Source organism: Gopherus evgoodei, chromosome 1 (assembly GCF_007399415.2).
Source record: "Gopherus evgoodei ecotype Sinaloan lineage chromosome 1, rGopEvg1_v1.p, whole genome shotgun sequence".
Lineage (NCBI taxonomy): Eukaryota > Metazoa > Chordata > Testudines > Testudinidae > Gopherus > Gopherus evgoodei.
In genome coordinates, this window is record NC_044322.1 from 110493372 (window position 1) to 110710703 (window position 217332).

The window sequence follows — 217332 nt, forward strand, 5'->3', positions numbered from 1 at the left end:
AATGGGAGCCTGACTCATCTTACTCCAACCCATGAAACTCACAAAACACTGAGTTTCTGTCTAGAATAAAGTTTCTAAAAGTGTTCTCAGAAGTGTAAGGTTGAATTACCTTAACTCTGTTATTTCTTGGTCTTTAGAGGTTTGAGTTTTGCTGAATTAGTTGTTCTGGAAGGGCATGAGATACCACTGGAAAACTTTGGCTTAATGTTAACAAAGGTTGTTGGGGGTTTTGGCCTGTGAATTATAATAGCTGTCAAAGTAGAATGAATTATACTGTAAAAATAAGAATGGATTTGTCAGAAATAGCAGCCCCCCCTAACAGCTAGTAGTTTTATAATAGCTGGCAACCATTAGGAGAAATTGGATATCTCACAGACACAGTAGCCTGAACTTTTGAACTGTCTCCTCTTATCAGTTTTGAGGCAGTTAAAGCTGGTCCTTATCTGTTTTTTTCTGAGCAGGTTGCAGAAGTGCAGGGTTTGCTAACCACCAATCAAATGCTAGCACGACTGAAGCCTGTGTGTGAGTGTGTATAAAAGATTCTTGGTTTTTGTATAGAGTAGAGGTTTTTTGTACCAAGGTACAGAACTCTCCTTTCTTCTGCAGAATAAAGCAACCTTTCCTTATCCCTGTCTGGCTGTCATTGGCTCTCAGCTAGGTGGACCTGACATTTCGGTAATAGATTAAAGAAATGTTGTATGTTCCTTTAAGCAGAAATAAGAAATGTTGAAATATAGTTGTCAGGAAGAGAAACATTAAGGTAGAATCAATGGGTCCACTTAAACTAATGGTGGGACATTAACAGGAGATCGTAATAGTTAGTAAGGAAATAAGATATGCATGTCTAGCCCAGGTAAACGTATCAGATTCTGCTTCCTTTGTTATCTTGTTAAATTCATGCCCTTTCATCTGTATAAATAAGATAGTTTGTGTCTTGTATGGTGCTCACATTATCTGGGTGTATTAGCAGAGCGCTTTGCTAGTAAGACAGAGTACTCTGACAAATTGTGAGTCCTGAGTCTAACTTTAACATAGCACACACTAGATTTTTCAGTGTGTGACCCTTATACTGGCAGGTGGTATCAGAATGTCTATGAGTGGTCTGGCTTCCTCAGTCATTGTGGTATTGACCTCTTCTGCTACCATCCAGTCACTGACAACTGAATCTGATGTGACCAATTAGTGGTGTCAGATTAAATTCAACTCTGCATTTAATCCCTCTAATTTCCAAAGCAAACAGTTGCTTCACTTCTCACAACCCTGACCAGCCTTCCCATAGCCTAAAGCTTCCCAGGTCTCAGACTGTGACTGTGGGTTGCCTGGCTGTAAATGTATAATCTAAAGTCATTCAATTGATTATCTCAATCTTCTCCCTTTCCTTCTTTAAATCGTAGAATTGTACAACACAAACTCTTTAAGGAGACGTATGAACTAACTACTCTTTTACAGGTTGTGACAGGTTCCCCCCCACCCCCCAAGATGCCACTTGGAACTGTGGTACCACTGAGCCCTCTGACCCACCAGCCTGAGCTCCCTCTCAGATGGTGCTGATGTGGCAAGCTACAAAGTCCTCCAGCCTGCACTTTCACCAGCACACATCTAGGTAGGGACACACCCAGCTGCAGTCACATGCAGGCTCTCTAACCACCAGCCTTCCAGCCCAGGACTCCAGAGCAGCACCATCTTGCCCTGGTCAAATCTGACCAGTATATGGGTTTAATACCTGGTTCACCTCTCCCTCAATGTGAAGAAGGCCATGCACACGTGTGGTAGCCAAGCCATTTTCCCCAGACACCTTAGTCAAACAAACACACACTGGTTTGGAATAAAATATAAAATAAGTTTATTGACTACAAAAGGTACATTAAGTGATTATAAGTGATAGCAAACAGATCAAAGCAAGTTACCTAGTAAATAAACAAAAACACAAACTGATCTTAACATACAGTAACTCCTTGCTTAACATTGTAGTTATGTTCCTGAAAAATGCTACTTTCAGTGAAACGATGTTAAGTGAATCCGATTTCCCCATAAGAATTAATGTAAATGGGGGGAGTTAGGTTCCAGGGACTTTTTTCTGCCAGACAAAACATTATATTTATACATACATGCACACACACATATATACACAGTATAAGTTTTTAACAAACAATTTAATACCATACACAGCAATGATAATTGTGAAGCTTGGCTGAGGTGGTGAAGTCAGAGGGTGGGATATTTCCCAGGGAATGCCTTACTGCTAAATGAGGAACTAGCACTTGGCTGAGCCCTCAGGGGTTAACCCATTGTTATTAATGTAGCCTCACACTCTGACAAGGCAGCACGAATGGAGGGAGGGGAGACAGCATGGCAGAGGGAGACAGAGACACACCATGTATGTGAGAGAGAGAGGTGCATTGCCCCTTTAAGTACTCTGACCCACTCTAAATACATTGCCTTTTTAATTAGATTAGCAAACTGACAGCAGCTGCTGCCAGCAAGCTCCCTCCATCCTGAGCCCAATTGTGTTCCTCACCCCCTCTCTGGAGATAATGTACAAAAGCAGGGGGGCAGGAGCACGGGGGGGGGGACACCCTGATATTAACACCCCTCTTCACCCCCCACCCACCCTGCACAGCAAGCAGGAGGCTCCAGGGAGCAGCTCCAAGGTAGAGCACAGGAGCAGCACAGGGCAGTGGGGGGAGGGACATCTGAACTGCCCGGCAATTGATAGCCTGATGGGTGGCTGCTAGCTAGTCAGCCTGTGCTTATTAAGCACAATACACCTTTTCAAGTCTTACTGCTATTCCAATATGGGTAACTAGTTTTGATTTTTAATCTTAAAAATTATTGTCTATATCAGGATAGGCAACCTATGACATGCGTGCCAAAGGTGCACACAAGCTCATTTTCATGGGCACTCACACTGCCCGGGTCCTGGCCACCAATTTAATTTTAAATGAAGCTTCTTAAACATTTTAAAAACCTTATTTACTTTACATACAACAATAGTTTAATTATATATTATAGACTTATAGAAAGAGACCTTCTAAAAATGTTAAAATGTATTACTGGCAGACGAAACCTTAAATTAGAGTGAAGAAATGAAGACTTGGCACAGCACTTCTGAAAGGTTGCTGAACCCTGGTCTATATCTTTCTCTAGAGACTAGCTTGTCTCAGTGTTGACTGGTTTTAGGATGGCCGGAGACCAGTCAAAAGATTCGTCTCCCTACCCAAATCTATCATTGGGGTTTAAGATCACCCAAAATAAAAACTGACAAGGGATTGTAGGAGTAAAACGCAGGTAAGTTTATTAGGAACAAGGTCAGTAAATGGGGTATGCTATAAAAGACTCCCAACACAGTTAAACAAGGTAAACAGGTAAAGATGACACTATATTACTAACTGTGACCAAAAAGGGTTTACTCTCTTCTCAAGACAGGTCACGGGTAAGGGGTATGGAGGACTTAAAAGGTCTCTACCATTTCTTGAAGCTTGTGTCTGGAGCCTCTTGACCTCATGACACAGATTGGGTCTGGAACAGACCAGGTGACTCAGCAGAATGAGGAGTGGACCTCAGCCAACAGGTAAGTGGTAACTGCTTGATGCTGGTGATTCTTCTTCCTCCACCCCTGCGTTGTCATGGGTGCAAGTAAGATCCAGATGAGAGGGTGGCAGCTAACAGCTCACCCTTGCCTGCAAGTGTGTTAAACTCTCCCACAACCCCAAGGTGCTGTGCTCTGGCTTACGCACCTGAGTAGAACACACGGCTGTGATCCAGCACTCTGCCACTCAGATGGGCAGCATCTTCTCTCTGATGTGCTGACCCTTATAAGCCCTGCCGTTACTGGGCAGATCACATGTCACATGGTTTCCTGCCTTTCGGTAGATAGGGCGGGAAACTATACCTAAGGAGGGTGAAGAAAGGCAGCCAAGATAGATTCCTAGTTGTTGTCAGGAATTCAAGATGGCGTGTGGGTATTAACAACCAGAACAGAAATTCTCACCCTACACCAGAAGGAGAGTGGAAATAAATGATTGGTTTATTCAGCTGTCAACGGTGTTGTCATTTTTTCTTCAGAGCACAAGCACAGTTCCTGTACTGCAACCTCAGTGTTCAACTGTCAGTTACAAGTAGCCAGGTCGCTCACTATACAAATCGATTCCCAGGCACAGCACAAAGACTGAGCTGCTCTTTTTCAAAGCCACGTCTCTTTCATAATTTCTCCCCATCTTACATGTTCCATCTGCCCTGTGCAGCCCCGTTCGTGTCAGCTCTCATAGAAAATAGACAACAGTTTATGTCTGATTAGATAGTTGCAGGCTTTGTTTGTCTTCATTTCTCATGCTTCTTCCTTGATTTTCTCATAAGGATTATTACAAGACGATTACTGTATGTGTCTTTATTATTCTAATCTTGCCTCATGCAACCCTCAGTGGTACAGATAAGCAACCCAGATAATAAGCAAAGAATCATTATTAAGGAACATCTATGTTATTCATGACAGCAACCTGCTGTGATTTCCAGTTACAAACACTATCTATATACTGTATAATGTGTATCACAGAAAAGACTATAAAAGAAAACCTGATATGAGACAATATATTGCCTAAATTGCACTTGGGCTTTTGTTGTGTTCTGCAGATATGTCTGCTTGATGAAGGAGGCAGTTCAGCTGGAATATATTGGCAGGGTCTTACTGGGAAGTTTGGCCCACAGACACCTGCACTGTGCCTTTTCTTTACATGAAGGAAGGATCTCAGTCACTAGGCCTAGAAATCCAGATCTTTTAATGAGCATTAAATTCACATGATTTAATTTTAAAGATTTATAGGGACTCAAATATTCTGGCTTGGTCCTGTAATCAGATTAAACACTGCTGCTTCTTGGTAATGATCAGTGGCTTCTGAAGTGTCATGCAGTGTTATTTTGCTCAACTCACCCTAGGAACTGTTGGGAAATAGCAAATGGAATCAGCTTCTCACCTTTTTCAGCTGCTCCTTGACTAAGTTCTCCCACCTTTCTGCCAGGACTAAGGTGGGCTCAGATTCCCTTCCATGCTCAGTGTAGTACTGGACAATGCAGCATGCACCCTGCGGGGGTGGGGGACGGGTGTTGCACCTTCTTGTGATGAAAATGCCCTGCCTTAGCCAAACTTGCAGACAGGATACTGCATTCCTGATTTGTTCCTATATGGCAGCTATCCTTAGGTTTGCCTTCATTTTAAAATATTTTTCAAAGTGATCTGGGATGCTTCAATTCTTGGCTGTGCAACATGAGACATGTTACCGGGGTTTGATTTTCAGAGAGCAGTTGCTTAACACTTTATGAAAATCAGACCCCTTTAAGATAGCTCAAGTTGGGCACCCAAAACCACTAGTCAAACCTGAACATATAACCCCTAATCTCTAAAACACACATTTGTAGAGATGAGCAATACAATACAACATTTATTTTCATGCACAGGTTTTACTATTTCTATACACTCCCTCTGGTGGCAAGTTTCTGCTGTTCAGTTCTACACGTCATCAAAGCTCTGCTGTAGCTTTTGCCGGCCAGCCAAGGTGCCTACCATTTTACATATTCCTCCAGGTACCTACAGTGCAATAAGATATAAGTAGTGGTAGAACCAACAAGGACAAACCAAGGAAAGCCATTTGAGGTGCATAATAGTTCAAAAATCCTACCAGGCCCTTCAGGTCATACAGCAACCATAGAATCAGCTGCTTGTTATTTTCGTATTTGACAGAGAGGAAGTCTTTTACATGATAACAAAGCAGTAATCAAGCAATGACTCTTCTATGCTAAAAACCCTCATCGTGGAGTGAAAAATACTTAGTTCCATAAATTGGGATGTTTGCATAAGTGAAAAAGACAAATAGAATTCGAGGATGTTATGCATTTCAAAGATATTATGGAAAGTGAACTAGTTAAACTAGATTTCTAAGATAGCCGGCATTTACTTTCAGTGTCCTATAGCATCCCAGCTAGAACCCTAAGGATCCCTACACTTCCCGCTGCATCTCCTTAATCACCAGAACAAGTCACTTTTGAGAGATGCTCTTCCAGAGTGCAATCACTGTCAGAAATATTGTATGTAAGACATGGGAGATAACTGTCCTGCTCTAGGCAGCACCAGTGAGTTCTCAGCTGCAGTACTGTGTCCAGTTCTGGGCACCACCCGTTAGGAAAAATGTGAACAAATTGGAGAGAGTCCAGAGAAGAGCAACAAAAATGATAACAAACTAAAAAAAACCTGACCTATTAGGAAATGGGTATGTTTAGTCTTGAGAAAAGAAGACTGAGGGGGGGACCAGATAACAATCTTCAAATATGTGAAGGGCTGTTATAAAGAGGACAGTGATCAATTGTTCTTCTTGTCCACTGATGATAGGACAAGAAGTAATGGGCTTAATCTGCAACAAGGGAGATTTAGGTTAGATATTAGGAAAAACTTTCTAACTGTAAGGATAGTTAAGCGCTGGAATAGGCTTCCAAGAGAGATGGGAGAATCTCCACAATTGGAGGTTTTTAAGAACTGGCCAAACAGACACCTGTCAAGGATGGTCTAGATTTAATTGATCCTGCCTCTTCACAGGGGTGGGATTTGATGACTTCCTGAAGCCCCTTCCAGCCCTGTATTTCTATGAATCTATTATTCTTTTTGCTAGTTTCACCTCCATTTACTTGCAGCATGCTATATAAATTAGACCACAAGATGGAGCTTTTTCACCGTGGCCAGTGAAGAGCTCCAGGATTTGACTGATACCATGATTGGCCTAGAGAAGGGTGTTCTACTGAGCTACTGAAACAGCACATACCTCTTGGTATCTGTTGCTTGTAGAAGTGAGAGGGAGGGGAAATAAGCTGAATATGCATATTAGATTTTTATGTGTTTTTGCTCTAGTGAAACTGGCTTACTATGTGCTCATACACTATATGTAGTTTACTGATGCTAGATGCTGGGGCTTGCATGTGGATTTTATTATGCTTTAAGAGTACAGGGCATGAATGCTTTGTAAGATGCTGGAAAAAAACAGGCTGGTTGAATCTTCTACTTACCACCACTCCCTGCACTAACCACCATGTGATCACTCTCATAGACTTTAAGGTCAGATGGGACCATCGTGATCATCTAGTTTGACCTCCTGTACATTGCAGGCCACGGAACTTCGTCCACTCACACCTGTAATCGACCCATAATCTCTGGCTGAGTTACTGAAGTCCTCAAATCATGGTTTAAAGACTTCAAGTTACAGAAAATCCACCATTCATACTAGTTTAAACCTGTGAGTGATCCATGCCCCAAACTGCAGAGGGGAAAATTCCTTCCCGACCCCAAATATAGTGATCAGTTAGATCCTGAGCATATGAGCAAGACTCCTGAGACAGACACTTGGGAAAGAATTCTCTGTAGTACCTCACAGCCCTCCCCATCTAGTGTCCTATCATTGGCTGCTGGATATATTTGCTGCTAGCAGTCGCAGATCAGCTACACGCCATTGTAGGCAGTCTCATCATATCATCCCCTCCATAAATTTATCAAGCTCAGTCTTGAAACAAATTAGGTTTTTTGCCCCCACTGCTCCCCTTGGAAGGCTGTTCCAGAACTTCACTCCTCTGATGGTTAGAAACTTTTGTCTAATCTCAAGCCTAAACTTGTTGATGGCCAGTTTATAGACACTTGTTCTGGGGTCCACACTGGCACTGAGCTTAAATAACTCCTCTCCCTTCCTGGTATTTATCCCTCTGATGTATTTACAGAGAGCAATCATATGTCCCCTCAGGCTTCTGTTGGCTAGGATAAACAAGCCAAGCTCTGAGTCTCCCCTCATAAAGTAGGTTTTCCATTCCTCAGATCATCCTAGTAGCCCTTCTCTGCACCTATTCCACTTTAAATTTTTCTTTCTTAGACATGGGAGGCCGGAATTGCACACAGTATAGCAGATGAGGTCTCACCAGTGTCTTGTGTAATGGTACTAATACTTCCCTGTCTCCACTAGAAATACCTCACCAGATGCATCCTAGGACCAGAGGTGCTGGAACAATTTGTATAGTCAGGGTGCTGAGAATCATTGAACCAAACTTAAACCCTATATATGATGGAAACTACTTCAAGGGAAGGGATGCAGTAGCAGGGCCACCCAGAGGGGGCGGCAAATGGGGCAATTTGCTCCAGGTCCCAGGCCCCGCAGAGTTCCCCACAAAAGTTTTCAGGGGCGCCCACGAGAGTTTTCGGTGGTCTTCAGTGGCCGGTCCTTCAGTGCCGCCGAACACATCCAGAGCGAGTGAAGGACCCACTACCGAAGACTTGGAGCTTCTTCCGCTCCGGGTCTTTGGCGGCAATTCAGCAGCTGGTCCTTCACTCGCTCCGGGACCCGCTGCTGAAGTGCCCCGAAGACCCAGAGCGGAAGGACCCCCACTGCTGAAGACCCTAGAGCCCCTGAATCCTCTGGGCGGGCCCTGTGTAGCAGCACCTATGCCTAGGGCTGCATTAACCTTTTTTGCAATCGCATCTCACTGGTGGCTCATAGTTATCCTGCGATCAACCAATACACCCAAGTCTTTCTCATCCTCTGTCACTTCCAACTAAGTCCCCAGCTTATAGCAAAAATTCTTGTTGTTAGTCCCTAAATGCATGACCTTGCACTTTACACTGTTTAATTTAATCCCATTCCTAATACTCCAGTTTTCAAGGTCGTCCAGATCTTCTTGTATGGTATTCCAGTCCTCCTCTAAAGCCTAATTCTTTTACTCCAAGAGCCCCAACCTCTAGTTTAAAGTCATGCTTCTTGACTGCCTTCTTTTTCATGACCCTCAGTGTTCAATTAAAGCAAAGTTACAAAAACTCAAATCAATGCAAAATGCACCGGCGCATGAAAAAAATGTCATCATGTTTGCTTGGGGTCCTAACAAAAATAACTGCATATACAAATGAGGAAGACACTATTAACATTGGAAATTCTAAATTGTAACACATATGCAGGAATTGCTTTGCAGAAACCCTTTGCACTCTTCTTTCTTTTCATTTGCAAGAAGGTTGTGGTTTTGTGTATTTAGGTCTAAGTTGGGATTTTCAAAAGCAGCATAAGGGAATCTGACACCTAAATTCCATTTAAATCAATGAGATCTGAGTCCTTCATTCCCTTAGGTGAATATCTAATTCCCTTATGCCCTTTCAAAATCCCAGCCCTAGTGAACTATAGTAGAATATAAAACAATAACATTTTACAGTAGCAGTACTGCATATGATTACATTAATAATTCAAATATAGAAAAGTAAACATCAGATGTGCTAACAAAAATAGCAAAAAAAATAATTACTTGTTTGGGCAAGGTGAGCAGCAATTCAAAAAAGGGTTAAGGGATCCCTGCCTACCACATGGCTGGAGGCAACAAGGGAAAAAACCTCTGGGCTTGTAGCCAGCAACTAAAAGTTGCTTTATTTTATGTCTTTTGTGTTCAAACAATAAATGGTGCCCTGAGCCAAGGGCCTTAAGGGGAGTAGGTTTTGGTGTTCACTTCCCTTCCCAGGACAGTGATACAACCTCCCTCCCCCTGCCCGGCTTATATGTCGTTTTTGTTAAATACCTAGGCTGTTTTGACATTTCCTTAATAATTATTGATACTAAAAGATGTGGTTTACTTTACTGGGCCATCACACATTAGTTTGCAGTTGGTGCAAGTGTCTCCAGTGTTTTAAGGTTGCTTGTGGTAGATGACAAGGATGCTGGAACAATTTTTGTAGCAGGGGTGCCAAAAGCCATTGAATTAAACTGGAAACCCTATATATAATGGAAACCACTTCAAGCCAGGGGATGCAACACTCCTAGTTCCAGTTCCTATGGCAGATGATCAATTGATGCTAATGGATTTATCACTTTTCTAGCCCATATACATTGAGGCATACAGAAATGCAAAAATCACCCCCTAAAAATTATCTACCTCACTAATATCTGACTTGTACTGAAAGGAAAGTGTTCCAGAATACTGTGTAGTGCTTCGGCAGCAACAAGAGAAGCAGACATGTAGGATACACACAGAGAGGGGTTGGGCTTCCTGGTACACATAGATAAAATTCCCTGTGCATTGCCCAAGTAACACTTTATCAATTTCCAGGCAGCTAGTAAAAGCTCCCTAATTCTGGTTGGTGATTTTTCCAACCATATGAACTGCAGGTTTTTATTACAAAAAATAAACACTCATTTTTTATTAAAAAAAAAATCCCCACTTCAGCCAGATATATCTGCAATTTTTAGACCCCAGCTAGAGAGCAGGCAAACAGAGAACTTGCTATTCTAGTTTGATATTGATTTTTTTTATGTTACAGTGCACTTTCCAACTAGGTCATGTAATACTGAATAATAATATCAATCATGCTTAGTTCAGTTCTAAGAAGCCTCAATGGCTGCTGGCTCAAAAAGTCTCCATGAATGGAATTCTCCCCTGTGCAGAGGTCCAGTATTATACAACCCATAAATTCTACTTACTCCCAATTTTGTGGCTTTAAGGGGGGCACAGTTCTTTTATCTGGCCCTCTGCATGGGAAGGGGAAGATTTCACTCCATGAGCTTCTTGCTACCAGGAAGGCTAATGCGATGTCTTCAAGGAAAAATTTGAAATATCACCTTCTTTAGCTATCAGGAAGGGAACACTGTGTTCCATGTCACCTCTCAAAGCAGTGTCCCCTGCCTGCCCAGCCCAGCTGTCGTCTGTGTATCTGTGCTCTTCACACTGTCATCAAAGGGATTTGAATTTAGCATGCTGCCAGTCTGCTCATGTCATCATTCTCTTGGCTGGAGTCATAGAGGAGCATTCTGCCAATCTGGGAAACAAGCAACAACCAGACCACTATGTTAGACAGCGTCTAACATATTCAAAGGAATGTGGTGCAATGGACTGTGGGTAAGGAAGAGCTTATTTGCATAAACTCTGCCCTGTCTAAATTAGCTCTGCAACTTTCAGAAGCTTACTGCCACTTAAAGGATTGGGGTTTTAACTGGCTTTTCAGGCAGGCTGACCTTGGCTGTCAAAGAGCCAGGATCTGTGTACGGATGGCTGTGGATAACATTTAATGAATCAAAGCCTTTAGGAAGTGCCCTTTAAAGAAAGGCCTTTTTAATTAGAAAAGGCTTCTCTCCACAGTGTCCGACTTATGAAAACAAGGCAGATACGTTGGCACATGTGAGAGTTGACTTTATTATATTAATATCTACCTACCTACCACAGGGTGTTATGTGGCATTAACAGCAAGATTCCATTTTGCAGCTACATTCTGTTCAGCAGCTGGGCAGAAAGAAGGAAACATAACAAACCAATCCTATCTACCAAAGCAAAGCCTGGGACACACAAACTTTACATAAAAGTTGCTATTACTGTCCACTCTGAACATCACATTCCACTGGCACGTTTCAGTGACATTAGCTGTTCATTATTATCAAGTTTCATATCATACTATGGTAAACACTTGCTACACTTGACAGGAAAGCACGAGCATGATAAGACTTTCCAATGAGTAACTTTAATATCCATGGCAATGCCTGCCTTGGCCTGTCTGCCCCTGATATGCCACAAAGGCAATTTAACCCCAATCCTGCAAAGTCCTGAACCCTTCCTGCAGCATTCTCAGCAGCCTGTTTTCATTGACCTGCTCAGCACCTTACAGGACTGGGCCCTTTGTGAGTACTTGTAGTTGCTACATTATGGCCCTTTGTGAACACAAGAGTAGCTATAGTGTGACATGCATGAGGAAATAACCTATTTCTACAAACACATATCAATATTGTACACACCCGAAAGTGTAAATATCTTGACAGAAGGTTCAATCAATATTTTCCCAATATTTATACCACAGAACATAAGCGCCCGACAGTAAATTATTTAACATATTGTCCTCTCAGGACTTTCCTGCAGATAAAGGAAGCATCTACCTTTCTGCACATTACCCTTGAAAATTATTCATGTTAGCAAGGATCAGCCTTTGCATTTACAGCTTTAAAGCTAGAACTTAAGTGGCCATTTCTGACCTAACGAAGCCTGACATTGTCTAAAGCCGTTCCTACAAGGAGTAGTAACAGCGTTTTATTAGAATGAGTAAATACAAAGGAAAGTTCATCCTCAAAATACCCTAGTTACAAACAAAACTGAGCATTTATCAAGGAGAGATTGGAGCAGGATTAAATTGTTGATGATTTCTCAGTCCCTCTCATAATAAATTGATGATTAATTTGATGATATATTTGCAGTGATCTTCTGGCCAGTGTTTAAGAAAGGGAAAAGAATCGCACCCTAAGAAATACACATCAATATCCATGCAATTACAAAGTGATAATTTAATGTCTTGAACACTGATGGAAAAAAGAAAGATCTGATGACACAAATAATTGAGGTAATTAGTTTACCTGTAGAGATATTTCAGGTGTGATGTTTAAATGTATCACTTACTCTAACTATCATTGGTTTAAAAGATGAATTTAGGGGTCCTTCACTGTAACTTTCTGCTATGTATTTTGCTTGTGCTGCTGTTCTTGCGCAGTCCTGGAGTTCTGTTTTTCTGTCATTTGTTTGATCAGACCCTTGTCTCCTGGCCTTTCCTTCAGCAGCAACATTTTCATGCTTTGCTAAATCATTTGATGATAGTTTATGGTACTTCTTAAAGCCATGCTGGGTTTTCCCCTGTTCTACAGTATTTTTATCATGTTTGGATACATCATTGGATAGGGGTAATTTTTGGTAGTTATCGATGTTATGCCAAGTATTCTCCTCTAATGCTGAATCACTTTGATGTTTTATGAGATCACTTGGCAATGAAGCTTGATACTTCTCAAAGTCACACAAACTATTTTTCTTTCCTGAACTATTAGTTTCATACTTCTCCAGTTTGCTTGAGGAGGGTACCTGGTATTTCTCAACTTTGAGATGTGGATTTTTCTTTTCTGTAGTACTAATTTCATGCTTCCTAAAATCATTTGATATTGGTATTTGTTGCTTCTTCTCTATTGTGGTATTTTTTCCATGTGTCACCAATTTATTTGATGTGGTTAATTGGTACTTCTCAGAGCTATGATGTTTATTCTTCTCTTTCACAGTGTTAGTTTCATGCTTTCTAAAATCATTTGATGTTGGTATTTGTTGCTTTTTCTCTACTGTGGTATTTTTTCCATGCTTGACCAATTTATTTGATGAGGTTAACTGGTACTTCTCAGAACTATGATGTTTATTCTTTTCCACAGTTTCAGTTTCATGCTTCACAAAATCATCCGACAATGGTGTTTGTTGTTGCTTCTCTACTGTAACATTATTTTCATGCTTAACCAATGAACTTGATGATGGTTTTTGATTCTTCTTAGGATTACACAAGGTATCTCTCTCTACTGCAGCTTTCTTTCCATGCTTCTGTGGTGCATTTCTTGAGAGTAACTGGTACTCTTCAAAATTATGATTGGTACTCTTCTCTTGGACAGTTTTGCTTTCATGCTCCCCTATATTTCTTGATGAAGGCTTTTGGTAATTCTTAAAGTTACTCTGGATATTTCTTGCCTCTGCAGCATTATTTTCATGTTTCATTGATTCATGAGATGAGAACAGTTGATATTTCTCAGTATTACAACATGTGCTTTCCTCTTCTGTTGTGTCATATTCATTTTCCACTAAATCTCTTGTTGGCATTTGGTATTTGATGTTACACAAAGTATTTCTCGGTCCTGGAGTGTTTATTTTATTCTTTGATAAGGGTAATTGGCATGTCTCAAAACTAGAAGAATTCTTCTCTTTTGCATTATTATCCTTATGCTTTATGAAATCACCTGATGTCGGTATTTGGCACATCTCAGAGTTACACAAGGTATTTCTCTCTGTTGCAGTAGCATTCTTCTCTACCATTGCATCATTTTCATGCTTCAAGCCATCATCTGATGACAGCATTTGGTACTCTTCATATTTATGTAAGTTATTTCTCTCACTTGCACTATTATTTTCATGTGTCACCATTTCATTTGAGGAAGGAAACTGGTTTTTCTCAAAGTTCTCACCTCTCTTCTCATTTTCATAATTCAGAGCATCATTTGGAATTGGCAGTTGGTCCTGCTCCAGATTACGCCAGGGTCTTGTTTTTACCACCGTATTATTTTCATGCTTCTCTGATCCATTTGGTGAGGGTAGTCGGTACTTTTCCCAGTTATTCAAGGGGATTCTCCCTACTGCGGTATTATTTTCAGGCTTCACCAGTGCATTTGATGAGGGTAATTGGGATTTCTCTATGTTACTCAAGGGACTTATCTCTTCTGCAGTATTATTTTCATGCTTCCCCAGTTCATTTGGTGAGAGTAACTGATTTTTCTCAAAAACATGATGGATATTCTTCTCTTTGGCTGTATTATTTTCATGGTTTATGACATCACTTGATGATGGTGGTGTCTGGTAATTCTCACCATTATACTTAGTATTCTTTACTATAATATCATCTTTATGCTTCACAGACTCATTTGAAGAAGGTAATTGGTACTTACCAGAATTATGACAAGCCTTCTTATCTTCTACACTATAGGTTTCATCTTTCACCAAATCTTTTGATGATGGGATTGGGGGCTTTTCAATAGCATGCCAGATTCTTTGTTCTGCAGTACTGTTTTCATGCTTTGTTAAATAATTTGATGAGAATGATTGACATGTCTCAGAATTAGGCCAGGGATTCTCATCTGCAATGTCACTTTCATGCTTCATGAAATACTTTGATGGCATTTGATAAGTCTCAAGATGACACAAGGTACTCCTTTCTCTGGCAGTATTGTTTTCCTGACTTGCCATTTCATTTGATGAGGATAATTGGTCCTTCCCAAAATTATCTTCTGGAATATAACACCTGTGCTTCATTAAATAACTTGACAATGGCCCTTGGTCCTTTTCAAAATCAGAGCAGATATGCTTTCCTTCTACAATACCACTTTTTTCCTTCTTTGAATCATTTGATAAGTGTACTTGGTATGTCTGACTCATAGTCGGATTTGATACATTAGTACTGAAATTATCAATGTTATTTTGTTGGCTAAGCATTTGATGTGGCTGTGATTCCTGGGTTATTTGTTCAGTTTGCATTTGACAATCAGACAGCCTGTTTGGGTTTATGGCTGGTTCCTCTTCTTGCTTAGCTGTGATTTTGCAATCATTTTTTCTAGAACTAGGAAATATTTCCTGTTTATAGTGAAATTTCTCTCTTTTTACAGCTGCTTTGGAATGTTTGCCTTTAAAATCTGATGCATTTTCTTGCCTGGGCATCAGCGGTGGCATTTTGTCAGTAACTGGTATTTTGACAGTTAACTGCAGGTCATCACTTGGAGGCATTACATTCTGAGATGCCTGAACTACTGGGGAGCAAAACCATGGAATACTTTCCGATAGTTTCTCCTCCGGGAAACATTTTTGGCTTGTGAAGAGAGGATCTTTTTCTGACTCTGAGAAAACTATTTCTGTCTCCTTTGAACTGCATGCATTCACTGTTATTTTAGGAATATGAACCTCTTTAATATCCTGGGGATTGTGTGCACTGGATCCTTCAGCTATACCAGAATAAGGCAAGTTAGTAGATGGATTGTCTTCACTAACATTTTGAGCAGCTTTATTATCCCCTAATGAAGATGTATCAAATCCAGCTAATGTGCTCTTCCCCTTGTGAGATAATGTGGGTTTAGATAAGGTAGGAATGCTGTCTGCAAGGGCTTTATTTTTACAGAAAGTAGAAGAGCAGTCTAGATTAGGAAGAAAACCAAGTCCTTGGTTTGTGGAATCTATTTTAGTCTCTGCGCTGTCCTTGTTGTCAGTCATGACCTTGGGCATTACACATTGTACAGTTTGCATCTGTCCTTTGTACTCTCTGTCTTGTGCTCTATTTTCTAGCATTTCATTCTTACCAGGCTTAATATCATGTTTGTTGTCAGAGTCACTCACTTCTCCCATTTGAGTGCCAAGATCAAAAGGCTGATTACTATCAGTGTTGTTTGTCCACCAGCTCCAAGGATGGCTAATTTCAGTCACAACACTGAATCTAGGCATTGGAGCCTTCGTACACACTAAATACTGGGACTGAGGGCTATTTAGAACTGTGGCTGTTACAGTGTGGAGCACTGTGACCTCTGGTTTGTGAATAGGTGTTCTACTTGGGGCCTTTGTATTTTTCTTACCTTTGCGCAACAGCAATGTTTTCGCCTCTGTGGCTGAACAAACAGAACTTTCCTGTTCAAACTTTTCCTTCAGTTTGGAGAAAACAGAATTCCTGCTGATTATTTTTGGCAAACTGCTGTTTGGCTCTTTCTTTTTCCAGACAGAAGCATTCTCCTTAGTTTCTTTCTCCCCTGCAGCTAAAAATTTCTTCAGAATGTTTTTCACTGTATTTTTCCCACTCAGACCATTCCACTTGACCCTCTCATTGGGCATTATCTTTTTGTTCTCTTCTGGTGCTTGACCACTTCCTTTTTTCTCCTTATTTTTGTCTAATTTGTTAACAGTGGCATTTAGACAGCCTCTGTTTACCCACTGCTTTTCTTTAATGATTAGTTTGCCAACTTCTCTTGTCTTCTTTATGTAAGGTTCATGATTGTTATTCATGAACTTGGATTGCAAAAGCTGGAATCTTGTGGGGCGCTTGCTCTTGTCTGCACTTTGGCATTCAGGATTACAAATCACCTTGCTTCCTTTGCCTTCTGCCCATTTTGCCTTCTTCCTTGGCATCTGTGGGTCGCAGGCTGCGAGGTCTGTGATGTAAAGCAGCAGGCTGCTGAGGACAGCAAAAGCCCCTGGTTCTGTTGCCATCCTATTGAGCTTCTTCTTCAGCACCATGGGATCTATCAGCAGCTTATCATCACAAAACTTTGTACATTTAGTGCTGCATAAAAGAAAATGAATTCTCTTTTGAAGTCATCAGTATTGCCTCTACTTCCTTACTCTGTATAACTTTTATTTTATTTATTAACAGATCCTCTCTTTTATAACAGAAATCTTCTAAAACTTGTTTTAGAACTTAAATCAAGATAAACTTGGTATTACACACACATACACAATTAGAAATTGGTCTATGGAAGTCCCTACAGCTGTACTGACCAGACCCACTACCAGTCACTTTCTTCTTATCTTATTATTTTTAATTACATGTATAGTGCATTAAACAGAATACCTTAACTTACAGTTCTTAACTGGGTCATAGTTAGTTGCCTGTTAACAGCATGCAAAATATTTTAGAAGCCTCACAAAGCATCTTGTGGTGTGTGTGTGTGTATGCAGGTTTTTAATAACAATCCTACACTGTGCAGCCTGCAATTTCTCCTGTATTTTGTGACAATTGTTTAAAAATTTGGGTAGCAGTGGACAGTAACTGGCAAATAGTCATGTGAATAAACAACAGTAACAATGGTGAACAAAGCTCATCTGTGCCATTCCTCACTCTCTTTAAATTCTATTGTCCCCGATACACAAGTGTTACCAAACATTTCCACTCCTGCTAAACAATAAAGAAGATGAGAACACACTCAGTATGGAAATACAGCTGTGCCTCTGGCTTAACATAAAAACAAAATCTGAAGGCTGAAAAGCGTAGATCAGCTACAGACTCAGGTTTCGCTGAAGATACAATTTAGAAATTAGCAGGAACCTTTCCAGTTAAGGAGGAGTCTAATCTAATCTGGGACATTTGGCATGTGGGAAATGCCTCCTTAAATCTATTTTCCAAAAGGATCACACCAATGACAAGTAGGACAGCACTAGAGATAGAGCACTTTATGTAATGACAGCCATGGCAGTGTCACTTGACTACTGCATCCTTTATTTAACCTGGAGCAGGAAGTCTGGCATGCTGTCTCTACAGTTCAGTTTGGAGAATTAGGCCTTCAGAGAGTCGAGGACTTAAAAAATGTTGCTGATTGGTTACTAAATAAAATACAGAACTTGGTGCAAAAGCTGCAGAGTGAAGTCAATAACATAAGACAGTGCTTTGGAAAAAACCACAAGAGGTGTCAGCTTTCTAGCACCCATGAGAAAATGGATTACTTTAATGTGCAATAAAATAGTGTTGTGGATGGAATCCAGCCAACACACCAGGAGAAGATTCAGAGTATTCATTTTTATGTCCTCCTCATTTATCAGCAGAAGTGGGACAACAAATTCTGTAAACTAAACCTGATGTACACTAATAAGATGCATAACTAGAATGAAGAGAGGTTGCAAAACTGTTCACATTTTATGTAGTATCAGTCTTCATAACTGTATTCTTATAGGGCCAGATCCTGCCACTCTTACTGATAGCAGGTTTGTACATCATTGATTTCAATGGGAAATTAAAACCAAACCTATGTAGTGATTTTAATAGGGCTACCTGCAGATTATGGAACTGCTAATTGTCAAAAAGGGTGGCAAAATCTGGCTTTCAGATGGCTACATTTCAAGTATACAGAAGAGAAGGCACTTAAAAATCACATATAAAGCATGAGATTAAGCTGATGGATCTAACAGGTTCTATTTATAATGACCTTCTGGGTATTTTAAAAGACCAAAACAGATTTTGACAACTGGCTGATGTCTGTATAACAAACAACTAGGCTCTGGGTTTCAACTGTGAATGACTACATTTCACCATAGCACAGGTGCCCTCCCCATACACAGTACATGGTAACACAGATTAAATACCCCTTCACGTAAGCAGTAACACACACAAGGACAGAAATATAATGTAGCCAGTTCTGATGTCATATTGAGATTTCCATTTGTTACAACTGGTGTTAATTTCAGAAGGATGCCCTCATTGGCTATCATTAGATTGCAGTTCCCCTTCCTGTTATGGATAAGGGCATCTAAGGCAGGAGGAGATTAAGTAAAGTTACTCTTTTAAAAGCATATTTTTTTGGATTGCAATGGGCAGAGAAAGCCAAATGTTCAATGTATTTCAGTCAAGAGCTCTGATGGATTTATAATTTTGAAAACTCTGTTATCATGACATTTGAGTTGATTGTTACCAGTTTAGTTTGAAATTTTTTGTGAGAATTAAGGAATAAAAGAAACTCATTCCCACTTACTCTAGCCCTACCCTATTTTTCTGTCCATCTCACCTCTAACTGCAAGCTTGCCAGGGTAGCGGCTGTTCCTTATTCTCTCTAAAAAGTTACTACCATACTGTGGACATTCCCATAAATTATAATAAAGTATAAGCTGACCTGGCTTCCACTAATATCAATAGCAAAACCCCAATTGACTGCAATCGGAACAGGATCAGATCCTCTTGTTATTGGAGTTCATTAAAATAGCATTAATCAATCACTTGAGGACTGTGACACAATGATCATTAGGTGGTAAAATAAACAATAGTGATGTCTATTGAGGGTTTACCCATAAGTCAAATCAATAGGATGTATTCTAGAGTATTTTTGTTAGGGTGCATTTTCAGGAATATTACACTGTTTTATAAGTACACAACATTATTTTGTGTATGTCCTATATCAGAATGTCTGGTCAATATTCATCAGCTAGTAACAGAAGATGAACAAGAGCTACTCTACCTATTCATGGCATGTGAAGTTTTTCCAAGATGATCTCACCCACAAACGAGCATTACAATGTATTTGTGAAAAAAATCTGCTCTCTCGAATGACCATGTACCATGAAATATAAATCCTGGGTTCTCTATGTGAAGCTATTTCTCTAAAATAAACACAGATGTGTGGGGACATGGGGGAATGTTGATACTATTGTTACAGCATTAAAAAAACCCAATGCATTTCCTAAGGGAGAGTCTACTGCATGAAGTCCTGCAGGGAAATCTTGACCACATTGAATGGGAGTTTTGACCTTGATTCCAATGGGGTCAAGATTTCATCCCTAATATTATCCCAGTGCCTGTTCTTCACTCCTTAGACTATAACCACCTGTCATTATAGCTGAGAAGAACTGGGCAGAATGGTCCCTTTGGGCTGTTGTGCATAGTGGGAGTCTGTTAACACCATTTCATAAACAGTCAGAAGGTTCTCTGTTGAGAATTGCAAGGCACTCCCCCAGGCTATGAGCTAGGCCAGGGAATGAGGTAATAGCATTCTGGAACTGGAACCTGGAACTCCCCCACTGCAGTGGGCAGCACTAATGCATACAGTATAACATCAGAGTTATGAACACCTCGGGAATGGAGGTTGTTCATAACTCTGAACAAAACGCCATGGTTGTTCTTTCAAAAGTTTACAACTGAACATTAACTTAATACAGTTTTTAAACTTTACTATACAGAAGAAAAATATTGCTTTCCCTTTATTTATTTTTAGTAATTTATGTTTAATACAATACTGTACTCTGTGGTGTGTGTGTGTGCGTGTGTGTGTGCTGCTGCCTGATTGCATACTTTTGGTTCCAAATGAGGTGTGTGATTGACTGGTCAGTTCTTAACCCTGGTGTTTGTAACTCTGAGGCTCTACTGTAACAGGCTTCTCTTCCCTCTCCCCAAAAGCCATTTTTTAAAATTATGCAGCCATCTACCTTAAGAGATCTAGATAAGCTATTTTCTGGATACTTTTGTCTTAACTATATGATTTTAAATGTCAGAATGGGCTGATCACATGTATGTCCAGGTGATCTAAGACCAGTTTCAAAAGATCTTGTTCGTTTGCTTATTTTAAATGAACCCCACCCACTCAGCAATAATATATTGCTGGGGAGGGAGGGATAGCTCAGTAGCTTGAGCATTGGCCTGCTAAACCCAGGGTTGTGAGCTCAATCCTTGAGGGGGCCATTTGGGGATTGGTCCTGCTTTGAGCAGGGGGTTGGACTAGATGATCTCTTGAGGTCCCTAATAATCTATGATTCTATTTTCAAGAGGCAAGCAGGGAATTTACTAATTTATGCATAGTTGTTTGCAGTGGTGTTATAGCTATGTTGGTCCTAGGACAGGAATGATACAAGATGGATGAAGTAGTAGTTTGTGTTGGTAAGCTTTTGAGCTACACAGAGCTCTTCTTCAGATCTGGGAAAGGTACTCAGAATGTTGCTGCTAAATACAAGGTGAAACAGATTGCTAAGCATAAGGAATTAACACATTGCAAGAAACCATTCAAAATGAAGTTGGCAATTAACACCTCTGCAGTCATAGGACAAAGGTGAGTTAATAGTTTATAGATTGTTGTAATAAGACATATACTTCATGTGTCAGTATATTTATGCCTGCATCTGTAATTTTCACTCCATGCATCTGAAGAAGTGGTTTTTTTTACCCACGAAAGCTTATGCCCAAATAAATCTGTTAGTCTTTACGTTGCCACAGGACTCCTCATTGTTTTTGTGGATACAGACCAACACAGCCACCCCTCTGATACAAGATATGTACTAGTATCTCTATTGTATTCACGATTTCTGGGGTCTATCAGAGTTATGAATTTAAGCTCCCAGGCTCACCTCTTGAAGGTGTTGTGCCAGTTTACTTTGAGGACGTAGACTGAGAGGTCAGATATGGAGTTATTATTTTATGACAAAAGTTCACTCATGGGTAATGTTTTTGTCTTTTATAATTTTTCTGTATGAGTTCATTTGAGAGCGTAGAGATTGTCTGGTTTTACCCCTATAGTGATTGTTAGGGCATTTGATGCACTAGATGAGGTATACCACATGTTGCAATAGGTACGTGTAGTACCCATGGATCTTGAAAGGTTCCTATGGGGGATATTGAACATTGTAGCAGTGGGAATATGGCTACGGGTTTTGCATCTATTCTGGAAGGGTGTGGTGCCGCTCTGAGTTGGTGTGTCCTGGTCTGTGGGGATCTTGCTTCTGATGATGAGTTTGGCAAAGTTGGGGGGTTGTTTGAAGGCCAGAAAAGGGGGCTTGGTAAAGATTTCTCTCAAGATGTGATCCCCATCAAGTCTGGGTTGTAATTGTTTAATGATACCTCATATGGCTTCCAGTGTGGGGTGATAGGTGACAGCTAGGGGTGCGTGGTCAGTGGACTTTTTTTCTGTATTGAAGCAGGTTCTCTCGGGAAATTAGGATGACCCATTCCATGATGTGATCTAGTTCTCCGGTGGAGTGTCCTTATATGGTGAAGGTGGTTTTATATGTGTTAAAGTGTATATCCTGGACTTTCTCCTCAGAGCATGTTCTGTGGTATTTGAGTGCCTGGCTGTAGATACTAGATTTCTTGGTGTGTTTGGGGTGGTTGCTGGATCTGTGATGGTAAGTGTGGTGATGTGAGGGTTTCTTGTATATAGTTGTCTGTGAAGTTTCTTGCAACACAAGTTAACTCCTTATGCTTACCTATCTGTTCCACCTGGTCTTTAGGTGAAACACACTGATTACCTTTCCCTTACCTGAAGAAGAGTACACCAAGTGTAAGCTCAAAAGCTTGTCTCTCTCACCATCAGAAGTTGGTTCAATAAAATATATTACCTCCCACACCTTATCTCTCTTATTTATTCACAGGCACTTCTGTGACACACATCACTGTACTATCTGAGTACCAAAAGCCTGATACACTAGCAGGCTGAAATGCAATCTAATCCCAGTGACTGGGTTAGCTCAGTGAAAACCTTCGTAGCACACACTGTCATGTCACAGACCTGAGGATGGTCAGACCCTGTGCCTGTGGGGGCAAAGGAGATGTGTTCAGTACCTGAGCAAGAAGAGCTGCTGGAGGTAGGCCGGGGAAAGGGAGCTCACACCAATGTGTTTACTAACCCGATGAACAACCCCTGGATCCTGGCCCCTTCTTGCCTCTGTGCTGGGATTGTGGGGGTTTCTGGAGCCCTAGACCAGCAGTAGTGCCTATGCAGTCCAACAAACATACAAGTTAGAGGCTTGGCGAGCTTTCCTTTTACCATCAGTAGGTGGGTGCTGGGCGTTGCCCTTTTTAGGGCTCTTCAGCCCATACTAAACCATTCAGTCTCGCTGGTTAGCATGCAGTAGGAGCACCACGGTTTGCCAGCACTGCAAGGGAAGGCTTGCATTAACAACAACAACAACAACAGTGTATCCACGTCTTGTTAACAACAACAACAACAACACAGAACTTTTATGAAATATTCACAGCAGATTTTGTCAAAACCTTTTGTAAAAAGAAACAAACTAATTCTTGGCACTCAGCTACCTGGGTTTCCATTAAGGCATTATTATGCCAATGTGTCTCAGAGTGGACTAGCCAAGCAGAGAGTACCGAACAGGGGCAATGCAAGTTCCCCCCATGCTGCCTTGCTGACATGGCAGGACTGCAGGGGTACAAATGGTTTCATTTTCTCAAAGAGGTGCTCAGCTTTTACGAGGTCAAGTAAAGCTGCATTAGACAGAGTGAAACTGTCATCCTAACTAAAGAAGGCTTCTACTTAGCTCCTTTGCATGACAAGTATTTCCTGCTGCACTGTTCCATTCTTCACACTCTACACTGTAGGCAGCCCTAGCCAGGGTCATCAAGTGAGGGCTACAACAGCTCCAGCCTGGGCAGCCAATCATGACAAGTTGTTTTACTATGAGCTGCATGATTGGTCACCCCCAGGGTCGGCTCCAGGGTTTTTGCCACCCCAAGCGGTGAAAAAAGAAGAAGCCGCGATTGCAATTGGCGGTAGCTCCACCGCGCTGCTTTCTTCTTTGGCGGCAAGTCCTTCCCTTCGAGAGGGACAAGGGACCCACCACCGAATTGCCGCCCAAGAGCCCGACGTGCCGCCCCTTCCCCTTGGCCACCCCAAGCAGCTGCTTGTTCTGCTGGTGCCTGGAGCCAGCCCTGGTCATCCCATTGACCCACATTAAAATCTCACTGCCTGGCTGAAGGTGGCTATAGGTGGGGGAGAAAGAACACCTGGCAGGAGCTATGCTGCTTCTCAAGCTCACTTGCCCCTATTAGAAAGCTTTTCCTACCTGCTCACACAGCAATGTTCAGACAGACAGGCCTGGCCATATGGTTTGTAACTGCTACATGTGATTTAAGTTCTGATAAATTAGGTTATTTGCATCCTATTTGCACTAACCGGTTGTATTTTCTTTTCTCTACACTGGGTAATGTTAAGTTATTGTCTTGTCGTGAGTACTCAGTGAGTTGGGCTCTTGTTTCAGCATCTTTTTCTTAGTGCTAGCAAGTTTTAATACATCGAGTGGAGAGAGGCTTCAATAGTAACACTGGTTCAAAGTTTGTTGGGAAAGGTGGTTGGTGTTTAGTTACTGGGAAATGAAGTTTACTCAGTACCACAAGATAAGCCCACTTATAGAAGTTTCCAGGAGTTGACTATCAGCAGCTCTAACTTAGTGTTAGTTGAATCTTGATTTGAATCAGATGGCCATGACAGGGGGGCAGAAAGGTTGTTTTAGTCTTGGGACCACATGTAGTATCTTGAGGTCACCTGGTTTTGCATGTAATTTGGTTCAAGGAATAGCCTACAGTAAGGGAAAGCAACAACAGTGTTCCTTTGCAGAAGTGGGTACTCTTATTCACGCTGATGTTTAAACCTTGTTACGTCTTTAACAAAGTGGTGGCCAATGGCCTATTTTCCCCTATAACTGTGGAAACAATGTTTTGTTAGTATTTGCCTGCTTTATAGCTTCTGTCTATGTGAACCATCTTTGTAAAATTAGATTTGCTCTTCTGTCTCTGAAATTAAATTTGGTCATGAATGTAAGGTAAGATGAATAATGGGATAGCTTTGATACATTCTGGAAGAACAATATTGACAATTGTTAACTTAAAAAACACAGCAACCATATATTTAGTTCAGCTTTTCAAAGTCTAATGATGAGTCTTTGTGGAATGATGATTCTTTTTCCGCTGGAGATTTTTTCCTGGGTAAAGGAAAAGTTAGATATACAAGAGAAAATCGTACCTTATGAGAACTACATTCTTCTCTCTTCTTAATTGCTGAATTTATTATGGGGAATGCTAGAGGCATCATAAACTAGAAAGAACGTTTTCAGAAAGTCTTGATGTTTTCTTGTATAAAGTCATACATTACAAACAAATATCCTTCTTTAAATGTTAACATGTACTCAAAATGAGAAAGCAGCACATAGCAAAGATGCAAAGAGAGAGCATGCTAAAACAAGAACTCAATGTTGTTCATTGTGTAGCCCACATTTTAATAAAGAGATTGGCGTGTGGGCCATCTTCCTTTCTAATCACAATGACATGGATCTCCTGCTCCCCTTTCTATCATATAACATCCCGATGGCAATTGCTTACATGGAAAAGAAATAGGAAAGTATTTATGTATTTTTAGCTGCCTTTTTAAATGCAAGTCAGCAGGTGGAAATAGAGAGGAGAAAACAGGACCATGTGACCAGTCAGCTCTTTGTGGACCATTAGAATGTTCTCTATGGACCACATGGAATCAATCATATGGGGCTAAATTCTGCTCTCAATTACTACAGAATTAGTACTAGTATAATTCCACTAGTGAGAGTTATTCCAGATTTATGCCAGTATTACAGATCAGAATATGATTCACTAAGTTCTACTGTTCATTTTATTCAGATCAGAAACTAATTTTTAACTTGGCCGTATAGTTAGTTGGTTTTCAGTTTTAAAAGCCAAAGTAACTGTTTTATCTCCAGGCCTCTTTGTGAGAGAAATCTCAGTCACATGAAACACATCATAGCCTGGCTGGTGACATACTACAACTCTTTAATGGCCTCAGCCAAAAATTCTGATACTGATACAGCAACATATAAGTATGATCTAAAAATAAAGAAATGATGCTTATGATGAGCATAAGATTAATTTATTTACAAATATTTCAGCCAGTTAACTTTTTAAAAGAGTTTTGAAGAGTCTAGAGTGAAAAAAACATAATAATGCAGAAATGTTAAACACAATGATGCTTTGCTGTACCTTGAAAGTGTTGCTAGTGTTGGCCTTTCCTTTCTGGAAGCTTCCCACATAACAATACATACACACCATAGTGCTGACAAAAGGTTAACATTTCATTAATGAATAATCTGTGACACATTAGGGTTTCAAGTATTACAGAGACATTAGATGTGAGGAGGAGGAATGAGGGAGGTGGAAGAATTGTAAAAAGTTTAAAATGTACAGGGAACTAAACATCCTCACAAAAGGATCATACTATTAGTTTGGCAAAAAAAGCATTAGTTCTGAAAATTAATTATATATGTGTACAAGAGACTACTGATAATAGCGTTTTAGGGGTGGCATTAGTAAGGTAGGCAGAATTTTGATAATAAGAGGGGTTCAGTTATTTATATATTTTTCATTTAAAATAATCTCACTGACCTGAATTGTACTTTAAGAGTAAGTTCGATACTCTAAGTCCCTGCATCTGTGAAAAACTGAACATTTACAGAGTTCAGTTACTCCTGAATGACTCAGCTAACTGCACTTATACACATAACCTTTAGAACTAAACCTCACCAGCCTAGAACAGTGTTATTATAACTAGTCAGTTATCTACAGTGTTTGACAGAGTCTTTATAGAAAGAGAAAAATGGCAGAAACTGCTTTACTTTTCCTCTGTGGACCGTCGGTAAAGAGACTCGCCCAAGTATTCTAGCCTCTCCCTCAGTTCAAGATCCTGGTACAAGCCTTTGGGAACCTTGTTCAGGCCGTAAAGCAATCCATACAAGCAGCCGGCAATAGATCCAGTGGCTGCGCTCTCACCTGTAAAATTAAACACAATTCTGTGCCGTTCTGTTGTCGTGAAAAATGCACTCTCCTTTGCAGATATATCACTACACAGAGAAGGAAGCTTTAAGCCACTACGGCAGAGATTTTTAGTTATATATGGTGTGCCAAAGAGACTCTCAGAACAGTAGCTCTAGGGAGTTCACCAACCAAGTGGAATATCAAACCTCCACAACGGATCATACTGCATAATGTACTCCTGGGGGAATTCTGCACCAACAAATTAAAAATTCTGCACACAACCTTCTAAAATTCTGCATATTTTATTTGTTAAAATAATGCAAAATAATCAGGCTGGTTTCAATTATTTTGGTAATTTATTTAAACTACAATACAATGGATGGAGAACAGGAGTGGGGAGCACTGGAGGAAATCTCAAAATCCCATGTGTGTGTAGTAGTAATGTAGCTAGTATTGACCCTTTACTTCTAGTTTTGTCAAAAAATATATGCAGCCATACGCTCAGTGTTACATCACAGGCAAATGAAGAGCAAGCGAGGGCTGGGGACTCAAACTCAGAATTTATATTGGCTACTGACCATCTCCAGAAAGGTCAGTAGCATTAGTTAATGGAGCACATTTTGACAGGAAATTTAAAAAATTTAGACAAGTTCTATTCTCTAAAGCACCATAAGCATTTATAAAGCCACACTGTCCTTTACAAGGGTGCAACAAACCATTGCAGTCAACCCAGGGCTAGATAGGAAGAGAAGCTACAGAAGAAACAACTAGATTGCAAGATCTTTAGGGCAGGGAATGTATCTTATTATTGTAATTAATAATTAAAAATCACATAATGGCTGTGTGTATATATCCATAGTATCTTGTGTTGAGATCCCGTTAACTCTCACAAAGCTAAGTAGGGATGGGCTGGGTCAGCACTTTAGACAGGGAGTCTCCATGGAATGTCTAGGTTGATTGTTGATGGCATCCTGCTGGGCTGAATCTGCAGTGTTGGTGATTCAGCATGAGGGTAGGGGACAGGGCACAGTGATGAAGGAGCTATCTTTGGCATGAGATGCAACACAAATATATTAGCCACTGTGACAGTCCCAGGCCAGTGGGGTACAGGAGTCTGTTAGAGGGCAAATATACTGGTCACTGGATGAGTAGTTTTCTGTTCCCTGAGTGACCAGAGCAGGGGCTGCACTAGAGTAATAGGAACCTGCTAGAACCAATTAAGGCAGACAGGCTGATTAGAACACCTGCAGCCAATCAAGGCAGGCTAATCAGGGCACCTGGGTTTAAAAAGGAGTTCATCCCAGTTTGTGGTGGGTGTGTGAGGAGCTGGGAGCAAGAAGCTGAGAGTGAGAGGGTGTGTTGCTGGAGAACTAAGGAGTACAAGTGTTATCAGACACCAGGAGGAAGATCCTGTGGTGAGAATAAAGAAGGTGTTTGGAGGAGGTCATGGGGAAGTAGCCCAAGAAGTTGTAGCTGTCATGCAGCTGTTACGCAGCTGTTACAGGAGGCACTATAGACAGCTGCAATCCACAGAGCCCTGGGCTGGAACCCAGAGTAGAGGGTGGGCCCCGGTTCCCCCTAAACCTCCCAACTCCTGGTCAGATACAGGAGGAGTTGATCCAGACTGTGGGTTCCACCAGAGGGGAAGATCACTAAGGCGTGCAAATCTGCCAATAAGCGCAGGACCCACCAAGGTAAAGGAGGAACTTTGTCACACGACTTGTGTTCCTTTAAAGAGCACATGGTGTTTTTTATAAGAGTAAGGATGTTAAACAGACAAACTACTGCTCAAGTAGTTACATACTACAGTACCTACCTGAAAACTCCCTGCAGTTTTAATTGCATTCAGTATTCTTTTTCTTCCCCCATCTTATACACTTGTGTTATTTGTCTGTGCATGGTTCTATAGCAGCCATCCCAGACAGAGGTTGCTGTATATAAGTGGTGGTAAAGTGAACCATATACATAGATATCCTTAATCTACTTCTTGTTGTGAGGCTTAATTCACTAATGTTTGTAAAGCACTTTTTGAGTCTTGAATGGCAGGTGCTATTGACATAATAACAACACTGATCGTGTGAAACTGATAAGGAATCAATAATAGGCAATATGGCAGATTTGATTTAGTCAGCATCTTTACTGCTGAGATGCCTTTTTCGTGACTTAAAGGTTGCATCTCATACAACAATGACCATTTTGCCATTTAAACTCTAGGGGATTCAAATACTTGACAGTAAAGGAACAAAAGGATTACTCACCCCCATGGAACATTGCTCGGTTGCAAAGTTCTGTCCAGTCACCACCACATCCTAAAAGAGCATCATATGCAATCATGGGAGCATCATGGCCTCTTCTTCCACCCCGTCCTTCAGAACTCCACCTCCTGTAAGTCTAAAAGAATAGCTGTCAAGTTGGTCGCAAAGCATTGCAAGTGCTCACCACCATTCACATGTAGAATGATATGCTGTAAGATGCTTATACCCTAAGATGGTTGATAAGGACCTGCATTCAGGGGAAGCTCACTCCTATCTATTTGTGACATTTCGTATGGAGCAGTGGAGGGGTTCCTCTGATCTTCCCGTTTACAAATGCAACCACAATATTAATTTGAGATGATATTTTTTCAAAGCCTCCTACCACTGACAAATTCCCTGGTTCCTCTGCTGAATAGTCCCCCCTAGAAGCAGCCCTGTCTTTCAAGGACAGGCAGAGACTTTAATGCCAACAGTCATGTAGGCCAGAAGGAAACAAAATACTTGTAACTACTCTGCAGGCTGGATCAGGAGCAATGGTCTCTAGAATTCAACTGAGCCAGGAATTTCAAGAAGCTCATCAAGTCAGAGTCTCATTTCACATCTTAAAAGTTCACACTCATAGAAATTAGAGGTAGAAAAGATTTATTAGGTTGCCTTGGTCTCCTCTCAGACAATGAGGAATTGTTCTCCATTCCCCCTACCAAATATTCTCAAATGTTATGTCCAGCCCAGTTTTAAATGTCTTTAATGTGTCTTCTTCCACATTTGTCCAAATGTCTCCACTTCTAGACATTTTATTTCAAATCACTCTTTCTCACCTTGTCCTGCCAGGCCTCCCTTTCTCTCAGAGACTGCTCAGAACAACAATATTGAAAATGAACTTCAAATACAAGAGGCAGAATACTTCCTCAGCAACAAAAAACCCTGGGCATTGTGTACTGGCCCACCAAACAAGCCCTAGAATAGGTGCATCCAGACTTTACCATTTTTACCTGCCCCAATTTCCAAACCACATCCAAAGTGCATCTGTTATGCTTATACTAAAAACATCATTTTGATTAAAGATTGGCCCGCAAGCCAGTTTTTTATCCCTTTAACATATGAAATACAATACAGCAATTTGAGTTGTACTTCCTTCAACTAGGGCTGAATTTGGCCCTGAGCTTTATGGTGTCCTGAGGACTGTGTTGGAACTGCAAGCTATTGTGTTAAGAGCAGTGTGTGTGTATTTGTCTGTCTGTCCCTAGTTCCACGTGCAGACTAGTGGGCTCTGCAGCAAAGAATGGGAGCATTCAGCAGAGTCAGTGTGCAGACTGTCAGCTAGAGTAAGGTGAGATGAGCTGTACTGCTCTGCTTAGGGAGCAGCCAGTTTTGTTTCTCTCTGTTTTGGAGTTCTTGTGTGTTCTGAGAAATAAAGTAGTGTTACACTGCAACCTTCAAGCTGGAGTATTATATATTTTATCTAACTTCTCTGTTTGTATGCTATGAAAATAACTTTAATTTAAGCTTTATATATTTATATACTGTGCACCCACACATAAACCAAAGGGGGAGGCTCTCAGGCTAGACTGCAGCATCACTTTCTCCTTACTTTCATGTTTGCAAACAACAGGCAGCGCCCATCTGTTTCTGCTGTCATCTTACACAAGTAGATTGTAAGGCCTTAATTCTGCAACCCTTATTCATATGAAGCAGCATTGATTTACACATAAAGTCCCATTGGGATTACTTGCATTAGTGCTATTCTGGATCGGGCTGCAGACATATGTCTCAAGTATCCTTTACTTTGAAAGTTGTCACTCATTTTAATTCTGACGATACCTCCAGATTTGGTGTCTCCTAGCTTTGTTGAAAATTGTTTATCTCAGAAATAAAGAATCTTGAAATTGAGACTATAGAAAGTTATTGACACTCAGGAATCAAACCCAACATTTTAAGCTTCTTGTATGAACCCTTTTTCAGTCCCCCTCATCTTGGGTCTTTGTCACACATTACTTCCAACATTTGAGTCTCGATATCTTGAGAGCTATGATTGAAGAATCAAGTCTTAAAATGAGAGTGAGCTGCAGTGTCTATTTGTGCAGGTTATTTAACACACAGTTAAAGAGTCAAACTCACATTTACTGCAAGATGATTTGTTCTGATTGTGCCCACTGCCTGTTTCTTGTCCATACAGTCAGGCAGAGTTAACTTATCTTTCATTGCCCCAAATTTCTGGGTATCTAGATGTGGCAGTCAGTTTTACAGAATGTACTGTATATTCCTTGTTAATCTGAAGATTATTTATTTTTATAAATAAAAATGGTCTTTGCAAATATATTCCAATAAATAAAATCTGGCTATGTCTGCCTAATATTCAATGCTCCTGTAGTTTTTGTGTGCATGCTTAAATGACAGATGCACACATGATTTTAGAGGCCTGTTTGAAAATTTAGCCCTGGACATTTCTCTTTATTGTTGCAATACAGAAGGAGTTCCATGCGCAACTGATAAAGTGAAAGGAATGCAGGGAAGAGCTCCAAAAAGGATCAAAGTGCAGTTCTACTTTGAAAAGAGGCTGTGAAAGTGGCACAGTGCAGGTTTCATGTGTTTCCCACTCAGTGACTGCAGATCCAATGTGCTCAGTTTATAAGTAAAAAGATGTATTTTCCAACTGTCAGTCCTGCAGACAGCCAAGGTGCTGCAAGTCAAGCAAGGGTCTTTCCTTCTTGTGCATCATCAATAACAAAAGCTCTACCTGCCAAAGTGGTCACACAAGTGTAAGTAGAATTTGGTCCTTGTAACTGGAATTTAGTCAACTATTCTGTTGATAATGAATGAGGAGGAATGTTATTCAGCTCAGCCTCTCGTATCGTAGTTGTATTGACACTAGTAGCAGCAAAAATTAGTAAACTTATTGTCACTAAAGTAAGAAAATATGACTGAATACACACAGGGAGCAGAGCTATTAAGTGAGCAGGTGCCGTCTTATTATCTACTATGGGTATTTCATTATCATCCATGGGTGCCCTCTGTCATATATAAGAGCACCAAAAAGTTTACAGAGCACCCCAGGTTAGTCATTTTTCAGAACAGAACCAAGCTCTAAGGCAGGGGTGGCCAACCTGAGCTTGAGAAGGAACCAGAATTTATCAATGTACATCTCCAAAGAGCCACTGCAACACGTCAGCAGCCCCACATCAGCTCCCCACACACCCCCACTCCCAGCCCCTCCCACCCACCAGCAGCCCCGTCAATCAGCACCTCCCCCGCCCTCCCTGCACCTCCTGATCAACTGTTTTGTGGCATGAAGGAGGCTCAGAGGGGGAATGGGAGGAGTGATGGCATGGCAGGCTCAGGGGAGGGGGCGGGAAGGGGGGGAGTGGGGGCAGGGCCTGTGGCAGAGCCAGGGTTAAGCAGTGAGCGCGCACACACACACACACACACACGAGCACATTGGAAAGTTGGTGCCTATACAAGGAGCCACATATTAACTTCTGAAGAGCCACATGTGGCTCTGGAGCCACAGGTTGGCCAGCCCTGCTGCTCTAAAAGACTAGAAGAACTGATATATGGGGAAAGTTGAAAATAATTTCATATTTATTGCCAGGCTGCTAAGTAAGTTGGAAACATGAGAACCATTTTCAAATATGGGAAAGTCATAAACACCAAGGAAGAAGAGGAATTTATTTACCTTGGTTCAGGGAGCAATAACTAAAAGTAATGGGATTAAATTAAAATCAATGTAGACTACAAAATAAAGTACCCTGGGAAGTGGTGAAACCCCATCTCTTGAGATACTTAAAACAAGACTGGACAAAACCAGTGTGAGAATCAATTCTGTATTGACCAGCGAATGGACTAGGTTGGGGATTTTCAAAGAGCCTTGAGAGAGTTAGGTGCCCAACTCCCATGTTAATTTCTATGAGAGCTGGTCATGCATTTCCTTTAGAGACCTTTGAAAATTCCAGCCTAGATCTCTGAGTAGGTCTTTTCCATCTTTAATAGCCATGATTCACTGCAATTTGCTTCTCAATTTCACACTTCTCTAGATGTTTATACATCTGGCCAGCTTGACTTGTATTGTATTTCTTCCTGTAATGGGTTATACTGGCCCTTTAAAGAAAAGAGAAATCATGTTGGGGGATGGGAGAGCAAGGTCCAGGCTATTCTGTTCCCCTTTCCTCCCGATTCTTCTTTTCCTTAAAGTGCCAATATACGCTGTTTCACTCCCATTCCATGACTATCGCTTAGAACCTTATTCCTGATTCATCTGTAACTATTTCTTGTATTAACTCACCATGTTAAGTAAAGATGGAATGATTTTTCTTGTCAGTAAATAAGCAAAAAACCTTTTCAGATGAACCCCCATCCTATGGGGCAGCAAAGACATTTAATCTTAGATTATCTCTCTGGAAATGTCTGTTAGTAATGAGATTTTCTGAGCTCTTCTTGAAGTTACATTTGCAGATTTTTACCTTTTCTCTCTCCTCAGCATCATAATTATCAGGAAAGACGGGTTTATTCTGATTATCTTCAGTGATTTCTCTCTCCTCCAAATAAAACTGCCATTTGGCTTCAAAGTAAAACCAGTGCTCCTGATATTCTGAATGCAAAACAAACGAATGGTGTAATATTTCATCTTGACATGACTTTCAGGTGCATTTAGATAGCTTTTAAAGAAAGAACAAAACAGGGTTTTTCCAGTAAAATCTTGTATTCTACAGGAATGCAACTTAAATAATTTACACACTCTCCAGCAGGATCAAACTGCATGTTCTATTTGATTATATCAATGGAACAGGTAATAGGAAGGCAGGAAAAATGAATATGAAAAGAAAGAGAAAATTAAAAATGGTAAGAACTGCAGAATTATTTTAAAAACATCCAACAAACTGGAAATACAGCCTGATATGAGACTGACACAGTGCAACCTTCATCTGAAACAAACAGTATAAAAGAAAAAGATAAACGTGAATTACAGGGGAGAAAAAATAGTTTATGCCTTTGTTTGTTGGTGTTCCTTTATAGCAAATCACGAATACAAACGTTTATTTTTGTTTGTTTGAGTTTCTTTAAAACAAAACAATTTGGTGGGAGAGGTGTGCTTTTTTACCTTAGAAATATGAGGACTGTCAAGTCTTACCTTCCCTGGTTTTGCAGGAGGACTCAGAGATGTGGACTAGAGAGCTTTTCTCCCAATTGTTTGAATGAAACAGGTGTTGAAGATACCAAACGAAATACAAAATGTTTTATACAGCCTGAATATAAATCACTTTCCATCTCAATTATTCAGATTTTATATGTAAGATTTCTCTAGTGTCTTCAACTTACTAGTTCTTCAGTCATCCATAGAATCTTCCAGGAAAAACTGGGTGAACAAAGATCAGAACTTGCAAAACAAACAAAACAGGACGAGAAAACCTTCAGGCCATCTTTATATATCACCTACTTTTTTTTCAGTCAGTGAGAAAAAACAGTGAATCTTGAAATCTGCAAACATACATGCTTAACTTTCTGTATATGAGTAGTCCCATTATCTTCAATGGGATCAGGGCCACCCAGAGGGGGAGGCAAGTGGGACAATTAGGCATGGGCCCTGCAGGGGCCCCCACGAGAGTTTTTCGGGGCCCCTGGAGCAGGGTCCTTCACTCGCTCTGGGGGCCCCAGAAATCTCTTGCGGGGCCCAGTCCCCCAGAGCTTCTTCCGCTCTGGGTCTTCAGTGGCAGGGGGTCCTTCTGCCCTGGTGAAAGGCCCCCTCGCCACTGACTTACCACTGAAGTGGGACCCGCCGCCGAGGTGCCGGGTCTTCGGAGATAATTCGGCTGTGGGGGGCCTCCGTCGCGGGTCTTCAGGGCACTTTGGCAGTGGGTCCCAGAGCGGAAGGACCCCCTGCTGCTGAATTACCACCGAAGCAGGGGCCCCCTGCCATCGAAGACCCCAGGCCCCCTGAATCCTCTAGGCAGCCCTGAATGAGATTACTGATGTCTTTGATTCAGCAAAGCACTTAAATATCTTACCTTGCTTACCTTTTAAGCAAGTGCTTAAGTCCAATCCTATTCACTAAAACATTTAAACATACACTAAAGTCTTATTGACTTCAATGGGCATACTCATGTGTAAAGTCAAGCACATGAGTATTTATTTGCAGGATTCAGACCAAGTGGGGAAAGGTGGAAAAAAGGAATAGGAGGCAAAGATTACTAGGGGTAAGAATTCAAAAAGCAGTAAGATGGAGAAGGCCATTAAATAAGCCATTGGAAAGTTGGCACTTCAGTACAGGAGTATGATTGCAGGTGTGTTCAGCATCACTGCTTCTCCAAATTAAATACAAAATAAGTCTGAATTCTGTTTTCTAATACCTTCCCCTTCAACAATGGTGACAACCAGGGAACTGACTTCCCAGGGGAAGAAAAGAGGGTCGGAACCCAAACCAATAAGCAACTGAATCAAATGATTGTATATGATATTACTGTATTATGAAAGTGTATCAAATAAAGTATCGTATTAAAACTGATAACATGCTGGTTATGAATATCACTGTGTGATGTCTGTACCCATGGTGTGTAAAGAGATAAGTACATGCTCTGGAAATATGTTCCTAAAATATGTTGTGGAGAGAGCTGATAAACAAGCCTGCCTTAGACAAAGGAATGCGGATTTATATGTGTGGATCAAGCTTTGTAAGCGAGAGGACAATTAAAGTACATTTACATGTAAGATAAACAAAGCCGCCCAGCTAACTAGCAGAAAACAGCCTACTGAGCACACTGGGAGACAGAGTCTGCACCCCTAGCAATTTTTCCTGGCTCAAGACATTGCACTTTGGGGAAATATAAAAGGAGCACAAAAAGATATTCTAGTTATCCATCACTTAGGGAACAAAGAGGACAGCACCCTAAAATTTTGTGAAAGTAGGGTCCTCTGGCCTGGAGAGCTAGAGTTTCTGGTAGCCTGATTTAAGTGAGAAAACTGGTTAGGCAAAGATAACCTGCTAAAATTAAGTTTTAATCACTAGAAAGCATGTTTTATTTTGTTTTGTTTGCAATCACACTTGCCTCCCTTTTCTCTTGCTTAGTATTACCTAAATCTCTGTTCTTTATTAATAATCGTATTCTTAGTTTTACTATAAACCATCTTAGTGCTGTTATTTTGAAGTAGAGTGAGTGCTCAGTGAACTTAACAGGCTGGTGTGTACCCTGTCTCTTTGGAGGCAGCGGATTTAGTCATTTCTCTGAGTGTCCAGTGAGAGGCACTGGACGCTGCAGAGAGATATCTTGGGCGGAGGTTGGGAACAGCGGTTCACTGATTGTTACCTACAAGGCAAGGTTCAGACTGGCAAAGTCTCTAGAAGTTTGCTGGTGAGGCAAACAGATGGGTGTGGCAAGGAGCTGGCATACAGTCTAATCTCCAGCAAAGCTCATTTCTGGTTCTGGTTTCCTTGAGGAGAGTGTCACAAACACTCAGACCTGACAGAAAATTAACAACTGTGCATACACGGTAGTCACTTTTCTAAATGAAGCAATTTGGTTCTTTCTTTTTCTTTCCTTTTTTTCCTCTTCCAAAAAAGCTAAGCAAGTGCTCCCCATTAGAGATTAATATCCTGAAAACACTTCATCTTCATATATCAAAAAACAAAAGCTGTTTTTGTTTACTCTGATATTTTCTACATGATGGTAGCTCTCCCACCCTGCACTTCCCAGCAGAGGGGGTGAAGGAATAATGATAGTAGAGTCTATAGCACTCCTGATGCTGCAGCAGTTGTCACAGATCCCTGGGGAGCAGGAGAGAATCCAACCCCCCAACAGAGTTTCCTTACACCCATATCAGGACCTGGGGTTCATAGAATCATAGAATATCAGGGTTGGAAAGGACCTCAGAAGATCATCTAGTCCAACCCCCTGCTCAAAGCAGGACTAATCCTCAACAATCATCCCAGCCAGGGCTTTGTCAAGCCTGACAGTAAAAATCTCTAAGGAAGGAGATTCCACCACCTCCCTACGTAACCCATTTCAGTGCTTCACCACCCTCCTAGTGAAAAAGTTTTTCCTAATATCCAAACTAAACCTCCCCCACTGCAACTTGAGACCATTACTCCTTGTTCTGTCTTCTGCTACCACTGAGAACAGTCTCGATTCATTCTCTTTGGAATCCCCTTTCAGGTAGCTGAAAGCAGCTATCAAATCCCACCTCATTCTTCTCTTCTGCAGACTAAACAATCTCAGTTCTATCAGCCTCTCCTCATAAGTCATGTGCTCCAGCCCCCTAATCATTTTTGTTGCCCTCCGCTGGACTCTTTCCAACTTTTCCACATCCTTCTTGTAGTGTGGGGCCCAAAACCGGACACAATACTCCAGATGAGGCCTCACCAATGTCGAATAGAGGGGAATGATCATGTCTCTCAAACTGCTGGCAAACGGCAAGATTTTGCCCAGGTGCAGGACCTGGAGAAGCCCAACACAGAGAGGGTTCAGTTGGCACTTGCTGACCTTGGCCATCCTTAACACCACAAGTGGTACCATGCTGAACACACAACGAGGTACTTTCATTCTGCTTCAGGGAGCCCAGGCAGCAATTGATTAGTATCTTAAAAGAAATTCTATGTTCGAAAAAGCAGAGTGAAAATGTCTACTTACATCTTAAAACACATGAGAGTATTTTAAGAGAAAAAAAGTCCTGGTTTAACTAAACCACCACACACAATTCATTTGATCATCATGTGATTTAAAAACTGTCTTAAAAACTCAAAGGATCTAGCAATAATCTCTGCTTTTCTGTTGCACTCACCAGCATAGTACCCTGGTGCTAAAAACATAAATGATTTCCCCCTCACAACACTGCTGTAAGGGAGGGAAGTATTATTATCCCCATTTTACAGATGGAGGATGTGAGGAACAAAGTAGTTAAGTGATTTTCCCAGTCCTATGGAAAATCTGTAGCAAAGCCAGAAATTAAACCCACCCCTCCCAAAGTCCTGTGCCTGAACCACTAACCATCCTTCCTGTCTTTTGGCCCAGATTTTCAACCCTTACTGGTGTTGAGTACTTACTTGCATTCCAGGAGTAGTCATACTGAAGTCAATGGACCACAAATGAAAGTGTAACTTAGTGAGAGCAACAGACCTTTTGGGATTAAATGGGTCTCATTGTCTTTGTGACAGAAACAAAAATGGTTTTCTAAAAATGTAAGGCTTTGTTCAGCAGAAATTCTCTTCAGTGCATCTCGGCAGCCAAGAGTCTCGAGCCTGAGGTGGGAGATTTTTTCCCCCTTCCAAAATAGCCCCAGCTCCACAATGCAATTATTATACAGTGCATTCTTCAGGAGTCCCACATATCTTTACACATCTGTGGGTTCACCCTGGTGGAGTGACAGGATCCTTCTGTAAAGTCAGTCAAAGAGAGACCTATATATACTAATCCTGCACCTGCTGCTCTTAGGTCTAGTCTATAAAAACAAACAAACAAACTTAGAGCAGAAGAGGCTGCAGTAAAAGAATTCAGTGTGTTCCAGAAAAACTTCTTGCTTGTCCACAATTTTTTGAGCTGCAACTTTATCTCGCAAATAAATCTTAGTTCTTGGATGCTCCTAGTAAAGATTTGTATGTAGTCTAATCATCACATTCTCCAGGCCCCTATAACTCTTTAGAACAGATGGAAAAAACATTTCATAGGTAACATTTTTGGGGACACATCAAAGTGACTTTGGAAGTGAATTAAGTTAAATCAAATTAAGGACACTTTAATTCTGAGCAAAAGCATCTACACAGGAATTTAATGTGGTTTAACTAATCCTCTTTAAATTCACTCATTTAGCTACTTACAATTAACTTTCCCAAATGTCCTCCTGTAGACAAGCTCCTATAGACATTTGTTCACATGAGGACAACAAAACTACAAGACAGTGATCCTAGGCAAACAGGCACTAAAAAGCTGTTGTGTATAAGATGCACTAACATTATCTATCTCAGGAGTCCTATTTCACTCAACTGTTTTGAACAATGAGTACAACAGAACATATCCCAAATGTTTGCACAGAATAGCAACAGCCAGATTTGAACATACAGACAAAGGATGAATTAACTGTTCTCTAAATATATGCATCATCAGCTGTGTTATGGCTTCCATTGGCAAAATGAGGAGTGTCTACTGAATGGAAAAAGTTGCACTGATCACTTGGGTCTCTTCTACTGTACCATTTGATGGAAGGCAGCTGAAACAGCTTAAATCTCAGCATACATGCTTTGCAAATGATTTGCTGACAAACATTCTTCCTAGCTTGTAATGACATTGGAAGACTCCCTACAAAATAAATCTGTGCAGTTTAGCATTATAATTATTGTTTTGTCTGTTTACATAGTGCCATTAATGTGCTAGGCAACTTGCAAGACATATGAAAACAAGGTCCCTACCCTGAAGAGTTTGCAGTCTGATGTGCAGACAATGTGGAAAGACAACATGTAAGCACAGGAGATGATGGGAACTAACAAAACTGGCACGATTGAGCAGTGAAGTTTAATGGGTGTCTTTATAGGTGATTGGTTTTTTAAAAAAAATAGTTTTAGTTTAGGAGTGTTACCTGCCATGTGTCGAATGGTCTTTTTGCAATATTCTTCAGCCATTGGGACCACCTTCATCATTTCCCTTCCCCACTGCACAAGTGGTTTTCCTTGTATTGCATATGATACAAACAAAGCTGTACAAAAGGACCCTAAAAAGCCTAGAATTAACATATAATATTAATAATTACTAACATGTGATCTACATTTCTACTGTAATAAATAAATAAAATAATAATAATAATAATAGACATCTTTGGCATAGCCTCAGGAAAATCATTACTAGCTCTGTCATATCTCTAGGATGGTTTAACAAATCCATGTGACCTATGTCTTTCTGTTTAACGGGCTGACACTTGGTATGTCAGGACTCTTGGCTGAAGCACACTGCTCACTGGATGATGACTTATTTCACATATGGGGGAGATTCTGTTCTCAGTGGTATAACATGACAGCAAATAATGCAGACATCCAAAATAAATATCATGTGTTCATATGATACTTAAAATCTTTTAACTCAAGTCACATGGAACAACTGACATGGACCAAGTAATTCAGTTATACTCTAAATCACTTTGTTTACAAAATCATTCAGCTTGCAGACTGATTAGGATTTTAGATGTAATACTATTTCTTGCTCATTTTACTCTGAGTAACTAAGTCATTTCTTCAGAGACGTTATGCACACTACTATGTTCTGTACTTCAGGTTTCTTCCTATTTTGTTTTGGGATCTAACTGCCCTCAATAGGAAGCTGTGCAAGTAGTCTATAGTGTATATTTGCAGGTTGCGGATCACAGAATTTCACTGTGTTCCAGATAATATTTTCTTTTAAGAGACACTCGCAATATTGGCTGAGTTAGAAAATTACTTGCATGTTTTTCTTATATCTACTTGTGAAATTTATGAGCTTTTTTTCAAATACAGCAAAAAATACCAAGTGCAAACTTTAAAATAAAGCTAAGAAACCAGCTCAGTAGTTGTAGACACTAAAACCCCTAATGCAAAACACTGGAACATGTGCTTAACTTCAAGCATATGAATCAATGGTACTGCTCACATGCTTAAAGTTAAGCACTGGCTTAAGTGTCTTGCTGGATCAGGGCCTTACTCCTTATAGGAACATCTCCAACATTTTGGCCATTCAATCTTTTTAGCATCTAAAGGTGTCGAACTATGCCATAATTCTGTTTCTCTCCACAGAATTAATTTTCCTGAGAGCATGGTCAAAGAGCAAAGGTGCAATAAGAAGTATGCCACTCACTGGTGGGGATTGTGTGTTTGTTAAAGACATGGTCATCATGAAACATCCAGATAAAACAGTACAAAATGCAACTACAGTAGTTGCATTAAGTTAGGAATACAATAATAAAGCACATATGTGATTTGTGATTTTAAATATTTTGTTGGTGGCACTAGATTTATTAAATACAGACGTGCTATAGGGAAATAAGTTTGCTGATAGAGTAATGCTAGTCTTCAAGGGTAAAAAGTAAAGTATTTTATGAACTTACAGCTCCAAATGAAACCATTACACCTGTTCCATGTTGCAGTTCATTGTGTGTTTGTTTACTACTGTGTAAGTAGCACATAAATATAAACATGAACCTTCAGAACACAAACAAACTAATTTTTTTAAATTTCTTCCTAAAACATGTGGATTTGGAAACATCTTGATGTCCAGATTTGCTTCTCTTCACATCTATAGCTAACATAATCTGATGGGGCAAGACCCCATAAAAGAAAAACAGTATCTTCTGAAGGATAAACCTACGTGTTCACAGGATCATCTGGATAAATGTGAAATTGTTACACAGTAATTTGAGCAGGATAGTAACATGCAAATTCTTCAGTCATTACAAATGATGTTTAAGGGGTCTTCCACCCAACAGCTGAGGGTGCTAGGTACTGAACAAATACCCCATGGAAGGCAAGGCTCAAGCCAGGATTTAGGGATCTGCAGATACAGCAGTAGTTCAACCAAGTGAGCTAACAGGACCTGTGCTAGTCTATTCTAAATTGATAATCAGTCATACATATCACAGGCAAATAATTTTATTTCAGTGGATGTTACCTGTAGGGTGATTATGAGTCATTCGTCCACACTCGATGCTCACTTCAATAAGAGTTTCTAGCCTCTCAGGCTTCCAGTATTTCATCCCTAAACACATGGCTTTTGTAGCGGCTCCAAATCCAGAACCTACGTTAAAAAATGTTACGGGCTTTAAAAAGGAAATAATTATACGCAAAATGTAGAATGCCATCAAAAACAAGCATATTTTGTTAATTCTAATAACATTTAGGGAACGGAGAGCTAACAGTCAAACGGTACCACAGTTTTCATAGCCTCACACATGGATTTTTGCCTCCACATGAGGGAACCTCATTACAATTGTCACTAAAAGTCCTGTAAGGAACACTGTAGGTGCACAAAAATAAGTGTTCTTCCTTTTCCCTCATTTAACTCAAAAACTTCTGAAATCATTGAGCAGTCTAGGGTGACACTGGAGTTGCTTTGCTTTTTCCTGACGCCAATATTGAACATAATGGTAGAAGAAACAGACAAGCTCAAAAAACATAGTGGAAAGCAAATCTTTCAAATTGTTTGTTTACAGGACCTGATTTTTCAGAGTACTTTTGTAGCTTTGAATATGCTCAGTCACAGTACCCATTACATCAATGAGCACTCAGCACTTCTCCAAATTTGACCCCAGAAGTCTCAGATTGGGCACCCAGAATTTGAGGAAAACACAATTAATAAACACCATGAAAGTTCCAGTTTAAGTGATTTGTCCAGCATAAACTGGCAGGCAGATTCATCAGCCTGGGGAGCACCGAAAAGGCCAAACGCTCGAGTTTAGTTCTCTACTTTTTAACTTGGGCAGGCTTTAACCAGAACATGCTCAAAGTCATACACCACACATACTAAGACCTTTCCACCTTTTACAGGCTGGGAAAGAAGAAGACATATAATTTTCCCTTCTGCTACTGTAAACACTCACACTATAGCTTCCCTGACGACTGGTCTCTTCTGTCTGCAGCTCTTACCTAAGAGGCTGGAAACCTTCTACCTTAAACACCACATCAGAATATACATGCACGGAGATTGCATGGGCAACCTGAATTCTGGCATTTCCTAACTTTTGAGTGCTTTACTTTGAAACCTTAATGTTCTTCTAACATGGTTTTTTTTATATATATCGTTTCCTAAATTCTAAAAAAAGCAAAGTCCATCATGTCGAATCATATTGACCCCATCACCAGATCTGAAACCTTTAGAGCCACATGAAACTGTTTTACCACTTGAACTAGCAGATGACGGTAGTAGATTGTAATCCTCTATGTGGATCAGCCACTAAAGGGGATAAGGCAAACACTTTCCTTGGTGAGTTTCATATCTTTTTTCCAGACAAGAGCAATGTTGAGACTCATATATGCTGAGTTCTCTTCCAGGTTCTGGAAGGGAATATATGCTCTAGTGGTTTTAGACTCTTGCTCTGTCCCATAGGATTGTGCCCCTTTGTTCCAGTCCCCCTCTGTTTTTCACTCTTCTACATTCACATCAAGCTGTTTCCTTCTTCTCCTTCAAACTGACATAGGCACCAATCGGGGGAACATTGAGACCATGGAGGAGATAGTCTCCCTCATCTCACTTCCATTCCCTAGTGCCATGATGGCCTCTAGCAGCTGCGTGGTATAACTGCAGGACAAGACCCCCTCAGTGCCTGCAGCCCTGGCCTAGAGCATGCTCAGTGCAGAGCGAAACTTGGAGAATTTAGCTGCCAAACTCTAATAAGACTCTCCATTTGGATGTATTGGCACAATAACAGCAAAAGGTACACCTCTGATACCAGGGTGACCCACCTGTCAAATTTTAAGTCTTTGGTCCAGAGCATGGAGGGACCAGAGCTTCTTAATTAAATGGGTATGAGAATTTTTTTTAACACTGGCAAAACAACATATTTCCCTATAACCTCTTAGAAACAGCTGAGCCATGTTTGTTGAAGCCTTAAAAAAAAATTCAGCCCAAGGCAAATGCCCAGCATGGAAATTTTCAGCCTGAACAATTAAAGTTTTGCAAAGTTCTGAGTCACTGAAAACAGGGTCGTACAATGGAAAACATTAGGCAACATTAACTACAAGTGTCACTGCCAGTTCAGCCTATAATACTAGAATCGCTTCATCCCTTCATGTAATACAGCTGCCTGTGAAACAGAATATGGCCATTATTTGACAGTGTACAGCAACAGTACACAACAGTTTATCACAAGAAGTAACTAGGATGATTGTATCCAGAGGAAACTGAGCACACTAAATTTATGTAGGCAGTATGTAGTTACCCACTCTGCAATTTGCCCCATGACATGGAAGCTGACATACCAACTTTGGCAAAAGTGAGACACTCTAGAATGACCACAAGAAATCAAGAATTTGGTTTTAACCTTATCTGCAAGATTAATCCGATCATCAGACTTTCAGTTCTACTGGAATCTTCTAATTTCATGAAGAAACTTGGAGCCTTGGGTATAGGGAATCCCTCACCTCAATTAAATTTTGCTCTGCTCTCAAGATTAAAAAAAATCCTTCTTGAAATATACAGATCAGCATTTCTTAGAATAGTTGGGCAAATCACAAGATGGAGCAGGGGGAACAAAAAATTTAACTGGCTTCAAGACCAGGCTTGATAAGTTTATGGAGGGGATCGTGTCATGAGACTGCCTACAGTTGCATCTAGTTGATCTGTGACTGTTAACCGCAAATATCGCCAATGGCTAGTGATGGGACACAAGATGGGGATGGCTCTGAGTTACTACAGAGAATTCTTTCCTAGTGTTTGACTGGTGGGTCTTGCCCACATGCTCAGGGTCTAACTGATAACCATATTTGAGGTTGGGAAGAAATTTTCCTCTGGGTCAGATTGGCAGAGACCCTGGAGGTGTTTCGCCTTCCTCTGCAGCATGGGGCATGGGTCACTTGCAGGTTTAAACTAGTGTAATGGTGGATTCTCTGTAACTTGAAGTCTTTAAACCAGGATTTGAGGACTTCAGTAACGCAGCCAGAGGTTAGAGATCTGTTACAGGAATGAGTGGGCAAGGTCCTGTGGCCTGCAATGTGCAGGAGATCAGACTATCATGATGGTCTCTTTTGACCTTAAAATCTATAAGTTTTCATTTTAGAGAATTCTAGCTTAAGGCATCCTAAGAACCATACTTCCAGCATGAGAAAAAGAAGAAGGGGAAGGCTGAGAAGAATAGATAAGAACCCAAAGAGCTAATTAAATTATGTAACCATGGTACTCTGTTTCTAGAGGTACACCTCTACCCCATTGTAACACCACCTGATATAACACAAATTTGGATATAATACGATAAAGCAGTGCTCTGGGAGGGGTGGGAAAGCAGTGCTCTGAGAGGGGTGGGACTGCACACTCCAGAGGATCAAATCAAGTTCGATATAACATGGTTTCACCTATAATGTGGTAAGATTTTTCGGCTCCCGAGGACAGTGTTATATCGAGGTAGAGGTGTATATATAACTTTCTCAGGGCCACACATGCAGTCTCCCACTGATTGAATTGCCTCAGACGTGGCTTAAAATCAGCCAGAGTATGCATAGTGCCCATCACAGGGACATTGCCAAGTCCCTGACACACAAGAGGAGTAAATGGATTGGAGTTGCCAGATTGCTTTCCTTGCCTCCCAGCAGCTATGTTGAGGGACTGAACATGTGAGAGAGGAGCTATTCCTGCTGAAGAGAGTTGGCTGCAGAAGAGGTGGGAAAAACAATGATAGCATTGCACTGCAATGTTTTGGTCCTGATATTGCGTCAATATTTGATGCTGTTGAGTGGTGTTGGTGCAGAGTCATATCACAGCGATACAGTATCATATCAACCCAGTGAGATGTCTGGATACTGTAGTACATTTTAGTGACTGTGACTATTTCATTTGATTTTAAAGTGGCTCTCTGGTTTCTTCAAGGCTAAACTGTATGTATATGTGTGTATATATTACTAAATGTATAGTACATTTAACCTTGAAGAACCAGACAGTCACAAATTAAATAGTCACAGAGAGCCTCAAATATATATTATGTATATACACAAATCTCTCTGTGTGTGAGAGAGAACAATACTGAAGGATGGTAGGATTATCAGTGAAGAAAAAATTGGTCTTGGGAGTTTAATGCTATATCTACCTGAATGAAGGTAACATAATAAGATCTTTCTTTTTCCTCCAAAGAAGAGTTACACTGAAAAGGTTACCTACCTATAGGGTGACCAGATGTCTTGTTTTTAAAGGGACAGTCCCATATTTAATCCCTTCTGCAGGTGTCTCAACTTTTTCTTAAAAATGGTCAAGTTGTCTGGTATTTTCTGTCTCCACCCCATGAGTACTGGCAGGTTCTGCTGCTGGCTGGATCCCTGCTCGCCAGCCACCCGCTCTCCACCAGTGAGTGGTGGTGGTGGTGGGGATGTCCAGTGCCCAACGATGGGGGTGGGTGTGCAGGGCTGGTGGCAGGCCAAAGCTGCAGCATGTGGAGGTGGCTGCTCCCCCTGCTGGTCCCTCAGCGCAGCCCCTGCTGCATGCCAGCTCTCGGCCAACAGGGTCCTGTTTCTGGACAACACTGGCTGCGTGCTGTGAGCTGCAGACGGTGGTGAGTGTGGGCAGGTGCCAGGTAGTGGCTGGTTACATGTTGCCTCTGCTGCCCACCCATTGGCCCTTTACAGGCTCCCCCTCTCAATGTCCTTTCTCTGCTTTGCCCCTTCACCCCCCACTGCTCCTCTATATCCCCCTAGGCGGGACGCTTCCTGCTCCCAGCGCTATGCAGAGAACCAGCCCCTCATCAGAGTACAAACCTCATCGGCAGCCTGGCTGGCAGGTTCCTTCCTTCTTCCACTGCCTCGGGCTGGGCCGGTGCCCTGGGAAAACCCAAGACCCTCCAGCCCTCAGCACTGGCCAGGAGCAGCCGAGCCCTGCATGTGCCAAAGCCCTGCACAGCGCTGGCACAGGGAAGCCTCTCTGCCCTTAGCTAAGCTCTGGAGTGGAGAGGGAGAAGCAATTTCCAGCCTATTCATGTCCTGACCCCGCAGGCTCCACAGCAGCCCCCCAGGCATGGGCTTAGCACCATCTTCACCTGCCCCCCAACCCAGGGTCCCGCCCCCAGGAAGCGCAGGGCTGCTCCTTCCCCGTGGCACCTCCCCTGCTGAGCCACCTCTCTAGCTGGGTTCCCTGAAGCCCCTGCAGTCACGTTCCCTGGTGCACAATGCATCCTTAGGGCATAACCCCTTCCTGCCCGTGCTGTAGCCAGGGGACAGGAGGCGGCTGGGTTATGTCGGTGGCCAGCAGCAGCCTGGAGTTGTTAGCTGCCTTTCAACACTGTGCAGACAGGAAGGGACAACTGCTTCCAGACACAGGGGATCGTGTGGGGAGGGGGGAGAGAGAGAGGGAAGAGATGAGCTCTACAAAGACAAGGGCCAGATCATCCCTTCCCCCACCTCCCCTGTGGCTGGAAGCAGCTCCTGTCCCTTCCCTCCTGCACAGTGCCCAAAACCTGCTGCTGGCCACATATTAGTGTGAACCCTGGCAAAAATCTGGGGAGGAGAGGCATGTGACCCTGCTTGCCCCGCCCATGTGTTGTCTCAGGAAGATGTAGTGCCAGGTATCAGGAGAGGCGGTTCTGTCCTGGGGGCCCAGCCAGGCATGGAGCGTGGAAAGTGCCGGGTGGGGAGGGTCGGGTTGGTCAGTCACCCCCCACCTCCATGTGAGAGAGGGGTATGGGAGTGTGTGTGTTTCACCTCTCTGCGTGTGAACCCTAAAGCCTTAGAGATAAGAAGGTAAATAAAGAGACTCCAACTACACGGTATTTCTTTTTAACAGGGGCTCAGTCAACTTGATGTTAATTTGAACGTTTGTACTGCATAGTTCTGATTGATTGCTGTTGAACTCACTTGAATACAAATAATTTTACCAGATGTCCCGTATTCAGCATAGGGAAATATGGTCACCCTACCTATCTATCTCAACTGCAAGCTCAACAATTTGTCTTTTTCAATGGGATCATTAAAAAGATCAAAAACTAGAGAAACAAAAATGGAAACATGGTGGAAAATATTCCTTAAAATAAACATGAAATTCAAGGACAAAAATCTGGACCCAGAAGCATAAGGCCAAGAATAAAGTTTCTTTAAATAGATGTTAAGCAGGCCAGAGTTGATTTACAAACGGACATAGTGCCCTACAAAAGGAATTTCTTGCATATCACTTGCCATCTTTGGACAAACATAGCATTGTTACAGTACTAATATCTTATTTGTGGCAGGGGAAAAATAATCTGTTTCTAGATATTTCACTTAAAAATAAATGTCTTATTAACAATCAGCATATAACAGATAGAAAATACCATACCCTTTTCATTGAATGGTGTATGCCAAGCTAGGAGATAGTTATCTGGTTTTAACTGTGAGCAACCTTCAATAGTAGCAGGGTCTGACCATTTCCCTGGAAGTTTGTCAATAATCTCAACATAGTGTTTTACCAAATCACGATATAGGTCTTCTAAACACCAGTAATCTGTGTAGAATAAGGAATAAAGGACCATTATAAATGGAAAAGGGGAATATTGAAAAATACAAAAAAATAACCCAATCATGCATTTTTCAAATATTACTATTTTTCATTTCTAATTTATGTGAAGATTTGTTAACATAAATGAATACAAACACATTTATACAAACCATTAAAACAGTCATGGAGAGGGTACATCTGCATCTATGTCCAAATTACAATCAATAATATAAACAAGCAAAAGCAGAAAACACTAGAGAAGACATATTTGTATTTATTTAGTTAGTTATTATTTTAATTCCCTCCAGTAACTGTTGCTTCAGAGCCCATTTAGGCCCTCATTGAATAAGGTACTTAAACTTATGCCTCATTTTAAGGCATGAGAAGTCCCTTTGACTTTAATATGGCTATTCAAGTGCTTAACGTTATGTACATACTTTAATACCTTGACAAACCAGAACCTCTGAGTTTATACGTGGACACTAGTACAGTTCAAGACTGAATTACCCTGTTTAAAAATTTTCCACTGACTAGTTTTTAATTCTACTGATTCATTGTAATTAAGCACAGGGGCAAATGAGTGTTTTTTAATACATTTTTATTAATTGTATGTTTTATATAGTTATTGATCATTTTATTTAGATTTGCATCCTCTTCAGTGCAAGGGTCTGTGTCTTCCTATATTTCTTCAGTGTCCAACACAACAAACTCTTGATCCTCGGTTGGTGTTACCATGATATAAATTATGATGATGAAGAGGATTAACAATAGTAAATCTATATAATCTTAATTTTCTCAGCAAATGATTCTCTGAAACATGGTCATTAACTACATTTTCTTGTTGGTTATTTCTACTGTGCTTAAACCTGAGGTCTTTACTGAGAGCCTTTAGTCATGTTGAATAATACATTACTTCTTCAGTAGGACTACTTGTTGGAGTAAGTTACTAAGCGCACCAGCAGCTCATCAGCTCATTCCAATTGGGCTTAAAAGAATGTACCTGGGCCCTTGAGGGAAGAGATACCTGATGAGTCAGGGCTGCCTGGGTCAGTCAGGAAAGGGCTGGTGAGATCTGTCAGAGACCGTGACAGGGGCAGGGTAGGGAGCTGCAGGAGGTCCCTTTAGGAAGCTGTAGATGGTTCCTGGAGGAAGGCTGGAGAGCAACAAGAGGGGTTTGCTGGCTAACTTCCCCAAACCAGACAGTCAGGGCTGGAAACCAGAAAGCAGCAGACAGAAGTGCCTGCTGGTTCTATTCTGGCGAGCTGAAGCTGAGAGCCAGAGAGGGATGAAGGCAGGAGAGCAGCTGCTGCCATAGGCGGCGAGTTATATGGGCTCGAGGTGCCCAGGCTCCAGGAATATTCAGGGCCGGGTGCCCTGCTTCAGCAATATTTGGAGCTGGGTCTCTCCCCTGGCCCTGCCTGGATTGGGCCCCGGCCCCAGCGGGTCTCACCCCACTGCCCCGCCCAGCCGTGTCCCTGCCTGGAGCGGGTCCCAGCCTCCGCCTTCCACCCCTCCTCCTGCGTCCCCCCTCCGCCGCATCCCTGCCTGCTCGCAGATCAACTCCCGGCAGAACTACTGTCTGCTGCCCCAGGGTCCTAGCACCTGCCATCCTCTAATGGCAAGGCAGGCTGCCCTTACCCTGCTCTTCTGCCCTAGCCCTGAGCCTCTCCAATGCCCCAAACCCTCATCCTCAGCCCCAACCCTCATCCCCCTGCAGCCTGATCCTCTGCCCCAGTGTGCACCACCTCCCTCTTCCTACACCCCCCCAGCCGAGCCTGCACCCAAACTCCATCCCAAACCTGCAGCCCTCACCCCCTCCTGCACACCCACCGCCTGCCCTAGCCCAGAGCCTGCACCCAGCATCCAAACTCCTTCCCAAAGCCAGCACCCCTCCTGCACCCTAATCCCCAGCCCAGGACCTGCACCCCAGACCTCCCCCCTGAAACCCCACCCAGAGCCTTAGGCAGGTGGAGGCAGAGTTTGAGGGGGCAGAGTTGGGGGGGCGGGTTCTGGGCACCACCAAAATTTCTACAAACTTGCCTCCCATGGCTGCTGCGCTTACCCACTGACATCTCCACACTGGAGAGCTGGAGCTAGGGGAACTGTGAGAAACCCAAGGGGACAGCGAGATGCTCCCCTGGTGAAGATGCACTCCCAGCAGAGAGGCTGTGAGGATTGCTGCTGGGAAGAACAGGGTTGCATTCCAACTGGACAGGGCAGAGGGCTGGAAAATGACTGATTGGGAGCCTCGGTGTGGTGGAAGATACCAGAGTGTTGTACGGAAAGACTCACAGCAGAGAAGCTGGTGGGCTGCCCACTGGGAAGAGTAGGGTTTTAAGGACGGGTGCAGGGTTAATTCGGTTTAACACTGCTAAATTCGAGATAAACTTGTAGTGTAGACCAGGCCCAAGAGATCACCAGCACTGAGCAGATCTTTCCATTGTAAGATCTTCACAACACAGACCACATCCGTTCTTGTGTTTATACAGTGTTTAGAGTAATGGGGCACGCTTCCAGTTGAAACCTCTGGATGCTACCATAATATAAATATTTAATAACAAAACACACATACAAAAGGTGAGGTGAAAGAAGAGGAAATAATGAAATGTTGCAGCTGACACAAAGGATCACTATGTGTGTTATTAACCAATACAGATAATGGGATTTTTTTTCTGTTTTTCCTTTTTTGGGATCAGGGGGTCTTCCAAATTTCTGATAAAGTCCTAAGAAACCTCCTCTTTTCCCCTTCTATGTACATATAGCCTTATGCTCCTCAGTCTGCATCAAGGCCAACATCTTGAGGAAGACAGGAGCCTTCAGATGCTGACAATGCTGCTCCATAAGCTTTGAATGACAGAAAACGGTCCATTTAGCAGCAGTTTCACATGAGAGTACTAAATCACAGGTACAAGTAGTAGTTGAATAGGCCCAATAGACTTGATTCCACTTATTTTAGTTTTACTGCATTGATTTCAATGCTTTGACACCATTGTGAAATGAGAATCAGGTCGAATATCTTTTATTTGCTTTCAGCCCACCACAGTGTTACAGACTGCTCTAGTTCTGTTTTTCTTCAGAACATATGATAAAAGTTCATTCATCATGCTTGTGTTCTTCCCATGGGTTGAAGAGTCTTCACTAAAATTTCCCTCTCTAATCTGCAGCTGTCTCAGTAGTCCAGTCATGCATTTTGTTATAGTTTCTCCAGTCAGTGTGTACTGCATTCAAAGTGCAGGATAAACACAGTCTGACATTGAGCCTGGGCAAATGAGTGGATTAGATGATATAGACCTCAATTAATCAATAAATTAAATGAGACTAATGTAATTAAAGCCAAGCAACATGGGTTTTTGGGAAATAGTCCTGTCAAACTAATTCAGTATGTTTTTGGATGAGATTACAAGTTGGTTGATAAAGGTAAAAATGTTAATGTAACAAACTTAGACTTCTGCAAGGCATTTGACCTGGTACCACGCGACATTTTGGTTAAAAAACTAGAATGATAGACAATTAACATGGCATACATTAAATGGATTAAAAGCCGGCTAACTGATAGGTCTCAAAATGTAATTGTAAATGGGAAGTTGTCATTGAATGGGTGTGTTTCCAGTGGGGTCCCACAGGGATTGGTTATTAGCCCTATGCTTTTTAACATTTTTTCAATGATCTGGAAGAAAACATAAAATCATCACTGATAAAGTTTGCAGATGACACAAAAATTGGGGGAGTGGTAAGTAAGGAAGAGGACAGTTCACTGATACAGAGCAATCTGGGTTGCTTCGTAAGCTGGGTGTAGGCAAATAATATGTATTTTAATAAGATTAAATGTAAATGTATGTATAGAATCACAGAATGTAGGTCTGGAAGGGACCCCAGTAGGTCATCTAATCATCTCTTGCACTGAGACTAGACTAAGTATCATCTTGCTAAACCATCCCAGACAGATATTTGTCTAACCTGTTCATAAAAACTTCCAATAATGGAGACTCTACAACCTCCCTAGGAAATGTATTCCAGTGCTTAACCACTCTGACAGGAAGTTTTTCCTAATGTCTAAATTAAATCTCCCATGCTGCAATTTGAACCCATTACCTCTTGTCCTGTCCTCAGGTGAACAAAGGAGAACAGTTTATCACCCTCCTCTTTATAACAACCTATTACGTACTTGAGGACTGTTATAGCATAGCCCCTCAGTCTTTTCTTCTCCATAATAAAAGGCAATTTTTCAATCTTTCCGCCTCATCATGGTTTCTAGACCTTTCAAGTATAGAGCAACAAAAATTATTACTTTCTCCAGTTTGTCCACATCTTTCCCAAAGTGTGATGCCCAGAACTGGACATAGTACTACAGTCAAGGCCTTCTCAGTGCTGAGTAGAGTGGAAGAAATACGTCTGTCTTGCTTCCAACATTCCTGCTAATACATCCCAGAATGATGTTTGCTTTCTTTGCAACAGTATTACATTATTGACTCATATTTAGTTTGTGAGCCACTATAACCCCTATATCCCTTTTTGCAGTACTTCTTCCCAGGCAGTCATTTCCCATTTTATACTTGTGCAGTTAATTACTCCTTCTTAAATGTAGAAGATGTCCACACAGTGTGCAGAGGCGGTCAAAAAAACAAACAGGATGTTAGGAATCATTAAAAAGGGGATCGAGAATAAGACTGAGAATATCTTATTGCCCTTATATAAATCGATGGTACGCCCACATCTCGAATACTGTGTACAGATGTGGTCTCCTCACCTCAAAAAAGATATACGGGCACTAGAGAAGGTTCAGAAAAGGGCAACTAAAATGATTAGGGGTTTGGAGAGGGCCCCTTTTGAGGAAAGATTAAAGAGGCTAGGCCTATTCAGCTTGGAAAAGAGGAGACTAAGGGAGGATATGATAAAGGTATATAAAATCATGAGTGATGTGGAGAAAGTGGATAAGGAAAAGTTATTTACTTATTCCCATAATACAAGAACTAGGAGTCACCAAATGAAATTAATAGGCAGCAGGTTTAAAACAAATAAAAGGAAGTTCTTCACACAGCACACAGTCAACTTGTGGAACTCCTTACCTAAGGAGGTTGTGAAGGCTAGGACTATAACAGCGTTTAAAAGAGAACTGGATAAATTCATGGTAGTTAGGTCCATAAATGGCTATTGACCAGGACTGGTAAGGACTGGTGTCCCTGGCCTCTGTTTGTCAGAGGATGGAGATGAATGGCAGGAGAGAGATCACTTGATCATTGCCTGTAAGGTTCACTCCCTCTGGGGCACCTGGCATTGACCAGTGTCAGTAGACCAGATACTGGGCTAGATGGACATTTGGTCTGACCCGGTACGGTCGTTCTTATGTTCTTATAACTTTCCATTTGTCCTAATTGAATTTTATCCTGGTTATTTCAGACCATTCCTCCAGTTTGTCAAGATCATTTTGAATTCTAATCCCTTCCTCCAACGTGCTTGCAGCCCCTCCCAGCTTGGTATCATTCGCAGACTTTATAAGTGTACTCTGTATGCCATTATCCAAATAATTTACAAAGATATTGAACAGAACCAGACCCAGGCCAGCTCCCTGTGGGACCTCACTTCTCTCCCACCTTGAGAACCATTGATAACTATTCTCTGAGTAGGTTTTCCAACCAGTTGCGCAGCCACCTTACAGTAGGTTCATCTAGGCCAGGGGTAGGCAACCTATGGCACGCGTGCTGAAGGTTGCACGCAAGCTGATTTTCAGTGGCACTCACACTGCCTGGATCCTGGTCACCGGTCTTGGGGGCTCTGCATTTTAATTTAATTTTAACTGAAGCTTCTTCAACTTTTTAAAAACCTTATTTACTTTACATACAACAATACTTTAGTTATATATTATAGACTTATAGAGAGAGACCTTCTAAAAATGTTAAAATGTATTACCGGCACACAAAACCTTAAATTTGAGTGAATAAATGAAGACTCGGCACACCACTTCTGACAGGTTGCCGACCCCTGATCTAGGCTGTGTTTCCCTAGTTCACTTATGAGAAGACCATGTGAGACAGTATCAAAAGCCTTACTAAAGTTGAAATATATCACATTTATTACTTCCCCCTATCCACAAGTCCCCCTATCCCCTGTTAAATAAGGATATTAGGTTGGTTTGACAAGATTTGTTCTTGACAAATCCATGTCGACTTTTACTTTTCACCTTACGACCTTCTAGGTGCTTACAAATTAATTGTTAGATTATTTACTTTATTATCTTTTGAGGTACTGAAGTTAAGCTGACTGGTCAATAATTCCCTGTGTTGTCCTTATTCCTCTTTTTATAGATATGTATATTTTCCCTGGCCAGTTCTTGGGTACCTCTCCTGTCCTCCACAGGTTCTCAAAGATAATCACTAATGGCTCAGAGATGTCTTCAGCCAGTTTCTTAAGTATTCTAGGATGTATTTCATCAGGTCCTGCCAATCTGAAGACATCTAATTTGTCTAGTTCTTAAGTTGTTCTTTCCCTATTTTAGTCTCAGATCCTACCCGATTTACACTGATGTTTGCTGTGTTAGTAATCTGATAATTGTTAACCTTTTTGATGAAAACTGGAACAAAAAAGGCATTTAACATCTCAGTCATTGCTGCATTTTCTATTGGTGTATTTCCCTTTGAGTAATTGGCCTACCCTTTCCTTGGTCTTCCTCTTGCTAACGTATTTGTAAACTTTTTTTTACCCTTTATGTTCCTAGCTAGTTTCATCTCATTTTCTGCCTTGACCATTCTAATTGGCCATTTAAGAACAAAAAATGCAGGCCATACTTGCATGGGAAGCAGTGACTGAAAAGGATTTGGTGGTCATGGTGGATTATCAGCTGAACATGAGCTCCAAGTGTAACGTTGTGGCCAAAAAGGCTAATACAATCCTTGGAAGCATAAACAGGGGAATCTTGAGTAGGAGCAGAGAGGTTAATTTTACCTCTGTATTTGGCACTGGTGCAACAAATCCTGGAATATTGCTCCCAGTTCTAGTGTTCGCAATTCAAGAAGAATGTTGATTAAATTGGAGAGGGTTTGTGGAAGAGCCATAAGAATGGTTAAAGGATTAGAAAGTATGTTTTGTAGTGATGGACTCAAGGAGCTCAATCTAAGTATCTTAAAGAGATGGTTAAGGAGTGACTTAATTACAATCTAAAAGTACCTACATGGGAAACAAATATTTGATAATGGACTCTTCAATCTTGCAGAGGAAGATATGACACCATCCAGTGCTGGAAGTTGAAGCTAGACAAATTCAGACTGGAAATAAGGCATGCATTTTTAACAGTGAGGGTGATTAACCATTAGAACAATTTACCCAACGTTGAGGTGGATTTTCCATCGCTGCCAAATTTTAAATCAAGATTGGATGTTTTTCTAAAAGATCTGGTCTAGGAATTGTTTTGGGGAAGCTATAGTGTGTTTGAGGTGATTTGTTGTTGTTGTTTTTTAGGAATAGCTTTGCTTCTGTTGTATTTCAATAATAAAATTTACTATTACACTACGGCATAACGAACATGATTACAAGCAGGACTTGTCAGGCCTAGCAGATATCGTCTATACTTTTATAGAGCTTAAGAAGCAGGAAACGTGATGTGCATTTAATCATTGACCATATTCAGAAATATGTTAGACTGACATCTTGTCCTTATCTTTAGTGTATTAGCTATCCCTCAAACCATTGGTTAGCCAGAAGCCAAACATGAAGTATCCAACATTCTCTTCAACTGATCTCTGGACACTAAATTTAGAACAGTTCAGCAGCAGGCAGATAAAACATGAAATATGAGCACAAGTGAAATTTCATTAACTTAGATGATACATACATGTATTTCTACATGCTAATATTATATATTATTACTTAATGTTAAGGGAAACAGACTAATTTTAAGAGAGATAAATATTTGCTTCATTTTGAATAAAAAGATCTTGCTTAACACTGTTACTATGTGTTTAATGATGTGTTTTTGATGGCAAGGGCTTGCTAATCTTAAAAGCTTTGACTCATTGGGCAGAGAGTCGACATAAAAACCATTGCTTCCTACAGAAAAAAATTAATACCTTAAGAAAATGCAGACGTATTTATTCAGACTTGTGTTATTTTAGAGAAGGATGCATATAAATAGCAGTGACTGTTGTAATATATTTTAGGTGAAAAGATAGTAATTTAAAATAGCTCTCTAACCAGGTTACTTCTTAATGGGTTTAAGGTGGCCCAGTGACATCTTGATGTACTATATATATATAGTACAATGCTCAGAAACTCTATTAATGATTAGTCTATATGCATTTTTTTTCCAAGCTTCATTCTTTCAAATAGGTTTATTCCCAGAGGGCAGTACTGTTCCCTGAAGCTTAGGGCACAGAAAATACTTATTTAACCAACTTTTCACCAAATGCCCCACTGTATTAGTATTTAATTTTTATTAGCTTTAAACCTCAGAAAAAATTATAAGGAAACACTCTAAACCTAAGAGATCAAACCTTGTTACTTTTTGTTGCTGTGAGAACATTACTTTCACCTGGGAGACAAGTTCTGGGCTTATATTTGTTATTCAGTAAAGCTGTTGTCTTTAGATTCTGAATAGTTGCTCCAAAGCTTATTGCTCCCACATCATTTAGTGCCTATTTTAAGAAAGCTAGCAGCTCCACAGCTTTGTTCCTTCCCAATCTAGGTTCACTAGTCAGCTGTTACTTACCTGTGATGACAGCCTCTGCTGTAGCCATGTGCATGAGGGTATTGTCGCTCACTGGCCATTTGTCTCCAGACAGCACCAGGTTCTCAAGTCCTCCAATTTCCTTTAGTTCCTCTTGGATCTTTGCACCTAAAGCACTGTTTTCTCGGGTGAAATTTCGATAACCAAGAGCATCCCCTACCCCTGCCAGCAGGACAGCAGCCTTAAATTTCTCCATCACAAGGGACTTTGACTCTTCTCACTTTCCTTTTGTCTAAAGCAGCCACTGAGTCTTGATCTTTCTTTGTTCCTTTGCCTTCAGCTGAGCTCAACTGACACTTTATATTAGCCATTGTGTCACTGCACAGATCTCTCTGTATAAGGCAAGGCTTGCCTTTTCTGGCTTTGCAGGTGCCACCTCTTGTCCCAAATCCAATAAGAGAAAATATTTCTTAATCCAAATATATTTTACAGGGAGGTAATTGTAAAAACGTGTGTACAACATACAAGAAGTGAAATGCAAAGATCAAAATCATTCCTGCAATGCAGCATAAAGCAAGCCAGAAATACTTTGAGTATCCAGTTTAAGTAACTCTACACCCAGATAAATAAATCTCTGGTAGGGGTGTTAATTTTTTTAATGGCTTGTAAATGAACATGTTTTTCTTTGGTTCTATAATATTTTAGAATTAGTTTCTCTTTGTGGAACTGATTAAGAAACAGAAGCACAGTCTGCTGTTACAAAAGGATGTACAGAGCCCCTCCCAAAATGCAATAGATTCAAGACTGGCAAATTATGTAGAAAGAGCCCAGTAAAATTCAGTAGCTTTCACATTTCTAACTATATCCAATGGCAATGTTTTATTATCTGGAGGCATAGATGGGTTTGTTACTGAATTTAGACAGGTTACCCAGAAAACACTGGCTCCAAATTAAGCTGACTGATCCATTAAAAAAACCCAGCACACACACACACACTTTTTTGCTCTTCCCTTTACAGTAAGAATGATTAACTAATTCATTGTGTCCTTGGATAAAATCAAGTAAAATAATAACTTATACCACACCTACTAGTATTCTCCTCTCTAGGAAGGAATGTACTTTTCATACCAGCACGTCCACAGGCTGCATTTTAGCTATGACTGGAGATTAGCATCATATGTTTTGGAATGAATATTAAGTGAAGATCAAAGGGGACTAGGAAAATTGTTTATCCAGAAAATGTCCAACTAGATGGATAATCTTATATTTTGGTAAACACTTTTGTACTCAGTGTTTGGTTCACTTTGTGCTTACATATATGACCAGCCCTTCTGTGGCATGATTTGGGAAGGGAGACTCCACCTTTGCACCTGAAACCGTGCACCAAAGCACAACTATCTCTGTCCACTCTGTCTACACTGCGATGAAAAAACACAGCACCGAGTCCCATCCCACAGCATGACAGGAGTCAGGAGGTCCACAGACTCAATGAAGCCTATAGATGCCTGCTTGTCATCCAGCTGGCCTCTGTCACTGTCCCTGTGGCCCTCTGGCACAGTCACTCCTCCCTTACTAGTGGCTGATCCCCAGCACAGACAGATCCCGACGCAGATGACAGGGCCCATCTTGTCCCCTGACCAAACTGAGCAGCAGAGGGAGCACAGCAGCTCCTACTGGAGTGGGTGGAGGGAACACAAATACCATCTATTGACGGTCAGCCCTCAAGGGAGAATGACAACCCCAGAAGTGGCAGCAATGGGGGAGGGTCAGGAAGGGGAGTAGAATTGGGGACCCTGACAGCCATGCCACTGGGGGGTTGGCAGCACCATACCAGTTACAGGGGTTAAAGGGACAGTGATAGTGGGCTGAGGTGCCATAATAGATTCAGCACTTGTGGCCTCTGAATTAGGTGTTAGGCTTGCTGGGTTGGGGCCCCCTGAAGCTGTTCTGGAAGTGACCACCCAGCCTCAGGAGGGGGCACGCAGGAGGCTCAAAACCTGGCTGTTCAGCACCAGCTTTTGCCACAATGGGCTTGGCAGCCTTGAGCTTGGTGCCATCTACAGTCAGGCAGGTGGAAAGGGCAGGGGGCACCCTCCTGTGCCGTAAGATGGGGGAGGGCAGGAGGAGGAGGGGGCACTGCAAGGGACTTCGCACCTAGCCCTAGGGCTGCTGGCAGAAAGTTGTCTTCCCCTGGGGCTAGAGAAGGCAGACCCATGGCCTCAAACCTCCTTGAAGATGGCCTCAAGGCCCTCCCTGACACTGCCAAGGAGGCATCCTTCCCATCAGCCACCAAGGTAAGCTCCACCTCAGCACTGACAGGATGGCCACCTCCCAGGCCTCCGCCAGGAGAGGCGTGACAAGAGCAGAGTCATCCCCCCTCCACTGCCAGAGCATCCCCAGTCAGCTCCACCCGCTGGACCTTCTTAGTGCGGTGCAGAAGGCAACCCAGCAGTGCCCCCCCAGATGTTGTATAGGAGGCCTCTTCCCTCCCTTTCAGGTCACAAATGAGGTGCTGGGCCCACAGCTTACATCTGTTGGGCTTACCACCCCCACCCCATTACCAGTACCCAGTCCTCATCAGTGTTGTCTGAGGGTGGGCCAGTGGGGATAGGCTCAGTGGGTAGGGCTGATAGGATGGGGATTAGACGAAGCACAGATGGGACAACTGGGTGAGGGACAGTCTCCACCTTGGATGGACCCACTTCCATGCTCCCTGACATTGCCTCAAGTCCCCTGCCATGGACGCCACCCTTAAGGCTGGAGGTGGCACTGCCCCCAGAACCCGAGCAGGGTTGTTAGCTGGGGAGAAGCAAGGGCCAGGTGGGCAGAGTCACTGGTACTGGTGGGGCTGGGGCTCTCCTAGGACACAAGGAATGCCTTGCACCGCTCCTTCCCAGGCCAGGGGACAGTCCTTCCAGAGGTGCCACAGAGCCTGGGAGAGGAAGCACCAAGCCTCCCAGGCTGGATATGATTTAAATCACTAATCAGGAAGACTCGATTTAATCATGGATTTTTACACAAAAAAGGTCTTTTTGGTTGTTATAGCCTTAATACTTGTTCCTCACCACTCAGATATAGATGTAGGTTTCATTTTTAGAAGGTACATATTATACATTTTTAAAGTGATTTATTTTGAAAACATTTCAGATTCATTTTCTGATATAGCTGTAAAACTAATGAATGGTTGGTTATTTCATTTACCAAAGGTAATTGAAACAGATATTTATGAAGTCATTGGAAGGTGAACTATCTCCAATTCAACAGGTTAATCACTAATATTTGGAGGATTTTCTTGCCATGCTGTATTAGGAGGAGAATATCACCAGGCAGACATTTAAATTGTTTTATTTAACTAAAACAACAACATTATGTGTTCAGGATATTTTTCTTCAACAGCAAACATACAATATTTTAACAAAACAAGCATATGAATTTTCTAATTTAAACATTCAAGTTTTTTAAAATGAGGGTTTTTTGGTTAAAATTGTTAAAATTATTTGCTAAAATAGTTAAATGAAATATTTAAAAACAAAAAACCCAAAATCGACTATGTCAGCCAGGTCAACATGAGAAACTTAAAATATTGGCTTCTTCAGCTAACTCAGCTGTCTTCACCTTCATTTTCCTGTTTGTTCATAATCTGGAAAAGGAAAAACAAGCTTTCCTGCTTTTTCAGGTCCCAAACGATTTCTCAATTTGGAATGAATTAATCCAAAGGAAGAAAATATTCTTTTGACACCGGCAGAAGAAGCTACTGCTGTTACAAGTGAGATTATCACTTCAACAGCCTCTGAATCCAAATGCTTAAGTGACTTCCACCAGTTCACTGGTGTGACTTTCTTTAAAACATCATCGGCAAACATATATTTCTTGAATGGTTCACCCTTAGCTCTGAAGTTTATTATAGTTGGCATTATGGAGGGATGATTGCTGGATGTCCACGTCATAGCCAACTCTTATTCTTCAGCAGTTAAGGTATGACTCTGGTACCGAGTATTGAGAATATTTGCAAGAAAATGAGCTGGAGATAGTGCTTGTCCCATTCGTTTTTTTAATGCTTGTAATTTAACTCTGTCATTTCATATTTCTCTTTTTAAGATCTCTCAGTTCCTTCCAAATTTCAACAGCGTCATCAATAACATGGCTATTTCCCTGCACTTTGTTCATGGCTACAGAAATAGGCTGTACTCACCATATGCTCAACATTTCTCTTAAGACCAATATTGAGAACCTTGGCTGTGACAGTGCCACCTATTTTTTTCATGATTTTGTTCACAAACTGTCATTAGATTAAGCCAGTTCTTGATACAATGCTCAAAACAGTCCACTACTGAGTTCCATCGCACGTCTTATGGGATAGTGAGCTTGGTTCCTCCTACTTTTTTCAGAGCAGCTGCTGCAAAGTGGTTGTTATGGAAGTACTTTGCAATTTCAACAACATTAGCCTTTATTTTTGGAACACTGAAGTCTTTGGCTCGGAGTGCTTCAAATGAGCACTGCAACCATATGGTATTAGCTTGGGACTCTCTTCACTCTCTTCTAAATAATTTCTTCCCATCTTGGATACATTTGCAGCATTGTCTGTGACCAAACTGCATTACTAGACATTTGAATTTTTTTCAGTTTGTTATAGCTTTTACTGCTACTTCTTGTAAGTATTCTGCTGTGTGCGCATTTCCTGATGTATCAATTGTTTCTGTAAGGAAGACGTTCCCTTCTTCTGTTGTCACACAAGCACATACAACAGGATCATTATGGACACTGCTCCGCCCATCAAGACTCAGGTTAACAATTTTACCCTCTGGACCTTTTGCACACTGCTCAATTTCTCTTTCATACACTTTATACAGCAATTTGCCTGCAACATCTGCTCTGTTGGGTGGACTGTATCCTGGTCTTAATGACTGAACCATGTTAATGGAGTGTGGGTTCTCAATCATACAGAGGGGAGAGTTTGTTGCAAAAACAAACTGGGCAATTTTTTCATCAATTACCACTTTTGTAATTCTATGGTTCTTATCACAAACTTATCTATGGGTTGTTTCTGGATAGAGTTTTTTTTTTTCTTTTTGCTACAGGGGATATACTGTGGTTATGTGACATACATGGTGTGACTGAAACATTATCACTGGCATATTACTCTGAAACTATAGAAAATGATGGTGATCTTGAATGTGGATAGTTTACAGAATCCTGTATTCTCCTAAACAAAATAAGTCAATGCAGTTATTTAATTATTATTACCATACTGCTCCTTTAGTATCACTCATTGCATTCACTGACATTCAGTACTACTTTAAAGGTGAAATTGTAAAAGGAAGATCTGCCTATTTCAGCCATTTTTTTTAATCACAACTGAATCTAAAGTAGTACCACAGAGTAACAACTATATTTTTTATTCCAACATGGGAATTCAAGAATTGTCCAGAAGGAAGACAGGCAGTCCTTAAGAAAAAAGTATGAAATAAAAAAAGGTTAACCAACCTGAAGATCCTGCATGTTCAGACATGTTCTTTTCATCATCTTCAATGCAGCTTCCTCCTGAGAAGGAACACTTCTCATGATGTTTAGTGATTTTGGCAGTGAAGTCCCTGCCCATGCCTTCTGCTGCCCCCTGCTGGGGGCGATGATGGTGCCAGCAGAGGTGATTGAGGTAGCCGTAGGAGTGAATAGGGGAGAAAGTTCAGGTGGGGCAATGACAGTGGCTGGGAATCCCCCTCCCTCAGTCTTCCCCCCATAGATGAAGCCTCTGGAGCATCTGCCATTGAGGGCAGGTGATAGGAACACCTTGGGGGAGGGAGTAAGGGGAGGAAGATGTAAATAATAAAGGGAAGAGATGAGGGGGAAGGCTGCTAACCACTTCTCCCCACTAAGGCACATGGGGGTGGGAGGACACAAAGACAAAATGGAGGGGTTAATCATGCAAATGAAGGGGAGAGGGGAATGCAGCAGTGTGCACTGCAAGAAAAATTGGCTTCTCCTGCTGCACTGAGAGTTTGAGGGTGTATATAAACGGGGGGAATGCACTGAGTGAAAACCAAACCAAGTGGGAGGGAGAACACACATATGGGTACATATGGATGCACAGGAAAAGTGGGGTCAGGTGAGGCAGGCGAACAGCAAGTGGGGGGTGGACCGGATGCAGCAGCAACAGGACTCAGCAGTGATTTCCCTGCACCCCCTCAAGAGGGGTGTACACCCCCCCGAATTTCCCCAACACCCCTCCCCCATTTTGTGAACTAGTTACATGCCAAACCTGGTGGCTGAACTTTGCAACTTTGTCCTCACCCACAACTATTTCACATTTGGGGACAATATATACCTTCAAGACAGCGGTACTGCTCTCGGTACCCGCATGGCCCCACAGTATGCAAACATTTTTATGACTGACTTAGAACAACGCTTCCTTAGCTCTCGTCCCCTAATGCCCCTATTCTACTTGTGCTACATTGATGACATCTTCATCATCTGGACCCATGGAAAAGAAGCCCTTGAGGAATTCCACCATGATTTCAACAATTTCCATCACATCATCAACCTCAGCCTAGACCAATCCACACAAGCGGTCCATTCCTTGACACTACTGTGCTAATAAGTGATGATCACATAAACACCACCCTATACTAGAAACCTACTGACCTCTATACTTAGCTACATGCCTCCAGCTTTCATCCAAGACATCACACGATCCATTGTCTACAGCCAAGCTCTAAGATACAACCACATTTGCTCCAATCCCTCAGACAGAGATAAACACCTGCCAGATCTCTTTCAAGCATTGTTAAAACTACAATACCCACGTGCTGAAGTGAGAACACAGATTGACAGAGCCAGAAGAGTACCCAGAAGTGACCTACTACAGGACAGGCCCAACATAGAAAATAACAGAATGCCACTAACTGTTACCTTCATCCCCCAACTAAAACCTCTCCAGCGCATCCTCAAAGATCTACAACCTATCCTGAAAGACGATCCCTCACTCTCACAGACCTTGGGAGACAGGCCTGTCCTCGCTTACAGATAGCCCCTCAACCTGAAACAAATACTCACCAGCAACCACACATCACAGAACAAAGACACTAACCCAGGAACCTATCCTTGCAAGAAAGCCCAATGCCAACTCTGTCCACATATCTATTCAAGTGACACCATCACAGGACCTAACCACATCAGCTGTGCCATCAGGGGCTCATTCACCTGCACATCTACCAATGTGATATATGCCATCATGTGCCAGCAATGCCCCTCTGCCGTGTACATTGGCCAAACCAGACAGTCTCTATGCAAAAGAATAAATGGACACAAACCTGACATCAGGAATCAAAACATTCAAACACCAGTAGGAGAACACTTCAACCTCTCTAACCACTCAGTAACAGATTTAAAGGTGGCAATTTTGCAACAGAAAATGTTCAAAAACAGACTCCAACTAGAAACTGCTGAACTTGAATTAATATGCAAACTAGATACCATAAATTTAGGCTTAAATAGAGACAGGGAATGGCTGAGCCATTACACACATTGAATCTATTTCCCTATGTTAAGTATCCTCACACCTTCTTGTTAAACTGTCTTCAATGGGCAATCTTGATTATCACTACAAAAGCTTTCTTTTTTCCTGTTGACAATAGCGCATCTTAATTAATTAGCCTCTTAGAGTTGGTTGGGCAACTCCCATCTTTTTATGTTCTCTGTATGTATATCTATCTCCTGGCCATAAGTTCCATTCTATGCATCCAATGAAGTGGGCCCAGAAAAGCTTATGCTCAAATACATTTGTTAGTCTCTAAGGTGCCACAAGTACTCCTGTTCTTTTTGCGGATATAGACTAACATGTCTGCTACTCTGAAACATGCCAATTTAGTGACTGTTTGGAAATCTGAATTGAAACTGAAACATTAATACACACTTTAAAAGCATATACAGTGTATGATAAAATGTGTATCTGAAAGTATAATAAATTTGAAAAGTATGAACATAGACTAGATTCCTTATACAGCTGTTGTTTTTTATTACGTCAGTGCATTCATTTCGGTGATGTTGGCCAACCTAATCATTTCAAATGATGATTTGTAAGCAAAGTCTAAATGAGTTCTCCCTGACAGCTAGTGATGAGCTAGGGGCTGGGGCGAAAGGCTTTAGGACTAGATTGTATTTACATTCACATCTTATCTACTTAGGTATCCAGCAAACAGAGCTGTGTTGCCCAAGTGACAGATTTTGGCTGGGGCTGGGTTACAAATCACTTGAATGTGGGGTGTGGGAGTGGGGTTGGGAATGAAATGTTCTTATTGTATGAGTAAAGAGCAGTAGAACTGTACTTAGCCTCTGCTGACTGAGGGCATCAAGAGAGACGGTAGGGACTTGTCCCTCTCCACTGTTTAAAGACAGAGCTGATTAGGCTCCATAGAGAGTCTTTTGTTCTGTTAAATGACCACTGCAGCTGAAATCACTGATAATCAGGTCTAAGTGCTTAGTCCTGCTGTGGGGACAGTGCTCCTGTGGGTACAGTGTTTTTGTGTAAAAGACAGCCCAGACTGCACTAGCAGTGAGGTTTCCCTCAGCTGAAATCACTGAGAGCTGGTGGAACCTCAAGAGACCAACTCACAGAGGTCACAGTGGCAGGTGGCAGCGGAAGGTGACTGCGCAGGGCCATTGGCAACAGAGTGGTGGAGTGAACGGTGGCACAACAAACAGCCACGGCCAGAGCGAACAGTGAGCAGCTGGAGGAACGAGCAAGGTGCCTTCTTGCCCCCACCTGGAGGTGAACTCATGTGAAAGCACCTCTGACAGCTTAAATAAGGGGCACGTTAAATAAACATTTGTTTGTTGGACTATATTTTAGTGACTTTGCTCCAGAATGCTAGATTTGTGACTGGGAATGAAAACTTATATAAATATGTTTCCTAGTAGGCCAAGATTTTTAAAATGCATTATTTGCCAAGGTTGTCATCTCACATTGTTGCTAGCTTGAGAAGTCATTATGTTGGGGAATTTCTGTACTAAACATTTTTATTATAATTAATTTTTACATAAGAATGGTCATTTGGATCAGACCAATGGTCCATATAGCCCAGTATCCTGTCTTCCAACAGTGGTCAAGGCCAGGTGCTTCAGAGGGAATGAACAGAACAGGGAATCATCAAGTGATCCATCCCCTATTGCCCATTCCCAGCTTCTGGCAAACAGGCTAGGAACACTCAGAGCAGGGTGTTGCATCCCTCCCCATCCTGGCTAATAGCCACTGATGGACCTATTCTCCAGGAATTTATCTAGTTCTTTTTTTATTCCTGTTATAGTTTTGGTCTTCACAGCATTCCCTGGCAAAGAGTTCCATGGGTTGACTCCATGTTATGTGAAGAAGTACTTCCTTTTGTTTTTTTAAGACCTGTTGCCTATTAATTTCATTGGGTGACTGCTAGTTCTTGTGTTATGTGAAGGATTAAATAACATTTCCTTATTCACTTTCTTCACTCCAGTCAAGATTTTATAGACCTCTACCATATCCTCCCTTAGTCATCTCTTTTCTAAGCTGAAAATTCCCAGTAATTTTAATTTCTCCTCCTGTTTCATACCCCTTATCATCATTTTAGTTACCCATCTCTGTACCTTGTCCATTTCCAATATATCTTTTTTGAGATAGGGTGACCAGATCTGCACACAGTATCCAAGGTGTACACAGACCATGGATTTATATAGAGGCAATATGATATTTTCTGTCTTATTATCTATCCCTTTCTTTAAAAAACAAAGGTTTAAGAGTAGCAGCCGCGTTAGTCTGTATCCGCAAAAAGAACAGGAGTACTTGTGGCACCTTAGAGACTAACAAATTTATTTGAGCATAAGCTTTCGTGGGCTACATCTGATGAAGTGGACTGGAGCCCACAAAAGCTTATGCTCAAATAAATTTGTTAGTCTCTAAGGTGCCACAAGTACTCCTGTTCTTTTTAAAAAAGCAAACAGAATGCTGGGAATCATTGACTACCGCTGCACATTGAGCAGATGATTTCAGAGAACTATCCACAATGACTCCAACATCTCTTTCCTGAGTGTTAATAGCTAATTCAGACTCCTTCATTTTGTATGTATAGTTGAGATTGTTTTCCAATGTGCATTACTTTACATTTATCAACATTGAATTTCATCTGCCATTTTTGTTGCCCAATGGCCCAGTTTTGTGAAATCCCTTTGTAACATTTTGCAGTCTGCCTGGGACTTAACTACCTTGAATAGTTTTGTATCTTCTGCAGAATTTTGCCACCTCACTGTTTACCCATTTTTCCAGATCATTTATGAGTATGTTGAACAGTAATAGTCCCACTACCAATCCCTCAGGGATACCGCTATTTATCTCTCTCCATTCTGAAAACTGGTAATTTATTCCTACCCTTTGTTTCCCATCTTTTAACCAGTTACTGATCCATGAGAGGACTGCCCTCTTATCCCATGATGGCTTACTTTTCAAAAGTCAATTTAAATTATATGCATTCAAAAAAAATTACGTTTGATATATTTTTATAGAAATCTAGACCTGTTATATGTTTTGGTGTAACTTGCATTATCCCTATGTTAAATTTGCATTATCCTAACAAAACATTTACTTTAATATCTCTTTTATATATCTCATTGGCCCTGACACCCCTCCCCTGTAAATTCAAACACCCCTCCTAATTTCAATTCCTGGGGAAACCACTGGGACTCAGAGGCAGGCAACAAATCACAGGTGAGAGGGAATCACAAGGGGGGCCACCCAAATGGGTTGGAAGGAATGAAAAGCAAGGGGAAGAGGGCCTACAAAACAGGATGATAGAGTACTGTGGGGGAGGGGGAAAAGAATCATACAAGTCAGGGAAGGAGCAGCAAACTGTAAAAGGGAAAACCATGTTGGGGGGAGGAAAAGGGCAAACCACAAGGGGGAACCATGCAAGAGTGAGTGGGAAGGGAGGCAGCAAACAGCAAATGGGAACAATGCGAGATGAAGGGGAAGGGGAAGCAGCAAATTGCAAAGGGAGAATAACTTAAGATGGGGGGCAGTGAATCGTAAGAGGGGACTGGTGAGCAGGCTCTGTGTTGAGTGACTCCCTCCCATGCCCAGTATATACTTATCTGATTTTAAAAGTTTTGTGCAGGTCACTTTTAAGGGAGAGTCTTTCCCACCCTGGTGCTAGAGGTGAAACAAGTGGAAGCATGGATGGAGTACGGAATCATTCTTACATATTTACAGAGAAAGTGCAAACAGCAGCTGGGAAAGGGGTCCACACATCAGTGTCTTATTCCCCTCTTCTCAGGAGGCTCTTCTACTGTTCCTGAGACATCCACTGTTCTCACTCCTTTAATAGTCTTCCTAGTTAAAAAAAAAAAAAAAAAAAAGAGCATCTTGGTTCTCTCCTCATACCCTCCTCATTTCATTATGACCAAGAATGGCTCCCGTGGCAAAGGGGCAGCACATGCTACTGCATTATTCTAGTCAGGTTTCTATATCAGACCCATCTCCCTAGTATTCGAGTGCTGCCTTAGCACCAGCTTTAATAGTGTTCACCCTAACCTTGATGCTACTGGCACTTGATTAAATTTTCTATCTTGTTCCAAGACTGCTTCAGTAACAAAGAGAAACAATCTGGTTTACTTATTAAAATCATCGAGCTCCATATTCCCATTTAAAAAAGCGAGGTGTCTGCCACCCCTCATTAGTGCACTCTCATATCAATTATTAAAATTGTAGTATAACATGTCCTCATGATTTAAGGCTAGACATATGTGAGCTCAATAAAAAAGAGATGGGGTCTAGAACTGCTCCCTAAGGAGTATAGGTGGTATGCTGGAAAGAATACCATTGGAAATCAAGATCTGTGAGTGGGTAGAGAATTGAGGCAAAAGGAGTTGATGCTAGGAAGTTTATTTTGAAGTTCACAGCCTGGAACTGAGACAGATATTTGGTCAACTACATTGTACCGTAATGATTCCAACACTGAAGAAGGATTTCTAAACTTTTTGAAATCTGAGATTGCCCAGCTAAGCAAAACGGACAGAATTTTCTTTTAAGCTTAAATACTAAAAAAACTCATTTTTGTTATATCTTTGTAATCTGCTGAATGACTGAATAAGAATGCAAGGATCTAACAAATAATCTGAACTGTAAAAACACAAGATTTCCAAACCAGAAAAGAGATGAAAACCATACACCAAACAATTTGTTATTGTTTCTGATGCATTATATTGAAAGTCTATTTATTCTTTTTCCATTACCACAAAATTTACAGATGTACAGCTTACTTAGCAGCAAGACACTCATGAGGTGCATTGCATGAGTGAATGCCTGCAGGCTTGTTCTCCTTAACATGACATGATAAATCACATTGATTTAGAACTATCAAGTACAAACTCCATGATTCATTTAAGATATTCTAACAAGTCAAACCAAACAAATTGGCACCAACTTTAAAAAAAATATACAGGGCATCTAGGCACTAATACCGTACACAGTGAACAACCTGATGACAGATTTCTGTATAATTTTTCTATTATAAACAGGTCAGCCTAGATGTTACCAATATACTGGTTTACCTAAATGCCAAGTCATAGCCAGCCCCCTTTGAATAAGTTTGAACAAAGGACAAAAGCAATCAGTAAAGTAATTATGTGAAAGCAAGATATTTGTATTTAATATGGCTCTGGCTTAACAGCCAAGGGGTATTGTTCTGTGCTATTACGTAAGAGGATCTAGGCTAAATTCCAGACACAACTTCATAGGTGCAGAAGACCAGTAGCAACACCGAAGTGGGGTACTCCACCTAAACAATAATTGCACCCTACTGGCCAGCTAATTTCACAAACTGCACTGTGGGACTCCTGTCCAGTCTTCCTTACATGGACTCTGTTTTCCAGAAAGAGCCCTAACAGAAGTAAGGCTTAAAAGTGAGCGGATAAAGGTGTGTGTGTCCAGGGAAACTGAAGATCCTCTAGAGCACTGAGCACCTCCTTTCTCTCAGAGTCAGAAGGGTAAAAGCAGACAAGCCCAACGTGGCTGCAAGATTCAGCTGAATGATAACCTCAATATTTTAAAAATGTTTTCCCTTAGTAAAAATGAATTTTATACAGTACATGAATTTAAAAAAAGGCGAAGGGGTGTCAATTAGATTGATTCTAGCAAATGTTCAGCATGACCAAATGTTTCACAAGCTCTGCTGTAATGGAAGCTATCCAGTTGCCTATAATAGAACTATAGATTAAGCAAGTCATGCTTAGTTTGTAACGTACATAACTATATTTCAGGTCACAGTTGTCTGATAAAGGACTATGCTATTGCATTTGGTGGGATAAATATAGTTGAGGATATCAGAAAGCGTTAAACATTTCACATCTAATGGCTACAGAGTATTCACCTATTTGGTTTTGTAGAAACAGTGCAATCCTTTTTGCTTTTCTTGCTTTAGCTGCATTTGATTTCTGCAGAATAATTTAAATTATGCATACAAATGTATTTCTAAGCAGAGGCTTCAGAGGTTAGTTAAAGTAAAATAGTGTTATTTCTTAGTTACTATAAATAATATATAGTAATTGCCCATAGAGACAGGAGAAATTTTTCTAAGGACTGAGATACTGACATCTAGTGGAAAAACTGTCAAGCAAGATGTGTTTACAAATGCTCAATATGGGTAAAACTAGATTAAGAATAATAAAAAAATTGCCAATGGCTTATTTAGAACATGTCTGCTATGGAACTTCTTACAGGAAATTTCAGGATTCAGACAAATACAGATTCCCATCCCCACTTTTTACCAGCATAGACAATATATATTCATACAAGTGGAAGAAAGAATGGAAGTAATATTTCCCTTGTCAACATGATATTTATGGAGAGATGCTGTATTATTTGAGGTTGTCTTCACATATTAGAAGTCAAGTACTTATTAAAAAGTCAAAATGTTAAGAGTTTTTCTTTTTTAATATGACGAGGCTTGCATATCTTCATGACTGATGAAGAAAAATGGTACAACAGGTTATGAAATGTTTACATTATTGATATACAATATGATCTAAATATTAAAATCAATAAATTACTTAGCTCAGAAGATTAGCTAATGCCTTTAAAGGTCTTGTGCCAATTCAGCTCTGACTAAAGGAAAGATCAATCATAGTTGTAAGTAATTAACAGCTCTTTGCTTTAACAAAAACTTTTACGATGACGAAACACTCAGCAGGATGAGGTAGTGTTTACAAGAGCCCTGTATGTTAACATAGTATGTTGAATACTTTCCAATGAAACCTCTCTCATATGCACTTTTTGTGCTTATGGATAGGGAAGACACTAGAGAAAGATAAGATAAATCTCTTGTGCTAACCCACAGCAGTCACTGCTGAAAGGTACAGATCATGGGAAAACAGAGATGATTGACCAAACTGAGACTTGGTATAAACAGATGCAACTCTACTGAAGTCAATGGTATTGCATGCACTTACACCATAAGGAGAGGTTAGTCACCCTCTGGAGTAACTATGGTTCTTTGAGACATGCATCCTGATGGGCGCTCCATTTCAGGTGCTCATGCTCCTCTTGAGCCCTGGATCAGACATTTTCTATTAGCAGGGTCTGTTCAGCCTATGAATGTGTCCTGTGTATCCTTGCACCTCGCACTGAGGCTATGTAGGGCTGTGTGAATGAACCACCCTCAGTTCCTTCTCCATCCAAATGTCCCACAGAGAACAGTCCAAAGCAGAGGGGAAGGAGGGCAGGTAGTGGAGCACACACAGAAACACATCTCAAAGAACCACAGTTACTGCACAGGATGAGTAACCTCTTCTTCTTCTTCTTCTTCTTCTTCTTCGAGTAGTGTCCCTGTGGGTACTACACTTCTTGTAGAGATACTAGCTGGGAGTCACCTGGAGCAGAGAGCTTCATAATTGAGTCCAGAACTGAAGACAGGACCACATTACCAAGTGCTGCATCTGAACTGGAGACATGGAATAAGGCTTAGCATTGTATGTACTAAATGTATGTACTGAAGATACTGGAATGTTTTTGAGCAATGCCTTGGATGTTGTGATCTGGTAGAATGTGCTGTCACCAGCTGCACCATAACAAGCGACAATACACCCAGAGATCCACCTCGACAATTTCTTGGCAGAAGTCACGGACCCTTTGGATTTGTCCGCAATGAAAACAAACAGTCTAGGTGACTTCTGAAATTGATTGGTCCTATCTAGATAGAAGGGCATTGGCATCCTAATCTCTAAGGTATGAAAAGAAGTCTTCTGTTGAGACTTATGTGGTTTTGGAAAAAGCCAGAAGATAACTGGACTGGTTAAGATGAAATTCTGATAGTACCTTAGGTAAGAATTTAGGGTATGGGTGTAAAGAGACCTTGTCCTTGAAAACTCCATAAAGTATGAGGGGGAGGTCTGCCATCAAGGCCCCCATTTCTCTGACCATACGGGCCAACATGATAGCTACTAAACAGGCAGTCCTCCATGAATAAGTGAAACAAAGAGCAGGCTGTCATTGGTTCGAATGGAGGTCTTGAAAGACATCTAAGTACAAAGTTGAAGTTCCCAATTGGAGTGGGATCCCTAACTTGGGAAAGAATTTCCCCAAAACCTTAATAAATCTAAAGACATAGGGTGAGCAAATACAGAAAATCCTTCTACTGGAGGATGAAAAGCTGATATTGCAGCCAAATTAACCTTAAATCGAGCTAACTGATAAGTTTGATTTCTTTAAGTCCAACAGGTAGTCCAGAATAGCTGAAAGCCACAAGGATACAGACACGAGTCAGTGGCACTGACGCCAATGGTTGACTCTATTCCACTTCTGCAGGGTAATAATTTGAGTTGACTCCTTTCTACTATTCAGTAACATTTATTGTAGTTCCACAAAACAGGTATATTCTAATTAAACCAAAGATTACGGAACCGTGCCCTGAAATGGAGGATCCTTAGGTTGGGATGAAGTAAATGATCCTTGCCTGGGGAGAGGAGATGAGGAATGATAAGAAGTTTGGTTGCTGTGTGGATGCACAGCTGAAGCAGGTATGGATACCAAGTTTGTCTCGGCCTCAATGGTACTATAGATGTCTTAGATCCAAATGTCTGATCCTGTTCATTAGTCTCTGTATTTGCAGTGTTGAAGGAAATGCATAGACTAGATCCTTCATGCAAAATAGAAGAAAGATGTCTTCCAGAGACTGATAGCGTAGACCCCCTCTTGAGAAAAATAGACTAAAATACTTCTTGTTCCTGGTGGCAGCAAAGAGGTCCACACCTGGTAGTTCCCAATTCTAGAATATATGGTTGTGGAAGTAGAGAAAAGGATAAAGGGAACTTCAACCTAGATAGCTTGATTTCTAGGAATAAAGTAAGAGTCAGGCTAACACTAGCTCTAATAATGCATGATTTCAGGCAGGGCCTGGGCAAGTAGAAAGCGAGTGGAACAAAAAACTTTAAGAGATACTGTTTTTCGACCTTGTGTTAGATAAGAATGAAAAGGGGGGTGGGGGAGGGATAGCTCAGTGGTTTGAGCATTGACTTGCTAAACCCAGGGTTGTGAGCTCAGTCCTTGAGGGGGTCACTTAGGGATCTCAGGCAAACATCAGTATTTGGTCTTGCTAATGAAGGCAGGGGGTTGGACTTGATGACCTTTCGAGGTCTCTTCCAGTTCTAGGAGATTGGTATATCTCCAATTTTTTTTTTAATACAGACTGTAGCAGAAACTGCTGAGAAAAGTAAGATATCAGAAGCAATATGTATAAACAAGATGCAGTTGTTGATCATTATTGTCTGTAACAAAAGGTACAAATGCTTACCCTAACTGTTTATCTAATGGAGACCTGCCTAGGGAGGGGAATCCCTGCCCATGTGTACTCTCCCATGCAATTGCGATTGCTCGTAATAAAGCTTCCTCTGGCTTGTTGCTGCAAACACAGAGAGTGAAGACATTGTCTTCTTCCACATTTTGGTGCTGTGACTCGGATGGCAACACCTAACTGAGACACCGACAACTACTACTACCGTCCATTCCCCTTCGAACCCCAAGGCTCCAATCAAGAGGTAAGAGACCTTTTGAAATCTCTACTGGGGTATTGGAGGAGGACTGCCCATGGGGCTGTCTGTCCCTTTGGGGCTTACGCCATCCAAATTTATTGTTCTTGCAACAAGATCAGATGCAGAGCGGTTCTGAGGACTTTGTTGCCGCTCTTGCTGAGGGCATCGGCTGTGGTGTTCTGAACTCCAGGGAGGCAAATGGCTGAAATTTGGATCTGTTGTCACAATTATTGTTGGAGTTGGGTGAACAATAGGAATGCCTACATAGATGCTGAGTTGATCTTTTCAGCAGTCTAGGGAGTTCTTTACATGAAGAGGGACTGTGACCTGCTTGTCCAAACTGTCTCTGGTTGGTGAATAGATTGTTCTGAGCCAGCCTTAGGAGCAGAAGTATCGTAGTCTTGCATGACTGGTCATGCAGGCACAAGCTACCATATAACCCAGAAGCGGTAGACAGTTTCTTTCTGAGGATTAAAGTCTCCCTTCAATGGTCCTGACTAGATGTAATGAAGTTAAGAATCTTTCCATGGGAGGGTATGCCATGGCTGCAATTGATTTCAAATACACTGTATGAACTGTATTCTCTGTACAGGGATCAGAGTGGATTTTCTTACATTGAGCTGAAGACCTAATTCCAGGAAAAGAGAAAGTGATATCCAAGCAGATAACAGTACTACTTTGTAAGCCTGATGCTTGAGCAGCCAGTTGTTGAGGTAGGGAAGACTAAAATCACTTCTTGATGAAGATAAACAGCCACTATCATGAGGACCTTTGAAAACACCCTTTGGATCAAGGAAAGGCCAGAGGGAAATTTTCTTTATTGAACATGTTCCTGGCCTATAGTAAAATGTAGATATTTTCTGTTAAATGGGTGTATCACTATATGGAAGTTGGTTTTCATCCCTGGACTTAAAAGATACCTATTGCCTGCCTCTGATATAGGGATTATTGCTGCCAGAGTCACCATCCTAAACTTATGAGACTTTACAAATTTGTTTAGTAGTCTTAGATCCAAAAATTGATCTTCACCCTCCATCCTTCTTTGGCACAAGGAAATATCTCAAATAGAATCCCCTACTCCTGTGAAGAGCTGATCACAAGATGACTATGAGCAGCCAATGTGAAAAGCTAATGCGGTTTTAGGATGCATCAGGCGAGGTATTTCCAGTAAAGGTAAGGAGGTGTTAATACTGTTATACAAGGCACTGATGAGACCTCACCTGGAATACTGTGTGCAGTTCTGATATCCCATGTTTAAGAAGGATGAATTCAAACTGGAACAGGTACAGAGAAGGGCTACTAGGATGATCCGAGGAATGGAAAACTTATCTTATGAAAGGAGACTCAAAGAGCTTGGCTTGTTTTAGCCTAACCAAAAGAAGGTTGAGGGGCGATATGATTGCTCTTTATAAATATATCAAAGGGATAAATATTAGGGAGAGAGAGGAATTATTTAAGCTTAGTACCAATGTGGACAGAAGAACAAATGGATATAAATTGGACACTAGGAAGTTTAGACTTGAAATTAGATGAAGGTTTCTAACAATTAGAGGAGAGAAGTTCTCAAACAGCCTACCAAGGGGAGTAGTGGAGGCAAAAGATATATCTGGCTTCAAGACTAAGCTTGATAAGTTTATGGAGGGGATGGTATGATGGAATAGCCTAATTCTTGCAATTAATTTGGCAATTGATCTTTGATTATCAGCAGGTAAGTATGCCCAGTGGTCTGTGATGGGATGTTAGATGGAGTGGGATCTGAGTTACTACAGAAAATTCTTTCCTGGGTGCTGGCTGGTGAGTCTTGCCCATATGTTCAGAGTTTAACTGATTGCCATATTTGAGGTTGGGAAGGAATTTTCCTCGAGGGCAGATTGGCAGAGCCCCTGGAGGTTTTTTGCCTTCATCTGCAGCATTGGTCACGGGTCACTTGCTGGAGGATTCTCTGCAGCTTTAGGTCTTCAAAGCACAATTTGGGGACTTCAGTAACTCAGACATAGGTTAGGGGGTTGTTACAGGAGTGGGTGGGTGAGATTCTGTGGCCTGCATTGTGCAGGAGGTCAGCCTAGACGATCATAATGATCCCTTCTGACCTTAAAGTCTATGAGACTGGCTCTATTGCTCCTAATTGAAGGAGACAATCTATTTCTTGCCTCAGTAAAGACTTGTGAGAGGGAGGGATGGATAAAAAATGGACAGTGTAGCCTGATGTTATGACCTTTATGACCCACTTGTCTGTAGCGATCCATGCTGGAAAGGGAAAAGCAGTCTTCAAAAGGGGGGAGATGGGCAAAGGGTTGCAAGCTGATGAATCAGAGGTGTGGGAGGATTCAAATCCTTGACTGACTTGTCAAAACTGTTGTTTCAATGATGACTTGGAACTTTTGGAAGAAGGAGTAGCCGCCGCCTTTTTTCTCTGGAACTTATGTCTCTTCCTGGGGGGGTTTGGTGGATCTGTGAAATCCAACTGAGATGGGCAAGATCTCTGGGCTGTTTGTGACCTACTAAATCTTCTTTCATCACAATAGATATCTATATATATTCATCCAGAGATCTTAAAACGGCCATGGAGTATTTCAATGTGTGAAGAGACTTGTCTGTGGTTTCTGCGAACAGCTTTCAACCATCAAAGGGGAGGCATTCAACAGTGTTCTGAACCTCTCAGGAAACCCTGAGAGTTGGAGCCCTGTGCATAACTACAACCGCATGACGCCCTGTGCATGACTACAACCGCAGAGATGGAGCTGGCATTGATGTATGTAGCATCCAAGAATACTCGAGGAGAAGTTCTAGCTAATAACTGACCCTCCGCAATGATGGCATGAAATTGTTCCCTCTCTTCTTGTGGAAAATCAATAAAAAGACTGTAAATTTATTACAGTTTGTGAAATTATTTGTCCATGACTACCTGACAGTTTGCGATCTGAAACTGCAGAGTTGAGGAAGAATAGGACTTCCATCCAAAGAGGTCTAAAAGCTTCTGCCCTAATCATATGGGGTAGACTGAGTAGTATTGCTTACCCAACTCATTCACCACCAGAGAATTAGGTGGAAGATGAGAGAATAAACATTCAAAATCCTTTTATCCACTCCTTTGCAAGTCAACGGAATGTTAGCAGATGTTTGCCAAACTGTCTTTGCTGGGTCCAGGAATGCTTCATTAATGGGTAGCACAACTCCAGTGAGTGTTGCAAATTGCAAAATGTCAAGCAATTTGTGTTGCAAAACCATGACCTCTGAGTGGTATTTGAAGAGTACTGGCTACTCACTTTATGAGGTCCTGAAATTGCAGGAAATCATCAACCATGGATGGTGGTGGAGGTATGACTGCCACATCTGAAGATGATAAAGAGATAGGAGTGAGGGGTGGCTTCTTCATCTGCCCTAGCCTCCTGTTCTTCAAATGTTTCCTTGTGTTGGGGAGTAGAGAATTGAACATCTCTAACCTTCTAATGTGTCAGAGATGGTTATCTGCCAAGTTGCTATCAGTACTCATCCCAGGGATCCCAGTATGGCCAAAGGGGGGAACCAAATGGGAGATGGTTGGTCCCACAACCCTTGGTGTCAAGCATGAGGATCTTCCCTATGGGAGTCAAAGAACAGATTTCTATATGGATGTGCAATAGAACCCTGCGTGAGACTGAAGAAAATCTTCCTCCTCCTTGAGTATCCTCCAATGGGGGAGCACAAGTGGAAAAGGGTGGAGAGTCCAGCAGTACCAGAGAGCGATGGTAGTCCAGAGACTGGGGTCTTGATACCAAGAAGCATTTAGTATCCATGAGCAGTGGAGATTCTTGTCCATCATCCATTGATAAGTCCTTTGAGTATCTGAATTCATGTGGTACCATGTGATTGGTACTGCCATGGCAGTGTGCTTGGCAATCGAAGCAGATAGTACTATAGATTTTGAGCATACCAATGTAGGGACAAGTGGTGTGTCACACTTCAGTTGTGTGATACTGAGGGTCCCAACTGGGGAGGTGCCAACGATAAAGCCATGCTCAAGGTTAATGGGCTAGAGAAGTGCTTATCCTTGTCCTCCTTGTCCCCTGTAGTCAGTACCAGGGCTCTATCAGAGCTGTGTTTCTCCTTAGAACTCTGGGACTCTTTGGACTCACTGGTACTGGAGGAGTCTTTCATCTCTAAGGTATGGAGTCAAGAGGTTGAGGCTTCTGATACCATGGACTTACTGGGGGACCAAGTTCTTTTTGAGAGCAGTCTCATGATGGGAGCCAGTGCTCCTCTTCTTGGGAGACTTCACTGTGGCCTCACAAGTCTTGCCCTTTCTAGGGGAGATCTGTGCCAAGGTCAAAGGGGCACTGGATCGGTCCGGAGATAGATGTCCAAAGCAGGGATATCCTGACATGACTTTCTAAAGCAGGTCAAAGGGACCGCTCTATCAGCAGCAGCCTCAACTGGTTCTTCCTTGCCCTGGATTTAAGGGCCAGGCAGAAGTCATACTTCTGGGAGACATGCGACTCTCCCAAGTGGTGGACTTAGAGTGGCTGCAGCTGACTGGGAGATGTTTGAATCCTGTAGAGCTAGGTAAACCATGCCAGGAGAGAAAAGCTTCCCAGAGGGAGGGAGGGGCACAAAAGTTAATCCTCATGCTACTTATCTATTAACAACTATTTAATGCTAACACTAAACTATAAACAAGCAGTTAGCTGAGGCACGCTCCAGGCAGACACACTAGGGGTCTATCTCAGGCCAAGGTGGAACTGAAAACAAACTGAGGGTGGTTCGCCTGCACAACCCTATACAGCCTTGGTGTGAGGTTTAAAGACGTATAGTATACTTGTGTGGGCCAAACGAACATAGCTAAGGGAAAATCTCCAATCAAGGGTTTAAGGAGCATTCACACCTGAAGTGGAGCACCCACAGGGACACTATTCAAAGAATTATTACCTGATTTACAAAATACACCTCTACCTCGATATAACGCTGTCCTTGGGAGCCAAAAAATCTTACCATGTTATAGATGAAACTGCGTCATACTGAAATTGCTTTGATCCAACTGAGTGCGCAGCCCTGCCCCCCTGGAGCACTGCTTTACCATGTTATATCCGAATTCATGTTGTATCGGGTCGTGTTATATCAAGGTAGAGGTGTATTTAGAACAACAAGAAGCAAGAGGCTTCATAATGCAGAGGAAAAAAAATCAACCCCCTGCCAAAGGTTTTCATGAAGGGGAGTTAAGAGATATTGTCCATATTGTGGTTATGTCTCTTTATTTTCCCCCTTCCTTTTTGAGGTTGAGATCATATCAGGAACTGCATGCACAGAACACTGTATTTACATGGAACTCAGCTCTTTTATGGTAAATTGAAGGCTATTAAAATCCTCAAATATGACCAATTCATTATTTATAAAGAAGTAAATGGAAAATGTAAAGTTGAAGAAAAATTGAATTATGTTTATCAATTAATTATAAAAATGTGTCTTTGGTTGTTTAAGAGTCTATTTAAAAAAAAGTAAAAAATGACTAATCAACACTGTAAATAATCATATTCAAACCAGTCTTCGAGTCAAAACAATGTAGAGCAGTCCTTGTGCAGCAATGATATTGACAGCAAACATAACCACACACACATCAGGTGAACACTGTGATGAAGAAGTTAATCTTACAAAGGGAAAAAAAAAACCAGACATGGTCTGTACATGTTTGAGAGCTTAAAAATATAAATCTAGAATCCTGGCACCAAGAAAAAAGTGTCAGTAAGTGTTTTGTTACAAGTTTATATTACGGCAGAAACTTACACAGAGCTGACTTGTATAAAAATACAACATACTACATAAGTTTTATTTAGGGATTTAATTTATATACCACAAATACTGCTTTTAATATAAGTACAATATAATACAGTTTTAATTATGCAACTGCTGGTGTTCATCTTGGATCATGAACTCAGTGGCATGCCGTACTGTCAAAACTTTAAAATGGCCTCTAGTTAAACTTCCCCAAAGTATAAAATCATGCAAAATCTACATCCTATATGATACAACCAGCACAATAATTGAAGCCAATATCCTATGAACAGCCAATATCCTATGAACAGCCAATATCCTCAAGATATCTTGAGTTTCTTCTTGCTGTGTCCATGTGTCAGCCATCATTTTCTTTAGGAGCTATTTCAAGTTTTGTCAGTGGCATTGAAACCAGTGACGGTGTGCACAGTTATTGGCGAAAACATCTTCATTACCTGATAGAGTTCAGACTGCAAACTTAGTCCATTTGGAAGTGTCTGTGGTTAGGAGGTTTTACGCTTTACTCCTGTGACTACTGGTCGTGCATATTCTACAAAATCATCTATGAGAACAGGCCATGCTCCTAAAGAGAAGTCAAACAATGTAAAAAGTCATAAAACTTAAAATAAATCTATTTAGTCTTTAAAAACAAGGGATATCAACTTCACAGCATGATCTATATCTTAGTCATTGAACTGGATATAACAAGGTGATGGCATGGACAATCTTTCACAAAGAAAACATGCCTAGCTAATAAAAGAAAACATTAAAGCATGTTCTCTCTGAGCTATACTCTGAGTGAAAACTATTTGCATGTTGTATCATAATTCATATTATGAGATGTTTATAATAAACTTGAGCTGAAAGCAAGATTATGGTACTCCTGTTAGAGACATTCATATAATGGGAACTATTCACATACATAAAGATACTCAACATGTGTACGTGTTTGTAGATTTGGGGCCACAGTATAATATATGTTAGTGAGAATACAAAAATGCAGATTTGTCCTTAATATTTTTTACTAGAAGGTTTCGTTTTTATTATTAGATATTTACATAGATTATGAACTAACAAATACTGTCATAAACTTAATTTTCACTTCCAGACTTCTATACGCTATTAAAAAGCTATTTTGTGTAGATATTTTTCTAAGTTTAGTAGCCTTATTTAAAGCCAATAAGGATTTTTGTATGAGAATACACATTATTATTATGGCTTCTGTAACATAACATGTTAGATAGCACGTACAGTACCAATGCAGTTAAGGACCGCTTACTTTCATCTGCATATTAAAGCAAAATCCTGTTCAGCCTACTTACAGGCAACATTCTTGGCAATAAATATGATCTAGTATATTTGCAGCTCTGTTCCCGAAAGTATACATTTTAAAACATGGGGTATAAGTTGTGTTTTGGAGTTTATTCACAGTATTATTTCAATTTTGCTAAATTCAATTTTTTAAAATACATATTAATTACCTTCTTCATCATAGTTTGACATATCATCTGCAATCATATTTCCAAAGTCTAACAGAAGATTCCAAGTATCTTTTGGGATTGATCTTTTGTGGTGTTCCTATGTAATATGGAAACAAAGTATATTGTTTAAGATACAGGCTATTTTCAAATTCTGCAGTTGCATTAAATTCATATTTTACTAAAAAAATCTTACAGTGTTATATACTAACACCATCCTGTAGAATCCTCTTTACTAACATTGAAAGCTTTCTAAGAAAACTACAAAATAAAATATTTCTAAAAAAGGTAACTGTATAGAGCACATTTAATAGTACCGATTTATTTCTCCTGATCTACTCCCAGCACTTTATTATTAATTATTATTATTATTTTAAGAACAGTGACTGTTAGGATCAAGCACTGAGACAAGCAACCAGCCAAAGTTCAGATCCTTGCTCCCCATTTGCAGTCTCAGGGCTTGTCTACATCAGAAAGTTGCAGCGCTGGTGAGGGAGTTACAGCGCTGCAACTTTGAAGGTGTACACATCTGCAGGGCATCACCAGCGCTGCAACTCCCTGTTTGCAGCGCTGGCCGTACTCCCGTTTTGTCTCGGGTGTAGAGGATCCAGCGCTGGTGATCCAGCGCTGGTAATCCAATGTAAACACTTACCAGCGCTTTTCTTGACCTCCGTGGAAGGAGGAAGCCTCTGGTAATCAAGCTGGTCTCCTTCCCCAGCTTGCTCTCCGCGTTCCCCGAACCCCGAGCAAGCAGGTCTCCTTCCCTGCGGTTTGCAGGGTGGTTCGGGGAACGCGAGAGCAAACCGCGGCGAAGCGGGTCTCCGTCCCCGGTTTGCTCTCGCGTTCCCGGAACCCGAGCAAGCAGTCTCCTTCCCTGCGGTTTGCTGGGTGGCTCCGGGAACGCGAGAGCAAACCGCGGCGAAGCGGGTCTCCTTCCCCGGTTTGCTCTCTCGTTCCCGGAACCCCGAGCAAGCAGGTCTCCTTCCCTGCGGTTTGCTGGGTGGCTCCGGGAACGCGAGAGCAAACCGCGGCGAAGCTGGTCTCCTTCCCCGGCTTGCTCTCGCGTTCCCGGAACCCCGAGCAAGCAGGTCTCCTTCCCTGCGGTTTGCTCGGTGGCTCCGGGAACGCGAGAGCAAACCGCGGTGAAGCGGGTCTCCTTTCCCGGTTTGCTCTCGCGTTCACGGAACCCCCCTTGAAGCCGCCCAACAGCGCTGCAGTGTGGCCACATCTAACACCACTTGCAGCGCTGGTTGCTGTAAGTGTGGCCACTCTGCAGCGCTGGCCCTATACAGCTGTACTAATACAGCTGTAACAACCAGTGCTGCAAAATTTTAGATGTAGACATGGCCTCAGTGGCTTCAGCAGGACATCAGATTGTATTTAAAGCTGCAAGATCAGCTCCACTTCTGGCCAGCAGGGGGAAAATGGTGTCACCAGATGACATGAGGAATCAAAAAACTGGTGTGTGGGTGGGTACAGAGAGTACAGGCTGAGACAGGCATAAGGTTGCTGGAGAGAGGCCAGAGACTGTGGGTGAAAACAGTCAATGGCAAAAGGGAAAAACCCATCATAGGTGGGCAGCAGGCTGGATATACCACCAAAAAACATAGGGAGGTCCTATAAAGGAACCAAAAAAACTGCTACCCCTTTCCACTGCCTCACACAACTTTTAGTGGAGTAGTAGCAGCAGCAGAGAAATATCTATAACAAATATGTTTAAAAAACAAGAGTATTCTTTGGGTTTTGCACTGGGACTCATAGATCAGAGCTCCTCCAGATTTAAGCCAGCAGCCTCCAAATTTTTGAAGGCCGTGCCCTCCCTTACCCTTATTAATGCCCCCTCCCCCAGAGCCAGGCATGGCTGGGAGGGGGACGCAGACAGGGGTAAGGGGGCCAACAGAGGGGCCAGGGACCGAGCTGCAGCTCTGCTCCCGCCCCTAGCCTCGGCCCCAGGTGGGAACAGAGCCGCGGCCAGGGGCTAAGGCTGGGGAGGGAGCAGAGCCACTGCCAGATCCACAGCCAGGCCCCCAGCCGGGGGCGGAGCTGGACCATGGCTGGGGATGGGACTGGAACAGCCATGGGTGGGGAGGGGCTGGGTGGTGCTCCCTTCCTGCCCCGGGGGTCTGGCCTGGATCCGTCGTGTGCCCCTCCTCCCCGAAAGACCCGCCATGCAACCTAGGTGGGCAGGCCCCACACTTTGGGACTTCTGATTTAAGCATACAGTTGATTAACAAGGACATTAACTCTTTTGGTTCATAAACTAACAGATTATTTGATTAAAACTTGTATTTGCTATGACAAAATAATTACTTGCATCATTACCAAGAACATCCTCCTGCTACATTACTTCTGGGGAAACTGAAAATAATTCAATAAACTATCTATGTGCAGATAAGGCCCCACACTGGCGAGCCTGTGGACCTAATTGGCCTGGCCCCGCTACACCTGCAGGGGAGAGGAGAGACCTAGCTCAGTTCAGGGCTGCTCAGGAAGGAGAGCAGTGTTCTACTTCTGATGTAAGAGAAGCCTGAGCTAGTTTGCCATCTGGACAAGACCTGCTAGAAGGGATGACTAGACCTTGGGGGATCAGCTGAAGCGAGACTATTTGAAGTTAAATCCGGGATAGAAGGGCAGGGTCCCATCAAAGACTCGTCAGACAACCCTGTTTGGAACTGTGGTTTTCCATTCTGTATAGGACTGAAGTGTGCTTTGGGCAGAGGGCCTAAGTACCATGACCTTGCAAGAAACAGTAACCTACCAGATGAGACCTGCCCAGTTGAGGAATGAGCGGATGCCACGGAGAAAACCTGGTCACAATCTGTTACACACAAAAAACTACATTAAAAGAACATTATCAAGGTTGCATGGTCAAGCACTGCAAAAGGTTAGGAAGTGCCAGAATTAAAGGTTGCCTGTGCAATCTTAATTCAGGCTTTTTATGCATATATAGTCTTTAATTACATGAGCATATACTAATCTGTCCCCACAAGATCCTTGCCTCATTCAGTGTATAGAATGGACTATGCTTAATGAGCAGCTATTCAATATTTTGTTTTTTTTTTCCTTTTTCAAAGGGTGGTTCCATGCTTTGTTTACTGCACATTAGTCAAACCTCGCTTTGAAGACAGAATTATAAACTTCCTCATGGGCTTTTCTGTGGTGTTCAACATATTAGAACTAACTATCTTCAAAACTTCCCTATGAGATGATGGGGTATTATCCCCAATTTACAGATGGGGGTTTAGGCACAGAGAATAAGGACAAAAGTGGCCACTAATTTTGGGTGGCTAATTTGAGACATTACTGTTTTTGAAGTTGCCTACCTGCAAGGATATACTGGGTCTACTTTTATAATCAGAGACAAGGAGTGAATGTATTGCAAAACTATATTTATTCAAGAGAAATGTTTTCCAAGATAGGACCTGATTTTCAGAGTGCTTAGTATTATACAGCACTATACAGCACTCGTATGTTCAAAGCAAGGTTCCCACTGGCTTCAGTGGCATCTGGGAGTGCTCAGCACTTCGGCAAATCAGACCCATTGGTCTTGAGACAGGCATTCAGAAAATGAGTAACACACAATTAAAGACCATCTGTGAAAAGTGATTTAAGTGACTTGCCCAGTGTCACATAGGAACTATGCAGCAGAGGCAGGGATAGAATCCAGTTATTCCTGTCAGCATTCAACTGCCTTAACCACAAGATCATTCTTTCTCTTACTACCATCCTCTGCCTCATTCACATACACACACCTTCCAGCTGCTGCAACAAATGAAGGAGGCTCCTACAGACAACAGCCTCTTTAACTACACAGTCCTAATTCATCCACAGAGCAGGTCCACCCCATGCATTGAATGAGGCAGGGGTCCTGTGGAAAAAATAGCATGTATTCATGTAATTAAAGACTATCATAATGCATATGCATGAAATGACCAAATTAAGGTTGCTTACGTAACCTTAATTCTGGCTTTTACTAACTTTTGAATGTTTGACTTTACAACCTTAATGTTCTTTTAATGTAGGTGTCTTTGTGTGATTTCCTAGGTTTAAACAGGGAGAGTATTCTCTAGTGCAGTGGCTCTTGACCTTTCCAGAGTACTGCTGCCCTTTCAGGAGTTTGATTTGTCTTGCGTACCCCCAAGTTTCACCTCACTTAAAAACTACTTGCTCACAAAATCAGACATAAAAATACAAAAGTGTCACAGCACACTGTTACTGACAAATTGCTTACGTTCTCATTTTTACCATATAATTACAAAATAAATCAACTGGAATATAATATTGTACTTACATTTCAGTGTATAGTATATAGAGCAGTATAAACAAGTCATTGTCTGCATGAAATTTTAGTTTGTATGGACTTCGCTAGTGCTTTTTATGTAGCCTGTTGTAAAACTAGGCAAATATCTAGATGAATTGATGTACCCACTTGAAAACCTTTGTGTGCCCCTGGTTGAGAATCACTGATCATGTGGGCACTGACTCTTCCGTCTGCTCTCAAGCTTGACCTATTCTGACCTGTCCCTTCCAATCTATCCCAGTTGTCTCTATTTCCCACCCTGGCTCCTCATTCTAGTCCTATTTTCTTTACTTAGCCAGTCCTAGTCTCCACCCCTCAAACGTCTCATCCAAGTCTCTTTGTCGAGCCAGTCAGTTCAGATAGAATTTTCAGTTTGTAGCAAAAAACCTCAAGCAAATCTAGTGAGCATTTGTAAATTGCAGTTTTTCAAATAAACTTGTTGGAAAGGTCTATTACTTGGGCAAATGGGGTGGATTTTCTTGGGAATAGCAAAAGTCATACCTCTGACACAAAGGCCACCCTCCTGCCAAATTTAAAGTCCCTACTGCACAGCGTGGGGTTACTAGAGCTTCTCAAAGAATGAGAATGAAAAACATGGGGAAAACATTTTTCACTAGCCTGGTTCTCAGAAATGGCTGAACTATTTTGGCTGAAATTTTCCAAAACAATTCAACCTGAGGCAGATAACCAGCAAGGAAAATTTCAGCCCAAACAGATGAAGTTCAGTAATGTTATAAGCAACTGAAAACAGGGTTTTATAATGGCAAGCATCAAGCAAATAATAATAGATGGTACCAGCCCCAGCTATACTACTGCTCCTAGAAGCAGGAATCTGAACAGACATATCTCAGAGCATATTTAAAGGACATGACAAAATGGAGAAAGCTACATATTTTAACCTTTGTTAGCTTAAATTTTTGACTTTTTTAAAAACCAGTTTTCAGAAGCCGTCCAAATGCAAAAATCTTAGGACAAAATTTTGTCAAGTAGGTCTACAAAATCCTCACTTTCAGGATAATGAATAAACCTCTGCTGTCCCAGAGCTGTATTCAAAGTATACTTGTGTGAAAATATTTACATTTAAACACATACTTGGGTTCACTAAGACCATAGACAGCGGTGCTTTGAAATTACCGAATTTCCCTTGGTAAACTGTAAGAAAAGTCTATTTGTTCAGAGAAAAGATGTTAATAATTGCAAAAGAAGAAGTGGCCGTGTACAGTATGATGGTTCTTCAAGATGGGCGCCCCTATTGGTGCTCCACTGTAGATGTGGCTGGCGTTCCAGCGCTGTTGATCGAGAACTTGGTAGCAGTCCGTTCCCTCCGCACATGTGCTGCTCCCTGCTGCCACAAGTCTAGCCAGTGTGTGCAGGCAATCCTTCCTCAGTTCCTTCGCTAACCCGCACAATCAACTAGAACTCTGAAGCAGAGTCCTGGAGCACCCACAGAGACATAATGTTATTGCACAAGGTGAGTCTCCTTCTTCTTTGAGTAGTGTCCCTATGTGTGCTCCACTGTAGGTGACTCCCGAGCAGTGCCCACCACTGGAGGCTGGGACTTCGGAGCTGAGTCTGATATGGATGATAGTACTGTGGCGCTGAATTTGGCATCTGCAGCCAAATCCCCCAGGATGGCACAGTATTCTGCAAAGGTATGTTCAGATGCCCAAGTAGATGCCCTGCAGATTTCTGATATAGGGATACCCTTGGAGAAAGATGCTGGAGGAGGAGATAGACCTCCTAGGAGGAGTGCATATTGAAGATGGGGGTGTTACATTACACAATTCATAACAGAGTTTAATACAGCTTGAGATACACTTGGAGAGTCTCAGCTGAAATCACTGTACCTTTTGACCTATTTGCAATGGAGAGGAAGAGTCTCTGAGATTTTCTGAAGACTCTTGTCCTGTCCAAACAGAAGGCCAAGGCTCTCCTCACATCAAGCGTATGGAGGATGGCTTCACTATTATCCTGATGAGCTTTGGAATAAAAGGCTGGAAGGTGAATAAAATGATTGAAGTGAAATGTGGAAGTCAGCTTGGGAATGAACTTCGGGTGTGGTCTAAGTACGACCTTGTCAGGAAGAACACAGTAAAAGAGGATGCGCCATCAGAACCACTATTTCCCCAGTCCTCCTTGCAAGGGTGATGGCGATGAGGAATTCGGTCTTCATGGAAAGGTGAGTTAATTAACAAGTGGCCACAGGTTCAAATGGTGGCCTTGTCAGACCTTTTAATATTAGGTTGAGATCCCACGGAGGCGTGGGAAGCCTGGGTGGTGGGAAGAGGTGAGAAAGCTCTTTGTAGTTGGATGTGAGGAAATTGAGTATCCTTCTGCCTGCTGATGGAAGGTTGCAACTGCTGCTAGATGACCTTTCAGTGAACTGATAAGAGTCTTGATTTCTTGAGAGTCGACAGGTCGTCTAGGATCACCACGGGATGGATGTATTAGGGATGATAACTTTGGGCTGGAACCAGATTTGGAATCTCTTCCATTTTTGTAGATAGGTATGGCGAGTAGCTCCTTTCCTACTATGCAACAACACCTCCTGTACCACCTCAGAGCGTCTCTATCTCTATGTGCTGGAACCATGAAAGAGCCATGTTCTGAGCCATCAAATCCGCACGTAGGATGAAAAATGCACCTCTCATTCTGGAACAGAAGGTAAGAAGTGATTGGAAGAGTCATTAGTGGACATAGTGCCAGCTGTGACAGGTAAGGGTACCACATCTGTTTGGGCCAGGTGGGAGCAATCAGTATGATGTTCACACATTCTATTTTCACTGTCAACAGGACTTTAACTATTAGAGGGAATGGGGGAAGGTATAAAGAAGGCCCTTGCCCAATGGAGGGAGGAGGGCATCTCCCATGGAGTGTTGTCCAATCCCCAGTCTGGAACAGCACTGTGGTCATTTCTTGTTCTGGTAAGTAGTGAACAGCTTTAACATCAATGTGCCCCATTGCTGGAATAGATTTAGTGGTATTCCACAACGTATTTCCCATTTGTGGTCATATGGGAATTTGCGGCTGAGACTGTCCCCCATCGTATTGTATATTCCCAGTAAGTAGGCTGCTGATATTAAGATATTGTGGGAGATGCACCAGTTTCATAGTTTTAGTGCTTCTACACACAGGGAATGAGACCTGGCACCTCCCTGATGGTTTATGTAATATACAAAAACCTGTAGGAGAACACCTCAGTAGCAGATTTAAAGGTAGCCATCCTGCAGCAAAAAAACTTCAGGACCAGACGTCAAAAAGAAACTGCTGAGCTCCAGTTCATCTGCAAATTTGACATCAGCAGCTCAGGATTAAACTAAGACAGTGAATGGCTAGCCAACTGCAAAAGCAGTTTCTGCTCCCTTGGTTTTCACACCTCAACTGCTAGAAGAGGGCCTCATCCTCCCTGATTGAACTAACCTCGTTATCTCCAGCCTGTTTCTTGCTTGCATATATATATACCTGCCCCTGGAAATTTCCACTGCATGAATCCAACAAAGTGGGTATTCACCCACGAAAGCTCATGCTCCAGTACATCTGTTAGTCTATAAAGTGCCACAGGACTCTTTGCTGCTTATGCAATACATCAGGCCATATTGTCTGTCATGACTCTTGTGTGCGTATCTTTGATCAGTGGGAGGAAGTGAGCTCACACGCTTCTGACCTCTCTGAGTTCGAGTAGGTTGAGGTGGAGGCATCTCTCGGCTGAAGACTATTTGCCCTGTATTGTGAGACCACTGAGATGCGCACTCCATCCTATGAGGGATGCACTGGTGGTCAGAAGCAGAGCCAGGGAAGACTGAACAAGTGGGATTCCTATAGAGATGTTCACAGGGTCCCTCCACCGTTCCAAGGATTGCTTGCCTCTGGTGGGCATCGATAGCAATTTGCTTATGTTGTCTCCGTTCAGCCTGTAAACCAAACCAACCCATTCTTGGAGGCATCTCATACATAGTCTGGCACGAGCGATAATCTATGTGCCCATGGCCATGTGTCCCAGGAGTTGGAGGCACTGTCTGGCTGAAATATGAGGACTGAATTGTACTGTCTCTATCAACGAGGAGAGACTAGGAATTTTTAATGTGGGAGGAGCACCTTTGCCTGAATGGAGCTGAGGTCGGCTCCTATGAATTCTAGCCTCTGTTCTGCTGTTAATGTCAATTTTTGTTCATTGATCTGTAGGCCCAGATTCTGAAACAGATCCAGTGTGGTCTGAGTGACTTGCTAGGCCCTTATGAAGGACTCTGCCCAGAGAAGGCAATCGTACATATAAGGATAAACCATGATGCTTTGAGAGCATAAGTGGGCCGCCACTGAGAGGACCTTGGAGAATACTCTGGGGACCGAGGAGAGGCCAAAAGGGAGTGCTCAGTATTGGTAGTGGTTTTGGTCCAGCATGAACCTGAGGGTAATGTCTGTGGCTCGGTATAACTGCAATGTGAAAATAAGCATCTTGGAGGTCGAGGGCTGAGAACTAGTCTCCTTTTCCTACCATTGGAATGATCTTGAACTTCTGAGCCCTAATAAACTTGTTGAGCGCTCTGAGGTCCAATATAGGTCTTCAACATCCTTTTTTCTTCAGTATCAGGAAGTAATGAGAATAGAAACCTCTGTCCCTTAGATGTGCAGGCACTGGTTCTATGGCTCATATGCTGAGGAGGTGGTTTATCTCCTAAGCACCAGGCTCTCATGAGAAGGGTCCCTGAAGAGGGACTGGGAAAAGTGTTTGGGAGGGGGCAGAAATGGACGGAGTATCCATCTCAGATGATCTCCAACACCCGTTTGTCAGAGGTTACCTATTCCCAGATGCTGCCGAACGGGGCAAGACTATCTCTGAAAGGATGGGTGGGGTTTCCTAGTGTGAAATGAGGTGAGTGTTCTCCAGGTACCTCGACTACCCTGTCAAAAGTGTCTCTTTGAGGTAGAGGGCTAAAAGGAAGTTTGCTGAGATCCCGATGTCTTTCATCTGGAGAACCTGGGCCTCTTCCTCTGAGGTTCATACAATCTCTGGGTATACTGAGATGGAAACTGGGATGAGAACTGAGCTGAGTATGGTGAGTAAGGTTTGAATGGTGGCTGAGTCCTGTGCCTTCTTTTGTACCCAGGTGTATAGATACCAAAGATCAAAGAGTGTGGAGAGAGGCAACAGTCTTTTCAGCAAATAATTTCGTCCCCTCAAAGGGGAGGTCCTCCACCATCATTTGGACCTCCTTGAGGAAGCCAAACAGATGAAGCCAGGAGGCCCATCTCATCACAGTGGCAGCTGAAATAGATCATGCTGCTGTGTCAGCTGCACCAAGTGCAGACTGGAGTGATCGTTTTGCCACCAGCTCGTGTTCATTAACCAAGGCTTTAAATTAGTCCTCAAGAGAATTGGGGAGCTGTTCAATAAAAGAATTAAGCTTCACGTAGTTCTGATAGTCGTGTTTAGCCCACAAGGCTTGATAGTTCAGCACTATGAATTAGAGGGTGGCTGAGGAGGCCTTCCTGCCACCCAGTGATAAGCGGTGGACTTAAAGTGGTGTTGGTGGCTTTTAGAGTTAATCACATCCAAAATGATTGAATTGGGAGGCAAGTGTGAGAACAGGAATTCCATGTCCTTTGCTGGCACACATCTTGTCTGCCCTCTTATAAGTTGGTGGGATGGACGCGGGGGTCTGCCACATCACCCTGGCAGGATCCAGTAGAGCCTTATTAATAGGGAGGGCCACTCTGGAGGAGGTGGAGAAATGTAGAATGTCCACCAGTTTGTGTTGTGACTCAGATACCTCTTGTAAAGATATGTGGAGTGCCTCTGCCATCCTCTGTGCCCAAGCCCTAGAACAGTTTAAAGTAATCCTCCATATATGGTGGAGGAGGCATCATCATCTTGTCTGGTGATAATGACAAGAAGTGGACTGGAGAAAAGACTTCCTTCTCAACTTCAGCTCCGGTTCCTCTCTTGCCTGCTCAGGGAGTTCAGAGGTCCTTGAGGCAATGGCTGAAGGAGGGTACTTCCTTGGCTGTGGGTAGGCCACACTAGCAGCGATGGAGGCCTGTTGCCTTTGGGCCTGCCAGGGATCCCAGTATGACCACTGAGATGGGAAGGGGCTCAGTGATTGGTACCACAGTTGCCCAAACCAGTGGGGCTGCAGGTCAGAGGGGTGATATGCCTAGTGTCCATAATGAAACTGGGCTCTGTATGACAGATGAGACGAGAGTGGGAAGCTAGCTCACATACTGATTCCAACAATGAAAAGGGCAGTGTGTGGCAGGAAGCTGTCAGTGAGTCAAGGGCTCTGTGTGAATTTGGCACCAGGGGCCCATTACTGAGCAGAGGAGAGTCCAGTATGTTGGACACTGAAAGATCCGTCATGCACTAGAAATCTGTCAGTGCAGAGGGCCTTGGTACTGGCAGAGGCTGTTGGTGCCAAGAGGCTTGCACCGGTAGTGTTAGAGATGTGGACCTGACAGCAGGGTCCGTCAATGCCTGGTGTATTGTCGGCAGTATTAACGTTGATGACCGTACAGATGGAGCCTTCCCCAGGGCGGATATTCTACATTTCTCATGTCCTGGCGGTAACAATGCTTCTTTGCCTGTGCCCATCGACTCCTTAGGCATTCCGACTTGCCCTGTCAGTTCAGTAAAGCACATGCCCTGGATACCAGATTTCAATGGCTTTGGTGCTGTCAGTACTGATGATACTGATTGATTGAGGTGAGGATTGTTTTCAGCTTGATCGGGGCTCGCTATGGGGACTCATGGACCTTTTCTTAGAGGCCTTACATGAATGGCTCGCAGCCATCTCTCTGAGCTCACCTCCCTTCAGAGTGGAGGGCTGTGGCGATGGCTCAAACCAGGACTCTAGAGGTTGAAGGGCTGACTCGATGAGCAGGAGTTTGAGCCTCAGTTCTCTGTTTTTCCTTGATCTGGGCTTCAGTTGCTGACACAAGCCACACTTCTGTTTCTCTCCCAGGTAGCGGATGCACTGCAAATGTGTCAGTCAGTCAGTGGGATAGATTCATTGCAACTGAGACACTTTTTGAAGCCCGGCTCTCTGGGCATATCCCTATGGGGTAGGGGGATCCCCCCAACAGGGGGTTGACAAAGTCCCTTTCTTTTTTTAAAGGCAACAGCCAAAATAAAAAGTAAACAATGCAAAGAAAGATAAAAAGGGCTTCAAAGGAAGCTAAAATTAACAATTCTAAGAGAACTAATGATCTGCAAACGGACAGCTCTAGCTCTGTCTCTAGCCAGGCGCAGTGGAGAAGGAAGGGAGGAGGGATTGCCTGCGCATGGCTAGCATTGTTCCCCACTGGCCACAACACATGCATGGGCAGGACTACTACCAAAGTTCTCCGATCAGCAGTGCACGGATGCAGGACACATCTGTAGTGGAGCACTCATAGGGACAATTACTCAAAGAAAAAACGAGGAGTCCCTTGTGGCACCTCAGAGACTAACAATTATTTGGGCAAAAAACTTCCGTGAGCTATAACCCACTTCATCAGATGCATGGAGATTAATACAGTAGGTAGGTATAAATATATAGCACATGAAAAGATGGGAGTTGCCTTACCAAGTGACGGGGGGCAGTGCTAATGAGGCCAGTTCAATTAGGATTGATGTGGCCCATTCCCAACAGTTGACAGGAAGGTTCGAATATCAACAGAGGGAAAATTATTTTTGCAGTGACCCAGCCAGCCACTTGCAGTCTTTATTCAGGCCTAATTTGATGGTGTCAAGTTTGCAAGAATTGTATGTTTTCAAGATAAACATTTTCCATGTTAAGTGTATGGAAATATCATGTAAATGAAGTAAAGTAGTTAAGTCAGATGCTTAATGACAGTATTTTGGGCTTTGTTTCTAAAGCCTAATTTTGTACAACTTTTATTTCCACCACCTACAGAAGTGTACTGATAATAGACTGATATTTTTAAATACTGTAACTGTTACATTTTGTTAACGATTGCTTTCTACAAAAGAAGTCAACCTAATTGCTCAAACAGAAAAAATGCACTCCATTTTTTATTTTAAAATAATGACTCCCAACCTCTCAAGTCAGCCACAACAATACTGAAATTTAAAAATAGGATATTGTATGCATAAATATCACAAAGATGGATCATTTTAGCTTGGTACAAAACACACTTGTGATAAGCCTATGTGCCTGAGGATAGGCAGGGTGTGGGCTCAATCTACAATTTAGGAAGTTAGATTGTATCTTCAGCCTCACAAATAGAGAGTACAGGGTCAAGTGGTTCCCAGACTAGGAAGGCCTGCTCCTTAAGGCCAAGAGACCTGGGTCTAGTCAGACCTGTTCAATCAGCTCCCTTCACCCCTTTGCCATAATTAGCCGCCTCCCAGTGTAAGGTGGCTTAACTAATTGGAGTCATTTGACAGACTGATAAATAACAGGGCCTCATAAAAGGGCAGAGAGAACTCAGTCTGAAGGAAGAGCTACAGGAAGTAAGTTGGTCCTCTGAAGTAAGTTCTGGAAGAACCCCAGGGAAGAAGGGGCAGATCTTATCCCAGAGCATAGAAGAGGAAAGGTAGCCCAGAGAGGCTGAGACTGTGAGAGGGAGTCATAAGAAACACTCAGGGAGTTAACACTCTATCCCAGAGCAAAGAGACGTAAAGGGAGCTCAGAAGTTGTTATGAAGAGGAGCTTTTGAGCCACATGAATTCCTGGGAGACAGAAAACCCAGTAAGGGGAAACTGAGAAGAGTGTGTTGCAGCATCATGCTCAGATAGCGGGGGTGGGGGGTGCTGCTAAACAGGCATACCTTATGAAACTGCCTCTAGGTATCATTTCCCTTTCCCCCATGAGAGAATTACAGAGAGGATTCATTAGTGCCTATTAACAATGTTCCATATCAGTTCTCGGAAAGCAAAATGCTGGAAAAAGAAACTGCTGTCATTCACTGGACTCTCGTCTTTTCTTTTCTTTCTTTTTTTTTTTTGGTGTGCACGCGCATTGGGAACACAATCTTACAAGCTGTGGGATTTGCCTTACAATTGCGCATAAAACACAGGAACAGAAAAATATACTTACCAACAAAAAATTTATTCCAAAGATCTAAAAATTAAAAACCTTCCTGATAAGACTAAATCCAATATGCAATTGCCATTTCTAAATCTGCAAAAAACAAGACAAAAAAAAAATCACATTTTACAGTGCTTTATACACAGTAAACTCTCAGAGTTTAAAAAGCTCTCTCGATTCAGCTCTCAGTTTTGATTTTACCCATACATCTCACTATACAAATGTATTGGCCAGTTTTAAAATCTCTTTTTATGACTAATGGTCTTAAGACCCAGTTAAAAAGCTGCCTGAGTGTTGAGATGTAGAAGCCTAGGATATGACTCCATGGTATACAGTCACAAAGATGTACTTGTTAAGTGTGGATCTGGAGTGCTCAACAGTTAAATAGGTCATACTACTGCATGTGACTTTGCTCGGTTACTTTTAACGTGTAATAAAAGCCTTTTGAAAGCTTTTCAAAAACTCACATTTTGAAGTACTGGTTCCCTGTGAAGTTATATATAATCAAAGCAGCCTGGTTTGATTACCATTGAAGATAGCAATTCAATAGTAATAATGGCATACGGAACAACGCAGGCATAAAGGAATCCCAATTACATACAGAGAAGAATAAAAGGAGGAACAAAACCTTGAAGTTATAACTGAGCATGCTAATGGATCTTCTACCTATATAGGTAGCACTCAGTGATTATCAGTAACCCTGGTTAAACCCCAGTTTGTAAAAGGTATTGATACAGAATCCATCTAGACATGCATAAAAGCAATTCACATGAAGAAAATGGTATTGATTTAACATTAATGTTTGGATTTAAATTCACAAAAATCAAGATTTTCAGTTTGAAAGATGCCAGATGCCTTGTCTCCTTGCCCATTTTGTGTGTTAGACTGGCATTTCTTAGGGCTTTTAAGGAAAAAAAAAAGCCTTCAGTCATCTGGAGCACAATATTTCTGCAGCAACCTTCATGGACAGTATAGCTTTCCTACAAGTCACTTACAACAAGAAGGCCTATACCCAATATAAAGACCTAGGTCACGGTTTATCAAAAGCAACTAGTGATTTTGGGTGCCTCACTTTTGAAGTACTCAACATGAAATACATTCAAAGTTGGGTGTAAATGTTTTAAGGTATTTGGGTACCCAAAAAAGGTGAGGTATTTAAATTAAAAGAACTCTTGAAAATCTGGCCTGTGGACTACAGTAGTTAGTTGCTTAAGTGAATCATGGCAAGAATAAAGCAAAATTTTAATATCATGGATACTGGAGTTCAGAATTCAGCCAAGTAACCAATGTGTTAAATGAGTGACTGTCCTTTGCTTAGTTCACTGGGGATGGGAGGATAATACATTCAGATGGAACCTGAACAGGGGATTTTTGGCTCCCAAAGTAGTTCTGCTTGTTAAGTTGAGACATTCCACTAACTTTTATTAGCAGTAGTGCCTTCTTTTCAAATATCTACTGAGAGAGAGAGAGAGAGAGATTAGTTTTAATCAAGAATTACAGTGTACTTGTCCAGGAGTCCTAGCCCGTAAGAAATTATCCAGAAATTCTGGCTGAAAACATAGGTTTATGATGGAAGTGTTACCTTGCCCATACTCCTCTACTCTACAGTATACTTAATGAGACATTATGTGGATATGTGACCTTATTTGTTCTACAGCAACATTAATTATCCAAGACCAGCATTTAAAAACTCAGAATTTAGTCCACACCCTCCAGCGGAAGCAATCTGTAATGCAGTGCACGCATATGGAAGAGGGAGGCTATATTAGGGGTAGGGGGGAAGGATGCTTTCTTGAAGGCTTATATTCATTCCCAACTTCCCATGATGCCTAGACCCCACTATTAGTGATCCTTGTAGATAAGAACATGTATGTTTCTATACAACAGGAGAATGAAGTAAAAGCCTCTAGCAAATTACACACACACAGTCAGTGTAAGAAATATAGGTATACAAAAAATGAAGCTTTTAGAGAAAGTACTGATAAGGTAATAAAGAGAAAGTCCCCACCTCTACCAAGTTACAGCAGAGGAACGTAACTAACATATCAGATTTGATTATTATAGCTCTGTCGTGTCACAGTTCAAAAGCAACCGTTTGGACTGAAGACAATTCATAAGTTTGAAAGGGAAGTTGTGGATGTATTTGGTACATTGTTAAAGCAGGCTGTATTTACATATGCATGTATGTATACTAATATACAAACAACTGCATTAAAGTTGTGAAGAGAAGCACTAAAAAGTCAGGAATTGACAAAGGTAAAGGTGCCCAATCACTTCCATCTCTGTGCTCTTGACTGTATGCATAATGGTTATATTATATCATCATACACTGTTTTCCACAGGATTCCTGCCTTGTTCAGTGCAGCAGAAGAATGGTGCTAAGCAAATGAAACAGCTGCTTCAGAATTTTTTCTATCCTTACTGTTGTTATCCCCCATTTTCACCCTCTAACTACTATATTTCCAGATAGAAAAATCTGTGGCAGAGCCCGTCTTTCCTACATCTCAGTCCAGTGCTCTGATCACAAAGCTATTCTTCCTCTTCCTGCAGACTCCTCTCATTTGCTACACATCATGCTACAACAATCACTAAGGCTGAGGTGCTATGGACTCAAGGCCCATACACCAAAGAATCCTGCTTCATTTTCTATCTGAAATGCACAATGAATGAGTAAAAGGACCTGTGTGAGGAGGTGGGGAGGGGGAGTTTGTCATAAGAAACTATTGTCATACGTTCATAAGATGGGACTAAGTTAAGACTGAGCTGGTTCAGCCTATAACTCTGACTGGCTTTAGGAAAACAAAAACAACAAAAAAAAGTCTTGCTAGGTAAGGTGCCTTCTTTTCCCAAAACATTTTGTTTGCAATCTAACGTACTGAATAGCTTATGTTCTTTAGAGATTAAGGTAACATTTAATACAACAAAAAATTTAAAGAAAAAGCAAAAACTCTGATAGAACATTTCCAACCTTCGCTGTGTGATGATCTGGCACTCATCTCCTCATTTTATGGACATGATGGTCCACGATCATGCAATACATGAACTTATTGTAAGAAAAATTATGACTATTTAAAACACACCAAGACAAACATTTATTTGGAAAGAGTTAATATATAATATAGTCAGAACAAAAATGACATTAGTACAAAGAGGATATTGTACACAACTATTTTATTCCACTACTTGTGTATACTTAATATTGAATGAACAGAGGAACTAATGTGAATAATATTATGGTTTCTATGATTCATTATGAGTTGATTGGTTTTGGCAATGGTCACTCAGCTCATAATTATGAAATGTTATCCTTTCCAATATAGACAAATCAACCTTCCAACACCACATGACATTTTACATTGAAAGCACATTATAGGAAAGCACTACTTTTCTGAGAAAAGTTTTATAATATTAGATTAAATACACCTGTTATGGACTCAAGGGATAGAAGTTCTCTGTGGCTTTATTTGATTTATTATAGCATCTATATTTAAATATATTCAATTATGAAAATGTTTATTGTTAATTAAAGTGAACTTGATTATTTCAAGATTGTATTTAATATGGTGAAAATTTTTTGGGAAATGTTAAATGTTATTCTAATATTAATACTATACTTTGAGGAGAATTCTCTGTGTGAATGTGCAAGCAATCTCTTGCACAGTAGGCAACAAAAATATAGGACAGGCTTGATATAACAATGTACGATAAGCATACTTCTCATGCAGAACGTAGAACTACACATTCATATTTCTAAATTCTCTTTTATGTAGTGATTTCTGAGGCAGATAGCAAAGAGAAAAATTCATAATGGGTAGTAAAGTTAGCATTAATGATTATCAGGGGTGTTGTATGTAAGACACAAGAGGCAACTGTCCCACTCCACTCAGCACTGGTGATGCCTCAGCTGCAGTACTATGTCCAGTTCTGGGCATCACCCATTAGGAAAGACGTGGACAAATTAGGAAGAATCCATTTCTCAAAATGATAAAAGATTTAGAAACTCTGACCTATCAGGAAAGGTTAAAAAACCTGGGCATTTTTAGTCTTGAGAAAAGAAGACTAAGACCTGGTCACAGTCTTCAAATATGCTAAGGGTTCTTATAAAGAGAATTGTGATAAATTGTTCTCCATGTTCACTGAAGATAAGACAAGAAGTAGTGGGCTTAATCTCCAACAGGGGAGATTTAGGTTAGATATTAGGAAAAATAACAAATATTCTAAATATAAAAAAGGGTAGTTAAACTCTGAAATAGACTTCCAGGTGAGGTTATATAATCTTCATCATTTGTAAGTTTTTAACAACAGTAAGGATAAGCAACTGTCAGGGATGATTTAGGTTTAGTTGGCCCTGCACAGCACAGGGGGCTGGACTTGATGACTTCTCAAGATCCCTGCCAGCCCAACATTTCTAAGATTCCTCAGTCCTAGCACTGCAAAAATCAAGATCTCCAAAAGTCATAACATTCCAAAAATTAAGTTTGTTCCTGCAGTGTTAACTTGGTCACATTGCATATCTTACACATTTTATACTGTATAGTAATAATTACATTAAAAATTACATTAAGAGAGAACATAGGAATAGAAAAAATACTACGCATGGAGAGATCTAAAAAAAAAAAATCAATCAAATTCATGGGGGAGAACATAAATCTTAGGACTTTCCTCACTTAAGTGTCCAATTTTTCAAAAACTTAATGTTGCATTAACGCTTTTTTTTCTTTTTTCCTTTTTTTACATTTAATCTCTACTCTTCTCTCCCACCCACTCCCACAAAAAAGGTAGAAGTGAGATATGGAATTATTTGGGAATTTTACATTCTACCAGCCTCATCAGAGCTTCTAAACTCGATGGAGTTAACTGTGCCAATAAACTAAAGGACTACTGGGCATCATTAGCATTTTTCCTTAATGCACTGCAAAACTCAAAGAAAAACTCCACTGCAAATAAGCAAAATTGGTTATTTTACATGCTCATAACTTTAAAACCACTGAAATAACAGCTTTTTGAAGTCTCTGTGAAACCTACAACTTTGCATTTTGTAGTTTTGTAGCTATTTAAAGAAGTTTTTAGCATGCAAAAACTTTTAATCAGAAAATTTGGAAAAAAGTCTTTTTGTACTTGAATAACTCAAAATTGGCTGACCTGATTTTTCTCCTTTGGGCTGAGAATCCAAGCATGAAAAAAATGTCACATCAAAAGGAATGTATTGGATAAAGTCATGAGCCACTGAAACATAGGGATAGGAATGGAATTTGGAGCTCAACTTCAGTGATAACAGCTGCTACCCATACCTGCAATAATACACATACCATGCACACATTACCTGCATATGAAGTTAGGGAGATCCTGAGTTAGGCCTATTTCCTCAAACATGTTTGGCTACTTAAAAAAAGAAAACATATCTCCTCATGGAATACAAAGTTGCCAAAAGCTGCAGGGGGAAGTCATACAACCACTACAATGAATTTGAAGTACTCAGAAGTTATGAGATTCCTTAGGCCACGGGTGTTTTATGTCCTGCAAGAACATTCTCTGTGTGGGCTTAGATTCAGTGTGTAGGTCTTGGGATTATTTACTTAACCATTGTACAGACATAAAAGCATCTTCATAAATAAGATGAAATCACCTTAGGAACCACTTTAGGAAAAGGACAGATAAAAAGACAGAAAATATCCTAATGCCACTAAAAGAACAGGAGAATTTGTGGCACCTTAGAGACGAACAAATTTAATTGAGTATAAGCTTTCGTGGGTTACAGCCCATTTTATCAGATGCACAGAATGGGAACATATAGTAAAAAGATACATATACATACAGAAAACATGAAAAGGTGGAAGTTGTCATATCAACTCTAAGCGGCTAATTAATTGAGATGAGCTATAATCATTTGGAGAAAAAAAAAGTTTGTAATCAAGATGACCCATTCCAGACAGTTAACAAGAAGGTGTGAGGATACTGAACATAGGGAAATAGATTCAATTTGTGTAATGACCCAGCCATTCCCAGTCTCTATTCAAGTCCAAGTTAATGGTATCTAGTTTGCAAATTAATTCTAGTTCAGCAGTTTCTCATTGGAGTTTGCTTTTGAAGCTTTTCTGTTGCAAAACTGCCACCTTTAAGTCTGTTATTGAGTGACCACAGAGGTGGAAGTGTTCTCCTACTGGTTTTTGAATGTTATGATTCCTGATGTCAGATTTGTGTCCATTTATTCTTTTGTGTAGAGACTGTCCGGTTTGGCCAATGTACATGGCAGAGGGGCATTGCTGGCACATCATGGCATATATCACATTGGTAGATGTGCAGGTGAATGAGCCCTTGATGGCGTAGCTGATGTGATTAGGTCCTATGATGGTGTTACTTGAATAGATATGTGGACAGAGTTGGCATCAGCCTTTTTGCAAGGATAGGTTCCTGGGTTAGCGTTTTTGTTGTGTGATTGCTGGTGCGTATTTGCTTCAGGTTGGGGGGCTGTCTGTAAGTAAGGACTGGTCTGTCTCCCAAGATCTGTGAGAGTGAGGGATTGTCTTTCAGGATAGGCTGTAGATCTTTGATGATACGCTGGAGAGGTTTTAGTTGGGGGCTGAAGATCACGGCTAGTGGCGTTCTCTTATTTTCTTTGTTGAACCTGTCCTGTAGTAGGTGATTCTGGGTACTCTTTTGGCTCTGTCAATCTGTTCTTTTCACTTCAGCAGGTGGGTACTGTAGTTTTAAGAATGCTCAATAGAGATCTTGTAGGTATTTGTCTCTGTCTGAGGGATTGGAACAAATGTGGTTGTATTTCAGAGCTTCGCTGTGGACAATGGATCATGTGGTGTATCCTTGATGGAAGTTGGAGGCATGCAGGTAAGTATAGTGGTCAGTAGGTTTCCAGTATAGGGTGGTGTTTGTGTTAACATTGCTTATTAGCACAGTAGCGTCCAGGAAATGGACCGCTTGTGTGGATTGGTCTAGGCTGAGGTTGATGGTGGGATGGAAATTGTTGAAATCATGGTGGAATTCCTCAAGGGCCTCCTTCCCATGGGTCCGGATGATGAAGATGCCATCAATGTAGCGCAAGTAGAGTAGGGGCATTAGGAGACGAGAGCTAAGGAAGCACTGCTCTAAGTCAGCCATAAAGATGTTGACATACTGGGGGGAGGTCATGTGGGTACCCATAGCAGTGCCGCTGATTTGAAGGTATATATTGTCCCTGAATGTGAAATAGTTGTGGGTGAGGAAAAGTCACAAAGTTCAGCCACCAGGTTTGCCGTGACATTATCAGGGACACTGTTCCTGATAGCTTGTAGTCCATCTTTGTGAAGAATGTTGGTGTAGAGGGCTTCTACATCCATAGTAGCCAGGATGGTGTTTTCTGGAAGATCACCAATGGATTGTAGTTTCCTCAGGAAGTCAGTGGTGTCTAGAAGATAGCTGGGAGTGCTGGTAGCACAAGGCTTGAGGAGACAGTCCACATAGCCAGACAATCCTGCTGTTAGGATGCCAATGCCTGAGATGATGGAGTGTCCAGGATTTCCAGGTTTATGGATCTTGGGTAGCAAATAAAAAAACCCTGGTTGGGGTTCTAGGCATGTCTCTGTACAGATCTGTTACTGTGCTTTTTCATGGAGTTTTTTGAGCAGATGCTGTAGTTTCTTTTGGTAATCCTCAGTGGGATCAGAGGATAATGGACTGTAGAATGTGGAATTAGAGAGCTGCCTAGCAGCCTCTTGTTCATATTCCAACTTATTCATGACGACGACAGCATTTCCTTTGTCAGCCTTTTTTATTATGATGTCAGAGTTGTTCCTGAGGCTGTTGATGGCGCTGGGTTCAGCAAGACTGTGGTTACAGGGCAAGTGATGCTGCTTTTCCACAATTTCGGCCCATGCACGATGACAGAAGCAATCTATGTAGAAGTCCAGTCTGCTGTTTTGATCTTCAGGAGGAGTCCACACAGAATCCTTCTTTCTGTAGTGCTGGTAGGAAGGATTCTTTGGGTTAGTATGTTGTTCAGAGGTGTGTTGGAAATATTCTTTGAGTCAGAGACATGAAATTCCTGGTACACCCACACCTTGAATATTGCGTGCAGTTCTGGTCAGCCCATCTCAAAAAAGATATATTAAGAACTGGAAAAAGTACGGAGAATGGCAACAAAAAATGATCAGGAGTATAGAGGAGTTTCCATATGAGGAGAGATTAAAAAGACTGGGACTGTTCATCTTAGAAAATGGATGATGGAGGGGAGGGGTGGGAAGAGGAATACAATAAAAGTCTATAAAACCATGAAGAGTGTGGAGAAAGTGAATGCGTAAGCGTTATTTACCTCTTCACATAACACACAACCAGGGATCACCCAATGAAACTAACAGGCAGCAGGTTTAAAACAAACATAAGGAAGTTTTTTTTACACAATAACAATCAACCTGTGGAACTCATTGCTGGGGTGTTGTGAAAGCCAAAATTATAACTGGGTTCAAACAGAAGTAGGTAAGTTCATGGAAGATAGGTTCATCAGTTGATATTAGCAACCCTGTGCTCTGGGTGTCCCTAAACCTCTGACTGCCAAAGCTGGGAGCCGGACAACATGGGATGGACCACTTGATAACTGTCCTGTTAATTCCTTCTGAAGCATCTGGCACTGGCCACTGTTGGAAGAGAGTATACTAAGCTAGATGGACCATTGGGTCTGATCCGGTATAGCCATTCTTATGTCTTATCTACATAGTCTCCCCCATATTATATTCTGAGGGTGAAAGTCTTATAGGTGAAAAGATAGAAGAAGAAGAACATATCTCTGGAAATAGCTTTTCATCTAAATTAGAAGCTCCAGAAGTTTAGAATAATTTTAGTATAAATAAATGTACAGGTCTTTTTGGTTATGGTATAGAACAGCTGCTCAGTGGTCTATTAGTGTATGGCAAACTACACTATTAAGATACAGAGAAATAGTTGGTAAAATTAAAGTAGGCTGCGAAGCATATCCATTGTTGTTTTGGACTTGTTGATGGTTTGGTCACATTGGTCTGAACCTAATGTAAAAACCTGCAATAGCATCACGACCAACCAGGCATGAAGGATGAAAGGGATGGGTCACAGGGCTCTTAAAACACCTTTCCCATTGCCCAAATACACATAGCATCTTAAATAGCTCATCTAAATAGATATCTGGGAAGAATGAATCTAGAGGAGTAACTAAGGATGATAGATTAACAATAAAAAAAATCCCACAGGAAGAGTAGGACTCTCTTTTGCCTGAGACAATTTTGTGAGAAATAAGAAGAAATAATACTCCTATTTTTAACATCTGGATGTAGCAGTTATACAGCCTATATAATACAATCACACACTATGTAGGCATTAAAGGCTAATTTTACACCAAATATATTAGTTGCAGGCACTTAGTTCCTAATACATAATTAGGAGAGAGGAGGTAATGGATTCAGCCCTTGCAAGGTTTGGTACCCTAAAAGCTTTGAGATACAGAACTCTATCAAGGAATCTTAAGAGCAGAGGATTTTTATGCTCTTAATGTCACCATTTTTGCCTCCCTCCTCCCCAATAAATTGACTTTCAGGCTTTTTTAAAGGGGTAGTTAACCATGTTCTTAGAAGGCTGAACTAAGAGGTAGCTCACAAATCAAGTAAGCAGTTTGAGAAACTGCAAGTATTCTCTATCAGTGTTAACCTCTTTTGTCAAATGTATAGCCAATGATTTTAGTTTATTGTTCATTTACTGTGTGGTTATGATTAACTAATACGTTATGTCATATATAATCAATGTATGCTAAATAGAGTTATGTTGTAGGATTATAGAAGTATAAGACTGATCAGTAGTTAGAAGGGATAATTCTATATTAGATATCTAAGTAAGCAGGGCTGAAACACAAGTTTTGTAGGCTGAGGCCTGTAAGATTTTAGCTTAGCAATTTTAGGCCTTGGAGATAAGAAATGCTTGACACAAATAAGTGACCAAAGAATGATCCTATGCCACAAGATTCTGGGAAAAGATATACCAATGGGTGATACTGTGAAAAATTAACAGTAATGTTTAGCTTACAAGATGCCCAGTAATCACATTTTTCTAACACATGCCCTAACCAGCATGACATGTGTAAATGCTAATAAGGTATAGATAAAAATCACATTATAAAAAGGAGCTGCCCAGAGCAGGAAAATTGAGCTCCCTATGGGAAACTCCAGCAGGAACCATCCATCTACTAATGATTAATCTATGAGACCCTAACACTATTGTTAAGGATGTGAGTATAACCGTATTTGCAACTTGGGTAATGATAACTTTAATAAAACTTGTAAAACAGACTAGATCTTGTACTTGTGAATGTGTGTGTGGTCACTACCCTTGGTCTTTGTGTGTTCCTAGAGACTCTAAATCTGAAGCAAGTAGCACAGGTGACTTTCACTCTGTTAAGCTTGAAACTGTGGTGACCGGAGCCAAACCTACAGTGATGTAATAACACATTACAAAATTAACTTCAAATAAAATAAAAGGATACAAATTCTGCACTTTATGCAGCCACTTCAGTGGTAATTATAACTATATAATGTGAGTATTCATGTATTAAACAAGATTTTGATAATTCCAAAGAGATACAGAAACCTGATTACATTGTGGAGACAGACAGTATCCTCATGAGCTTTTTGTTTATAAACACTCAAACATTAATATCTGCAGGACATGCTCACCAGTTGCCATTCATGAATTTAAGATTTTTTACTTTTGGGACAAAACTAACATTACATGAAATTGCAAGAGAAAGACAAATACTTAAAAAGTGTTATAAAAATATAGGCCAGTATACTTTCACTAATTATGCTAGGTTTTCACAATCGGACACTGGAAAAGAACCCCATGCTATTTGCCATTGTTTATAAAAGTTAATCACCATCTTCATAGAATCGTAGAACTGGAAGGGACCTTGAGAGGTCTTCTAGTCCATTCCCCTGCATTCATGGCAGGACCTAAGTACTATCTAGACCACCCCTGACAGGTATTTGTCTAACATTCTCTTAAAAACCTCCAATGACAGAGATTCCACAACCTCCCTAGGCAATTTATTCCAGTGCTTAACTACCCTGACAGTTAGGAAATTTCTCCTAACATTCAACCTAAACCTCCCTTGCTGCAATTTAAGCCCATTGCTTCTTGTCCTATCCTTAGCGGTTAAGGAGAACAATTTTTCTACCTCCTCCTTGTAATGACTTTTTATATACTTGAAAACAGTTACATCCACCCTCAGACACTCTTCTCCACATTAAACAAACCCATTTTTTCCCAATATTCCCTCATAGGTCATGTTTTCTAGATCTGTACTCATTTTTACTGCTCTCCTCTGGTCTTTCTCCAACTTGTCCATATCTTTCCTGAAATTTTGTGCCCAGAAATGGACACAGTACTGCAGTTGAGGCCTTATCAGTATGGAGTAGAATGGAAGAATTACTTCTTGTGTCTTGCTTACAATACTCCCGCTAATACATGCTAGAATGTTACCTTTTTTTTTTTTGCAACAGTATTACACTGTTGACTCATACTTAGCTTATGATCCTATAACACTTAAAAATATAAAAATATATTTAAAATATCCATTGGTGCAGCCTCTTCCTCCCTGGGCAATCAGGGGATGGAAGTGCTACCAAATCAGCATAGTCAACATGGGGATTAAAAAACAGGACATTATATTGTAGTGACATTCTATGGTTTACCCAGCAGCAATACCATTGGGCTCTCCACAAAAGCTATATGCCCAACCCATTCTTGACTAGATGGACAATGTAACAAGAGGCTGGGATGTGAGAAATATGCAATATATTAAATATTAGCATACTGTGCTTTTCATCCACAGGTCACAATGAGTTTTGATAAAAGTGGGCAAGCACTATTAACCCATTTTAGGGCTTGACAAAACCCCCATTGCAGTCAATGGAAAGGCTCCACTGATTTCGGCTAGCATTCACTCCCTACAGAAGAGAAAAACGAGATGTGATTTGTTCAGGTTTGCAAATTGATATAGGGAATAAAGCATCTGGATGAGGCACATTCACAGAGTTTAAAAAACATGGCAGCAAGAAGTTGGTTGCAGAGCTACTTCCTTTGCTTCCTCCTAAAACCAGGGTTTAAGGTTAATATGAACTAGTACGACTTGCTGTGCAAGAGGAGAGCTTTAGGACTACAGGAGGCATTGGCCACAGGGAAAAGTCCCACCTGTCTTGAACCACTTAACAAAAACGCTCTTTATGTAGCGGTGTTCAATTTTACAGTTGTTTCCTTTTCAGAGAATAAAAACAAAAAAAAATTACAACTTATATTACTAAAGTTAAAACTAAAAGAAGAGGAGGAAGTAATACTGCTCTTTAAAAACAAACAAACAAAAAAAACCCCTGACAGCTGCACTCACCTTCTTTGAGAATCTTTAAATCATTCAGAAAAATATTTGAGTCTGACTACTTCGTGCTGGCAAGCTAATTAAGCTCTTAACACCATAAATGTTACATTCTTCCCCATCTTTATTTTATGGCTGTAAAACAACTAGACTACTATTATTACAGCTCTGTCTTTTGAGATTAACTGGCTAACCTGGTAATTGCATTTTTCTCTCTTCTGTTGAAGCTTAATCTTCTTACTGATTCTGTAAAGCTTTGCTGCTTTAAATAAGCATCATTATTATGAAGACCCTTCAGTTTATTTGTTGAGCTGCTTGCTACAAGCTATAGTGCCCACAGTAGAAAAGTAATACTGTTTATGCACGGACTGCTTTCCCTGACCTCTTCTGTATTTATAGAAAGTGGTCTTATAATTGGAAGTGCATGGGCAACCTTAAGTATAATTGGTGCGACCAGCTCTGCCTATAAATAGACACAAAAATATCTACGTTAAAAAAATGTTAAGGTTGCACCATACAGAAGTTTAGAGTTAAGAAATGCCAGAATTAAGAGTGAATTATCAGACACAAATGAACAAAATAAGTTGGGGAAGAGTCAACATGGATTTTCTAAAGGGAAATCATGTCTCACCAATGTATAATTCTTAAGGGGGAGGAGGAGGGGGGAAAGAGAGGGTTGTCAACAAAGATATGGACAAGGTGATCCAGTGGATATAGTGTACTTTCAGAAAGATTTTGACAAGGTTCCTCATTAAATAAGCAGTCATGGGTAGGGCCCTACCAAATGCACCGTCTATTTTGGTCAATTTCACAGTCATAGGATTTTAAAAATTGTAAATTTCATGATTTCATGAAACTATTTAAAACTAAAATTTCATGGTGGTGTAATTGTAGGGGTCCTGACCCAAAAAGGAGTTGTGTGTAGGGGGTGTCACAAAGTTATTGTAGTGGGGGTTGTGGTACTGCTACTCTTACTTCCGCGTTGCTGCTGGCAGCAACGCTGCCTTCAGATCTAGGCAGCTGGAGAATGGAAGCTGAAGGCTGCACTGCTGCTGGCGGTGCTAAGTAAGGGTGGTATGGTATGATATTGTCTCCCTTTCTTCTGTGCTGCTGCTGGCAGGCCACCGCCTTTAGAGCTGGTGCCCCGGCCACCAGCCGCTGGTGCCCCGGCCACCAGCCGCTGGTGCCCCGGCCACCAGCCGCTGGTGCCCCGGCCACCAGCCGCTGGTGCCCCGGCCACCAGCTGCTGGTCTCTAGCCACTCAACTCTGAAGGCAGCGCAGAAGTAAGAGAGGCCCCCCTAAAATAACCTTGCTACCGCCCTGTAACTCCCTTTTGGGTGAGAACCCTCAATTTGAGAAATGCTGGTCTTCCCTGTGAAACTTATACAATATAGGGTAAAAGCACACAAAACATCAGATTTCACAGGGGTAGACCAGATTTCATAGTGTGTGACACGTTTTTCATGGCCGTGAATTTGGTAGGGCCCTAGTCATGGGATAAGAGGGAAGTTCCTCACATGGATCAGTAACTGGTTAACAGCTAGGAAACAAAGGGGAGGAATAAATGGTCTGTTTTTACAAAGGAGATCTGGAAAAAAGGGTGAAACAGTGAGGTGCCAAACTTTGCAGATGCTAAATTACTCAAGACAGTTAAGTCCAAAGCTGACTGTGAAGAGTTACTAAGGAATTACACAAAATGGAGTGATTGGGCAACAAAATGGTAGATGAAATTCAATGTTCACATACAAAATGATGGGGTCTAAGTTAGCTTTTACACTCAAGGAAGATCTTGGAGTCATTGTGAATAGTTCTCTGAAAATATCTGCTAATCATGCAGCAGCAGTCAAAAAAGCTAACAGAATGTTAGGAACCATTAGGAAAGGGATAGATAAAAAGACAGACTATATCATATCACTACTATATAAATCCATGGTAAACCCAACAACTTGAATATTGTGTGCAGTTCTGGTTGTCCCATCTCAAAAAGATATATTAGAATTGAAAAAAGTACAGAGAACAGCAACAAAAAATATTAGGGGCATGGAACAGCTTTCATGTGAGGAGAGATTAAAAAGACTGAGATTGTTCAGCTTAAAAAAGAGTCTAAGGGGGAATATGGTAAAGGTCTATAAAATCATGAATGATGTGGAAAAAGTGAATGTGGAAGTATTATTTACCTCCTTCACATAACACATGAACCAGGGGTCACCCAATGAAATTAACAGGCAGCAGTTTAAAACAAACAAAAGGAAGTACTTCTTCAGAAAATACACAGTCAACTTGTGGAACTCAGTGTCAGGTGATACTTTGAAGGCCAAAAGTTTAACTGAATTTAAAAAAGAATTAGATAAGTTCATGAAGGATAGGTCCATCCAAGCCAATATGATCAGGGATGCAACCCATGCTCTGGGTGTCTCAAAACCTCTGGCTACCAGAAGCTGGGCCTGGAAAATGGGATGGATCACTTGATAAATTGTCCTATTCTGTTCATTCCCTCTGAAGCCTCTAGCACCTGCCATTGTCAGAAGACACAATACTGGGCTAGACGGACCATCTGTGAGACCTAGTATGGCCATTCTTATGTTCCTTAGGTTGCTTGTGCAACCTTAATTCAGTCCCCTTCTGCTTATTACTCCTGCACGTGCACAGAATTCATGTTCCCTGCAGATTTCTTCATCTCCTTGCAGAAAAATGACTTTCTGACAGGGAAGAAAAGGGAAGCTGCAAGAGCAGTCATGCACCACTCCCTAGCTGTGCAGGTACATCATTTCAGGAACCCAGAGCAGCTGGCAGAGAGGTAAATCACCACAGATATGGGGACACTCCAGGCAGTGGCTCCTATCCTGGGCCGGGATTATCTGCTAGTCCCAGCTGGGCTGGAGGCAGGAGAGAATGTGACTTCCTCTTCCCCTGCAAGGAGTGGCTAGGGATGTGTCAAATCGACCCCCAGAAACCTCCCCCAGCTGCAGGAAGTTCAGCATCCTCCCCTGCTTCCTGCCCCCATCACTCCTCAGCTGCGGGTGGAGGGGTCACTGTATGGGGAGCTGCTCCTCCATCCGTTCAATTCCTATGCATCTGGACCTCCCATACCCAGACACTCCTGCCAAGCCTCATCCTGTATACCCAGAACTGCCCTAGCCCCATCCCAATGAACCTCAATCCCTGCATCTAGAGCCCCCTCCACCCAGACCCACTGCCTCTGGACTCCCACCCCTGCACCCAGATCACCCCCCCACTGAACTCTCTGCACTCAGCCCCCCACCCTGATACCCCACCCCCTGAACCACCTTGACCCCCAGGCCACTGACCCCCAATTAGCTGCACCCAGACCCCCATTCCATCAAGCTCCACTCCCCCAGCACCCAGACCCCCATGCTGAGACCTCCACTGAGCCCCAACCACTTCCACCTGGAAGCCCCTGCTGTGTCTCATTACCCCTGGACCTGGAACCTCCTCAATGAACCTCTGTGCATCTAGATCCCCCCACACCTAGACAACCCACTGAGCTGCCCGCACACAGATTGTCCCACACAGAATCCTTACTGCACACCTGGATCCCCTCACACTGAGCCCCTGCACACTTGGATCCTGCCTGGATGAGTCTGCCTGTCCCACTCCTCGTGTGCCTGGTGCAGAGAAGCAAGGCCCCAGGGTGTCTGTGGGGCAGGCCCAGGCCTTGTGCTGTGTCAGGGTCAGGTGCAGCCTCACCACTGAGTCTGTGCCCCCAGGATGAGGACACTACAGGGTGATCTCCCACCTTCGTGCTGTCAGTGGCCTGTGCTCCCCACTGCCATGCTGGAGTGTCTGCATTTATATATTGACAAATAAAACTTGCAGAATTTTAAAATATTGTATGAGAATTTGTAATTTTTTTGGTGCCAAATATTTAATTGGGGGGGGGGACAGAATGCCCTCAAGAGAAGCTTATGCATTTTGATCCAATCTTTAATTACATGATCACATATTATTTTTACACCGACAAAATAAAGGGCAGCATGAGATTTCCTCAACCTCATCAGAAAATTCTAAAGACATATTCCCAAGAAGCTACAACTTCATTAAAAACATGACTATAGCATAGATGTAGCTAGTCTGAGAAAGAAGCAGGGAGGAGAGAACGTTAGCACCTCATTCTGGACTGTCTTTTCCCACTACTTCTGAACTTATTCTAGGACTACGAAAGAAAGAGAATAGCAATCATACCATGCAACATATCCCCCTTCACAACACCGTCAGCCTCAAAACATCGGAGTTAGAAAGTGACTCCTATGGCTAAGTGTCATACATGTAAGCAGATTGCACCATTCATTATCCTTACATGTAAAGGGTCTGCACACATAAGAAAGTCAGGATATGTCTCCATAACAAAACAAAAAAAAAAAAATACACCCTGCCACAGCAAGTCTCAGAGCCTGGGCCAACTAACTTGGGTTTATGGTAGCATGGGACTAAAAATAACAGTGTAGACATTAGGTGGACCCGAGACCCTCCTCCCTTGCCAGATTTCTGAGTTTGGGATCCAGCCTGAGGCCAAATGTCTACACTGCTATTTTTAGCATCGCAAGGTAAGCCCGAGTCAATTAACCCGGGCTCTGAGACTTGCTGCCATGATGGTTTTTTTTGCTGTGTAAACGTATGTTAAGCTTGCAATGTATTCAAACTCCTGGGTGTTATTTTTTTCTGCAAGGTGCCCTGGATTGGTTTCCTTTGGTCTTTTTCCTCTCGTTCCCTGACTGTAACTTCATACGAGATGACTTTTTTTCTCCTACAGCTCAAACAAAAGCTTCACAGCATAGTCACATCTATTTTTTGTTTCAAATAGTCTTTCTGATAAACTGCAGTAAAATCTGGCTCATGTGCCTGAAAAGAACAGGATTTTCTCAAAATAAGTCAACTGATTATGTGCAAGATGTGATGAGCAACTGAATCCCTCCTTTGCCTTTCCACTTCTGATTAATCATAATACTTGACTTTAAATTAAAAGCTTGCTCATAATGGATGTGGAAAAAAGAACCCTTTGCTCCAGCTTACAGACAGAAATAAACAACTCTCCATATTGCCAGGCAAGATTCACCACCAGTACAGTTCACCCCTGAAACCTGTCTGCCACATTCTCAAAGACTAATAGAAAAATTTACCTAAACAGAAGACCAAAGAAGCAGAACATGAGGCATTACTAATATTAGTAAGCCATTCCCTAATTACTGGCAGAATCTAGCATCAAAGAACTGTGTCTTACACCAGTGCTTTCACAGATTGACATGCTTTTCAGAATACCAGCAAGAAAAAAGTGAAATGGAAGAAAACAGACTAAGGCTATGTCTACACTGCTTATCTTACAATGGCATGGCTGTGGTGCTGCTGCTGCGTCGTTGTAGGGTAAGCAGTGTAGCCACTCTTTGGCACCAGGGGAGAGCTCTCCTGACGACAAAATAAAACAACCCCGAATGGGTGCCGCAGCTTCATCAGCTGGGAGAGCATCTCCCACTGATGAAGCAATGTTCATACTGGTGCTTTTCATCGTTAAAACTTTTGTTGTTCAGGGGTGTGGTTTTTTCACACTCCCGAGTGACAAAAGTTTTAGCGACAAAAGTGCAGTGCAGACATTACCAAAACACACACACATAAGAGAAATGAACAATCATGGAACTACCCACTTTCAGGACTAAATACAGAATCTATTGATTCAATTTAGCTTTCTCCTCAATAAATTTCTTCATCCACATACAGAACATATCCACTCTCTTCTCACAAACAACCTCTAAGCTAGCTCTCCTATAGGTTTGTAAGGAAGATTGTTATTTCTATTTTTAAATACTTGGGAGGTGCACAGAGTACCTAGATAGAACAAGCATCTATCCTGTTATTCTGACAAACACTGTAAAAGACAAAGAAAGTACAAACATATATGCTGTAGCTTTTTCAATACTAGTAGTACTAATACTAATTGTACAAAGATGATTCCCCCATCAATGTTGAAGTAAACTTTCAGAGAGTTGCAGACCCAAACAGTCTACTCAGTGATTACTATTGTGGAAGCTAAAGATGCTGCTGTAATTAAAAAGAAGAGCTCGTAATACCATCTACTTATGGAGGATGCAAACTTCTTGGAGTCCTCATCCAAAGATGATCTATCGCTTAATCAAGGATACCTTTGAAATATGAACCTGAATGCTGTCTCACAATCAAATTTCTCTTACTCATTTCTGGTAAAGTAGCAGAATGAAGAAAGGACACGCCCTTGAACTAGGTGTATAGGTGAAGAGATTTTTAGCAGAGCCACAAAGACCAATCTGACCACTGTTTCCTGGTGGGAAATGGAGGGACTGCTAGATGAAATGATTGAAAGTTCCTCCACTCTTCTGGAACAGAAATTGTCCATAGGAAAATAGTCCTGAGCACAGGTAAACTCTCAAACATTAGTGCTTAGCGCTCAAAAGTAGGATCCATTAGAATGTTCAGGACAAGCTTCAGGTCCCAGGAAGAAAGAGGCCTCATTCTGAACCTGGCTGCTGTCTCTATGATTTTGATCATCTTTGGGTGTAAATTAACCAAGGAACAATTAAGCCTGACCCTTTGAACAACTGTGTCATCCAAGAGCTAAGATTCAAACCTTTACTCAGACCATCCTTGACAAGACCCAGAAGGCCTGGTGCACTGGTGAGATTAACCTCTCTAGTCCTATACCAAGCAAACCTTAAAGATACTCCAACTTCTGGACTCAGTAATAAGATCATGAGGTGTAGATTAAACATAGGCAGAACCATGGTGAATCCAAAAGTCTGAAAAATCACTCTAAAAAAAGGTCTTGTCAAGTTTTCCTGGTGAACTATATGACAAAACAAATCCCAGGTGGAAGATACAGGAAGCATTCAAATTAAATTTAACAATTCTAATCACCACATCTGCCAGGCCTAGGATGGAGACATTACGATGGCTAGGGCAAGAGGCCTTGCAACCCTTTGCAAAAACCTGCCCACAGCTGAGAGAGGGCATCAGCTCTAAGGGCCAGAAAGTCCCTGAAGCTGACATAGTAGTCCCTGATCTCTGCTCTCCCAGGCAATCACCAGGTGTACTTGAAAGGCTCCATTTCATGCAGACCTCCTAAGGAAGTTCCACTCTCCAGGGCAAATTTGATAGATTTGGTGTTCAGGTCCCCAGTAATATAAATCAGTGAGAGGGAGATAAGGATTTATTTTCCCCCAGCTCACAGAATGCAGAACTCAGTCACTGTGCCTCTGCTCTGTCTTCCCTACAACTCAGTGGTCCAAAGTATCAGATTGACCCATATGTGAGAATACTTTTACAGTCACTGGGAGAAGGCTGCTATGGGTCCTCCCCCTTCTCACATGACTCCTTTAGGTAGAGATACATCTACGGGTAAAGCCTCTCCAACACCTGCCCCAACACAGAAGGCTCAAGACTTAGCAAATATACTGAAATCTGAGCCTGAGAAAGTTGGTCGGTTCCCTTATAATCCCAGCAAGAACTTTAAGAGATTCAATTCCCAAAGTACTGACCCCAAAAGGAAATATTAGGATCTAGAGGAAAGACCTGGGTGTTGCCCTTTATCAGTTACACTTCTAATAAAGAGTATGTTACCTGGATGAAGTAGATGCTAGTTCAACTCCATGTTAGATAGAGGAGGACTTTGGTGCCTGCCTCTAAGAAAGATAGGAACACTGTACTGATACACAGGTAGTAGCGTTTTCTTGAGTTTGGGTGGCACAGTATACTTCTCCTTAGTGATCAGAAAAAAAAATAGCTCCCTTTGTGCACCATATATTCATCTGTACCAAAACCTCTTCTGTTTAATTAAACTGTAGTTATGGGGTTGATGCAGAATTTTCCGAGTGAGTTTCTTTGGCTTGTGTTATGCAGGAGGTCAGACTAGATCATAATGGTCTCTTCTGGTGTTAAAAAAAATAAATCTATGATTCAAACATGAACTCCAGGATTGAAGTATTTGTCGTACAGATGAAAGTGTGATTTCAATGAAAAGGGAAGCAGAGATCATCACTGTACCACAGTGACTCTCCATAAACTCTAATGTGGTGGAAGTGGTTGGCTTAGCTCTGCAGAAACACCATAAGGAAAGGCTCCAAATGTTTTTGGTAAGAGACATATGGGAAAATGGGCGTGTAAACTCATGAGACAATTCCTGCATCTTTTGTTAATATGACATGACTAGTCATTACACCACCCACAAAGAAATAGCTCCATATGGAGCTGTGGTAGGTAGATAAAAACAAACCAGTTATCTAAAAAGAAAACACATTAAAATAGCCATGTGAAGAGTGAGAAGAGGATAAAAAAAGAAAAAGAAAAAGCTAATTCAAAAGCTTTACTGTGTCAGACTGAGTCATTTATATTTGCTACAACAGGAAGTAACCTGGATTTCTCAGCTAATACTGACACACTTACAGGGTGCTGACAACATAAATTTTACTGCAATTTCCTATTTCTATCTACAGCATATAGCCCCATACCAGTACTCAGTGACCACACTGACCTAGGAAACACAGAAGAAAACACAGTTTCAAACAGCTCCTAATAAACTAACAATGACTTTAGATTATAAAAAAGAAAATTTTGTAGGCCAGTCAATAATGAAAGTTATTCAATGTTAAGATAATGGAACATTTAAAAAGAAAATCAACGCTTGCATCCTACAGTTTCTACATATAGGCCTGCTCAGACTAAATTCCAGGAACTTAAGCATAACTGGCCACACTGAGAGCTCACTCCTGCCGTTATCCTAAACTTTGCAAAAAGAGCTGTTGTGTATGGATATATACAATATTTAATTTTTTAGAAACATCTGGAATATTTAATGACATGAACCAGTGGATGTAAATTTTGAACAACATATAGCCTGCTTAGCAGAATTTCACATCCAAAGGGCATTAAAAAAACAACTGTCACATGGTGAAAATTTGCTGCAATTTACCATCATAGGGAAGGCACTGACAAGACCAAAGGGCTCACACCCAAAAGAATGAGGTTGTCACTCAGGGCCTCAAGTTTTTGCTTTTATGTTTACATTTGTTTGTAAACACAGTTAAAGGCATCTAAAGTTCCTGATACTTTTTTGTCTATTATAAATCTAAATAAAAAACTGATGGTCGTGGGAGAGAATCTTTATAGTTGCAAAGGCAACCTTCAGAAAGTGAATCAATGCACCACTTCCAGAGCCTGCAGACATCCACTAAGGCCTAAATCTGCACTTAGGATTTAAGTATCGGAGGGGTAGCCATGTCAGTCTGGATCCATAAAAATCGACAGAGTCCTGTGGCACTTTATAGACTAAGACTATTGTAGCATAAGCTTTCGTGGGTGAATACACACTTTGTCAGACGCATGAGAATATTCACCCACGAAAGGTTATGCTCCAATACGTCTGTTAGTCTATAAGGTGCCACAGGACTCTGTCACTTAAAATTTAGGTTGTCATAGCTACAGTGCTCAGGGCTGTGAAAAATCCATACCTCTGAGCACTGTAGCTATGCTGACCTAACCCCTCATGTGGACAAAGCTAGGTCAATCCAAGAATATTTCTGTTGATCTAGCTATTGTTGCTCAGGGAGGAAGTACTCCTACAGCAACACAATAAAACCCTTCCATCACTGCATACTGTGTCTACCCTATGGGGTTATACTAGAATAGGTTATTTTGAACTCTACTCCTGTCCTTTGAGTGTTTGCAACCCCTCCCATCTTGGTGTCATCTGCAAATTTTATAAGTAGGGCTGTCAATTAATCTCAGCTAACTCACACGATTAACTCGAAAAAATTAATCGCAATTCATCGCATTTTTAATTGCGCTGTTAAATAAGAGACTACCAATTGAAATGTATTAAATATTTTGGATCCTTTTCTATAGTTTCATATATATCTTGTATTCTGAGTTGTAATTGAAATCGAAGTGTATATATTGATTACAAATATTTGCACTGTAAATATGAACAAAAGAAACAGTATTTTTCAGTTCACCTCATACAAGTACTGTAGTGCAATCTCTTTGTCCTGAAAGTGCAACTTACAAATGTAGATTTTTTTGTTATATAGCTGCACTCAAAAACAAAACATTAAAACTTCAGAGGCTACGAGTTCATTCAGTCCTACTTCTTTTTCAGCCAATAGCTAAGACAAACAAGTTTGTTTACATTTACAGGAGATATTGCTGCCTGCTTCTCACTTTCAGGTGACATTGTAAATAAGAATAAGGTGTTCACAGGGCACTTTTGTAGCCAGCATTGCAAGATATCTGTGCGTCAGATATGCTAAACATTCGTATGCCCCTTCATGCTTCAGCCACCATTCCAGAGGCCATACTTCCATGCTGATAACGCTTGTTAAAAAAATAATGCATTAATTAAATTTGTGACTGAACTCCTTGGAGGAGAACTGTATGTCTCCTGCTTTGTTTTACCTGCATTCTGGCATATATTTCATGTTATAGCAGTCTCGGGTGATGACCCGGACATGTTGTTCATTTTAAGAACACTTTCACTTCAGATTTCACAAAACATAAAGAAGGTACCAATGTGAGATTGCTAAAAATAGCTACAGCACTCGACCCAAGATTTAAGAATGTGAAGTGCCTTCCAAAATCTGAGAGAAAGGATGTAGGGAGCATGCTTTCAGAAGTCTTAAAAGAGCAACACTCCAATGCAGAAACTACAGAACCCAAACCACCAAAAAAGAAAATCAACCTTCTGCTGGTAGCATCTGACTCACAAAATGAAAATGAACATCGTTGGTCTCCACTGGTTTGGATGTTTTTTGAGCAGAACCCATCATCAACATGGACACATGTCCGCTGGAATGGTGGCTGAAGCATGAGCATCTAGCACATAAATATCTTGCGATGCTGGCTACAACAGTGCCGTGAGAACACCTGTTCTCAGTTTCAGGTCACACTGTAAACAAGAAGTGGGCAGCATTATCTTCTACAAATGTAAACAAACTTGTTTGTCTGAGCGATTTGGATGAACAAGAAGTAGGACTGAGTGGACTTGTAAGCTCTAAAATTTTACATTGTTTTATTTTTGAATGCAGTATTTTTGTACATAATTCTATATTTGTAAGTTCAACTTTCATGATAAAAAGATTGCATTACAGTACTTGTATTAGGTGAATTGAAAAATACTATTTATTTTGTCTTTTTACAGTGGAAACACTTGTAATCAACAGTAAATATAAAATGAGCGCTGTACACTTTGTATTCTGAGCTGTAATTGAAATCAATATATTTGAAAATGTAGAAGACATCCAAAAATATTTAAATAAATGGTATTCCATCATTGCTTTAACAGTGTGATTAATCACAATTAATTTTTTTAATCACTTGACAGCCCTATTTATAAGCATACTCTCCACTCCGTTATAGAAGTCATTAGTCAAAGTGTTGAAAAGTATCAGGACAGACCCTTGAGGGACTCCACTAGATATGCCCTCCCAGTTTAACAGCAAACCATTGAAAACTACTCTGAGTATGGTCTTTCAACTGAGTATGCACCCACCTTAGAGTAATTTCAGCTATAACATATTTCCCTAGTTTGCTTATCAGAATGTCGTGTGGGACTGTGTCAACACCTTACTAAAATCAAGATATTTCACATTCACTGCTTCCCCCATCCACTAAGCTAGTATCTCTGTCCAAGAAGGAAATTAGGTTGGTTAGGAATAATTTGTTCCTGACAATTCCATATTAGCTATTGATCATACCCTACTGTCCTCTAGGTATATTAAACAGTCAGTTTGTAAAATTTATCCCAGTATCTTTCCAGGTATTAAAGTTAGGCTGATTAGTTTATAACTCCTTGGATCTTCTTTATTCCTCTTTTTAAGGATAGGTTCTATATATCTGCCCTTCTTCAGTCCTCCAGGACCTCACCGGTCCTCCATGACTTCTCGAAGATAATTGCTAATGGTGCTGAGATTGCTTTAGTTAGTTTCTTAGGTACCCTATGATGAATTTCATCAGGCCCTGCGTTCTTGAATACACCCAACTTATCTAAATATTCCTTAATCTATTCTTTCACTCTTATTGTTAATGGTGTTGAATATCTGGTCACAATTAACCTTTTTAGTGAAGACAGAAGCAAAAATAGATGTTGAACACCTCAGCCTTCTTGATGTCATCCATTATTAACTCACATTCCCCGCTAAGTAGTGGACGTACGGTTTCCTTTGTCTCTCTCTTACTCCTAATGTATTTATAGACCCTCTTCTTATTGCCTTTTATGTCCCTTACTAGGTGTTACTCATTTGGTGCCTTAACCTTTCTGATTTTGTCCCTACACACTCACACTATTGTTGTGTATTCATCAATACAGTTTGTCCATGTTTCCATTTTTGTAGGATTCCTTTTTTATCTTCAAGTCATTGAAGAGCTCCTGATAGGAAAAATAGTAAGAGATCATTATGGCTCTATCTTTCCTTCCTATCAGGACAGTTTGCAGCTGTGCCTTTAAAACTGTCTCTTTCAGAAACTGACAGCTCTACAATACAAAGTAGCTGAGTCCCCACTACATTATAAGCTCTCGAGCTTCAACTCTGATGGGCCAGCTAGCTGAATTTAAAGAACCACTTAACTCAAGCTCAAGACTTATATGCATACAGGGGAATAAGATTAGGAGCAACACTCAAGATACAACTCGAGCTAACACTGCAGCAAAGACAAGCTATAAGAATTTCCCCAAGGTATAACAGACTAACAGAAAAAGCAATTAATTGCTTTGCAAGCTAGTCTGACTCTTGATTACTGCTTGTCTGAAGCACTTGGCATCATGGAATTCACTGACTTTCACAAAGACACAAGAGTGTGCATTCTAATTTACATGCTGATTCTGGACTTCCTCCCAATTAAACCCACAGTGGACCAAGTTCAGACCTGATGAAAGTGGGTGTATCTCCACTAAAATCAAAAGAATTACACCTGCTTAAACCTGCCTGAATTTGATCCTTTTCTTAAAAATACTAAAAAAGTTAACTTTCCAAAGGCTGAAAAACCTATATAAAAAACCTACAACCTTTCAAAAAACCCAACACTACCCAATTCAAGTAACATCAAGCATTACCAGACTTGTTAAAGTTCCCAAGACCTCAAGTTAGCAACAATGTAGTCATCAGTTTCTAAAGCCCTCTTTAGATTAATTTTCATTTTCTGCTCTTCTCAGTTTTGTCCCATAAGTATTTCAAGACATTCGGGTGTTCCTTTCCTAAAATACCATTTTTCAGAGAGATACCATACACCTATGAGCCTATCCAGGATCAGCAGCTAACTCCTTTCTCCTCAGACCAGATAAATTGGGGTATTAGAAAACTGCTCAATTCTTTTTTTTTGTGCCACATACACAAGTATATCCATTGCTGTAATTCTGATTGTGGTGCCTTTCCTATTTCTTGGTACAGATTTAGGTAAATGTCTTCTGTAATATATTTTAAATATATTGGTTCCTCTTTTGCATTTAAGCCAACTGAAACAGCAAGTGGCTTGTAATATACTCTTTCTTTAGGGATTCCAAGAAGTCAGATATTATGCAAACTTAACTTGTGTTTGATAAGTTTTGCTCTGTCTCAAAGCACTATGATTTTTAATACATGGTGTGTAAGACTTCATGCATTTTAGAACATAAACTTTTAACTGTTGAGCTTTAGCTCTACTAAAAGTCACATAGCCAATGCTTTACTCTGTCAATTTTAACGTGGATTGATTCAAGTTGCTTAGGAGCCCTCACAATAAGATGCTGGCTGCAGAGCTTTGCCAGACACTTAAGCTGCATGATGGTATCTTGTCTACGTGATGCTGGCAAGAAAAAAATATTTGGTGAGAGGGACAATACCTAAAGGAAAATAAAGCTGATAAAACTCATCATAGTTGAAAAAACCTCCAAAGCCAGTGAGGAAGGCAAGAACCAGACACTAAAAGTCAAATCAAGGAAAGAATGAACAAACCTCTCAGCCAAGATTGTCTGAAACAGTTTTTCCTCCTATTCTTGTCCATCTTCACTCTCCTTCCCCTCAAGCTACTTTTTCATAGTAAAAATGTCTGTTAACATCCACACCAATTTCAAAGTGATACACAATTAAAGTGTCTGGAATAAGTGACTACTTTCTCCCAAATAATGTGCATATAGCAAAAGAGAATGATGACAATATTGTTACACTGATGACAATATAATAAATGTTTTGTTAGCACTCATGTTAGCTGGTTTTAACAAGCTGTTGTCTGCTCCATGGATAAATTCCTTTAGTATCTGTTGGACAAAAACGTACGAATTTATTTAATACCAAAGGTTTGATACTTTTTCTACTTATGAACTAGGTAAACACCCTTGACTTGACAAATGTCATAAGGAAACAGCAAGTGAGAAAAGATATATTTACAGTACTGCATTAAGCAGTGAGTAAAGAATATCAGTTGTTATACTGACAGCAACAGCAAGGTATAGGTTGGGATGAACTGTCAGAGTCTTGTTAAGAGAACTGTAGAAAAACGATACTGCAGGGGTCAGCAACCTCTGGCACACGGCTCGCCAGGGTAAGCACCCTGGCAGGCCAGGCCAGTTTGTTTACCTGCCACGTCGGCACGTTTGGCCGATCGCAGCTCCCACTGACCAACGAGTTTGCTGTCCCAGGCCAATGGGGGCGGCAGGAAGCCGTGGCCAGCACATCCCTCACCCACGCCACTTTCCACTGCCCCCATTGGCCTGGACAGCGAACCGCGGCTAGTGGGACCCGCGATGGGCCAAACCTGCCGACGCGGCAGGTAAATAAACTGGCCCAGCCTGCTACACTGCTTACCCTGGTGAGCTGCGAGCCAGAGGTTGCCAACCCCTGCAAAACTGTATGCTGATATCTACCTACTAACTTGGAGCTGATCCTACGTTTTATGCCAAATTGGATCAAAATAAAATATGATACCAAAGCAGGCCTACTTTAGTGTCAGCCTACAATTTTCACCTTTGTGTAAAGTTTTTGTTCAGGATACTGGGGTTTCCAAGGGTTTGCCTCCACTCTGGGATGAATAGAGCAGCAGAAGTTTAGTTAGTGCTGAACAGAACAAGGAAGACAATACGGTATTCACACCAGAGCAGCTTACAGTCTAAGTATCACCTTTAATACTAGTTATAGGTTTGTGTTAATTTTTCTAAGGACCTTCTTGCCATGTGCATCTATATACTGAATTTATTTAAATTCATAGAGTAGATATTATGTCAAACATGCTAGGAAACCTAGCTAATTTACCTCACCCAAGGCAATATTAAAAAAAGATTAAATGGGGGGGAAGGAGGCACAGAAATCATTAAGTGAACTTTACTATAGTCATCATTTGCAACTAGTGACTACTATATTATTGAAAGCACATGAATCAAGCTTGTTGTTTTACCCTTCTCTTCTTGGTTTTTATACTCACCTAAACCTTTTTGTCCAGGGTTTTTAGCAAAGGTAAAGGTAAACTGATAAAAATCTTTGAACTTTATTGGATCCTTTAGCTCCTGTTCCAATCTTGGCAGTAGAGCTTTCAGCTTGTCTGTGGTGTCACACCTGCCGCAGAAGAGATGACACTATTTGTATATAAACCATACATAAATCATTTTAGAAAAGAAGTTTATAAATATTATAAAAACACAAATGAGTAACATTATTGTAAGATTCAATTACAAAATACTACTTTGGTTTACTTTACTAAACATTTAAGGACCCTAAGCAGAAAGGTGGTTCTATACAAGCCCCAAAAGTATACAGACGAGTAAGATTGAGCCATTTAGTTAGGGACTTTTTTCCCCAATAGATTTCAATAGCAGAATGGACCATCATCATCTAGACTGACCTCCTGCAAAACAGTGCAGAGATTCTCACCCAATAATCCTTGTATCCAGCCCAGAACTGCTGGTCGAGCTAAGAGCACAGCTTTTAGAAAGATGTCACATCTTTGTTTAAAGACTCCAAGTGAGGGAGAATCTCCCACATCTCTAGGTAAATTGTTTCAAAGGTTGATTACCCTGACTGTAAAAATTTTACAGCTTATTTCTCATCTGAATTTATCTATCTTCAGCTTCAAGCCACTGGATCTCAAAATGCCCTTGTAGAGTGATGTAATGTATGGGAATAAGTAACAGTTTCCCAAACTGTGTTGCTGTGGATATCGTAAGTTACAAGTTGCTGTTTATTTTATTTCTTGGTGGTTGTTAATACTTAAGACTACTTTTGCGAGTATATTTGTGCACACGTGTGTGAATTGATGGGTATGTGAATGCGTGCGTGTGCGCACACCTCAGACTGCAGATTAGAGCTGATCAGAAAACTCTCTTAACTGGTTGAGCTGATGGACTAATGAACGCTCTTCTATCTTAAAAAGGACCACCAGAATCAAGTAAAACTTAAATATAACTAACTGCAATCCTATTGAATTGTAATGTACTGTTTCTTTATTACATTTATTGCTGTTCCACTAAGTGTGAGGTTTTTAAATTTTATGAAACCACACACCGTAGTCTATGTACACCATATGGGAATTTGTACTACATGTTAAGCTTGTGACCAATGTTAACTTTAGAAGACTTTTCAACCACTAAATTCAATCATCCACACTGTCACATTCCTTAATCAAAAACCAGGAAAAAGACGAGTCCTCCACCATGACCTGAAAGCCGGATTGGCAGACCAAGGTGGAGGAAAATTTCAGAATTGAGATATTTCTGCTTAAAAACAATAATATTGAGACATTGCCAGCTAAATTACCCAATTTGACCTCAGCTGACTCAGTGTCATATAGGAAGCATAAGGGTTTCTCAGGTAGCAAGGACACAAACCAAAAGACAGATTACTGGATGTAGCCAATACTATGAATTGAACCTGGAAACAAATTAAGAACAGAGGAGTTGAAGCACATCTTGAATAGGGGAGGGGAACAGAGGAATAGGAGACGAAGAGATCACCCCGGCTCCTACCGGCTCCCCAGCCCAATCCTGGGCACTGCTCCAGCCTATCTGGGTCCTGCCGTCACCTCTGCCTCCACATGCATGCACACAATTACTACCGCTCCACTGGTGGAGGTGTGCCCTGCCCCCTGCTATTGCTTGAGCTGAGGGGGTGGCCAGAATCTGACTGACTCTCAGCTCCCAAACAAACAGCCAATAGGGAGAGAGCAACTGGAACTTGATGGCATGGGGCAGAGTCAGGCCTTGGCTATACTGGCGCTTTACAGCACTGTAACTTTCTCGCTCAGGGGTATGAAAAAACACCCCCCTGAGTGCAGCAAGTTTCAGTGCTGTAAAGCGCTGGTGTAAACAGTGCCCCAACGCTGGAAGCGTGACTCCAAGCGCTGTAAACTAATCCCCTTGCGGAGGAAGGGTACCTGCAGCGCTAGGAGAGCTCTCTCCCAGCGCTGCGACCACACTCGCACTTCAAAGTGCTCCCGCGGCAGTGCTTTGGAGTTTCGAGTGTAGCCATGCCCTCAGAGGGGAAGCAGAGCTGAGCAAGGACAGAAACAGAGATAATCCCCCACAACATTTCTATTGCGGGAACTGTTTTGATAATTTGGCCAACAAATTTGCCTTAATTGAGAACGCAATGTAAAAAGTACACGAGAGTTCAGAAGATGTCATGATAACTTATAACAAAAAATGCTGATGGGAAAAGGTATGAAAGAGAGACAGGGAGAATTAGTCCAAACAAACAGGCTACAGATATAACTCAAGGACTGCGTTAAGATTATTCTTGATAAACAAGAAAGTGTGGAACCAGAAATAAGTGAACCAAAATTGGTATGTCAGAAATTAGGTCTGACTGGTGGACAAAATGATGGGACAGGCTATATTGCCCATGATTCCTTTTCTGGGTCCTTAAAGAATGAGACTATATAGAGAAAAACAGGCTACTAGAGCAAGCTTCATTACCATGGCTGCCACCTCCACCATCTTCTGAGATCCTATGCTTTGTCATCCTGATCCTGAGAGATGTTCTGACCAGAGGAGGTCAGAGATAGGGACCCAAATGACATTGGGATTCAGCTGGGGCCAACAGAGCTGACAAACACCACCTGAGATGAAATAGGATCAGACTAACAACAGCTCCAGCTCATCTCAACTAACCTCTTCTCTTTCCCCCAAAAGGATAGTTATTACCATCTTTGATACCTTCTAAGAGACTGTTAAACAACAGGGGTTTTCCTTCTAAAAGCTTTCTCCAGCTAAAGAGATAGGGAAAAAGAGATGCTGTTAAAATGAAAGCCTTATTTAATACTTTAGATTTAAAATGCTTGAACTGTTTTTTCCTTTTTTCTTTTATCTTTAATAGAAAGTGTAAAGGATTTTTAATGATGTGTTTGCCATGCTACTAAACAGGCTGTGGTCTCTGTATAACAAACCCCAAATCTTGTTTAACACTGTTTAATGTTGGACAGTAACTGGGTTATGTTAACACTTTTGGCCCACATATACTACATTACACAACAAGGCACTAGCCATCACTACCTTCTACCTCCACGCCACCCTCTCCCCATGGTTCCACCTCCCCTTGGCAACCATATAGTTTTCAGAGAATCACCTTAATAAATTTATTCTAGCTAAAATTGCCAGCAGGCAGGCAGCTTTTTTTTTTTTTATCAGCTGAAACCTCAAGAATAACTTTATTAGAGCACATTGATGAAATCTATTTTGAAGGTGAAAGACGTGGATAGTCATGGCAAAGATCACATCGTGGAGAAATGGTCACAGCTGTCTTATGTAGTGCAGCTAAAATATCTTTGACTTCCAATTCACTCTGATAATGAGCAATCAGAGATTCAAACACTTCTTTATATCAAGAACTTCTTGTCTGAAGGGTAGGTCAACTCCCTAAAAAAATGGAGACAGGTGCCATACTCCAGATCAGATCAGATCAGATCCTCTCTTGGTTTTCACACCTCAACTGCTAGAACAGGGCCTCATCCTCCCTGATTGAACTGACCTTGTTATCTCTAGCTTGCTTGCTAGCATATATATACCTGCCCCTGGAAATTTCCACTACATGCATCTGAGGAAGTGGGTATTCACCCACGAAAGCTCATGCTCCAAAACTTCTGTTAGTCTATAAGGTGCCACAGGATTCTTTGCTGCTTTTACATACTCCAGATCAAGCCTCAATCATTTTCCTTTCATCTAAATCCTAATCTATGCCTGCTGTTTGGAAAGCAGAGAGACTGCAGCACCTGGGTTCAACAAGAAAGGTGTCAAACTACCTATGATCAGCTTATCAATGGCCAGACAATGAGACTATTGGTCACCTACACACAAACAGCCTCACATATGTGTTGAGCAGAATTCTGTCTAAAACAGCTCTTGAGTGCAGAAGAGCAATACCACCAGGAAGAGGTGAAACCATTACAGTCTGCTGGCAGGTTTAAAAAGAATCAGCATGAACACCTACTGCTGCCCCATGTTAGATGATCAAGCAATTATCCTATCAATCTCTAGCCAAAAGCAAGAATGAAAGGGATAAAATAAATAAGAGGACTTCATATGACATCAAAGTTTTTTCATTCCCTTTTTTCCACATCCATTCCTTACCCAAAAAGGAAAGCTTAGAAAGAGGTTAGGAACTGATGAGATCACAAGCAACAAATGGTTTCTTGAGCAGGGGCCTAATAAACACTCTTGTTTTATAGAAGTTGGCACCTTATTAGTATCTTCCTGCAGCACAACAACCTCAAACCAACCTAAATTTTATTAGCAACAAGAATATGGGGTCAAGTCACAGGTCAAAGCTCTTCACGCACCTCTACAACAAATCTCAATTAGTGGAACTCAGTGTGACCCTTCTGGGAGTGGATCAGTCAACATGAGAAGAATGTATTTGATATATCTTTTCCATGGAACAGGTGTGTGTGGGGGGGGGCAGTCAAGTGATTAATCGCTCTGTTATAATAATAATATAATACCATTTATTTAAATGTTTTTGGATTTTTTCTACATTTTCAAATATATTGATTTCAATTACAACACAGAATAGAAAGTGTTCAGTGTTCACTTTATTTTTATTTCAAATATTTGCACTGTAACAAAAATAATAGTATTTTTCAATTCAATTTTTCAAGTACCGTAGTGCAATCTTATCAGGAAAGTTGAACTTACAAATGTAGAATTATATACAGAAAATAACTATTATTTTTGAATGTAATGTAAAACTTTAGAGCCTAGAAGTCCACTAAGTCCTACTTCAGACAATCGCTCAGACAAACAAGTTTGATTACAATTTGCAGGACCACTGCTGCTGACCACTACTTGTTTAAAATGTCACCTGAAAGCAAGAACAGGCGTTTGCATGGCTGGCGGGCTCGAGCAACCCGCTGCCCAGTGTCCAGCCCCACCACCCAGGGCAGGTGGAGACCCAGCTCCCCACGGCTGCCAGTACGGCTTTCCCCAACCCGGCTCTGGCTACGGCAGCTTGGAGGCGCGACCCAGTCATGTTAAGAGCCAGGCAGGCAGCTGTGGGGAGCCACGGTGGACCCTTTACCTGCCCTGGGCATGGGGTCCAAGCAGCGTCCCTGCCCAGTGTCCCCACCCCCACCCCCCCAGACCTCCTACCCAGGGCAGGTGGTCCTCATAGCTGCCCGCCTGGCTCTTACTGTCAGAGCCCTGCGTGGATACAAAATTTGTATCCACATTCACACTATCTGCAGAAATGGTCCACAGATATAAAGTGGATACCTGTGGTTTTGCAGGGCTCTAACCATTTCCACTACTGTTGCCCTAACTTCAACCCCAGATACCTCATCTCTCACAGGTTCTCAGGATACTAAAATGACCAGTACAGAGAACATCTAGAAAGATGGAGCTTATGTACTGCACAATTAGCAAACAAACATTTAGAGACAGCTAAGGCTGCAGTAAGATAAACCCCACCCATACAAAACCTTAAAAGTAGGATGGATACAAATTAGTTACCAAAAAAAATCAGATTTTTTTGTTTAAATTACATATAGTTTTTTTTAAGTAAACCATTTAAAACAGATAACTTATGTTAAGGCCTAACCTTATTACAAATTATTAAAATCATTTACATTAAATACAAAAATAATATTAAGCAGTGCATTATTGCTGCCATATTTTAAAGAAAGTCAGTCCACTGAATTGGTGGAAGTCATGGGCTAAGCCTCTGGAATCAGAGTTTGCTGAAGTGCTAAACTAGCTTTTGACAGCAGTAGCCTATTTGCAAGTGCAGAGAGTACATTTTCTCTATTTCAGTTTATTCACCTAGTTCAGTTCAATGAGAAGTTCATTTAAAGTTGAGAAACCAATTGGGAGTTGAAAAAGAAGGAAAGCTTGCTATCCTCTTCCAATCTATGAATAAAAGCTACATGTAAGAGGATGAGGTCTACTAGTTCTAAAATTTTGAAGGACATAGTGGCCAGAATCAATCAATCAGTTCAATTCATTAACTACAGACAATACTTCCCTTCTTTAATAAATCAGTATATTTTAAATGCAAAACATGTCTGATAAGAAAAAAGCTATGTATCTAGCACAGTGGTTTTTCAAACTGCAGGTGGCGATGCAGTACTGGGTTGTGGAATGTAAGGCACTAGATCACGGTGGCTCTGGTCAGCAACGCTGACCGGGCTGTTAAAAATTCAATTGGCAGTGCTGCCCGGTTAGGGCAGGCTAGTTCCTAACTCTTCTGACACCACACTGTACCCTGGAAGCAGCCAGCAGTAGTTCCGGCTTCTAGGCCAGGTGGCAGCATAGGGCTCTGTGTTCTGCCCCTGCCCCAAAAACTGGCCAATGGGAACTGGGAGGGGAGGGGGGCAGCGCCAGCCGGTGGGAGCCATGTGGAGCTGCTTCTGCGCCTCTGCCTAGGAGCCGGACACAGCGCAGTTTGCAGTGCCAGGACAGGCAGGCAGCCTCCCTTAGCACCCCCGCTGCTCTGCTGACTGGGAGCTGCCTGAGGTAACTTCATGCTCCAATCCCCTGCACCAGTCCTGAGCCCCCCAAAACCTGGTGCCCCTTCCTGCACCCCAAACTCCTCATCCCCAGCCCTGCTCCAGAGCCTGCACCCCCAGCCCAGAGCCCGAAACCCCTCCTGCATCCTTACCCCCTACTCTAGCCCAGGACCCCTTCCCACACCCTGAACCCCTCATTCCCAGCCCCACCCCACACCCTAACCCTCTGCCCCAGCCCTGAGCCCCTCATCCCCATTGGGTCATGAGCATCAACAATTTTCTTCAACCTGGTAGCCAGAAAAAAAGTTTGAAAACCCACTGACCTAGCACATTGAAGGTAGTTTTATTTTTTTTTTAAATCCTGTTTTTGTGCATTTTAATTGAATTTGAGTATCCATCCAAATAGAGGCTTAGACAAATCACAAGTAAAAAAATTAATCATCATCAGGTAAACAACAAATATATCATTCATCGTTTTCCAACAGAATAAAAAAGGGAACTTTAAGAAACTGAAAAAATGCAAGTTAAGCTATGCAACTGCTTAAATAAATGTGCACAGACATAGTGTATCTTCCTGGTTAGCAAAAAGCAGAACAAATTTAGTGAAAAGGCTCTATTTCATTCCAAATCAACTTGTTTTAATGGTTACCAACCTATAAGAATAAACCTTTCTTTAAGAAAATAACTGAAGTAAAAATGCAAAACACAATTAAAATAGATTATTTAAACCAAGGTTCCTACTTGCAGATTTAAATAGTTCTGATTTAAATCAATCCTTCCTGCTTAGAAAAATGGAAAAATTGTACACATTCTTTCCCACCTTCACATTGCTACAACAGTTTCTCTAAGGCTTTCACTTCCACTTTTCAACTGACAGCCAAAAGCAATACATACCCCCTACTTCATCAAATATGCACTCAACACAAAGCCTTAACAGTGACCTCATATGCTTTTATATCAACAGATTAAAACATCTGACTATCACACATTCTATGCATTTGGGAAATTATTTTGCCTTTGTCCTACTGAAGTCAATGTTAAAGTTTTGCATTAAAGTGCCAGTTGGAAGCCTGGGCACACATTTTTGTGAACTTGAAAGGGTGATGGTTCATGGCTGCCATCTTGCCCAAAACCAGGCATTGAACAGATGACCTTCAGAACTAAAAGCATGCTTGTGTTAAAGAGCTGGGCTCTCAGAGTTGTCACAGACTTGCATCCACAAGTCAACATACACACTGACCAATGGGTGACACAAGCAAAATGCATAACAAATTACTGAAATGTGAAATGTCTATTTTGGCAATTCACATCATAGTTTACAAATCATAGTTTTCAAAGTACAAAATTGGTGGTAAAGTGGTCACGTGAATCCTGGATTCTATCATTGGTTCTGGGAGGCACGTGGTGTATAGCAGTTACTGATAGGATAACGAAAACTGATTTAGTCACTCTGAAAGGCAGTGAATAAGACTGGATTTTGTCATGTTGGAGACCTAGGTTCTATGTCTGTAATGGCTTTGCATAAGCCCAACTAACTTGAAAGGGGAGAGGTAAGAAGAAGTGTGTTCAGTAGCTCTTCTCTTTCTCCCAGGCTGGGGGTTCATAGTTTCAATCAATAATAAGGGGATTTAAACAAAAGTTAACAGAAATGAGATTTCAACTCCTGAACTATTCACTTCCATTACTGGGCATCCCTAAAATCAATCAAACAGGCAGAGCAGGCTAATTAGAAAGGATCACTACTGCCATCACTATCTAAGTCAGTAATTATGGGAAAGGAAATCAAGAAAAAGTGCATAATGCTTCAGTGAAATTTTGGTAAAACTCAGAAGCACACATTATACAAATGAGCTATAGTCACATTCAGAAGTGTGGCTTCCTAAAACTCGTTGCTTATTTTACTACATTTAGCTTTGCAGAGGCAACACAGTAATGAAAGCATGAGCTGGAGTCTACTGTAGCTTATTTATCTTCAAAATGGTCAGCTAAATTTGAGTTGCAAAAATTTCATCCCACTGGAACATTCAGCTACTACAGTGATAGATGCTTCTGAAATGAAAACAGTTACTAGTAGCGCTGAGGGAAACTGCAGGAATACAGCTCAACTTAAAATTCCAGGTTTAATGAGACAAATCTTTTAAATTTGCAATTTGAGCAAATCGGCAATGGAAGCCACTGAGTAAAAAATGAATATGGAACCACACCATAACACTTTTCACAAAATCATTTTTCAGACTACATAACAAATTTACCTAATTGGAGTGGCAATATAGTATAGTGTAAAGGTCACTGAATTGGGAGTCAAAAGACCTGGATTCTATTCCCAGCCATGCCAATGATATGCTATGTAATCTTCAGCAAGCCATTTCACCTCTGTTTCTGATTACATTTTGCTTACGCTGTAAGCTCTCTGGAGACAGGTACTGTCTTTTTATTATGTGTTTGTGCTGTGCCTACCACAATGGGGCTCTGGTCCATGACTGGGATTCCTAGGTGCTACCTTATACAAATAACTACAGCTGGAGTTCTTAAGTTTAATATCATGGAAATATTTATTTTAATCTAATTAGACCATTAGCAGATGTTCAGAATGTTGCTATTGCAGCATTCTAGCAAAAATACTAACTTCTGGGATTCATGGTCCATAAAGGTGTAATAAAGAGAAAACACTTCATAGAACTGGGTACAGCAACTATCATACAAATAATCGGGAAAGACATATGGTGAAAGAAAAGATAAGAGGAAGCTGAAATATAGAAGTATTTTCCTGCTAGCTATAGTGAGTGAGGAAATGGCCAAGCAGACAAATTAGACTTAAGATGAGATGTGAAAAGACATTATTAAGATAAATACCCAGAACAAGTGAACAAAAATGCACAAACAAACTTAGAAGAAGGTGACAGGGAGAATGTAGACTGGAGAAGTGGAGACTGGATAGTAAGTCAATTCAGTCTAAATTAAGGGTAGCGCGGAGCAAATCCCTGGAAAGTTTTAAAAAGCTTGACGTTTGATCCAGCTTTCCATTGACTTCAGTGGGAGTTGGCTTAGGCCCTAAAAAGTTTTGAACTATACAGAAAACTGAAACACTCACCCCAACTCTGTCATGCCATCTACAAATTCCTTTTTACTGAATTCACATTGAGTGGCTGCCCTGAACTTCCATGCTATGACCAAGACGCTGATACTGGCAGGGTCCAGGCTTAAATCATCACAAAACTGCTGGATTCCATCAATACCAATTTTATTTTCATCCTGTGGGTCTGCAGTCAAAAATATAAGAAGTATTACAAAACATATTAAAAACTTTCCTATAGACTAATGATCTGAACAGTTTTGATATGCTGCAGTACAGAAGCTATTGTATGAGTACTTCTCAAATATATTCATTCTTAATTAGGACAGCAATTTGAAATCTAGTCTATTTCAAAAAGTGAGTTAAAAGGTTTATCTTCCAAAGACCCTCAGCCAATTTTTGTGAGTTTTTTAAATTATTTTTAAAAATGATTACCCCTTAGATATTTTTTCCTTCTCCCCATTGCTGTGTGAAAGACCCACAAAAACAATAGGTGGAACTGCCTAACTGTAGGGAGGAAATACTGAAATTGATTATACCCAGACTGCTATAAAATGTACAAGTCGATAAGGCATTTACTGGTTAGAACCCTACAACAGGTGAAGGAAAAAAACCAAATTTAGCTACAGATTCTTTTTCCTGGTAGTGATATATGAAAAGGGAAGAACTTAAATTTCAGAGCCCAGGGTTAATTTGGGAGGCTGGAAGTGAGGGATTTTTTTTGGTTTGTTTATTTTCAATACTTGCAGAGTGACCAAATCAATGAGACACAATGTTTATTTAGTGCCTATCACAGCAGGCCTCAACCTGGATGAGGCCATTCAGCACCACTGTGACATACATAACTGTTTAATAATAAGCGGTTACCGCTTAGGATAGAACCACACACTGTAATTGCCAGTGTCAGTTTATGTCACAACCATAATTATAAACATTTAATATGGAGAACTAAATCTAACAAAAAACCTCAAACAAAACCCTCAAACAAATCCTGCATCAAAATTATATTGGATTTTTAATTAGTCTGACCCTAAGAAATGATTAAAAAGAAGCAGTTACTGTATTATACAGGCCTGTCAGCTATTTTATTTTGCTACAGAATACCAATTACACTATAATGCAGGATTCTCTTAAAAATGTACTATGGTTACACACACAAGTAGTATCTTCAAAGTTACCCTTCTATTTTTCATATACAACATGTACTACTCAAAATACAGAACTGTTTTCCCCAAATTTAGATGCAACAAGTCATAAGTCTTTCTTTAATTACAACAGCTTATTATATTACAGCTACAGTTAAAATGCAACTGAAAATATTCTTTTAAGTTTGATATTTTGGATAACTAACTGGTATAGACTTCAACTGTTCAGGCCTTTATTAGACCCTGATCCTGCAATCTGATCAGACTGCAAGATCAGGGCCTTAATATGCAGCTTCATTTTAGCATCACTTTGGTTTCCCAGAGGTTTCTGAATGACTAAAGATTAAAAGTAGCCAATAATTAAATAAGGACTTGATGCAGCAGTTACTACTTGTTTATCTTTCTCCCGGGTGTAATTCCATTGAAATCGATGGAACTAAGTGTTGGAGGAAAGAGTAAAGCTATCTAGTGTGTTGTAAGAATCAGGCTCCAAGAGAATATCTTGATTTATTAAATTTTAAAATTATTCTTATAATATTTGCAGTGAAATTTTGTCTCCAGTGAAGTCAATGGTAAAACTCCCACTGGCTTCAAAGAAGACAAGATCCCACTCTTAGTGTTATTATTCACAATATCTGGGCAACTGAGGGAATAATAAAAATGAACATGCATTGATCTGATTTGGATGTTATTCATTAAATAAGCAAAAAACAAGTAGGAAAGGATAGTATAGTTGGACAATGAAAGATGTGTCATCTCACATTTCAAACATGATGCCATCTACACATTTTTCTTTAGGTTCTATAAACAAAACCTTTCTACGGGCTTAAAAAGAAACCCTGGCCAGGCACCTAAGGTACAAAGTTTAGTTTCTGTTTAACACAAAAAAAATAAAAGATGTTTAAAAATACTAATGTGAATAGAAATGCTTTCATGATGAATTTTTCCCCTTATTAATTTATCTGAAAATTTGTTTAGATGTCCTTACAGCCTTTTCAGTCCTAACAACGTTGCAATATTGTGCTGATGCATGTAAACAACAAAATTGACTAGAATATTTTCTTTCAACAAACTGAAATGAAATAGAAAAGTAAGCAGCACAAATAATGAAAGATAAATAAGATTCATAAAATTCCTTCAGTATTCAAGTATAGGTAACAGTTCAGAATTTATATATTTGCTTCCTTTAAAATTGACAAACAAAAGCCAAGAAAAAAGACCAATATAAATAAAAGCAAAATTAAACCAAGTAAGTGGTTTAGTAAACTTCTACAAGTACACACAAATGTTCCAGTTTTGCCTCAATTTCTGTGCTCCTACAACTCAATGCAACCTTATATTTTTAAAATGAAATTTTGAAGATCATCTGTCTGTAATATGGAACAAGCCTTTATGGTGTTTAAAACCTTCAAAATAGTGTAGTTATTAATAAGAAAGAGACTAATGTACATGCAAAGCAATTCTGGCAAAAATCATAACCATATAGTAGGTTTAAAAAGGATTCAGACTAGACAAAAGTCTGGTCAAATAGCCATTTCAAGAAATGTCTAGATGAAGATTTAGATTTAAGCAACAGATAGTAATGATTCAGAGCTGCTTCATTCTATTTAATAAACATTTACATGCATTAATATAAAATATTAACATTTCAAAAGGAGCTCTTACACTGGATCACGTCAATTCTTACACTTCCATGGCCATTTTTTCCCCTTTTATTTTTCCTCTTCTTTTAAACACTACCATAAAATAAAAAAAGAAATGGAAAATAAAACACAACTCCACCTTTAATTCACTTCCTTGTGAGTATGTTTTTCCTAGCATATCTAAACAGCAGGTGATCTGGCATATCATTTATGATGTAATATGCAAGCACAAAGGGTAAATTAAGGATGGAGTTTCAACCTTAATTCTGAGTTTCCTTGCTTGATAGTGTTATCAGACCCTTTCTTGTGGCTGAAAGCGTTCTTGTGTTTTAAAATAAAAGACTACCCCCTTTTATCTCAACTATACTTGAACATTTAATAGAGAAATTACGGTCATAATTTTACCATGCAACGTAACATCACATACCAAAATTCCTTAACAGACTTCATGGACAAGAGATCAAATACTATGCATAATGTGCTTGTACACAGCCATGGTCAAGTCCATAAGTAACTGATTTTTGTCCATTTTTTTCTAACTTCATATGCAGTCCTTCCTATGGTTAAGGTGATTTATACTTTATAAAACAAAATTTTGGATTTCCATAGTGAACATAAGACATGCAAGAAGAAGAAAAAAAGAGCTTTACATTCCAGAAAACCTATTACAGGTACACACAAATCGAAAATTAAAAGTAGGATATTGCTTTAGCAGTCTTAAAAGATGTTATCAGTGGCAAAAAAGTAAAGTAGAAACATAATTAAAATGAAAAAGTTAAAAGACTGATCCTTACCTTTGTACCTGTTATACAATTGTTCTAATTTCTTTCTGTCTACTGAATTTTTCATGGATTCTTTGTAGTACAAGTCTGGGTTCTGGAAGTAGTTGTCTGTTGCCACTTCTAGTTTCCACTCATTCTGCATTAAGCAATATATAGCAGTCCTTTCACCAGCCTGGGTAAATGCCATAAACTGGCGGACCTTGTCCTTCTGAGACGATTTAAGCTTATGCTTTGGGATGCAAAAGAAGCAGGAAAGCCAATGAAGCTAATCCAGAAGTTTGTTTCAGCATTCTACTACTAGTGCCTATCTTCTAAAGGGGTTTAGTTTTCTTGGTGTGTGACAAGTTTCACTTCAGAATTAAAGGAAGACAAAGCCTTGCTCTTCTGCAGTTAAAAAGACAGCACTTCTGGAAACTGAAATGACAGCATCTGTATGTACATTTTAGTAGCAAATATTCTGGCAACAATAAATTCAAATTTGTGTTCCTGCTCACGTACACACAATTGTTTTGTACGAATTGTTTGATCTCCAGGTATTTCCCATTAAATTCAGAATTATTTGGTTAAAAACTCTAAAATACTACTGTTATGACATTTGGGTCTATTTGCTGAAAATAAGTCTACCATTAATGATAAAATACATTTCAAAGGTATGAGTCATACAAAAAAATCAGAGATTCTGTAAATAAAGGCCTTGAGGAATATCTGAAAAGTTTAACAGTTGACTTAAGATTTTTCCTAATTAATTTCTAGTGCTAGTGAACAATAGTGTTTTCCAGTTGATTATTTAAGGCAGTTAAAGTTACAAAGCGCTTTTCAATTTTACCACTGGGAACTTGTTCACCGTTGCTTTCAGAAAAAGTGAGGTCAAAAGAAAATAAAATTGATAAAGAAGCCAACCAAGAGATTCACTCAATAGTATAAGTTTACAAAAAGTTTTTGTAAAACTAATCAAAAGCTTTAATATGTTCTGACAATAGAAGAGATGTTCATTTTAACCAATTACATCGGTTACTTTTATTCAGTAGAAAATAGGATTTATAGGAACCATGAAATGTTTTTCTTGATGGCAATGAGCTGCGGCAAACCATAGATCTACGTTCCCAGGGGATACTTCTGGAGAATATAGGAGTTGGGGGAAAGAGGTTTGAAAGAGAGCAAAAATCTGCTACCAATGTGTTTTACCATTATTCTCTGCTGTATATAAAGTAACTTTTAAAAAAATCAAACTCTCTTTGAGTTTCAATACATCTCTTTTACTCATCCTAGTTAGTACAAGTTATGTTTCTGGTAGATAACTAAGTTATCTGGGTAAACACTTCATAATTTGCTCGCCCTAGTATTTAACAACAGTGTAAAGTGACGCATTGACTTGCTAATACCTGATGAACAAGCTTTTATAAAACATATTCTACTGCACATCACTGTTTCATGTTCAATGTGACACTACAGTTTAAATATACATACATCTTTTATCTCTTTTACACATTCTACATATAGTCATATCATTAAAAGATTATTGCAGATGATAAGACAAGAAGTGCATCATATGCACAAGATAGAAACTTTGTTCTTTCCTTCATAAACTTATTTTCTACATATTGAAAAAATACAGAAAAGAATATTCATAAAATGGGAACAACTTTATAGCCACAGAAATAAATGCAATTGAATTTTCAAAGGAAATGTTAAATTATCTTTGTTTTTTCCATACTGGAGATACTGTGTACATCTATTTATATTTTTAAAAATCCTAAATTTTCCTTGAAGTAGAAATATAAGAAATAGTTCTACAATAAAATCTTGTACATTTAAACAAGAGTCTTTCTAGTTACAATTAATTTAGTGTTGGGTGACTTCACAACAGGAATCTGTGAAAGAACTTTTAGTTGTCATGGTTGTTAGAGACAATGTGGGTGAGGTAATATCTTTTATTAGACCAACTTCTGGTGGTGAAAGATACAAGCTTTCATCACTAGAAGTTGGTCCAATAAAAAAAATATTACCTTACCCATCTTGTGTGTCTAATATCCTGGGACAACATGGCTACAACACTGCAAACTAAAAGTTATGTCATATATATAAGGTCTACGAACTTCAAGTAACCTGTCTCTTTTCTGCTTCAAAAGGACAGAAATGGAAAAGAAGATCATTCACTTCACCTCTCTGCCAATGCAGAATTGTTCTTCAAAACACAGTTTTAAGTCCTATTTAAATTACATACATACAGATTTTTTATTTTTAAAAAAGATACATAGAAATCATTTTTTCTAGCATGGCTTCTTTCTAAATGATTGCAACATAGTATGTATATTTTGTAATAGGTCAAATGAGGTGAAATACTTTATGTACTCTGACTTGAAAAATATAATCTGCCACATCACTGCCAAAATTCTAAAAATTGTTAAAACATGTCACCTATTTAAAACAGATGTTGCAAGATGAGGCCTAATTTGGACTCTTTCAAAATAGTTTTGATCACCTTTCAATTAATTGTAAACTCCTGTTACTTTTCTGGGCTTTCCAATTATGTACTTGCACAGTAGGGATGGCCTTGGAATGTTGCTCAGTGGGACATAAACATGCTTTCTTTTGCATGAACATATATTTCCCTTATATTCAGTCAAATATTTATTCCAATAACAATCTATATATGCATTTCTATTTTGCCAATCATAGTCACATCTAGGTGCCCAAATACAATTTAAGCTTTGCTATTATCCTGATAGGACTGTTTCCCAGTGCAGTGGATTTGTACCGGCTAGGCTGACTCTCTCTGGGGACTATGGTGGGCTAGAAGAAAACTTGCCAGCTCAACTACTGGAGCCTCTCCTGAGGAAAGTGGCAATACCCTTCTTTGACAACGATTTATGGAGTCACGGTTGTGATTTCAGTTAGGGCTGAAAGAGGGTTTACATATCACGGATGATTTTTCGTTCTCGTCTAACTTTCTTTCCTTACAAAACAACACCACCGAGCAAGTCCGTGAGGAACGAGGGTGAACGAACCACTCCAAGTGATTGTTTTAGCTCCTCTGGAGCTCCCTAAACCACCTTCCCCAAGCCCAGCACAGACACGTGCAGCACAAACGCAACACACCCCATAAGCCGACTTAAGTGCTCCCTCCCCGCCCCACCTCCAACAGGGAGCTCCTCGCTGCTTCCCAGGGCCCTGCAAACTCCCAACCCCCGACACCTCTGCAGCCCAGCTCCGCTGGGGGCGGCGGCCGGGGCGGGCCCCACCCCCCAAAAAAGACGGATACCGGGACAGGGGGAGGGAGGGACTCGGCTCCAGCCTCCTGCCCTGGAAGCCCAAAGCCCAAAAAAGGGCAAGTACATGCCGCTGCTCCCAGGCTCAGCTCTCAAAATACCCACAGCCTCGCTCCGCCCCCAGTTCCCCGGGACCCTCACTACCCCCCCCGGCCCTGGCGGGGCCCTCCCTCCCCGCGCTCTGCGTCCTTCTCCCTCCGGCCCCCCGCCCGGTGACCTTCCCTTCGCCGACCCCGGCAACAGGAAACACGGCTCCGCGCTGGCCTGGCCAGGGCCGCGGCGCTGGGATGGGGAGACGGGGGGGCATTCTCCCACCTACCATCTTATCCCCGGCGCTTTGACCAACTTCACTGCCCAGCGCCGCCGCCTCCTGCGCAGGCGCGCACCGGTTCTCCTCAGCCACCTATCGCTGAGCGGCGCCGGCAAGCGGGCCCTGGGCCCCGGCCGCCTCTCTGGGAGCGGCAGTCCCCGCCTCGTCGCCGCGCCACAGGCACTGGGAAGTCGGCGCCCGACTGGAGGGGTACAGGGGACTACATCTCCCATGATGCACCGGGCCGTCGAGCCCAGACTGTTACGGACAATGCACTGCGCCGGCGAGTCGGGACTACATTTCCCAGAAGGCACTGCGAGCTAGGAACTACAAATCCCATGTGACATTGCGCTTAAAGGAGCCGCATCTGCACTGAGCAACCGGCACTAAGGAAGGTAGCGTCTTGGCAGCTGGCGGTGTTGTCATTTCTCACCAGGGGCTGTTGGGGCTGTTGAGTCGGGCGCCCAATAGGAGCAGGGATAACGGCACGCGGCACCACCCCGGCTCCCTGGGAGCGGCCGCCCCCTCTGGGCTGGCCTCGCCTGCGGCTCCTCCCGCTGCTGGTGAGCCGGACGGATGGAGGTAGCGGCAGCCGGAGCCTGAAGCGGCCACCTCGCCCCAACCCGGCCGCCGCCCTGAGGTAGGAGCGGGCCGGGCCGGGCCGGTTACTCCTGCGCCGGGAGGGCGGAAGGGGGGTGACCCGGATCCTACAGCTGCGGGCGGGTTCCCTGCCCTGACCGGGCCCCGGGCCGAGCCCCTCGCAAGTGACAGCGAAAAGCGGCGCTGCTGGGCCGGGACAGGCCGATGGGCGCAGCCGGCCAAGTGGGGGCATCCCGCTCTGGAGAGACTCCGACCGCACAGCCCGTGTTCCCCTCGCCGCCCCTCCCGTCCCGGGTCAGCCCCCCGCCCCGCAGAGGCCGTGAGCCGCGCACAGCACAGCTCCCCTCTGCCCCAGAGACACCGTCAGAGAGACAGCACAGCTCCCCCACCCCGAGAGACCGTGACACGCACAGCACAGCTCCCCCGCCCCCGACACACATCCTCCCGAGAGACTCTGAGGTGCACAGCTTCCCCTCCCGCCCCCCGAGGTAAGTGCTGCCTGGCGGGAGGCCGCACCCCAGCCCTGATCCCCGCTCCTGGAGCCAGCACCTCGAACTATCTCCTGCACCCAAGCCCCTGCCCCAGCCCTGACCCCTTCCCAGAGCTTGCACCCCTCACCTCCTCCTGCACCCCAACCCCCTGCTCCAGCCCTGAACCCCCTCCCAGAGCCACCGCCCCCTACGCCTTCCTGCACCCCAACACTCTGTCCTAGCCCCCTTCCACACTGTGAACCCCTTGGTCCCAGCCCAGAGCCTGCACCTCCTCCTGAACCCTAAATCCCTACCCTAGCCTGGTGAAAGTGAGTGAGGGTGGGGGAGATGGAGTGAGCAGGGTGAGGTTTTGGTGAAAGGGCGGGGTAGATCTTGGGTTGTCCTTACATTCAAAAAGTGATCTTGGGAAAAAGGTTAGAGACCACTGTTGTAATGGAAAACCACAAACTTTTGCTCCTTTCCTTATCTCTAGAGAGAGAGAGAGAGAAACTGTGTAGGTGTCATAAACAGATAGCTAAGGGTTAATGTTCTTTTACCTGGAAAGGAGTAACCTGAAACACCTGACCAGAGGACCAATCAGGAAATAAGACTTTTTCAAATCTGGGTGGAGGGAAGTTTGTGTCTGAGTTCTTCATTTTTTGTCTTCTGCCTGTAATCTCTCGGCTATGAGAGGATTTTTCTGCCTCCTGCTTTTCTAATCTTCTGTTTCCAAGTTGTAAGTACAAAGATAGGTTTGTTTTTTTTTGTATTTACATGTGTGTAGTTGCTGGAATGTGTTAAATTGTATTCTTTGTGGATAAGGCTGTTTATTCATATTTCTTTTAAGCAATTGACCCTGTATTTGTCACCTGAACACAGAGACACCATTTTTATGTATTTTTTTCTTTCTTTTTATATAAAGCTTTCTTTTAAGACCTGTTGGAGTTTTTCTTTAGTGAGGAACTCCAGGGAATTGAGTCTGAAGCTCACCAGGGAATTGGTGGGAGGAAGAAGTCAGGGGGAAAATCTGTGTGTGTTAGATTTACTAGCCTGACTTTGCATACCCTCTGGGTGAAGAGAGAAGTACTTGTGTTTCCAGGACTGGAAACAGGGAGGGTGGCGTCCCTCCTGTTTAAACTCACGGAGCTTGCTTCTGTGTATCTCTCCAGGAACCCAGGGAGGGAACACCTGGAAGGGAGAAGGGAAGGGAAATGGTTTATTCCCCTTTGTTGTGAGACTCAAGGAATTTGGGTCTTGGGGTCTCCAGGGAAGGGTTTTGGGGGGACCAGAGTGCCCCAAAACACTCTAATTTTTTGGGTGGTGGCAGCTTTACTAGGTCCAAGCTGGTAATTAAGCTTGGAGGTTTTCATGCTAACCCCCATATTTTGGACGCTAAGGTCCAAATCTGGGAATATGTTATGATAGTAGGACATGGCAAAATCTTTTTCAGATATATCCAGAAGGGAAAAGTTATCCTCTTCACACTGGTGCAGAAATAGATTTATAAGAAAACCAGCCAAATCCTCCCCAAACACTGGTTTAAAATCTGTTCCCAGTGAGACAGTTTGTTACTCTACCTATCCCCGTAACACACCCTAGTCTCCTCCAGAATTAGTGAGACTTGATAGCTTTGTCTCTTCAGAAATTCACATTCCTTAATGGGATGATTTCTGCTGTTCATTCCCATATGGACAACTTAGGCCCTGCCGTTGTAAACACTTACGCATGTGTTTAATTTTACTAGTGTGAGTTGTCCCATTGACTAAACATGGCCACTGCTGGAGACAGGATACTGGACTAGCTGGACTGTTTCCAGTATGGTTGTTCTTATGTTCTTGACTGAACATCAACAGTTGCTTATTATAATTTTGGCTGGATTGGTATAGGATCTTCTCGGCACTGTAGAGGGTCTTCTCTGTCCTACCCTAATCTTTCATTACCTACATTCAAATAAAACTAGTGACTAAATTCCGCACTATATGCTACAATTAAGACATTATAATTGATTAATTAAATATTTGAATTTAAGGCAATGCTCCTTTTTTCATATGCCTTAAAATATTGGTGTCTCAGTATAATATTTACAAATTCAGTTTGATAATATTTATTTTTCTTCTTTTTTTAAATAAAGCAAGGGAATGCCATGCAAAGCACTGTGGTTAATGTAACTTTAGTTTTGAGAATTTAAACACTCAAATCATGAAAGGCAGAGTAAAGTTTGAATGCTTATTCCATTCCCTTTTTCTTATGCCTCAAAATATAGGATTTCTTCATGTTCTTAAAACTACTTAGCCCCAGGTCCACTGGACACTTCAGTATTCACAGATTTGCTGCTAAGACACAATCCTGCGAATCTGTCTTGCAGTGTCAGTTATGCCCAGTGGACTCTGCAAGCTTATATGAGTTTGTCAGTTTAACAAAGAAATTGATATGTACCAAGCTTGTTATCCCAAGGGGAGTCTCGGACATGCTTCAAACCAAATGCACTGCTTTAGGTAGAATAAACAAATGTCTTTTATAGTTAATAAATTTTAAGTGATTATAAGTCAATGCACAAATCGGATTTGGTCAAATGAAATAAAAACAAAATGCATTCTAAGCTGATCTTAACACTTTCAATGCCCTTACAAACTTAGATGCTTCTCACCACAGGCTGTCTGGTTGCCCTTCAGCCAGGCTTTTCCCTTTCATACATGCTTCAGTCGCTTGGTGTGGTGTCTATAGATGTAGGTGGAAGAGAGAGAGAGCGAGCATAGCAAATGTCTCTCCCTTTATTCATGTTCTTTCTTCCCTCTTGGCTTTGCGTCCCCGCCCTTCAGAATCAGATGAGCATTACCTCATCCCAGTCCCAAACTGACCAAAAGAAGAAGGGTGACTTACTCGAGAGTCCAACAGATCCTTTGTTGCTGCCTAGGCCAATGTCCTTTGTTCCTGTGAGGCTGTGCTGGGTTTGTCCCATACATGACCTGATAAGGTGTGAACTGCCTCTCTGCTCTTGGAGAGCTTTTTGCCTGGGCTTGCTTTAAGTCATGAGGACACATTTTCAGCCTCATAACTATATACATGAAATTACATCCAATAACATTACTGTAACAACAATGCTCAGTGCATTATAAGCCTTCCGAAGACATCCGACATGACAAACTTTGCATTGGATAGCACACAATCATTTTATAAGGATGAACTTAGGGGTGTATTGTGTTCCCAAGAGGTACAGAATGTCACAATGGGGTTGCTTTTGGTACAGACCTCACATGTCGCCCTTTGGTGAGTTATTATTAGGGCCCTAGCGAATTCACGGCCATGAAAAACGCATCAGGGACCGTGAAATCTGGTCTCCCCTTGTGAAATCTGGTCTTTTGAGTGCTTTTAGCGTATGCTATACAGATTTCACAGGGGAAACCAGCATTTCTCAAATTGGGGATCCTGACCCAAAAGGGAATTGCAGAGGGGTCATGGTATTGCCACCCTTACTTCTATGCTGCCTTCAAAACTGGGTGGCTGGAGAGCAGCTGTTGGCTGGGCGCCCAGCTCTGAAGGCGGTGCCCTGCCAGCAGCAGCACATAAGTAAGAGTGGAAATACCATACCACACCATTCTTACTTATGTGCTGCTGCTGGCGGTGACTCTGCCTTCAGATCTGGGTTCTGGCCAGCAGCCACCGCTCTCTAGCTGCCCAGCTCTGAAGGCAGTGCCAGCAGCAGCACAGAAGTAAGGATAGCAGCACCGCAGTCCCCCCCTACCATAATCTTGTGACACCACCCCCCAACTCCTTTTTGGGTCAGGGCTCCTACAATTAAAACACCATGACATTTCAGATTAAAATAGCTGTAGTCATGAAATTTACTATATTAAAATAGTATGACTGTGAAATTGACCAAAATGCACTGTGAATTTGGTAGGGCCCTAGATATTATATGACTATATCTGACCCAGGGGATCTCTGTAAAACCCTGTGCACCTCCTGTGCCCTCTGCCAGTTGACATCAAGAGGTTGCTGGGTCACAGTGGTTCACTCCTTTCCAGTTCAGTGAAGAAACAGAATTTGGAAGCTCCCAAACTGAAAAGCAATAGACACTGGGAAACAGATCATTTTGCTTACATAGAAGGTCTTTCTGCCTACCAGTCTCTCTAAGTTAAGGAGTCGGGTTTTTTTCCCACTCTTTTTCTTGACTTAAGCAAACCACCCTTTGTTAGCTGTTCCGCTCTTTATTCTTTGGACCAGGTCTTGAGGGTTTATAGTGAGCAATTAAGGAATGTAGGCAGTGTTAAATGGATGGGTCTCTTAACTGTTCCAGACTAATGTTTTAAATTTATTAGAGAGACAAGGTGGGTGAGATAGTATCTTTTATTGGACCAACTTCTGTTGGTGAGAGATACAAACTTTCAAGTCACACAGAGCTCTTCTTCTGACCTGAAGAAAAGCTCTGTGTGGCTCGAAAGCTTGTCTCTCACCAACAGAAATTGGTCCAATAAAGATATTACCTCCCCCACCGTGTGTCTCTAATATCCTTGGACCGACACAGCTACAACTACATCATTTTAAATGTATAGCAGGAGGTTTTTTAAGTATATATTTTGGAGAGATGTTAGCTGGACTCCATTACTTTCATAGGTTATGGCTACACTAAAGAGTTTACCAACGGCACAGCTTAATTGCTCCAGTTCCTGTGAGCAGTGGTACCTGTGTCAGTAGGACAAGTTCTCCCAATGACATAGCGCTGTTCACACCAGTGCTTAAGTTGGCATAAGTTATGTCGCTGAGGGGGATGACTAATTCCTCCCCTCCTTCCCCAAGTGGCATAATTTATGTCGAGTTAAGCTGTAGTGTAGCCTTAGCCATAGTAATTCTTTCCACTAATTTTTTGTTTGGTTGTTTTGGAATATAATACCCAGGTCCACCCACCAATTTTAAGACTCTTCATTGGCTTCTTCTCTCCCTAATAATCAAATCAGGTTTCTCATTCTTGTTTTCAAAGCGCTTCACAGTTCAGGTCCTTCCTACATCTCCATTCACTCACTCAAGACACATATCTACCTATGCTCTTCATGTCCTCTTACTCACAAACTCCTCTTTGTGCCATATTCTGTGATGCTGCTACCTGGAGCCCCCACTCCCTGACTTGCTATATTACATCCACAACTATTCATCTTTCAAGCTCCTTAAAAAAACATTTGTCTTCCAAATGGTCTTTAAACTCTAGCCCTATTGGCAATCTTTCTCTAGTTTAAAAACAGAATTTAAAAAAAATGACGAGCAGATTTTTTCGCTGTGTATATATATTTTCACTGTCTGTGTTTCTGTGTGTGTGTGTATATATAATATATAGCTAAAATAATAAATAAACATTCATTTCACAGGCTCTGAGCATGTTAATTATTTGAACAACAATTTTGGTTTTGTGATTTTATTTTTTTTAATCATCTCACCTCTTCTACCACACACAAGGTCAGTGTCCGATATTAGCACATCCATACTATTGGGAGTGAAGGCATGCTTTAGGCTTGATAGAAGCCTGCTGTGGTTTTTAAGACTCTGTTTTAATAACATTTAACAATTTAAGCTTAGGTAGAACTGTGCATGTGTAAAGACATTGCAGAGTAATTATGTTTAGTATTGTGCTTGTATAAGGAAAATGCAGAGTAATAGTTTTGAGGAGGGAAATGTAGCCACGAAGCTAGAAAAAATTGGTTTGCGCTAACACAAAACCTGTACTGACAGGACAAGAGTTAACATAAAAATGAACTAATACACAGACGTATCCTATAACGCGGTAAGGTTTTTTTGGCTCCCAAGGACAGTGTTATATCGAGGTAGAGGTGTATAAAGCAGTTAGTCTAAACCAGTGGTCCCCAACCTTTTGCTTCTGGCAGGCGCCAGACGACGAGCCATGGAGGACTGTGGCGGCGGACAAGCATCCACCGAAATGCCGCTGACAAGCAGTGTCATCCAGAGGCATCGCTGCTGATTTTTGGCAATATTTCAGCGGTGACACCTCTGGATGACTCAGCTTGTCAGCAGCATTTCAGTGGATGCTAGTCCACTGGCCAGTACGCGGGCGCACTTAGATGCCCGGGAGGGCACCATAGCGGCCCCGGGCACTGTGTTGGGAACCCCTGGTCTAAACAATGGAAACCTGCAATTGTATATTCTCCTGTGTTGGGGATGACTGTGTGGTGAAAAGAACAGGAGTACTTGTGGCACCTTAGATACTAACGCATTTATTTGAGCATAAGCTTTCGTGGGCTACAGCCCACTTCATTAGATGCATAGAATGGAACATAGTAAGAAGATTGTATATACATACAGAGAACATGAAAAAGTGGAAGTAGCCATACCAACTGTAAGAGGCTTATTAATTAAGATGAGCTATTATTAGCGGGGGATGGGGGTGGAATTTGTACTGATAATCAAGATGGATTTTGTGTGGTGAAACTATCCTAATGAGCTTCCCACTTGTAAGTAAATAAGAATTTCCTACTAAGTGTTTTGCCTAACAAAAATTTTTTAAGCCAATCTGCTGAGTAGTAATTCTCTCAGTCATATGTATACATTGGCTTATATCTCAATCCCCCATCTTTCAAGAAGCCAGTTGAAGCAAAGGACCCTCTGGCATGATCTGAAAGTTGACAAATCTAAGCTATTTTAGATCAGAGATAAAAGTGAATTCCAGCAGCTTAGGGCCCTTATGAAGAGGACTATGCCAGCCCTCCCTCCTCTCTCTCATATCTAGTGACCTAACATCATCAACTCTGTTCATTGTAATTGGCAATGTATCATGAGTAGAGAGTTAGTATCTCAGATGGACTGGTCAAGCTATTTGTGCTTGTAATCTTTCTTGACTATGGTTATTGCTCCAAAGTTTGAAACTGAAGCTAAATATTTATTCACCTGTTCTGAAAATTTGCTAAAATTTAAATTAAATTCTGTAATTCTAGAATGGGATGTTTAGATGGCAAATACATCATTTTATTTATTTTTAAAGGAAATCTAAGTCCTTTATTGGGTACCGTATTTGCACATAATTTCTGAACTAATGGAGACTGTTCACATCCTTTGTCCGTTATTTGAAATCCTACCATAGTTAGTGCTAGAGACACACAACATTGACTATTTCTAAAAATGTTTATTTTGAATTATTTCTTATCAGCACTAGGAGATATTCCTCAGAAAACCACTGAAAAATAATGTTGAGAGATACTGGGATAGCTTAGGGAAATTGGTCCAAGTCCGTCTCAAGCTGGAAATGACAAAAAGTCAGGAAAATCTCATTGCGATCTGTCATATGAACTGAGAATTTTGCAAGCATGATTTATATTGTAATTTCTTTGTTTTTCTGTATCTTCTATAAAGCAGCTATTATACTTTGAGGTGCTATCCATAATTTAACAATGACATATATTTTTGTTTAAATGTAGGCTTGAAAAGCACAGATGGTTCATGGATATTGTAAAATGAGCAAACTTACATACTTGTTAAGATAAGGGTTATACTTAGTTACTAGTAAGCTTAAAAAAACAGGTCCACCTATCATTCAAAAGAAGCATGAGAGACCAGTGTGGTACTGCTGAGCTTTACAGCTTGATGGATTTAAAGCAAGGTATTATGTTTTGGAAAACAGGTAGCCCAGGAAAATAAAAATGTTACTAAACCAGAAAGATTTGGTAGTTTTGGCTATCTATTGATCAAGGGAGAACACACACTTTTATTAGACCTCATTTAAGACTTTTTTTTTTTAAATGGATTTGATCCAGTGGCCCAATACTGAACCATGTTTGACAGCTAATGTGTATTTATTTTTCAGCACAACATGTGTATTCGAAATGCAGAGAGCATATTATAGAAGGCTTTGGACTCTTCCTGGTTGTATACAGTAATACAATGAAGGCAATTGAATTTAATTCCCTACGGATATTGATTTCACTACTTTGCTGCCAGTTATTCAACACTGCAGAGCATGAAGATGTAGTAAAGCATGCAATAAAGCTGCATCGTGGGAAAGGTGCTGCTGTCACACAGAGAAAACAGTGGGTCTTAGAAAACTGCAGAAAGCTGTCTGGGCTCCTTCGCCAAAAGAACGTGGTTCTCAACAAACTAAAAAATGCAATAAAATCAGTAGAGAAGGACTTGGGGCTGTCAGATGAAGAGAAACTTTTTCAGGTGCACACATTTGAAATTTTCCAAAAGGAGCTGAATGAAAGTGAAAACTCAGTCTTTCAAGCAATCCATGGACTCCAGAGAGCCCTTCAAGGTGATTACAAAGATGTTGTAAACATGAAAGAAAGTAGTAGACAGCGATTGGAGGCCTTGAGAGAAGCTGCAATAAAGGTAGTACTTTCCAATTTTACTAATGCATTATGAAAGGTAATATGGTGAAGAGTTCATAGGGATCTCTAATTATTAAAAAGAGGTATAAATTATTTTGTTTTGTACAAAAAATATGGATCTGCACCAAACTTTCAACACTTATTCCTAGTGTAAAGATGGAATTTTGAGCAACGCTAGCAGTAAATCTGTTCTCTTCAGGTAAGTTAGAAGTAATATAGTAGTTACAGGGAGTTTCCTTGTTGACATTTAGAAATTTATAATAATTATAAAAAATAGTTCTAATGAGAACCCCTGTAACTCCCAACTCCAACATTACTTTAGAAGGCAAGGGAATATGAGAGGTGAGACTATTCATATACTTTGGCAGTAATATAGCATTCTTTGTTGTAATTGCACTTCTTTGTGTCAAGACAAACCAACTGAGATTGCCTTCTTTATAGAATAATCACTTTAAAGAACAGATGTGTGATAGTGAAGCATGAGAGTTTCACTGACTATTGTGGCTCACCAGCCTCACCTTGATCTGTTAGGGCTCACCAAAAGGAGCCCCGGTCCAACAGACCTGGCAAAGTTTAGAGAGACAAGGTGGGTGAGGTAGCATCTTTTATTGGACCAACTTCTGTTGGTGAGAGAAACACGCTTTCAAGCTTACACAGAGCTCTTCTTCAGGTCTCAGAAACTTACTCAGAGTATGGAAAAATTTGTCTGAGCAGGGCTGTTCTCTGGGGAACCACAGCAGGTCTCTGTACACTCTGTACCTCAAAGTAGCACTCTGGAACCCCATATTCGCCATTGTGATATGATTAGAATATTTTGGTACAAACACAAGACCTGTGAGGTATCATTTTAAAAGTCTTGATCTATTGAACATTAATAACCTCTTGGACTGTATGTACAGTCAGCGTCTGTGGAATTATGTAGTATTGCAATATATACTATTGAAATATGTTGTGAGGTTGGGAGATTGCAACAATGAGACTTTCAGTAAGGGCAAAGGAGCACCCATCACTGGCCATATGGATGTTGATGGCCCAATAAGAAAACAGTCCACTATCCCAGAGGCTCCTTACAGAAGGCACGTACACAATGGAGACTGCTTGACCAATCATAGAATCTTAGGGTTAGAAGGGACCTCAGGAGGTCATCTAGTCCAACCCCCTGCTCCAAGCAGGACCATCCCCAGATTTTTTTTACCCCAGTTCCCTTAATGGCCCCCTCAGGGATTGAACTCACAACCCTGGGTTTAGTAGGCCAATGCTCAAACCCCTGAGCTATCCCTCCCCCCAATGGGAACTGACTGACCCCCAATCCACAGCGAGGCTCTTTCTAGCAGCTGGAAGAAGGTGTAAAAAGAGATAGTAACATCATCATTTGGCCTCTCTCCCCGCCACCCTATCTCAACACCTGGAAAATCTTCTGGAAGAAAAGACTTTGAACTGGGAAATTTGGTCCCAGTCTGGAAAAGGGTTCAGTCTGGATATTGAGGAACTGTCAGCTGCTTTTATCATCTGTCACAGTGAGACACAGCTTGATTCAAATCATGCTTAGTCTTTTTAAGTTAGAATTTAGACTGCAAGTTTATTTCTGTTTCTTAAGTAACCAACTTTGCTCTCTATGCCTGTTACTTATAATACCTTAAAATCTATCTTTCTGTACTTAATACATCTGTTTTATAATTTACCTAAAACAGTGTGGCTTTTGGTTGAAGTGCTAGGGGAATCTCAGCTCAGATTACAAAGACTGGTGCATGTCCACTTTACTATGAAGAAGTAATTTACTTATTAATGAGTTTGCCCTGTCCAAGAGAACCTGGAGCAGTGCGAGATGGTGTATTTCTGGGGTGCAATGCTGGAGAGCTAGGGGAGTTGGCTGGAGCCTCTCCATTGGTGGTTCATGAGTGGCGGGGAGATCATTTATGTAACTCAGTTGGGTGTGTCTCTGCCTGTGGAGGTCTGTGTGAGTGCAATACCTGTCAGAGGCTTGTAGCTACATCAGCATCACAGTGTGAGAAGCAGCCAGCCCAGGTTGGTGAGTTTAGAGGGCTCAGTGGTCCTATAGTTCAGCTTACACCCTGGGGACCTTGTCACAGTCTCCTATCCAGAGAAAGTGCCATTATAGTGGAGTTACATGCAGTGGTTCCTTGGGCACATTCACAGTAATCCTCTTGTTTTCCTTGCCCCCTCTCCACCCATTATTGTAGAAAATATAATCAGAAATGTTCCGATGTTTACAAGATAGGCGGGAAGGAAATGGAAGTGAGTTGCTGTGGAAGGTGGAGAAGAGGGGAAGAGTGTGAGGGGGGTCATGGCTTATGTGACTAGGAGATCCTTGCAGGGGGTGTAAGTGCTGGCGACCTGGAGGCAAAAAATGAGGCACAGGTCAGAGTTTTTCAGCCCATAGGTCAGGACCCAAAGTTGGGTCACCAGATGTAGCTGGCCGGCGTGGCTCCCCTCCTCCCTGGAGAGGGTCGAGCCCCAGTGAAGGCCAGAGTGGGCGGAGCTACGGAGCTCTGAGCCCGTCCCTCAAAGGGTCGGGTGGCTACCCGGAACTATAAAGGCTGGCCCTCAGAGCTCAGTCAGGCCCCAACAGCTGGAGAGGTCAGATGTATCTCAGGGAGCTCGAGGCTGGGAGACTCCGGCGACCCAGGGGAGCCACCCGGACTGGCCAGAGCTTCCCCGCGCCCGCTACCCAGAGGAGCCACCGATGCTACCCTGGCCTGACTACCCCGAGGAATTCCCGGACCTACCTCCCAGCCCTGGTCACGATGAGCCTATGCTCGTGGACCCTTCAGAGGCCGACGCTAGGACCCAGGTAGGTCCCGAGGGGGAGTACGGAAGCAGCCTGGGCGCAGCTGACCCCAGTCAGGCTGCAGAGTTGCCCGAGCCTATGTCAGTGTGTTGCGGTCAGGATCCCCACTGACTGACCAGCGGAGTGACAGCCACTGTTAGGGCCCTGGGCTGGGACGCAGTAGAGTGGGAGGGCCTGCATCCCCCACTGCCACCCCACTTCGGGGTGGCAGACTCCCCCTCTCCCTGGCCTGAGGAGGCCGAAAAACTGTTATGGTTGCTCAGCCCTGGCGAAAGGCCTGAGCTTACTGACTCAGCGTTTGTTACCCGCCCTGACCTAGGGCTGGACCTTAATCTATTGCTAGTACTACTCTGTCCTGACCCAGGCCTGAGCTTACTGACTCTGTGTTTGCTGTCTGCCTTGGTGTAGGGCCCGGTGCCTCGCAGCTGATACCGCAGCCCTGCCGGAGGGCCTGAGCCTCTTGCCCGCCAGATGGACAAGCACTGCAAAGACTGCCGGGCTAGTTTCCCGGACCAACCGGAGTGGAGTGGGCTGGCGTGGTTCCCCTCCACCCTGGAGAGGGTCAAGCCCTGGCCGCACACGTTTACACCAGAATATTTCAGAACGACTCCTGTCCCACAGGGCTGGCTGGGCTCCCCTCTCTGCTCCAGGCATTGCAACCTCTGGGGTCACAGCTCCACTCAGCTTTGGCCCAGCTGTCATGATGATGGGAGCCTGGATAGGCCAAATTTGAGTGAGTGGCACTTCAACCCCATAAGAACACAAGAATGGCCATAGTCTGCCACCGGGGAGGGGAGAGGATGCTGCTGTATAGCGCTGCAGCACCCTGTCTACCAGTAGCATCCAGTAGACATACGGTGACATTGAAAAGAGGCGAGAAACGATTTTTTTCCCTTTTCTTTGAGTGGGGTGGGTAAATTGATGACACATTCCCTGAACAAATGGCGACAATGTTTTTGATCCTTCAGGCACTGGGAGCTCAGCCAAGAATGCAAATGCTTTTCGGAAACTGCAGGAACTGTGGGATAGCTTGAGTCCTCAGTCCCCCCTCCTTCCTTCCATGAGCGTCCATTTGATTCTTTGGCTTTCCGTTACACTTGTCACGCAGCACTGTGTTGAGTCCCTGCTGTGGCCTCTGTCTGTCATAGCCTGGAGATTTTTTCCAATGCTTTGGCATTTTGTCTTCTGTAACGGAGCTCTGATAGAACAGATTTGTCTCCCCATACAGCGATCAGATCCAGTAATTCCCGTATGGTGCATGCTGGAGCTCTTCTTGGATTTGGGACTGCATGGTCACCCATGCTGATCAGCGCTCCACGCTGGGCAAACAGGAAATGCAATTCAAAAGTTTGCGGGGCTTTTCCAGTCTACTTGGCCAGTGCATCTGAGTTCAGATCGCTTTCCAGAGCGGTCACAATGGTGCACCGTGGGATACCTCCCGGAGGCCAATACCATTGAATTGCGGCCACGCTAACCCTAATCCGACATGGCAATACCGATTTCAGCACTACTCCCCTCGTCGGGGAGGAGAACAGAAATCAGTTTTAAGAGTCCTTTATGTCGATATAAAGGGCTTCGTTGTGTGGATGGGTGCAGTGTTAAATCGGTTTAACGCTGCTAAATTCGGTATAAACGCGTAGTGTAGACCAGGCTTTATATCTAGAAAGCTACCTGACAGCATCCAGAAAGATCAGAGATGGCAGGATCATCCCAGCATCCAGTATTTATAGTTGAAAATAGCCTACCAAGTGTTTATAGCACAGCATGCTTCCCTAGATTACCCTCTGTTGAGCACACAACACCCATGCTTTGAAGTCACTGTTCCTCCTTGCTGAGCAACTTTAGACAAATGGCTATAGATAAATGGGAATAATGTGATAGCCAAAAACTTTTAGTTTTCATGCAGTTTTTAAGCACCAAATGAATCCACAACTAATCACTAACACACATTATTGTTCCAGGATTAATTAAGTATACACAACAGCAATCACAGGTAAAACTAGCATAAATGTAATTAATGAGGCATGTGCCATGTAAACACACTGTGGCAATATCTTCCTTTGTTCTATTCTAACAAGTGGATACAATAACATTAGCAACTAATAGGTTCATAGACAAGTGGATACAATAACATTAGTATTTCTTCTGATCTAGGGTTATTTGCTATAGTGTATGCTTAATAGCAAATAAGCAACAGGATATTGCCAAAATTAATAGATCAAATTTTACAAGATTTTACAAGTAGGTTGCTTTGCATGGTATAATGCCTCTTGACGTTCCTCTGAGGTTCACAGACAGGTGAACTGCCTATTGCTTTTAATCTAAGCTGATTTGCCTGCATCACAGCCTCCAGCCTCTTGACTCACCTTAGCAGCCCACCTAGCATGACTGAGTTGGGGTGGGGGTGGGAGGCAAAACAAAAAACCTGGGGGCAGGGTGGGCACATGAACCTGTGTACTCCCCCCACCCCCCACGTTGCCTCTAGTAGGGGGTGCAAATATGCTTGCTTGCCCCAGGTGCTAAAATGCCTAGTTATAGCTCTGCCCCAGGGCCTCTATCCCCAGACTATTTAATGGATCACAACAGGCCATAAATATTTATAAATAGACCCTGAGCCCAAAAAGTTTGAGGACCACTGGCGTAGATGATGCAAGAGACTGAGGTATCCAAGAAAGAGGTGCAAGGGGTGATGTGAACGGAGGGTAGGATGCAAGCTGAGACACTCATGAAGCAGTCTGTGCTCTGAACATGGGAAATGAGGGGTGTGGAAAGTTTGGCAGACAGTACCTTGAACACAGTGTTCTCCAACCAAGCCCCACCGCATGCCTTCATGCCACTGCTTCATGGGAGTGCAGGACTTGGCCTCTGCAGCATATAGCTTTCTGAAGCTGTGGCAATCATTATGAAATTAACATGATTTTTGACAATTTCACTGCTGTACAAAACTTTAAATGGAAAAAATGCAGATTCATATCAACCAAACCATTTTGTGAATTGTTCTAGTTTAAAAAAGAAATGAATTGAGAAAATCGAAATGTTTCTTTGACTTTTTAAAAATGAAACTTTTTTTAAGTTTTGATTCAAAATGACTTTTTATTTAGAAATTGTCCCCAGTTTTGTAATAAACCCTCCCTAAAAACATAAAGCTTAGTTGAAATGACATCTTTCATCTGACTCTAAAAGATTTTTTAAAGTTATTTAGAACTATCAGCAAACCACACATTGGTTTTCCCTATGGATCTAGTTCTAAACAGCAGCTGTGAAGCTAATCAGAATCTTACACATTTCACTCTTCTGCTGCTTTGCAAAGGTACTAGTAGCAAAAGAGGTACTGGAGAGATCTCTCTGCAGACTTGGGAATAAATCACTGCATTGGATTACATTTTAGTCACATTTTGAAGATTCTTTGGAACTATAAAATCTAGAAACGTTTTAAAAAATAAAGAGAGCTTCAATTCTGCTGAAGTGGAGGGTGTTCCCCTTGTGTGTCATCTCAATCTTCTTACTCGTGACAAGTAGATTATTTTAAACCCTCCCTTTTTTTAATATTTGTAAAACATTAGCATGGTGATTTAACAATCTTATATAAAGCATAATGAGAGATGACACTGGAAAATGGTGGTTGAAAAGAGAGGGAAGTTTACATGAGGTAGGTTTAAGAGTACTTGTTTGCACATTCTTCCAGTTTTATTCTAGTTTATTTGTATTAAATGTGTTAATTCCTTAGTTAATATTGATGTATTCACAGGAAGCACTTTTTTCACTTTCCCAATGGGATGTTAGGTGCAAAAGCCAAAATTCTGGGTGTCTGTGGCCTACTGTCTTCACTTTTGACTCCTTAACAGGCTGAGGCATATAGCTTCTAGCTCGAGTGTCATGTCAGTTTCATATTGTTATTACATGAAAAAGATGTTTCAATTATTCACAAAGGAGAGCCAAAAAAGAAGGATGGGAGAGGGTGCAATACTGGAGGTCTCTTATTTCTTCCATTCTTCTGCCTTTTACTTCTTCTTGCAGCAAAGAAGCTTTAGAGGATGGAGGTGACCAAAAGCTCCATTTATCTTTCAGTAACTTCAGATTTACCAGACCCCTACTAGCCAGATGCTAGTACAGAAAACACAGCTGCCAAGCAGGGTCCCGGGACGTATCCTGATAGTAATTCCACCACTCTCCCCTTTCCTAATAGCAGGGGTGGGTTCTCAGCAGGGGGTTGCCCTTAAATCTTGCTGTTTGGTCTCATTCTTGGTACCCACACACTCAAGGGCACTCATCTTTACCCAGTTCCTAAGGCACAAGGTGTTACCTGGTTGATTTAGGCACTTCCACCCTTACCCAGTTCTTGGGGCTCTGGGCATACTCTTCTGTGGGTTTGCAGGATCTTTTTACCGTTGAAAGAGCCTGAAATAGTAATATCCTTACCATCTGTTTATTAACAATTACCAAGCAAAATACACATACTAAGCATACAAAGCTATACTCACCATTCCTGGCCATGCAGGCACACTTTCCCTGTCGGCCAGGCAAGGTCGTTCTCATCTGGGTTCTGGTTGCTGCACATCATGGTTGTGCAGAGGATTCTTAGCAGCTCTGATTTTAGGCGGTCTCTTGGGGGGTGAGTTCTTCTTTCAAGTCTTTCCTTCTTATTCTTCTTCTCCCTTTTCCTTTCTTTTTCCTTCCCAGCTGGTCGTCATCTTGGACCTCAGTTTATATAGTGAAACTTGAGTCCTGCTTAGCTATACCTTAACAAATCATTTTACTAAGATATTACAAAATAATTCTTTGACCAATCCTAACATATTGCAAAATAATTCTTTACCCAATAATACCCCCACCACCACTTCAGTTTATTTAAATCTTGTAAAATTAATTATACAACAGACAGAAACAATCAAAGAACCAGACTGAAAACAGACAGATAAACAATAGAGAAGTGGGGACCGTAAAAGCAAAACAATAAAGAATTAGAGATTTCACACCCACAACTGTTGATAAGTGATTCCTTGCCTGATTAGAATGCTATCAGACAAAGTTTTCTTTAAACATCTTAAGAGATTCCTTGCTTCTCTGGTGACAGGTTTCAGAGTGGTATCCGTCTTAGTCTGTATTAACAAAAACAATGAGAAGTCTTTGTGGCACCTTAGAGACTAACAAATTTATTTGGGCATAAGCTTTTGTGGGCTAAAACCCACTTCATCAGATGCATGAAGTGGGAAATACAGTAGAGAGGTATAAATACACAGCATATGAAAAGGTGGGAGTTGCCTTACCAAGTGTGTGTGTGTGGGGGGGGTCAATGTTAACAAGCCAATTCAATTAAGGTGGAAGTGGGCTATTCTCAACAATTTTCACCCTGCTGATATTCACATCTCCTTGTCAACTGTTTGATATGGGCCACCTTGATTACACTGAACTCATTAACACTACAAAAGTGACTTTTTCCTCCCTTCTGATCAACTGTTGAGAATATTTTAGCCCACGAAAGCTTATGCCCAAATACATTTGTTAGTCTCTAAGGTGCCACAAGGACTCCTTGTTGTTCTTGCTTATCTGGTGATGGTTGGTACTATTAGGAGGGGCACCTTCTTAACAGCCCAATATTATATTGTTTTGATATAATTTAAAAGGAATGTGAGGATGTGACTTTCTGCTTCTTGACTCATGGCTGCTGCTCTCCTAATATGCAGAACTGCAGAAAAGGGCCTCATCCTCATTTTGCGTATCTCTAGGTGTTCAGTCTTCTGGCTAGTACGTGTCTGTAAATTTTTCAAGTGCAGATAATACTAGTACAGATTCTGCCATTTTGTGTTCTGGTGTCTAATTTTATCCAATGTGAGGCACAGTGCAGTGTGTACTGTCATGCTTTTGACTAGGTCTGTTCAAAGCAGCAGCTTTGAAGCAACATTTTCTTTTCATGAACCCACCTGCTATTCCTTGCCAGATGGCACCCTCTGCTCCATTGCAGGATTGGGGCATTTGCAGAGCTGTGGCATGGGTGGAATAGTAAATGGCCTCCCTGGATAAATATTAGAGAAGTTTTGCCTCCATCAGATGAAGAGGCAGTTGCAGCTAACTGTCTTTCAGGTGATCAGAGATCTTTTGTGTTACTGTTCAGATCAGGGGTCAGCAACCTTTCAGAAGTGGTGTGCCAAGTCTTCATTTATTCACTTTTAATTGAAAGTTTCACATGCCAGTAATACATTTTAACGTTTTTAGAAGGTCTCTCTCTATAAGTCTATATTATATAACTAAACTATTGTTGTATGTAAAGTAAACAAGGTTTTTAAAATGTTTAAGAAGCTTCATTTAAAATTAAATTAAAATGCAGATCTTATCAGTTTAGTGCAGTGGTTTTTAACTGGGAGTGCACGCACCCCCTGGAGGTGCGAGATGCCCTTTCTGGGGTTGCGAGACATGCAAGATTTTTTTAGAAGGTAAATCATCGAAAATACAAATTAAGCACAGGCATATAAGTACAATTACTTAGGTTTGATGAAACAATGTATTTATTAACATTATACATTTTTTAACTATTACTGTAATATACAAAATTTCTAAGTTCTCAAGTTTTAAGCTAATTGTAGTGTAATTTTTGATAAGGGGTGCGAGAACATATTTTGAAACTCTAGACCGTCAGCAGCCTGTGCAGATCTGGGTGTAGTGTATTAAATTGCTCCCCATAGGAACGTGCTACTTAGGGTGTACTACTTACAGCTGCCAGTCCTGATGCTCTGAGCGGCATGATAAGGGGACGGGGAACAGGGGTGGTTTTGGATAGGCATGGGAGTCCCGGGGGGGCCTTCTGTGGTCGGGGAGTGTGGATAGGGGTCAGGGCAGTCAGGGGACAGGGAGCAGCGGGGCTTGGATGGGAGGGTAGGATCCTGGGGAGGTGGATAGGGGTACCCCAGACTGCCAGCGTGCTGAGCTGCTCCGCCCGCTGCCGGTCTGGGGTTCCGGCCGCCGGCCCCGCTCCGCCCGCTGCCGGTCTGGGGTTCCGGCCGCCGGCCCCGCTCCGCCCGCTGCCGGTCTGGGGTTCCGGCCGCCGGCCCCGCTCCGCCCGCTGCCGGTCTGGGGTTCCGGCCACCGGCCCCGCTCCGCCCGCTGCCAGTCTGGGGTTCTGGCCGCCGGCCCCGCTAAGCCCGCTGCCGGTCTGGGGTTCCATTCACCCAGGCCAGCAGTGGGCTGAGTGGGGGTGGCAGCTGGGACACCAGCTGGCAGCAGTGTGCCAGTAAAAATTGACTCCTGTGCCACTGGTTGCCAATCCCTGGTTCAGATGTAGCTAATCTCTGTTTTCAGTTTATAGCCTTATTTAATTTACCACAATTGATCTCTAACTTGTTTTGTCTCCAGTTTGTCCTGACCTAGTGGAGGAACTGGCATGAATTGCTCCTCTTGTAAGGAAAAACTGCCTGGATGTTAAAGGCATCCTATATTCCTCTCACCGTCCAAGGAGAGTGTCTGTGCATCAGATCCAGAATTGCTGGGAGAGGTTTTTACCCATCAAGCGGTGCTTTCTAGCCGAGATCTATAAAGGGTTGGGAAGCATACAGTCTTTCAGAAAAATAGGAAAGTGCAAATATTCTTTACCAGGGGACTAGACAGAAGAGCTAAAGCTATTGAAGTTGGGCCCGGCCATATTTGCTGTTAATCCCCCCCTGCCCCCCTCCACTTACTCTAGGAACAGTGTCAAAGATTTATCTGGCAAAGGGTAATTTTCATCATGCCAGTGAGACTGTGAGTTCTGGCAATTCTAAACATGTTAATAAACAAATCTGTACACCAAGGCCAGGGTTTCATCACAACCTGAAGTCTTTGACTGGAAAGAGTTTTAATGGGATAATCTGACGTGACAGGGTTGCTCTGAACAGATTGTTGTCACAACATTAACATCAAGGAAGCTATTCATGATTTGTCGCTAAGTGGGATGACCTTTGTTTTCCCCTTGATGCAGAAGACGTAATCTATAGAAGAAAGAACTGCTCATGTCTCATGCTACATGCAATACAATTTTTTATGCTTGGTCTTGGTGTTAGATCCATTAAGGTCCAGATAGTGGCTGTCACTAGCGTTTTGGATCCAAATAAAAGCAGAAGCCTGTCATCACATTCTATTTTCCAAATTCTTACATGCTCTCACTAAATTACTGCATCTCAGTCTCTTAAAAATGTTTTCTTGTACTACCTTCATTCTCTTCCCTATCTCAAAGAAACTCGGTTTTGTGCTCTGACCAAGAGGGCGGATTAAAAATCAACAATTCTTTTGGAAAAATTCAGATTTTTGTAAAATTTAAATTGGATTTTTTTAATTTTATTTAAATAACAAATTCAGATTTCATTTTAAACAGATTTATTTTTGAAAAGAAAACTTAAGTTTAGGCCCTAACATATTCTGTATTATTAATATTTCTTAAAACATTTATTTAAAAATAAATATGCTGAATCCATGAGCCTTTATCAAAAACATTGCGTTAAAGGCTACTTTTCTATATGAAGAATCGGGCAAAACATCTAGCTTTTGAAGTCAAGCTTTATAAATCTGGCACAATAGGTCAGCCTAAGTAATTTAGAAGACTCTCATTTTGAATAGACTTAGGTGAGTAGGAACTTAAGCTTCAGTCATTTTCACTTAGACATATTTGAAATTTTTCTCAAGGCTGACTTGAAATATTTATTAATTCACTGGCTATGGCTACTCCTCCTTGCTTAATAAATCATTTAGTTGTAAATGTGATGCATGTTGTGATAAGAGATTTATCCAAAACATTTAAAGTTATTTTGTTTAATAAAAATAAATTGGATATACTGTTATGTTTTTAATTAAATTCCAGTTACCATCCTAATGCACCTTGACACAAATCATGAGGAAAAAGTTAATTAGTTAAAAAGCAATATATCGTTCACCATTTTCTAACATACTAAAATAAGAATATGAAAATATTAAGCTATACATTTACTTAAATAAAACATATATTTGTGTTAATATAATGTGCCCTCCTAGGTAGCAAAAAGATGCACTAGGTTTGGTACAAAGAATCTAGTTGTAAATTAAGATGTTTTAATGGTTATATCGGCCAATGAGAAACGCACCTTCCTTTAGAAAATAACAAGTACAAATAGAAAAGTTGATTAAAATCAATTATTTAAATCAAGACTTTCCAGTTTAAATCATGATTTAAATGGCCTTGATTGAAGTCACTCCACCCTGTTGACAGAGCATCCTTTAAATCTCTTGCTTCAGTAACTACTTAGTACTTCTCTATTAAGGGTTGCAATCTTAGGGCTTGGTTACACTTGCAAGTTAGAGCGTATTAAATCAGCCCCGGGCGCCCTAACTCCTGAGGTGTCCACACTGGCAAGGCACTTAGAGCGCTTGGACTCTGTAGCTGAAGCGCTCCTGGTAATCCACCAGCACGAGAAGCATAAAGCTTGCTGCACCCTGGCTGAAATGCCCGGGTGTCAGTGTGGATGAGGTGTTGCATTATTGTGCTGCGATTGGCCTCCAGAAACGTCCCATAATCCCCTGAAGTCAAGCGGCCACTCTGGTTATTGTTTTGAACTCAGCTGCAGGCATGCGGATTTGGGGATATCCCCTTTCAAAGCTCAGTTTCTGACAACTGGCATGCTTATCTGCTCCCGAACAAAGCAACCATTAATGTGGAATGCTGCTGTTGTGAGTGTGTGTGTGTGAGAGAGAGAGAGAGAGAGAGGTGGGGGGAAGAGGGGGGTCTGCTGCTGTCTGAACTTACAAGACAGTATGCTGACATGCGCTCAGCCCCCCAAAACACACTGTCTTCCTCTCACACACAACACACTTCCTGTCACGCTCCACCCTCTCCCCAATTTGAAATGCACGCTTAGCCACTTGCACGTGGGGATAGCTGCCACAATGCACTGCTTTTTGTGGCATTGCAAGAGCTGCTAATGTGGCCATGCCAGTGCTCTTGCAGCTGACGGTGTAAACACACAGCAGCGCTTTCCCTGCTGTGGTCTCCGAAGCCTAGTTTAACTCACAGCGCTCTACGTCTGCAAGAGTAGCCAAGCTTAGTAGTTATAATCTTGACCAGGAGTCTATTTGTGCTAGTGCACTGTAAATAGATAATATTGCACCTTCCATTGTTCTGCTATCCTTTCTGCACGTGAAATTCCAGAGGAGGAGAAACAGCTAAAATTTGATTGTGAAGCCATAACAGTATATTTGTAATGTACTGAATCACAAGATGTCAGCACTTTGTTCTTCCTTACTTTTGAAGTGCAGGGACCCAATGACTTCAGACTAAATCCATAAGACATTGAATTCGAAAGGTGCACAAGAAATCCCGCATTTAATTGCCTTCTGACATCAGGGCACATAATGCAGCAGTGTCTTTTTATACAGAGTGAGCAGGAACTTCAACCATTTATGCAAGACAGCTACTTGATTGTTGAGCTCTACTTTTTCCAAGTGCTACAAATTGGCTCTCTGGTTGGTGTCTGATACTTTATTTAGCAAAGGGATCTCTAGGTCACAGCCGAACCAAACATATGCTTCCTTTTTTGTTTCATCTTGTTCTCTATTTAGAATGCTTTTTCTCAGTGTAAATGCTTTTTCTCATTAGCTACATCCCATCTGTAATGGTTAGCGGATGCATCTTTGAAAGAGAGAAATGTTTTCTTACCTGCTAATTTCTGTTGTTTGAAAGCATGCTTATAAATCTCATCTTCCTTTTTCTGAGCTCACTTGACATGTTGATGTATTTTCTGTTTGTGGTCTTTTTTTAACAATTTCCTGACTTTATATAGAGGTTTATAAAACTTTAAGAATATTTTCCATTATATTTGTTTGCTTGGTAATAGTTAGTGAAGTCATACTTTTTAGGTCACTATGCTCTAACTTCCTTGCTAAAGTGTATTTTTTCAATTGTACTTGGCATTGGAATTAATATATCTTCTAGAGAGTTTCTTTGGGTGTCCCCTCTGGTCCTCAGATTTCCAACTGCTTTTAAATGTTATAAAAGAACAGAGGAACCCACCTGTAAGAACTGGTGGATGAGTCTGTTGAAGTAACAAATTACAATAGTTTTTCTACCTTTTAAGTCTCAGTGGAATTATTTTAATAAAATTTGCTATGAAGTTCTAATTCTTGTTAAATGGTTTGTTTCAAAAATAGTATAAATAAATATTAATAAGGTGGAATGTTGTCCTGTTCAAAGATCAAATAAAAACTTCATTCTCATTTGCTGTAAAATCCAACAGGAGGAAACAGAGTATGTTGAACTTTTAGCAGCAGAAAAACATCAGGTTGAAGCCCTTAAGAAAATGCAGCATCAAAATAAAAGCCTGTCTATGCTAGATGAAATTCTTGAAGATGTTAGGAAAGCAGCCGATAGGCTGGAAGAGGAAATAGAAGAACATGCCTTTGATGACAACAAATCAGTAGGTGACATTGTAGAAATCATTCTGCTTTTTAATTCATATACTTTCATTTTTACATCTAACGAAGCATTGCATTGATGCTACTTTTATGTCAGATGTAATAAATAGTGGTAATAATTTAGTGACAACTTTAAAATATTTGACATTATTGCGTATCTTTCCTATCCCGATTCCCACAGAAGAAATTGCTTATTTAGCGCTATTATGACTGCTTTCTAGGAAGCAGGTACACTCAGCCATCTCCCTTATCACTAGTATTTTTTGTCTCTTAGATATGATTGCCACTTTTAACTATTATGTTGTGGAACAAACTTGCACAACATGATTTTGACATAACTGTTCAGGGTCCTCTAGCCCCATGTTATTTGGGGTCTCTAGGCTGTCAAAATACAGGCTCACCCTGTTAAAATTAGCCTCTTTTTTTATTTCTGATTTTTTTCTCTCTATATTTTTATTGAGAATATAATGGGAGAAAGAGTACCCTTGAAATTAGGTTTCACAGTCCGAAAAAAGGAATAGTGTGCAAGGTAAGGGCATGAAACACCTCTGTTGCATTTACAGTGGCTTTTTTCCACTTGGACTTCATCTGCTTTCAGTCTCTTGAACTACTTGCAATGGCTCTGTGGGTGTGGGAGACTGGGGGAAAGACACAATCCCAGGTTAACCGTGTGTGTGTGTGTGTATGTGTGTTGGAGGAGAGAACACATCCATTTCTCTATGCCTTCCATCAGCCTCTCCAGTCAGTCCTGTTATCTGAACATAAGATCACAGCTCTTTGGCCTTGGCTTCTACTCTTGGAAGTTCTGATAGGAAGGGCTTTTGTTGGCCCGCAGTTCCTGGCGCAAGGTCTGTGCAGTTCATCAGTTGTGTTATGGGGGACTGGAAGTTGCCCTTTAGGAGGGAACCAGGGCCTCTCTAAGCTCCTTTTGCAGTGGCCCCCTGCTGGGAAGCAACTAGTTGTTATGTTTTTCTCTACTCTAGGCTGGCCCATCCTTGTAGATGGGGGTCATGGTTAGTAGGAGCACCAGTGACCAGGGAATAGTTGGCGATAGCACTGTGTTCTGTTACCCCTGCTAGTAGTGGTACAGCCTAATGGAGTCAGGCTGTGTGGAAGGAGGCCAGGTTTGTCTGCAGACCGCTTTCATGCTGCCCTTCCTGCTTATTGGCAAGAGGTTGAATGGCTCCTTTTTCTCTAGTGATTTCTTTTCTCTTTTCCTCCCAGTGCTCCTGTTAGTGGGAGAGAAGGAATAAAGTACTAGCTGAGGCCTTTTCAGGTCCCCACTTCAGTTTAGCAAGAAGCATTCAGTATTTTCTTGTAACTTTTCTTAGACCAAAACATGTAACTATACCAAACCTGGGCTACAAACCAGACTTTTGTAAGGAAAAGAGCACTATTAACAGAGACTCAGTAATCTAAACATAAGTTTTCATCAAAAATATAACCAACTAGGATAACACAATAGGGATGGTATCCCTAGCCTCTGTTTGCCAGAAGGGAATGGGCAACGGGATGAATCACTTGATTACCTGTTCTGTTCATTCCCTCTGGAGCATCTGGCATTGGCCACTGCTGGAAGACAGGATAATGGGCTATATGGACCTGTGGTCTGACCAATTATGGCCATTCTTATGGTTTTATAAAAAGGAAAGGAAAATAATTCTTGTAAGCCTCTTATGCAAGATAACAGCAATCGCACACAAAACAGGCAAACAGGACTTTGTCATGTACAATCCACATACAATAAATACTCTTTTAGGAGACAAAATCCAGAAGTGGCCCATTAGATGTTCAGAGTCCTCAACACTCACTTTTAAATTAATAATATCTAGTGCTTATATAGCACCTTTCATCTGTAAATCTCAAAGCACTTTAGAAAGATCAGTATTATCCCCATTTTATATCTGGGGAAACTGAGGTACAGGGAAAGTGAAGTGACCTGCCCATGGTCACTCAGCAGATCAATGGCAGAGCCAGGAATAGAACCCTGTCTCCTAAATTCCAGTCTGATGCATTATACACTAGGCCATACTGCCTCCCTTCCAACACTGACATCACTCCAGTGCCATCCATGCCTGCCTCCATCAGTATCTGTATTGCCTAAATTCCTAATTGTATTAACTTTATTACAACAAACTCTCAATAAGTAATCAGTATTTGAACTTGTTTATACGTTTTGTTATATAAAAAGCAGATTGTGTAAAAATATCAGTCTGAGACTTGAATATTTACTTTTCTACTGAGAAATGCTTTCTTTCTGCCAGGTGAGAGGTGTTAACTTTGAAGCAGTTTTAAGGGTGGAAGAAGATGAAGCAGACTCCAAGAGAAATATTTCAAAAAGAGAAGTGGAAGATGACCTGGGTCTTAGCATGCTTATTGATTCCCAAAACAATCAGTATATACTTACCAAGCCCAGGGATTCAACCATCCCTCGTGCTGATCACCATTTCATAAAGGTAAATTGTTATACATTTATTTAGAGTATTGTATCGTGATCTAGTAAACGGAAAAGTTCTCAAATTCTACCCTTTTTCCCTTATTGAAAACGTAGTGTTGTGCTTAACTTGATCTTCCTGAAGATAAGGAAAAGAATGTATTTTACATGTTTCCAGAACACTATTATCAGCCCTTAACTTTTTAAAATCAAATTTTTAAAAACATTTCTTCAGACAAGGCAAAAACACTAGTCTTCTTTCAGCCCTTTGTACTATACATACCAAGACTGTAGTTTAAAATCAAAATTTTCTGCAATCTGATACCACCAGTCTGGAAAACGTATCAGTTATTCTCATCATGTGAGTTTCTAGCAGAACCACCACTCAACATGCACCAGATGTTTTGGTGTAAAGGATTGTTGATCTTGCCCTGTCTCTCCCAAACACACATTTCTTGTGTTTCCTCCTTCATAGTGAGTCATTTCCCTTTCATCATGACGGTGAACCATTGCCTAAAAGGGTCTTGGAGCATCCTCTTGTTCCTGGACCCTCAATCTTCAGATCAGTTTGCAGTTCCAATTAATCTGTGGTGGTGGTGCAGAATCTTCTGCAACAAGTACGAAACTCTGTTCTGTCTGTTCACTTTCCGGTAGGAGATATAACGCTTCCTTTGTTTTTTCTCTAGCTAAATTATTAGAAGAAAGAAATAGGCAAAGAAAGATGCAAACGTTATCTGATTTAGAGCTTGTAGTATGAAAGCCTGGGACCACCTCCTTTTTGGGATGTGAGAGGAGAGTCCTGGATAGAATTAGAGATGCAAATCTGTAGTCTTTTCTATACTTTTTCACCAGACGAACACTTAATGTATCTACTGAGACATTTTTGGCCATGTTTTTGTCACATTTTTGGCCAGTTTTGAGATCAGTTGTGTGAAGACTTGCTGCATGAACCCCCGCCATTCTCTCCTGTAAGGGACTAATTCCAGACTGATGAATCCAGAAATTGCAGAAATTACAATGTTTATATGTAAATGATGTTTCTGTATTTTGGATACACCAGTTTGGAAGGTCTTTCATTAGTATCGCAGATATTAATTCTTTGATATACATGATATAGATTAGCATTCTTGTTGTTCATTTTGAATGTTTTTGCTATAGTTGGTTTGTTTTTCATTTTGGAATATGAGCTACTTCTGACTGATACTTTTTATTATTATGGATTTAGCTCTTCCTTTAATATTTCCTTGTATTTCTCTCTTACGGAAGCTTCATTTGGGAAGGTCAAGAGAGACATGGCAGGATTAAAAGTCCTCAGAGCCAAAAGTTTTGGCTCATCACTGACAGATCTGTGTGTCAGATCTTTCTTTCTGACTGATGTTCTGAGAGCAGCTTTCCAGAGTTGTGTGTCTAATATACCGAAACATCAAATACAGGTTAAAAAAAAATTACTTTTTTAATCATCTCAGTTGCAAAAACAGGCAGTGTCTATTAAATTTACAAAACACAACTCTGTTCCTCAATTTCTTAATCTGTAAGCGGTGGTGGTGATAATGCTTACTACATAAGAGTTTTGAGGCTTAATTCATTCATATCTGTAACATGTTTTGAACTCTGTGGATGGATGATATTGTATAAATTTATTTTTACATTGCCACTAAACTTTAAGGTTGGGAATAGCCATTAATTTCACCACAACTTCCTCATGACTTTTTTATATTAATATATTACTCAATTTTGTACACTAGGATATTGTGACCATAGGAATGTTATCTTTGCCATGTGGCTGGCTGTGCACAATGATAGGATTGCCAACCATGTTTGGGTACATCATTTGTGGAGTACTCTTGGGACCATCAGGATTAAACAGCATTAAGGTAAGAGAGTGAGACTCTTGTTGTTTTTGTGTTTTTTTTAAATATCTGCCTTCATTTTTAGGGTTGCCTTAATAATTTAAGTTTTACAGTATTGCCAACTTCCATTGTTCAAAAATCATGAGAGAGGCCCCAGAAAATCATAGAATTTTCAAGAGATGCATTTTCTTTTTATTTGCCTTCTGATTTCAGATCCTTTAGCATTCATTCATGTTTTCAAGTTTTCTCCATCCCCATGAAGGATAGAAACTTACTTTTTTTAAATAAGAGAGGGCTAATTACACTCAGAAATTGTTTCCCTGTGGAGTTGGAATAAAACCCTACTTTTCAGTATTATAGTTGCTCCTACTCAGGAGCTCTCCTGTGATCTATGCAGTATTGTTGTAGCCATGTTGGTCCCCAGATATTAGAAAGACAAGGTGGATAAAGTAATATCTTTTATTGGACCAACTTCTGTTGGTGAGAGAGACAAGCTTTTTGAGCTTACATAGAGCTCTTCTTCAAGTCTTCTCCTGTGATCTGTCATGTTTCTCCTGAGTAAGATAGTGTGAAATAATTCTTAGGTTAGTTAATTTTATTTATTTATGCTATCACCTCTGAGTTTGAGAAGGATGTGGCCTGTAGGAGGAAAGGAGAGGCAGGCCAGATTTTATTCTGGAGAGGCAGAGAGAACATCTCTCAGTTCCCCGTAATCAGTGATGGTGTTTTATCCTGTTTTTCTATCTACTTCTCTTGCTCTGAATCTTCTAACTGTTGAGAAGTATTAAGTGGTGATGGTGTTGCTACGGGAAGACTGGCATCTGCCTTTTCCACTTTGCTGTCACGGTGTCATTTTCTCCCTGCAATGAAAGGCAAGGAGGTGGCAGAGTGATCACAGAGATGCAACCACAGCTCTTCTGAATAGCAGAGAGAAGAACACCAACTTGAGTCTATCGGAATGAACTATAGGCAGAGAAAATATTCAGCACCGCAAAGCAATATAGTAGCTAGGCAGAGGCTCCCTCCCTTATGAAGACATCAGAGATGTGTGTGTCCTGAGGTGTGATTTAGGACTGCTTTTGGCTTCATGTACATTTAGCTCAGGAGACATTAATCCATATTCAATAAGTGCAATTAATAGGCATTTATTTACAAATTTACCAAGTTCAGCCCTTTTAGAATCTCTAATTTAAATTTAAATCTGTCAGAATTATTGCCAAAAACACCTTACATTTATTTCCCAAAAATACAAGAGAAATAGACAAGAATTTCACACAGTGTTTATGTAAACAGGAGTTCTAGGCCTGTTTCCCCTGCTATAAAATGGGAAATTAGTTGAGTAAAAACTGATCTATGGAACTGTAATCAAAAGATCTCAAAGTGCTTTACAAACACTGAAGAAGTATTTAATGCAAACCACATGAGGACTGTTATGAATTCCTTTTTGTAGACAAAGTAAATTGAACGTTTTTAGAATTCAAAACTTTACAGATGCAAATAAACTAAGGCCTGGTCCACACTACACTGTTTAAACTGATTTTAACAGTGTTAAATCGATTTAATGCTGTACCTGTCCACACTACAATGCATTTTAAATTGATTTAAAGGGCTCTTAAAATCGATTTCTGTACTCCTCCCCAACGAGAGGAGTAACGCTAAAATTGATATTAACATATCGATTTAGGGTTAGTGTGGCCGCAAATCGAAGTTATTGGCCAGATAGTTATAGTGATAGCTACCCACAGTGCAACGCTTCGGAAATCGATGCTAGCCTCGGACCATGGACGCACACCGCCGAATTAATGTGCCTAGTGTGGATGCATGCAATCGACTTTATAATATCTGTTTAATAAAACCGGTTTAAGTTAAATCGAAATTATCCTGTAGTGTAGACGTACCCTGACAGGTGGTATTTTCGAAAGTACTTGGCATTAAACAGAATTGGTTTAATTCTGCTCCCATTGACTTCAGTGACCATTTGCATTTTCAGAGCACAGTTTGTCCACTAAATAATGGCACTGGTCTCTTCACCTTTAAATTAATTTTATTGCAATTAGTCATGCACTTGTCAGGTTCTAACAATTATATTAGTGCATTTATTTATAATCACTGTCAAATACTGAAGGCTGATGTTACGGGTGGGATTTTCAGCAATGCTGAGCATTGACCTCTACAAACTTGAGTGCTTTGAAATCTTGCTATGCAGCAAGCAAAGACAGAATAAAATTTTTTTTAAAAATTATTTTGTAATCAGACTCAGCATAAGATTTGTCACTAACTGTCTAGTTATCTCCCTCTTGCTTCATCTGTCACAGGTAATCTGTAAACTGTGAGGACAAGCAGGGGAGGGAGTTTAGGGACCATTGTAGCAATATCAGGAAACAGAAGATTGTTTTACGTCCCACCAAACTATCAATAAAATAATATGTTGGAGGAACAACAAACTTGTCTTAAACTCCAGTTTTCATTCCTTCATGCATTCCTATAAGAATACAAACAAAAATGACAAAACTCATTTCAGCCAATCATTCAGCAAAAGTCCACTTGCAGACTGAGCATGCAAAACTTCAGTTTCCAAGAGCGATTTTTTTGCCCAATATGTGAGGGATTGAAAATTGGAGACAGGTAAGTAATTGAGTGTGTAATTTTTTTTAAAAGTCTATGTACTTACAGTAGACACATGCTTAAAAATTTGACTGTTTAGCGATAAAGATGTTTTAGAACCAATCAGGGGTCCACTGTAATTTTCATAGTGTGCAACACATGTTAATAGAGAGGTTGTCTTGCAGAATACCACCTATGTGCGATTGCGCAGGCCATCACCCCTGTTGTTCCCAGTCACATAACATGCCAATATCACTTTTCAAAGTAACTGCTGTTGTTGCTGCAAGGAAGTATTTATGTATTTTTAGCTGTCTAATGTGAAATGTTCAATCACTTGTGAAAAAAACCCAATACCTACTTTTGCTCTTCATTTAATCTCTTCCTACCATCTGTTCTAGTCTTCTCTCCTCTTGCTGCACCCTGTACATGCGTCTCTGCCACCTGGTCCCCTTGTTTTGGCCTGCACCTGCTTCCCTGCTGGTTGGTTTCCTTCTCCTCTGGAAATGTTCTCCAGCTGCTTCATTATTTTTTTCTACTCCTCGGGGCATTTGTCTCCTAATGGTGATTGGTGGCTCCAGTTCCTGAAGACAGCTCTTGTTCCCTTTTCACCACTCTTTATGTAGCAACAGCCCCTAAAAAGAGGCAGGTAGGCAGGTTCCTTCTTGTTTGTAAGTCATCGTTGTAAAAGAGAGCCTGGCCACCTTCAGAAATAGTTGTGAACAAAGAGAGCCAGCACCATCTGACTACCAGTAAGAGTTCCAAAGACCACAATTTGAGTACTGCCGATCTAAAATATAATGTAGATGTGATTATATTATATTATAGTAAGCAAACTAGTACACTGAACATTTTATATTCTTATTTTGCAGTCTATTGTACAAGTGGAAACATTAGGAGAGTTTGGTGTGTTCTTCACTCTGTTTCTAGTTGGTCTGGAGTTTTCCCCTGAAAGGCTAAGAAAGGTATTTGTGTATAAAACTTCTGCATTTCAGGATTTGATTGGTGATGTTGAAGTTATCAATTATATTTTAGCATTTAAACGCCTGTCTACAATATATCTTAATGTAGTTTGACCATGATTTTTAAAAGTAAGAAAAATATCTCTGGTTCTTTCTTCAGATACTGGGAGTGGAGGAGAAAGAATGCAGAAAATGTTATCTTACTGCCTATTTTAATATCCATCTTGATTTTCACAGAACAGTTCATGATTTCTAGGAAATTAAGACACACATTTACTGCAGGGCAATCCGACTCTATTATTGTGATGTTGAATCCAGTTGTAGAGGTGTAGACATCACAATGTTGTGAAGCAGGCATGTGTCCTGTAAGGCATAGTTAATGTACTAAATGTCACATGATGGATTTACAACATAAAGTGTACTGGATGAAATGTGTTGTTAGAGCCTGTTGGCCCTTGATTAGACATGTACTATAGTATAACCTAATTTATATATTGAGACAGTCAGACTTCAGCAAAAAGAAAAGTTGACTTGTTAATGTAGAGAGTCAGGAACTGCAGCTGGTTTTATGATATAAGGTTAAGATACATTAATTTATTGAATTAATTGATTGAAAATATACTGTTGCAAAATTATTAAAACTAGCACAATAATACAAATAATAGTAATAGCTAAAAAGACACATTTTACATGGCTTATGTTTGTTTTTAGATTGATGGTTGACAGTCAGTGAGATTACATAAAAGGTGATCTATTTTATTGATATGTGGACAATGATAGGGGTATCTCAGTTTAATTATATAAATTATAGACACTCATAAATTACAGATGTTAAAGATGAAGGCCTTTTAAACTGTATGCTAGTCCATGCCTTGCCATTGCTGGATTGAGTTGTACCTACTACAATATATTTTCTAGTGTTTTTGTCCTGTCTAGTTTTAAATCATTTTGGGGATGGAGTTTCTCTTAAAAACTGTTCCATAGCATGGGCTCTCATATTTGGGAGGTTTTTCCTGATATTTAACTTTTTTTCCTTTTCTTTATTTTATCCCATTACTCCTAGCATCATGCTAAATAATTCCTCTGCCTACGTGGTGGTTGTATAGTTCCGTTTGTCAACAATTACCATATCAAGCCATCTGTCCCTTTAATTATTTTCATTTCTCTTCTCTGAACTCCCTCCAGTTTGTCTAATACATCTAATAAGGTACCCAGCACTGGACATAGTCTACCAGGTGCTGTCTCAGCAGAGCTGTGTAGTGAGGGGCTATTACTTCTATGGTATAACTCTGCAGCCCAAAATCACATGGATCTCTTTTTACTACTCACGTTGAAAACCAATGTAGCATTCATCAATGAGAGAATAACCCTCAGGTTGTACAATACAAATCTAACTGTGTGTTATCCTCAAGGTGTGGAAGATATCTTTGCAAGGACCCTGTTACATGACACTTCTGATGATTGCTTTTGGCTTACTATGGGGACATTTACTACAGATTAGACCAACACAGTGTGTCTTCATTTCTACTTGTTTATCCTTATCCAGCACACCCTTAGTATCCAGATTCCTTGTAGGGAGTGCTCGAGGAGATAAAGAAGGTAGGTGCAATTTAGATACGGATTGTCCCAATGACAGCACTGATTAAAAATATCTGTAATAAATTCTCAAAATGGTTGAGCATCATTCTAGTGACATGAGAGAAAATAGAAAAAAGAGCATTGCTGTTATTATGTAATGTACTAATTGATGGGAAGCCTAGAATATTATTTTGTTAATACACCTCTACCGCTAAATAACGCGGCCCAATATAACATGTATTCAGATATAACGCAGTAAGCAGCACTATGGGGGGTCGGGGCTGCGCACTCCGGTGGATCAAAGCAAGTTCGATATAACCCAGTTTCATCAATAACGCAGTAAGATTTTTTTCGTGCCCAAGGAGGGTGTTATATTGGAGTAGAGGTGTACCAAGCATTGGTGCTTGCTTGTTTTTGTGTGGTTTGCACAGGCTCACTTCCTCTAAAATATAAGAATCTTAACAGATAATAGCATCATGTATTTATAAGGAGTCATGTTCTCTTTTATGACATCCCTCTGTAATAGAGTCCCACATTGATTTTAACCCTTTCAGCCACAGGTGATTTTCATGTGTATGCTAAATTGCCAGATTAAGACTGCTACGACCAATCTGCCATGAGGGCAGAAAGGCCTGACCCAGTAACTTGCACCTTCTTTCTGCAGTCTGAGGCCTGCTAATATACTCTTTAAGCAAATACTTTTAGCTTCATATAGGTGGATGTGCTACAGGAATGTTAAGACAGCACTCTCAGTGAATAGTTTTTGGTCAAATAAATATCTAAGAAAATTATGAATGGAAATTTCAGGGCTCGGAGTCTGAAAGTTTTCCTTAAATTATGCACTTATTCTGCATTTTTTAGTTTTTTCCTTTTAGAAGAAATGCACTCCCATTCCTACACACTTCACGGAGTGTAATTCTACTTTGTGACTGTAAAAATGCCATTGTGTGAATTCCATGTTTAATTATTTCCATTAATTATTTGCTCAGTTTACAAGTGAAAAGATTCTTTTTGGTTTTGTTTTCAAACTGCCAGCCCTACAAGTCAACCTGGATTCTCTGAGTCAAAATTTGTTGTTTACTTCTCATTTATCATTACTAAGGCTACATTTATATCACAGAAGCTGTGACTCCCACAGACCTCTATGACATTTTCTGCTTCAGCCCCTGGGTCCATGGGACTGGAGCTGGCAGCCAGTGGGGCCCCAGCCAGGTTCCAGCGACAGGCGACAGCCTCCTCAGTTTCAGCAACTGGGGACAGCCTTGTGGGGGGTTGGAGGAGAGAACCATGCAGCTCCTAGCCACAACGGTGGCAGGGGAAACTATGGAGCTGCATCAGCAAAACTCACAGACAGGTCACGGCTTCCATGAATTTTGGTTTATTACCCATGACCTGTCCATGACTTTTACTAAGAATAACCATGACAAAATCTTAGCCTTAATCATTACCGGTAATAAAGGTTCTTCAAGTCAAATGATTACTCCTGGGAGAATTCTACGCCACTCTGTGTCCACAGAATTCATGTTTCCCCCATTTATTTTTTTTTTAATTTTTTTTTTTGCTTCCTGGCAAATACCTAACAAGGAAGCAAAGGGAAGCTGCAAGAGTGGTCACGTACTCCTCCCCAGCAGCACAGGCACATCACTTCACTGCTGGCTGCTTCGGGTACCTGAAATAAATCACCACGGGGCGGGGGAAGGGGAGTGGCAGGGCTGGGGATGCCCCAGCCAATAGCTCCTACCCTGCGCCTGGCTAAGCTGCTAGTCCTGTCTAGGCTGGGAGCAGGGGAGGATGGGACTTCCTCGTCCTTGCAAGGAGCGGCTGGGGCTGGATCAGACCCACCCCCAGAAACCTTCCCGGGCTGCAGGAAGCTCTGTACACACACTCCGCTTCCTGCCCCCATCGCTCTTCAGTCATGGGGAGAAGGGTCACTATATGGGGAGTTGTTCCCCCATCTGCTCAACTCCTGTGCATCCAGACCCCCTGCCAAGCCTCACCCCTCTGCACCCAGAACCCCTGTACTGAGCCCTCCACCTGAATCCCCCATGCCAAGCATCACTTTCGGCATTCAGAGGCCCCCTGCACCATACTCTCACCCTTGGACCCAGGCCACCTCCTGCTGAGCTCCCCACACTTGAACCCCATCCCCTGCACCTGGACCACCCAATGAGTCCCCCGCACCTAGACGACCCCCCCCCCCGAACCTGACATACCCAGAGCCCTCCTTCTGATTCCCAACCAACTTCATCTTGAGCCCCTGGAGAGCTCCATTAAACCCTCAACAAGCCTGGACACCAAACTGAGCTGCTCCCACTCACGCTAAGCCCTCCACACTTGGATTTTGCCAGGCTGAGCCTGCCTGCCCACGCCTGCACCTTGCACAGCAGGGCAAGGCCCCTGGAATGTTTCTGGGGCAGGCTCAAACCTTGCGCTGTGTCAAGGTCAAGTGCAGCCTCACTGCTGAGTCCATGTCCTGGGGCGGGGAGGAAGAGTTGCAGGATGATATCCCACTCCATGCAGCCAGTGGCCTGTGCTCCCCACTGCCATTTTGGAGTCTCCATATTTATTTATTGACAAATAAAATTTGCAGAATTTTAAAATATTGTGTGCAGAATTTTTAATTTTTCGGTGCAGAACCTCACTAACAACTGTGCAACCTGTTGTGCTCCTTTGAGTGCTTGCACATGTCCGTTCCAATGTAGGTGTGTGCATGCTCTGAGCACGGTTGCCAGAGTTTTTTCCCATTAGTATCCGTTGGGTTGGCTTGAGTTCCCTCTGGTGCTGCGCGCTCATAGCACTTGTATAAAGGGCCCTGCTGACACCACTCCCCCCAGTTCTTCTTAGGAAGGAAGAAGTACCACAGAATTTTACTGACATTGAGGAAATGACGGAAGCTCCTTGACTGTCATAGCCTCTTTGTTGTCCTCCCCAGACAAGGCAGTGGGGGCAGCAGGGATATCCCCACCACAAAGCATTCCAGGATTTGTTAAAGTGGGAAACCTCAAACTTGGGAATACAAGCAGAGGTGGTCAAGGAGACAATACATAGTCTCTTAGATATTTTCGTGGCGGGCCCCTCTAGAGTGGCTTTACCACTTAATGAGGCCCTTATGGACCCAGTCAGGGCACTGTGACAAACCTCTACCTCCCTCTGTCCCTTCCTACAGTGAAACATACAGAACATAAATATTTTGTACCAGCTAAAGGGTACAAGTTCCTTTCTTTGCACCCTCCCCCAAGGTCCCTGGTTGTAGTGGCTGCCAGCTAAAGGGATTGACAGGGTGAAGCACAGTCCATGTCCAAAGCGAAGACCCAAAGAAATTGGATCTTTTTGTTCAGAAGGCCTACTCCACTAGCTTCTACAGCTAGCATAGCGAACCAGCAAGCCTTGCTAGGCTGCTATGATTTTAATATGTGGGAGTCCATGCTAAAATTTAAGAACTTGCTCCCACAGGCGTCTAGGCAAGAATTCTCATACTTAGTCAAGGAAGGGAAGATTCCATAGCCAGATCCATGGCCACAGCTGTAACCATGCACAGGAGCTCGTGGTTGCAGTCCTCAGGGTTTCTGCATGAGGTGCAACAAATCCTTCAAGACCTCGCCTTTGAAGGGTCATGCTCTTTTCAGAGCAAACGGATGCTAGACTAGATGGATGGCCTTTAAAGACTCTAAAGTGACCTTGAAATCTTTGATCTGTACCATGCCCTCAAAGCTGAAAAGAGAGAGAGAAGGAAGGAAAAGGAAAGAACTTTCTCCCAGCAGGCAGCTGACCTACCAGGAAATGTTTGTACCTACTGTGGGTGGATCTGTGGTTCCGAGATAGGGCTCCTGAATCAGCTCAGGACCCATATGTATATCTGTGGTAGAGAATCAAGGGATCACCAATGATGATATCCCAGCTGTATCCAGAAAGCACTGCATGCCCCAACAGACTGGCCTGTACTTTGCCCAGCCAGCAAGGCAAGATCAACAGAGGAGGAAGAGCAGGAGGTTCAGACGAAGGCCCCCTCCACCAACCTCCTCAGCAGGACCAATACAGATTGGCCCCAAACACTTGGGGACCTTGAAGCATTCGTTTTGGTGAGATGCTAAGGTCAGCATTACAATCCCCTCAACACTGGATCCAGTTGCCCCTTTGTTTTCCAATCAATTCTTTGTGCTGCTTCGATGCCTGGACCCACATTACCTTGGATCATTGGGTTCTAAGCACAGTAGAAATGGGATACACCATCCAGTTTTTGTCTACCCCAACTTCCCACCCCCTTTCCCTATCCATCTTCAGGGACCCTTCTCATGAGCAACTGTTGGAACAAGAAGTCCAATCCCTCCTTTCGGTGGGAGCCATGGAAGAGTTTCTGTTCTACCTAAGAAGAAAGGTGTTCTATTCCTGTTACTTTCTAATCCTGGAAGCCAAGGGTGGTGTCAGACCAATCCTAGACCTGCATCGTCTCAACTGCTATCTCAAGAACTTAAAGTTCCGCATGGTCTCCTTGGCTTTCATCATTCCCTTTCTGGATCCTAGGGATTGGTATGCCGCCCTTGATCTCAAGGACACATACTTCCACATATCGATTTTTCCAAGGCCACAGACGATTCCTAAGATTTGTCGTGAACCAAGTTCATTACCAGTTTGCGGTTCTTCCGTTTGGCCTGTCCATCACCCCATGGGTCTTCACCAAATGTATGGAAGTAGTGCCAGCTTTTCTCAGAAAAAAGGGAGTTCATGTATTCCCTTATCTCAACAACTGGCTGGTCAGAGGCTTGTCCAGAGCTCAGGTGAATCTGACATCAATCTCATCCAATCGACCTTCCAACCACTAGGCCTACTGGTAAACGACCAGAAATCCAACTTTATTACTGTCCAAAGGATAGAGTTCATCAGTGCAGTTCTCAACTCCGTGCAGGCAAGGGCCCTTCTTCCGGATGATCACTTTTGTTCAATTACAGTCCTGATAAGATCACTCGAGGCTTATCAGACCGTGACTGCATGAAAGAGTCTGAGTCTTCTGGGCCACATGGCTTTATGAACATATGTAGCGCAACATGTGAGGCTACATCTCCGATCTCTCCAAGTGTGGTTGGCTGCAGTATACTCTCCCTCACATCATCACCTGGACATGGTGCTCACTGTTCCCACTGAGGTCCTTGATTCACTGACATGGTGGCTGAACCTTTGCATGTTATGTGCGGGGGTACCCTTTTTGCTGCCTCAAAGGTCAATATCTCTAGTATCCTATGTATCAGCCCTCGGCTGGGGAGCCCACCTAGAGTCCCTCAGGACTCAGGACCTCTGGTCTCAAGAAGAGCTTTCCCTCCATATCAATGTCAGGGAGCTCCAGGCGATCTGCCTAGCCTGTCAGGTGTTCCTACCCCACATTACAAACAAGATCAATTTGATTCTCACAGACAGCATGATGGCCATGTTATACATCAACAAACAGGGCAGAGCACACCCTTCCCCCTTGTGTCAGGAAGCAAGCCGGGTGTGGGAGCTCTGCATCGCACATTCGATCAGTTTAGAAGCATCCTACCTTCCAGGAATGCAGAACCAGTTGGCAGATCACCTCAGCAGGTCTTTCTCTTCTCACCGCAAGTGGTCCCTCCAACCGGACATCACAAGGGACATCTTCCAACCATGGGGAACTCCCCTTATAGATCTATTTGCTACCTGCAACAACAAGAAATGCCATCAGTTCTGCTCCCTGGGAGTCCACAGTCCAGGGTCTGAAGAGTTTTCAGAGGAGAAAGGTACCTCATGTAACAGCTCCTTATTTTCCCAATGATTCCCAAATTTTTGCCTCATAAGCTTTTTGCTCACCTCCTTTCTTCTTCCCCAAAGGTCTGTTGCAGGGGTCGGCAACCTTTCAGAAGTGGTGTGCCGAGTCTTCATTTATTCACTCTAATTTAAGGTTTCGTGTGCCAGTAATACATTTTAACGTTTTTAGAAGGTCTCTTTCTATGTCTATAATATATAATATACAACTAAACTTTTGTTGTATGTAAAGTAAATAAGGTTTTAAAAATGTTAAGAAGCTCCATGTAAAATTAAATTAAAATGCAGAGTCCCCCCCAGACCGGTGGCCAGGACCCAGGCAGTGTGAGTACCACTGAAAATTAGCTCGCGTGCCGCCTTTGGCACATGTGCCATAGGTTGCCTACCCCCGGTTATATCGGGCCAGCCGTGGGTTAGAGGCAAACCAAGTGGCTATTCGTTCCAGGCTTTTTTGGGCCTCAGGACTCCATATTTCCCGTTTCCGTTTGGACGAGAGGGGTTCCTGGATCGTTTCCAGGTCCACGAGGTGTTTATCTGGGATGAAGTGTCGGTGATAATTAATTAGGCCTAAAAGTCTCTGTAGTTGCTTTTTATTCTCGGGCGGGTCTGTTACCCAAGGATCTAGAATCCCCGAGGTGGGTTGGCCACAATTGTAGGGGTCATAATGTTGGCCTAAGAAGGAAAAGCTTTGAGAGGGCACAAGGTGGCTTTTTGCCTCATTAATTCGCCACCCATTGGCCTTTAGTTCGGCTACCACGGCGTTAGTTACTTGCTGGACTATGTGTTCGTTGGGCCCAATTACAATTATGTCATCCACATAGGCCAAAATGGTGGTGCCCCCAGTGGCTTCTACCCCTTTTAAGGTTTTCGCAAGAGCGGCCGTTGCTAAGGCTGGGGAATTACAGAACCCCTGAGGGCACACCTTCCACTGGTACTGTGCGCCCTGGAAAGCGAAATTTAAGATTTGGGGTTTGTCCTCCAAAGGGATTTGATAGAACATATCCTTTAAATCCAGGGTGCAGGCCCACCTCCCACCGGCATCACTTAGCTGCTGCCGTATTTCTGGAATGGTGGCTGGGCCTGCAAACGGGAGGTGTCGGACTCGGCTATTTGCCTGTCTATAATCAATGACCAATCGAAATTCAGAGGGGTTGCCGGGCTTGGGGATACCCCAGCCGGGAGATAGATAGTTGGACGCGGTCGCCTGTGCTATCCGTCCCTCCTTTAACAACTGGTCGAGCAGCTGCTTAATGAGGGGGATGCCTTCAGGCTTCGTGGGAATAGGGGAAAATTTCCATGAACTGTTATTAACAAGCTCGGGGCTATAAGGGGGGGGGGGGCATCGGGCGACAGGGCGACAGGCAGGGCCTGACAGACCTGTTTTTGTAATCGCAGTCGTTTTATATCCCCAACCCCCAACAAATTTGTTCCTCCCAACAAAGCCTTTACCTTTCGCTTGTACCCCTTATGAATTAAAGTAAAGCTGACTACAGGCTTTTCTTCAATACTGTTAAGACCCTGAACAAACATAGTAGAACTTGTGGGTACGTGGGGCACATCGGATTTTATAACGGAGATTTGAGCTCCGGTGTCCAACAGAAAGGATACAGGGGTGTAAGGGGGTTTGGGACCAGCTACTAATAGGGTGTGGTATGGTCGGTCATCCCAAGTCTCTGTGGAGGCCGGGGCGCACCCGGCCTCTACTCGTTTTTTGTCCTCAAATAGTCATCCCAATCCTTCCATCCTAACTGTTTTCCCAAATCTTGCTGTTGGGTATCAGACATCTTCCGCAATGCTTCCTTGGGGATCCCCTTATGTAATAGGAACCCAAAAAGCGCCCTTTCAGCCTTGGTTCGTTCAGGGTGTTTAGGCTGACCCTTATTAACAGGGTTCCCAGCTGGAAGGGCTGAAATGGGATTCTTCGGGGTCGGTGGCATTCGGAGCCGGGACACAGCCTCATATAAGGTAATAAGGGGTTCCCCAACCCAACCATGCAACAGCAGGAGTCCCCCTGTGTCAATCGGGGGGGCGCCCTCCACGGCCAAGTCCACTGCGTCCCGGTGGACCAGAATTTGACTGGGGTCTGTGACATAAATAAAGGGGACACCTGACTGAACCTGTTCCTCGTCTAAATTTAACGGTACCACTTGTGGATTCCACACTACGATGGATGCCCCGGCAATAGCCCAGATGATCTCATGGGGTGTATTTACGCTGCCGGGAGGCACATACAGTCCTCTAAAACTGCCTTTCATGGCCAAGACGGCCGCGGCCGGGGTGGTAATCGGCCATACCTGATTTCCCAAGAGATGATGACCCGAGAACCCCGACGCCCAATTGGACGTTTTTGCCAGAACAGCGGCTTCCTCCCTGTCTACCGTCTCTGCCCCGTGATCCAGGGCCAGACGACCCAGCCACACTAGGGGTGCCTCGCCCTCCCTGCGCCTCGTGTCTGCCAAAAATTCCTTCATCTCTGCCTTGGTGCGAGTTCGATACTCGGTAGTCGTAACTGTCTGACCTGTCTCATAATCCACCTTACTTTTAGTGATAGCAACGGGCATTGCCTCCATCTGCCTCTCCTGCTCAGGCGCAGGTGGGGCTGAGGGAAAAGCAGGGGGGAGAGCAGGGTAGATCGAAGGGGGAGCTTCATAGGGGGGTGGGCTTTTACCAGCCTGACTCCCGTCCTCCTGCTCCTTGCCACTTATCTCACTTTCTGCACTGTCGGTACCGCTCGCAGCGGCTTGTTTAGCAGCAAACATAGTTCTTCCATGAAGGACCGCACAGAGGTCCAGCGCTTTGTTAAGTGCACTGAACAAGACCGTGGACACGTCCTCCGACTTAAACTCGTCTGGTCTAAGTTTCTTTGTCCGCCTGGTCTGCTCTAATTCCTGCAGTAACTGGGCTAGCAACCCGTGGGCAGGATCACCTGGCTGTACCCGGGGCGGGGGTATGAGTTTAGAAACGGTGGCCCCGGATTTTTTGATGATACGGCTACACTCCTTCCAGATGCCTGATGGTGTCTCAGTCCGACTAGTTTCCGCAACCCCCGTGCACTGGGGTTGCAGGGAACTATCGGCCGGCTGACACTTAAAGGTGGGATGGCAGTGGAGGAGGCATCCTACGGCAGGCAGGGTTAATGGGGTAGTATAGCTTTTCGACCCTGACCCTGACTCTATAGTACAAACCCAATCTAGGGTGGGCCTCGCAGACTGTCTGCTGGCCACTTGGTGAAATTGTAAGTGTTGAAATTGCTCGAGCTCAGATTGTTCACGGTCCCCACTACACCACGGGCACTGACCCTCCCGAAGGCATCCTGTTCGTGACGCCATGTTGATTACTGATTACTCTCGCCCCTTGCTCCACCAATATGGCCACCAGGTGCCCGTTATCTACCGGGTAATGAGCGTTGGGGTAGGGCGGAGGTTCGATCACTGGATGCCCTGGGGGGGGTGTCAAGTCCCCACGGGTAGCGACGGAGAGCACGCAAGCAATCACTCTTAGTGTTTAAGAGAATAAGGGTTTATTAAATGAATCACAGATAATGATAAGGGAAAACACGATCAGTTACATCTGGGGCTTACAACACACTACCAAAGCAAATAATACAAATACTGCAATTACAAATAAAAGCTGGCCCTGGTATTTTTCTAAATCCCAATAGTTATCTAAATCATTCCAGGGGTTAGTAGGAGTAATATTGGTGCTATTAGTAATCATAAGTGCAGCAACTAATTTCCCTAAACAAATTGTGAGGCTTAACTGATCCCCCTTGCTTTTGAGATTTCCTGGTCAACGGGTTTCCCCTAGCAGGAGTCTCAGGGCGGCTAGAATCAGTCTTTGCCTCTTATCTACCAGTACAGAATACTTAACAGCTAATTATACTTACACATACAAACCACAAAAGTTTCATTACGGCCGGCAACCGGTTAGGCTTCAGGAAACGCGTGAGCCGAGAGAGCGTCCAGGGCGATCAGGCCTGGATACGGTTTCGACAGGAATTCGGGGGCTCTCTGCCCGTCCCCGGGAGGGGACCGGCAATATATAGTAAATTTGTCGTCATAGTTTGTGATAAGCCAATTGAGGGGTCGCGAGTGACATATGCCCATACAAGGGAGGCAGACGGGCCTTAACATCTTTACTCAGGAAGCAACCGTCGCGAGGGGAACTGTGTCTCTTCAGGCTGGCTAACCACAAGGCTGCTTTTCCTGTTGCAAGTTCTGCTTTCAGAGCAGATACATAACCAGTGGCAGTTCTGAGGGCTGGGGGAAAAATCCGTTGGGGGGTGGAGGCCGGAGCACCCGTAGTCTGGCCCTGGGGCCCCACTTGGGGGTCTAACACCCCCGGTCTACTGTAATTAAGAAAGAAACTGCACATCTCCTTAATGGACACTGACTTAGGTTTATTCACACCCCATTGCATGAAACTTAAATAATATTTTATGCATGCTATGTCTATTCATCAGGCTTCTGTGTCTATCATTTTACAGCAGGGGTATCAAACTCAATCTGCTTTAGGGCTAGTACCAGTCCTCAAATCCTCCCAGCGGGCCAGTAATGTCACTGAAGGTGGTGTTCAGAAAAGAAAATGTTTTATTTTGAATTTCTTAAAAATAATAAGGCTGTCATACAACTTTCTACAATTCTTCACCTGCCAGAGAGTTTTTAGTGTGAAGCACCGCTTCAGTTCTGTCAGTTTGTTGATGTTTGGCCTCAGTGACTGAGCAGTTGAAACCTTCAGGATTGCAGCAAGGTGTGCATCAGATAGTTGTGTTCAGTATTATGACTTGTTTATATTCATTGTGGGGGGAAAAGTGATGCTGCCTCCATGGCTGATTCTGCCAGGCAACTAATGATGCTGTCTCTATGGCTGACTTTGCCTGGCAACTAATGATGATATCTCTGTCTCTCTCCCTCAGCCAATGGGAGCTATGGGGGCGGCGCCTACAGCGGACATTGTCTGCAGCGTGTCTGCCTGAGTCTCTCCTACCATCTCGCCTCCGAGGGCTGCAGATGCAGTAGCGTAGCTAGCAGCTTGCAGGGGAAGCGTCCGCTTCCCCCGAGCACGTTTTGCAAAAGCACCTTTCCATGCAGTCAGCACTGGGCTCTGGACTTGAAATCCGGAGCTGGGTTTTGCATGTGGCCACCGGCTGGCTCTGGGCTCCAGGCTCCACACCACCCTCCCCCATCCCCAGTCCTGCTAGCTTGCTCCGGGGCTGCAGGCAGCTGCCTGGCTCTCTGGGGATGAGGAGGAGGAGACTCTAAGCTGGGGTGGGCTCTGCTGGGAAGGGAAGGGGCAGCAGCCCAGCCCCCCAAGTGCGGTTGGGGGGTGGGTGCTGAGGTCATGCTGGGGCAGGGTGAGGGGCGCTCTGCTTAGCAACTTCAGGTTGGTGCGTTCCTCCTGGCTGGCCCGGCAGCGCGTCTGGTCCCTGCCACGGCCAGGGGCCAGTGCCAGGCCTCTCTGCCAGCGCTTGCTGACTCGCAGATCGCTCCGGCAGCCCAGGTGGGAGACTGTTTCTTTCCCGCTGCCTTGGCCTTTCCTCACTCACTGGGGGTGGCGATGGCGCCCGTAGTGAATGGTGGCCTCAGAGCAGGGCCTGTGGATAGAGGCTAAAAGGGGCTCTGAGGGGGAAATGGCTATGGACGCTGCTCAGCACTTTGCTGCGCTCATGACACTTGCAGAGAAGCTTCAGGGAGCCCCAGTGATGTAATACACCTCCGTGATGCTGACCCTTCACACATATCCACGTTGTGTGTGAGTGTGAATCTGGGGACAGCTCACTATAACTGCATGCGTGCTGCAGCTCTTGGGGAGCAGGGTAAGGTGAAGGTCACTAAATCAGTACAGATTTTATTTTCTTGCAGTATGGATATTTGAGTCTATAACATTATAGGTCCCTTTTTGAGATATATGCTGTAGAGCTGAGGGTAGGTTAAATTCATGAGACTGTTGAAGACAATAAACAGGTCCTCAGAGGCTCTAAATTCAGTTTCTTCTCCCTGCAGCTCCACAATTTCCAAGTCCTCTCCCTTCTATCTAGCTGAAGTACTCCATATAGCTCCCATTACATTAATTACAAGGTGCTCAGAACCCCTGGTCTTTTCACACACTCCCTGGCCAAAAAGGCAGGAAAATGCTATTCCCGTTTTACCAGTTGCGGAACTGAGGTACACAGATGAAGTGCTGTGCCCCAGGTCACACACTGTCTGTAGCAGACAAGGAACTGAAGCAAGATCTCTAGACTCCCAGTCCATAACCTTAATCACAATGCCATCCTTCCTACCATTCATATAAACTGTCACTTCCACCTTTCTGAGGATGATATGATCATTAGGTGCGTAGCCCTGCGCCTTTGAAATCCCTACACCGAGGGCAGACCTATATAAATCCCTTGTTTAGGGACAGGCTAATTTTCTCCCTACACCAGTTGGGGTCTACCCACTCCATCATATTACAATTAAAATAACCCTGAAAGAAAGGAAAACTTAGCCTTCTTAAAATAGCATTAAAAAAAAATCTAAGCCTAGAGATACAAAGATTCAGCATTAGGGCTCTTTGTTCCATCCTTCAGTCACCTGTTGAACCTTAGTATTATGCCATATGTGATCATATGCTATTCTGACACCATTACAATATCTCTGTACAACAGAGTGAGCTGAGGCTGAAGGGGCAGCTGGGTAGTTTTGAGTTTCCTTGCTTTTGTTAATTTCACATGTAAATTGTAACATTCATTTAAGACTTAGTCTTTGCTTTTTAAAAAAAAATTAAATCATGAAATGATATTACAGCTAAAGTTCCACCATCCTTGATTCTTTTTCCCCCTCTTTTCCCAAATTTGGATGACTTTGAAGAATTAGGCCTGCTGTGGACTGTGGTGTTCGTGCAGCATTAGATCATGTTAATATTTGATCACGTATCAGAGGGGTAGCCGTGTTAGTCTGGATCTGTAAAAGCAACAAAGAATCCTGTGGCACCTTATAGACTAACAGACGTTTTAGAACATGAGCTTTCGTGGGTGAATACCCACTTTGTCAGATGCAACTGATGCATCTGACGAAGTGGGTATTCACCCACGAAAGCTCATGTTCTAAAACGTCTGTTAGTCTATAAGGTGCCACAGGATTCTTTGTTGCTTTTATTATTTGATATAATCCAGCACAAATCCTCTTAATGATACTGGCATTATAAGGATTGTTGTTATTGCTCAGAGCTTAAAAACAATTTTGTAGCTTTTTCTCGCCTTGTGCACCAGTTTCAATTAGGCCAACGGAACCTTATGAACGCACAGAGGTTCTATTTAGGACCCAGCCCAATCCTGACAACATGCTGTCATCCCCACAAAGAAGCTGGGAAAATGTCCGACTTACACTCACTCTGCTTTGTCATGTCTAACTAAAGAACACATTATTCTTAAAGTCTCGTACAGCCCTCCTAAGGCGATTGTCTGTGCTTGATGCTAGGGACAGTCTTGTCCACTTCTCTCTTGATGTCAGTGTAGATGCAGACAGTGCAAACTGTACTACAGTCATACAGTATCTCAAATGCAAAGCTGCATTTCTCTGATCTGAGGTTTGAAGAACAATGTGGAACTAGCTATTTTACGGGATGTCTAGATTTTGTTCCTGTAGTAACAGAACTAGTGATAGGAAAGCAGGAAGAGGTTTGGGGGGTGTGTGTGTGTGTGTGTGTGTGTGTGTGTGTGTGTGTGTGTGTGTGTGTGTGTGTGTGTGTGTGTGTGTGTGTGTGAGCGCGCAGCTTAAATTGGTTAAAAACCCTAACTCTCAGGACTCAGTGTTTCAAAAATGTTAGACTGCCAACCCGTGTCATAGAGATGTCTTTTGTTTAAAAAAACCCCTATGAATAAAGCTGCTTTAAGGGAAAATACTGCTTTGTCCAACCCTGAAGAGCTATGAAATCTTTGCTCACCAATTCTCATAACTTGTATTTGTCATGCCTTTTTGGTGACGTTAGTATTACGAGCTATTATAAATAAAGTACATTTCATTGATGTTTAAAATGAAATTAGTAACTGGAAAAAATGTCACAGGTTTAAAAAAATACTGGCCAATTATAAACTACTGTATTCTGTCATTTACTTTCTAGAATCTAAAGTATATCTAAGTATAATCTAAAGTTCTTCTGCAAAATGTCAGCTGTGCAAACCCTTCCCTGGCTGGATCATTCTTGTGTTTTTATTTTAAGTACAAATAAATATGTATAACTAATTTAAAAGTATATAATTAGTAATTTGATATGTCGAGTGGCGCCTTTTTTATGTGTTCGCTCCCCCTGATGTTAGAACCTGGCTACGCCACTGCGCAGATGGCCTGTGGGCCAGGAGTTTGAGACCCCTGTTCTACAGCATCTTAGTTAGTTTACAAAATAGAAATGATATACCCAATAATTGATCAGCTGGCTTTAACAAAATCTTATTTTTAATCCATGATAAAAGCTTCCTGTAAATGGCTTATAATTATTTCCATATTTAGATTGCCATAGTTGATTAAAAAAATATAAAGTATGACACTGTATTCTATATCTTAGTCAATGAAGAAGTCTCTAGATATATGGTTACTGATAACATTGTTACAGATGCCATTAGATGTTTCGTCTGCATCAAGCTACATTTTTATCAGCGTCTTTTTCTGCCAAACAGGTGATATCGATTACAGTAGTGTACTACTTGGTATGCTGGTAATGCAGGATGTACAGCTTGGTTTATTTATAGCTGTTATGCCAACCCTTATTCAAGCAGGAGCCAGCACATACTCCAGGTAAAGAGGTTTTAAAAATTTATTTATTACTTTATTTGTCTCTGAAGAGGGCCTCATTGTTTTGTGGCTTATAGAATTTGCCCACCCATAAGCTTATGGATCTGTGTATGACTGTGACAAAACTATATTTAGAATTTTTAATGTCAGTTTCTCAAAACATGGTCATCCAGTGCACCCTTATATTATTGATGTTTGATATTATTGATATGTATAATATTGAATCAGAACACCCCTCCCCAATACTCAACCTTTTTTCCATCATTTGTTTTTTATGTGATTTGTGTCATAAAATTAAAGGCCTTCCATACCATCTCATTATATCCCATAATCACCCTATTGAAATATGTCTGAGTAAATTTATTGAGCCATATGCTGTGCCCTGAAGGTCAGCCAATACAGGCTGTGTAGGACCATATCGCGAGTAGATTCTAGACTTTAGCAGGAATTACTGAGTGCTCTGCATTTTTGATAATTAGGACACGTATTGAGTTGTCTAAATATGAATTTAGGAAGCTAACTAGCAACTCATTTTTGAAAACCTTTGCCATTAGATTTTTCACTTGGGGGAAACTCATTTAAAGGCAAGAGAACAAACAGGTAAAATAACATTTTTTTTCTTTTCTTTTCTAGCATTGTCATGGAAATACTGAGAATACTGATACTGATTGGCCAAATTCTCTTTTCTCTGGCTGCTGTTTTTCTTATATGTCTTGTTATAAAGACTTATCTCATAGGACCATATTATCGCAAGTTGCATGCGGAGAGTAAAGGGAATAAAGAAATCCTCATTTTAGGAATATCTGCTTTCATCTTTCTTATGTTAACGGTAATCTTTTAAAATAATAAAACATTTACATATCTTTGATGTATAGATTAATATGACATCAGTACCAAAAGCACCGACACATTTAACCTTTATTACATATTTTCACAGTTCTGTAATTGGTATTTTAAAGCCAAAACTCAAATGCATGGAGGATCAAAGCATCTAGCACATTTTTAGTTCTACTGCAATATAAGTGATAAGTAGTAATTGATTAGGAGTTATGGGTCAATAATTTTAATTTTATGTAACCTGAATAAAATCAGGTTGAACTTCAGCAGATAATTTACACAAACAGTTTTATTTTAAAATTATTATATTAGTGTGCGGTGCAAGTAAAGGTCTGTTAGTCCTCATTGTGTGCCCCAATTTTCTGAAGGTTCAAAATCCTATTTTCCAGTAGAGAAAACTGCTTTTGTTTGTTTGTTTGTTTGGGTTCTTTGGGGTGTGTTTTTAATACATTTGAAAAATAATTTGAGGAGACGTTTTGAGGTACTGAAACCAAGTAAACTTTTTTCCCCGTTACATTTGTTTTTAACATTATTGGCTTACCAAATTTAGTCTTTACCACAGATTATTTGTTTCTTTTTGTGGGGGGGACTTTTTTTAACCAGACTTTTTTCTTTAAAGGCTATAATGAATCTTTAAAGCCACTGTAGTTTTTTAAGACACATACACAAATTAAATTGTAATAAACTCTTGATAGATCTTAGAGGTATATTTCTCTTGTCCCAGTGTCCCCTCAATTAATTTAATGCTTCATATTCCAGTCATCCAATAGAGCAGACTGTTTGAGAACAGAAAGTAGTTATTACCCATATTTTACGAACTGTGGGTTTGAAATAGCACTGATATGGATTTGCAGAATCTGTTCATGTTCTTTGAATTTCTGATGGTGTTACCATGCTCTAGATCATTCTTTCAGTTCTCCAGGTTTATGCTTTAGGACTAATAGTACAAGACGAACTGAGTTACTGCAGAGAATTCCTTCTTGGGTGCTGGCTGGTGACTCTTGCCCACATGCTCAGGGGTTAGCTGATCGCCATATTTGGGGTCGGGAAGGAATTTTCCTCCAGGGCTGATTGGCAGGGGCCCTGGAGGTTTTTCGCCTTCCCCTGCAGCGTGGGGCACGGGTTGCTTGCTGGTGGTTTCTCTGCAGCTTGAGGTCTTCAAACCAGTTTTGAAGATTTCAATAACTCGATCCTGGGATAGGGGTTGTTATAAAACTGGATGGGTGGGTTTCTGTGGCCTGCCTTGTGCAGGAGGTCAGACTAGATGATCAGATTGGTCCCTTCTGACCTATGAGTCTATGAGTCTATGACAGAAGCAGAGTATGAAACTGACGATAAAAGTAAGAGGAGCTTGTGGACATGTTTGTATTGTGAGCTTTTTAAAGCAAAATGTTGGCACTAAGACATTTTATAGGGAACAAAAGCAGGACCAAGAGGAGTAATGAAAACAATTAAGTTCAGCAAAATGTGCATAGAAGCTTTCAGATACACCCTGAGAAAATCTTGTTATTAAGACTTTGTCTACACTTGCGGCGCTGTGTAGGATACATGTAGCTACGTGCTACAAGGCAAGGCAGGTTGCTTTCACATTTCTAATTGTGGTGTGTATCTACATGTGGCAGTGAAGGGCTCTGGCAACTCTCTACTGCCAGTGTCTTCCCTGCAGTGTGGAAAGGCTCCAGCAGGGAGGAGGCAGTGGGACATTGCCAAATACAGCAGTATAGACATGGGAGGCGCTGCTTGGCCATGTAGAGAGCCATGTAGGGTACTCTATTTGCTGACTCATGTCTCACCGTCTACACTGCTAGCTGAGTATGCATTGTCTGTCTTGTACACACCACCCTAAGTGGAGACGTACCTTGAGAAAGGACTTGGGTATTCATGCCACTTTTTGCTAAGGGACTACATCTTTTAATCTTTATAATTTAGGTCATGTAAGAAGTTAACAGAAGAACCATTTCATAATTCATAGACTTCTACAGCAATGGCATTTTTCTAAATTACACAGATCTGCTTGAGAGTCCAATCCTTTTCTAAACAAGCGCAGCAGATTGTTAGGTCATATAAGTAAGAGAAGAAACAACTTATTCATAGTTTCTTGTAGATGTCCATTAACAAGCAGACGTAATTTCCGTGAAGCACGTTTAATGAAAAGGCAATAGAAAAACTTAAAACAAAATGTGTAGTGTTGACTGTAGAAATCTGCTTAATCACGCAAAAATAAGTTGATTTCTATAGTAAGGGGTCATATTTTTCTTTAAATGGGCCTCCACTAGAAACATTAACAGAAATTGTGCCTGTGTGAAGTATTAGTAAAAGAGGAGTAGCACAACATACACACAAAGATGTGTATTAGTGGGTTTAAGCCATAAAAGAAAGTGGAGTCCTTTTTCAGTACTTAAAGTGGAGAATGCAAATGTATACTACTGCTTTGAATACTTTTGAATGAAAACTGACAGTTTTATTTCAAATACTTTTTTTTTGATACATTAATAAAATAATTACAGAAATATATCAGATGTATCATATTGACAGACCAGGTTTGAGACTGGAGGGAGACAAGGGGCTCAGACAGTAGCTCTCTACCCGGTGCTAAGGATTACAAAGGAAGGATGACCTGGACTGGATGAGTTATCACCAGATAGATCCCAGATGTATTAGTTAATAAAGTTGTGGCCTGGTTAAATCCCATTACTTGTATTTTTTTCCTGCAGTGTTAGCTACTGTATGTGTGATACTAATACTGTAGGTTTTCCCTGGATGGAATAGCAGTAAATATTTTTGGGGACTGAAGGTTTTAATATACTACTTTCATTCTGGGGCAATGGTTCTTAAACTTTACAGACTACTGTACCCCTTTCAGGAGTCTGATTTGTCTTGCTTGCCCCAAGTTTTACCTCACTTACAAACTATTTGCTTACAAAATCCAACATAAAAATACGAAGTGTCACAGCACACTATTACTGAAAAATTACTTAATTTCTCATTTTTACCATATATTATAAAATACAACATTTATATTCCAATTGTTTTACTTACATTTCAGCATATAGTATATAGAACAGTATAAACCAGTCGTATGAAATTTTAGTTTGTACTGCCTTTGCTAGTGCTTTTAATGTAACCTGTTGTAAAACGAGGCAAATATCTAGATGGGTTCTTGTATCCTCTGGAAGACCTCTGAGTACCCTCTGGGGTATGTGCACCCCTGGTTGAGAACCACTGGTCTGCGGAGTAGACAATGATAAAGCCACTGTTTTCAGCTGACGTGCGTTTTATGCTGTTTGCCCTTCTCCTGCAGTAAGTGGATAGATTGAGGCTTTTATGTTGGAGGGGAAAAACGGTATTGTTTTATATTGTAAATAATTTCTAGTTGGTTATTGTGTTTATGCATTGTTGACTTGTGGATGGTATATGTCTCTCTTGTATTTTATTTTAAGTTGTTACCTCACTGAACAGTGATTTCTCATGACCCCACAATAGCGTGAAAATCCAGTTGAGGAGATTGTAAATTCTTTCTTGAACACTGAATTAACCATCCCAAATGCAAATAATTAAAATGTAAACAATAATTATTCTGACACACAGCTCTTTTAATAACTTGATACATGAACATGTGATATCTTAGTAGCAAAGGCATGTTTCAGATGTGTGCTGAAAATGCTGTTTTTTAAAGTATGAGTACTCCCTACAGTGCTGTTTCTTTTATAAATAATTGTTTTAAAATAATTTCTGTAAAATTTCTTTGACTCATATATTCCATCACATCCACCATCTTGTGTTTTCTTCTCTGTCAAAGTGGTTTGAAGCTTTAAAACTTCTCTCATTTTAAATTCCTGGTAAGAGCAGTCCATATTTTGAAAATAAAATTTAATTTAATTATTAAAATATGGGGTATCCTGATGTGATATGGCAGCCTACATGGGCTATAATTTTCTTTTGTTAGTTTGATTACTGGTAAATAACTATATTGTGTGATAGACCAATCCATACGATTAAATATTTTGGAATTGCATCAAAACTCTGGACACAATGGAGTGGTTTGATCATAAATACTGACACATAGTCAGGACTTTAATTTTATTTGTGGATTCCAGTTCATAGTAAATAAGACATTCTAGGCAGTGCATATCTTGGAGATAATTGCTTTCCTCCATTGATTATAGCTTCTTGGGTTTAGGCCTCTAACTTTATACTGCAACACCATCCAAGGCATAAGTATACGGTGTAACATGTTATTGCTTAAGCTAAATTAGGATGGAAATTGGTTGTCAGTTTAATGCATTCCCTCAATATTTATGGCATTGTCTTTCAGTAAGATGTCTGCCTGCAGCAGCAGGATTTTAAATACCAGTTATATTTATATATTTTATTTTTTAATACTTTTATATGTGATAAAAAGTGCTGCTCACTGTTTAAACACTCAGAGCACTGTCTTCATTTTGCGTGGTGCAATTTCCTTGTTTTTGTAAGATTAAATTGGACTCTTGACAAACATTTTCGTTCCATTTCCTTTTTAATGCCATGAATCATAAACAGACAAGCAGTAACAGAAGCGCAATGTAACCTCTTTCAAGTATGATAGGCTCTACTTCAGCAGAGCACTTATGTATACATGCTTAAATTCAGCCCTATTAATTCAGCAAAGCACTTAAGCATGTTCTTAAATCCCATTAACAATGGAATTTAAGCACATGCTCAAATCCTTTGTTAAATCAAGACCGTAATCTTGTCCCAAATTATAAATTCAGAGTATTTATCCTCATTTAACAATTGCAGGAAATTTGCTGGTTTAAATTAGTTTAATTAGGTGAAATCCAATCTCTGTTGAAATCAATGGGAGTCAGTGGGACTAGATGTTATTCCTGGAGCATGCTACAAGAAGTCTTAAAGTGAGGGATGGAAAATTTACAGTTATGTTTCTAGAGGGTGTCTCTAGTTTAGTTTATTAATAATCTAGATTACCACAGTAAATGCATTACTGTAGAATAATATATTGAAATAAATCTTAAAATTCCTTTCATTGTTGAAATTGTATTGAGATGCAGTAAGTAATACATTAGATCCCAAAGCAGTATTTTTGTAGTCTATAACTGTAAACTATCATCATAATTGATGACAGCCAGAGAATAGGAATAAACTTTCCTTTTTTCTTTAACAGATCACAGAGCTACTGGATGTTTCAATGGAATTGGGATGCTTCTTAGCGGGAACACTGATCTCTTCTCAGGGTCACATGGTTACTGAAGAGATTATATCCTGTATTGAACCAATACGTGACTTTCTTGCCATCATTTTCTTTGCATCTATAGGTAACTTTTTTAGAAAGTTCATTAAAAGTGTCAGACTGCAAGTCTACCTTGAAGTGTGAGTGGAAGGGCGGGAGGGTTTATGGGATTTTTATTTTGTAAATATATTAAGAAAAGTATTCACTAACTACATTAACTTACTAATGTTTTATTTTCAAATACAGCATTGAAATATTTTATGGATGTGTAAATGAAATCTGTAATGTTAACTCTGGCTTCTTACTGGCATTTAAAAATGCAAATTCTTGAGTGTTAAATCTCTCAATTGAATTGGACCTGTTTTACACATGGAGCTAAAATGCTCGCAATTAAAACAGTTAAAAAAACAAACAAACCACACTACTCTTCTGTGTTTGTTTATTCCCTGCCTTGGATATTTCTTATTATACTAAAAAATTTATGCTGATCAGTTAGATTGTTGAATAGGCGATGCTTAAAATGAATCAATTTTTAGGGGGAGGGTGGATTTGGCAGGCTAATGTACAACTTTTGGGTATGTACAAGTGACTGAGTTGGAATATTCATAGCTAAAGATACTCAGCTGAACTGTTAAACCACCAAGGGACATTTCAAGACACAGACAGCCTCAAGCCATTCCACATCCTCCTTGGTATGGCCAAACTTGGGGGCATCCCCCCCATTCCCTTGTTGCCCACCTCCGTGACCATATTGGGAACCTTTGGGCTCCCTATCATCAGCAGGTCTCTAAGGCATCTAGCTTCCGGATTCAGCGCCAGAGTCTGCGCTTTTCTGTTCCTTACACCCCTCCATCTCAGTCCCCACCACAGGAGGAGGAGTTTGAAAAATAAGAAAAAATGGCTAATGAGTCTACCCCTTAAACAAATATTTATTTGTCCTCCTCTGATGAGGCATTTATCTCACCCCCACAGATGATTTCAGACAATTTCAGGACCTGATAAACAGTCACTGACACTCTCCACATTCCCTTGGAAGAAGTCCAAGAGTTCCAACATAGACTCTTGGATTTTCTTCATACTCCCCCTTCTACTCAAGTAGCCTTGCCCATAATTGAGGCTTTTCTAAAGCCCACAAAAACAATTTGGCAAATTCCTGACACAATGCCACCAACCTGTAAGAGGGCAGATATAAAAATACTACATTCCTGCTAGAGGATGGCATTTTTCTTCACACATCCAGCCCCCAACTCTTTGGCTGTGGATGCTGTGAATGAATGCAACAGACATCATTAAAAATGACCCTACCTACCCCATGATAAAGATCTAAAGCATTTGGACCACTTTGATGGTAAGAGCTACTCATCTGCCACTGCGTAGTTCAGAATTGCTAATTATCAGGTGCTCCTTGCTAAATATAACCACATTAAGTGTAGCAAGTTTAACTCCTTTATTGAACCAACCCCCTCAGAGGATAGTTTAAGGCCATCTACAGTGAAGACCAGCTCCTAGCAATAACTTCTTTACAAGTTTCCCTCAAAGTAGCTGATATGGCAGCTCACTCCATCTCCACAACTGTTGTCTTGTGGTGAGCCTCATAGCTGCAGTTGTCCGGAATCTCAAGGGAGTAATACAGTGGAAGGATTTCCCTTTAGTGGGCTCAGCAAGTCCACAGATAAGTCCTTACACTCTCTGAAGGAATCAAGGGCTACGCTTTGTTCACTGGAGTTCTGTACACCTGCGGGCAAGAGAAGATTCAATAGGTCACAAACGGCTCAAAGATCTCACACGTTCCAATTTTCTACTTAACATGGACCCTCAGAACTTCCCAGAAAGAAACTTAGACTGCAGAAAAGAAAAGCCATGGCTACTTTGACAGCAACAACTCAGTCATCCTTGTCAGCCAAGCATACATTTTGATAACTTTGTTGGGGGGTTACGAACATTCCCACTTTTTGCATATGACATTGCATCATCCTACCGTGACCTGCCCACCTTTTGGCGATCATCTCTCTCATTTTCTCATCTCATGGGAGTAGATTGCTTCCAATAGATAGGTTTGGGAGGTTATAACATGAGGCTACTCCATCCATTTCAAGTCCATATCCTCGTCCCATCCCCTTCCTTGTCCCTTTTAGGAACCCATCTCATAAACCTCTGTGGAGACCAGAGGTTTTGTCCCGTCTGCATATAGGAACTGAGGAGCTAGATCCTACCTAGTACAAAAGGAAAGTGTTCTATTCCAAATACTTTCTGGTTCCCAAAAAGAAGGGCAGATGGAGACTGGTCTAGATCTCAGGATGCTAAATGCCTCCATCAAGGAGCAGAAGGTCAGGACGGTGATACTTGCAGCTATTGTACCATTTTTAAATCTGGGCGACTGGTTCGCAACCCTCGATGTACTAGACACATACTTTCATATTGCAATACATCGTTCTCATAAGATGTTTCTATGTTGTGTCATAAGTCAAGAGCATTTTAAATGTCAAGTGCTCCCCTTCAGGCTTCCTACTGCCCTCAGGATATTTACAAAGGTTACAATGGTAGTTGCCACCAAATTTCATTAATAGGGAGTAGTTGTCTTCACCAAGTTTGATTTGTCTACTTGAAGGATGTTCCTACATCAAGGTTCAAGTCGCCATCATGAAAGCTGTGACTCTGTTCAACATGCTAGGGCTTCATTTTAATACTGAGAAGTCCTCTCTCTCACCAGTTCAGCTACTAGAATTCGTGGGGGCCATTCTGGATGCTACAAATCCAGGCCTTACCTACCAAAGATCAATTTACTATATTAACAAATTTGGTTTATGCAAGTCCAGATGAGTCCTCAGATAACTGCCAGGACTTATCTGCAGCTCCTCAGCCACATGGCAGCATGTACCTTCCCTACGTCACATGCCAGGTTATAACTCTGCTGCTTCTAGGCCTGTCCAACAGACAAAGATTGAACAAGTTGCTCTCCATTCCTCGTCACATACCCTTGACTGGTGGAAGAATCTCAGGAAAGTGCCCTTCACCCATCCACCCCCCACCATCACTATTGTTTCTCATGCCTCCCTTCTAGGATGGGGAGCTCATCAAGAGCACACTATTCAGGGCAGGTGAACCTCCCAGGAATCTTTTAACCTTCTGGCACTGAGGGCCATCAGAGGTGCCTGTCAACAATTCCTTTGTATGATCAAAGGACAATCTGTTAGAATGTCAGACAATGGGACCAGTATATATTACATAAATTCTCTGGGGAAGCGAGATCCCCTTCCCTTCATGCAGAAGCAATAAAGCTATGGAACTGCTGTGTAGACCATCACATCCTTAATTCAACTGTTTGCATACCTGGCCTCCAGAATGCCACCACCACCAAGAAACCATTTTGCTCAAGAAGCGGTCTAGGTTGTCATTCCTTGGGGGATGCCTTTCACATCTCCTGGTCAAATAACTTGTTCTATGCTGTCTTCCAACACCTCTCATCCTCAGAGTCCTACACAAGATTATACATAACAAAGCCAAAGTTACCGTGATTGTGCTGTCTTGGCTGAGGCAGGCATGGTTTCCTTACCTAATTTGTCTCTCATCTCACCCTGCTATCAATCTTCTGTCAATGCCCAATCTTCTCACTTAGGACTTGGGAAACATTCCTCATCCCAACCTGAACATTCTATGAATCAAAGCTTGATTGCTGGTTGCTTCTTGGGAATAGAATTCTCCTATTCTATAGAGGTTCAACAGGTACTGTTGAATGCCAGAAAAGAATCAACTAGAAAAACTTATCTGCAGAAATGAAGAGATTTTACCATTGGGGGTATGCAACAACAACTGTCTCCTCCCAGCTCTCTCCTCTTGGAGATTATAGAGAAGCTTTTCAGTTTAAAGAACACAGGCCTTTCTCTGAGTTCTGTTATTGTTCACCTAACAGCCATCAGTGGGTTTCATTCTCCTGTGGAAGTGTGTTTGGTGTTAACTCATCCTGTAACTTCAGAGTTCCTCAGCGGATTATCTAATATGTTTCCTCAGGTGGAGAAGCCCACCATAGCATGGGATTTGAATTTGATACTGAACACTCAGTTGAAACCTCCCTATGAGCCATGGGCCACTTGCTTGCTTGTATAGTTATCCATGAAAACCACTTTCCTGGCGGCTATCCCCTTGCTCACATAGTTGGTGAGCAAAAGGATTGATGGTTGATCTTTCCTACAGAGTTTTTTCTTTAAAGGCAAAGTATTTCTCTGACGACATCCCTGGTTCTTACCACTAGTGACCTTGTGTTTTCATATTAATGTACCAGTTTTTTATCCTAAAACTCATTGGTTCAGGGAGGACGCCGCTCTTCACCTTTTATTAGCCTTTTATTTGGACAGGACTCGATCCTTTCATGTCTCTCTTAGTTTATTTATCTCTTTCACAGACAGAGTTAAAGGGATATCTGTGTTCACCCAAAGATATTCCAAATGGGTTTGTAGTTGAATTCTCTCCTGCTGCAAGGATGCTAATGTCCAGTGCCCTATTTGGGCTCTAGCCCATCCTCCAGATCTCAGTCCACTTCTGTACCCTTACTAAAAAAAAATTACCTATTGTAAAAATTTGCAGAGCTGCTACATGGGCTTCCATCCACACTTTCTCAAAGTAGTATGTTTTAGTGCATGTATCTCAGGCAGATGCCGCCCATTGGAATTGCTGCCTTCCAGACAGTCTTAGACCCTGCTCCAAAACACCCACCTCCTTTTGAGGAGTACTGCTCATAGGGCACCTGAAGTGGAGCGCATGTAAGGACATAACTCAAAAAAGGAAAGGTTACTTATTTTGTACAGTACCTGGAGTTCTTCAAGATGTATGTTCATATGGATGCTCCACTACTTCTGAATCTTTTTTTACATGGGATTGAGAAGGAACCAAGTGCAGTTTGTCCATGATGATAATAAGTGATAATTGGAGATTATATCAATCTCCTAGAACTGGAAGGGACCTTGAAAGGTCATTGAGTCCAGCCCGCTGCCTTCACTAGCAGGACCAATTTTTGCCCCAGATCCCTAAGTGGTCCCCTCAAGGACTGAACTCACTACCCTGGGTTTAGCAGGCCAATACTCAAACCACTGAGCTATCCCTCCCCTGGTACATCACAGCCGTATATACCTGTGTAATCCTGAGGGAATTGTGTGCCAAAAAATTAAATTCTGTGCACAGTATTTTCAGATTCTGCAAAATTCTGCATATTTTATTTGTCAAAATAACACAATATAATCACACCAGTTCCAATTATTTTTGGTCATTTATGTCAAAATACCTGTCGGCAAGTATGTCTGTAACAATACAGACGACAAAAAAGATTCAGGAACTGTTTTTTGACAAATAGATTCCTTACTAGGCATATTAATACAGAACGCTGAGTAATAATTAATTTAAACTACAAAACAGAACCATATTTCCTGCACCTCTCAGAAGCAGTGCAAAGGCTTGGAGGAATTGGGGTAATGGAGGAGCTGAGGGAGGGGGAGGTAAATTACTGGGAACGAGCCTGGGTTTGAACCTGGAAGGTTGCTGGGTATGTGCGGAGAAAAATATGGAATCCTATGTTTGTTTAGAAATTTACATGTAAATGTTCTTGTGTTATATTCACTATTACTGGAAAATAAAATGGTAAAGCAATAATATTTGTAACCCATTCTCGGTTTCTCTTACAGGGCTTCATGTTTTCCCCACCTTTGTAATTTATGAACTCACAGTCTTGCTATTTCTTACATTATCAGTGGTAATAATGAAGGTATCTTTTTTTTCTTTATCCTTTGATAACATAGGTATTTTAAGTGCTGCATGCCATGTAATCTGCATAATATTTAAACATACATGCTTAAATATACAATTGTCGTTTTGGCAAAGATTTCTTCTGAATACTGTGTGTTTGAGATATAGTAAATATTTTTATATTATAATAATAATACCTAGTACTTTTCATCAATTGATCTCAAAGAACTTCACAGTATTTGATGTATTTATCCTTGCAACACCCCTGTAAACTAGGGAAATATATAAAGTGATATTACTGAAGAATGTATTTAATATCAGTTTTTGCTAGATGTTCTGTAATTTTTACTTAAAGTTATATTTTGATGTGAGACTCCAGTATTTAATGGGATTTTTTAACATTAAAGGGGGGCAGTTAAATTTAGACTTTGTGGGATGTATGCAAGCATTATCAAATGTTTTCACTATACCAAATTCTGTACTACTTTTAGACTGTATGAAGGACAGCTGCTATTTAAGTGTTTAAATGCATAGTAACTGTTGACTAGCACAATGGTCTTCTGAAACAATACATGGTAATAGAGTACCTGATATAACTGTTATTGTATTGATTACAGAGAGCATGCTGTTTTATCTACCATACTTCTAAAAACAAACTGTTTTCTAAAGTTTGTTTTGGCAGTGCTTGTCCTTTCTCTGATTCTTCCAAAGAGCAGCCAGTATATCAAATGGATTGTCTCAGCAGGGCTGGCACAAGTCAGTGAGTTTTCTTTTGTTCTGGGAAGTAGAGCACGCAGAGCAGGAATCATTTCTCGAGAGGTGAGCTATTTATAGATATCCACTTCATTTTTAGTAACTGAGTAGTTGATTGGGTTTTGATACTATATTGTATCTGAAACATACAGTCTAAATTGGTAATCTTTTGGTATCATCTTGCACATGCTGACTAAATGAAATAGGCCTGCATAAATCAGAAGATATTTGATGCATGCAAGTCTTTCATAAATATAACTTATCTAAATAATTTCTTTATCATTCATATAATTTCATGTTGGGCTTCCATATTTTTAAAATGCAGCTTTCCCTTTTGGGTAACTTTGTTTTAATTTAGCACAGTCTTTAATTCTATAAAGAATGAACAGCTATAAAGTTTTGTACTTGATGGAGAATTTCTGATGACACCCAAATTATTAAAGCTAAGATTGAAGACCCTTTAAAATATCATAGATATATATGTAACTGATCATTATTGAAAAAGATTAATGAAATAACATTGGCCTACAGTACAGAGCGTGTGACAGGAGATGTACTAGTTTCCCAAACACATCTGTCAGCATACCTTAATCTTGATTTACAAAATGTGTTGGCTTAAATCCTTTTAAGCAAAAATGGCCAGCTAAACATGTACTACAGTGAGACCATCAGATGTATTTTCATTTTCAAGCTATTAGAACCTTGTTCTCTAGAGGGAAAGCTTGTATGTGCTGTAATGAATTGTGGCTGCAAACGTAATAAGTTTGTCAATAGAAATTGAGCCCACAATCTCAGCACAAAAAACAATATAAATAAATCTACTACTTGAGCTAAAGAACTTTATTCTGTGATAGCAGTAGGCTATATTGCTGTTGGGGCCAGTTACATATAAGGGAAACATAAAAACATAGTGTATTATATATGCATTCTGACTAATGGCCCTATGCTCCCCTCCATAACATGAAGTTATAAAAACTGCACTTGAATAAAATAGTTGCAGCCTGTGCAAACAGAGATCACAATGAAAGTTTGGGGCCTGCTTGTGCGTGCATGGAGTTCTTGTTGTTGTTTGTTTTTGTGAGTTCTGAGACCAAGAATTATGGCACCTTTCCTATCTTTGTTCCCCCAGATAATTTTACATAGAATCATAGAAATCTAGGATTGGAAGGGACCTCAATAGGTCATCTAGTCCAGACCCCTGCACTCAAGGCAGGAGTAAGTAATAACTAGGCTGTTCCTAACAGGTGTTTGTCTAACCTGTTCTTAAAAACTTGTAGTGACAGAGATTCCATAACCTCCCTAGGCAATTTATTCCAATGCTTAGCCACCCTGACAGTTTGGAAGTTTTTCCTAATGTCCAGCCTAAACTCCCTTGCTGCAATTTAAGCCCATTGCTTCTTGTCCTAATATCCGAGATTAAGGAGAAGAGTTTTTCACCTCATCCTTGTAACAACCTTTTATGTACTTGAAAACTTATCATGTCCCCCCTCAGTCTTCTCTTCTCGAGACTAAACAAACCCAATTTTTTAAATCTTTCCTCATAAGTCATTAGTTCTAGACTTTTAAAATCATTTTTGTTGCTATTCTCTGGAATTTCTCCAGTTTGTTCACATCTTTCCTGAAATATGGCACCCAGAACTGGACACACTGCTCCACTTGAGGCCTTAGCAGCATAGAATGGAATGGAAGAATTACTTCTCGTGTCTTGCTTACAATACTCTTACTGATACATCCCAGAATGCTTGCGTTTTTTGCGACATTCTTACACTGCTGACTCATATTTAGCTTGTGATCCACTTCAAGCCCAGATCCCTTTCCACAGTACTCCTTCCTAAGCTGTCATTTCCCATTTTGTATGTGTGCAATTGAGCATTCCTTCCTAAGGGTATGTCTACACTACCTGTCGGATTGGCAGGTAGCGATCGCTTTATCGGGGATCAATATATCGCGTCTCATCTAGACACGATATATCAATCCCCGAACGCGCTCCCGTTGACTCCAGAACTCCACCAGAGTGGAGAGCCACAGCTGTCAATCCCGTGCCGTGAGGACGGGAGATAATTTGAAATAAGATGCTTTGACTTCAGCTACGCTATTCATGTAGCTGAAGTTGCGTATCTTACATCGACCCCTCCCCCTACTGTAGACCAGGCCTAAGTGTAGTACTTTGCATTTGTCCTTATTGAATTACATCCTGTTTACTTCAAACCATTTCTCCAGTCTGTCCAGATGATTTTGAATTTTAATCCTATTCTCCAAAGCACTTGCCGCCCTTTCCATCTTGGTATAATCCACAAACTTTATGCATGTACTGTCTATGCCATTATCTAAATAATTTATAAAGAAATTGAACAGAACAGAACCTAGGTCTGATCCCTGCCAGACCCCACTTGATTTTTTATCTGTAAAATGGCTAGCACGCTTTGGTGTTAATTAACACCAAATATAGAATTTTTGAGTGTAGTTGGTACTTGGCCTTTGGTCTTGTCCCTTATTGAATCCCATGGACTGCATTTTTAAAATTGTCCTGTAAATATACCAATAATTATTTGCATTTCACTACTTAATATGTGTATACATTTGCATGTGCAATTGCAGGCACAGAGTTAGAGGCCAATCTGAGGCCTCTATGAAAAGTGGTCCAGAAATTTCCTAATTGGCATATCTCATTAACCTTCCCACCCCTTCATTAGTTTATTGCACAACTATGAATATGAACTGTAGAGAAGTAATTCCATTCTGATCTCCAACTTTCAGGTATATCTCCTTATTCTGAGTGTAACTACTCTAAGTCTTTTGCTTGCCCCAGCACTGTGGAGAGCTGCAACTATGAAATGTGTACCAAGACCAGAAAGACGATCAAGTACCTGACAAGACTTGTATGGAAATAATAAAATTGCTTTGGAAAGAATCTCCTCATTGCTCAATGTGTTTTTATGCAGGTAGAAAACAGGAGGTTTTGATATTCCTCTAAACATGCACTTGGTTCTGATACTGATTTTAAGAAACAAAACACTGCATTAAAAAAAGGTTGGTATTTTAATGATTGCACAGCTTTTACAAAATGCTGTCACACATTCGAATCTGCCAGAATAATTTTTTATTTGGATCCAATCAGTTAGAGTAGAAATTATTTTTTTAAATATTGCATCATGTAATCACCTTGAGTATTTTGCCAGTATGTGCCTTTTTATTGCATTGATTTTCATCTTCTGCTGTTGATTCATCACAAAATTTTGTTTAAAAAGAAGAAAAAGAAAAAGAGGGGAATTAAAAAATAGAAAATAAAAGTTATTTTATGGTGCCCATGGTACTGTCTTAAAATAACCCTTGAGAAAGTTAATTGTACGTTCAAGAGTTAAAATGCTGGTCTGACATCAGTCACAAACTGTACACACACACACACACACCTCTACCCCGTGTAGTAAGAGGAGGCCCTAAGATGTAAACCTTGGTATTAGAGGCCTGGTATGAGGCCTAAGGCCTGAACTAAAGTAATGGTCAAGATTTTGCTAACATAAAGCAAAGTGAAGCTGTGAGCCAGAGGCAGGCCCTGCTCACAGAAACTGGCAAGGAAAGGGCTGATGCTGCAAGAAGATTCGTACCTAAAAGGTACTGAACACTAGAGATCAAAACATTCACATACTTGCACATTCCACACAGATAACAAGGAACAGACTGACCCATCCCAATGACAGGGGCAAAAGGGTAATATGGATAGAGTTGTTTTGTTCAAACCAACATGTACAAGGTGAGAGGCGGCACCTTATTACGTAGAGTGGTTGTACCTTGCTGCGTAGAGGTGTTGCACCTCAATACGTCAGGAGTGATGTGTAACTTGTTGACAGTACATGCATTAAAACCTGTGTATAAGAATGCATCCTTGGGGCGGTGTCTTTGTCCGGCCGAGGGGGCAGTGGAAAGTCCCGCCACTGATTGAGTCGAGTCCATTGTCAAGAGGCACTTTCTCATAGTACGCTCTGAATTAGGCTAAGAAACCTACAGGGAACTGCAATTGTGTCCATAAGGCAATAAACCTGGTCGACGTGCCTTGCACCTTACTAGAATCTGTTGTCATTGGGGGTTCTCGTCGTGTCTGCTGTGTCAGCTATCTGCAGAGCTGGAGCAGCATACAGGGCGAGCACATGCACGCAGCCGAGTGATACCAACAAGGAGAGAGCAGAGCACCACACTGGTAGCATCTGACAACACCTCTTGACAACACTGACAAAACACCTCTGACAACACCCCGATATAACGTGACCTGATATAACACGAATTCAGATATAACGCGGTAAAGCAGCGCTCCTGGGGGGCGGGGCTGTGCGCTCCAATGGATCAAAGCAAGTTTGATATACCACGGTTTCACTATAATGCAGTAAGATTTTTTTGGCTCCCGAGGACAGTGTTATATCAGGGTAGAGGGGTGTGTGTGTACATACAGTAGTGTGTAAACTCTAGCCCTTTAAGGCAGAGACGAGCTTTAACAACTCTAGCTTTCAGCTATTTTAACCATTAAAATATATACCCCCAGGTGATACAGCCAGTATCTTGATTTTTGTTATACCTCTTAAAGCAGATGTTATGTATTTGCTTAGGATTGTAACTTTAATTCATTTTAATTTGTTCTCATATTTATTGACTACATTTGTGACTAAAAGTTAACTGTAATCAGATGGTGTCGTGACTTTTAAATTGTTTTTAAGACTGACACCAATTATCAACATCTCCTGTTATTGATTTATTGTTATACTGATTGTTTACACTTTTTTAATTAATTGAGACCAAAATAAAATAGTAGGAAAAGAGCGCCTAAATATTTCAGAACTGAAAATAGATATGAAAACATTTCAGTGATTCTCTGAAAGTTCTTTAGGATGAAAGTAGATAACTTATTCTACATTAAAAATGATTTTGTGTAAATTATGTTGCACAAAAGAAGGGATAATTTGGATGTGTTTTGAGAACATGCATAACTCAAAACTTTAAATTTATACTGAATAAAATACAAACTTTAGTGATATTAATATAAAATGTTTTTAATTTGTGCTGATATATGTATGTGCTTCTGTTTTAACAAATTCTTATAATTTAGTCTGTGTAGTAGAGTAAACTTTGTGAAAGCCCGCTCTTTAAATGTCATAGAATGAGCTGACTAACAGAATGTAGTTTACTCTGACAAAGTCTGGAGATTTAGCTTTAGTGATTTCTTCTGTTTAAAAAAAAAACAGCAAATGTTTTTATTAAAATAGAAAGATGTAATTTGTCAGCATTTTACATCTACTATTACACTGCCATATGAAATACCATTTTTGTGAGTCAAAAATAGAAAAATGCACATTAAATATGTATTGTAGAATTTCTTAGCTTGCTAATGAAATCTAAAAAAATCTACCACCTGAAGCACTGTTCAATTAATAAACATACCATCTTTAACAGAAAAACTTTGAAGACTCTTTATTTTAAATTTTTCATTAATTTCAGCTATAGTTTTCAGTTGCAGATCAGTATTTGACATTCAAATTATAAAAGTACAGTAACTACTCACTTAATGTTGTAGTTATGTTCCTGAAAAATGCAACATTAAGTGAAACAATTTTTAACAAATCCAGTTTTCCCGTAAGATTTAATGTAAATGTGGGGGGTTAGGTTCCATGGAAATGTTTTTGGGCAGATGAAAGGCATTATATACTGGACAGTACTGTACAGATGGTTGGGAAGTGCCCCGGGCTTAGCCCACACAGGCAAGCCCACTGCAGGCAAGAACGCTAGGAAGCACCTTTGCAGCAGCAGCTGCAGCTTCCCCGGTGAAGAACAGGTGCCGACTTTGCTGGGGGATGCTCCAGGCCCACCTCTTCCTGTCCCTGCTCCACTCAGGCTCACCTCTTCCCACCGCCACTTCACCTCCTCTCCAGAGCAGCCGCATCCCCGCTCCTTCCCCCTCTCCCCAAAATTCTGAGCACCGCCAAACAGCTATTTAGTGGCACTTAGGACTTTCTGGGAGGGAGGAGGAGGAGCAGAGCCATGGCACTTCCCTGCTCGTCCCCTCCCAGCATTTTGTGCTTAGGACTTTCTGGGAGGGAGGGGGAAGAGCGGAGATGCAGTGCTTCCCCCACTCCTCCTTCTCCCTCTCAGAAAGTCCTAAGTACTGCCAAACAGCTGTTTGGCAGTGGAGGAAGCGCTGGGAGGGAGGGGGAGGAGGCGGAGAAGAGAAACTTGTGCAATGCTCCCTTGTAAAGTCGCTGCTCTTCCACAGAATCTTACAAGCAGTGAACAGAGCAGGCAGCCAAATACGTTATAAGGGAGCATTGCACAACTTTAAATGAGCATGTTCCCTAATTGAGCAGTGACATAACTTTGAAACAACGTTAAGTGGGAGGATGTTAAGTGTGGAGTTACTGTAATTGAAATAGACTGGCAGCATTACCATACATTTGTTTAAAATAATTTACCATTCTTTGAGTGCTTGTCTATATGTATTCCACTTCTGGTGTGCATACGCTTGAAATTGGAATTCTGGCTAGTAGTGTCCATTGGGCCTCGCCTGCACTATTCCACCAACCTGAGGGCATAAAAGGTGGAACAAGGCCAATGACCATGAGTTCCTTAACACCAGTGGCTGCGAGATGGAACAGAGAGAGCAGTGCCTATCTGTTGTACTTGTGCTTCTTCAGGAGAAATTGTATAGTTATGTTTAGTTTGGGTTAATTAGTGTGGGAATATTTATGTAAGCTTTAGTTGTGTGAATTTTTTTTTTAACTTTTCTTCACCTGGTACTGGGTCTTCAGCCTCATGGCTGATCAGAAATCCTTTATTTTTAAATATGGTTTATGTGAGGTGGCTGTTCCTTGCAATGATGGACACTCAATGTTTATTTTGTCTTGGTGAGCAGCATATCACCAAGAAATGTATTTTGTCATTTTGTTTTTAAAACAGACTTTATACTTGCATAAAGGTTTTTCTTTTAAATAAATCTGAGGCTTTCCTGAAACCAAGATAGGTAGTATTCATCTGAATCCTAGCAGTTCTCTACAAAAAATGCCCTGGCAGCTAATGCCACTGCCTCAAATTCCAGGGCTCCTGCTTCTTTACTGAAGCATTCCTCTGCTCCTCTCATTCCTTCCTGAGAGGTCTCAGCCAAAATTCCCTCTAAATTCTTTTTGTACTGAGTGGGCAACTAATTCCACTGAGTACTACTTTTTTTTTGAAGGGGTGAAGAGTAGAGGGTATAGTTTGCTCAGGAAGGATAGACAGGGGAAAAAGGGAGGAGGTGTTGCCTTATATATTAAAAATGTACACACTTGGACTGAGGTGGAGATGGACATAGGAGACGGAAGGGTGGAGAGTCTCTGGGTTAGGCTAAAAGGGGTAAAAAACACAGGTGATGTCGTGCTGGGAGTCTACTACAGGCCACCAAATCAGGCGGAAGAGGTGGATGAGGCTTTTTTTCAAACAACTAACAAAATCATCCAAAGCCCAAGATTTGGTGGTGATGGGGGACTTCAACTATCCAGATATATGTTGGGAAAATAACACCGCGGGGCACAGACTATCCAATAAGTTCCTGCACTGCATTGCAGACAACTTTTTATTTCAGAAAGTTGAAAAAGCTGCTAGGGGGGAAGCTGTTCTAGACTTGATTTTAACCAATAGGGAGGAACTTGTTGAGAATTTAAAAGTAGAAGGAAGCTTGGGTGAAAGTGATCATGAAATCATAGAATTTGCAATTCTAAGGAAAGGTAGAAGGGAGTACAGCAGAATAGAGACAATGGATTTCAGGAAGGCAGATTTTGGTAAGCTCAGAGAGCTGATAGGCAAGGTCCCATGGGAATTAAGACTGAGGGGAAAAACAACTGAGGAAAGTTGGCAGTTTTTCAAAGGGACGCTATTAAGGGCCCAAAAGCAAGTTATTCCGATGGTTAGGAAAGATAGAAAATGTGGCAAAAGACCACCTTGGCTTACCCTTGAGATCTTGCGTGACCTACAAAATAAAAAGGCGTCATATAAAAAATAGAAACTAGGTCAGATCACGAAGGATGAATATAGGCAAATAACACAGGAATGCAGAGGCAAGATTAGAAAAGCAAAGGCACAAAGTGAACTCAAACTAGCTATGGGAATAAAGGGAAACAAGAAGACTTTTTATCAATACATTAGAAGCAAGAGGAAGACTAAGGACAGGGTAGGCCCACTGCTCAATGAGGAGGGGGTAACAGTAACGGGAGACTTGGAAATGGCAGAGATGCTTAATGACTTCTTTGTTTCGGTCTTCACTGAGAAGTCTGAAGGAATGTCTAGTATAGTGAATGCTTACGGGAAGAGGGTAGGTTTAGAAGAGAAAATAAGGAAAGAGCAAGTAAAAAATCACTTAGAAAAGTTAGATGCCTGCAAGTCACCAGGGCCTGATGGAATGCATCCTAGAATACTCAAGGAGTTAATGGAAGAGGTATCCGAGCCTCTAGCTATTATCTTTGGGAAATCATGGGAGACAGGGGAGATTCCAGAAGACTGGAAGGAGGCAAATATAGTGCCCATCTATAAAAAGGGAAATAAAAACAACCCGGGAAACTACAGACCAGTTAGTTTAACTTCTGTGCCAGGGAAGATAATGGAGCAGGTAATCAAAGAAATCATCTGCAAACACTTGGAAGGTGGTAAGGTGATAGGGAATAGCCAGCATGGATTTGTAAAGAACAAATCATGTCAAACTAATCTGATAGCGTTCTTTGATAGGATAATGAGCCTTGTGGATAAGGGAGAAGCGGTGGATGTGATATACCTAGACTTTAGTAAGGCATTTGATACAGTTTTGCATGATATTCTTATAGATAAGCTAGGAAAGTACAATTTAGATGGGGCTACTATAAGGTGGGTGCATAACTGGCTGGATAACCGTACTCAGAGAGTAGTTGTTAATGGCTCCCAATCCTGCTGGAAAGGTATAACAAGTGGGGTTCCGCAGGGGTCTGTTTTGGGACCGGTTCTGTTCAATATCTTCATCAACGATTTAGAAGTTGGCATAGAAAGTACGCTTATTAAGTTTGCGGACGATACCAAACTGGGAGGGATTGCAACTGCTCTGGAGGACAGGGTCAAAATTCAAAATGATCTGGACAAATTGGAGAAATGGTCTGAGGTAAACAGGATGAAGTTCAATAAAGATAAATGCAAAGTGCTCCACTTAGGAAGGAACAATCAGTTTCACACATACAGAATGGGAAGAGACTGTCTAGGAAGGAGTATGGCAGAAAGAGATCTAGGGGTCATAGTGGACCACAAGCTTAATATGAGTGAACAGTGTGATACTGTTGCAAAAAAAGCAAACATGATTCTGGGATTCATTAACAGGTGTGTTGTAAACAAGACATGAGAAATCATTCTTCCGCTTTACTCTGCGCTGGTTAGGCCTCAACTGGAGTATTGTGTCCAGTTCTGGGCACCGCATTTCAGGAAAGATGTGGAGAAATTGGAGAGGGTCCAGAGAAGAGCAACAAGAATGATTAAAGGTCTTGAGAACATGACCTATGAAGGAAGGCTGAAGGAATTGGGTTTGTTTAGTTTGGAAAAGAGAAGACTGAGAGGGGACATGATAGCAGTTTTCAGGTATCTAAAAGGGTGTCATCAGGAGGAGGGAGAAAACTTGTTCACCTTAGCCTCCAATGATAGAACAAGAAGCAATGGGCTTAAACTGCAGCAAGGGAGATTTAGGCTGGACATTAGGAAAAAGTTCCTAACTCTCAGGGTAGTCAAACACTGGAATAGATTGCCTAGGGAAGTTGTGGAATCTCCATCGCTGGAGATATTTAAGAGTAGGTTAGATAAATGTCTATCGGGGATGGTCTAGACAGTATTTGGTCCTGCCATGAGGGCAGGGGACTGGACTCGATGACCTCTCGAGGTCCCTTCCAGTCCTAGAGTCTATGAGTCTATGAGTATGGGTGGGCTGTTCACGCGCAGCCTCTGGCAGGTAAACTGCTCATTGGATTGTGCAACTGAATGACACTAGCCAATATCTCAGGTCCCGGACACAACCCTAGGAGCCTCCATTTTGCAGTGTCCAGTTATGCCCGCTGGACGCTGCAAAGTTATGAGTTTGTCAATTTAACAAATAAATTGATATGTACCAGGCTTGTTATCCCAAGGGGAGTCTCTGACACATTTCAAACCAAACACACTGCTTCAAGCAGAATAAATAAATAGATTTATTAACTATAAAGATAAATTTTAAGTGATTATAAGTCAAAGCATAACAAGGCAGATGTGGTCAAATGAAATAAAAGCAGAACACATTCTAAGCTGATCTTAATACTTTCAATGTCCTTACAAACTTAGATGCTTCTTACCACAGGCTGGCTGGTTGCTCTTCAGCCAGGCTCTCCCCTTTGATCAGTGCTTCAGTCGCTTGGTGTGGTGTCTGTAGATGTAGGTGGAAGAGAGAGGAAGAGCATGGCAAACGTCTCTCCCTTTTATCATGTCCTTTCTTCCCTCTTGGCTTTGTCCACACCTTCAGAGTCAAGTGAGCATTACCTCATCGCAGTTCCAAACTGACCAAAGGAAGGTGGGTGATTCCCTCAAGAGTCTAACAGATTCTTTTGCTGCTGTCTAGGCCAGTGTCCTTTGTTCTTGTGAGGCTGGTCTGTGTTTGTCCCATACCTGCCCTGATAAGGTGTGAACTGCCTCTCTGCTCTGACAATAAGCCCAAGCTTATTGTAAGTGACAAAGATATATTTTCAGCCTCATAACTACATACATGAAATTATAACCTGTAACATTACTGTAACAATCACTATAACAACCATGCTCAGTGCATCATGAGCTTTCCGAAGACACCCAACATAAACTTTGCATTGGATACCATAAAATCATTTTACAAGGATGAATATGGGGGTGTAGAGTGTTCCCCCAGGATACAGCATGTCACAGAGTGCACCTCCTGATCTCTGACTGTCCTTGTCAAGCAGAGCTGGGAAGAAGACAACTATCTTATCCATGATCAAGAAGCACGAGTTCTCAGAACTTCCTCGGGCTTCAGAGTCTAAGACGACTTCTACAAAGAAGTCTTGGTCTCCCTCAGCTGATGCCTCGTGGAGCTGACTGGGCACTGAAGTTCAAGCTCCAGTTCAATGCTCCCCGATACCATGGACTACTGATTCTTATTTGTTGGAACTGTCGACTCCACTGCCATCTTTTGGTGACATTGAGAGCAACACCAGCATAAATTTCTACTGTTGCCTCAATTTCAGCTTCAGTACACATTGCAGTGCAACTACTATTGTTGACATTGGTGATGCCAGAGGCATATAAGGCTGCCAAAGACATTTTGTGTCTCTCAGTGCCAGGTTAACCATTACTGCAAAAGGATGTGGACATTCTGGCACCAACACTTCCCTTGGTGCAGATGCCGGCAACTTTGTTGGTACCAGAGGTAGTGCATATGGTTGCAGACCTGGTAGCAAATTCTCTGGGCATAAAAGTGGAGCTAGTTCAAGAAAATCTACAAAAATCCACATATTCCACACCTCAGCTCTAGGTAGGATAGCTGTGATGTTTTGGGGACAACCCAGACCAATAAAGGGTTCTGTCACACCCTGCCGTGTAACCTTGAGTGGCCTTAATGCTGTGCTGTTATGGTTCAGAATCCTGACACCAGTAGCCAGCCCACAAGCATAAAGGTCTCATGCTGGCTTTCGCCAGCCTGGTCACTCCTTGCAGGGTGACCACAACAGTCCCGAGTCTCCCCAAATCCATCTACCCTGACTTCTTAACTACCAGATACTCAACTTTTCCCTTCTGGTTCATCATCCCCAAAGGTGTGAAACCTGCCCCCAGTTACCAGTTCACTTTGGCACATACACTCCATATAGTTTGCACAACAGAGACCACTTAGGGTAAAAATAAACAAAAGGTTTATTTAATAGTATGACACTGACAGACCAGCCAACCTGGGTATGACCCATAACAACTTAACAAGAGGCACTGAAATTTAATCAAGACAATCTACTTATATGTGAATTTCAAAGAGATGTACTAGGCCAGCAATCATTAACCCATTTATTTGTAGTAACAGAAATCAAGGGTAGATGCTAAGTGTAAGTGTCTATTTACCTATATCTCCTTAGAAGTTTAACAGTATAACCAGATTAGCTTGTAGATGCTAATTCCCTTTCATGTCTTAATTGCCTTATATTATGCATGCAGATGATTCAGTTAACCTCAAGATCAAAGGTGTAAGTTACTGCAGGAAATTAATATTATTATTTACATTGTCTTCAGCTTAACTATCTATGCTATAATGAAATACCGGCTAATTACCTTATGTGAATGAATGCAATTTGTTTACCTGTGCCTGCATAGAAAACAGAAGATTAGCTTCAAAGCAACAGTCCACAGACAACATGCACTGTTTATTCTTCCTTAGGGGAAGGTCCTGCTGTGACAAGAGGCTTGCTAGAGAGCTATAAAGGAAAGCCCCAGGCCTGATCCTGCCATCTGCTTAAACTCTGAATAGGGAAAGTATCAGTTGCCAGATGAAGATCTCCCACATAATGATTTGGTATAACCTGGAAAATGCATGGAAAGACTTGGAACAGACTCTGCACCGCCTATTGGCCTATAACCCTTTAAACTGATTCCAGAATGACTTTTACAAATCAGCAGCCTCACCATCTCTGCTGTGAAACTCACCTAAGTACTTTACACATATTTGTGTGTATATTGAGTTTTTAACCATTTGCAACTCTTTTCTTTTTCCTATTATTAAATCTTTAATTTTAGTTACTAAAGAATTGGCATCATTGTGATTACTGGGTAAGATCCAAGACTCATATTGACTTGGGGATAATTGTCCGGTCCTTTGGAATTGGTGAACCTCACATATGATGAATCAGGTTTTCAATAACTCCTCACTGTATTAGATTTGGCTGTCTAGATTGGAGTCAAAGGCTGGAATGCTTAAAGGGAACTGTATTTGGCTTCTTGTTTACTGGTGTGGTATTACAGAATCTGTTTTGTTATCAGCTTGGTGAATCTAATAATAGAATAAACCATCAGCTTTGGGAATTGTCTGCCCTATTCCTTGCAGTCTGCCCTGAGTGTAGCATTCTCAGTGTGGCACATCCAGGCACCTGATCACAAACAGAAAAATCACTGAATCAAAGATGAAATAGCAAGGGAAGCAAACAAATACAGTTTACAAAGAAAATAAACATGAAGATGTAACTTTTCTAATACAAGTTACCTGTTGCTTTTGAACAGTTTGGCAGCATGCCCCTCTGCTATAGGGGGGATACTGCAATCATAAACAGTCCCCTGTCTTTGAGACTGTCCCTCAGTTTTGGAAGACTTTCATTTCAAAGCCCTTCCCTTTTAACAGGGTTTGCGGTTTATTTTCCTTTCTCTCAAACTATGGTAATTCATGGTTTTTCAGAGCAAGTGGGAAATTCCCTCAACTTGATAGGCAGGGTCTCAGTGTCTTCTCATTAACTGTAATCGTACATTATTTGTCTTTTCCTGGCTTGAACTATGAATTGTTAGTGGCGTCTGGTTTTCTGTAAACACCAGGCTTGGGAGGAGTCCCTCCCTGCTGTGAGGTATATTTTAAATTGTAGAACAAGTAATGAGAATAGTACCCTGTATTCTATATACATAAATACATATAGATTCACAACAGTCTCTATACATATTTTATAATGACCATCAAGTTCAGAACATTACAAGCTTTCATTAAAGCCTTCTTCTCAACATATTTTATACACAGTAACATTGCATACAGCTAGTTGATTCAATTGCTTACTCTTTGGGATTCAGACCGTCTGTTCTCCGCTTGGGGTGCTGAATTCTGATTGTGTCTGTAGCATTACCTATTAATGAACCTTATTATACTGGAATCTATAAAATTTCTATAGCAGACCCCCTCATCATGCGTCATATTGCTAAGAGAACAGAGTGCAGATACCAGGTCTCATCAAATGATCATGAACATTTTTATTCTCCCCTGACTCCTGATATCTTTGATGCTCACTGCAGTGAATGAAAAGAGTTAAGAGAGGCATTCAAAGTCTACCACAAGGATAGAGACTTGAAAAAGTTGGACATATTTGGTAGAAAGATTTATTTAACTTCAAGCCTACACATTTGTAGAGCCAACCATCAAGCATTGTTGGCTAGGTACGATTTCTTCAACTGGTATGCAATGTCCAAATTCCTGGATAGAATACCAGAGGAATCCAAGGGGGAGTTTCAGGAAATGTCTATATAGGTCATCTGGTGGTGAGAACATCCTTCCAAGTAGCCCCTGACATGGCAGATTCAGCAGCCAGAGTGATGGTAATTGCAGTCACTAAGTGCCACTCATCTTGGTTGCAATTTTGCTGCATGCCTATGGAATTCCAAAAAACGATAAAGATCTACCTTTTGAGAAAACTAACCCCTTTTCAGATAAGACAGATGAAGCCCTGCATTCCCTCAAGGATTCTAGGGCTACTTATACACCTTTGGGCATCTACATTCCATCTTCAAAGAGGAAACAATACCATTCTCAATTCCAACAGAAGCAGACATTCTGTCTCCCAAGACAGCCTGAACAAGCTAAAAGGTGAGGTGAGTCTCAAAGGAGGCCACCACCACCTCCTTCTGCATTGGCTTTGTCTAAACAACCATCCACCCTGAGGCAGTCTATTTGATCTTTGGTCAAGGTCAGCATATCAATCTATCCAGGTCTACCTTGTTCTCCTCCTCCCTTTTGGAACAATTGTTCCTCAGTGCTTGGAACCTTGTTACAATACACCAGTAGATTCTGAATACCATGGGACTGGATTACACTCTGCAATTTCTCTGCATTCCTTCCTTCCACCCACCCCTTCTTTGCCCCTTTTTCAAGGGCCAATCTCACAAGGCTGTTCTCAAACAAGAAATACAGCGTCTTCTCAAGTTGAGAGCCATAGATGAGGTGCCTCCGAAAGATTGGGGAAAGGGGTTTTACTCTCATCATTTCTTCACACCAAAGTCCAAAGGAGATCTGAGGCCTATCCTACCTAGATCAACAAAATAATAAACAAATACATTAAAAAATACAAAGTTTTGCATTGTTTCCCTAGCTTCTATTATTTCTTCTCTGGATCACAACGATTGGTATGCTGCCCTCAAGCTGAAGATGCTTATTTTCATGTGACTATCTACCTAGGCCACAAAAGATTGCCTAGTTTCATGGATGCAAATGCTCATTATCAATGTATAGTCCTCCCTTTTGGGCTGTCATCAGCCCCAAGGGTCTTCACAAAATGCATGACAGTAGTGGTTGCTGACTTCAGAAGGATTGATTTGAGGCTGCTCCAAGCAACAGACAGAGAACATCATCAGATAAATCCAGTGCCTTAGGTCTGATACTCAACAAGGGCAAGTCAATCCTGTAATACAGATGATCGAGTTTATTGTGATTGTTCTCAGTTCAAATACAGTAACGGCTTATTTGCCCCAGTCCAAGTTGGAAGAGATTCTGGATTTATGCAATGCCCTCCAGGCCCACCCTCTGATGAAAGTAAGAAACTGCCTAAGACTCCTAGGACATATGATGGTTTGCACACATGTACTCAGCATGCCATACTCCATCTCTTGTGCATGCAGGGGTAGTTAAAGTCTGTATCATTCATCAAGACATCTGCTGGACGTGATGATTCATGTACCTGCAAGATTTCTTCCTTGAACTGATGGATCCAGCCAACATTTGCAGAGAAGTTGCTTGCTTGCCTCCCTGAGGCAGCAGATTGCTCTCTGGTGGTCCAAAATATTTTACTGAACAGCAGAAAACCTTCTACAGGATATGTTACTTTATGAAATGAACATGTTTCTCCATCTGATCTTAGCAATGAGGCATCCTTTCCTTGCAGACTAAACTTCAGGACATCCTGGAATATTTGCTATACCTGAACAAACAAGGTCTCTCAGTTAGTTCCCTAAGGGTTCTCCTGGCTGCAGTTTCAGTTTTCCACCCTCTGTTAGGGGGTAGATTGGTGTTTTCTAATCCCATGACTATTAGATTCTTAAAGGATATAGATAGACTCTATCCACCTTTCACCTCAACTAAACAATGTACACCTCTACCCCAACATAATGCGACGCGATATAACACAAATTTGGATATAATATGGGGGGGCCAGCAGGGCTGCACACTCCAGTGGATCAAAGCAAGTTCAATATAACACAGTTTCACCTATAACGCTGTCATGGTATAATTCCCCACTCTAAACCTTAGCGTCCAAAAGATGGGGTACCAGCATGAATTCCTCTAAGCTCAATTACCAACTTAGTACTTATAGCGCTGCCACCAACCAGGAATTCCAGTGCCTGGTACACTCTGGTCCCCCCAAAACCTTGCCCGGGGACCCCCAAGATCCAGACCCTCTGGATCTTAACACAAGGAAAGTAAATCCTTTCCCTCACCGTTGCCTCTCCCAGGCTTCCGCTCCCTGGGTTACCCTGGAAGATCACTGTGATTCAAACTCCTTGAATCTTAAAACAGAGAGGAAAATTCACCTTTCCCCCTCCTTCTCTCTCCTCCTCCCAGACTCTCCCTGAGAGAGAAAGTAATCCTAACACAGAGAGAAAATAACCTCTCTCTCCCCCTTCCCTCCTTTCTCCCCACCAATTCCCTGGTGAATCCAGACCCAGTCCCCTGGGGTCTCACCAGAATAAAAAAACAATCAGGTTCTTAAACAAGAAAAGCTTTTAATTAAAGAAAGAAAAAATAGTAAAAATTCTCTTTGTAAATTTAAGATGGAATATGTTACAGGGTCTTTCAGCTATAGACACTGGGAATACCCTCCCAGCCTAAGTATACAAGTACAAATTAAAACCCTTTCAGCAAAATACACATTTGAACTCCTCCCAGCCAAATACACATTTGCAAATAAAGAATACAAACATGAGCCTAACTCGTTTTATCTACCTAGTACTTACTATTCTGAATCTGTAAGAACCTGTATCAGGGAGATTGGAGAGAAACCTGGTTGCACTTCTGGTCCCTCTGAGCCCCCAGAGTGAACAACAACCAAACACTAACAGCACACACACAAACTTCCCTCCCTCAAGATTTGAAAGTATCCTGTCCCCTGATTGGTCCTCTGGTCAGGTGACAGCCAGGCTCACAGATCTTGTTAAACCTTTACAGGCAAAAGAGATATGAAGTACTTCTGTTCTATTAACTCTTACTTATCTGTTTATGACAAACGCGATAAGATTTTTTGGCTCCCGAGGACAGCGTTATATTGAGGTAGAGGTGTACTTACAATCTTTTTTTCTCAAGACACATAATGATGAGTCAGGGCTTCTCCTTTTACAGGGTGAAAGGAGGGTTTCGGGGCTCCAGCGTGTATGTGTGTGTAGGGGGAACCGGCAGGCTTTCCTCTGCAAAGTGGGGGTTCACCATGCCCCCTATGGAAAATAGGATTGTCCTCTGTGGGGCACTGCTTTGGTGCTTCTCCTCTGTGGAGATCTATTTGGCATCAGATGAATCCACCTATGAAAAAAAATGCTTCCAGCTGCCAGGGGCGGCTCTATGTTTTTTGCCACCTCAAGCATGGCAGTCAGGGAGCCTTCGGCAGCGTTTCTGCAGGAGGTCCGCCGGTCATGTGGATTCTGCGGTGGTTCTACGGGTGATCTGCCGGTCATGTGGGATCAGTGGACCTCCCGCAGAAACGCCGCCGAAGGCTCCCTGACTTCCGCCCTCATGATGACCAGTACGCCGCCCCAGCTTGCCGCCCCAGGCACACGCTTGCTGCGCTGGTGCCTGGAGCCACCCCTGCCAGGTACACTGGGGTCCTTTTTACTTCAGCCTCTTGTTTGGAAGGTCTACTTTATCCAATTAGCTGTAGAGCCACATCATTGTCTTTGAGTGCTAAGGAACTGTTGCTTGGCAGAGTCATTGACTTTGCTGATGTTGGCACAGGGTACTTCAGTGATGAAGCTGCCCCACTGGGTTAATTGGGGGTAGGGAGCTTGATCTGCTCTTACATGGGTGAGAACTGAATTTGAGAGCTCAATATCCTTTGCTGACATAGAATTTATTTTCAAATTCTTACCCTTTGAAGCAATCTGTGCCTGCATCACTCGGACTTTCAGAGTCTAACTGGAATGCCACAAGTTAGGATATTTCTTCAGTGCATGAGGTGACATCATTCCGCAGGCAAATCAAGCATTTCTGCATATTGTGGTCAACTCTTGAGGTAGATGATGCAAAGAAAAGAGGCTATTTTGTACATAGTTTTGCCACACTGACAAACATACTTGAAAGAAAATCGAGTAGCAAAGCATAGAAAAAACCAACACTAAAAGATTTCTGGCACCATGAACACCAACCAGGTGCTGATGCTCCAAAATACCTGAGAAATGCAAAGTACAGGAGCATTCTGAGTTAGGCATTAGTGTGCTGAGAAACAGTCAAGACTTGCTCTGAAGCAAGCATTGAAGCTCTGGGGCAGATACCATAGTGATAAAGAAAAAACCACCCAGGTG

At 41.5% G+C, this 217332-nt stretch overlaps 4 protein-coding genes across 7 annotated transcripts; 1 reads left to right on the forward strand and 3 right to left on the reverse strand.

Annotated features, from left to right (window-relative positions):
- Positions 1–8390: 8390 nt before the first annotated feature.
- LOC115654582 lies at positions 8391–16855 on the reverse strand. The gene is made up of 2 exons (XM_030569016.1): positions 11206–16855; positions 8391–10810 (listed from the first exon to the last, which is right to left on the reverse strand). Exon 1 carries the CDS (start codon positions 16813–16815, stop codon positions 12400–12402), a length of 4416 nt encoding a protein of 1471 aa, XP_030424876.1. The 5' UTR covers positions 16816–16855; the 3' UTR covers positions 8391–10810; positions 11206–12399.
- Positions 16856–25674: 8819 nt separating this feature from the next.
- On the reverse strand, positions 25675–56940 carry ADPRHL1 (ADP-ribosylhydrolase like 1). The gene is made up of 7 exons (XM_030569030.1): positions 56626–56940; positions 47769–47933; positions 41436–41561; positions 39382–39522; positions 33285–33412; positions 28831–28963; positions 25675–26587 (listed from the first exon to the last, which is right to left on the reverse strand). The coding sequence occupies exons 1-7, from the start codon at positions 56837–56839 to the stop codon at positions 26430–26432; spliced, it is 1065 nt and encodes a 354-aa protein (XP_030424890.1). The 5' UTR covers positions 56840–56940; the 3' UTR covers positions 25675–26429.
- A 22400-nt stretch (positions 56941–79340) lies between these two features.
- DCUN1D2 (defective in cullin neddylation 1 domain containing 2) lies at positions 79341–138971 on the reverse strand. The gene is given in 8 exon segments (XM_030569073.1): positions 79341–79948; positions 80847–80943; positions 94119–94121; positions 94183–94262; positions 121970–122100; positions 131568–131736; positions 135132–135348; positions 138708–138971. Coding segments are annotated over 8 exon segments (780 nt in total). The 5' UTR covers positions 138711–138971; the 3' UTR covers positions 79341–79868.
- Positions 138972–139051: 80 nt separating this feature from the next.
- Positions 139052–211548, forward strand: TMCO3 (transmembrane and coiled-coil domains 3). 4 transcript variants are annotated; one of them, XR_004001213.1, is made up of 13 exons: positions 139052–139338; positions 147573–148096; positions 162133–162312; positions 164575–164766; positions 166490–166618; positions 170068–170160; positions 171570–171756; positions 186161–186278; positions 186909–187104; positions 192274–192424; positions 198012–198091; positions 198690–198891; positions 211244–211548. XR_004001213.1 is itself a non-coding variant. In XM_030569052.1 (13 exons), the coding sequence occupies exons 2-13, from the start codon at positions 147650–147652 to the stop codon at positions 211259–211261; spliced, it is 1941 nt and encodes a 646-aa protein (XP_030424912.1). In that variant the 5' UTR covers positions 139053–139338; positions 147573–147649; the 3' UTR covers positions 211262–211545. The 4 variants fall into 4 exon arrangements, 2 of the variants coding, with proteins under 2 accessions (XP_030424912.1, XP_030424901.1); XR_004001212.1 differs by lacking the exon at positions 211244–211548 and adding an exon at positions 201583–201668; XM_030569052.1 differs by having other exon boundaries at positions 139053–139338; positions 198742–198891; positions 211244–211545.
- Positions 211549–217332: the final 5784 nt, after the last annotated feature.

Coding starts and splice junctions, on each gene's coding strand:
- LOC115654582 (XM_030569016.1), bottom strand. CDS start 16,815: ATGGTGCTGAAGAAGAAGCTCAATAGGATGGCAACAGAACCAGGGGCT.
- ADPRHL1 (XM_030569030.1), bottom strand. CDS start 56,839: ATGGAGAAATTTAAGGCTGCTGTCCTGCTGGCAGGGGTAGGGGATGCT. Junction 41,562..47,768: donor TACACCATTCAATGAAAAGG/GTATGGTATTTT, acceptor TTTTTAACGTAG/GTTCTGGATTTGGAGCCGCT. Junction 33,413..39,381: donor GACCATTCGACACATGGCAG/GTAACACTCCTA, acceptor TTTTGCATTCAG/AATATCAGGAGCACTGGTTT.
- TMCO3 (XM_030569041.1), top strand. CDS start 147,650: ATGAAGGCAATTGAATTTAATTCCCTACGGATATTGATTTCACTACTT. Junction 170,161..171,569: donor CCCCTGAAAGGCTAAGAAAG/GTATTTGTGTAT, acceptor GTTATCCTCAAG/GTGTGGAAGATATCTTTGCA. Junction 186,279..186,908: donor GGAGCCAGCACATACTCCAG/GTAAAGAGGTTT, acceptor TTTCTTTTCTAG/CATTGTCATGGAAATACTGA.